Below are 203,589 nucleotides of genomic sequence, written 5' to 3' on the forward strand. Positions count from 1 at the left end.
TATTTATCAATTATAATTATTTGAGTATATATAAGTATATATAATCTGTATATATAAGTATATGTTCTTCTATATATGTACTTATATATATAGGTGTATATTTAAGTATAGATATAGATACACCATGGGACTTCCTGCTGGAACATTGTTTAAAATTTCTCCCTTACGTGGTGCTGGATGATTTGTCAATGTGCTATTTCGTTCTTTGTTTTTTGTAGAAATGTTAAACGTCTTCATGTTTGGTGTCCTGAGGACATTTGTAACTTCTGCTCCAGCAAAACAAAGCAATTTTAGAGGTGTGTGTATGTATAGCTCTATAGGTTAGTAAATATACTAAGTGAAGTCTTTTAAATTACCATTTTGTTGAGGAAGAACTACACAGCCTAAAGTGATGCAGTTGATCCAATAAAACTTTGTCACACTGACAAATGATAAAGGTCCATTCTAAGAAGCATGACCTGGTTAAGGTCCCAAATCAGCCATTCTTGAATGCTCATTCCCACCCACTGGAGTGTGTTGCTCTTGCAGTGACACCAACACAACCCCTTGTTGGACAGTACCTCGAACTGGCTTGGTGAATCAAGTCAGCTGCAACATAGCCCACAAAAAGTCAGTGTGTTTTCTTCTCAGATCTTTCAGTTAAGTTAGCTGTGTTACCAAAAGAAACCTACGAAAAGCTTGGTTTTCCTGTGTTGCTGTAAGATATCACTGGTTAAGGTGACGGCCAAAGGTTACCACTTCCATACCAGAATTAGCACAATGGCACATTACCACCCTCGGCCCAATTCAGTGCCCATTAACTCACCATCTTCTGAGTGGAGGCAGGTTTTGAGCTATGACATGGGACCCTGAACGGCAGCTGCAGGTGCATGGACACACATTTCCTTCTCCTGCATCTGCTACAGACAGAGTCATCTCTGGCAGAGGGGCAGGTTGGAAAATTGAGAGGCTAGCATTTTCACATGACTTGCTGCAGACTCACTTCAGCATCTTATAAAAGGGTTGGGTTTTTTAGCCGTTGGTGTTCATGGAGCCTAACTTACAGCAGATAAAAGGAGGCATTAAGGAACTGGAAAAGGGCATCAGTTCTTCTGTGTTTCTTCTGAAGCCTGAGCACTCCACACAAGCACCTCAGCTGTCAAAGCTCAGTCTCCTCTCCACGTCTTTCACACCAGCCTCCATAATAAGCTGATCAATCAGCCTTGAAGAGCCACAAAGATGCCTGCTTTTCTTGCTTTAATCCCTCTCCCCTTTTCCTTCTCCAAGCCTCCTTTTATACAATACCAAAAAGCAGCATTAAAAGAAAATGCAGGAGAGAGTGAGGGAGGGCTCAGAGATCACCAAGGACAGCTGGGGCTTGGATCATCAGATAGTCTTACCATGCCACCTTGCTTGATTTCCATCTGCTTTAGTAAGGTTGCTGTTTGCTCAGTAGCTGTCCTGACAAACCTACTCCCAGTGCCAGATGGCAGGTAACTTTAGAAAAGTGATACTTGGGACTAAGCAACCAATTAATGAAGTCTTGAATGTTGTATGGTTTTCTTCATTTATTCATTTAACCAAGTTAGAGAGGAGGAAAGGAAAGATCATGATTTATCACATTTGAATCTGATGTCGTTATTGCCTGACATGGAAAAGACCCAGTTGTCAGCCTGGCCTTGCTCATGATCTGTCGCTGTGTTGTAATAAACCGCTGTAGACCAGCAAGCTTAACAGCAACCTTTCATTTGGGTTAACTGATAAAAAGTTATACAGTCTCAGAAGAAAAAAAAAGCCCCCAAACTAGGCATGTGTCACTAGCCAAAACAAAGGCAGGTATGAAACAAAGAAACAGCGGGGTGGAGAACTGTGCCTGGCATTGTTTGCACATGCATGTACCTGTGAGAGCTGCCAGACAGTCCCGAGCACAAACCCAACAGCACCAGTTTTATCTCCTGCAGCCTTTCAAATGCTGCATGAGGCCATCTCATCTCTATGCTATAAACCTTCAGCAGCAAAAATAGCCTTTTAACCAAGACTTTTGAACTGAGGCTGAAACTGCCTGGGTTAAACCCAGACCTCTGACCAATGTGGCATGTGTGCATGAGTGCGTATTTGTGTAGCCGTAGGAGAGAGGCGGAAAAACAGAGACACAGGGTGAATTACTCACCCTATAGATAGAACAGGAAGTTGCAACCCAAATCTGTAGAAGAAAATTGTGGTTGTGTCTTAACAATCCATACAAGTCTGGCCCTTGAAGAAAAGCAAGTAACTTCTCTGCTATAATTCCATTTTGCCTTGCCGTGCGCTATCCCAGCTGCTGCAGGGAAGAAAGACAAGACTTTTTTTTTCTGTTCAAAGGTGGCTTCTCATGTTCCCACAAGGTAAACATGTGTAAACTGGTAAATGTGTTTCCCAGCATTCATACCACGGTTCTGCCCAGTCAATGGACAGGAGTACCAAACATCCAAGTTTACCAACCTTCAGAGGTTTCCCTCAGGACTGAGATGAAGCACAGGCTCACCTCGAAGCTGTTTGACTTCAGTGGCTCTGTGGCTTGGAACTGTGTTCAAAATCCAGTGCATATCTGCCCAAAAGTGTATTTCAGAAAGAAATCAAAGAACTGGGGTGGGAGGGAAGGATGAAAGAACCCTACAGCTCTGAGTAAGGGCATCATCTCCTGTGGTTTTAATTCCTCCTTTGTTCAGCAAAAGGCCTTTGTGTGTTCATTGTAATTTGGTGTGACTACATTGCAATGATAGCTCACTTTGTCACAAGTGTCTTCACCCCTTTGCAATAATCTGTAGATTCATAGATTTTCACTTTCATTTGGAGTAATGCAAAATAACTATAATGCACCATAACATGTGTGTGTAAGTAATAAGGAATAATGCAATTATAATTAAATTATGATCAGTATATCCTATACATGAAATCTCAATTAATTTTATTCATACCGAGAGTCTGAAACATTTTTGTAATCATGACCATTTAGGATAAAAAATTAGATGTTAGCAGTCATAGATTTTAAAATAACACTCCTGAAATATATTCTAAGTGCAGTTGGTTGGAAGTTTTCTAAAAATATGGTGTTTCAATGGAAAATGCTGTTTCTGTGAAAGTTACATTTTCCACAGGAAACAATTTTGCCAATGTTTTTCTGCTTTCCGACAAAAACAATGCAGTGTTACACTCACAGATGCAGAAATGTCTTTACCATTGAAGACAGCACAACTTGGGCAAGGAACTCGGCAGAGTATAAATGCCAGGAAGCTGCTGAACAGCTCAAGGGTACACATAAAAACTAAGTCCAAGTGAAACATTTGTCTTTGATCTGACAAACTGAAATGCAATTTGTCTTTCCACAAATGTCAAAATGTCAATATGTTTCATGCTGGTTGAAAATAGTTAAATGAAACATTCAGAAATATCACGATCCCATACTTTTAGTATAGTCTTATCCTCAAAACAGTTTGGTGTTTAGTCATTTTGTTTCTGAAGAGAATAAAAATAATGTATCAAGTGTTCCGGCTGATCCTCAGTTACAGTTTGACCACTTAGATTATAAGTAACAAACTAACAGACAGCAATCCTCATGGAGTCTCAAAATACTGATTTTGAAAACAAAAGGCATTGTGGACAATAGATCTGAGGAAGATACATAGTATCCTTTGTATGCAACAAATAAATTGAATTTCTGATTTAAACCTGAAACTAATCTCATTTTAAATGAGTCATAAAGACCTGATCAGTGTCTGTATAATATGTTCCATTCATATTCATTAAGTGCCATGTGACTGCTGGATTTCTTGACATTTGCCTCTATTACTCTCAGTTAGGCAATGACAGACTCCTGTAATTACCACTGAAAATACTACTACTACTACAATTTAATTTTACCTGGCTTGCTTAGTTTTTATTTATTTACTTGCCATCTTCTGAGGTTCATTGCATGATATTGCTAAAACCCTTTAAATGTGACATTTCTTATGCAGCCAATAAATATTTTAGGTCAGAATTACTGAGTTTCATGATCAGTGCATAATTTGGATTCCTCTCTAACTGTGACATACATACACAACCCTCCATACCAAAACAGTTTCCTTACATAGAAGAAACTTTGTTCTTGCTGATGTACTTACTGTAATAGCACTGAGGTTTAGAGTGGTTTTTTAGGTATTGCTAACATGCAACCGAAACAAAAGTAAGTGTGTGCATTATGATCATCAGCATAATCCTCCACATGACCAGTTCTAAAAAGAAAACAGCTGTGAAACACTGTCCAGAATTAAAATTTTCCTTCTTTTTTTTTTTTTTTTTTTTTAAATTTCATTTAATTAAAGATTGTTGATTGAGGTACTGTGTTTGACTTTTGTGAATGTGAAAAAAGAATAGTGTTTCAGAATACAATTACTGTGTTTGATTTCTGTGAATGTGGAAACAAATAAGTTTGCTTCAGAATACAATTAATATTTCCTTCAACAGTATTAAAATAAATAGAATATGGGTTTCAGATAAATTGCTGCATCCTCTTTCGATAGTTGCTTTTCAACAGCCTCGTTGTAAATCAAGGAGAGGCCTGATGAGGGTTATTTACACATGTCACTATGAATGTAGCAGAATACCTACTTCGTGCTACTGGACCAGGAAAATCAGGAGCCGTTTTCCATCTGTGTCTTTTGACCTTATTAAAACTGGACACAGGATTTCTGAAGGGGGAATATTTCTGTCTCGTGACCACGCCGTGCATCTGACACGACGTGCCACGGGTCTGGGTGGCTGCTGCCCAGCTGCAGCCCCACGGTGGGCTGCTCGGGGGGAACCTCATTTGCCTCCTCGTGACAAAGCTTTAGTTGAGGGTATTCCCCAGGCACAGCCACAGCACATCTGAAATGGAAATACCAGCAGCAGAAGGTAAGCCTGTGCACAGGGCATGGCAGGTATCTGTGCTCTCAAATCTTTGCCTGCAAGCACCAGAAAAAGCATCATTAAAAAAAAACTGTGTGTTTTGACACCAGGGAAGAATCTGGATGTCCTAATGGGGGGCACTCATTCAAAATGTGATTCTGAAACAGGTAATTGAATAAAAATTGAGTTTACAGTGTCCCTTAAAAAAAAAAAAATCCAAAATCTTGCATCAACGAATCCAAAAGGTGTGTAAAAACTGAATGAGCTTCACTTCATTTATTGTGTTTAGTTATCGTGAATCAGCCTCAAGAACAAAAGAATTAATCTGTTTGTTACCAATTCTATTTCAAGGCTCTTATCCATTAGTGTAGCGATATTTGTATCATCCTTAAACAAATCTCAGGCTAATGTTTGTCTCTAGTTTTATATTCAGTATTACAAATTAAAGTATTTTCACTTCTCTAAAATGCACTTTAATGACAATAAAACTAAAAATTACTAGAAAAAATCTGAGCAAAGATTATTAAACACTGTTCTCTTACATGGCACGAGCATTCTCTGGATGTACATACTATTCCATTTTATTCTGAAAATCCTATTAAAATAATAATAACAAGGACAGAGACTGCTGCTACTAAGGTATTAGATATGCTAGTGAAACTGAGCTCCCTAAGAGTCCCTCCTGTTAAATGCCTGCTGTTATGACTGTTAATAGTCATAATGGCCAGTTCGGATTCCCAACTATTTTGTAGATTCAAAAAAAAAAAAAAAATTTAATAGTCTCTTAAGGGAAATAATGAGCTTTATAGTTTGGGAAACAAAACCAGATGGGAAGGGGAAAAAAAAAAAAGAAAAAAAAAAAAGAAAACTAAAGACAGCCCTTCCCCTCGGGCCCATGAAAATTGTACTACAGGGAGCCACCCTATATATGACCAGATCTGGTTTTATATTGACTCCAAAAAGATAGGGGTACAGTTGTGAGTTCACTCTCTAAGGAGAGTTTTCTCCCCACATTTCTGGGAGAGATTTGCTGTGCACATTTGACAAAGTGACATAAGCCCAGCATATATTGTGTGCAACGATATTCATATTTCATTATCAGAGAGCAGCACAACAATAGTTCTATTGTGTAGGGCAGCTCTCTTCGGAGGTGGAAGGAAGGCTGCACACAAGCTTCCAGAGTGGTCCAGAAATACGATGGTGACACCAGACTGGCTCATGTAAACAGGAAATCAAACCAGGATGTAAACTGGACTGCTTCCATATTCAGTAATATTCAGCTAAAAATAAACAGGTTGAATAGAGGTAGGAAAGCCAATTCTCTCCGCAAACTCATTTTTCAACTTTAATATTTTCAAGACCTGATAGAAAAATTCGCATAAAATGAGTGTAATGAGATTGCAGTCACATCCAGAGTTGCTACTAGTGTGAAAAGAACAACAGAAAGTCTCTCTTTCCAGAGAATAATAAGGACTTGCAGATGATGGCTGAAAAGGAATATGACTGATCTATAAGTATATCAAGGGATTCAAAAAACCAAGGAGAAAGAAGTTCTACTTATGTTAAATAACAACATAATCATAAGAATAAGTAAACACAGACTGTGAAATCTAGAACTAATGAGGCATCTCATTCTGAGAAGAAAAAGGAGTTCTTAAGCAGCCTCTTCAGAGTGAGGAGAAGAAGCTGGGTTTTTTCTATAAGAGCATCATATTATCTAATTTTATTGCTCCTTCAAGACCAATTGTGGAGTTCACCTGGGAGCTCCTGTGCAGCCTGAAGTTCCTTATGAATTCTCTGACTGCTGAAATTAGGCCCAACTCTTCCCCAGCTTTAGGAATAGGTGAATATCGGGTAAGAACTGGAAAAGAGTAGCAAAAGTCACCAAGTCCAAGCTCCTGCCATCACATGTAAACCTGAATATAATCCAATTAATAACACTGTCAAGCTTCATCTCCAAATAAATCACATTATTTGCCTCCACTGGCCACACAAGAAGACTGTTCCAAAACCTCAATCCCATAACTCGGGGGGAGGAGGGGTGTCTTATTTTCAAACTTCAGTTTTCCAAGGATTTTTTTCCAGTGCAAAATACCTCTTCATCACAATCATCTTTGCTTTACTATACTAGCAAAGCTCTACTCTTATGCCATAAACTTCTAATAATTTCTATCATGTTCTTCTTCATGGCTGGAGAATCAAATTAATTCTTTAAACTGAATCAATCTTTCTTGGATAGGGAAGATTAGAAATGTGCCAAATCCCAGATTATTGAAAAACTTCCCTACCCTCTGGATCTGTTCGCTAATGAAGATCTGCTTGGGAATGAGACCTAAAAGACATTGAGTAGATGAAATTCTGAGGGAAAGGAAGGAAATCCAGGATGAAGCTTTTGTTTAGAATTTAACTGCTGGTGAGCAAGAGCAGAGCAGCATGTCACTTCCCAGAGCTGTGCCTGCTGCCTGAGAACAGCACCAAGGAATGGCCAAAGGTATCCTAAAGCGTAGCCGTCATTATTCCCAGCTGGAGTACTGCATCCAGCTCTGGAGTCCTCAGCACAGGAAACATGGACCTGTTACAGCAAGTGCAGAGGAGGATCCCCAAGATGATTAGAGGGATGGAGCACTTCTCTTACAAGGAAAGGCTGAGAGGACTGGGATTGTTCAGCCTGGAAAAGAGAAGGCTTCAGGATGACCTAATTGCAGCGTTCCAGTACCTGCAGGGAGCCTACAGCAAAGATGAAGAGAGACTTTTTACAAGGGCACGAAATGACAGGACAAAGGGGAATGGATTAAAACTAAAAGAGAGTAGATTTAGGTTAGATATTAGGAGGAAGTTCTTTGCTGTGAGGGTGGTGAGACACTGGAACAGGTTGCCCAGAGAAGTTGTGGATTCACAATTGGAGGTGTTCAAGGCCACGCTGGATGGAGCTTTGAGCAATTGGGTCTACTGAAAGGTGTCCCCATCCATGGCAGGGGTCTTGGAATAACCTCTAAGGTCCCTTCCAACCCAAACCATTCATATCACACTCCATTAACAGCTAATTAAGACTTTGATGTTGCACAGACTTTGTGACACTGGAATAGGACCTAGAAATGAAGTAAGCTGACTGATCCAGCCCTCAAGGGCTCTTTCTTGAAAACCAGTCCATATGATTCAGTACTGGCACCTCAGGCCCACTGGAAATGTTGGATAAGTAAATAAATAAGGTGCCCAATAGTTTCTCCCTTTGAATGTAAAACTCCCCAAGAAACTTGGAGACTGTGGAAGGAGAAAAGCCCAGACAGACTTGGCCACGAGCCAAACGTCTTGGTTCAGGAGTCACAGTTCTGACCTAGAGACTCACAAAAACATCCTAGATGGCAGAGGCAGAATTAAGTGTCTGCCATGAGAAAGAGGAATCACAACACAGTAGCAGTGGTGCATGTTCTCATTCATATGCAGGCTCAGAAGGGAAAGGATTTTTACACCATCTAGAAGCTGAAGAGCAGGTGTAAATGCAAACCCTGAGACAAAGGCCTGTAGTGGCATTGCCCTACAGTCCAGTGGAGTTCACTCTAACTTCTACCCTGTTCCTAGTCCTCGTGTCCCCAGGCATTGCCTGTCTTCCTTCTTGACATAATTTAGCCTTCTGCCACCAAAATGGTCATTAGTATATTCTGATATTTGGTCATTAATGAAGGTGATGAATAGTACCACTGAATGATTCTATGCTCACGACGACTGAATTCTGAGAAATTCCACTTGCAAAATAATCAAATCCAGAAAATCAAAAAAATCCTAGCATGCAAAGTCCAATTGTTAAAACTGTTCTATTTTCCTAGTACAGACTTTGGGCTTCTTGGTTTCATAGCAAACTAAAGTGGATGCTAAAATCTGTAAATTTATGAACTAAAATAGAAAGAGGAAGACAAAAATGATTCAGTTGTGATAAAAGGAAATCTGCACAAAGAATGAGGGTAGAATACAATGCAGCTGTTACATTTCAGCATCACTCATTGAAGAAAATTAACATCAAGCTCTTTTAAAATTATCTTTTTTCCTTCTTTTATTTAGCTCTTATTTACCACAATGCAGTAATTACTCAAATAAATGAGTCGTAAAACTATTTTGCACATGTATTTGACTGTCATTTCTGAGCATGCACTTTTGAAAGTGCTCAGACCTCAGCATTAACATAACTTGGTTGCAGTATTGATTGTACATGTGTTTGCTGGTTAATTATTTAACATTGAAACAGCTCACTGCTTTTTCGTTACTGGTTGTTCTACCAATTTATACTTCTGGCAAGCCTCAATTTCCATTCATCAGAGAAGAAACTCTACTTGATTAGAGTCAGATACCATTATATTTGGTTACTTCTTTTCAAGAGCAACATGTTCTCTGTATGTGGAATAAATGATGTACCTGCTACATTGCCAGATGCATAGTCAGTAGGCAATCTTCGGCAAACATGGGGGGGTATTTCGTTGTTTTCACATCAATATTAACCATCTCAATCAAAATGCAAAATTCACACTCATTGCCATCTGGATGGTTGTAAACACAAAGTCCCCGGACAGTGTTCTCTGGGGACTTTGTGTTTACAAATGGAGAATGTCTTGTCCTTCTCTATTGATGTAATTTCACACACTAAATGAGCAAGATAAAAATCACCATTAGGTATTAGGATAGCATATACTAAGTATTTTCAAAGTGCTTGTGTCTAAGAATTTAACTGGATGTAAATTGTTAATATCAAGGAAACGATGGTGTAAGTGCGTGGGCAGAGCAACAAAGATAAAGCTGTGCCTTTCGTTATAGACAGCATCAAGCAATTGAAAGTGTGCACGATGGAGAACACACTTGAGTACTTCTAATTTATGTTAGCATTAATCACAGGCAATGTACAAAAATCATAAGAGGCAAATCTGTTCCACAAATTATATTTTGAAGTTACAGGGTGTGCACTGGGAAAGACACACTGCCTGGACTGTTGGTATTTCTAACAAATCAGTATGGTGTCAGTGTGTTGGAAGGATATATCTGCTGAAGAAGTGGCCAGGAAGTCTCCCAGAACAAGATACATAATTGACAAATATTTAATAGATCAAATTTACTATATATACACACAGGAAGTCTTACTGGAAATACCTCCAGAATCCTTTAGCAAATCTTTGGATTACTTTTCTCCCAAACAGCCAAGAACCCAAGAGCCTGTAACATAGTAAATAACTTACTTTTTTCCCTGTAATCTATCTGGCACAGTCAATGAGTAGGTAATATCATGGCTGAATGCTTTGAATACTAAATACAAAAACAGAGAACGCCAAACTACTCCCAAGTCCATACACAACTACTAAAGCAGAGTGCTCACAAAGTTAGCTGTACTCATGGTTTAAATCTGCTTTTAATTTCAGCCTTTACTTGCATTATACAAATCCAGTCAAGTCAACAGTCACATATTGTAAAACTGGTATAACCAAATAAACAATGTTTTAACATGCACAGCAAAATTTGCCATTCCTGAAAAGCCTGATCTCTGGTTAAATGCAAATCTACATGCTGCCCCAGTTGTGTTGTTTTTTGGTTTTTTTTTTTGTTTTTCCTTTGTTTAATTCTAAATGAAACACAAGTGGTTGTCTTCTACATTGCTCATAGAAATGGAGATCCACACAGGAGGGAAAACACTCAGCAGGATTTTTACTGAGAGGCTTCTCAAGCACGGTGACTCCAGCAGCAACGCTCAGCCCACGCCATAGCATGGGCACAGCAGCTTGGAGTTACCTCCTGCATGTCCTTCAAAGGCAGGGATCCAGCTGCCCATCTGTGTATCCATTCCAGACATCTCCCTTAAAGACTGCCCTGAGAAGCCATTGGTAAACTTAGTGCTCATTATCCTGATGCCAGTTTTTAAGCAGGACTCCAGGGCAGATCTCCAATACTCTGAACTAATAACCTCTACTGCTGGTTCAGACAGATGAAACAATAATAAACAACAGAATTCGTAGACATCAGGATGAACACGGTACGATGAAGAAGGGTCAACATGTAAAGGGAAGTTGTGCTTCGCTAATCTACCTCTGACAGAGTCAAAACATGTTGGCAGCGCAGATCTGTTTGATACCATCTGTCTGAATTTCCAGAAGGCACTCAAAAAGTTGCCTTCCCTGAGGCTCTTGAGGAAGCTAATCAGACATGAAGAAATGCTCAGAAGATACAAAGAAAGGAGATAAAGTATTCCTTGCCTCTCACAGTAGAAAGAGATCACACACGGAGTCCCACATGGCTTTGGGCTGAAGTCTGCATTGCTCAACACAGATCACAAGTGGTCAGAAAACAATGTCAAAAAGGAATGAAAAATCTTTGCTGATGGCACTGAATTAGTCAGAGTGATGTAGACTATGGTAGATTGCAAGCTCACATAAGAACCTCTCACCATGTAATGACTAGGTAACAAAGATTCACTGTAGAGGAATGTAAAATGATGGCAAACATTGCTAGAAATCACTATGAAAGAAATCAAGAATATAAAATGAATCAAGAATATAAAATATCCTTTTGCCATTGTATAAATACATGACACATCCACATCTTCAGTAGTGTTTATAGTTGATGTGTCCCTCTAAATACAGATATAGAAGTCCTGTAAAAGATACAGATAAGTGGAGCAAGTATGGTTAAAGGTATGGCGTGGTTACAGGATGAAGAAAATAGATTAAGTTTTTTGTTGTGAAAAGCACTAAGAAAACATGGTACCAGAGATCAATAAAATCAGGAGTGGCCTGAACAGAGTAAGTGGGTAATAACAGTTTCTTTCTTTCCAAAATCTGGAAGATATCAAGTGAAGCCAGAAGATATAGCCTCCAGGTAAACGAAAGGACAGATGTCTTCGCTCATCACATTATTAATCAAGAGAACTTGAGACAGGACATTACAGATGATAAAAATGTACCTGAATTTAAAATAAGTATTTGATAAACTCATGGGAGAAAAGGACACCAAGGGCTATTCAATACAAAAACACATCATGTAGTTTAGGAAGTCACAGGATAACTGATCATCAGATACTCAAAAAATATTTTAGAAGGGTTTCTGGAGGGCCTTTAAAATCTTTCTGGGAAATGCAGTTGCTGTCATTAGTGGAAACAAGGGGCAGAGATAGATGAAACTCTGCTTTAACCTGTATGCAATTACTCAAGTTTGAATTGGGCATATGCACTGTCTGTGCTGAGTCAAAGTGCACAGGAAAAGTCTTCTGTATTTCACCTGCAGAATGAACCTGGAATTTCTGGGCTGTGCCATCAAACTGTGAAAGCACAGCTGCACTTTTTGGAGAAACATCAAGCCTACTCTACACACGGAGCCACAATCTCCAATGTGTTATGAATGTCCAGGGTTTCCAGCATATGTCAAGCCTCCCTTCACAACTGCACATGCTCGTTGCAATTGCTCAGCTGTCAGATATCCCAGGAAAAAGGTCTGCTGTTTCCTTTTCTTTTAGGACTAGTTCACTTCCAACACCTAATTCTTTGCTTTCATTTTAGATGCCTGTAATAATTGATGAACTTTTCTATCAGCTATCCAGAAGATTTTTTTTGTTTGTTTCTTTAAACATTACATTGCTTCCCTCTGTGTCTGAGGGATGATTTGTAGATTATGGTAAGTGTATTGTGTTCTTGTTTCTCCTTGGTCCTACATCTTTTACATCTTCTTGCACTCTTAAATAGTGAGACCTGTTTGTCAAAATGTAATGTAAGCCTCCAGTCCTTCATTCAATTACAAGCTATGTTTTCCATCTTTTAAGTTTTCTCACAGAAAAGTCAGCAGCAGAGATACCAAACCTTCCTCAAGAATATTTTCTGGGAATTGTTTATACAATTCACCTCTCCAGAGCTTGTCCAGATTGTTATCCTTGCTGTCCGTATCATCGTGTCTCACTTCAAAGTTCATGTAGACATGTTACGATTTTCATGTGTGTCTCAACAAACTAAGTTTTCATACTGGTACTAATGTGCCTTTCTACTGGGGGGAGGCCCCTGATTTTGACATTTGATGAATGACCACAGATAAACTTTCTGACATCTAGTGAAAACTGGAAATAATTCCTTCTCTGCTTGTGCATAACTGTGCTCCCTCAGCATCAGTGCTCTCCATTTGCTCCATTCCTGCCACAAGGCTGCTCCAAGGGCTGCCTACAGAGCAGCTTAGAAACCTGTTTTGCACATGTTAAGGAATTATCAGGCCTTCCAGCTCACTCTGCTCTCAGCAGTCAACTCAGCAGAAGCAGTCAATCACCAAAAAGCTGAACTCAACTGCTTGGCTTATCTAAATGGAAATATATATGGATATAGATATTTATTACAGAATCTTCTCATTTTATCTCCTAAAAGCTTAAGCAAATGTAATTCCTCAATAATGAACACTCTAGTTTATGTTTTAGAGTAACATTTTAAGCTGAAAAATGTCCTGAATGACAATAGATGTTGATTGCAGACACCCCCAGCAGCAGCTGCAATCCAGCTTCTGGGGGAGATTCTTATGCAGCCAACATCTGGACAGGGGACAATGTGGGGGCAGATCCTTGGGGCCCTGTGTCCTCTGGAATTTCTGCTAGAGGAGATCAGCCCTGCTTAGGCTTGCTGTTCCACAAGCTCTGTGAGGAGGAATGGAGGAAGCCAACATAAGCACTCATTTATGTCCCCCACAGGCAAAGGGGTCCAGGGAATTTCTGATAGCACTGCTGGAGTCAGGTTGGCACTGGCTTTGCCAGTCGTTTATTCAGGGCATACTGAGAGCTGATGAATTCTGAATCTCCTCTTTCTGGTGCAGCCACAAGATGTGAAGACTTAGGACTTAAGCTTAAGAACATTCATATTAGAGGATTCTGATGTGCACTTCTATTCTGTCATTAGCAATAATTCACAAAGGCAGAAAGAAAATCAATCTCATAAATATCATAATCCGTCTTGGCAGAAAACGCACATGGAAGCATTAACACTTTAAAATACTTCTGGCTTCTGCATGAAAAACTGTGAAGCACCCATCTCAAAAAAGCGCGTTTTTAAATAGTTGTCTGTAGGTCAGACAAGTTTTTTAAAAATATTATTACCTAATAAATTAGTTGGATGCAGACTATGGCCTCTGGACATCAAACACTTAAACTTCTCACTCCTTTTGTTGTCATTTTTTGTGCACATTGACATCACAAACTTCTCTAATGCAAACGTTATTTTGTCCTACCAGTGGTTTCAATTGCTTTTCACAGAAGAACCTACCTTTCAGCAATATTTATGATAAAATATTTTCAATTATTATTATTTTGTTGTCACCTTTTGAGTTTTTCATTCCCAAGGGGTTATAATAGGTGGTTACTAAATGTACATTTCTACTCACTAAAGCTTTAATTTCTACTGAAGTTGAATAAGAAAGATTCATGACTCAACCTTGTTTTAAAAAAATCTTATGTTTCACATTTTTAAACAACTATTTATGAGACAGGTGGAGAGAACATTTCTAAGCCAATTTTGGAGTCAATTAGTGAGAAAGAGTTCAACAAAAATGGAATTTTTCCAACAATTCCAGTTGATCTAGGATAATTTTTTTCTTTTTTTTTTTTTTTTTTTTTTTGGTACTGGCAATTTGTGTACACGGAGGTCAAAGGGTGAAATTTCAGTAAACTTATTTCTGTTTCTTTCCAAAATTTCAGTGAAGAAAGTATTACAACATTTTTCGGTCATGGTAGGTCAGGTCACAGTCCATCTGGGCACATGGCCCCCTGTAACCTGTCTCTGAAGTGGCCAGTAGTGGATGGTAAGGGAATGAATTCAAGGGATGAGACATCCACGGAGTGAGTGGTCCTCCACAGGCACTGGCACGTTGCTGCTAAGGAGAGCTTAGCTGGAGTTAATACAGTGACCATCCTGTGCTACAGTTACCAAACAGTATCTGTGAATGTATCAGCTCCTCTTCTTGACACAATATATTTCATGTCCAAAACATTCTGTGGTAACGAGTTCTGTAACATAATTACAGGCTATGTGAAAAAGGACACCCCCATTGTTCATTTGAAATCTGATGGGATTTCATTTGATTCCTCCTAAATCCTTGTATGACAGAAAATGATGGCTAGTCTCCATTGCATTCACAAATTCAGAGTTCTCTCTCAAATCCCTCCTTAAATTTTCTTCTGCAAGCTGGTCAGTCCAAATCCATTTTGGCTTTCTTCACACAGGAGCTATTATAGCTGCTCAGTGTTTGAAATTTTAAGCTGTTGTCTTTAAATTTAATTATCTTGAATAATTCTTCACCATTCCAAAACTTATCTCTACTTATCCAAAACTGTTTATTGCCAGTTTATTGAGTAGTGTCCATCTCAGTAGGGATATTTTCAGAGACTTCTTTGTGAGGATAAAATCTCTGAAGAGAACTTTCCTTTTATTATATGATACCTCCATTTCTTTCAAATACTTTGGTAAGGGACTTAGATTTTTAAAACCCTTGAAAATATCAGTATACTTACTATAAACACTGGGTGACCCTTGCCCATTGACCCCTAACATCTCTAATAAACACCACATCATGTATAGGGGTTTTGTTGACTTTTCTGCTACATATTAATCTGAACAGTGTTTATGCTTTTGTATTATTTTGCATAGTTTCTACCAATATATTCATATGGACTTTCTCCTCCCATGGGTTTTCTGTTTTAGAACAGCACCTGGAAGGCCTAATTTCCCTAGCCTCTATCAACTGCAAAAGCAAACAAGGAAATAATTAATATTTAATTATTATTCAGATGTCTGTAGCTATATTATTAAAACATCTTTTCATTTTTTTGTACTCTGTGCACAATAAGTCAAGAGAACTCTAATCAAAAATTAATCCAATGCACTTGCAGAGGTCCAAAGGCAAGTATAACTACAGAGATAGGCTTGGAGGGCCTTTGGAAGTAATTAAAGCCCACGGGGTACTTTTGCAGCTGCAAAGATCTCTAAGGCATTTAGATGACTTGGTGACTGTGTTTTTGATGTAAAGAAAAATTTGCAATCAAGGATTTGCTTCAGAAAATGCTTGTTATTGGTTATAATGTTCCCTATGAGGATGATGTTGTTCTGCAGAAAATCTTCCTACTGACTGCAGTGAGCACAGAACAAAGCTGTGCCAGGCCATTGCTGCTTTGCTTTGAGAGGCAGAGCCCATTTCAAGCAGAGGGAATTCTTCCATGAACAAGAATTCTATGCCATGTTTTGGGAGAACCAAATCTCGAAGTCTTTATTCTGAAAAACTTCCATTGAAAGTAACAGCTTAAAGCTGGGACTATAAAGGAGTAATTGTGCAGTAGATAGTAAGTGCCTAACCTTAATTATTAAAAATGGTGCATCAAGGTAAGGAAAGGAAAAGATGATGTGGGATTTCATTGAATTTGGTTTCATTTGTGAAAAACATAAATGAGCAGTCACAAAAATGTCAGCGCTGACATTTTATCTACCCTTTCTCCTTTTCTTACATATTTTTGCATACTCCACATAACTCCTTATTAGTTAATTTTTTAAAAAGGGTATTTTATGTCTATTTTCCCAATGTTTTCATTCAAAACTTTCATGCATGCACCATAATTTGCACATTAAAAGTCAATTTACAATGCAAAATTTCATACTAATTTTATATGCAATTCAAATTGCCAGAACAATGGTGCATACATTAAAAAATACTGCATTTTGAAAATCATCTTATGTAGGCAATAGAATATCATAAAACAGTGAAACATGCCTCACAAGTCATACAAAAAAACACATCACCACTCTAAGCTGTAGTTTGTTTGCATGAAAATTAGCACTGAGAAGTTTTACTTGGAAACTGAGTGCTTGGATTTTCCATTAGAGTACTGAGAGCAAGATGTGGAGTTATTTCCAATTTTGTGTGGCTTCTGTTCTTCTTAGCCACATGGAAACACCCATTTACTTTGAATTTTCTGGACAAATCTCACTGAAATTTAAATAGGATGCTTAGGTTTATATGAAACTGTGTGAAATGAAAAAATAAAACTACTGCCTGCATGCCTTTGGGGAAGCAATTTTCATTAGTTCACATGCTGGAATATGTTGCTGGGTCTCAGCAGGGATGTTTGGAAATACAGAAAGGCTAAGGGAACGCAGAATTTCCAAGTCTGCACTTCACATCTGCCCCAATCACTTCTCAATTAATACCAGGGGATGATTGCTATAGTAATCAAGGATAGAATCTGGCCAGCATTTAACTAATTACATGATATGGATGATATTGTCACCTCAAGAAGACATAAAGAAAGGCAGAAATATTCCCACTTGGGAGTTCTCTGCTCTCTCCGTAAATTAGATAAGATAGTGAGGCATCAGTTCTGCAGCCTGGATGGTTCACAATGGAGATTTTTTCTTTAATCACGAGCTAAAAAAAAAATTCCCTTTTGTTAATAATTCCTGAAATTCTGGACAGTCTGGATTTCTTGTTAGGCCACATGAATTAGGCCTTTAAATGCCACAGATCCATTGCACAGCCTGTGCATGTGATAATCCTGTTTCAGAGCATGTGGGTAGACAGAAGTAAAGGGATCTGCTGAAATGCATTTGTTATATCTTAGGATTACTTTTGTCCTGCTGAGTTGCTCTTGAGCTTTTACAATCCCAGGCTTTTCACTATCCCCTTTTACTTGCTTGCACTAAGTTTCCCTCTACAAAACAGAGTAGGAGCAGGATGACCACAGCCACTCTGCAGAGCTACAGTTTGTTAACTTACACTGAGATCAAATGTTGATCATGGAGGTAAATACTTTTTTTCCATTTTCCACTAGAGAAATCAATATTTACCATTTACCCAGCATTGCATGTTTCTGAAATATTGAAAACATTTTAAATTCATTAATCCTGTCTCTTATACAATTGAGGTCAACCTTGGTTTTGTGGGCAGCAGTGTTGCTCAGGATTAACTCAGTAGAAGTCGGTTTGTCCTGCATTACATGACAATATAATTTGGCTTTTAGTGCTTACAAATATTTTAAAGAGGTTAAAACATTGAATCAAATCTTTTCCTGATCTGCAAAGCCATTGCTGTGGTCTTACAGGATTCCATAGTTATAAGCAATGGCAGGATCTGCTCATTTGAGGTTAAGCTTGTGTAAGGGGTTACTATGTTTGCGGGATAAAATTTATGCCTGAGACAAATTCACTGAACACAGGTTTCTGCCAACACCCTAGGGTAGGTCCTTGATACATCTGCACTACAAGGGCAAAAACTCAGAGCAGGGCAAGATGTTACTGAATTTACTCATGGCTGTCCCAGTGCATGCAAATACAGGCAGAAGGGAGGGTTTCTCTTACTGCTAAGGAACGCTTGTAGGATGGCACACAGAAAGGAGACTGAGCCTCTAGACTACTAACTAGGTCCAATACAGCAAATCCTCATCCTTCCAGTATTACTGGATCTTATCATATTAGAAATATATTTAAATAATTGCAGATTTTAATAAATGAAAGAGCAGATGGTTAATTCTTACTCATGGCCACAAGAGGAAAGCCAGGAAATAACTGGGTTAATTTATAGCATGGGAGATTTAGCATAGACATTAGGAATATGCTTTTCAACCTAAAGGATTGTTAAACACCAAAATGCATCAGCTTGGAAGGCCATAGGCAAGGAAGGCTTTAGGAAATGGGAAGTTTTAAGAACAGTTAAGCATACTTGTGTTTAGGATGGTCTAGGATACAGCTGACCAGCTCAGATGAGGGGATGAACCACCAATCTCTTGAATTCCCATCCAGCTTCTCAATACAATGATTACAGAGGGGCAGGGCTACTCTTAGACTGGTGCAATACAAGCAATCCTGAAAGTAAATGACTGACTTGAAACAATTGTACAACTGAATATATTTAAAAGAAAAGAAATGTCCTCACAGTTTTCTTGCTACTCTTTATCTCAAAGTTATGTATTATACTGGATGGGATAGGAAAACAAACACCATATTCTGATGCAATCCAGTCCTGTCTGTGTTGCCCACATCACTGTTGCTTTTTCCCTATCTTGATTACAGATCAGAGTAGTAGAGGCTTAAAATTGCAGTTGTCAGAACAAGAGGTCACTTGAGTCATTGCAATTTTCAGAAATGTGGCTTATGCCCTCAGAATTTTCTCTGGCAGTGTTTTGTTGTAAATGAAACATATTTCATATCACCCTGTCTTTGCAAAGCTTTAGAAGAGTTGACAAAGTGGGATAGATGGTTGAAGGGTTTCTGCTTGGGTTTTTTTTTACTGTATAAACATTAGAAAAATACATTCCTGGTTTGGCCACTTTTATGGCTGACTGCCTGCATTTCTGGTAAAGAAATAGTTTAAATTAACCAAACTGGAAACTGATGCCTTATTGCAGTCACAGTGTCTGTAGCACCTCGTTAGAGAGGGCAAATCCTTTTGAGTGGCCAGAGTTTGGCCTTGGTACCAAATTCTTCATTGCTAATTCCTTTGATGTGTATAAATTTGACTTTTGATTTCTTCAGATTTTGCAAATTTGCAACCTGCATTTTTACATGTATTTTTTTATGATAGAAATTACATTTTTCTGTAAAACCCAAACCCTGACCTAAAGGCAGTCTTGGACATCTAATACTGTAAAATTAGAAACTGAAAGCTGAAATGACACATTCAAAAATATACAGTTGTTCTAATGAATATCAGAGGAAACAAACAAACAAAAACCATGAGATAAAATTCACTGATTTTCCCCTTAAATCCTGATTTTATTCCCACCATCAAGATTACTGGCTAGTCTAGCTAGTGTCTAGAAAAGCAGTTTTCAAATGTGCACCTGTTCTTTGCCCATAAGTAAAATCTGTAAAGATGTACATAGAATACAAATGTTAAAAACATTACATCAAATTCTTGTCTAAACCAAAACCAAATTATGTTCCAGTTTTGTACCAGTAAATCCCCAGTGCAGGTCAAAGGTACAACCAGCAGACAACAGAATAAAAGACTCTAACTGAGCACTGAGAAAAAGCTTTACTGAATCAACCACTCTGAAGCAGGAATAAAAAATACTAGCATAAAATAACAGTAGAAAGTCAGCTACATTTATTCTCTAAATAGCAGATAAAATAAGTGCATAGTATTTGTGGTTCTCAAATGCTTCAGAGGACTGCAGAGTATTTGATGGAAATCGTTCAAAATTGCCAAGTAAACTGATGGACATCTTGTTTATACATGTTACGTTACCGAAATTGGGCATTACTATATTTAAATGAGGTTTTGTGGAAGTTTTTCATGTCTTACCAGTTTCAGACTAAACCAAACAGTGGTTTATTGAAATTGAAACATTTTTCCAGTCAGTCTGGCTTAAAGACAAGCCTTAAGTGACTTTAATCCTAGAATTGTTTCAATTAAAAAAAAAAAAAAAAAGTTTAAAGATGCCACATTAATCATGTTAATTTATTTCTGCTGCACAGAATTTTTTCCCAGCTTTTATATTTATTAGTTATATTTCTAAGATTTTAATATCTGCCTCTAAATCTCTTTTCATTTATTCTTTATTCTAGATGGGTTGGGAAAGGCAGAATCAAGGTGAGAAAGACTGGATTACAATGTTTAGAAAGTTATGCTGTAAAATGTAGCTCCTAGTAGCTATGAGGATATGCTCATGAGGTGATACATGAATCTAGCATCTGGGACAGTCTGAGACCAATACTATGGTTAACTTACACTGAGATTCTCTTCTCTGTTGGGCAAATAAAAATGGAACATACTTACTGTGGTCCTCACAGACCCTAATGTGTCTACTTGTTACTGTTTAAAGATACTCCATTTTAAGCAAAAATGGAACCTGCCTTACTTGAGCACAGTTGTGCTAAAATTTGCAGCTTTGTCTTTCAGGTCCAACAGTAATTAACAGGTTTTCCTGCTTCTGCAACATTTATACCCCCATGGAGTCCAATCCCTACAAACCTGTATGAAAAAAACCACAAGTTTTCCCATCTTTATGAACACAGTCCACCCTCACAGAGTATTGAGCCCCAATCTAGTTCATTAGCAGGCCCAGCTCATGGCTCTAATCATTTGCTGTTGAGTTCATTATTCTTACACATTCCTTGCATGGCTTTGCATTACTTTATACTTGTAGTTACAAAGAACCTTGGGATGCAGGAGGGGGCGGAGGGCAGACAGACCACTCTTTCCCTGCTTCCTCCACTGTCTAAATATTTTCACAAGTTTAGTTTCTTAGGTAACTCTTCAAAGACTTGGATGTTTTCATCAGCCTTGTTTTGAAACTCTGTAGCCCCACTGGAAAAAACAAAACCTTCCACCTCATCCTCATCCTCTTCAGCTGTGGGGATGACTCATCCAGGACTCCTAAGTGAATTAATGGCATTTCACCTGAAAGGACCAGTCGGCTCTGATCAAACTGGTCTTCCAGGAACAACTCAGCTTCTCCTGCTTGTGACACCTCCTATTGCAAGGGTGGTGAGAGGGCAGTCATTGCAGTTGGGCTGCAGCCCTGAGCAAAAGGAAATCTGGCAGACATGGAGTTACTCTCATGGTGTCTGCAGTCACCCAAGACAGATGTGTTTTCACAGGTCGTTTGAAAGTGAGAATTATACTGTGCATGCCTGGTGAGCCCTCGAGGTTTGCTGGAGAAGTGATGGCTTTACAGACTGGCATGGCTGAAAATGAAGCACTGAGAGGATGTCTACAAATTAGCACTCTGTGCTCTCCACAGTTTGCAGAAGGTGATGTCTTGGGGATCCCATCTTTAGATAAAAAGACATAGGATAAAAGGCTGAAATAAATCACTCATGATCATTAGCTTCTTAGCCATGGGAGAACTACAAAAAGCACCAACAACTGGTTAGATCTGCATGTTGTGCATTCGTACAGTGCTCCTCAGCGTGTTCCTCAGTGGCAGGAACAGGATCAGAGAGCTGGAAGTGCAGCTCTGCAGGATGCTGCCTGCCCTCCTCAGTGACCCCGATGATTACTTCATCAGCTTGTTTCGTGGAGCAAATTTTCTAACTCCACCTAGATTTTAAGAAAGATTACTCTTTTTCAACTTTCCATACATTAAATAACTTCAAACCTTTCCAGCAATTACAAGAAGCAGAGCAACAGTAGGCTGTGTTACTTTCAACTGACTTCACTGGTTTTGGTTCAAGCAATCTGAGATGTACTGATACTTAAAATGACCTATGAAGCTGACCTTTACATTGAGAATCCAAACTATTATTTCAGCATTTCAATAAAAAGAAACTAATATCAGTACAGGTTATGTACCAGTAATTAAAGTGTAGAGTAAAAAAAATTTGTGGTAATTAAAAAAAGATTTTTTTTTTTTAAGAGTGAAATATTAAGGTGTCCTTAAGGCACCTACACAACTGTAACTTCACTTCAGAGAGAAGTCACACAACAATCAGACAATTAGAATTAAGGCATTCTTCTGTGCATTTAGCTTCTAAATAATTAAAACTGGTTTTTAAAGTGGTATTTATATTTTTATGTATTTTTTTTTTCCCAGCCTGAGAATACCACTCAAGGCTATTATTCACAGAGTTCTTAAAATAAAACTGTGTAGAAACATTCACTCTGCGCAATATGGGACACACAACTCATTAGCTAAACTCCTTAGGCTCTCAGTCCACAAAACAGTATAGAGTAGCTAATTTGAGGTCCTTAAACAGTTCAGAGCATGAAAACTAAGCAAGCTCCTTGTTCTCATAACCAAGAGCCATGGTCCCACTGTTTGTGTGCCGAGCACCACACCGCACATTTCTCTACCCACAGTCCCCACTAGGAATTTATGAACACATAAAATCTACAGCAACTGCAAGGCACTGCATTTTTGTGTGGCCACTCTTCCTGCTGGGTAAGGAGCAGGTAAGAAAATGGGTTTGGCAAGTACTGATCACAAATTCACAGCATGGTTTGCGTTGGAAGGGACTTTAAAGATCATCTAGTCCAATCCCCCCTGCCATGGTCACGGACATCTTTCCCTGCTGTGGTCAGGGTGGTTGCTCAAAGTTTCATCCAACCCTGAATATTTCCAGGAATGGGCGTATCCACAACTTCTCTGGGCAACCTGTGCCAGTGTCTCACCACCTTCATCATAAAGCATTTCTTCCTTACAACCCATCTAATCTACTCCTTCACAGTTTAAAGCCATTGACTTTTCTTCTATCACCACAGACCTCAGTAAAAAAAAAATCATTCTCTACCTTTCATGTAAGTGCCCTTTAAGTAAAGAAAGGTCTTCCTGGAGTCCTCTCTTCTTCAGGCTGGTCAACCCCAACTCTCTCAGCCTGTCCTCACAGGTGAGGTGCTCCAGCCCTCCGATCATTTCTGTGACCCTCTCCTGGTACCGCTCCAACAGGTCCATGTCTTTCCTGTGCTGGAGACCCCAGAGCCGGATGCAGCAGTCCAGGTGGGGTCTCATGAGAGCAGAGTAGAGGGGCAGAATCCCCTCCCTTGACCTGCTGCCCACGCTGCTGGGGATGCAGCCCAGGACATGTTTGGCTTTCTGGGCTGCACATGCACATGGCTGGGTCATGTCCAGCCTCTCACCCACCAGCACCCCCAAGTCCTTCTCTGCAGGGCTGCTCTCGATCCCTTCGTCCCCCAGCCTGGATTGATACTGGGGATTGCTCCAGTCCAGGTGAAGGACCTTGTTGAACCTCACGAGGTTCACATGATACTATGGTGTCTTATTAATAGGGCTGAGGAATTCAGGTCATCTTGATATTCTGAAGCCTTCTGTGTGGATGGTGCCAAGGACAGACTGCTTCTGCAGCAGTTCTGCTGTCCCCACCACTCTGCTGTCCTAGACTGTCCTAGACAGCTGCTTCCTGCCCTAGGGCTAAAGCTAAAAGCAATGTGTGAGCTACAATTGATAATTAACAGTAAATGGCTTTTTTGCCTGTGGGAAGCAAACCGCTCATTTACATGACTTCATAAAAGATACCTATGGAAAGTAAAGTATAAAATGGAAATTAGATGGCCTAGGTGAGAATTTGACCAGCAAATAGACATTGATGTAAGACAAATTAAAGGGAACTTTATTACAATACTAATGATACAAATTATGGATCAATGGCATTCCCAAGAAAATAAAAACATCAATTACAAAGGATAAAGTATCTGTATGCCTTTTCAAATAAGAGTCTCAGAAAAATACAAGGAAGTATAATAAGGATGGTAAGAGGTAGGGCATAGAATTTTCATGAAGAGCTTAAATACACTCCTCTCCTTGGAATAAGGATGATAGGGAAGGGAAATTTGATAAATGTATATAAAATCCTAAATGGAAAATTAATTTTCTTAGTATGAAATCTAAAGTACATCACAAAAAATTATCAGCCAGGAGAATGAAATAGACAGATGTATCTTTTCACATGTATTAAATCACAAAACTAATTATCATAAGACTTTTTGGATGCCAAAAAAAAAAAAAATTAGATCGTCTTGATTCCTTAATTTTATAAACTGGAAGAGTTGCAAGAGAATTAAATAAAACCTTTTATGTTTTTATATATGCTTTCTCTTAGCATCTATTACTGGCTACTATCAGAGACAAGATGTTAGTTAGATGGACCTTTGACCTGACTGGCTCAGTTAGTCTGACGTTTTATGTAAAACAAAAAATCACTCTCGTTTAGCTTTTTTTTTTTTTTTTTTTTTAACCCAGCAGAGAACATTGGTTAAAATAATATTTTTCTTGTAATAAAAACACAAAAGCTGCAGAAATATTACAGAGGAAATAACATAGATGTATAAACTGATAAATTTGAAAAAAAACACAGGCAGGATACATCCAACACTGTAAAAATAACGTTTATAAGCCAACATACAAACCTTCTCATTTACCTATTCTAACTATCAAATAGAATTGTATATATCCACAAAAATAAGACTAAAAAAGATTTCTGGGAATTATAAGATAAGAATCTGTATCATTAGGTCAAGTGGTTGACACAGTCTGTAATGACAGACTCATGAAGGGCCTAACCATGAACATGATAGGCCAAACAGCTCTGCCCACGTAAAGGAAAGCCATGTTCCTTAACATCTAAGTGTCCTGACAAAATGGAAAAACCTTGTTTCTGGTTTTCAGAGAAAGTTTTTCAAAGGCCCTCCTCAGAACAGGTTCAGAGAAAGCTACAAGTGCGATCCAGAGTATGGAAAGCATCTTCTCTGAAGAAAAACTTAAGAGTGATTAACTTAAGAAAGAACACAGAAGAGTAAAAAGTGCTATAGGAAAGACAGAACAGGAGTTTGACATTAATTCAAAGCAATTAAATGATGGCAGTTTTTTAAATAATTCTCTTAATTCTGTCTTACTTCTTATGTACCCTCTAATTAGACTGAGGATAAAAATGGTCATTGAACCTAAAAGTTAAAAAGTTAAAACATTTCTATGGATTTTGAGAATTCTAATTAATCTGAACAACCTGGAATATTAAATGTTAGACCTTGAGGCATAAATCAGACTCTGACTATCAGAGATCACAGTGAAACCTACTGTCCAAGGCAAGTGCACAGCATTTTCAGTTGACAACCGCAGGGCTACTTGCACATTTCCCAGAAGCATTTGGAATTCACCATTTCTGAAGGTACAACAATGCATCCATATGCAACTGAAAGTAAGGTTTCATTTTCTGTACTCCTGCCATGACAAGAACAATTAATTAGTCCCATGGGAAGAGGTAGAATCAAGCCCAGTTGCAGCATTCCTCAGTTTTGGACTGATGGCATTTGTAGAGGAGTGAGGATCCAGTGGCCCAAAATGAGAGAGAGAGGAAGGGAATGGAGGGAGGCCATTTTTTTCCTTAGGAAAAAAAAACGCAAAAGGACACAAAGACTCCTGCTTGTAGGATGTTACATATGAGCATACAGGAAGGAGCCAGAATGGATAGAAGTGCTGAATCCGGGTAGTATCTAAGAGTAGTTTTTATCCACATAAGCCTTTATACAACTAATAAACAAGTAAATCCCCTTGTAGATAGTTTTTGTAAGTATTGACCGAGCTGATAAGAATTGTCCAGGGGTTTAATTACAGAACTATCTCCTGACGCCAGTACTGAATAGTCAGAGCAGACATGGCCTGTTTTCCACCATGAGCTTGGTCTGATCTTGGGAGAAAATAAAAGCTGAGCCCCAGCTTCCAACATGGTTGAGGAAGGGCAATTCCTTTCTGCTTGTGCCCCTGATGTTTGTGGGCCTTCAGAAGCAAGGAAAGATGTATGTGCTTCCAAGACTGGGCTGGTGAAATGAGGCTCACTGGGAATAAGACAGACAAAGTCAGATGCTGAGAAATGCGTGACAGTGCTGACTGGAAGGAATTCCTTCAATGACTTGTAATCATGATGGATTCCACCTCTACTGTATCCACTCAAGAAAATGGCTGAGGCATCTTAGTAGACAGCTACTTGAAGACACCTGTTCATTGCATGCATGTATTCAAAAGCATAAATAAAATATAGGACCTACAGAAGACTGTCATATAATAAATAATCCTCACCATGCACAACAAGATAGAGGAAAACAAAAAGAAGTGATTCAAATGTGAATGAAAAACACCAGGGTGGGGACTTAAAAAGGTACCTAAATATGTGGACTCTTCCAACCTCAAAGTGAGGAAATACAAAATAAAGACATGAGCAACAAAATATGTGTTGTAAAGAAGACACATCAAGTATACATATTTACAATCTTTATAATTGGAAGAGTCATTAGATTGGATATTAGGGAAGAGTCAGTTAAATTTGACATTAGGAAAAATTTCTCCACTGAATGGGTGGTCAGGCATTGGGACAAGCTGCCCAGGGAAGTGGTGGACTCACCATCCGTGGAAGTGTCCAAAAAAATGTGTGGATGTGGCATTTAGGAATATGGTTTAGTAGTGAATATGGTGGTGCTGGGTCAATGGCTGGACTCCATGATCTCAAAGATCTTTCCCAAACTTAAGATCCTACAATTCTAAACAAATAGAAACATAGTATACTGCCAAGAGTAGTTTTTTTGTATAGAAAACACATCTGGCAACACAGCCCCACTAATGACAATATATTAGCTTCTAAAATGTATCATCCTGCATCATAATGGAAAATAGAAAATTACTAAGTCAATGCTAGTTATAGAGTAATTTAGATGTTATAGAAGATGCAAAAAAAAAAGGGAAAAAAATTGCCATTGCCATACTATGCTAGTGTAATCACCTAACAGTGCAATAATATTCTACTTTAAAACAACTATATCTTCCTAAGAAAAATCAATTACTTTTAGTAATAATTTTTACGATTGAGAAACTTAGTGACTGCTTTCTTCTAAAAATAAATGCACACTCTTCCAAAATGAGAATTATTTCTTTTTATTGCAATTGTAGCTGTACACATCTAATGTAACAACACTTAGTCTATTGTTGTAATACTGGAAACAGAACTTAGCTGCATATTTTCCCTTTATTTTTGTATCTATAACATTGTAAAAATAATACATGCATCCCAGGAGCTGATTCTGTGACATTTACCAAGTCCCACTGAGCTGGGAACCAAGCCTGCAAAATCATACTCATGAGAATACACTCCCAAAGTCAGGTCAGCGAATAAAAGCTCCTCACATGAGTAAGGCTATAAGAATAGACCAGAGGAGGTCAAGGTCAGTGGTGAGTTTTGGCTGAGTCAGGGTTGGAGGATAAGGCCCTTATGAATCCTATAAATAGTTCATTGTTAAAAGAGATCAGACCTAATTCTGGAAGTATTTTGGAAGAAGAAATCACTGCGTGACTAATGACGTACACCTACCCAAGTCTCTCTGCTTATTAATGTGACATTTGTTTGGAACCAACATATTATAAATAAAAGATATTTTTAGGATGTGCCAGGCAAATGTATTCAGATTTTCAGAGAATAATCTGAATATATCCAAAGTGTTGCACTGTATCAATGGAATGGTTGTTATAGCATGCAAATAAGGTATTAAAAACTAGTGGTTTCTAGTGATCCTGATGGAAAGAGAAAACCAGGCCAAGGATGCTAAAGGTGGGATTTACTCGCCTGACTTGGATCAGCTAAGAGCTGATACTCCTTTTACTTAAGGCAAGGGAAGCAGGTGCCTCCACCCACCTATCCTAAAGCTGTAGGTTGGTACAAGCTGACACTGGCCTAATTGAGCACCAACATTGGGAAAAGCCCTTTTCCCAGCATGAGTGGTTTATTCCCAGTTCTGTAGAGTAACTTCATTTTTGTTGACATAAGTGTTCAATGACCTTGATAAATTGCTGACATTACTGAAACCGTCTCCTCCTACCTCCTCCTTTCTCCCCTCAAGGTTATTTTTCAGTTGGATCAGTTCTCTGGTCTGGAAAGTATGCCAGCAGTGGCTGGGCAATGGACCAGAGCAATGTTGGACAAAAACTATTGATTCCTTTAATTTGAAAGTCAGAGGAAGGCATTTGGTAAACACTTTGAATGAGCCATGTGGGCCGAATAGTTCACTGCTACCAATACAGGGAGTTGTTCTTCTATGCTGTTCCCCTCCCTGCTGCACAAAACCACCACTTCCCTTTGCAATGGCTGTGGACTTGCAAAAGCCTTTTGTGATTGGAGACACCCTGCTAACATAGTAGAAAATTGAACCATTAAAAAAAGTGTGTTAGCAAGTACAGTTGGATCACAGAGGCATTAGATGTGCAGCAGAGCTGGCAAACAAAGAGACTGGGTGACCTGGGGATGAGGGAAGGAAGAAAAAACGAGAAGGGAAGGAAGTCTGGGCCCATCCTTTGAACAGTCATGAGCTGTTAGATCAGCTGCTCATCAAACTGCACCCTCAGGGTCCCCTTCCATATTACATTGTATGTGATCTAATTGGAGGCAGACACAGGAAGGGATAGTCCCACTTTCTTCCAGGCCTTCAGCTGCACATTCCCGGTAGGCATGACAGCAAATGGGGGGGGACAGGAGACCCAGCAACTAGACTCAGGCAAAAGTAAGTGCCAGACCCAGGTTGTATCAATTGCTCTTTGGAGTTCTCATCTTTTTTCATTAACTAGAAGGAGCCTAGACAAAAAAAGTCACATTAGAACCCTGGCTTCAAAGCGACTCATGGTCAGTGAAATGAAATCCAAACTGATGCATTTACCCTGTGCTGTCCCTGTTTGAAATCTCCACTCTACCGTGCCGCACCCTTACATTTTGAAGAATGCTTTTGTTCCAATATTTCTTTTGTTTTACAATTAAAAATGAGAATGAAAAGACATTTGAACCATGAAAGAAATTGGAACTAATCTGCTGACATATGCATCATTACCTTCCCAAAAGAGTTACAACTCTGTTGCAGTACTATCACTGTCCTCTTACAATGCAGAATGAAGTCAAAACTGAAAGATCACAAAGGAAAAAAGGGCAAGTTTCTGAACACTGCTGATGAGTCCCAAGGAGGCTGGAGCTGGAAGAACAAACACAGAGCCAAGAGCTCCTTCAACAGCTGTTGAGACAGTGTGTGCTCACAGGGCTTTCATCGGCGCTAGCAGGGGTTAGTCTGTGGAAAGAACAAAGGAGCCTCAGAGCCTGGGACACAGAGGGAGAAGCAGTGGAAACAAAAAGGCCACTTGGATGACAGTCAGAGACTTTGCTAAGTCCCATTCTCTTCCCCTCCCTCACTTGGAGGAATACCTTAATTGTTTCAGAAGCCTCATTGACTTATGTTACTGGCTTGAGCATGTTATTGACTTCAGTGAAGATATTTAAAAGAAGAAGGTGCTGTTGAATATGAGCATGAATAGCAAGATGATTTTTTTCTTTAGTAGCTAAAAGATTATTTCCTATGATTAATTATTAAACAAAGCATACAAAGGCATCTCCATGAAGCGCTGGATTCCACAACAGATGCTGACAGACTTCATTGAAATTGCTTCCATTTATGTTGATATTCTGTGATTAAAGAGACTGAAGAAAGTTATTCTCACACACTGAAATAAAGGTATTTTATTCTACCAACCTTGAATTGCCCACTAAACCAAAATATTGATTTCACATTGCATCTTATTTTGTTTTGTGTAGCCAAGAGGGTTTAGTAAACATGCTAACCACCTCCTTGAGGAAGAGAATTTATGTATACATTTAGTGTTTGACTGGATGAAAACATTCTTCGAGAAAACAACTGTCTAGACATGATGACAATAAACCCTCTATTACTGGGATGGCGGGAAAAGATGTTGCTCCCAGTAAGCAGGACTTCCCAAAAAAGTCATGAACTGTTTGCCTGGCTGTCATGTGCTTAAGTAATTATTTGAAATATTCATTCTTCATAAGAAGTCTGCAGTATAATTTCCTGATGCAGAACACATCGATGGTTTATGGCTCTGCATGTTTTTTGCCATGAACAAAGCTTTGTTCTGTTGGGAGAGCTGAAAGGTGCGTTACACCCATCAATGCCCATCAATGGGGCAGTGCCTCATCAGCCCCACACTTGTGTCATGGTATAATTCTGTAATTCTCACCAAATGAACTGTGTGAAAAGGGATGACAGGCACACAGGAAATTAGCACAAAAATTGTTGTTAGTGGTAAAAAACATGCTGGTTACAATGCAATCAGTAGGGCCACTACTGCTCTCTAATGATTTGCCTGGCTACAGTCAAGACACACTCCAGCTAAAAATTTGAGGGAGATCCTCCCATTACTAAAGCAGGAACAGTTTTCTGATTAAAAAAAAAAAAAAAAATTTGTCTTTTTTTTTTAATGATAGCTTTAATTTCACATTCCTTTCCTGAAAGTTGCTCCATCAAGATCAGCTTCTGTGCCTATACACAGTTTAAACCTGGGTCTGAAAAATCAAAACCAATTGAGTCAGATAATCAGAAAGGAAAACTCAGCGTAAATAGAGAGCAAAATTCACAATTTGGTTTCATGGTGCAAGCAACAGTGACAAATGGGTTATAACATTAACTTCAATCAGTAGAGATAAGAACTTGGGTTTGTTTTTTTTTTTTTAATTGAGAGCTGCTTTTTCTGTCTAGCAAAGTTGGGAGACGTTATCAAAAACACATCAGGCTCTTTGTCTTAATGCAAAGCCTGCTGAAGGAAGCGTAAGGGGCTTTTCAGATGCTTATGGCTTTTGCATCAACTTTTTAATTTTAAGTATGAGGTTTGAGGTGGCCTGATACACTGTACTGAGTTATGACTTGGAGTACTCTGAATGAGTCAGCCTTGTGGTTTCTGAGGAATGAGTTGTGCTTCTAGGAATTCAAGCTGGATCTCTGGGCCTGTAGATACTGCCTCTGACGTGCACAGCCAGATCGATGGCTCAAGGAATAGGCAGATTTACATAACGAGCTCTAAACCTGCGAGTTAGTTTTTACAGTTGTGAAGGAATTAGATATTAAAGACAGAAGTGATAAAATAAAAACAACAGATAACAATAGAGAGAAGAGAAAGGAGAAACCCCATCTCACTTCTAAGTCTTTGGTGCTACTCAGCTGACAGTGGCTGTATCAAAGACTTTGACAGTGGTATCTTGAAAAGAAAGAACAGCAGTGGATTAAGTTTTCTTCACGGCACTGCAAATTCTTATGTGAGACCGTTTGCGTATTCCTTAAACGTGGGACTGTACAGACCCAAATCTGAGATTGTTTTCCTTCAGAGATGGGCTATTTTGTACATTTTGGAAAGGAGGCACTCTGAGTTTCATTTGGAAGTGAAGGTTAACGCTGACATCAATTGTCAGCATTTTATGATGTTTCCTGTGATAATTTAAGAAATACGACTGCTAAAATTAATCTATTAAAAAAACTCCATTTACTGTGAACCTCATTTATTTGATTGGAAGCATTGCCTCTGCACTATGTAAACACACAAAGAGGCGAGCAAACCATCTCTTTTCTCTTAAATATATTTTTGGCAACTGAATGCAGATATGTGTATTCCTAATGTATATCATGAGTGTAAATTAAGCATTCAAAAATAAGAAATTGCCACAAAAGCATTGTTTACACAAGCTTATTTAGTTCTCCTTGAAATATCATTCATCTGGCAGTATACAGTCCATTTTCCTTAAGACTCCCCTTTTATTTTGTTCATAGCATGGATTATACTTTAAAAATGAAAGAAGATACAACAAATGAGACTGTTATCTAAATCAAAAGTGGGTTTGTTGTCATTTTATATATAATTGTGTTTTGGACCTTTAAGAATCACAAGTAAACCTTTACACTTAAATGAAAACAATTGAGAGAAAATTAGGAATCCTTACTGAAATTTTAGGAATCCTTACTGCAATTTTGGAATATTGGCTTCAGTTCTATGTTGGTTACAAAGCTTTGTCTTGTCTCTCCAGACTCCCTCTTCCTCACTCCCTTCTATTCTGGCTCCTTGCTCCTATCAATTCCTTCAGCTCCTGTTGGTATGGTGGTATTTCCCAGCTCTACATGGTTGCTTCTGTCATATTTCTGTATCTCTAAACCCTGAAAGTCACCATGAATCACCTCATCCCTTTCTGTTTCTCAAATCTATTCATCTGTCAAGCTGCCACTTCCTTCTTTTTACACAAAAGATAGAGAAACTTCTGAGAGAGTTTCTCTTGCCTCAGTTTCAGGGACTAACACCAGAGAAGCTTCCAAGTTCCCAGTATGGTGCACTGGAGGTGAGGTCCCACTCTATGCCAGGAGTCTTGAGAAACGTCAGTGAAATAATGCAAACAAATTTGGCTTACAAACACAGTGACGAGTCCTTTGCAGTGAAACCACATTCTGAGGGGAAATTTTGCCTACTTCCTCAACAAGAAAGGTTTTTCCTAGTGCACACCTGACTGTGAGGTCTTTACTAGTACAAACTCTTCCAGCAACTTGTACAAATCCTTCCAGTTCTTTTCCAAATAGTAACTGTAGGATGGATCCTATGCACAGGGCACAAGCAGACTACTTGTTAACTATGTACAGCTCCTACTGTCCCAAAAGCCTTTCACACCCTGTGTAAGATACTCTAGGAGAACAGCATTGTCATATGCCTCAGTCTGTAAATACTAAAGAATAATTCATCCATCAGTTAAGTGGGTTCTCTTTCAAGAACTGTAACAAGTGGCATGGTTGATACTGAAACAAAAGAACAGGGACAGTTGGGTGTTGGTTTTTTGGTTTTGTGTTTTGTTGTTGGAGTTTCTTTTATGCAAACCCATTACACTAGACAGCCATATCTAAGTTTCTTTCTTTTCCTTTTATAGGCACTCTTTGTAACCCATTTCCATATTTCTTTCTTTTGCTTTATAGCAGAAGCAAAAATTCTGTCAGTTGACCTCATCTGGCCTTAAATACATCTAGTTCTGGGTACAGGAGACTTCCTCCCTTTTTGCACATACTTACAGAGTCAGTCATTTCATTGGGTTTGTTTCACTCCATTGCTTGCCCCTCCAGTTGTGCCATTCCAAATACTCAGACTCATGAATAGCCCCATTTCATCTCTTAAAAAATGCATCCACTTGGGATCTTTTGTCTGCTTTCTCTTTTTGTCTCTGAAATAAACATTCCAGTCACATTTTCAAGCTTTATTTCACAACAGTGAAAATATAAGCTGAAATTCTTGCACAACCACTTGATCCAAGGAGCTTTAAGAAGAATGCTGATTATGAAACTTGTGATACAACTGTAAAAGTTGGCAATACAGAGATAGAGAGGAAGCTTATGTCTGCTTTGCCTTTTGATTATCAAACTGCCTTTCACCCATACTTTGCAGATGTACTTGCTTCTCATCTGGTCTTTATACAGCTCCAAAGCTTATCAATGAAGGCAGGAAACTTGGTACTGGATCACCTCTTAGAACAGGGTGAAGCTGTTCTGTACTTGGGTATGCCAAGCTTGGTGTGTGCCCTTATAGCCTCTCCACTTTTATGCCACCTTTAGCTGGCTGACATCACCCAGCACATGTCAGAAGGGAAATGGAAATTACAAGCAGGCTGTAGATAGCCACGGAGTAGCACCTTATCAGTGCTGCAAATATTTTCAACAGCTAAAATAACCCCAAGCAAACAAACCACAAAGACACCAAGAATATATAAAGCTTTACCTCCTTTGCAGATGGAAAGCAGGATCAGGCCAGGCCTAGTCTGAGAGGACATCCTGAGCTCTGCCATCCGTTTAAAGAGAGACACCTGATCTATTGAACAAGCAATTTCAGAGTGCACAAGCTAAGGAATCAGGGATGTCCTGGAAAACACTCTAACCCTTCCTGGGGGATTGTAAGGAGGGCAACAAGTCACTGGTGTTTCCTGGTCAGTGGACACCAGATGATTGAAGCCTGACAGCGGACCTCACTCACAGGCTGCTGCCTGAGGCACTCACAGTCACACCGTGTTGAGGCTTTCTTTTAAAAGGATCGCTCCGAGTTCTCTGACCAGTGACAGGACCCTTGGTAATGGTCTGCAGCTGTGTCAGAGGGGGTTTAGGCTGGATATCAGGAAAAGGTTCTTCACCCAGAGGGTGGCTGAGCACTGGAACACGCTCTGCAGAGAAGTGGTCAGAGCACCAAGCCTGAGCTCAAGAAGCGTTTGGACAATGCTCTCAGGCACATGGTGTGATTATTGGTGATATCCTGTGCCGGACTAAGAGTTGGGCTGGATGATCCTTGTGGGCAGAATATTCTCTGATTCTGTGATTCTTCCAGCGCGCCCGGGGAGGAGCCTAGGAGCCAGGAAAACGAGAGCCTTCGCTTCCAGCGGGCCACCTGCAGGCCGGCTGCCCTCCGCCGAGCGCCGAGCCCGCTCCCGGCCTCCTCGGTAGGAAGCGGAAGGGCCGGCGGGGCCGGGAGCGGGCCGGGACCTGCCGGAACCGCCGACGGGAGCCCCGGAACACCCGCCGGGAACCCCCGGAACACCCAATGGGCGCGGAGCCCCCCCCGCGGGGCGGGCTGAGGCGGCGGGGCCGGAGCAGAGCGGGGCCGGGCCGGGGCGATGCTGCTGCGCCTGGTGCCCGAGTTCGAGCTGCGGAGGGACGTGGTGCCCTGGCTGGCGGCGCGGGGCTGGGCCGCGGCTCTAGGTAACGCTCCCGGAGGCCAGGAGAGCCCCATCCCTCCCTGCTTCCCTCCCTCTCTCCGGGCGCTCCCGGCCGCCTCCGTGCGGGAGGAGCCGGGCTGCGGCGGGACCCCCGTCCGGGAGGGTCGGGGAGCGGCCGCTGCTGCCCCCTCGGCCGGGGCTGGCGGGGAGTGACCCCCGGGTCCGGGGCTCTCGAGGTGGGCGAGTTTGGTGTCCTCCAGGAACTTCTCACATGCCGAAAACACTTCTAGCACGCCCGCTGCACTCCACAGCTTGTTTCTTTTTCCTGCTTCTTCACACGTTTGGGCTTCTTTCCCCCAAGCAAACAAACGAAAGTTGTAGGGTGGTTCCTTCTCCCACGCTACTCCCCTTTCTGGGAGGAATAAACCCCCACAGCCTGAACACTTCGGGCTGTTTGGTGAACGAGTACTGGTTAAGATTAGAGGCATGGGCAGCTGTCGCAGCACCGTGCGATATCCAGCGTGGCGAGTGCTCTGGGTAGTGGCTGGAAAAAAGAGTGAACTCCCTGTATTCCTGGCCCCGTGGCTTTTTGCTTTTGTTTGTTCTTATTCATCTACAGAGCAGCTGGCCCAGTTCTGCCTTTCAGAAATTGATGGAAACCTTATTCTAATACAATAATACTGCTGTAATAACTATCACTTAAGTAGTAATATCACTGGGGGCACTGTGGGATGAACTTGAAACCAACTCCTTTAGTGGCTTTTAATTTACTCAAAGTATTTAACTTGCTTCCCACATTGAAGGGGTGTTATCAAATAGGTTCATAAGATCTTGTTTGGCGGCAAACCAAAAAGTATCAGCTTGGTAAATAAGAAAATTATTTACTAAGTCATGATTTACAAAATGAGTTGAAAAGTATTATGTATTTTCTACATAATTTACTGAAAAACTGTTGAATGGTGTACTGAAGGGGTTTGAAGTAAAATTCTGAAAGTCTCCACACATGATTGATTCATCTATGTATTTATCAGTTGGTCTGTGATGAATTCAAAGATAAATCTATGTACTGATGGTGTAAGGACCTCAAAATGGTGCTGACTTGTGTTTGGGAAAGGGGCAACCATATTCGGCTTTTTAAAACGCAGTACAGAGTCTTCATTCAGGACATGCCCCTGGTAATACAGAATCAGAATAATCTAGTTTGGAAGGTGAGTCTGATCCAACACCAACTTTACTGTATTGCATTTTCCCTTTTATCTGTCTATACTGACTCCTTCTGCTCAGGCAGTGCTGTTGTATTAGGAATGTGAAGATGGGAGGTAGGAACGAAAAGGTTCATTTAAACATCAAAGAAATATCTAATCACAGAAAGCAAATAATTTGTAGGAGTCATGGTACTTCTGTATCAGTGGTTTCAGATGTTATATTTATTATTTTTTTTTCCCTGAGGTCTTGAAAGCCCTTGATAGCATGTGAGAATTGCTAACTGCATGAGAGCTGGGAGTAGCTACTATGATACTAAGGGAGTGGCAAGTGAAGTGAAGCAGCCTTGTTCTCTATTTCACTTAGTTTTGTTTGGGCTGTATAGAATGGCCTTCAGGAAATCAAACTCTGCATTCTCCTGATTGTGTCAATAAGAACCATTTGCTGGGCAGGCAGGTTGGATCTGTTCTTTTGCAGCCCTTCATCTGCTGCTCTCAGCTGTGGGCATGAGGAAGAAGTTGTAACTATATTCCAGGATTTTCCAAGGGTGGAGACCATTGCCACTTCTTCTTTGGCTTCATATTCCCACTGACCATTCAGTGACGTGAAATTCTCTTCTGACACAGAACTTCTTCAACATTTTTAAGGAGTCTGTGTCGGGTGATAGGGAAATTCATTGGTGTGGTGAGGGTAATTCACTGACATGGAGATTTCCCATGGACCTTCTTCTCTACCTAAATTCTATTCTGAGGAAGGATTGTATGAGGGGAAGTGTGTAGACCATGGTGCTCATCTTGAAAGTTTGAGGTGTGGTTAAGTTCCAGGAAGTTTTCACTCAAAAAAGAGCAGGTTATATGGTTATCTGAGACTGACTCAGTTGTCACCAGCTAGCCCTGATGTAGTGGTACTGTAGTGTAGTTTGAGTGATGTGAAACCAATAAAAAGTGATGCATTGTTAAATGTACATGAATGGTTTTTGTCTTCCCATGACAAAACAATTTACTTCCTTCTGATCATACTTGTAAATAAGGTTTTTTTCCCCTTATCACTGAAAGCTGTGCAAGCCAGTTTATAGTATCAGGCTTGTTAAACTGATTTTTATGAAGTGTTTCCCTCTGTCAAGGCTTTGTGATAACTGCCAATTAAATAGTGTCAAACTTGACTCCATGCTTGCCAAGAGTTGTGGACAGTTCTTTTTGTTGATGCCTACTGAACTACATGCTACCTTTATGATGAAACTATAACCAATCATGCACTTCAACCTTATAAAGGGCAAAATTTACAATTTTAATAAGAAATTCATCTGAGATAAACATGTTTTTGTAGTTGCAGTGATCAGAAAACATAAAAGCAGCATGAGGAAAGTGCAGAATTCATCTCTGAAGATGTAGTTTATTTCCAGGTTTTCCGTTGAGATGCTGAAGGGGCAGACAGAAGCAAATGACACTTTGTTTATTCTAGTGTCAGAGTGCAACTTAAGTGTTTGAACCCCATATGTATAGTGAATAAATGCAAGGTTTGTTGGAATTTTTTTAATTTTGCTTGTTTTTCTCTGAAAAAGTACATTCCATTTTCATAACTAAAGGTAGTGGCCATTAGAATCACAATTATAATGAAGAGTTAGGGGTTTAGATAAATAATTAATTCCTGTATATTTTGAAATCCCTTAACTATTTGTGTTGAAGTTTATCAGATTTAAATCATGGTGTAAAAGATACTCTCTCTGTTTCCAGAAGGGAAATATAAATAAGTATTTACATGTAAAAAATCATTACCAGCCCAAATGAAAACCCTGTGCCTTTTGATACTTCTTATTTCAGATACTTCTGAGAATTCATCAGCACTATATGTTGTAAATGTTGAAAGAAATGGAAAAATTATTTATACCTGGAAGGTAAGTCTCTCTTGAAACTTTATAAAAATATGGTTGAGAATAACACTACATGTGAATCTAATTGAGTTCTTGTAGTTTAATTTTTTTTTTTTTTTTTTTGCATTGAGGTTTAGAAAACAAAAACTTGACTAATTACAACTTGGGGGGTTGGGCAGTAGGAAAATATCTGTCTCCACTTCAGATAAAGGTTAAGAATGATGAAATGGAGAGTAAAGTATCGACCTGATTAAGTCCATAGAGGTTTTGCCCTTGATATTTTTGGTGGGCCAGAATCTCACACTGAGTGAAAGGCAATTTCTTTAACAGATAACTCTTCAGAAGTGGCACATTTTTTCACCCTCAGAATTTCTTAGAGAAGTCTAAACTATTAAATTAATGGCACTGTTTTACTTAAATGTTTTCTCCTACCAATATAAATATGTTAAGATACCATTAATCTAACACCAATTCTGCATGTACCTTTCTTCTCTGTGACTTCAAGGTTCATCTGTAGCACTTTATTGCAAGTAGTTTAAAGTAACCATCATTTATTTGATGTCTCCAAGTATCTAGAGCTAGAGTTAATATAGGATTATGCTCTCCATGGCATATGTTTAGCTTTTAGTTCCAAGATATATTTGAAATAGTTTCAGAAGGTGACACCTTGTCTTGTTCCCTTGATGAGGGACTGTGCAGCTCAGAGGTGTCTGTAGACCCAGCTGGATCCTGGAGGATCTTGATTCTTTAAGAGTGCAGATCTGAGATGGACTCCAATAGAGTAGGGCTGCCTTTCATTCCCCTCTGGCACAACAATGCTAAAACTCTCCAGCTTGCCTAGGGTTAAGGGAAGAGGTGAGGCCGCCATCAAGGTGTAATACCGTGGGTGGATGTTTCCTTTAGTACAAGCATAGGGAGGGGAGTCTGTACAAGACAACAGTAACCATAAAAACAATACTAAAGAATGTATCAAATTGTTGTGTTTCTTTTTCATTGCTCGAAACTCTAGAAGACATATTGCAAGTAACCTACTGGCTCAGCAGGAGACCTGGTACTGTTTGTATGTGATATTTCTGCTTTGTAGCATTTGTGGAATCTCACACTAAGCTTTTTTGGGCCTCTGGCAGCCTAACTACCTTGTAGGCTCTTGCAGTGGCCCAAGGGATGAGTTGTAGCTCAGGGTTGACACATCTAAACACAGGTGTCTGCCTGCATGCTGGGTGTCTGAGCTCCCACTGTAGTTCCTAGGGGTCTGGTCAAAACGGTTGATGGAGTTCATGGAACTGGGCACTTGTAGCTTGTTTTTTGAGAGGAGTTGTATGGGGTGGAGGATGTAAACTAAACTGGCTTGGTTCCTAATACATACAGATAGGATGTTGTAGACTTTCTTTCTACGTGAGAGAAAGTCAAGTGTGTTTTGTGTGAAACTAGGGGAAGGTGGAGAATGAGCTTTATTTTCAAGCTTATTTTAGAGCATTGCATTGTACTGTGGTTTTGACCGTGTCTGTCTTTTGTGACGTCAATAGTTGGTCTCAAGGAAGATATTTTTAATAGAAGTGAATTCTATTTGCAAGGCAATGCAAAAATCTTTAGAGGGCACATGAAAACAAGTGTCTTAGCTTATGCATGGTTATGGGCATTGATGTAGTTCTGTTACCAGTCTTGTGAAGTGTATTTTTCAGTGTCTAAGTACAGAGGGTGTTAGCCTTTCAGACACACTTGGAAAGAATGGTTATTTGTGAAAGCACTTGCTTAATTTTAAATTAGGAGGCCTGGAGCCCCTGTCTTAATATAAAGACATTTTGTTTTCCTTGTTTAAATCAGAAGTCAAAGACTTTTGTCATTGCCACAACAATAATGAGACACTCAGAAACAGACCCCTTGGGAAGCAAATACTCAGGCTTTTGTTTTAACTTCACAAGGCAAGATGCCATAACTTTGTAAATAACCTCAGATCTCTCCCCTCTTCCCCCAAGCTGTAGTTAAAAACAATGATGCTCACTGTTTGAGTACAAGCCTTTGTGGCTGGATTTAATTTCAGCAGTTTAATGATTTATTTCCTATACCTAGAGTACATTAATAGACATCAACTTGATTTGATATACAGTATATGCTGCTAGAAGAATTTTCTTTTTCAATATATTTGGACAATTTAAGGCATGATAAAAGTTAAAAGAAGGAAAGATTTGTATGTTATTATCAGTAAGCTAGAAAGGATGTGTATTATGTTTCTCTTCAAAGGCAGAAGGCTTATGGTAAGCTTGTGAAATGTGTTTAGCCTTCAAACAATCACTTCCTAAGGCAGAGAGAAATCCTCTTTCCAGGCTGCAACTAGATCACTGGAAGCTGGTTTTTTTGGGGGGGGGGGGATGTTTGATGTTTCTGTGCTCCCTTTTGGAGCAATAGCACACCAAGTTGGTGAGGTTTGGAATACCAGCCTTAAATCTCCAGGGGCCATAGCATCCCTTTTGATTCTTGTACAGACATCTCTCTTTCTGACCCTACTGCCTTTAACTAAAACCAGTTTAGAAGCAAAGTGAGAGAGAGGCACTTGGCTTATGCAATGGCTTGTGGGCTGTGCATTGGCCACATTTCAGCTTTATCCCATGTGTTAGTTCTAAAAGGAAAAATAAATCTTTGTTCTCTTGGAATTAGAGTTTACTTTCTTGGAATTAGATAATTAACTGTCTGTTTATAGGACAGGGAAGTGTGTGAAGATGTGTGTCAAGGGGCAGGGAGAAGAGGAAGGTAGGAAAAAAAATAAAAGCAATGTTTAACTTCGTATGTATTTATATTGCCAGTGCTAATTTTTTTCCATCCATAGGGAAGTCAGAGAAATACTCATATTGGATTGTATGACCTTCAAACTAAACAAAATGAGGTGAGAACAATACCAGTTTTCTCTCTAGTGAAGACAGTGCTGTAGTGTTTCAGATTTTGATGCCTTGTAACACAGTGTGTTATGTCCTTAAGGAGCATGTCCTTGTTTGAAACAGAAGAGAGACCGGAGAAGGTATTCAAATGATTCTCAGTAGTATTAAGATGCAGGACGTTATAGAACATCTGAAAGGCTTGAGAATAGCAAAGCATCGCATCTGCAATATTTATTTCAAAACAACCAGTTCAAGCCCTTTCTACTCCTCTTCACACTGGACATGTGTACTAAGAAGTAAATGTTTGCAGTTTTCTTTACATGTGCATTCTCAGTCTGTTTGATGCTACCATTTGTAAGAAATTATTTTATTCTAAAACTGAGCAGACTGCAATTCAGTAAGTAGATTCATGGTAACAGGGCTTTGCAGGTGTCCCCATAACAGTATGAAATGGGTGAAATTTTGTATTTACATAAAAGTCTGCTGTGCTGCTCCAGTAGCAACACAGAGCTCACAAGAAGTGTAAGAAACAAACAAATGAGAAAAAGGAGAACTGATACAACTGAGGCTTGAAATATGGTTCTTCTGGCCATGAAAAGATTTGGTTTAAAGATAAAACCTGTGTACTGGACAGCAGTGTTTTCCTAAGGAGAAGTGATTAGGTTTCCTTTATGTAGTTTAAGAAATTGCATTTATTAATGCTACCATGTTTCTCTGTAGCACCTCTATACATTTGAGAAGGATCTGCACATAATCAGCTGTTCAGTCAACAATGAAAGGACATTATTAGGTAAATATGTGTTTTATCTTTAATTTTTTTCTTTAAAGAATGAGTTTAGTAGGATTATACATTTGGGTGTAGAATTAGTTAAATCTATTTTGACCTATCTGTTGCCCACAGCACTTTATGCTCTTCAGTGGATTCATCACCAAATAATGTAGGTAACAATATAAAGACACAGCTGTAATGATATTGCTGTTTTATCATCTAAGACAAAGTGACCTTTTGTTCACTTCCTCCTTCCTGCATTTATGCCTGCCTCCAACTCCCAGCAGAACATCTGTTGTTCCTTTAGCATATATGTTTTTTGTAGAAAAATTGTGAATCTCCCTATTCGTGAATGTTTAATAAGATTAATATCAAATATGCAAACTCACTGTGATTGTGTTGGTGTTTTTTTTCCCCTCCTTAGCTGTCAGCTTCCATCAATACACAGAGGACGAAACAGCAAGTCAGCTGTTACAGTCAGGTACTGCAAGTGGGTTGTTTGAATACTGTTTGAAATATCATACCCTTTTGCTTGCTGTCCCACATAATTTCTGTTCAGAAAACAAAATTGTGTACATAAAAGAGTGTTATCTAAAACATGTCCTTTTTTCAGTATCCAAGTATTTAACCCTGCTAATTGAAATTCATCCCATTAATAATGTGAGAGTCCTGAAGGCTGTGGATAGCTGCGTTCGAGTGCAGGTAAATTATTCAACTAATGGAAAGATAAGCCTTTGTAATCCACTGTACTAGAGGAAAAACATGGTTGAGTGCAGAAATATCTTATCTTGCAGCTGTTACAGAGATAGTGTCCCTGTGTTCCTTCATAGAATTAAAAAAATGAAACTTCATAAAATGTTTGATACAGAATATTTCTCTGACATGAAGACTGCTTTTTAATTTCTCTTCAATCCCCTGAAACTTGCAGTTATAGTGATTATATTATAGTAATAATAGTTATTTTTGTTAATTAAATATCATTAGTTTGTCTGACTGAATTTAAACATACATAAATGTCCAGCTAAAATGCACCCATTTCAGATAAGTGTTCTAAACTACTTTGGTTATTTACTTAACTTCTGGGAAACTCTTTGTGTAGTTTCTTTATCCAGTTGAAGACAGAAATGCTTCTACAGAAAGTCGCCTTTTGCTAGTTTCAGAAGATAAATGTAAGTTAATATTTTCAAAGTAAGTCTTCATTCTTTTACTTCAAGGTGATCATTATAGATTATATTTTTGGAAGCCTTTTATTGGGAAGAAAACAGGAAAAAGAAGGGTGTGAGCTATTCTAGGTATTCCAAAGGTCTCCCAAGAACTGTATCATTTACTGGAAATTTTTTTGGTTTTAGCTGAATGGCCGTCTTTGACTGCAATTAGTTGCTTAGTTCATGCATTCATCAGTTATCTTTATTTATTAAACAGCTAAAATTGTCATTTTACAGCTGCTTATATAAATTCAGAGCAGATCAATTGACTGTGAAAGATAGACTGTGATTTAACATGTGACAAGTGGGACAAGAATAGCACAATAGTTCATTGGATTCAGCTAATATTGCGTGTTCAGCCTAATCTGTTGGCATGGAATGGATAAAGGTGGACACTTGGAAAAGGCTGTTTATTGCTCTTGCCTTTCAGTTTTGTAGAATGAGGTTGCTTTTACCATCTCTTTGGAGAGGCCCATCTTCTCTTAGCTAGACACCAGCCTTGAGTAGCTGGACTTAGGTGGGCAGAGTTCTTACAGTGTTCTTACAGAAGTCCAAGAGGTGAGATTGTTTAATGAGCTGCATAAAAGCATTTAAGAATGTATGTTTGTAATGATTTTTTCCTGTGTTTTAAAGATATCGAACAGTTTGACATTCGTGTTGTTGCAGAAGAACATAAAGTGGTAAGACTTGAAAAATTGTGGGATTCAAGTTTTTTTTTGCTTCAATTGAAAATATAAAAATCTGTAATTCTAGCTAACAGTTTTTGTGGCTTTATACTTGAGTAACACAAAGAGAGAGTATTGGTAATATGGCAACTTATGCAGGTAACCATAAAGCTGATTGACAAGCCTGTATAGCCTGCAATCTCTGAGGAAAATTACTTATTGTATTGGGTTTTGTTTATTGCTGAATGCTTTTGAGTGTTAGAAGTTGGGAGTAAACATGGTGTGTATTAATTTTTAAACCATTTTAAATATTTGCAGTGTCACCTTCCTAACTTTGTCTTTTGTGCATCTGTATGATCCCAGTAAAGGAGTTGCTTAAAAAATAAGCAAACAGAAGATGTAAAACTTAGATATAGTGCAAGTACAGTGAATGTTCCAATCTCTTTTCCCCCTCATCTCTTTTTCCTGTTTTTAACATAAATTTGTCTTCAACAAATTGTGGGTGCTTTGCTTAAAAGACTTATTATTAGTAAACATGCATGTAATATAGTAAAGAATTGTGTCCTGAAAACCAATGTTTTGATTTATGGAGACAAATGTAAGCTTGGAAGGAAAAGTTAAGGACCAGATTTCGGTCACTTTGTCTTTTGTGGTTTTCTCTAAGTTTATCATCATAACCCATAAAGCAGATGGATTTTATATGCTAGACCACGGTAGTGGAGTAAAGACTAAGTGCAATCAGGAAACAGATTGGTCTGATGTTCTTCTAACAGACAGATTTCTTTTAGTTGGCATGAAATCTCCATACATCTATCAAGTGCATTTACACAATCCCAACAGTTTTCCATGGCTCTAGTCCTTTCCCTGCCTCCAGTACTCTCTGTCACGTGGCTGAGACCTTGGACAGAAATCTCTTTCTGAGCTGACACATCGTTCTTCAGTAGTTAATGCAGCTGATTCTGAACTGACTGTGGTATTTCCCTCCTCTATGTTGAAGAGTGCTGTCTGTTTTATTTTGTTCACTTTGAACAGCTTAAGTGGTGAATTTCTTGCAAGCAAGGAAGTCTGAAAGAAAAGATTTCTTAGTAGGTGTACCCTGACAGCTGTGCTTCCGATCTCTTTAAGCTGAGCACCCTGCACACAACAAAGGTGGACTTTGTGCCACTAACAAGGAGCATGTTCCCTCCAATCACCTTAGTATTTGTACCACTGCTGTCATTGCTTTTTTCTTTAAAGCACAGACTGTGCATAATTGTTACAGAGCCTTATCTGACAACTTCTAATGTTCTTTCTTTCCCTTTAGGTGATTCAAAAGTCAGGTCAACTTCCAAGAGCCAAAGTTGCAGATGATCTCGTTTGGGCACAGTGGGATATGATGGAACAGAGGCTTTTCTACATTGTTCCAAAGGTGAGAATGAAAGTCATTCTTGGAGTTTTTTTCCTGCCCCTCTAGAGGCAGCAAAGTTTTGAGTGTGTGGGGTAACAAGTGGGAGTTTGTTTTTGTGAGGGTAGTCTGTCCTATTCCTGCCTCAAAAAACAAAAGTCAGGCTCACCTTAGCTGCTGTTGTGCCTAGTAAATTCCAAGAAGATTGGTGGTCTTAGTGCTTTCTATAAAAAAGATGGGGTTTTTAGGTTTTTGGCTTTAGAAAGATCTTTTATTCAAAAGTATCTAAGTCTGCCCAAAGCTGTTGTGCATATAATGCTTCTGTTCTAGAGAATTCACATATAGAAATATGTATGCATATTTTGTATGCAGACTTAGTGAGTTACTAAGTGAGGACAGGTTCTTGGCTAGAAACTTTAAAACTCTTTGGGTTTGAGTTTTTTGTTTTGTCTGAAGGACTATTTGGATTTGATGTGTTCTGTGTAAATGAATATTGATTTTTCTAAACTCTTCTTAGCCACAAAAAGGAGTGAGTGTTAGGAAGTAACAGGAAGTGAACTGTGGTGGAGAAATGTATTCCTGCTTTTGTTTCTGAGATGCCCTTTTTGAACTGACCAAAATAAGATACAGTTCTTTTTGCCATATAAGTAACTATGGAAAACATTTTTTTTTAACTTTCTAGAATGTGTGAGACATGTATTGCTGTGCTTCAAGTGAGAGCCCACGCAATTATAGATGATTGGCAGATAATGATCTGGGACAGGAAGGAAACATGTCATAGTGCTATTGTGAGGGGTTATATGTGGTTTTTAAATTCTTATTTTGTCCCCGAAGTTCTGCATATCTGTCAGCAGAGCAAGTTGAGTGTGGAGAACGGTGTGGAGTATCCAATCACTGTTCAGTCTATACAATATGCTTCCTTAGTCAAAAAACACATCCTTTTTAATTCCAGGAATCAAAGAGTGCTTTAAGGTGTGTCCAGTTTTATCCTGATGAACATTTTAACGCAATAGTAAGTTATAAGTGTTTTATTATATAATGGCTTTTAGTGGGATGTAATTATGTGTTTCAGGCACGAATACAGAGATCTGTTTCAGTGTCTTCTATTGTTGAGATGTTTTCAGAAGAAAACCGGGGTTTGTTTTTCCATTTGTTTTTTTGGAGGGGTTTACATTATTTTATTGTCGAGAATATATTCAGTCAGAATCAGATTGTGCCATAGTAAGGTATCTTTAGTGGAATTACAGTTATTAACCTAGAAGGAAGTAAGGGACGTTCATGACCTTATACTGATCTTATATTCAATTACTGAAAAAGCAAACATGTCAAATGCACTAGACAAAGGAACCATGTGTTAATTTTTTGTCAGTTTTAAGTGAAAGAAGAACATTAATTGCAGCCAAAATACAGAGAACAGAACATAAAAATTCTAACGTGTAATTGTTACTAGACCTTTGTCCCAGTGGCTGAAATTTGCTCTAATGCAGGAGGTTAAATATCTCTCAATTTATTTTCTCATTTTCAAAAAGAATCTATTTTATGGGTGTTTTTTTGGAGTGACTGTAAGGATTAGAGGAGGATAAATAAACTTTGTTAAAATGTTGAATCTGGTGAAATGTGAATGTGACACTAATCTGAAATACTAATCATAATATTCCAACCACACTAAATAACAGGTTTGTTTTATTTTTTGGTTAACAGCTGGAATCACACCTGGATATTTCTGTAAATGACACACAATTGAAGTAAGTTGTTTGTTTTTTTAACGTTTTGTTTTACTTTCCTTTTAATATATATGGTAATGTTTTACAAACCTAAGAGAAATTTGTCCAAACCATAATATCTTTGTTTCCAGTTGCCTACATGGTATTGTAACATAAGAACAACGTGAACACTGTGGCCAAACCTCCGGTTCTTATTTTCATCAGGGTCCACTGTAAAAAGTAATTTAATCCTTGACTGCTTCTTAATGCCATTCTTAAAAATTATTTGTCCGAAGAGCTAGCTGTAGGTTAAACCTTTGAATAGGCCATACCTATTTAAGTTAATTTAGTTTAACCTTGGGCTTATTGTAGTGGTGATGTCAACATTTGTGCCAAGGGAAGCTCTCCATTTTTAACTGCTGTCGCAAGTTTTATTGGGCGGTTAACCAGACCAGTAGCTCCTTTTTATAGCCTATGAGACACTGCCTGTACTCTGTTCTCCTGCAGCGTGCTCTTTCCAGGCAGCCTGCACTTTGCAAGATGATTTGTCTGATTCTGTCTGTGTCTGCCATGCACATGATTGCATCTGAGCTTGTCTGCTTAAGGCTCCCTTTTAACTGAGGAAAAACCAAGTCAGGGTGGTGTGACTCTCAGTCATAATTCATCTCATCCTCATCTATCTTCAGTCAGTTGGATTTACATTCCAAAAGGGCCTGTTTATCTCTGTGAATAAAAAGGAAGGCCAAAACTACTAGGTCACATATCAATAACCGGATGTAGTTGAGTTCCACTCTGCCCAAACCATGGCTCTTGCAATGTCTCAGTGCACGAGGCTCAGTGTGGTGCTGCTGCACATGCAGGTGGCCCTAAAAGGGCAGTGTATCCTCTTGCAGTTAGTGCTGAAAAAATCCAGCTCTTGTAAGAGCTTCATTGCTTGTATCTTACTTTTTTTTTTCAAAATTATTGCGGAAGACCTGGGGGGAAAATACCTACAGGATCAAAATCCTTTCTGGAAAAAAATTCAGCCAAACAAAACAACCTCTTCTGTTGCATGTTCTGCAGGGCAAAAATAGGCCTTACAGATTTAAAGATAAGTAAAACCCTTTATGCACAGGCAGCACGAGACGGAAAATGTCATGGTATAACAAGTTCCATGTGAGTGTGATCTTTGTGCTTTCCTTTTCAAGTATTTCCGCTGAAATTAGTGTTCCTAATTGCAGATTAAAATGTAGCTTTACAGACGTTGGCTTTGGAGTTAGTCTGCAAAGCCTTGGAGTTATCAGGTATGATGAGTAGTTGGCAGGTGTGATCAAAATTGTTGGGTAACAGTGTGAAGACTTGGGTTCCTCATTTCTAACAGCATTGAGCAGACTGGTTAAAGCTGAATTTAACTTACATTAGAGAACATTTGATTATAATTTAATTAGTACGTTTTCATTACTTAGTGACTGCTCTTGTGATCTTTTTGTTCTGGCAATTCTCCTTGTATTAAATGATTTATTTAGTGATCTTTATTTGCTCATAGACTTGTGAATTTTGGATATGATTGCTGTCAAGACCAAGATGTTGCATCTAGATCTTTGAACCTTCAGGTTTTTACAAGTAAAGCAGGTAATGAATAAATACAAGTATAGTCAAAGTTACCTCTACTAGTGATTATCATGCAGTGTAATCATAATTGATTACTGAATTTCTTCATCAGACATTGAAAAACACACAAAATACACTCATATTATATATATTTGTAAGATTTGTATTCCATTAGAATCTACTTGATAGGCAGCAGTGAAGAGAGGCAGCAGACAAGCAGAGATGGTATCTGTTTAACCCTTGTATCATTTGCAGAGTAGTGCAGGGAAGTGTTGCAGAAGTGACTTTGCATCTCACTCCCCAAGGCCTGCTGTGGTCTCTGCACACCAGCCAATTGCTGAGCAATTTGCCAGTTGCACTTAAGTGACCATTAAAGCAAATCAAGTGAAATACAGTTCCCTTACAAGGATTTTTCTCTTACCAAGGTGGACAGCATACTTAGAAAGGTTAGAGGGAAGGAATTAGAAGTAAGAGAGCCAAGTTTCTATCTGCCAAATGTGGATGAGGCTACTTTTTCTCTGTTAGCAAGACAATTTCCTACACTAACAGCCTGTACAGAAATGGAAAATAATATTGATTTGTATATATATGTTTCCTTTTAAAGATACACTCCTCTGAGGTTTGTTCAGATTGAAGCACCTCCTTAGTTTTGGATGAAATTAAGACATCCTCCAACAAGACTCCTGTTTGGTTACCCTGAAATAAAATGTTCTTTTCCTTCTGGCAGCACAGTATCTAAATTCTGTGGAGAACCTTTCACAATTGCTTTTCATTGCACTTCATGTAAAACACATAATTTGACAATTGTACTTAGTACATGAGATTACTGTATGTGACTTTTCCTTGAATGTTGTTTGAAACTGAGGGTTACCTATCATGACCCATTTTGTGTAACTAAGAATTTGGAGCAAATTATTTTGGTGCTAAAACCATATCTAGTTGTTGAAGAATCCTGTGAGTAATCACACTAAGTTCCCTTTTGTGCCTCTGTTTGTGGTGATTTGCAAAACTTCTTTGTGGCTCAGACTATGCCTTCTGTGGAAGTGCCAGCATTCCTCAGATATTAATGGCAATATCCCTATTTGTACCATTTGGACATTTATGACAAAGAATAATTGGCATAACTTCAAACTGGAATATTCCATGCAATTTCCCATTTAATAAAACTGTTATTGGCTCCTGCCAATCTGAACTCTGAATGAAATCACTCTTCCTTTCTCAGACTTCCGCAGCAGAAAAGTAGCTCTGTTCCTTACACTCAGCACAGACAAAATGTCTCCAGATAAAAATCCTGATGTACTTCTTGAGTAGCTGAGATCAAGCAGTTCTAGTCTCAGAATTAACTTTGTACATCCAGAATTCAGTGATTGTTTTAAAAACACTGCACTGCTATGTTTTCTCTTAGTGCTTTAGAAATACTTTTCAATTAAATTTTGTCAGCATTAAAACAAAATGCAGGCAGTAAGAGGACATAAACAGTGAATTACCGTCACCTATCTGTCTGCCTGAAAGTTAGGCATCTGGACTGTGTTTCTAGAAAGAAATAGGCATCTCCAGAGGATGATTGTTTCAATCCATATTTCTTTATTTGCTGTATAGGGGTCTAAATGAGAGATGTTTGGATGGCTGAAGTGAGGCAAGTCACTCCTAAGCCAGTACAACTAGACAAAATGCCCTGATGCAATGCTGTATTTGAACTGTGGCACTTGGATGCCATGTTGAGATGTTGGAAAAACCTCATGTCTTGAGCTTTTGTTCGAACGGAAATGAGGAATTTGAAGTTAAAGTTTCCTCGGTGACTCTTACAGTCTCAGTGGTATGACGTGTGTTTTTCAAGTGGCAGAGTTGTAATTGTTGTTTCCCAGGTAGGAGTAGAACTTAATTTTTAAATGCTTCCTTTCTTTTTTATTTATTCTGTGGTTGAGATAGTTTTTTATTTTTATTTCTGGAAAGGTAAGAGTCCATCCAAGTATATCTTCATGTGAGTCTTCTCACCTTGAGGCATTCAGCTACAGCCTTTACTGTTTGCAAATGATTTTGAAATTGGTAGTGTAGAAGACCTGGTCCTGCCTTCACATGAAACACTTACCATACAGATGCAATAGGATAACAAACTTTCCCTGCAGCAGCACAACCCTGCTCTAATTTCCAGAGGGCCTTGGTAAGGATAGGAAAGGAGTTTGTTGTATATTCTCAGTCTCTGGCTGCTCTACTGGAATTGCTTGGACTCTATCAGACGTAATGCTGCTTGGATCCTTGCTGATCTGAGACTGACCATGTTTCTATCTATATTAATGAAGCACCCTTTGTTACTTTCTGTTGTTTGGGGTTCAGTTTGTTGACATTTGGACCGGCATCCTCCAGGTGAAAGATGCACATGCTGTTAATAGTTCCCCATAGCTGCTGTTTCTGTGATCAGCTTGCATATATTACCCAGTGACACTTCAGTCTGAACAGACTCACTTGCATGTTTACAGAACAGTGTACACAGTAGCCTCCAGCATACAAGAAAGAAATTTGCAGTGCTGGAAGGGAGCTGTTGATAATAAAACAGCATTGTGGGTTGCTGGAGCTTTTCCAGCCTTCCTCATGAGTCCTGATGCTGCTACTTTAGAAATTATGCGTGCTGTGGAAGAAGCCAAGTGCTCTGGCAAAATGCCCTGTCTGTTGTCTGAATGACTCAAATATCCAAGCAAAACTGTATCAGACAATATTCAGTCAGCTAAGAATAAGCAGAAAGAAAAATTATATCTGAAGAAAGTATTTACCTTCCCCAGAAGGCGGAAGTGTGAACTGTCTCAGCCATATCCGTGTCACAGCTATGGTACAGCTTTGGGGTGTGAAAAACGAGGCCTTAAATCAAATAAAATATCTTGGTAGCTGGTTTTTTTTTTTTTGTACTTGTGCTTTTTCTGTACTGTGCCATTTTCTGTATACCTTGTATACATAGCCTTTTTTTTTTTTTTTTTTTTACAGAACAGTATCTGTATTAGTATTACTTTTTTTTTTTTTTTAAGTGATAAATTTTCAGTAAATGAAAAAGATGAGTGGTCATAGTTGTGGCCAAGCTTTCCCAACTGTACTGGGATAATGTGGTTTGGAAGTTGTTTCTAACATGAGTGCCAAAGCATCAGAGTAAGCGGATGAAGTTTTTGTAAGAGGTGGAGGCAGGGCTGCCATCCAGGAGGGTCAAAACAGGATCAGTCTGATGTAGAATTAAGGTGGGAGCAGAGAGCGCTCCTGTACACAGTACCTTGCCTGAAATAAGCTTGTACCAAGGACTGACTTTTCTCCTAGAGAAGGAATTAACATTTCTTTGGGCTGGAAAGGGGAGAAGTGACAATCATTTCTGGTGTAAGAAAGCTCTAGCAGTCTGTCATGCTGCTGCCAGTATGAAATGACTTGAAAAGCAAACAAACTGTGTTTTACTACGTTGTTCTGAGAGTATTTGACAGCCCCTGAACAGAAAATATCTGGATTTAGGCAGTCTGTGGAGATAAAGGTTTGATCAGTTTTCTGGCTGCAAGCATGATTTCTACTGGGAAGGGCTAAAATGTACTTCTCCTAAATGGAAGAACTGGCAATGTCAGGACCCAGGTTTCTATTGTGCCAGACTGACTCCTCTTTTCTTTGTTGATTTTGTGTTTTGTTAGCTAAATGATGGTTAGAAGTACATAATAGATATTTCTGTAGTCTTTATCTTTTTTGAGAGATTATTTTTAGTTTCTAATTTGAAACAGTCATGCTTTAGTTTTGTGCAGTATAAAGATAGTCTAGATATTCAGGTGGACAAATCACTTTTCTTATTTTGTCTTTTTAGGAGGCTTGTGTGTGTGTTGTAGTCTAGCCTCTGATACTCCTGATGAAATCATGTACTCCATATATTTTTTACATAAAGGTAAGATTAACCTGTTAACTTACTATGCTTTGTTTTGGAGAATGTCACTGTGCTGAAAGAGTCACAGAATGCCTTTCAAAACAAATAACTACCAGAGTCTGCAGACAATAAACTACTGTGGCTGGTGTTTAAAGACAGCAGCTGCCTTTAGCTGCAAAGTTGACTTTCCTGCTGTAGACTTCCTGCCTGATGCTGAATGAGTAGCTTCAAACCAGTGGCCTTGTAAATGCTTAATAATTTGGTCCCTTATTTCTAGCCAGACTTTCCGGCGTGCTGAGCACAGACATCAATGAAATCTGTGGGAGCTTGCAGGTGTGTTGTACTTCTGCCATAAGGCATTTGTATGGGAAATAGAGCCAACAGCTCTTAGCTTGAATATCTGTTTAGAGTTCCAGTTTAACATGTCATTTTCACAGCAAGAGGTGCAACACCCACTGATTCTAAGAATAGTTGCTGTGTAAGTGGTGCTCTAGCTCCTAAAGTTAAGACCTTTCTTTGTTTTAAAATAATAAAAACCACGGCTTGATTCTGAGCAGAATAAAACTTGTTGTTAGCAAGATTTTCTCATTTGATACATGGATGAGAGAGGCGAATTATTTCTCAGTTGAGAAGCTGCCTAGTACGGAATAACTGTGTTCAAGAGGACAAGATAGCTCTGTCCTACCTTAGGTGTTTGCTTTCTTGTGTCAGGATACTTTATGTCAGAACAGCACTGACACGTTGCTTTGCTGCTGGAACATTTTGGGATGGAATGAACTACATTTCTGTGTTCTTGAAGGTATTAACAAATTGGAAAAGTCCTTTTTGGGTGTGGCACACTGTACATGGCACAGCTGTGAAGGGCTGATTTTCCCAGATGTGCTTGGTGTGTAGCCGGCTGGTTGCATTGCTTGGAGCCAACCACAGCCCTTGTACATCCTGATCTGTACTAGGAAGAAACTGAGGATAAATATGGTTACATTGAGTAGCTAAGTCTGAAATGACCTCCATGGATGGAGCTGTTTGGTGCAGAGCTGTTTGTGGGTTCATGTAAGATTGGTCGGTCATACAAGAGGCTTTTAAGACTGGTCCTGCAGTGATCCACAGAAGCAGTGGTATATTGGGTCCATAAGCCATATTTTGGAGATACATAGGGAGTTCAGTTTGTTCTGCAGCATCTGTGAACTCATCTGGAAATTTCCCATCCCTGTTAAAGCCGTCACTGCAGCATGAACAGGGGAGTTGTGCTGTTGCAGTTCTATCCTGCAGTGCCGATATTAGCTTGCATGCACTTGAGGCAGGTAACAAAGTGGTGATAATGAGTATACTGACTCGTTGCAAGCAAACTTCGGTCAGTATTTTGTGTGAAAAATTATTTGTTTGATACCCCTTCATCTCTGATGGTGCTGTTGGTCTTGGAGGGCTCTTTTTTTCTCTTTTAGCAGCATATATTGAGCACATTTCTCTGCTAGGGTCAGGAAGTAATTTCCTGGATGAGTGACTGAAATGCAGCTCATGGGCAGCTTTTTTTCCTTGGTGGTCCTGTAAACTGTGGATTTTATATTGAATTTTCCTGCACCATTAAGTAACATCCTGATCATGACACCATTATTTAATCTTCAGTTTTTCTCAGAGACAGAGGAAGTTTGAGGGCTTTGTGTCATTCTTGCTGGGTGCCAGAAGAAGTGTGGTACAAGTCTGGAATAAAACAACAGCTGTGCTGATGCAAAGCCCATGCAAACACAGCAGGTCTGACACTGGCCTATGTTTAAACTGAGCTGAACTAAATTAGAGCAATGGGGCATGCAGATAAACAAACTGGGAATTCTTTAGAGGAGTTGAAAGATCACCAAAATGTGAAGCACAACTTATATAGAGGATTTGTGTTGGGGTTTTTTTTTTTTTTTTTGAGGAAAGGTATTTTTACCCAAGCTTGCCCTGGGATGGAATGTTTCTTTAAACCCAAACATAGGCTGTGCAGTGCATGGCTAGTTTTCACACAGTAAAGAACTGCATTGTGTAGGTACAAGTTTACTAAGTGTGCAGCAACTCTGTTTAGGATGAAGTAAATCTCGGGTGGACAACCTCATAAGACAGTCTCAAATATCCTTGTTTGGGTGTATTGGCACTGATGAAGTTTCCAGCTATAAAGCTGGGTTGTAACAAATGGTGTTTATTGTTTGGAGTTTTTGAAAGTATTATTATTTTTCCCCAGGTTACAACAAAACTTTTACGGTTTCTCTAGAAAGAACAGAATCTCATCAATTGAAGGAAGTGGCTTTTATGAATCTTGGTAGGTTACTTGGGTTACTTCCCTGTGTGATTGCCATTCTCTGTCCCTGGTAGGAAGACAAATCACTAACCCTTCTCTAGAAGGAATGGATTTTTTTTCTTGACTTTAAGTACTTATGTTATTTTACTGCTTTTTTTCTGCTTAACTTTTATATTTGGCATTTGGTATCGTGACACCTCACTATTGGTTAGCAGCTTCCTCTGAAATTGCCTCGGAATCTGCTCTGGACATCAGCTGCTGAGTGCTTGAGTGTCTCAAGTCTCTTGAATCCACCCCTGGAAACCCAAATGTACCACTAGTGTTTCCTGTGTTAATACAACAGCAGCTTTTAATTAACTCCTTTTATACTTCCTAGATATAATCAATTCTACCACAGAGAACTGGGCCAAGATGAGAATCATGTGAAACAGCCTCTTAAAGCAAATAAGGGATCAAGTGCTAAACTGACCACTGTTGTTTCTTTAAATAGACTATTATGTGGCTGCTTATTTGCCTGGCCAGTTCCTGCACCTCCTGAATATCCGACATCCTGACCTGCTGTGCCATAGTTTATTTCTGACAGGTATAGTAAGACTGCTGCTTGAAATAAATTTTATTGTGGTTGTGGAAATTTGTTCAAATGTCTACATGAAAATTGTATTTCTCAATGTTTCCTTTATTGCACAGTGTTCTGAAGAAGGAGGGGTACTGAAAAAATAAGAATGGCATTTTTGCCACTTTCCATTTTAGAAAGAAAAGATGAAGTGACATTTCATACTTCATGTATTACAGATTTCTAGCTTATTATGAAATGGTAGAAGACCTTTCACTGAATTTGAAGTTCTCTGCCTTGGTTTCATAGTTTCCCTTCCCCCATCTTTGCACATGGTTCTTGGTCCTTCACTGTTCTCAAATTTCACATGGAGATGTAAATTTGATTTTACATTTCCTTCCTCCAATTGAGTTCTCTAAATGTGTGTGTTTGGAGGGTGTGGAGAGAGGAAATCTGTGTTTCCTTCACCTGATCAGGCTGATGCAATTAAATTTAGAGTCTCATCTGAGAGGCACATTATTCCATTTCCAATAAACATGTCCTTATGGGAAGTGGTTTATTTTTGGAAGTGGGGTGCCTTTGTTTGAAAACAGAAATCTGTTGTTCTGATTGGGTGAAGGAGACTGTGGAAACTGGTGCAGGGGCGGCATCACAGGAAACTAATACCTGTTTTATATGGATAATGAAATCCTGTTCTGCTAAAAACGAGTGGGAAGCATCACTGTTGTGTGGTGGGCCTGATCCCCCTGATGGAAAGGGTCTGAAATATGGTACCTGTACAATACCATGGTGGTGAACCTTAGTACTAACATAAATAAAGTGGTTTTGGTCTGATGCTTCGGTGAGTAATCACAAGGCAGAACCTTCCTGTTCTGGCCACTGTGATTGATGGCAAGAGATCCGAGAGTACAAGTTTGTATCATGATTCTGCCTGTGAGCAGTTCTGAACTGTACCAACTGTACCAATAGGTGCTAATTCCAGTGCTGAACTTGTACTGCTGGCCTTGTGCCCTTCTCTGTTCCATCACATGTACTCTGCTTTGCCTCAAGACAGCACTGTGAGCCTTGAATCTGTGCACCTTCTCTGTGTGAGCAGTAGGGAGGGAGAGAACTGAGTATGGACTGCACTCCTTATCCACTTCCTGTATCCAGACAGCACTATTTCTCCTCTTCTTCAGCATAAAAATACCAGGGCAGCTAGTGCAAGAGGCAGACTGTTTCTTACTGCTAGGAGTCTTAAGAGAAATACTGGTAACAGCTGAATTTTATGTTCTTACTCCTTTTTGTTCTCAAACCAATGTTCTTCAGGTGAGGATGCAAGAATTGACACGTTACAAAACTGTTCCATCCGATCCCCACTCGTGTCAACAGTTTTGGATTGCAAAGCAGGGAGTCTGTATGCTGTGAGCATCAGTGACAGTACCTTGCTGCAGCTCCTACAGAGGAGCAAACGAGACAGTGAGAGATTGGCAGCTCTGCATTGTGCCCTGCTCTACTTCCAGCACACAGAAGATTTGGAAATGCAGGTGGGAAAAGAGCCTCCTCTAATTTTGTTTTCAGTGACTGATGGTTACGTGAAGCAGGGTCAGGGCATGAATGATATCAAAGAAAGGTCCTGATTCACGTGGACCTTTTGGCCGTACCAGGAGGCTCATCAGCTGGGCTGCCCTAAACCCCTTTACTGGTCTAGGCTGTCCTGAAAACCACTTGTATCTACATCACTATTTCGTGACAAGTGTTATTACCAAACCCAAAGTTTTATAGCCTCTTACAACATATTCTCAAAGGGACAAACTCCCTCTTCTCATTCTGACAGATTATTCGGTGGATTTCTGAGAACATGTCGACATGTCATTCTTTTGACGCCATTCAAGAATTTATCATTGGTAGGTATTTTTTTTCCTGCATTCTGAGTTTTCCTGCATGCTCTAGTTGTCACTGAAGGAGAAGTCACGATGTTACAAACTCTCTTATTTCCAAAATTTTTGATTATGATTTATGTTAACCGACCTGCATTTTATGGTGTTCAGAGACAATGTCAGTAGTTTAGAAGATATACAGATATTTCAAAATCAGAGTGGCAGTAAAACTTTTCAAATACATTCTTCTTCCCTCTAATGGGACAAATGGATTTATCATTGTTTTAGGTCTCCAGAGACCAGAGCTGAGGAACAAATCTCCTCTAGCCTAACTCAAACCATTTTTTCATAAAGATTTGGCATATCATGATATTCTCTTGTAGTAGCTGACTCCTCAGTCTATCCAGTGCATAGTCTTTGTACAAAGGACCCCTGCAGTGCTGAGCTGTAGCCAAGCAGCTGACCCAGCCCTGCAGCCATCTGGACTTCTCTTCCTCCTTTTGTGCACAGAATGGGACCAGTTCCACCATGGAGGAAGCTGTTTCAGTGCAGCAGCAGGATTTGTCCCAAAAAAAGTGTCAGATAATGAACTATGAAGCCTACTCTTGTTAACTGATAGTTCATACAATCTTGCCCTTATAAGTGTTTTTACATTGCATTCAGCCTCCCTGTACTGCAGAATGTGTCCAGAAACTCAAAACCTGGATAAACTTTTGCCCTACACATCATTGCTTGACTGGATTGGGGTAAGATAACAGCTGGTGCTTTAACTGATAGCTAGAGGGTCTGTTTTTTCTCCTTTAATATGGCTTTTAACTTGTGTGTCTTACCTTTTCATAGATATGCTCTAAATCAATATCTGTGCTTTATGCCTGTTACAGTTTGCCAAGTCTTACCCTTTGTGGTGTTTTCCATAAGTAAGGTTTTTTGCAACCAAAGCATTTATAAAACAAGAACAGCTGCTATAATCAAATGGATGATTAAATATCTCAGTTTTCATAATGAAGTATTAATTTATTCTGTATCATATGAGGTTTATAATGGATACAGAATACATTTAACAGCAAAATCATGCAGATATTTCCAAGACAAACAGTATCAGTAGAGTTAAGATTTATGAGTAAGCTTGCAGAAGTATATAAAATAACTTCAGACAAGACTTTACAGTTAGAGCAAATAGCATATTTTAATTTCTTTGACCAGACACTGTTCTAATATGTTGTCTTTTTTAAAATGAGGTTATGGTTTTGGCTAGCTAGTTACTTTCACAGAGGAAATGGATAGTAGAGATTCACCAGATCCCAAACAGGCCCATGTTCTATGCCAAATTATAAGACTGTAAATAATTTGTCCATATTTCTAGGTTGTCCCTGGAGTAATATGTGCAACAGACATTATTTCCCTACCTGTGTTAGAGGTAAGTTCCAGTACAAAACCATTTTTTATTTGCAGATTAGGAGCTGCTATTTTTGTGGGAGAGGGGTGTGCTAAATACTAATGAAGCAGTGTCCCTGCAGCCCTATCCAAAATAAGGTATGAACAGAAAATTGCCCTATGCATTTACTAAAATATCAGTTATTCAGTCTGATGCTTGCTAGCTCAAAGATGTATTTTTAATTCCCTTTCTGAAGACACTTCTATTCAACAGGGAGGATTCTCCAAGAATTAATCTTGTTAGATCTGATTGATACCACTTCATTTTGTGACTTTGGTAGCTGAAGGCAGAGTTGCCATTGACATAACAGACACACAGGATTTCTGTGCCCACTTTGAGGGATTTTTCGTTGTGCTGCCATTGGTATGAATGGTTTGTGACCCTCTCACTTTGTTTTGTCTGGAGCATCCTGTGATTGCACTGATGTCAGGGCTTTGGCTACTAAATCTAGACAAATTCCTGCACAGCCTGGAAAAGGCAATGAGCTGGATGGGGAGAGCACACACTGTTTGGGTAGGAAATTGTACTTTCCGTTGAAAACAACATGAATGATTCTTCCCGTCTTCCCATTCCACTCCCTCAGCTCCAGTTTATAGAGGTACATGAAATTTTCCTAAGTATTCCTGTACAAAATCTGAAATTTTAATAAGCAGTTTGTTGTGGAGAGCTAATGGGAGGAGTTAAAAGTTTAGACACAGTAGTACCAGCAACACATGGGATTAAACTCTGGATACATGACAATATTTGTTCAGTCTTTAAAGAGGTGAGAGTCTGTTTCTTTCCCAGTGCTTATAATTAGTCATAAAGCTTCACCCTTCACAAAATTTTTTAAAAGTCAGTGAAATAGTCCACTGCTTGCTCACTCTGCAGCAGTGCATTACAGCTGTGCTGCACAAATTCGTGAGGTTCCTGGTTCCTGTCAGGAAATCAGGCTTCGCATGCTTTGATTGGGGAGGTTGCCCTGAGAGCTGGGACACCTGGGAAAATCAGATCTTGAGAAAATTTGTTGCCAGATAATCCGTGTAATTCACTGAGGTCAAAGTTAGCAGGCCTTTAATTTGTCTGAGATTGAACCTCAAGCCCCTGGGGACACATGCCTTTAGCAGCTATACTTCCTGATTGTGGAACTCATTTCCTATTTCTGTCTGAAACCTAAACAGATTGAAAAGGTCAGAGTTGAACTAATGACAAATATTTCCTGCTACTTTTGACTGCATTTACTCTGACTCTTGCATGAGGACAAAGATGGTAATACACAGGTTAAGGTTTAGTGCTCTGACTGCTTTGTACCACTTCAGTGTCACAAACCCACCATGGCTCAAGTTCAAGTGGTCAGTTGGTGTTTCAGTTGGTGCATGTTGTTGGTATCAGGAGTCAGACCCTGGTGATAGATCTGGTCCTACAGGTAGTATTTCTTCTGCAGACATTTTATGGCATTTCACAGACAGAATGGTGAATTGTTATTTTGAGAAGTTTTTCTGGCGTTTTCGAGCCTATGAGTTGTTGAGAGCCTTTGGGAAGACTATGTCCATGTTCACAAAAAAATTTGGATATCAGTTGTGTTTTTATCACTAAATTCCTGTTCAGCAAGATATATTGAGAGAGTCTGGGAGAAACGGGGAACGGTCAGTCCAACTGTCAAAAGGCTTTACATAAGGATTGCAATTAATAAATCTGATTTCCGCCTCCCCCCCACCTTTATAAACACAAACCAAACTTGAAGGGGTGCAAACAGGCTTGATCAGAAAGGGAGAAGGAAAGGGTGGGAGGAAGAAGGAAAGAAAATAAAATAAAATAGGAGGAGGTCCAGGAGAACAGAGAATGTAAAGTGCAAGAAGTTGTCAAAGCAAGGAAGAGACAGCCTCTCCTGCAGGCTGCCCTGAGCCACTGGGGTGCAGAGTGGTGTTTTAAGGAGTAGTTGCCTGAGCAGCTGCACAGTTTGTTACACAGCTCTCTGAATTCTGTCACTGCTGGGGAGACACATGCTTAGGTATGTATTCTTGACTCTAGAAATGCCTGCAAAATAAAAGCCTAAGAAGAGGAAGCCTTCTCTTTCTAGTCCTTGCTCTGATGTTCCTCAAGAAACAACTATAATTAAAAAAATCCTTTATTTTAAACTTTTGACTTTTTAATTAGATCTAATGCAATGCAGGCTTTCAGAATTAAAAGCAGACACCACTGAAGTCTACCACTTCCTGTTACAGATTTAGTACATGAAAGAAAATTGCTGTCTTGCTTCTCACCACCACATACCAAAGCAAGTTCAGTATGGCCTGAAGAGAGTTTTGCAGCGGTGGTGCTGTCGCAGTTGCATGGATCGGTCACTAGATGATACCCTTTTGCTGTATTTGATAGTTCTCAGGTTTCATATTGGTAACATTTAGGCAACATCCTGCAGTACTAGAATCTCATAAGATTGTAAGAGTGTAGATCTCATAAGTCAGCTCCAGCAGAGGGAACATATGGTACCGTATACACTCCTAGTTTGCAGCTGCTAAATATAACTTAACATGAAGCAAAACCCGAGATTTATTTTTCTCTACTGCAGCTACAGTAATAAAGTAACAATAGGCACTGGCAGCAAGAGGAAAGTGGCTGGCCAGATTGAGTCTTTGGAATTTATTTTCCTTGACAAATTGTAGTTTATAGTAGGAAGTGGTTTCTTCCTTCTGAGGTTTTCTTTTAAAGTTATTGTCACTGCAGAAAAGTAGAGGGGAGAGAGGAACATCCAACATGTTAATGCAAGATGGAGAAATCCTGTGAACTCAATCTTGTCTTTATTTAAATGTTGCTACTGTAGTGTCTGTATTGAGAGGTACTTGGAAGAGGGGCAAGAACAGATAGTACCATCTCTTGTTTTTTTTAAACTGCCAAAAAAATTTGCCTTAATCTCATCTCTTCCTCAGTGATGATCACATCTCCCCCCCCTTTATAAACAACAGCTTTAAATCTTTATACCCAGTCCAAGAACTAGCTCAGGAAACCAGTGTGGTTTTGTTTGGTTTTTTTTCATCCTGTCTGTTCACAGCTGAGTTTAAATTAATTTTAGCATTAGAGTCAAATGCTTTAGAATTGATATGGGAATGTTTGGATTTTATTTCTTTTCTGGGATGAGGCACTAATTTTGAGGATGGTAAATGGATGTTAGCAATCTAAATATTAATGCAGCTTGAAAATAGTGGCAGCCTGCAGCTGTCAGGGCCACGGTGGTATTCCTCTATTTGGAACTACCACAAACCCAGAATGGGATTTATTTGACCAAATGTAAACATTTATATCTATGTTAGTTGCCTAAGGCTCCTTTTACAGTCAGAGGAACTCTAGACAATATGACCAGTGTAGTCTGTGGTGCAGTTCTTCCCATCCCAAACTTGTGAAATGGGTCAGATGAATTATGATACAGAAGTACTCATTCCTTCCCAGTGACTTAAAAGGATACTGAGGTGGCAAAGTATCTACACTAAAGGCACCAAGTCTTGACCTCAAGTTTAAGTAAGTGCTACCCCTGCCATGAATCAAGAGAAAGTTTAGCTGCTTTGGTTTAACTTTTTTCACTTAGATTGGTCTGAAGCTACATTAATCACATGTCTTTGCAGTCACTTAGTGAGAGGGTGATGATTCTTTACGAGTGCAGCCTGTGTTCACGATTTCCCTGCAATACTTTGCAGTTCCAAAACCCCAAAGGCTTCTGGGAGAAACTCAACTCAAACTTGGAGACTGTGAAGTATGCAGAGCCCCACTTGCACTACCACAATAATGTGCTCAGGAGGGAATGGCGTAGCCTTTCAGAAGAGGTGAGTGTGTATGTATGCACTGAACCAGCCTCCAGAGCTGTCTCTAAAAACTGACTCTCTAAAAATTTGACTCTCTAAAAATAAAGCAAGAAATTAAACAAAAGCAGAGCTTGCACTATATTGTCATGTGGGTTAGATGTGTGTGAGTGCCTGTGAGCGTGGATAGTTGGAAGGTGGGTTCAAGTTCCACTGTGCATTATTTCCATTCAAAGGGAAAAATAGCTCAATTTCTCATCTGCATTCTGTCAGGGAGCATTTTAGTTGGTCTTCTGCTTTGTTCATTTGTGGACTTTTGTTTGTTTACAAACCAGAGGGAAGAGAGAAGAACCACAGCATATTTGAGGAATATTTTTGAAAATGCCAAAAAGTAAGTACTGGTTTCTGTTGTATTTACCCTTTCTTACTTTGTGCAAGAATGTTGGAGGATTTAGTGAGTAATTTCATTAGTTGGTTAGGTATCTGAATAGATACCTTTAAGGAAGATTATCCAGGTGAAAATCAATTATTGGAGTCCTTGTAATCACTATGAGATGATCTGAAATACACACAGGCTTCTAGAGCTAGGGAATTTATAATAGATATGAAGAGTTATTCTTATACAACCTAGACAGATATAATTTTTTTAATGCTATTTAATATTTTTACTAAATGTACTCACATGTACTGTTCTCATTTTTCTTTATCTGTCTTTGAAAGATCAAAGATTCATTTAAGTGTTCTTATGACCTTATGAAATCCTGTAGAGTAATGCATATGAAAGACACTGATTTTTGTTTCAAACCCCAGGGTGCTTTCTCATCTAGACACTTGGGACTCTGGTAAGTAAAACTTGTCTTGATGTAGGCCTTAGCTGTAAGGTTTGTTTTAGTATTTCCATCTAGCTGTTGTTTGCTAAGAATAAATTGCTGTATGTGTTTTCAGCACAGAAGAGTTTGAGGAGTTAAGATAAGCAGTTATTAAGTTGGAAGAAAACTTTCGTGTACTGACTAGGAAATGCTTGAAAATAAAGTTCCAACTTCATATTGGATCTAACAAGATAAGCAGTAAAACTTTGCCTGCCTAAGGATTTTCTCCTTCAGTGACACCATGTTACTGCTGAGGTTTTGTTTGCTTACAACTGACTTTGCAACAGTCAGAACTTGTGCAGGAGATTAGAGCTGGTGAAAAATCATGGTGTAGAGAAGGCAGATGTAATTAATTTCCCTAGGCCAGCAGCACCTGAGATTTTGTCATGCTCAGTTCCTCTGTCACAAATAAGTAAAACTGAATTTAGTAGTGAACTGTGTTTCTGCTCTTCACACATCAGTGCCTCCTGTGTGCCCTGCCACTGTGTGCTGGGAAACGATGCTGATCTAAGTGCTGCTCTCACCTTTTATTACCATGAATTTTCAGTGCACTCATTTCTAGCCCCTAACACCAGTCATCTGTGCCACTGCGAGTTATTGCAGTGGGCTCTGACTTTAAGGGGCCTTGTATCAACTCAGTGAGTCTCAGCTTCGTGCTTTCAGAGGTGCTTATTGATGAAGCAGTCAGATGTTTAACTGTTAATAAAGAATTTCTAAATAGCTGCCAGCTAGTAACAAGCATCAGTATAGTGTGTCTTCCCTGTAGATTTGTCCTCAAGTCCCTTAAAATCAAGCAGCACAGGTCTTTGTACTGCTAAGTGGTGAAGTAATTATATTTCAAGGTGAGCAAAAATAGCTGAAAATTTGTAAAAAATTAGTGCTTGATGCTGTAAAATGTTGACTTGGTTTCATGCTACATGATGAAATAGGAGATTGTTTTTCTTCCTTTGCTGTTCGTAGACAGGAAGCACTGATTAGGAAATACAGGTTATTAATTGTAGTAGATGCTATAACCTCCTTCCATTTATTTAGAAAATTGTGTTCTTTTCATAATGGTCTGCAAATCTGAGTAACAGGAGCCACACCATGAGAGAGAACCAGGAAAGTGGGATGTGATTCCCTGGAGTATTTCCTTCCTGTCTAGCCATTTCCTTGGAAAACCCATGCAGCTGTTTGAGCTTGTTTGTTTGTAAATGACGAGATCTAAATAGCACATGCACTTGCACTGGTGTTACCAGAAGGTTCTCTGTGCCTCTTTGCTCTCTTGAGTCACCACACTGTGACAACTCTTAAATATCAAAGGAAAGAGGAAGAAGAGAGCAGATAAAGGGTGATTTTTCCATTTCTCAGTTCTCTTATGCAGTCCATGATTCTCCACTATCTTAGTTCTGTAGCTGAGTAGATCAAACCACAACTTCTGTTTGTTTGTGTGTGTTCCTAAGTACTTTTGAAGCTGGTTGAAGTCTCGTGGTATTTCTGTAGTGTCGTGTCCTTGAATGATTGTTGCTCTGTTTATTCCAGAGGCGAGGCTGGTCCCTCTCTTTGAAGAGGAGGATTATCAGCAGCAATTACTGATGGGACTGGTATGTGCTCATCAGTGTGCACTAGGGGACGCACAACCTCCACTAATATATTAAGAGTGAGCTTCTAAGTTCCAGTGCTGAGTTCAATCTCACCCAGAGTAGCTATGGGGCAAACATAGTTCCTAAGTTTTAGAGTTCATAAGTTATGATATCATCTTAAAGGTCATCATAAGGCATAGGGGAAAAATAGCAATGGAAAGTTGATTTGTCAAAATGCTTTTTCCCAATACAATTTCAGCTGGAAACTGCTATTCTGTCTTCCTGGAGTTCATCTTAATCTGTCAGTTCTTTTTGGACTATTTTACATCTTTAAAACATTGAAGATTGGAGATCTTCTTGCTCCTCAATTTAACAGCTTTTTATACTGTCTCCTTTTCTTTCTACTTCACTGCTGGGACTGCTTCATCTTCTGCACTGTTTTCTGCAGTGCTCTCTGTAAAGGATCTACCATTTGTGTGCTTATGGGCAATATATCCTGTCTCAAACCCCTACCTATCCTACCTCTGCCTAAATACACATTTTTACTTATTTCTTTTTCTCTTACTATTAAACCCAAATGAAACTCTTCAGCATGCACTGGAAGGTCTCAGCACTGCATCTGTGAAGAGCGTATCAACACTGTCCTGCCTGTTCATCTGAGGCAATTTTTCCTTCTTTTCAGTCTTGTCACCTTGTTTCCAAGTCTTGCCTCTCATTCTCTGAAGCTTCTCTGCGTTCCTGCCCTGCTGTTTATTCAGACAGATCCAAAAAGCAGGTCACTGCTGTCCTTTGTCTATGCCTTCCTCATACCTGTATTGCTGTCTTGATACATTTGAGATGAATCTACATGTAAATTCCTTGAGACAGAGATTTTTATGTGCTCCAGCTTTACTCTGAGCTTTGAAACAAATAATGCTTCTTAGTAATTCTCAGCAAGAGCCAGCATGGACTTGAGTTGCAATCTGAAGCCATGTGAGGTCAGCAAATATTTCAGAAAGGAGAGGGTAGGGAGTGGCATGAACTGTATGATAACAAACACCCAATTTTAAAGACTTTACAATTAATGTTTAACCTGAAATTGCCATTAATCACTCTGGTTCTCCGGTTCTTGGCTACTACCACAAACTGTACTTGAGCTCATTTTCCCTGAGAGATTTTATGTAATACTTAGATTCTCAGGAGCCAATGCTCATATTTAAATCCTTCTTTCACCCTGTTCACTTGGCTTGACACAGAGAGATGTAAGAACTGTAAGCTTTTTCTCTTCAGTGTCACTGAGAGTTCAACCTAGCACTCATTTTGCCAAATTTGCACCAAGTAACCGTCTAGAATATTCTCATTTGCTGTTGAGTTTAGCAAGATGGAACAGTAGCTTGGGATCTCACTCTGAACTGGAGTTTTGTAATGCAGAAACATTTTGTTGAGTCAATGCCTATTGATGTGGCCCTGCACCTGCTGCTGCTTTTGTATCTCTTTGAAGATGCTCAAGGACACTGAATTGTTGCCTTTTTTTTTTTTTTCTAGATGGTTGCTCAGCTAAAGGATCACCTTATGAGACATCTACAGTATGTAGGAAAAAAAAAGATTGACCAAATAGTTTTGGATTACGTTGCAAACCTGGTTAGTTGGATTTCATAATCACTGTTTTGAGTAAGCATGCATTTGTTGGATGGTAGATCCTTGGGTATGTAGGATTTGTATATACATGTATATATTAGATGGGAGAAGGTTGTTTTTAAGATATTTAAACATATTTTTCAGCTTAATATTGTGTATATTGATAAAGGAAATGCATTATATATATTTAAGTATTTTTAAAAGAGTTATACTGGTTACTCAGAATACAGAAAAAACTGTTCTCTTTACAGCTTGTACAAATATGCTCTACTCTCAGAAATGAAAATGGGAACTCATCCTAAAAGTTCAAAGAATGATCATTAGATCCATTTAGTTTCCTAACTGCAAGTCCTGAATAATAGAGGTGCCACCAGGGGAAATAAAAATTGATTAAAAAAGGATTTCACTGCAATATGACACTACAATATGGGTAAAGCATCACCACTGCTACATACTGCCTTCACTGGGCTTTTTGTGTGACAGGAGACAGAGTTTTGCATTAAGGGATCTGTGTAAAGTACAGTGACAATTTTTCTGTCTTTCCTCCTCTTAAAAGAAACTTAAAAAAAAACCACAACTCTGAAACCTGTGACTGCTGTGCACAGAAATTATTGTACCTGGTTTTGTTTGTCTCGACATCACGTCCTCTAAGCACAGAACACAGTTCACAAAAGCTCCTGTGGCAACTACTAAATCCTGTTCTTCGTGCAAGCCCTGCCACAGTGTTCAATAGAAACTCCCCACTGTGCTATTTTCTGGGAATGGGAACCTTGGGAAACTTTCTTGAGGCTGCTGATGCCTGCATCTCTTCAGAAGGCCTGTGCAAGTCAGCTCTGCTGTCAGTCTTACGAGGGTCTCTGAACCGCTGCATCTTCACTGCCATTACTGACTTTTCAGGCCTCACTTCATAGTTTGACAAGTTATTTCACTGGTGATTGGCAGGCTTTTCTGTATCTGGGTGGGAAAGAAGGAAAAACCAGTGGCTGATTAAAACAGGAACAGTACAACATGAACCAAAGCTTTGTACCTGAAAATGGTAGTGAAAAAGCACAAGTGGAATGTTTATTCTTCTTTCATTCGGTTTCTAGTAATAGTTTGTTTGCTTTTAATAAAAACTTAGGATAAAAAAAATGAAAACACCCATACAACCTTGATCTGCAAGACTAAATTATTGTAGACTAAACCTTGCAAGATAAACCTCAGCCCATTAGTGAACTCTCAGGATTAATTTTTTTTATTGTCACTAACAGTAAGAATTCTCTCCACTCAGTTGACAGGCTTATTCTTAGAAAAGCTACTATAAACAAAGATAACCCTGAGATTAGCTCAGTTGGTTACAGCATGGTGATAATAACACCAAGGCCATGGGTTTGATCTCTGTATGGTCCACTCACTTAAGGCCTGGACTTGATGATCCCTGTGGGTCCCTTTCAACTTAAAATATTCTGTGATTCTGTAATAATGTGTCTCTAAAAGTTGCTTCTGCCCTCTGGCTGGTGCATGTTAGGTACTACTTGGAAAACTTTAAAATTATGTCATTGTTAAACTGGGGTTTTCCCTCATCTTAATTGGAAACTATTAAATCTTAAACCTTTCTGTATCTTAAGTGTTTGAGTTCTTCAAGGGAATGACTTTGTTTGAGTCTTCCAACAGTTATTTGTAGCATCAGCAGCATTTAGCTGAGCTATTGAAACTAGTGAAACAGAAGAGACTTGAAATTATTTGCCTGTCTGTTTGCCATCATAAAATACTTTTTTATTATGTTCAGGAGCCCGGCAGTGGCTCAGAGTAGGGCTCTGTGGTGTGTAGTCACTGTATAAATCAGTTACAGCTGAAGTCAGAGTAGCCAAGACCTGGGAGCACTGACAGTTTTTCATAAAACAACAGACAAGGGCTGGTTGCTGTCAGAGAGCTGGGTGTTCTGTATACAGAGAAGTAACGTGGGGAAGTGTGACTGGCATGTCTTGGTGGGAATTCCTTGTTTACCAGAGTGTGCCTGGTTCCCATCCCACATGCCACTCGCCTGCAGTTGGTTTTTGTGTGTCCATAGTCTCTCTCTCTCTCCTGCAATTACTTTATCTTGGCTTTACTGCATATCTGTTCTTTCACTCTTTGCATTTCAGTGAGGCAGGAAAGGGGAGAAATAACTTACAGAAGCAGTGTGACATTTGCTGTCCTGACAGCAAGCAGCAGGGGAGGCAGGGTGAACAGGCAGCCTGTGGCACAGGAAAGAGGCAGACCTGAATACACTTGGTCTGCAATCACTGCAGTAGCTGCACCTTTCCCTCTGATGTCTGTGGCCATTTCCTTCTGATGTGGGCTCAGCTGCAGACGAATAGAAGACAGACACCATTTGGATTTGAGTTTCCTCGGCAGGAATTGTCATATCCCCTGTGCAGGAGGAATCTGGAAGACAGCAAGACCTTGTCTCACTCCCTTTTCTCCTTTGCTCCTGATTCTTTTCTTTGGCTACTCCTGTGTCTTTGCTATGGAAACAGCCACAGGAGATGAGCACCTGTGGTTCCTAATTACTTCAGTGGAATTTCACCCTCCTTGTTCCACAGGCAGTACTGCCTGGAAATACAGATGTTTCAAGGCAGCAAGGACAGCACTGTCAGGCTAGACCCTCCAGCATGCACTGTCTCACTGTTGGTCACATGTTCTCTCATTCGTTTAGAGCACTCCAAGGCAGATGACTTCTGGTACTTCCCCCAAAAAACTTCATATTGCGTGTCCTTGTTACTCAATGAAAAATGGCCTTGTCTGGTATGGGTGTAGCTCTTAACTTGGCTCCCCCAGAGACCTCTGCTAACCTTGGACAAAAACTGCCTGTGCTCCCTCTATCAAACAAATAATGTTTCCTTTCTCTCATGAACATTATCCTGTGTGTTATATTGTGCAAAGAAGTTTGATACGTGACTTCTCTTTCTGTGTGTGTTTTCTGCAATGTCCATGCTAGATGTTCATCTCCAAAGCAAGTCATGCTGTTGGTAAAGGTGTCACATCACAAGCATGCATGTATTTAAGATTCAAGTATGTTGTGATAGCAAGGTTGACTATGACTTAAGAAGTTGTTAGCTTTCTATACCCTGTGAAAACCATAAAGTGTGCTATGATACTAAGAAAAAAAATATTCATTCTGGAGTATCCCTCTCCTGAAAACCATTTTTGTTGCACAAATAATAAGTGGTGATTTTGAAGCTTGAAAGAACCCTCCCTTCACTTCAACACTTATCTTCAGATCCAGCTGCAGCTCATGATGCAGAGGCCTTAGCTGTACCCTGTGTGCTGGCCAGGGGTGAAAGTCATTCCAACAGCAGGTGCAGTTCTTGTGACCCTTGTCTGAAAACTGGAAATCACTCATTTCCTGGAAAACTTGCTATACTCCAGAAAGATTAAACTGGATCTTTCCACTGCATCTAGAAAGTGTAGAGATGTAAAATATTAGGTGGTTATTTTGCATCAAGTAGCTGTGTAAGCCTGGCTCAAGTGGTGGTGGAGGGACAAGGTGTTGTCTTGTAGAGCTTTCTGGCCAAGGTGCAGAGGAACACTGAGGAGCAGCACTGAAGACCAATATTCCAGATCTGGCCTTTGCATGTCAACATCTCCCATGTGTCCCGTTTCCCTCTTGCTCAGAGCCTGTGACAAGTTAGACATTGGAGAGGGCAAAGCCAATGAGGGAAAAAGGATTTCTGGATTATGACCATCTGGAGCAGGGAAAAGGGTTTGTAACTTCTCGTGACACCTCTTTGCAGAAGAGGGGTCGGACTTGCTTCCTGAAAGTTTCCTGGGACTGATTGATTGCTGTGCTTTGAGGGCCAGAGATAAAAGACTCAGAGGAAGTGTCTCAGTTGTGTTAGGGAGATATGGAAGTGGTTACACATGACTGCTGTGAGGAAGTTATTTCAGCTCTTTCGTGTGTGGTTTCTCTTTCAGCTGCAGAAGCTGAGATGGCCCAAGTGTGAGAATGGGGCTTGTGGCTTTGGTGTGCTGACTGTCTGTAGTTTGGGAGCACAAAGAAGCAATAGTATGGGCCAAGGGATTGTTTTATCTCACTGTGGACGAAAAGGAAACTCAATAGAGGAGGAGAGGCATTTGCTTGTCTCATCTTCCTGCTTGCCAGGACTAGATTTGAGATTCCTCCTGCAGACTTTTCCTGGCAAACTGAGGATTCCACTGTCTTCAACATCATCCACTTTTGCTGAGCCCTTGGGAATGTTCCTTGCAAAATGCTCAGCAACTTGGACGTGAAGTTTTGCTTCCGTGGTAAATGGTTCTTTGAGAATTTGATGGAAAAGCAGGAGATGAGTTATCTCCAAGAGGCACCATGTGCTAAGTTGCTGTAGGTCTTGCACAATGCTTTGATGAACCAAAAGCACCTCCAACTTCTAGAATATTGCAATACAGTTACAATTCAAATTTTAATAACTTTACCTTTTGAGCCCCTAGGAAAAAAAAAAAAGTAGGAGTCCCATGAGAAGATTTTAACATAAACTGGTGTGTGAAATGAATGAAGGCCAAGGGCCTGCTGTATACAGGCTTCTGGTAACATCCAGTCTTTTCTTTGTTGTTTTAGCTGAATCTGATACACCGAATAATGAAAGAAGTTTGGAGGAGATACCAGCTTCATTCCTGTGTCTTCTGCTTGTAAGCAAGTCATTTGTTAAAGTTTTCAGCTTGGCTTTTAAAATACGGGCATAATGAATTTGGTCTTCAACAGTACCACTGGTTTGAACAGTCAGTGCTTTTGCTGCTGTGAATGTCAATGTGACTGTCACCTATAGTTCCTAATGATCCTGCTGGCCCTCTCTAAATTAGTTTAAATTATTTTAACTATTAAATATTAAATATTTTTAATTATATTAACCAAACATTTCTACAGCTGGAGTTCAAACTTGCTGAGTTTATAGTTGTCCTAAGCTGGTAGTGGGTGTTAAACACCTGTAAAAGCCAAGTCCCTTACACCAGCACCCTTTCGTCTGTTGCTGTTGGTTCCAGGTGCTGCTGAGAGATTTGCAAATATGCAGCAGTGGGGGGAGGAGATGGGGACACCAGAGCAACTCTGTGTGCCAGCACTGGGCAGCTGGTGCTGTTGGGTGACAGACACCTCAGTAAAGAAGGCAGCATCTCCTGGCACTTCACCCCAAATGCAGGCATTTAGTGCACATGTAGTACAGCAAATTGACCATCTCTCCAGCAGAGTGTGGGCACCTCAGGTTCTAAATATGTTGCTCCTTCATTAACTACAGTGATGAAAGAGGAAGTGCAGGAGAGTTTGCGGTGTTCCACATCATGAGTCGGATTCTGGAAGCAGCAAATGGCATGTGCATGCCTTTACCTCCTGGTAAGTCCTATGTTTTGCTGTTTCAATCATAACTGAGGAGAGCAATAAATTCCTCCCTTGAGAGCACTGGTTGCAACGTGTGTCAAGTTAGCTGTGGCAGTATTGAAATCTAGTCAAGACAGTTACAGAGGAGAAGGCCTTTGATAAACATGTGCAAGTGAAATGAAGCAAAACTAAATAGTTTTCAGAAACAAAGACAAGACAGAGGTTTCCAGTGGAGTGCTTGGGTTCAGCCTTACCTTAGAACTAAGATTTAGACTCCTTTCATTTCTATATGTTTTTAGGAAATGGGAGTTCAGTGTCTAGAGCCACAAGGGAAAATTCCTACCCTGGAGCAAAAAGAGTGTTTTTTCTCATGCTGTTGCTCTGCTATTATTTTTACAGTTTTATCCTGAAAGGATTACCTCCAGGCTTGACAGAAAAGTTGGTCTTGGTAGTAGAATTTGACTTCCCAGAGCTCCATGTAATCACTTATGGCCTTTTCAAAGCACTTGCTTATTTTTGTGAGGGAAAGACTTCTTAACATCTTAATGTTTTCTGATTCCTATTGACTCTTCCTAGTTTGTATTTCCTGATCTGTCTTCAGTCTTTGAAACTGTTTTTGGTATGAGTTGTCCATCAGTCCATCTGGGCACAAATGCTGCCATGCAGTCATGTCATATGATAACAAGCCTGTCGTTAACAGAGGCTGTGGGAGTGTGTGGGTGGCAGCAACAGACTGAGGGTGGTGAGACCTCAGGTTTTGATTAATTAGGAGGAAAGAAAGATATAAAAGACAAATTGATAAAATAATTCAGATATGAGGCAACAGCTTGGAGATGTTTAGTGACTCTGTATGACTTTGATGACTGTTTTCAGTCCCTTTGACTTTGTTCTTTCTGATGGGATTGTCCTTGAGAGGACTCAAAAGATGGCTAAATAAGAATAAATGTCTTGATAAACTGATTTCTTCAACTAGAAACAATCAAAAATTAAGGGGAGTGATGGCTTTAGCTAGATTAATGCCAGTCTCTAATAGAGACTTAGGAAAAAAGCCCCATATTGCATCAAACAACTTTGCCTCTCTCATAGGTTTTCACACTCTGCACTTGGGTCTTGGTGTTCGTTGTCTCCCTCTGCACACCCTCCTGCACTACATTGATATTGGAGTCTTGCAATTGACAGAAACGTGTGTCAGGAAATTGCTGAAAGGTACAGTGAGCATTAAGTGTTTCATTTGCTAGCAACCAACTAACTGGGAGTGTTGTCCTTCAAGCCACTCAGCTCGGACACAGGATTTATTGCCCAGGACACTCAGCTCCCCTTAGAGTGTTGTTTCAGTGAGGGCTGTAGCTGATGGTGTTGCCCACCTGAAAGGGCTCAAACTACATGATTGGCTTTCTCATAGTACACAAATTAAAATCTGTTTGGAGAGAATTTGAGTTTATAGCTTTTCCACTTGGGACTTCTTAGAAAAGCAAACACTAAAGGTCATAATAGAATTGGGGAATTTGTGTGACGCTATGAAAGTGCACACCTATGGGTGAGGAATTTGGTTTGCTATCCAGTCCTCAGTTTTGTTTGGAACGAGAGGAACAGGCCTGTCAGTCTGACCCCATGGCCAGGGAAGGTCATGGAGCAGATCACCCCAAATGCTACCCCAAGGCATGTGCAGAGCAACCAGGGGATCTGGCCCAGGCAGCACAGGTTTATGAAAGATAGGTGCTGCTTGGCCAACCTGGTCTCCTTCTATGACCTGGTGACACACTTAGTGGATGAGGGAAAGGCTGTGGGTATTGTCTACCTGGACTTTAGTAAAATATTTGACACCATTTCCCACATCATTCTCCCAGAGAAACTGGCTGCTCATGGCCTGGACAGGTGCACTGTTTGCTGGGTAAAATCTGTCTGGTCAGCCAGGCCCAGAGAGCTGTGGGGAATGGAGTTACATCCAGCTGGCAGCTGATGTCACCAGTGGGGTTCCCCAGGGCTCAGTGTTGGGGCCAGGCCTGCTTCATATCTCTGTGGGCAGTCTGGACAAGGGGATCAAGTGTATCATCTGTGAGTTTGCAGATGATATTGAGAATTGAAATTTTCCATTGATTTCAGGGGTGATATTTATTCAGAATGTTTTCAATGACAGTTGAAAGTTTGTTATGTGGTTAATGATTGTTTGATTAGGTTTTTTGCCTGTCTCTTGTAGATCTGGATGACACTGAACAGAATGAAAAGCTGAAATTTAGTATTGTCATGAGGCTTCCTGAGGTAACTAATGACTTTGGATGTAATTTCTTCGACTTTGGAATTGATAGGAAGTTCCTCCTCGTGTGTAGGATCAAGCCAATGGAAGACTTGGCAGTGATTCAAATACAGCCTGATTCAAATATAACCTGAACATCCACAGTTTCTCTATCTGCTGCTCCTCGCTGTAGGATACCCTGATAACTTAAATTATAGATTAGTCCCTAGTGTTTTACAGTGTCTCCATGGCCCTACAGGAGTCAACAAGACTGCTGAGTACTTGTGTGCATAAAGCAACGAGGGTTTAATGGGGTTTAAAGGGGCTTTATGGGGGTTTTGTGGGGGAGTTTTAGCATCCACAGAGCCTTTCTCACTTGTGACCTCTGCGTTTGCTTCTATACACTTTATCAAATATGTTCAGAACAGTAAAAGCTGTAAAATCTGATCATACCACAGCTCTGTGGAGGAAACTGAATTATAGGAGATCTCCCCTCAGTGAAATCTCTCAGCCTCACCCATCAGTGACTTCTGTAGCCACACAGTAATTAGTTAGAGCTAATTATTGGTGGTTCATAAAAAGTTCCAGCAGAATGAGAGATGGACTTCTCCCCTTTTGCTCTTAGTGCACACCACAGGACTGCAGAGGAAGCACAACATCTCAGTGGGCAGAGGAACACCAGGGATCCCCCTCGGGGAGTGCCAGGCTTCTCTCGACATAAGTTGTCCATTGTTTGCTCATTATGGGCTGTTACAATACAGTTCAAATGGCCAGAAGTGCCACTTGGGTTTTCCTCTAACAAAGGCTTCTTTATTTGGCAGCACTTTTGAGAAGGGGTAGAGGAGGAGAACTCCACAGGATGTTCTTTGTCCTCTGTGTCTTGTTCTGGGCCTGGGCTGGAGAGCTGGGGTCAGCCCCGGGCCTGTGGGTGGGGAACACCATTCCAGCCGCGCTCTGACGAAGGCTGAGCTGGGAGAGCTGCAGGGGACGGGTCCTGCTGGCTACACACAGTGGACTCAGTGCCTCATTGTATCTATTTACAGCTTTGGGAAAAAATGCAGGGAGTAGTTTGTTTGCCAAAAAGGTCACTTTGGGGTGACTCAGACTATTTTGGGCAGGTTACATTCAGTAGATGACTTCAGTTCCATCAGAAGCAGGGATTTAAGCACCATTGAAATTGTGCAGCATTTACTCAAACTCCTGCAGAAACCTGTATTGCAGTACAGCTGAAAGGGAGGGGGGGAAGATCTAGACAGGGAAAAGAGCAGAAGGTGGAGCTGATTTCACAGTGTGTTCCTATTCCTTTGCTTGTTGGTTAGAACTGGAAGCTTTGGGAAACTTGGTTTTGAATCTCTTGCCTCTGGGAATGTGAGTCAATGTTATCAGTTTCCCAGATGATGACCTGAATAATGGGATCCTAACTGTGTTCCCACTATGTCTCCTTGTCGACATTTGGCTTGTGTGAGATTCCTGAGACTGAGCCTAAGAGAAGCCCTGTCCTGAGTGGAGCCTCGAGGAATGGGGTATCTACATTATTCTTTGGGGGAAGAAGAGATACCAACCAGAGTCATAGTAAAGGATAAGTGGTCATTTTAAGCCTCAGTTGATATCTAAGTACACATTCCAAGTGTGACAGTGGCACTGGGACAGACTGATTGAGCTGAATGCTGAGCAGTTTCACACATTTTGGGAACATACGGAAATTTCTTAGTTACTGGCTGTGAAAGGAAGGCTCCATGGCTACACATAACACCATCTTGGCCTCTGTCATCAGTGTGGGAAAGCAAAACATCTGTGTTACAACCTGGATACAGTTTCAGGTCTTTTCCTCCTTTTCCCCCTCCTAAGTTTCCACTGTCCTGTGTTTTATCTTCTCAGATTTTGGGGTTTTGTTTTTTACTTACTAGGCTCTTGGTCAAAAGGTCCGCCAGTTCTGGAATCATCCCATAAATGCGAATTTAATTGCACGGAAATATGTTAAGCTTTTGCTCGAGAACCTGGGAAACAGGCAGGTAAGACCACAGAGGCCTTTTTTTTTTTTTTTTTTTCAACTTGTGCTTTTACAGTTTTGAGATTGCTGAGCATTTCTTAGACTGTAACACACTGAAGAAACACTGAAACTTGGTGCTGTGTGACTTGGTGAGCCAACCTGCAGTGTTCTCCCTTACAGTGCACCAGGTCTATCCCTGAGAGATTCTCAGTCCCTGTGGAGTTTTTGCCACTGAACTACCTGACGAATATGTTGACAGAGATAGAGAATCAAGGTAATGTTAATTCTGTACTTTGGAAGACCAGCACTCATTACCCTTTGATGCTCACTCAGATGTATCCTGACTATAACTTAGTTCTAAAACTCCAGTGATGTCTGAACACAAAGCTTTGGTTGTCTTTCTGCTGATGGGAAGTGCAAGGGGCTTCTTCACTCTGTATCTTTTCATCCAGATCCTCTTTGTGTTGGACCCAAATAGCAAACCTGCATTTTTCAGAACCCATGTAGTAAAATGTGGTTGGTGTATAGCATGGTGGCAGCTATTGTGTGTTCAAATGGGGACAGAACAGTTTGGTCCTTATTTATGTTCCTTCTGGTAGCCAAGAGGCAGCCAAAATCAGATCTTCCACCTTAGAAAAGAGTACCCATATCCCTGCATTCAGAGGTATTCTGAAGTACCAGACATTTTTCCTTGCCAAGCTGTTAATTTTTGTGAAGCACCGTTCCCACTGATGAGGATCTTTGCTTCATCCTGAAGCACCTGGAGGTTTTGAATTCTGCTGAACAAGCAAGGTGCACTAGGGGAGGCATTACTGGCTGTGCCTGTAACCAGTAAGGAAAATAAATTCAGGATAAGGACCTGATGGCTAAATTAAGATTGTCCAAGTATGGGTATGTCCATTTGGGGAGGAAAAAGTTAAACCGTGTAGCAGTATAAGAGCATGGGCCCTAAGCCATCTTACGCACTAACACAGCCATTGAGCTTTAATCTTGGTTTGGATCTCCAGTGTAGAATTGGTTTAGAAATCCCTAGCAGCTTCCAGAGATGGTTTAGCTTCCCCCTGTGGGGAGTATAATTTACTTACATCCCACTACTGGGACAGTTCTTGCCATGGGCGGGCATCCAAAGAAACCACTGAAAGCTGTGGGTATTTTGCGTACATGAAAACACAGTTCTGTCTATTAGCCCTTATCTTTTGATATCTATTGTAGATGAAGAAGTTTAATAGACTGCAGGACTATAAGTGTATAGGAGCATGTACAATTTTGTAAATACTTTCCCCCCATGTTTTTCTAGGTGTGCATCCATATGAAAAACAAGACCATGTTAATGCAAGATTTGTAGAGGAAGTGGCACTCAAGCACACTATGACGCTTTTGGGCCTCAAATATTCCTGAAACATTGTGCTTTTGAAGAAGGCTGTCGAACTGTGGTGCTTGTGTAAAAGTATTCACTTAAATGCCATGTTGTGTCCCGAATCACCTGCAGTTTTGGGTAGCTGCTGGTACTGACATGAGCTACTCAAAACAGTGTTTGGTCCAACATACTAAGGTTGAAATTACTGACTTCTAGATAAATCCTACAGAAATGCATTTGACATGAACCCGAGTTTGAAATATATCTATGGTTTCATTTGGAAGTGATCAAGTAGGTGGAACGACAGCGGCTATCAAAGCACGCTGTGAAAATTGGTATTAATGTCATGTATTTTAACAAGACAGTCCTGGAAAAGGCAGTCCAAAACAGAAACAAGAACCAGTAACTGTTTGCTCAGATGAATAAAAGGATGTCTTGGTGTGATTATGTAAAGCAGGTAAGAACAACAAATCAGTTTTATGTCAGGCATCAGTAATGATGTATTCTTTCCTTGTAGTGGTCATCAGTTACTTTATGGTACTTCTGCCTCTGGAGCTGCATTGTAATATTTTCAGTTTTGTAATTAACACAAAATATCATCTCCTTAAAGTGCATGTGATAGATTTTGTTGGGGGTTTCTTGTCTGTTGGTTTTGGGTTTTTTTAAAGATATGTATAAAATATTGTAAGCAATACAGGATAAGAACAAAGCTTTTGAAATTTATCTTAACGGTATCTTGGACAGAGTTTTACATAATTCTTTCTTACAACTTCTAGTGTTACAGTTCAAACCTCAGCTTCAGAAAGGAGCTTAGGGAAGCTGTTTTTCCTTTGTTTTCAACTTTTATTTGTACATAACTGAGCCAGTATTGTTTGTTCTTTTGTTTTAAGTTCTGAATTGTGACATTAATTTAAAATGGTAATAGTGGTTTGCTATGCAGAGAAAATTGTCAAGTTCTGCCATGCAGGATTTCTGCAGTCTTTACTGCATTTTACAACTCTACAAAATTTCAGCCTATTAAACTAGAGAATCTCATTAACATTTTGATATATTTTGGAGGTTTTGAATAATAACCTCTGATATTTTCTCCTAGTAGTTTTCACTGATGCTTCCTCTTCCTTACCAGTGAAATAAAAAGATCTGGTTCTGGGAGTGACTCTACAAGTTCATGGTCACTCCCTTGTCCTTGCCATCAGAGAAGCTTTAGCTTTCTCAGTCACTGCATAGTGGGATGGATTATCTTTCTCATTATAATTCGAATTTCTCTGGGAAGTGTAAACTCCAGTCCCAGACTGCAGAACTCCATGTTGGTGTATAAGTGGTGGCCACTTTGTTCATATTATATTAATAACAGGAGAAGATTTTCTAACCTTTTCTTTTTAATGAAATGTATTACAACATATCTTCAGATGCAATAAAACTTTACCTGGGAAAAAAAAAAAAAGCATAGCATGATGACCACTAACTTTTCTTAACACTTTAAAATACTGCACTGCATTTGGGATGCCAGGAGAAGAGGCTTTGGATCACCAACTAGTTAACTGTGCTTTTGGCATGAAGAAGTACTTTGTTTTCAATATGGACTTTGGCTGAACAGTAACAGACATTCCTTCAGTGCAGTGTAAATGCTGCTGACCCTCAGGATTCAGCAACCAGAAATGGCCTCTCCTGCTTCAGGTGCTGTCTGTTGAGGTTTCAGATGGCTGTGCAGTAGATTTGCTGAAATGTCTCTGATCTGAACTGGATTCACTTGGTCTGAGAGGAGGCAGAGCACCGTGGGGCCGTGGGAATGGGGGACTCTGTTCCTTATCTGGGATAGAGGAGCTTGGGCATCCTTGGGCTGTCGTGTGGGCATGGCCAGGCACTGCATCTTGTTCCTTCTCTGCAGGGTCCTGTCAGAGAAACACAGTCTGATCACATAGGGATTGTGTGCTTTAAAACTCCAGTGCTCTCCTGAGCCAATGTACAGAGTCTGTGATGAAGGAAACATTATTAGTCTAATCCTTGGCAAACCAGGAAAGCTGGAGGGGTATTAAAAGCATGAGGTTTTGACCAGGTAGATGGGAGTTTGTCCTTTTAAATAGTTGACAGTTTGAGCCTGTCATGCTTTTGTTATTTGTAAAGAAAACAGATTAGAGGAACTTTTAAAAGCTGTAATAATTGTAGAACATCTTGGGAACAATTCTGTTCCTGAATACAGTTACTGCAGTGAGCTTTTATGCACAGCACTGAAGGGAAACTGAGTCACAGCATGAGGAGAAGGGTCAATGACAGAGAAGATTCTTATTCTAAACCATTATTATTCTGTAGGAGCTCTCTGCTCTGGGATCACTGACTGTTTCAAGGACAGAGGCAGTGTCCAGCAGGGTAGGGTTTGAAGCACTGTTTGATGTGCTGCCCTGTCTACCCTCAGTGTCTTGCCCAGCAATCTGATTTCTTGCTTCTTCTCATCTGATGCTCGTTGCATCTGATATGTGGGAGATGCTAAACTTATTTCTCCTGAACCCCACACCTCACCTTTTGCAGCTTTACCTTAAAATCCAGTGGAAAGCAGTATTCCACTGATGGCTGTCTCACCTATCAGTCACAACATGATCACAAAAACTACTTTAATAATCCAGGATGACACTTTTAGTACATGATCTCCTAAAGACTGAATGACCAGCTCTAAGTGGTATTGCCAGACTGGAGTTAAAGCTCCATGAACCCCCCTTAGTAGTTGTCTCTGTCTGTACCATGACCTGGCTGCTGGAGCTCCGTGTTAGCCGGTGAGCGGCTCCACATGGAGCCAGCACAGCTCTTCTGGAAAGACCAGGTAGAGCAGTGAAGGGATGGGGCTGAACACTGAATTGCAATGTATGACAAAAACTTACTTCAGCTCTGGCTTCAGCTGCTGCTTTGTGTGTCTTCTCACTGCCTAGGACCTTCAACCATTCCTTTGCTGTTTCTTTAGGAGGGGGGAGACCTTGACTTATCCTCCATGAAGCAATCATCACAAATTGTTCTTTTTCTCTCATTTCCTCTTGCAGTTGAACGACAAGTGATTGCTTCATGGTCAACTCTGCAATAAGAGCCCTCCTTTCCTGGGTTCTGTCCTTTATCTTCCTCTGCAGTTCATTCATCTGGAATTCAAAACAGCTGCATTGTAGTTAGGGTTTCCTTTTAGGCACTTACTGGGCATGACACTTAGGTCAGCATTAGATATCTGAAAACTAGTCCAACTTGACAAGGTTTTAAATAAAAGTTCCACACTTGAAAATTACTTAATTTCTGTAAGCACTTGGAACCACAGAAACTGGCATTATCCTCGCAAGGGACACAACTGAAAAGGAATGTGGCAGGAATCCTTGAGTCTGACTGGAGTGGCTTAAAAAAACCCAACAAAACTTAAAGACTCTTCAAGTGACTAACAGGGCAGAGCACTTGTAACCTTTGGCACGCTGCCATTCTTACAGTAGTTTATTAGCCCATGGCCATCATTTCACAAACAAAAGTGACAACTGATGATATTTCTCTGTCTGGAAAACTGGAATGATTGATAATAAAAATCTGTTTTGTTTTAAGCCTTTGTGCCTGCCGATCCTAACACCTAACAAAAGAAATCAGTCCTGGCCTTGTTTTACATTAATTACTTAGCATTTTTTTCTGGCTTTCCCTGAGCTCTGATCTATTTGCAGCTTTTTCATTAGGAGCATGGGAGCTGGGAGCATTTTGGTCTTTCACAAACAATATTACTGACAGTTAAAAGGAAACATCTATCACTATATAAAAATAACTGTATTGAAAATGATGTTTCCTGTGTTATTCTCCCTACCTAAATAGCAAATTGAGCCAGATACCAAGTTCATCTTAGTGTATGTTGGAGTAGAATTTACCAGGCCTTTCTTTATACCTTTTTAGCCTTTGACATGTTTGTTGTTAAGTACATGTGCAAAAGAAGGATTCCACAAAGTTTCTAAGAATCTATTTCAGAAAGAACTAATCCTTTATTTTTGTGAAAGGTACCAATTACAGTGCAATTTTCTTTTTAAAAGAAAGTACATTTACCTAGTGGTTTTGGTATTATCTGTATGATTGCTACTATGCCTGTTTATAATTTCTGAAGCATAGCTTAAGACTTGCCTATCAATGTTTCCAGCCACTTTTGTAATTTGCAAGTGAATCACCTCTTGCCCAGATATTATTTCATTTTGTAAAGCTTGGCAAGCAGAGTGTGCAGTGCCCTCCTCACCCTTCTAGCGAACAGCAGCATGTCCTGCTTCCTGTTCTCTGCCTCGACACGGATTCTGTCCGTCATTTCAGAAATGGACTCGCAAAGAAATTCCTTCTGCATCAACTTCTGCTCCTTTTGGAGCAGCTCTGCTTCCAGCTGCAGCAGGGAGGAAGACACACAGGGTGTAAGGAAATGACAGGGGAAGGTGCAGCACAAGGTGTTCTGTGATTGCTTTGAGCTGCTGAAGTAATACCAAAAAACCCCAAACACTTTCACTATCAGTTTTCTCAAAATTTTCACCCTCTCTGCCAAGTATCAGGCCCAGATTGGCTCAGTTGGTTACTGTCAGTCATAGAATTCTTCCATATTAGACTGGGCCTTTTGGGGGTGGGGGTTACATTATTGTTACTGCCTTGCTATGCTTTTTTTGAAAGCAATGGGGCTTTATTCTAGTGTTTGTTTGGGTTTTTTTTAATGTTCTGGTTTGTTGAATCACACCATGATGGGAAGGTTTCAGCTCTCACTTTGTATACCTTTTCTCTCCTGATGCTAAAAAAAGAGAAAGTATGGGCTCCATAAAGTAACAAAACAAATACAACTACACTGACTTTAATTCCCAAGGAGATTGAAATAGATGTTTAAACTAATCATGGGTCCAAGAAACCCTGCTTTTTAATGTGCAGGTTGATGACAGTAGACTCTGTTGTGGCCTACTTGGCTACTCAGAGCTGCCTCCGGTCAAGGAACGTGGGACAGTAAGGCAGAAAGCTCAGGTAATTCAAGCAGCAGTGTTCAGGGTATGTCCTTAGAAATTGGATTTTGAAAGGACATTGGTGTGTGCTGCTCTGACTTTGCTGCTACTGCCCTAAGCCCTTCAGAGCCCTGTGTGAATCTCCCCAACACTAAACACAGTGGGACGAGTTTTGTGCCTCTATAAATGGAACAGACAAATACATATAAGAAAATGCCGTGTCTGCTCATTCCACTCATTTACTTTCTTCCCTACCCCCTACAGAGGGCTCTGAAATGGGCTTTTGATTGGATCTGATGCTTCCCTCCAAAGTCTCTCGGGGCAGTCCCAGCAGTGCAGCTCCTGGGCTGGCCTGGCTGCTGCTTCCCCAAGGCCTGTTTGGTGGCTCCCTGTTCAGCAGGGAAGGAAAGCAGTAGAGCCCAGCCCTGCCAAGGTGGGCTGTTTGATTCTGTGTCACCCAGACAGACTCTTAGGAGGGTGGCAGATCTACCTCCTGCTCACAGCCCGTGGGTAGTGGTGGAACAGCTCATGGCCCGTTGCTGAAGACTGACAACTGTTAGCAGTTTGTTTTTCTGCGTTTATCTCCCTCTGCTGCTTTCCCTAGTGAGGTGGGTTTGCACTGAAGTGCCAAAATGTGAATGGACTGGTTAGCAGAACATGCAGGAGAGCCAGGTGTACCTCACAGAGCTCCCCCTCCCCAGCCTCTGCTGGAAGAAGACAAAATGCCCCACATCCAGTTGACCTGGAAAGTAGACACTAGGCTGGATTCACAGTAGCCAATCATAATTATTTAAATTCCACTTGCATTTTATAAAAGCAGTTGAGAACAGCAGGGTAGGCTGGCATGTGATAAGTGATGTTACCTGTTCAATCTTTTTCAGCAATTCAGGTGCAGATGGGTCCTTCCCTCCCATTTCATGCCTTCTGCTTTCATTTGTGGCATCACCAAAGATTTCCTCCATCTGTTTAATCTTTTCTATGCACTGGGAATACTAAGAAACAAAAGGCCACAACAATTATTTATTCCCACCAAACTCATCCCCATACCTTGGTCCACAGACTCAATGCACGAGGTTTCCTTGTACTGGGAAAGAGGGAGGGTAACACAGAAAATTATGAGCCCTTTTAAAATTTTATTTCAAAAGGGAACTATAGCGTGACAGTTGCAGGACAGAGGAAACCCTGCTGTCTGACAGAAACTGAGTTCCACCTGTTTCTTGGACCTCAGGCTACATTTTTTTTATCCTCAGTAATACAATAGAAAGTCCTGCTTCCCCACAGGTTGGTGCTGCAGGTCTCATCCCTACAGGCATCCAAGTTTTCTACACTGAAGTTCCCAGGCACATGTCCTGAAGTGACTCAGTAGTGACACTGAGCAATGTGGCACCCCAGGGACTCATAGAGGCAGGTGTTCCCTGACCTTTCTGATGGGAGACCTTCCCATGGAATAACACTTCCCAGAAAATGCTAGATGGACATCCAGGCACCACGTAAATCCTCTTTTTAAAGGAGTGACTGGGGCCATTTTTTCCATGTTTGGACTTGCAAGACTGACAGTGGTGGGGTCTTGTGCTCTGATAAGCACCTGGCCATCTGTCAGTGAGTTGTCACTGCAACCTTGAGCTATTAGCACTGACATAACACTACCAGGTATAAATATTAACCATCCACTGCAGCTGATGATTGATTAAGGAAATAAGTGGTCACTAGCTCTCAAAGTTATGAACAGTCACCAGAATATAAAGTAAATGTTTAGATGTTGCTGGGATGGGGTTTGTTCCTGGAAGTTAACAAGTCATATTTAACTACAAAAGGAAAAACTGACAAGTCCTCTCAGGTGTCAATGGAACAGTACCAGAACACTTTTTCTAGTAAAAAAGCACCACACAGCTCATTCCTGTACACTTTGTCTAAAAGCAGGTAAAGTAAAAACCTTAAATGACTGTAATGCACAATTTCCTCAGCAAAGCATGATTCAGCACATAAATAATGAACTGAAAGATATGTTTTAATTATAAACAACTAAAACTCAAGCCCAAAAATACACAGAGTGGAAGAATGCAAAAGTAGGGCCAGCACAGCAGGGTGCAGTTATGCTTCCAGTGATCTTTCTTATCTGGGGCCAAATTTCTCATCCACTAAAACTCAGGGAAAATACCTTGTTGGAGGCAGTGGTACCTTAATGAGATTAGGGGCAGCTCACCAAGGAAAATTTTGCAGGACTGAATAGTTAATTTAGAGAAGGACTATTGCAGCAAAACCAGTGTCCAAAATTCCATAAAAAAATTCATTAAAAGTTTCATGTTAAACCTAACCTCGCTTTTAAATGCAATACGAATTCAAAGTGATCAGATGCAGGACTTTATCTGAGTTCTAAGAGATTCTAAGTCTTAAAATGAAAAAAAAAAAATCCTTCCTTACTTGGAGTGGATTTGATACAGGGGATAGGAAAAGGCTCTAGAAGAGCAGCTTTTCTGTGTTGGATTGTAATCTGCCAGGAGGGATGGTTTGAAGGGTGGCCACACAAGAGGGAACACATGGTCTGAAAAAGTGGACATCCAGTGCTTATTTTTGAAATCTCAGAGACAGTAGGTGAGGTATGTACAGAACTAGGAAAGGGCAAATATCAGAATTATTTTCAAAAGTGAGGGGAAAAGGAGCTATAGAACCATAGATAACTTACCTTCACTTTCTGAAGAATAAATCTGGAACATATCATTAAGTTTGCTTTGCTGGTGTCAAGAAAAGGAAAAGGGCAGGAATAACAGCCAAGAGAGGTGTGTTGAGTCATGATGCCAGACCAGACCAATGTCCCACTATGATGATTTCACAGGTGTATGGATGACAAATAGTAGGTATCATACATCTTGAATTTTATGTAGCTTCAATATTGTCTCATGTGATTCTCATAAACAAGCAAAGGAAATGGGTTCTTGATGAAAATATACGGTAAGTACCTCATCAGCAGAATGAGGTCATACTCAGAGAGATTGCAAGTAGTTTTTGGAGAACATGCAAATTCAAAATTACCTTGGTCTGAAAAAAGGTCTGAACTCAGAAGATAATATTAAATAAAAATATAAGTTCCTATGTGTAGGCAGGAAAAATTGCCTGTACAAACACAAAATCAAGGTCAACTGGTTGGATGCCCTTTTTTAAAAAAAGGGTCTGGTTGTTGCACACATTTATGTGAAAATGAATCACTGTCATGTCAAGAAAAGCTGCCATCATACCTGGACACATAAGCAGGAATGTAACTTGCAAGAGGCATGAATGAATCCTTTCACTCTCAGCCACTACACACTGTACCTCAAGACAAATAAAGACCATATTGCCAAAAATAAAAGAAATGCAGAAAAACAGTGACCTAAGAAAAATCTGTCAGGGCTGATCGAAAGAAACAGGGGTGTGTAGCCTAGCAAAAGGAGGGGAGAGGAACATGGTTAACTGCCTTCCAGTAACATGAAATGCTGCAGAAAGGAAAAGAGTGGTCTGCTTGTCATGTCCCTGGTGTACAAATACAAATCAATCATTCTTACAGTGCAGCAAGAAAGATCCAGGCTAAAGGTCAAGAAAATCTTTCCACTCTTAAGGAAGGACTGGGATAGCTTGTTGGGGAAACAGGTTTCCCAGTGGTGGCTTGAAAGCACAGCTTAGCCCTTTCGGGAATGACAGGCAATCTGATGCTGGCATAGGAGCAGATAGATAAATCTTTATCTGTCTATTAGTCCCATTATTCTGTGCCTGTGGTGATGTAGAGATGCCTGGAGATTTTCATGGGATTGTATTAAAACCTGGACAAATGTTGTTGCCAAATGCCTCAAAAAAACTGACAGTCCTTGTGCATTAGCTGAACTCTGAGGCGTGAAAGTCCCATCTACAGCACCAAGACAGCTCAGCAGGTCTATGTGTTGGACTAATTAATGGTTGATGCTAAGTATTTCTCATTGATGCATGAAGGCAGATTAGTTTTTATGGGTCACTTCAATCAGCAGGAGCAGCCCCTTGATGTGCAGTCCCAATTAAAAGTTACATAGTTTTATGCCCAGAGAAAACCACCCTACAAACTCACCAGGTACATTTTTTGTGTCAGATAAAGGAAGTACCTGAAAATATTTCTATTTTTAAATCTTTACATTGATAGTAAGAATCCTACCTAGTCCATGTTACTAGCACTTGCTTAGAAGAGGTCTGGTCTTGCTTCAGGGAAGGGGTTTTTTGGCTAAACTACTCATTGATGTTTCACTCTTTTTGGAAATAGGCAGCTTCTGATAAAGAGTGCACAAGTGGAACAGACATCGCTTTGATGATTAAGCAGCTCATGTGGAATATGAAGCTGCTCAGGTGAAGTGTTTGTTCTTGCTGAATTGGCACCCAGCCCTGCTCTGGGCTTTTCGCCTTCCCAGTGGGCACTCCAGCTACTGAGATTATGGGTCATTTCTGCAGCCTGCAAATATTTCTGGGTTTAATTCTTTACATTTGTAGTAACGAAATACCTAGTCCAAGTTATTAGCACTTGCTTCAAAGAGGTCTGGGGTTGCTTAAGACTGAAGGAGACAGGAAGGGAGGGAAAAGGAGAGGAGAAAATTTAAGAGGCATGGATATAGGATTCAGCCTGCCCATATCAGACAGTCTGAATTTTATTTAAACTGTAGATGTCTTTTAAAGAATCACAGAATCACAAAATCTCTTAGGTTGGAAAAATCTCTGAGGTTATTAAGTCCAAGCTGTGACTGAACACCACCATGTCAAGCAGACCATGGCACTGTCATGTCCAGTCTTTCCTTAAACACCTGCAGGGACGGTGAGTCCACCTCCTCCCTGGGCAGCCCATTCCAATATCTAATCACCCTTTCTGTGAAGAATTTCTTCCTTCTTATACGAGTCAAAGTTTCCCATGCCATTGATGGGCAGAGGTAGATGCCTTGAGAGTAAAGACCTCCTGGAGGAATATTGTGCTCCCTACATAAGGTTATCAGGATTTCCCTCTGGAGGCAAAGACACACAATTCGTTCCATCAGTAAAGAGACCTTGTTCACTTATCTGCATCGTTTGTGGGCTCTTAACATGCAGATAAGGTTAGGGACACTGGCTCCTACACAAAGTCACAACAGAATGGAGAAGTAAAACAAAGAGGAGAACTCAGAAATGAGATTTACAGTCTGGATTAGAGGAGGTATAAGGGACTCTGATAGATATCAGGGTTTCATAGCCCTGTGGTGCACAGAACCTCTCTCTGAACGTTTATAATTGTCTACACTGAAAGAAAGACAAAGCACAGACCAAAATGAGCTCCTGTTACCCCTTCAGAGGGCTGTAGACCAGTGATTTAAAGCTGTATTCACTGCATCATCAAGTCAATGTCTCATCCAAATGATCATTATCATGAGATTCTTTGACCATGATAACTGAACAGAAGCCAAATTGGATTTCAACATGGATTCAAATTTGTAATTGGTACAGAAATTAGCAATCTGAATTTGGCAACCAACACCAGAAATCAGATTCAGACTTATAGTTTTTATTTAAATTATGGAGATAATTTGAAACTGCTTCTCAGTGGGCATAGTACTTGTTGGCAGTGGGAGTAAGAATATTAATGCTGGAATGGTTGAGCATAAGGAGATGGATGAGTTAGCAGCCAGTTTGAACCATGTAATATCCAGTAATCACAGTAGCTAGTTAAATTTTAAAGGCTGATAACTGATTATTTGTCATTGGTAACTGGAAAATCTCTGACTTGGGAATATTTATTAAGACTACTGCATGTGTAATACACTGCATGTGTAATATCACAAAACTGTATTTTCCTATTTTTTAATTTTATGTCAATGTTACAAAAAGATTTAAAGCACCTGCAACAATAGCGTTCCTTCAACAGTGACTTTAGGCTTCACATGAACCATCATCACAAAGGAGAAAGTTGCAGGAATGCAGAACAGGAAAAGCAAAGTTTCATGATTGACCTTGCCAGTTCACAAAAATCATCTGCATTTTGTTACTGTGTTTGACTCAGTGACTTTCAGCCTCATTCTAAATCTTACCTGAAAATGCCTTTTTTTCCCATACCACCTCTGTTCATAGTTTAAATCTGTAAGGGCCCTGTAAAGTTCTTTGGGCATGATTTGCATGAGGTATTGTACTACATTTTATTCTTGTAGCAGAGCACACAATTTCTTCAAAAGGCCAGAAGTAAGAGAATAGTGCAAGCACTATTAAACAGTGAGTCACAGCTCCCACTGATGCAAGTTTAAAAGGCAATGGTAAACCCTAATTTATGATTTTGTGCAGGCACTAATGGAGTATGTATGGAGAAAATTACCATCTGGAGATAAGGTCAAAACTAAATGAGCCATTTCAGAAAGCGAGGAAAGAATGTCCCAAGAACTGCAGTTTGTTAGTTGTTTAATGTTATGTTGTAACTAGAACTAAAACTTACACTGTTTTTGTGGAGCAGAAAATATATGTGGATTATATCATTGTAGGCTGCAGAGTTTCCAGAGTAGGCTCAGGGTCAAGTGTGAATTGAGTTATTATTTCAGAAATTTGACGATCTAAGTGTATCTCCCACCCCTCCACCTACTCCATCAATACAGTTTTAACAAATTTTATCTACAGTCCCATTTTTGCCCCATGACTCCCATTCTCCAGCTTAGTCATAGTGACATTTCAGGCCATGGGCAGGGTTAGCTGAGATTCCATACCCGGGAAGCCTTTGGCATGTGCGTAACAAAGAGCATCAGCCGGTTACACATAAACATAGAAACTCCCATATCTGAAGTTAAAAACCTGTGGCAGTGTTTTGCCAGACAGGTGTATTACTCAACTTGCTTTAATAAACTTTGCACATCTAGACTTTTTTTTCTATGAAATCGCCCTAAGCTTTGAAATACAGAATGACAGAAAAAAAAAGGTTCCTCTACCACCAACCTGTATCTCAAGTGTTGCCAGATTTGCATTCAGAGCATTCTTCACTGTGAGGTCTTTAAAACACAATGCAATCTCTCTCTTTTTCTCAGCTACCTTCAGCTTCAGAAAATTGATCTTTTCATCCATAACTTGCATCTCATTATCTCCATTTCTACACATCATCTCTTGCCTGTTTATTTTTTCGTGTAAGAAGCCTAGTTCTTCATCTCGTTCTCTGAGCAGAAGACAACTGAAATAAGGCCAAAGTGAAGAGGTAAATTAAAAAGAAAAAATTATTCATTCAAGAACATAACCTGTGACCTTGAAAGATAGTAATAATCTGGGAAAATTTACAAAGCTTTCACAAATAATATTTTAATATAATGTCAGCATTTTAAATAAGTAACTAAATAATTGCAATGTTAAAATCAGAGGACAAACACTTAGAAAGGTTACTCTTGTCTCTCATATAATTTTTAAGATCTGGGCTACCACAGCATTTAAAATGGATTAAGAAGATCAGAAAGATTTAGATCATCTGCATTTTTATACCTTATCTCTGCACAATGCACAAACAGAGTAGGAGGCTACAAGTTCTCAAGGCATTCAGTAGCCAAGCCACCATGTTTTTTGAATTAAATAGTTCTGCAGAATGAGCATTGTCACCAGTGGAGAAACATCCACATAATGCAAAGCAGCACCGTCAGTGCAGTGAGGCAGATTGTTCAGCGAAATATGGTAACGCAGCAGATTTTTTAGTATTCCTGAATAGGAGTGCTCATAAGCTGAAAAATACTGCTGCTTCATGAATGTCAAAATTAAACACTACCTTAGATGGAGTTTACACATGTACCTCTCCTTTTGTTGCTGAACAGCCCTTTCGCATTTTTTGCAGAGCCGCGCAATGTCCTCTTCAATGTGGGTGACTGTCATGGTCAGTCTCTCAAGATTCAGATGCTTTTGTTTTTCTTTTGTCTCTTGAATGACTTGTGCAATTTTGCAATAATTCATTTTGAGATACTCTATCATTCCTGCATTATTTTTAATCTTCGTATGCTTTTCCTGCAATTTTCTTTAACATAACAGAAACGTGGGAATACTTTTAGTCCTTTCAACTTGAAACCAACTTCAGCAATTAAAAGCAGCTCTTAAACTCATTCCACAAATACACAAAGAATCCTCTATGTCTTTGTGCTTCACAGAAGCATTACAAGAAGTAGAAAGATACTCTGAGATGGTTTTTCTTTGCAAGCTCTTTCCAGCTTGAAAAGAACTGGATTATGGCCCAAGAAAAATGCTATAAAGGGAGCACTGCACTACAGCTCTTTTCTTCTCTACTGGGTAGCCCAAGGGGCCATAAGAAATAAAGTTCAAGGGCAGAAGCATAAACTGTGATGAAAAGTCTAAGTGTGTAGAAGTCCTGCCCTTCTATTTAAAGAACAATATTTAAATCATTTTTGTGGTTGCAACTCAAAGCTCTCCAAGTTTATTGTTTATAAAATGATGTATCACAACATTAACATGAGAAAGAAAGTTATCAGGTTACCCATTTGACAGATAAAAAAAGTCATAGTTGGAAGGTTAGTGACAAGATCACGTAAACATAAACAACAGATCTCATTATTTCCAACATCCTGTGCTGGTCACTGGATGATGGTTCCTCACTTAAAAGACAGATTGTTGTTTTACATGGATCATTCACTTGCTCACAGCATGGAACTTAGTGAATTTGATCTGTGGAAAGGATCACTTGTGGATACACAGCACTGTCTACACTGGGAAGATACTGACATCAACATACAAAAGAGGTAGTGAAAGGAGAAGCAGAGTCTCCTGTTAAAATACAGGCCTGCAGATGAAATATCCTCCCCTCAGAGGCTCCACCATTACATTTCTGAATTGCTGTATCTAGAGCAGGGAGCTGCTTTCTGGTTTGTTTCCCCTCGACACGCATAACACTTTGAGTGACTCAGGTATTACTGAGTTGAATTAAACTTCTGTAAATCGAGTTTCAGGCTGAAAGTATGACAGTGTTGCAGAAATGCAGTGTGTTTTAAATATTTTCTCAATTTTTTTTTGTCTTGTTTGGACCAATACTCTGTCCTCCAAATTGTATAAGCTGCAGTGAAGTCAGTGATACCGATACTAAAGTCTGGTACTGAGATTAAAAATATTTTTCATAGGCAAGAGGATTACTGAGACTTTAGTACCTCTTGCTAGTTTTAAATCCAGCCTTGTAGAGATCAAAATATCTGTTGGATCTATATTGAGTAGGGTCACCTATAATAATTATATATTCATGATATCTATACAATATTTATCTGTCTTAGCCTTTTTTCCCCTTCTTTCATCAACTGATAAGGCTTCAAAAATTTTACCACAAAATGTCAGCTTGTAAACCTTGACAAAATCAATCACTGAAATTCCACTTCTTTTCCAGCTACCTCCAGTATGACTTTGAAATCAAACTACTAAGAGATTACACTACTAATGTATTCTTTGGTCTGGTTGTGCAATTTTTTTGGCACCAAATAAAATAGTTTTGTAAAAATCAAGTTATTTTTAAACTACTCAGTTTTGGTTGTCCTGTTTTGCTTACACAGCTGGCTACTCACTGTCTCCTACTTGCCCAACTACTGATTTCCAAGACATTTTAATTCTGTCTGTATTTCAGAATATCATCACTAGGATTACAAAAAGATGGCAACAAGATATCTCCATTAAATAATGGTCTAGGGAAAAACAGAGTCACAAGCACCAGTCATTCTGCCTCATCCTCCTTGTTGTGAATGTAGCCTTTCATTGTCTAAGATTGCTTAGAAATTGAAACCACTTTTTGTTTCATCTGAAATAAATGTTATCTAATAAACTCCATGTGAGTTTGAACCAAGAAACCCAGTTTGTTCTAACTGAATAATTAGACAGCCACATTACGAGCTAGTGACTCATTTAATAGACCATGCACAGCTTCACTGTGGAATCAAATGTGCCAGGACAGCAAGCGTGAGTACAACAGTGCTGCTCACACTGAATGAAACAGCATGATAATGCAAACATTAAGAGATCTAAAAACTGTGATATAAAGGAAATGCAATGAAAATTTATTCCTTCAAAGAATGGGACAGTGAGGGAGTAGCCAGACAAACTTTAAGAGTGTTTCTTCTCATACAGTGATGCCCAAGCTAGTTGGAAAGTGTTAGGGGGATCAGAAATTGGGATAGATTATGTAGGAACATTGCTAAATGCCTTTGTTTTAATCAGATTTTAAAAATCAGGATAATAACTATCAAGGATGATACAGGCTTAACTGAAGAGGGACTAGATTCTCTCCTAAGATTTCTAATCTTACATTTCTATAATTGTGAACCACAGCTTACTTTAAACTCACCTTTCCTTGGTTAAAACAGTATTCCTTAAATTTTCTATTTTATTTTCTAGGAATTTTACCCGGTTTCCAGCTTCCCTTGCTTTCCACTGAGCACCACGCACCAACTGTATACATTTATCCCTTTCACTTTGGATAAAATCGCACATTTTAGCAAACCCTTGGAGTCTGAAGAAATGACACATGTGAAAGAATTATTAGAATTTTATGCATACACTACTTGGATAAAAGTTGCTTTAAAAGACTTTTTTAGATAATGTATTTAATTATGTTATTATTTTCTTACTGGTTTTGGATGTCTTTTCTCCTCTTTTTCCAGACTTTTATTTCAAGATTCTTTCTTTTTACTTCTTTAGTAAGATTTTGGAGTTGGATCTGAAATTTAAATAGAATTTAGTGAGCACTTCAGATATATTAAAGAAATTACTTAGAACAACTCTTAGATAAGGAAAAGACGTGAAAGGAGATAATTATAACGACTTTTTCCAATGATAATGAAGTATTTTTATTAAAATGACATGAAAGAACACAATTTTCCCATCTATATTAAGCTGACAATGACTGTTACTAATGTAGATAATTTGATGCTGCATCTTAAATGCTTGGTCCCCTGAATCTGGAGTTCTGCTGTTTCTACTAATCAACCTACCAATTCCACCACTATATCATTATTTGGCACATGCACCAGTGAAATTGTATGTTTACAAATAAAATTTATTTTTTATTCAATCCTAACTTTTAAGTAATCACTGATGATTGAGCAGAATGGTACATGTGCATTCTGTTAAGGCTCTGGACCTTTTGATTTCAGTTGTGTTCAGTCCTCGATAGCCTGGGCCATGAACATTCAATAGATAGGCCTTTTCTCCCCTCCCAGTGGTATCAGGAGGAGCAGATTGGTATTATGGAAAGCTGGTGGATGATGAGTTGCAACTTTGGGCATGTCTGTGTGTTCCTGAGTTTGTATTGGTTTATTTTTTTTTTAATCTGTTTATAGACTGATTTTTATTGAAGGTACAAAGCCTGACATGTTTGTTTATTCTATTTTTATAGGCAAAGATTCCCAAGGTGGTAGAAAGGTGGCTTATATAATTTATTTAAATACAGACACACATTTTGGGAACATAAATAGTTGGTTCCCATATAAAAATTTGGTATTCAGTAAATAGTGTGTGACGTCGCAGCACACACGACATTATAATAAAAATAAATTAATAAAAATGCAGGCAGCAAACACAATGACTAATCATAGGAAAAGTTTTCTTTCCCTCCTCTTTCTCTAAATCAATATAATCATTTATGCTTTGAAATGTAACAGGAAAATAAAGATTTCTGCCTCTCCTTGGAATGAGTAGTAGTTCTGTTTTTCTCCTAATGTCCATATATTTGTGAAATAAAACACACAGTTGTACTTCTAGAAATCTCAGGTGAGGTTATCTTCTTTTCTGCCTCTTTCTTTCAAATTATTCATTTTATTCCATAGACTTGAAAGAAAATGTTCTTTCAAATACCTTGTTTCAATTGTGGAGTGATGTTTAAAAAACTGCAGCACTGCACCACAAATTGCCAATAAAACACCACAGTATTGTTTGATCTTCCTGGGTTCTGATGGAATTTCAAAGCTAGATGGGAAGTGAGAATCCATAAGGCTCCCCTCACTAGCAAGTTAATTTCTGCCTATACCAGCCTTTGCTTTTGAGAAGTTTTCCAAAGATATAATTTTTTACCTTGGCTTTCTGAACATCCCTGGATTTCATTTGCCTCTCATCAGCTCTGAGAGAAGTCAGATGTATAAGTTTGGATAACTCATCTCTGCGCTTTTCCTGCTCTTTGAAAAGCAGGCGTTCTTTAGCAATGCATTCTTCTAACTTGTGGGCATCCATATCTGAGATCATTTCCTAGAGAAAATTAAATTTAATTCCTTATGCATCAATGCATCAGTGTGGGCAAACCCAAAGCTGGAAATACTTTGGGTTTATCTGCAAAGTAAAAAATTATACAGACTACATGGATTTAAAAACATAAATTTTCTTTTATTTTTTTTTTTAAATGACAAACAAGTGGCCCTTAAAATTGAACAAATACTATCCCATTTTCTCATCAGAAAGCTATATCTAGAAACTCCCATTATTTTTAGTTCAGTGTTCCTTTAATCTCATGTTAGAAAACCAATTGTTACAGTGAAAAAATGTGAGAAAGCAGAACCTGTTCAGCCAAACGTCTCTTGATCACTTCAATTTCGTCCTGCACTTCTCGTCGTCTCTCTAATAATTCTTCATTTTTTTTGGCATTAATTTCCACCTACAAAAATAAACCAAGGTCACTTAGTAATGCAAACAAAAAATGAGGAAAATGTAAACTACAGAGACTCTATTTGAAGTAGTTACCTAAATGAAGAAATTAATTTTCTTTCTTATTACAGTAGCTAGTCCAAGAGTGCTTCATTGAGTTTAGTTCCTCAAAGTTTCTCAAATTTTCCTGTTAAGAACTATGAACACTAAACTTCACAAAGCCCAGTTTAAGGAGTGAATTTAGAAGGCTTTTTCGTATACATTATGGGAAAATTTCTTTATTCAATTGGATATTAAAATTATGTGAAGGAATAAGTTAGAAACTACCTCTGAAATATATCTGAACAATCCCACTACAAGTACTTGCATGATATAACTAGTAAGACAAAAGGTTGTATTGACCTCCCTGTGACTAAATTCACTTAAAAATTCTTTATGTTTATAAGCAAGTAAGAAATAAATGCAGCATATGCAGGTATATGTTACCTATCTAATTGATGGGGACAAACTTTTTAGCAGGGCCTGTTGTGATAGGACAAGGGGTAAGAGTTTTAAAACAAAAGAGGGTTGTTTTAGATTAGACATAAGGAGGAAGTTTTGTACAACGTGGGTGGTGAAACACTGGCACAGGTTGTCCTGAGAGGTGGCAGATGCCTCATCCCTGGAAACGTTCAATGCCAGGTTGGACTGATCTCAGAGCAACCTGATCTAGATGAAGGTCTCCTTGCTTACTTCAGGGGTATGAAATAAATGACCTTTAAAGATCCCTTCCAACCCAAATTATTCTATGGTTCCATGATTCTAATTGCAAATCTGAAATTCATATGGGTGGGAAAGAAATCACATTTAACAACACATCTGGAAGATATTCAAAGATAATACATACAACCCTGTGGTATCTTGCTCAGATCTCAACCAGATGTTAGAGTTCAAAACACTATAAATCAATACTGATAAGTAGATGTTTTGCATTTGTGATTTTAACTTCTGTGATAATACTGTAAAATTAAACATTCACTTGCATTAAATGAAAGGGGAAAAAGAACACAGTAAAGGTCAAACTGTGGAGTTACTTTGGTTGCAGCTGCCAGCTCTGAGATTTGATTTGACTTAGGTTTACTAAAAGGTCAATAAAACCTGTTCTAAGAAAGTGATTTTCACTCTCGTGGCGTAAACAAAAACAGCTTTTCTGTGGAGCCTGTATTAGTTACCACTTCTGCTGTGTTAAAGTTAAGAGCTCATATAAACATCTTTAATCCATTAAGAACTTTTGTTCACATAAGACATGGCTAAATTTAGGCACTTTTGGCTGTCTCTGCACTGGCCTGAGCGAAGGAAAGGCACGCACGGAGAGGAGCAGCAGTTCTGCTCCGGGCTGGTGACGGTCAGAGGAGCAGTTCTCTTTCACACAGAACAGCAGCGTTTAGCAATAGCTGACCTTTCACAACTTACTAAGAAGAAAAACACATTTGAAGGAAGTGTTCCTGTAATTTCCTCGTTCTACAAACCAGTCATTGTGCACTTAGCTTATGGTTCAAAATATGAGAAATTTGGGGAAGCACACTGCTGTACTGCTGCTTCTGCAACCACATCTTTAAATGAGCAATTAATTCTTGTGTTTTGGTGGGTTTTTTTAACTTTTGCTAGGTGTACTCCCAAGTCTTATGGATTAAAATTGCCTCAATGTGGCAAAAGCCAAGCAGGAGCAGGGTTGACACTCGACCCTCCCATACTGCAGTTCTGCCTCTGCACTGACCATGGTGCAGAGGAGCCACGATTTCACATCTGCTCTTCTGAAAGAGCTGGGAAAAGAACCAGAGAAAACACCAAGCATGGGAGGATGGGCTAAAACAACTGTATTGCTGTGGCCTGTTTGCATTAGGGCAGCATCCTGCAACTTCTTGAGTAAAATGCTGATTAGAATTCCACTTTTGCCTCTCCTGCCATTCTCTTCCCTCTGCTTCTCATGATGACGCGACTTGTAAGATACATACAAAGTTCTTGTCCTTTCAGTGTGAAGGAACTGTTTTGGGATGGATTTCAATCTCTCCCCAGACTGTGAACTCTCACAGACGTCGGTGAGTTACAGAATTTGATTTTAGCATTACATGTGGTTCAGCATTACAGCTGTGGCTCTCCCCCCAGGAATATTTCTTCAACAGGAACACAAGAAAAAATGCCATCTCCTAGATTCTCTTAGCTTATTCTCTTAGCTAAGCTCTAAAATCAAAGTCTGGAATATGAGCCAGCCCTATAATCATTATTTCAGGGAATTAAGTCCAAAGCTTTCCTCCCTCCTCCCAGGTAAGCTTAAACTACTAGGTAATACACATGTGAATTCTGGAGGAATTTCAAGAGAGACAAAAAAATACTGTTTAATAATATTAGATATTATCAAGTAATATTTACTGTTTTTAAATAGCAAGCTAAGTATGTATGACTTTTGCTTTGATATAGTTATTTTTTTAAAACTTTACAATGAGGTAAGTAAGACTCCTTTCTGCCCTGAATTGCTTACACGGACCAAGACAAATTTCAAGGACAGTGTCAAGGTAGGAAATGTCAAGTCCTCTGAAAAATATTCACCTGAATAAACAAGATTAATTTTGTAACACTGACTTACAATTTAGACTAATCAAGGAGCAAGTAGAGGAGAAAAAAGAAAGAAAGAATAGAAGAACCAGTGATGAGAGAAAGAAAATATAAAAAATTTATAGACATAGTAAATTTTTAAGAAAGAATTGGAAGCAGAAAAGAAAGAAAATGCTTTGAACACACAAGCAGAACAAGATTTTTCTTTAAAATCACCGTTGTCAAAAGCCTAGGTAAAACAGAAAAAGCAAAGAAATATTGAAAGAGGAATGGGTGAAATACTAACGCAAGAAAGAAATGAGGAAGTTGAAATAACTCTTCTCCACTTCTTCCTTCTAGGTATGTCAAGAGATTTGAGGACTGTCATGAAAGATTTCTTACAAGAAAAACTAGAATCTTTATGATCAATGCATTCATACAGACCTCTGATTTGAGTCTTTTATGCTGTGCCTTGTCTCGTTCCAAGGACTCATAAATCATACCCAGTTGTACTTCCAACACTTTCAAATTTTTCAGTTCTCTCTCCTTCTGTGTTTGCTTTTGAGTGAGAGCGTCACGTTGTTTTTTGTTCTCCAAGATACATTTATTTAAATTGTTTTCCAGAATTTCTCTATGGAGATAGACACAAAATTTTAGTAACAGGTAACCTCACCAAGATATATATGTAAACAGGCATGACCATTTTCATGGGTTTTGAGTACCTCATTATTATGGCTGAGCAGCAAGAAAAACTCTCAAACTACTGATAAAAATTCCCTAAAAAGGTAGCATTTTATAAATTTAATCAATTACAATATTCCTAATTATGTCAATGGGGTCTCATAGTCTAAATATGCCAAAAAATCCAGGGAAGCTAGTACAGATAAAAAGATACAGGTTTTAGTATGAGGGAATATTTCAGTGTAAAGTGCCACAGACCTTTAATACAAAACTTTAAAGACAAAAGCATTGTTACTGAGCATATGGCCATGATTACAACTATACATGTCCCTCTGCAAAGAAGGAATAATTTGAAGCTTACCATCAACCTAACAGGTGATTTTACTTTACCAAGTATATATAAGCTCATAATTCAAGGGAATATTAAAGAGATGAGTAACCAATCCCCACTGAAATTCAGGAGTTCATGAGTACTGACATCCATGATCCTCATTTGAAAATGAAAATACTGACATCCCCTTTTCTTCATCAATTTACTTTCAGTGGGTTACACAGGAAAGAAAATATCTGCACTGAAGAGAGAAACCTTCTATAATATTGCCCTTTTCAGAGTAAAATCCATTTTCATTCTCCCAGGATTTTATCAAATTCTTATGCTTTTGGAGTTTTTCTTCAAGCCAGATTCCAGATTCCAAATTTTTATGTAAATATTTCTGAAGTCAAAACCAAACCTGATCATTTCTAGTCTGCACTGGTTGCAGCCTAAAACTTGAAAACAGAAGTAGTACAGCAGAAGAAAGACTTTTGAGAGCAGAGAATTGTTCCCTCATACTACATGGTTTATGTCTCTAACCTGTTTGATAGGATCTCTAATTCCTTCTCAGTGTTAATTTCTACTAATTTTGTCAAACTAATGCATTCTCTTTCTTTGCTTTCTAGCAAAACTTGGTTGCTCTCCAATTCCTTCTTTACGTCTTCTCTTTCTTGTAACATCTCTTCAGTCCTTTTTTAACGGTTTTCAGGGTTCTACTCAACTCTCCTATTTCATCATTAAGGGCTTCATTCTTCTTCTCTGCATCACTGGATATATTTTAACAAAGCAGCAGGGGTTAACTTTTCCACATGCATATTTCAATGGCAAAAGGTAATTGGACACATAAAATAATTTCACCACAACAGTATAGGTTATGTGTTTGAAAACAGACTACACACAGTGAAAAGCTTCAAATTTTAGTACAGTTCAAAAATAAAATTGCAGTTCGCCATGGGATTAACTGAGAGTTTAGCACCATTATAGAATTAAAGAGAGTTCTAGTAAACTGATTCCTGGCAACATTACCAGGTACATGGGTGTGACACTTCTAAATATTATTCCTAAGATTGGGAACTCTGGTTAGCTCATGCTGTGACCTGACACAAGTATAAAGATTCATTCAAGTGCTTCATTAATAACAATCTACACAATGTAGGTTTTTAAAATAGCTTCTCTGTAACACTATAAGGAAAACTACTTAGATTTATGATGGTAGAGTTACATTAAGCAGAGTAGTGAGGAAAATGTAGAAGAAAACCATCACACAAGTTTGAAATCCGAGAAATTTAACCTTTGTGTATTGCAAATAGGGACTGGAAACAGAAGACACAAAAACTTCAGTGTAACTCTGTGCACAAACAGTGTAAAAACTCCATCATTCATCTGGATGGCAACTGGACCTCTGGGATCTGTGAGTGACCTGGCTGAAACTGCACAGTGCTAATTAGATTTTACACTTACAGAAAAGAGCACATGCCAAGCTTCACAAGAGAAAAACCCCAACTCCACAAGGGAGAGAAAGAAAAGGCTGGCTGCTGGCTTACATTTTCCCTGTTGAAGTATTAGAGACCACAGATCACGTCAGGGGCTTACAGCAAAGCACCTGTGACTCAACAGCTGGTACAGAAGCATCCAGGGAGAATGATGATGTGGCTCAGGCCAGACTGTCAGCTGTGGAAGCTGCTGGTTCCACTGAGGCCAACAGAGATCAGCTGATACACAGTACCTAAGCACTAGGAACTGTAAAAAAAGCCTAATTGTGAGATTACACAGTAACACTATTTCCCACTAAACATTTACTAAGTAGGTGTCATATATAGTTATGCAGCACAGTAAGAAGGATAAGCAATTTTTGACCAAGCTTTGTTCTAAGTTTTTCTTTGTTATACTTAAATTTACAGTGTTTCACTCCATATACTGTATTTTTCAGTACAGTGCATGGATTTTAAGTGGATAATAGATGCCTTCTTAAATGTTGATCCTAATTTTAATCAACAACAATCCTCAATCATCTCTGTAACGAATGGGTAAGAAGTCATACATTTATGTATATGGAATTATTTATTAAAAACATACATTTTTTTCCGATATATCTTCTCAGTTTCTTTTGCAAGCTGTTTTGGAACACCAAGGATCTTAACTAGCTCACTCTAGTGACAAAACAGAAAGGTTTGATTAATAGCCTCAAAAACTGATGAGTTTTCACAGCAATAATATTCACTTAGAGCTTCTGTGAACATGGGTAGGAAACGTATTTTTTAATTACTTGTGTTTGTCCCAGGGAATTGTAGGTGCTACTTTTGAAACTAAAAATTGGTATTTACAATTTCATTATATCTGCAAGATAAAAATTATGCTTGAATATTATTAATACATCTTTTTATGTTGTTTATCCATGGAAAGGAAAGCAGCAAACCCAGGAATGTTTTTTAATTCACAGCATAAATCTGTATTAACTTTAGCCTGAGCAGCCTACGGTAACACAGTATAGCAAAAATGTCTTTAGAGAAACCATTTTTTAATCAAAACCATGAGTAGTATTATTTCCTAAAGGAGCAATAAGGACATGGCACAGCAGCATGTTTCACACCTATTGAAAAATGATCTTACATATAATGTAATGCCATATATAATGGATTTGGAATGACAAACAACATCAAGAACATTCACTGTTGGACAAAATATGTATCGTATACACATCCATGCACACACAGAGACAAACATAGGCACAACTAATTTTGTGTTACTTTTAAATTAGTCTGCATGTCCAGAAGCTTTTCTGTTTCTTCCTCATCTAATAATATCAGCTTTTGCTTGGACGAAACAGCTTCTTCTATTGCCTCAATTTCTGCTTTCCTCTCAACTACTTCTTTGCAGAGCTCGTCACAATTTTCTTTCAACTGTTTAATTTTCTTATCGTCTTTCTTTAAAAATGAAGTAAAAGATCAGATTAATTTTATTTTCCTTTTCACATTTTGCATGTTTGAGATAATACAGAATCACAAACACTGAATGATGATCACATTTTTTGCATGAAGGAATGGAATATATATTTTTTTTACCAGATGTATGTTTCTTCTGTCAATAACCAGCAGAATTTTATTAACAAAAACACATATATTCATCAGGATTTATGACTGCAAATGTATTTTTCATGCTCACATCCTAGAACCAAAAACCTGCATCTATCTTTATATGCAGTGTCCATTTGCTGAACATAGTAAACATTTTCTTAGTAAACAAAAAAATCCAGATTTTTTCTGTATCATATTGCTTGCCCTGGAGTTATCGAAACTGAATGATATTATATATTCTCTCCTATAAACTCTACTTCCTTTAAAATCTATTTTTCTACTTATTTCATATTTTAAATAAACTTTAGAGATACACACTGTGAAAACATTTTCACGGATGTTTTTATATGTTAGCTGACAAAATATAAAACATTGCTTTTCTCCTGCTTTGTACTTACCTTCTGTTTCAGAATTTTTTCATATTCATCTTCCAGAAGCCTTTTTTCCTCTTGCAAACTACAGTAGAAATCAAAGCAGAGCTAAATATATTAGCAATATAATACGTATTACAGTAATGTAGTAAATGGCAAAAAAGTATGGAAGCCTCTCCTGTGTTAGACTGAAGCACATGGTGAATTATCATCAGGGCCAATAGAAACGTGTCCAGGAAGGTTGCTGACTGGTCAGCAGGGTCCTGAGAAACAGGTTGCACACATGGAGTCTTTCTCTACAGTGCACACATCTAAATTTTTTAACCTGATTTTTCTTATTCTGAGCACCTCCTGCAGGGATGCATGTGTGCCTCACTCACCTGTGCCTTTTACTAGTGGCACCCTACACCCACAGTTTCTCCCAACCTCAGAAAACCAAATTTTAACATGGAAATAAGGCAAAAGGAAAGAGGAGTGGGTCCTAAATAGTCATAAAGACATAAAAGAAAGTCACAAGAAAGTACAATTGCTAGTGAGAAATTTTCTTTTTCCTAGGAATGATTGCTCACAGACACATTCACTCTGCAAACAACTCTAAGTGAAGCTCCTCCAATCTGAACAGGATCCTGTGAAAAAAAGTTCCTGAAAAGTGGTAGGGGTTATAGACTAAGTCAAAGGGGTGTGGGAGAAAACTAAATTGAATAACCATGGAGAACTTAACCTGCATCCAAAACTAAACTGCAATTTAATTTCAGGCAACGATAGAGACAGATGCCGAATAGGTGAAGAAAGAGGAAAGGAAGAAATAGGAAAGCTCTTAGATCTTCTGGGTGTATTTTTAGTAATGCTGCCCTAAGAAAGATGAAGGAGTGACTACGAAAGGGGAGCTCAACCAACGAGATTGTTGGATTTACATAGGGAGCTTCTTGGTGGCAAGTAGGTAAATACTGCCAAACACAAAAAATTATCCCCATGGAAGGTGTGTCTAAACATCCCCAGTGCATGTAGGAACAATTCTGCACCTATAGGAGGTAAATTGGCTACAGCAATCTGCATGCCATCACAACCAAACTGAACTTAACTGAGTGATTGTGCTATTGATTGGCAACAAAAGGCAGTTTGTTTGTTGCAGAGTAATTACTACGTACAATGACATTTCTGAGTCTCAGACTGTAAATGAGCAAAGATTGCAGCTGAGGAATTGGAGGCACAACCAAATACTCTGTCCCAGGTATAGCAAAGAATCAACTTCTGTGCTTAAATGTGTTTGCAACTCCAGTGGGAGGATGTGCTGCTCAGGTTTCACTGAGAATCAGGGCAGTCAGTTAGAATAATAATAAATAACTCTTTAAATTAGGGGAGCCTTAAGAGAAGGGGACAAGCTTCATTGGAATGTTTGTGTAACTTGGAGCTAGAAACTATGACAAGGGAATGCTGGGGCAGCCCCACCTACCCAAAGCAGCTATTACAGTTACTTCTGAATGTGGTTGATACAGAAGAGAAACAGCTGATTGCTATTTCTTTTTTTTTTCTTTTTCTGAAACCAGTGTAAGACTTTGCATCATGTTGGCAGTTCAGGTTTCAGAAGGTGTGTGGTTGTGGGAAGAGAGATTAATCTCCAAGCAGCCAACCTTGTGGAGGACCATCCCTAGGATCTTATGTTAAACTCTTTATCAGTGATGATTCAAGGTTCTTCCCCCCTTTCCTCCCCCCCAATTCCACACCCTCTCATTAAACTCTTTCTTACTTTTCTGTCCTTCAACAAAAGGAGTGAAACTTATACCTGGAAGCGTCAGGCAACATATTTTCAGTTATGGTAAAAAAAACAGTGAAAAAAAGGAAACTGGGTTGGTGGTGTTGCAATTCAAACAAAACAAAACAATATGAATAAGGAGCTCTGGCTCAGATGAAGAGCAAAGAGAAGATAAAGACCCAGAGTAGATGTTGTTGATTTACAGAATGTATCCATATCTGCATGGGCAGAGTACAAGGTGCCTCCACAGTGACTGGTAAGTCTAAAAACTAATTTGAATGCCAGTATTTGAACACCCACTGACGGAATGAGGTTGCAAAACAAAATCTTTAAAAAAAAAAAGTCAAATTTCAATCAATCATGTCCCAAAACTGATAAAATTAATTTTAAAAAGTTCTATTCCAAAATCATATTCCAAACACATTTTGGCAGCACTCCTAGTTGAGCTCCTAGTTGGGACTAGCATAATCACACTAAGGATAATGAATGTCTTTGCACTAATACCTATAACTGTTTGACTGCCACAAAATATTATTAAATAAGTCCTGTGCAAAATGATTAAAGCACTACTGCATTGCTTGTCGTCAGTCCGTGCTGTGCCCTCTTTAATATCACGCTAGACGATCAAAAGAGCAATACCAAAAATCAGGAGGGAGAGCAAAGTTGACACTGTTTTCATTTTGTCACATTCCTCACTCATGAGGACAGATTCCTGTGGAACCATTCCAGTTTCACAACAAAGACTTTTCCACCCAGCAAAAATAAAATGATTTGAACACCTCATTTTCTGTGACATAAACAAAGGCAACACTGAACTTGAAGCAGCAAGTTACCTAAGGAGCAGGCAGACCAACTACTTGTACAGTGAAGGTGGGAAAAAAGGGGGTAAAAAGAAAGAAGTTAAATCTCTCACTTTTGAGCAATCAGTTTGTTCCAGTTATCCATATACAGAAGTCAGACTGGCAGCCCAGTGTTAACATTGCCAGGCTTCCCTACTGTCAGGGATAAAAACAGGAACCTCCAAAGGGTGGGGCATCTGACATCCCAGGTGTCTATTTTAGTATGACATAAACTACATATCTCATACTTTAAACTACCAGTTTAACATAAAATATTTCTCTCTGTGGACTCTAAACCAGGATGATTAACTCAGATTAAGAAATCAAATAAGACTCTTCAAAGATTCTAAATTCAGTCTTTGATAGGGGGACGCAGAGGCTTAATCTAAGGAAAGCAGAGAAATTCTGGTCTGCATTTAGCATTTGAATCTTGTAATCTGTGATGTATGGATATCAATCTCATGAGTGTCTTACTTAGACATTAATCACAACAACAAACAAAACAGCTGCAACCGGTATTAGGCATTTATAATCCCCATTGTTTTATAGCCCTTCTTTGATGACTGCATTTTTCAACATCACGTGGTTTTTATTATTGTCAATATTATACCTATAACAACACATGGAATGAAAAGAAGGTAAAACTCTTAAGGTTTTAAACATTAATATGTGCAAATGTTCCTAGCACCGCTTTTCTTATTTTCACGAAGCTGAATAGCAATACTGTACATGAAAAGCTGCCAGGGATGCAGATGTAATGAGGTAAAAAAAAAGCAGTCGAAATTTGGGCCATTAATAAAAATACATTCCAGACATTTCCCTGAGAGATGTTTACAGCTGCAAACTGACACAGAAATAAAGAAATTAAGACAAAGAGATTAAGAAATGTGGTGGTGGTTGACAACAGAGGTCCCTTTCAGTTACTCATCTCACAAAATAGCTATCACGTTGTTATCATTATTAGTCCCATCATGCAAGAAAGTGAACTCCTTCAGCTACTCTGTCTTATAGCTGGGATTGCTGAGAAATCCATAGAAGGTGCTCAGCACCTCACAACTAAAATCTAGTGACCACAAGTAGAAGATATCACAGCTGACAAGCTGCCAGCATGAGATTCCTGTAATGCTCTTAGCTGTAATTAGTTTGTAGGTACTGGAGAACGCAGTCACAAGACTGGCTGATAACAACTTCAGCTGTGACTCCATTTATTTTACTTATGGCTTGTAATTCTTTACTAGCAAAACTATGGACAAAAGCTTAACTTTTCCCTTTTTAATTATAGAGTGACTAATACTGAAATATTTACAAGCATTGAAATAATTTTCCATATTTGCAATGCTTCTACAAGGACAAATTTGGTTTTGCAATCCTGACTTGCATGCAATCACACAGAGTGTGAGAGTACTTGAGTGAAGAGACATTTTGCTACCTGCACAAATGTCTGTGGGGGCTGTAGGTTGGACCTAGGTTTTAAAATAAAACTGCTTTCAAGAATCAGGCACCTTTAATCTCATTAACTCTTGTTATAGATAATTTTAGTACAAATCAATTGCTTATTTTTAAATGTATTGTTTAGAAGACAGATTAATTCAGATTAAATATTTATTATTTCTCAATAATAAACTACTGTTGACACCATCCTCTAATAAAGAAAAGCAGCTTTTCTTTATTTTGTCTCACAAACCAGGACTCCAAGCCTCACACAAACATTAAAGTGAAACATCTCCTCAAGCTGGAACAAATCCTTGATGATGACACCAGGCTATATTCTTATTTACTGAGCCTTCTTATCAGTTATATGAAGGGATGTCATGGTTCTGAACATAATTTTATCAGAACCAACTGAGGATCACTGTTTTTACTTTTACTTTATTATCTGTGTCTGGTAGTTCTTGAGAGAAAATATTCCTGGAGTCAGCTCTGACTTTGGGATAGTGGCCCAAGCTTTGTAAACTCAGTAAAATCATTCCAACCCTTGCTCTCCTCCTGCTCTGTGCACTCTGGCACACACAACAGCAATGAGCCCAGCACAACCATCTGGCACAACTGGCCACAAGCTGGAAAGGGATGTGCACACCTACAGTGGGAGCACATCCCATCCATGCAGTCACCCTCAGGCTGAGCTCCCTGACAGCTGAAGTGTGTCAGAGACTCTTCTGAATACCTCATGTACCTATTCAAGCTACAAAAAAAGTCACAGAATTCCTGAAGAACTGCTGAAACTACCATGCTGAAAACGATTTAAATTTACTCTGGGAATGTTGACTACTCATTGGAACAATGAAGAATTAAACCAGAAGATGAAATATCACCTTCAGCTCTTCAAAAAGGTACCTGATCTGGAAAAAAAATTGTTTACAGAGGTAAGCAAATAGGAATTGAAATACAGTTGAGGGAATGCAGAATACTAAGGGACCTTGAGACAAAAAGCAACTTTGCTAATCTCAGGGCATACCCATATGACTCCTCGAGAGAGAAACTTCATTGTTGTCAGATTTGAATCCAAGTACAAAAAAGATGCTAAGTACCCTTAGCTATCAGAGAAAGTGAATTGAGGCAGGAAAGAAAGGTGTCAGAGATAAGAGATGCTGCAGAGAAAGAAAGGCTCACAGAAACAGGAAAACAGATCTGCAGAGTCTCTCTCACTTCCAGCTCAGCAGTATTACTGAGTAGACATTTTAGAAAAAGGATAAAGTAGATAAGAGACACAAATATTCCCTTCAAAAACTTTTCCCCTCCATGCTCTCTGCCTGCTATACATAAGAAGGTAAATAAACATGTTTGTTTTCAGACTAAACAGCCATTAGTCATAATTCCCAAAGAGAAGTTTACTTGTAAGTGCCAAGCACAGCTGGGACTGTATTAACACAGTTGGACAACAAGGAAAACTGTGTTCCAGAGAGATCAATGGCCAAGAGAGGCTGGACCATGAGTTTTTATCCTGAGAAATGAAGGAAACCAAGCAGTCAGCTAAACTTCTAATACCTTTGATGCAGCTTCCCCTCTCTGACACTGTCAATGTACACATACATTTCAGAAAACGTTGCTTTATTCTTTGTTTAAAACCAGCAGGCATATCGATCTTCATTTTACATCAGTGTTGTTATTACATCACCTGCTGCTTACAACTCTATTCTGGACATTCATTTTCACTGCCTTTCACAGGCACCTAACCCATCCCTTCTTTACAAACACTTATTCACACCCAGTATCTGTTTTTCTTCATAGTCCATGTCTCATTTCCCTACTACATTCACTCACACGTTCCCTACATGTACTCTGCTAGTCCTGCTAGTTCTACACTACTTCAACATCAAAGTCCCTGTAATACCTGGAATATTTCTGGAATTTCTCTCCCAATAAACAAATCCACACACAACCAAGGCACATCCTTCTCACTCCACACCCACAACACACATAAGATCCTATGCTACCATCAGGCATGGAACAGATACCAAACAATGAACAATTAAATAACCTGTAGCTCTTCAGTTTGGAAAGCTGACAAATTGAAGGGGGTTGTACAAAAGAGATCTATCAAACCATCCTGCAGCAGTGAAAATGAGGAGAGGATCCAAATAAGGAGATGTTCATCATCTCATCCAACACAAGAACTACAGAGCACTAAATGAAGTTGTAGGAGACAGGTTTAAAAAAACCAACCAAACAAACAAACAAAACAACAAGGAGGTGGCAGTTTTTCTGTAGTTAATCTGTGGAATTCATTGCTCGGGTGTTGCAATGTCAGAGGTTTGCAGGGGAGGACACAGGAGAAGTTCAGAGGAAGAGGGGTCAGCTGAGGATTCCCAAATACAGAGGGCTGTATTTGGCTCATGAAATCCCCACATCACAAATGGCTGCACTTGTGGTCTCTGTTAGATAATGCTCCTCGTGGAGCTCTGGTTGGACTCTACAGCTGGGTTTGATCCCGGGCAATGCATAAGGCGGAAGTTTCTTATTACAGTGAAAGAACATTTTTCACAGTATGACTGACCCAAAAAGTGTATTTTTAATCTGCAAGATAGGATATTCAGTTCATATATAAAAATTAATGCAGTAAATGTGCAAGGATAAATGAAATAATACCTAAACTGCATTTTATATAGAACAGAATTCTACTTTTGACTAGAGGTAGAAAATAGAGAATGGAAACATATCCCCTATACATGTAAATCCCTGTAATTTTTTGGAAAAGTGATGCAAAATCAGTGGAAAACATTCATGAGGACAAATGGGTAAAAAGCATGGTATTTTTAAAGAGCTCATTTCTGGACTGCTTGAAAATTGCAAAAAACTGTATTTAATAATTATTTCAGGAAACTTCATGTTTCTTAGTTATCTCATAGCAAGTAATTTTTTCCAGATGCTTTCCATGTTTCTTTATTTCTCCCACTTCCAATTTGCTTCATTCTCATTTCTTTCTCTCTTAGAGCAAACATTTGGCTCTAAAAAACCCCCCAGATCCAGAAAGAACTGCCAGAAAAATCTGCTCCATGCCGTGTGTACAGTGTTCCTGCTCTCCTTGCAGAAAAACAGTTTTAACTGCTGAGATGCTGACATTACCTACTTGTATTTATATACACACCAACTACACTATAGCTGGATTGACGATGGGTAAAAATAGCAAGCACCCCACAAAATAAAAATCTGAATTCACCTGCCTAGGTACATATTTTTACAAATACAATAGTACATTTGTAATTTTACCATAAAATATGCAGATAATTGAAATATATACAGTACTAAGCTTATTATTAGGGTTTTTTCCCTTATATAAAAATTTCAAGATTTCATTCTTTTCAGGGAAAATTTATTATTTTTCTAGTGTAAGAATATACATGAACTTCTCCTTCTTTAAGTACCTGAAGAAAAAATCTTGAATACACTGTCCTCCTGATGTTAAAAATAGCATTGGGTCTATTTATTACATTGTTTTCATAAAATCCCAGCCAACAGGTCTCTGAGACACTTGAAAAGTTTGTATTAAAGTTGTCCTAGACTAAAACTGTTCATGTTAATATGCCTACCCAAATATTAATCATGCTATGTAGCAAATTTTAAACAGCATTTCAAAGGACACCATACCATGTTCTAAATTTAAAACTATCTACAAATCTTGCACCAGGGTAAATTTATTCATCACTGAAATGTTGCTGTTGTTAATAGGAAAAGTTCATGGCAATTTGTTCAAAAACAGCCATCAAGAAGTGTGTCCATGTAGGATGGAAACGAGATTGAATTGTATTCTATGTTATTGTCTTTCTAGATCCTAGATTAGCTATGATAAAATTGGCAGCATTTGACCACCATTACCTACCATTCTATCTTCAACTGATTTTCATGCTCTCTTCCTTTAATAGCATTGTATTCACTTTGGCTACTAAGAAGTTGTTGCCTTATTTGGGAAGCTTCACTGGAAGATTCTTCGGGGACTTGTTCTGCTTTTTCCAGTTCTTGCTGTTCCAGCTCTGCACTAAGACGTTTGGCTTCCTGCAACAGCTGGGTCTCAGATTCCTGTAAACTGCATTAAATAGACAAATTTAGAACTAGGCTATAAGAAGCATCATCTTTGTATTCATACTTTTTTACCTTCCTATAGTAGTTAATTCAAGGTTTTCAAGATGAGATGGGATTAAGTCCTGAATAATCTGGTGTGATCTCCTAGTTCAGCCTGTGTTGGACAGCAGGTTGGACCTTCTGAGGTCTGTTCAAACCTGAAGCAGCCTAAGATGCCATAAGAGCAGTGGAATCTGGTCCCAGGTTTTTTTTCTGCATACCTGGAGTTGGATTGAGATTCATCTCATTTAATTCTAACCAGGTAAAGACCATTAGTTAGTCTAATTTATTTGTCTGGCACTTCCTAGACACAAATGACACAAGGAATGTCCCTAGACACAAGGAACCCATTTTATCCGAAGAAGTGCCAAAGGCTACATATAATTCAGTGTGGGGACCTATAATAGGGAAGTATTCATCAGGACAAGGCCCAGTCTGGGCTATACCACAACTCTAAGTTCCACATAAACACCAAGACACCTGCCCAGGGATGAGTTGCATCTTGCTACTGCTGCAATGCTACCAGGATCTGAAGTAACTCATTTAATGATACACAAGCTGAAAATACATTTGTGGACATCTGTGGAAGCTCATTATAAGGCCTGTAGACGTGAACAATTATCTGATCTGACTCATATCACCAAAATCTCCCAGAAACAACAAACTGTAATATTCTGTCAGTGTCAGGAGACTGGGATTCATAGATCCTTAGGAATCTGTGTGGTGATAGCTGAATAACATCTTAAAGGCTGTTAGTAAAATACATTGATTATCATGGAAAAGTCTTAGAGGGAACTACAATATGAAAATTCATATACAATGCACCACACATAAACCTATGCTTCATGCTATAGAAATAGTTGTGTATGCCCTCTCAGTATTACTACAGTGTGACTTTTTAGATAATGGTATACTTAAATTAGTCACAAATTATGTAGAGGAATAAAGAACTCCATCACTTAACTTTTACTAATTAAAAATATAGTGCAATTAAATATATTTTACAAAACAAGGGAATTTCAAATTTCCCATATTAAGAAAATCCATATATAAATTTTGGCTCGAATTTGACTTTTATGGCTTAGGCACAAAAAATTACATAACACACTGAAGAATAGAGTTGAGATGGTAACTACAAAAATACAAAATATACAACTGTCAATACTGCACAAACATAGCTGAATAATATGGCAGAAAAAGTTTTGGTTTGTGTAACATTTCTTCTTAGATAACCACTTCCTTTTTCTAAACTAGAAAATAAGAAAACCACAGACTTCAACAGAAAACCAAGCGTGTCTTCATCATGAACAAATAACTTCACGTGTGATGTATTTACACACACATATTAAGGGAAAAGTAAATTGACTTACTGTCACTGGATTCTACATAATATTTAGATCTTCTTGAAGTCCAGCAGAATGTTTGCAGTTGTAGGAGAAAATATAATTGGTTGTAATAATACACATTAATTTCAAACACAATTCTTACATAATGCATACAATTTACATACAGTTATATAAACACATAAGTGATTCTAAAAAACCAAAATTCTTAGTACTGATTTTTTAAAAGATAATAAAAAGAGAAAAAAAGAACAAGAACTGAGTGTTGAATCTAGCTCTTGCTCTCTACAGATGCCAACAGCATTTTTCATGTGCTGATTTAAATGTAACTGAAGACAATGAAGAAATAACTGGGCATCTACATGATGTACACATCTAGAATCACATGAGTTCAAAAGTAGGTTTGTGCAGTCTGATCTGGCAGATTTTGAATTTTTGAATTGATTAATATTTTAGCAGAGGCTTAAGAAAATAACATTCCCAATCTGCCAATGAGTTTTCATCATTACCCGGGTATCTTATAGCTTGGGTTATCAGAATATTCATATCAAGTTCCTAAACTCAGATAATCAAAATAAAGATGTACAACTGGGTTACATAACTGAATGACTAAGTGGGTTTTCAGGGGCTTAATATGAGCTCAGGTACTTCACCTTTAGGTGCAACCTTACTGCAAAGGGAATGGATGAGACAGCACCACAATGGGATGACAACCTGTTCCCAGCAAACATAAATTCCAAAGGACATAACACTTTGAAGAAATGTACCAAAGACTCTATCTGCTAGGTGACATCTCTCAGCTTTTCAGAATGCTGAATTGTGCAAAACTGAAAGTAAGAAATAAAAGACTATTTACCACTGAAAAACCACAAAACTATACACTGTGTACTCCAGCAACAGCCCTGGAGACTACCTGCATACAGACTTGTTGTATTCATTGTGCTACACAAATTTGTACTGTACATCAGAGACATCAGTTGCAATAGTTCGGCACAGCTGTCACAGGGAACTGTGCTGCTTGAGATTTCTGAAGGCTACTAAAGGGAAGAAGAACACACACAGCCTGAAGACCTCATCCTCGGTCCTTTGTTTTAATGTGACATTGTAACAGAACTAAGACACATGGGCAAATAAGCTCTTGATCCACAGAACTGTACTGCACAGGTAAGGGTGAAGAACTAGAAATTCAGAGTATACTGATGTTAACATATGGACAAGTGAATCCCACTTTAGATGCCTGAAAAGTCCTTAAATTATACTGGAGATCATGATCCCTTTTTGCTAACTGATTTCACTTTCAAAAGGAAGTAGTAGGAGAAATTCATGTGTGGGAACTAGTGCCTGTTCACACATTGGTGTTTTGCTTTGACACACAACTGCATCTCAGTAAAGAGTGTGACATGATTCTCTCCAATCCTCTTTCTTACAGAACCATGGTGATTTCATACTCCTGTGAGAATGATGGAAAGAATGAGAGATGTAATCTCCCATCTAACATTTTCATGCTTTTGGTGCATGCTGTTAAGGGTAGTTTTAAGTGTGACAGAAAAGACAGCTGAGTCCTGTTTACACTCAGGCCGTATTCTACTTGCTACACACAGGGATCATCTTTACACAAATGAATGTTCTGTATAAAAGAATACTATATAAATACATAAAATATGTAGTAATATGCTTGTATTTTTCCAATCAAAGACTGTTTTCAAACTACCACTAGCTAAAAGTCAATCAAGTTCAATCAAGTTTAGCAGCTACTGGATTTCTACTTCAGCTCAGTGAACACCATTGAGGTAGAAACCTTTTCAACCAATTAATCCAAACCCCACATAAAGGTTTAGTTCTGAGCATTAAGAAAAGCCTTCTTGCATTTTCTAAGAAGACAATCTGTTTTAGGAGCACTAAATCCTAGAAAAATTTGCTATACATTAATCTGAAATAAAGTCAGATGACTTTTCACAGAGTCAGAGCTATATTCTAACTCCCCATTTTATTAAGATGAAACTAGAAGACTTGGTAAGCTCAGGAAAAACTGCTATTTCAGGATTTTGGGAACTCCTTTTCAAATTATTTTACATTACTTAGCACTTGTCACTACTCAGATTACCAGGAGGCCCAGCAAATCCCAGCTGAACCCAAATAAGCAGATACGACTTCAATTAGTATTAGATTCCTTAAATTAAGCATTAGCTTTAATGACAGAATTGCTATAAAGGTTTTGATGTAGGCTGTCAGTGAAATTGGGATAAAATATTGTTAATATAGTGGACATTATGGTATGTAGTACAGAAACGTAACAGAAGTGTCATGACACTGGTTTAACTTATAATCACAGACATGCTGTAATATCAAGATTATTACTCATAAATACTAATGTAGTATTGCAATATTTGCAACAGGACTGCTCTGTCCTGTGACACACTGTTCACCTGGTACAACTGCAGTATTGTGTCCCACCTTGTCCCTCCCTCTCTCCTTCCACTCCCACATGCCCTGCCCAAGCCTGGCATCAGGCTCTCTTCATGATCTCTCCTCTCTCCTCCAGCAAGTACTGGTGCAGGGCAGGCTCACAACTGCTACATCTAATTTCCAAATTCCATTTATAGCGTGAAGCTTAAGGTTCTAATCTAAATTAGCAGCCCTGTTTAATGTGACTGACAATATTCTCAGAGTGTAAAACTCACACCTACTTAGAAGTGACAAAGTCTCACTTTCTTTCTTAGAAACGAGCCTCTACCTTCTTCAGTTGCTCTCTATGATGTCAGCTCTTTTCATATGTTGCAATTCTGGCTTCATGATCTTCAAATATGTATTTATTTTCAACTTCTATATTGTCTGTTGCAGTCTGTGTGTCTGTCCATTCCCAATATTATTATGTTTATATTAGTAATAAAGATGTTGTTCAAACAGGTATTTAGGTATCCCTAACAACCTTGAAAGTTCCTATTAAATCATGTTGGTTTACAAACTTGTGTTCTTGCTTCCTTTATGAACTATCACCAAGAGAAAGTCTTAAATGATAACTAGGCTTCAGCAAGAGTAGAAAATTACTTTAAATATCTAATGCTTTGGCTACTAAAAAGCTAAAAATAGAATATTATACCTTATCACAGTCTTATGCAGCAGGGTATACTGTTCCTTCAGCTCAGCTGCTTTGGTGTCTGTGATTTTTCCAGCAGAAAATAGCTATGGAAGGGAAACAGACAGTTATGAAATCTCTTAAGCACTAATATTTTCATTCTGCTGCAACTTTTCATAACTGTAATTGGCAGCCTTTCAGTTTAGACAGTCTTTGGTAACATAACAAATTAAATACATCATCATCATGGCTAGGCTTCGCGAACGAAGATTTGAAACAAATTAAATACACAACCAAATCAAATACACAGAGAAAAGAAATGCTTATTTACACAACAATTCAAAGCATAAATATAAGGAATGTATCTGTTACAATTGCAGTGCTACCTGCATCACCATTTCTTCTCCATTTTTCTGTCTGTATTAATATTTCATGATAATTCTGTTTTGAATTTGAACTCAGCCTCCAAGTCACCTATTTTCCACATTGCTTAACTGGTCCAGTTTTGGTATAAAGCTGCTGGCCTGTACAGACTAAACTGAGGCTCAAAGTGTCTCCACAGGCAGTAAGGTTGCAAAAAAAGAGGAGCTGTGTTCAAGCTGGATCACCCCCACGAAACAGAACACATCACCTTACATGCCTGTGCATGTCTTCAGCAAATACCAAGATCAAACACGTTATCTCAAGTACCTCCAGGGATGGTGATTCAACCACTTACTTGACCAGCCTGTTCCAAAGCTTGACCATCCCTTCAATGAACAATGTTTTCCTAACATCCAGTCTAAACCACTCCTGGTGCAACCTGAGGCTGTTTAATTTTGCCCTGTCACTTGTTACCTGGGAGAAGACACCGACCTCCACTTGGCTACAATTTCCTCTCATACAGTTGTAGAGAACAATGAGTTCTCCCCTGAGCCTCCTCTTCTCCAGGCTAAACACCCTCAGCTCCCTCAGCTGCTCCTCATCAGACTTGTGCTCCAGACCCTTCACCAGCTCCATTTTCCTTCTCTGGACACATTTCAGCGTCCTTCATGTAGTGACGGGCCCAAAACTGAACACAGAATTGAAGCTGCAGCCTCACCAGTGCTGAGTAGAGGGGGACAACCACTTCCCTGATCCTGATGGCCACACTATTCCTGTGTGATATTTCTTTAGAAAACCTTTCCTCCTCTCCTTTGATCACAAGTAAGGAGAACCAGGTTAAATCTAATTAAAAAATATAAGGTGATCCACCTCTATACAAGTCCATGGTTACCCTTGTGGGGCAGCAAGTTAAATCTGCAAATTCTATGGGAACCTGCCAAGAAATGTGATTGTGCAGATCTCCTGAAATAAGAAATGAAATTACTACAGCACCAGAAAAATCCCAGAAGTCATAATTCAACCTTTAGAACATTTAGAAAAAAACATCTAAAACCATTCCTATGGTCAAGAAGCAGAATACAAGTTAATATGCTGAAGGAAGTATATATTTTCTTGTTAACTGTTTATGTATTTTTGAAAATTTGTTCCAAAATATTTAATGGTAGCAAAGACAATCTTTGCTCCCTGAGACCCTGAGAAAAGGAAAGAAGGTCTGCTTTTCATTTGTTTGCATGAGATTGAAGATAAGCAGCTCTCAGATATTTATTTTGGCATTCTCTGTGACCCAAAGATACTGTTCACTTGGGTTCACAATACTAACCAGCTCTTCTGTGAGAAAGAAAATATTTCCATCTCTCAACTCATTTATTTCTTAGCCTCCTATGTAGAAATAGCTGTCCTATTTGGGTGGCACCTCACTAATGTCCTCTCTCCATACTGCTCTGATCTGTACCTGTGACTTACAGTTTTTCTTACTGCTTAGGTTCTCACTTCAGATCTGTGCCATGTTTGACAACGTTTCTACAGGAATAACAGGCCCTGTCTTCCTTCTGTCCATCAATTTTTACAGCTTTTACCCTTAATTCCTCAGTTCAGTTCAGAGCTAAGAGCTCTATTCCAATAAGGTTGGTCCTACACAATGTGATGACCTGTAACATTGAGGACTGCACAGAACAGACTGCAAGGATGGCACACCAAGATCCCTGGGAGGGCAGAAGGAAAAGAGGCAACTGTCTGAGGGGAAGAAATAACCAGTTTGTGGAAGATGGAAGAAAAAATATGAGCCTACTATAAAAAAGCTGTATTCATTGTGATGATAAAACCAGATAAAAGATGATGGCCCTGATACACAGATATATACTTTTTTCAAGGCTGCCTTTTCCACACTAATGACAAAATAGCCAACAGTATGTATGCACTGTTCATTTTATTGCTTGGAAGCTCTCACATTGCCAGATTAAATAAAATGTTGTTCTCCTCAGTGTAGCTAATCATGTTGCTACACTGAAAAGTAAAAGAATGAGTGAGAAGATGGAGTAGTAAAAAAAGAGCTTGTGAATGGCAACCAAGCATGTACTTTTTTTTCAGTTCTGTGTTAACCATAATGCCCTGGAAAGAACTGAGATCATTTTGTTATACTGGTGATCTCAGATCAGGTCTGGAATATAGTCAGATAAATATTCCTAACTTGTTGAGTCTTCCAGTCCCTTTCCATCTCAGTTATACTTACTGTATTTTGCTTTTCTCAGCTTTACTTTCTCATTATGCAATGAACTAGGACCTCATACATTTTTAAACACACTCAGTGTTGATAGATATCTGGGTAAACTAAAATACATTTTCCTTATCTAAGAAGCTGGAAAGTTGGATGAAGATTTGGCTGTTATTGGTTAGTTACCTGGCAACTTTCTGCTGTCCTTCTTCCCATACTCCCATAAATGTAATTACACTGAAAATATGCAAGTATGTATCTTATTAGTGAGTTTACTTGCACCTTTTCCTTTTAATTTAATATTTCTCTTATGTTTATTTTACCCTATTAAATTACCCTTTCTTTTACTTTACGCTCATCTTTAACTGATTAACATGAGTGTAACTTTTTAACTTTGCTACATTTTTTCATGTCCTTCACTATTTGAAGTCTGGCTTTTCTACCAGAAAAACAAAACATAACAAAACAAACACAAACCAAACCCAAACCCAAATTCCAAAGCAAATTTGTTTCCTTCAATCCATGAACAATCTCATGAAGTAAAGTGCTGGATAATCCTGTTCTGTGATAGAAAATGTGGAGGAAAATTGTGCTGAAAATGTGAAAGGGAAGGACATCTCCTTCATATTTTTCTAGCTCTACATGGATTTTTTGGCTCTGGACAGGAATCTTAAATATAGGGATCCATGAAAAAAACATAAACTCTTTAAAGTTGTTGAATACTGAACAACTCAAATAGTTGTTCCAAGCACCTGAATAACTTCTCTCAATCCCCACACTAGTAATAAGTTCATAATTGCAAGCTACCAACAATTCCCCATCAGAGCTCTCCACAAATCATCCTGAAGAAAATTCCAAGAAAAAATGAGCACTATGTGAGGTTACACACTATCTGGAGGTCCTTTTGTATATCCTTCCAGCTTGACTTCAGGATGTAGGACCACAGGAGTTTCTCCAAGTCTGGATACAGAGATGTGTGATATATGAGATGTTGGTAACAAAGAGAAGATGTCAGAATGCAAATGGGAATTAAAGCCACAGAAGGGACAGGGCTGACCTGATAAACCAGATACTCTTCCATGTGAGCAAAACCAGTGAAATATGGTGCCAACTACATCAATGCCTCCTCACTTCCACTCTATGTGCATTGGGCATTCTCTACTTCAACAGTATATTCTGTCCTTCCTGACAGTCAACTCAAAGTAATACACCAAGGAACTATACTGAAATTTCAAAACAAGTTTTATGTAACTCAAATGTGATACAAATAAGAACTCTAGGAACATTTCCCGTTTTGAATTTCAAGGCTTTTAAAAATTCTTTTGGGACTCTACAGAAATGAATAAAACTCAGCCAAATTTTAAACTTAAATAGATGATGCAATCTGAATGTCGGTCACTCACACTCTTTGATAAAAAACACTCAAAATAAGCATGGAAGATAAATATAGTCACCACCAAGAAATTACTGATTAACATCAATTACTCATAATCATTATGAAAGTGAAACACTTGAGGCTTCCCAGAAAAGAATTAATTTCAACAGTGCCTAGGATCTCTGCATTTTGGAGAAATGATGTAGCTAACACGTGTTTCTAATTATGTTTGCAGATACTGCAAAACAACTAAAATGAATTCTAAGCTCAAATGGAATAGTAACACTTTCCACTTCTTCATTCTAAGCTCCAGATTTTGTAACTATAACAAGACATTATGACTACACTTACTGTTATTTTAATACTTAGAATACCCAGTATTTCATATTAATTTTCTTATTTCCAACATCTGAAAGGTCTCGTCAAACAACTCTTTTGTCTCATAATAAGAGACAAGAGAAAAATATCAAGGGATTAATATATTTTATAGTTTGTACACACTTGGGATTTCAGTATAGTATTAGCCACTTGGCATATGGCTCTTCTGACCAGTCTGCTATGTCAGGTTTGGAAATTTCTTTCTGTGATGTTTATTTGAAGAGCTTTTCTTACCTCCTTAGTATAATATTTAGAAGTTTAAGCATTCAGGGAAGAGAAAGAATAAGTGCTCCTCTTTAAACAGAGAGCTCTGCATCCTCTGTCAAAATCCTCCTTTAGTCCAGGCTGTTTGGCACTTTCCACACAGCTCGGGTGTTCCTTGTTCCAGGGAGAGGGCAGCACCATCTTCTCAGCTGTTGTTTCTACATTGTAAGGACACAACAGGTCCACGCAGGCTGAAGCCATGCTATGACCCGTGCATTTCTACCCGTATTGCTGGCTGCCAGTCTCCACAGTATCTCAGAGCTGGGGATATCTGCTGGTGTTTGGCTTGCCTGTGCCTGACACCTCCCAATTATCTAGGCAAAATTGTGGACCCATGATAGTGCACTAGGGGAACAAAAGATTCCTCATCAAGTTTGGTCCGTGCCTCAGAGGAAGTTCGTAACTATGACTTCTCACTGCTGCTGAAGATCATGTCTTGGCTACTTCAAGATGGAGTATCCATAAAAGATGGAAAAAATATTTAAAACTCTATACAGTTTGTGTTTGTAACCTTTCTGGCAATATTAAAAAACCCACAAGAAAACAGCTCCAAAAACTCCCAGTCCTGATGCCAGAGAATTTAACAGTCATAAGGACTTCTGTAACAACTTCATCTGATTCCCTAATCAATATACAGGACAGTTTTTACCATCTTCACTGCTTTCCTACAGGGCTTAAGGCATGCACTTCATTTTCCAGAATACTATGTTTACATAATTGTTATTACAACATAAAGTAAAAAATAAATTCCATGTAATACATGGGGGGAATTAAGTCAGGAAAATTAAGGCAGGAAAGACCTTCTGGATGCCATTTAGTTCAAATTCCTGCTCAAAGCAGGGATATCTTCCAAGTTAGACCAGGTCTGGGACCTCAGGACCATGTCCTGTCATATTTTAAAAAAGCAGTGACTGAATAAGGATGCAGTGGCTGAATATATATCTCACCAGTTATAAGACAGTCTCTGTATTCAGCTGATGTGCCAACAGCTCTCTAATTTTTACCCAAAAGAGGATAATGACTTGTCCTGAAGTATACTGAGTCTAACCATTGACTACCTTACTTTGTCTCACTTGCATATTATTCCCAAACCATGAAGTTAAAGACTGAAATATATTGCCTTTAGACTTTAGAAAGCATAAAGAAGGCAAAAATAAATGCCAGAATGGAGATTAATAATGAAGTCAGCATATCTAAGATTCTAATTATTTTAATAATAAAATTTAATTTTAAAAATTATTTCAGACTGCTTTTCAGCATTTATAACAAACATTCTCAGTGAGGCTCTTAGTTGTCTTTGACTACAGTGAGAGCCAAAGATGACTACTGAGCTCAGTCCAAACACCAGATGTTTAGATGACCTAAACTCTGATTTTAATGTAAAGTGTTGCATCACAATTTATATATGCCCAGGAAACATCATCTTTACATTTTTTATTCAGTCATTGTGCATTTTTCAATATGCATCAAATATTAATACAGAGTTATGGAAGACTAACCCTATAATTTCTCTACTCAACAATATTTCAGGTTTCAGCACATATTTCTAAGTATTTTCAAACAAGAAGATAAAAATCACTAATTTAGGACTGTAGATATTTAGTTACACAATAAATTGTAGTTGTCAGAATGCAATTCTGCATTCCATTTGTAGATTGGGAAACATTGAAAGTACACACAGGAATAGCTATGCTGCAGATATTTAGGGATTACATGACTTGCCTAAGTCATTATTCTAGAGAAAGGTTATGACGGTAGAAAGTAAAGAAAAACGCAGTAAGGTTTAAAAATTAATGCTGTAAATAGAGTTAAAAAATAAGGTGGAATCCCTCTCATCTGTAACTACCTGCATCTATTATAAGAAGTAATCACCGTTCTAAGCCATTTCTATTTGGAAGTTAAAATAATTTAAATAATTTGATGAAGCGATTTTTTTTTATTTTAATAAATGCTTCACAAATGATTTTGCCCTCTTTCCTATTCCAAGAAAACCATAAATGTAATGAATAAGATTGAATGCACTTTTAAAATACAGCATATCTTTATTTCACCAAGTGAAGACATATGGCTTATGGGAACTTTGCTATCTAAAGAAAAGTGACTTGACTGCATTGATTCTACATATAACAAGCCAGGAACTCAGAAAAGTCAGAAACCAAACAAATGAGCATGAGAAATTATTAATATCTACTCACTTTATTCTGCCATGGAGTGTTTTATATCAATATACCATTGAAAGGCTCGTAGTCTACTACAAAGTATTTACATGAAAAAAGCCATTTGCACATGATGCTACATAAACAGACAAAACTGAGCATGGGGGTAAAGATATGCATGAGAATCATAAATACACCTACTTATGGTAGATACAGCACTGTATTGCCTTACACAGAATGTCTACAAGTTTACTTTCTTATTTACAGATGGATGAGCCAGGCTTCCTTTAATGAAAAATAAACTGCTAAAAAGCCTTCTAAAACTAACAAATAACGACTAGGAAAGATAATATCAAAAATTCTTTCCCAAGACAAAGTTCATAACAGTAGTTTTCTCCTCCAGTTCATGGGAAAGAGCAATCCCTACACGAAAAAATATAAAAATCAGTATAAAAATACTGCATCTGGGGCCAATTGTATGTCATATAGCTCAGAAAAAGAGGACATAGGAGACAGGAATTTTGGGAAAGGACACAGCTTTCCTGCTGTCACCTCTTTGGCTATGAATCTCAAAAGTAAGATCCAGTCTTACACTTTCTGGTCTTATTGGAGCAGGTTTGCAGGAATCAAAAAGGAATTCTCTTGAAAAGACACATCAGGGAGAGGCTTTTGTATTTGCTATGTCATCACTCTTGAAGTGCATTCTGGTTTACTCTCTCCATACACTGAGCCAACCACAGCATCTTTTATGACTACAGACAAAGGAAATATTTAGCAGTAAATTGTAGACTTTGGGCAGGCAGATCTTCAGATGTCATGAAAGAAACAGCATTAATAAGAGCTTAGCTTTGTGGACCTCTTCACGAATATGGTCCTCACCTTAACAGAAGGAGTAACATTCTTTGACTACATGAATTTTATAATATGTATTACATTTACAATTGCTTATATAAATATCTAACCTACTACTTACGTGCTCTATGTCAGTGCTGCCTTTCTGCCTATTGCCAGAATTTATGAATAGAACAATGACCAATTTCAACACATAGAAAAATCAGACTGAAAATCTTTTTGTGTTCTGATGTGTTCTCATGGACACATGACAAGTTGCACAGGTAGTCCCACAATCCAGGGGCCAACTAAAGGTCTGCTTGCATGAAGAATGACTACTGAATTAAAAAAAAAAAAAATTGAACGAATCAGAGAGGATTCTAAATCAGAACTTGTTTCTAGTATGGAATTCTGGTATAGATCCCACATTGTTGGAAAACCTGAAAATTAATCTAATTACTTTTCATCCTCTTTCTCAGCCAAAATGTATCACAGAACTACTGCAGTTTACAAAAAAAAAAAATCAAAAAATATTCCTGCAGCAGTTGAATCTTAACACATCCCACTCTGCCACCAAAATGGTTTATATGACTGAATCCAGCTGTGCTTCAGGTTTGTTCATATCAATCACTTGAACTGCTTAGACAAACCTGGATGCTTTGCAGCAATTCTTCTGCAGCAGGTGTTGACTACCAGCACAAAGCCAGAAATCAAACAGATGGCAAACTGTTGTGTTTTAAATTGCCATAGTCACTAGTTAAATTAATATCTGCCTACAGTCATAACCTTGCTGTTTTCTATTTGACCTGCATTCCGTTATCTACCAGAAAAAGCCCATACTCTGAAAAAACATGGGAAAGGGTTTACGCTGGTTTTGATAAACTTTGAAAAAACACTCCTCAGACAAGTCTGATTAAACAAAATACATCACTTTAACCTTGTCATCACTGGGTAGTTCTGGAATAGAATTAAAATCTTCAGCAGAATTTAAGAATCTCATGAGCTTTCAGTTTAGGAAAACTTGTCTATAAGATTAAGATACCTCTTCAGTCCACAGGAGGAAAAATAGATTCCTAAAAAGAAGGCTAAAAGAGATGAAAAACTACAAGAAAATTACCTTTAAGCAAAAAACCAAAGGCCTTAGTAGAAAAGTCTCACAGTCATCAGCTGTTATTTAGTTAGATCCTTTCACAGGTGAAAAAGATTGGCTTTTGGGTTTTGTGATTGCTTAACTGATTTAAAGTTTTAAGTTTTATGCAGAACAGTCTAGGGATCTAGAGAGGCCTTATCTGGGAAGAAACCTTGCTTATAAACAAACTGCAGTTCTCAGTTTTAATCTGGTCAATATTCCTGCCATTAGTTAAGCTGCATCAGCATCTCACAGTTTAAGATTGCTCGGTGTCCTTTCTGAGGGTAAAGACATACAGAAAGAAGCATACAGATACCTGATGGAGAAATGGATCGTTTGGACTCCAAACAGATTGCTGACAGCCAAGCAGCACAACATCAGACTAATAATGAAACCAGGAGCATAGCAGAGAAACTCAAGATTACTGAAGTCTCATACAAAAGAATAATGGATATATCGGGACAAAGATGTTTGAAAAGCTCAGATACCTCACCTTACTGTTCGAACTTCCTTTTTTACAACATTCACCGTTACTAGAAATTTCTGCCCTTTTGGATGTTACAAAATTGTAATGACATTTCTGGCTTTCAATGCAGCACAGAGTCATAAATTACAACAATATTTAATATGCATTTAAAGACTTCAAGGCAACTCATACAATGTGTTCTACCAAGGATAATTATTATTAGTTTTACAGGTACAGAACAGTTTGTCCAGTTCAAAGTCGCAAAGCAGATAGCAGAGGTCATTGTAAACTGAACAAACAATAGTGTGTGTGGGGGGTGGCTTCCCAAATAACAAGGATTTAGGAATTCTACTCTATTTCTAAAGACCCTCAAAAGAGGCTGGTATAGCTTTCCTGCATTTGACAGTAGCAGCCATACAGGAGAACAAGGCTCTGCAAACACCTGATTTTACACTGCTACATTAAAAAATTAGCATCCTATTAATCAAATGAATAATTAAAAAAATCTTGCTCACAAATTAAAATCCTACATGTTACAAACATTTCAGCTTTAAGATATTTTTAACAAAACCAAAGTGATATCTGTATCTTAAACCTAAGTGGGGCAGGTCTTTCACCTCATTGCTGAAACTATCATGGTCTGAAAGGGAGACAGACACAGTTTAGCTACATAACTTAAAGGCACCATGGCAGGTTTCGGGATGTTCGTTCAAAATATGGGAAATGTAGATTGAAAACCATCTCCCAAAAAATGCTATGCAGGGATCTGAAAGAATTGTTGCAGCAGGTGAGATGAGTAGGTTTTTTTACCAAGCCTCCCTCCTGTAATATCAATATAATCGTGTAGTGTGTATAAAAGCCAGTTACATTGCAGAGATCATGAACTTGTGGATTGTATGTGTGACTAATGTCTGTTTAATGTTTAATCTGTATTATGAGTAATTTCAAATAGGGTTTAAGGAACTAAATGGTTCAGATTTGACTAATTAAGCAAGAACTGGTGTAAATACCTTTACTCACACAAATTATTTGGCTTTTGACAGAGTTGTGAACGCATAAAGACATATCCATGCCTTGCTTTGAGGCACAAGGAAAATGGCATAGATCATTAAAGCTGCATAGGCATCATGTGAGAATAGCAAAGGTGGCTGTAAAATAGAAATGAGGGAGTACATGGCACCTGTCACCTGGAGAAGTATTTTGTTTGGTGTGATTAGTCATGTAAAGTACATGATTAACTCTGAAAGTTGATACGAGGCATAATAAAAAGAAGAGCAATACCCCAAACTGATGAGCGTTCCTTCCTCAGCTCTCTGCCTCACTTTAGATTTAGAATTCGGGACGTTGTTCAGAACATCAGGATTTGCTTTGGGTTTCCTGGACAAGCAATCCAACAGCTCAGGATTCCATGTATCAAAGAGAGAACTGTCTTAAGTTACTTCCCTTAATAAGAAAGGTTCAATAAGAAGTACTCAGAATCAGGTAATAGTGATTTTTAACAGTGAGGTGCCATACAAATTATGAATATTCCAGACAGCTATTTTAAGGTAGGTTAGGCCAAATAGGAAGAAGAAAGTGCTGCTCATCCTCCTGCGTTTGTGACTCCATCCTGAAAAATATTTGGAATCAAAACTATATGTGTTTCAACATTTTTCAGTTTTTCATCATTTTCATGAATACATCTATTAAGTTATAAGAAAAGTTTTAGGAAGAAGGGGACTGAGGGTCAGTAAAGCTATTGCTGTGATAAACCTCTAATGAGAAAGGGGATGTTTTTTACTTTTTCCACTTGCTGTGTTAAAATTATAGTCTGGGTTAGAGAATAAGCCTTAGAAACAGATGTTAGGAAACTGTTATAACAAAGAGGTAGATTATTATTTTTCCCAAAAAAGAAAACCCATGTACAACAAGAAATGAAATTAAACTACAGTAAGTGACCAGCACACATGCATTTCATCATTTTGCTTACATACACTAGCTCTGAGTCAGGAATACTCACTGAAATGTGCTACTCTTGCAAGCACTACCTACTCTGCTCTGCTATTAATCACCCGTGATGCAAGCACTCCCACCCATTTCTGAGAACAGTGTAGGCAGTCTGATAACTCACAGGCTTCAGGCTGCCCTTATAAAGTTGTTCCACTTTTGCATACTTCCTCATACTGCTGGATTCTCAGTGAAGATGAAGCTCCTCATTTACACCGTCTTGCTGAAGACAACTCTCCTTGCTTTCACAAATGCCTCTGCAGTTGTTTTAGAAGATGAAGAGAATGCTAAAGAAGTAAAAGTTACGGAGACTTGTCCTATAAAGCTCAAAACTAATCGGAAATGTGATGAAGGAGAGGATTGTCCTTATCAGATAAATCTGCCTCCGATGACCATCCAGTTACCCAGAGAATTCAGACTGCTTGAGAAGACTCTCAAAGAAGTACAGAGCCTGAAAGAAGCAGTAAACAAGCTGAAGAAATGCTGCCAAGATTGCAAGCTGCAGGCAGATGACAACCAAGAAAGAGACAGTAGTAATGAACTCCTGCTACCTAATGCAGAAACTCCAGCAGCAAACAGTGAAATCCAAGATAACAGAGTAAAGGAACTGCAAAGCAAAGTTAACAGAATGGCAACCAGCTTAAAAAATGCCAAGAGTCAGATTCAGACACTGCAGGGTCGTTTAGAGAGGTTGAGCCTCATAAATATGAACAATGTAGAACATTATGTTGACAGCAAGGTTGCAAATTTAACCTTTGCTGTGAACAACCTGGATAACAAATGTTCTTCTAAATGTCCAGCAATGCAACCAAGACCTGGTATGTAACCTGTTCATTTTTACTGCCTGTATAAGCTTTCTGTAATTTGCCTTTTATTAATATTAGGTAAACAATTTAAAATATATTTTAACCAAATAGCTGTGCTATTAACTTCACAAGTATCTGCTCTTTTAGTGTTTATTTATACTCGTGTAAAACATTTCAGCAGCCGCTAGAGGGTTACTGAGAGCTGCAGGTGTCCAGTCCCTCATAGAATTGGACTTCATTAAGGATCTAAACCATTAGTTTTTTTAAGGACAATTTTTTGCAATTCAATTAGTAAATGTAAAAAATCAACATTATTTTATGCCATAAGACCCTTCATTAAAGACATTAAACAACAGTGAACTACACATATTTTCCTCTTGAATTAGAAGGGGTAAAATGAATCTATTAAAATATTTAGTTTTTAACAGATGGATAATAAAATAATTTTTTTGTCATCACAGCAAACATCTGAAAGGCTCAGCTAAAAAAAGCTTATTAACAGTATTTCTTGACTGGGTAACATATATGCCATCATTTTAATACTTAATCCTTTGCAATTATTTAATATATAAGCAATATAAAACAGAAAGAGGTGTTATCACTGACAAACACTTTTTTCTTTTACTTTTTAATTGTCCTAATTAAAATCATGAAATAGAACCAATAATTTCTTTCTGATGTTGCCTTTTACTGAGGCAAGATAGAGGGGTTTTGTAAAGTCATAAAGTTTTTGTATCTATGTAAAAATCTTTGAAAACAGGAAATGTTCAGTAGATTGTCAGTGTATTCTACCACTTAGATATCAAAGATATGAAGATAAGGCTCTCGAGAGACAAAACAGAGACAGATCAGGCTGCAATACACTATTTAAGCCCCTGTTGCTTACAATTCAAGTTTAAAATAAAACTGTTCTTCTGTCTACCCATATTGAAAATAGAAGAATCTCCAGGTGGTTCAGAAAATAAGTTGTAATAAAGGTAATGCTTTAACTATATCAACAATCTGCTTAAATCAGATAAAAATCAGAGTTAAAATCAATTACTTTAATTCAGATGTAAAACATTTACAAAAAGAATAAGTGATTTTTTTTTGTTTTATTGATAATGGGCAATGAATCACATTCAAGTACAGTACTTCATAACAGACTAAATTAATTTTAGATATTCCTTACTGGAATGTTGAGTACTGTTCACAGCATATGATCATGTAGATATCTCTTATATTTTACAGCAACATGCTAAAAGCTCTTGTAGCAGCAATATATTCATTGTGAAAACTAGCAAGGACAACAGCTATAACGTTTTTTCTATGTAGGATCTATTCCTGAATCCACTGAAATAAAGAGTAAAACTTTATTTAAATAGGAGTTGAATTGGATTGTACAAGAACTTTACCTGAAAAGTATATTCTCTGTCCGTATCTGGTCTGAAACTCAGTCCACCAAAGATTTGACACAAAATTCAATGAAATAAATGAGTAAGTATTCTGGATTTAGATTTGGCTGTTAAGCCTTTAATTCCTATACTTTCTGGTTTCATAAATTTCCAGTTTGCTGGCAAACAAGAAGTCCTGGGTTTTATTCCCTGTTTCAGCCTGAGAACACTCCTCCCTTTCAAGAAGTAGATTAATTGTTTGAATATTCCAAGAAAAATTACAATCCAAGCCTGCAAATGAACATGCCCATAAATTCAAATCTGCAATAGGAATGAACATTATGGTTTTGACTCTTAACTCAGAACTTCTGAGAGCTCTCTTATCACTTAAGAACATGGCATTCTAATATCGTGCTGTTGAATGGAATCACATTACTGGATGACACTGTGGATCAAAAATGGTCTTCCAGTCTGAAGGAAAAACCTGGGGTTATTTTTGTTCTGAATAAAATACATCACACACTGGTGGGAAAAAGCTATGTTAATAGCAGATGCTAACACTCTTCCTTTGTGTAAAGCCAGCGATGCCACATACACAGGAAAGCACCATCACTTTTCCAGCTTCATCTTTCTAGGAATCCCATGATTACTACAATAGATGTGACAACTTTATTACTTTTTTCCTGCTTCCTAAAGTACAGTCAACATTAACACACAAAACATTCCTAAGGATGTTATGTTCTCTATCAGATGATGTTAACTGAACAACAGCCAGGGTAACATCATTGCCATGTGGACATAGTTCTTTCTCTGACACACTGCCAGATAATTATAGACAGGGTGTGATTGTAAACATTTAAACATAAAAAACAGCAAGTGCGTAACCACAAAGCATTAGAAATATGGACAGGAGGTAATAAAAGGCTAACGAGTAGAGAAAAGGAAGAAAGGGCAAGCACACTATCAAAATGCCCTTAATATTTGGTAAGTTGTTACAAAACATCATTTAAATGGGGTTTTTTGGACAGCTGGACAGATGATCCTAGGTGGTATCTATTATAGAGCAAAGCTGATGGAAAAAATCTGTTTCTCCTTAGAACTGAAATTGCTGCAATACTATTATGTTCATCCTAACACCGTCTCTTCTTCCACCAGTTATACAAATAATGCAGAGAGACTGTGCTGACCATTACACAGCAGGCAGAAGGAGTAACGGAATCTACAGGATTAGTCCTGACCCCAGAAACGAGAGCTTTGAAGTTTACTGTGACATGCAAACAAATGGAGGTGGCTGGACAGTGCTGCAGCGGCGTCAGGATGGCAGCACTAACTTCAACAGAACCTGGAATGACTACAAAAATGGCTTTGGAAACCTCAGCAGGGAGTTTTGGCTGGGGAATGACAAAATTCACCTCCTGACAAAGAGCCAGGAGATGCAACTGCGAATTGATCTTGAAGACTTCAACGGAATCCGAGAGTACGCGAAATACGAACACTTCTACGTGGCCAACGAGTACCTGAAGTACCGCCTAAGCGTTCACGGCTACAGCGGCACAGCAGGAGATGCCCTTCACTACAGCAAACATTACAACCACGACCAAAAGTTCTTCACAACTCCAGACAAGGACAATGACAGGTATCCTTCAGGAAACTGTGGCGCCTACTACAGCTCTGGCTGGTGGTTTGACGCGTGCTTGTCAGCCAACCTCAATGGCAAGTACTACCACAAGAAATACAAAGGGGTTCGCAACGGCATCTTCTGGGGTACGTGGCATGGTATTTCTGATGATATTCCCACTGGATATAGGCAAGCCTTTAAATCAGCAAAAATCATGATCAGACCCAAAAGTTTTGTGCAGTGATTTTTTGTGCGGTTACATTTCTCTTCCCTAGTTTGTGTTGGATTGCACTCAACAACATACTTACTCAGTATTATACACAGAATTCAAGTATTCAGTTATGTTTGGCATAAAATTGTTCTAGACAAAGCAACATACTTCCACATAATTTTTTAGAGACAGTTTGACCCATTTAATGTATTAAAACCAGCATGAAAGTATCTGAACAGTTACTGCTAAAACTTAACACCGGTTAAGTCTTGATATCATTATGTAAATATTCTAAACATTGCTTTTGGTGCTTTTACTGACTGTGATATATCACATTCTATGGTTGAAAACTTTAAATGGTCTTCCACAAATTGTGTCTGAATGAATACCTACATTTTAACCTGAACACAATTCATAGGTGTAATTAACAACATACAAATTTGTCAACACTTAGAATAAAAACTAGTCTATCTGGAACAACCCGACTTTTTCTATGATCTATCCTTTACAACTTCAAAGGTATACCATGGCAATATCAATATAAATTAAGAAAACTACTACAAATTATTATTTTTAAATGACTAGAAAAACAGAGGGCCACATAGTTTGCCCAAAGATATGAAAAAAGGCCTTGGAGAAAACTTAGAAAATGAAGATGACTCCTCAAATCTCATTACCTTTTATCAAAGCTTTTTCAAAGAAGTTGGTGGAAGAATTGAATAAAAGCAGCGAAAATAATTATAGAATCAGAGAATCATTTAATTTGGAAAAGACCTTTAAGATCATCAAGTCCAACTGTTAACATAGAACTGCCAAGTCCACCACTAAATCCTGTCCCCAAGTGCCACATCTACACATGTAGAGAGCATGTAATGAACGACAACATTCTTGCTCTTTTTGGTTCCTCCATTCAGGGTCCTACTTGTTGCTTGTCTGAGGAAGGAGCTGTTGTGTAGCTTATTGCACATTTCTATAGGCAGGTAGGAGAAAGGCACATCAAGAAGAATCCATGTCTTTGCTTTAATGCCTCTAAATACACACAAAATTTCCAGCACCATTTTGCTTTCTCCTGAACCTTTTAGGTAAGCCAAATATTACAAGATGCTCTTGTAGAGACTCAAGCTCTCATTCAAACACTTCTCAGTCTAGGTAATCACTAGACCCTAAAATTACAAGAGATATTAGAAGTGTTTTGTAATATATGAAAAGACTGTTCTCCCCATTTTTGAAGTACCCCTTTCATAGCCACAGAAACATAAAAACCCACTGGCAATTCTAAGCAAAAAACAAGAATATGCAATGTAAGACTTTTTTTCCTAAAATGTAAAAAAATGAAAAAATCAAATTAACAAATATTTCAGGAATTGCAAACTAGAGATACTCTTATTCAAGCTCCCATTGTAGAAAGTAAGCACAAATTTAACTCTGTGTATCTAGGCCATGTCTCTATAAATACAGTGACCAACATTCTGAGTGGAGATGGAATCTATCTTAGCAAGAGGCTACTCTACCATTTTGCTTAAACCAACCTTGAGATGCAGAAAAACTACACTAAGACTGTATTTCTTTACTAGTTAAAGTGTGGTCATTGACTTCTTGGTTAAAAGAGCCATTTAAAAAAAAGGAATATAAGTATACACGAAATATAACTATACATCTGACCTAATACTTTACAAATATGATCTTTACTGTTTTTTTAAGATTATAACAAAACTATTATGGTTATAATTTATGGAAATGAAGAACACTGGCAATTGCTAAATTGTAGAATACTAATATATATTTTAAAGAAGTAAATACTTTGAAAGATAATTCAAGTATAATTTGGTTTATTATATTTCAATTTTAAAGAGGAATGAAAAGGTTTAATTGCAAGATGTATAATCTTTGCTTCAGAATATGTTTTGAATCTATAGAATATTTATTTTAGGATAAAAAATAATTGTCTAAAGAAAACAAAAAAAGCAACTGGTTAAAAGAGCAAATATCTAATTGCATATGATTATATTTAATCATTTTGCATTAAATGCACAATTTGTTCCCATTCATTATATGGCAACTAGCTAAGTATGACATCCAGTATCTACAAGCTTCTACTTGAAAATGTCTTTTTCCTGCTAAGTTGTTAGAAATTATTCTTTTTTAATCTTGTTTGAAGAAAACTTCCTAAGACATAGAATTTTTAACAGAATAAGCAAATGTGACTAATATCAGCTGCAAAAGCCTTGTCTGATGTCTTTAAAAAAAAAGATAGGAAAAAGGAAGTGTAATGCTGTTGCACAAATTTGAATATTACCTGCCTGGAACTGTTGTAGATGAACCTCTGTCAATGTGTCAATTGGTTTTACAAAATGTTACTCCATCTGCTTGTTGAAAACATTACTTTTGTTCTTCTTTGGTGTAATAAAATTATGTCACACTGTTAAAGCTGTACTACTGTCATAGATGTACAGGGGGACTATACAAAAAACTTGTCATAAATAGTTTTATTGATTTTCTGTAAAAATTGAAACAATAAGAAAACACACATAACCAGCAGATGTCTATGTGATGTGCCAGGAGAGTAACTGCTAATAAGGATAGCTCCTTAGAGATCTGTTTTATGACACTTCAGCTGCCAGATAATAAGAAAGGCTGAAATCTCAGACATTTTTTTGAAACTACTCATATTTTGGAAGCAATGAAAGTAATTGCCCTATCAACATTTTACACAACCTCTATCTTTAACATGAAAGAGAAGAGGCAAACTAATCTGTTTTGACCTTGCAGATCATATGTAAGTAATATCAAAGCATGTGAATACAAATATTACCCCAAATTAAAGTACACAATTTTTTGTCCAAGCAAAAAGCACTTGGTCTCTGACTAAGGCTTAATAATTCAAACCATGTATTTCACTTTATGGAAAATAGGTAACACTGATTATCATACGAAAACACTTGTGGTTTTAATCTTGCTAATATTTAAATTGTGAATTTTAGAGAAGAAGATTACTAACAGTGATGTTTTGCTAGCAAAATTCCTATGGGTTGTTTCCAAAAAATAAAGACACAAACCCATCTGTTCAATGTGATCAGCCAAGCAGATTGTAATATCTTGGCTTTCTATGCATTGCTTAAACAAAACCAAATAAGAAAAAAAAAAACAAAAACCAGAAAAAAAACAGAGAAGAAATGAAGATTTGAAAGCAGTGATGTTTTTCTCTTTCCTTTTTAATGCAAATACCTGTTTCCCTGATGGTGTTCATTGGGAAAGACTGTAGTCAAACTCAGAGCTGAGAACAGATAGCTTGATGAATTGGAGGAAAACAAACTTGCTTTTATTGATTATTTGGAAAACAAATTAAGATGGTCCTCAATCTATACCTACATCCCTGTTTATAAATTAAACCAAAACCAAACAAAAGAAACAAATGCCAAATTTACTTAGCTTCTATGACTTACATGTTGTAGAAAAATCAAAATAGGAAGGATTGACTTTGTGTTTTCATAGAAAAAAAAAAGATGAGAAAATAAATACTGGCCTTCAAAGAAAGAGGACCTAAAAATATATATGTATATATATATAAAAATTGTTCTGTGTTCCTTTTTGTTCAGGAAATAAGAGAAAATGGTACATATGGGCCTGAAGACATTCACATAAGTTTCAGAGAAAAATGACTGGGCAATACCATCCACAGGCCCTACTAAACACAAACATTTCACTTACTAAGCTGATCTCTTTCATTCACAGCTTTAATTAAACTTCTATGGAGTTACAATTCTTCTGCCAGAAGTTAATTTGGCTGTCACCCTCAATGGTAACCAGAAACAGAAAACAATGTTTTAAGAGGATGTGTCAAGTCCAAGCCTCACACAAGTCATGAGAACAGGGTATGAATCAACATTGTTTTTCAAGTCTTGGTCATCAGATTTTTCTGATCTTAGTAAAAGAAGAACCTAGTTAGAAACTAGTAACTGGAAAAAATATCCCCAAATACTTAATTATATTCAAACAATCAAGACAAACTGTAAGTTTAATTAAGATTACATTTCTACAGGAATAGTATGCCTTCATTTAGAATTATACAGTAGAAAATAATTGCAGGCTTTACACACAGTTAAGCAATTACATAGAGTTAATGATTTTTATCAAGAAGTAGGATTCACTTCGAGAAACAGAAATTGTCATGCCTTTCTTCAGGCAGAGTACAAAACCCCCTCTGCTTCACTCTGCAGTTCAACCTCCATATGCTAAACCCAAATAAAAGGATTCTTCCCCATGCAGAACTTTAGATTGTTGATTTAGGAGTATTTGGACACAGGTGGTTTTGAGTAAGTAAATCAGAAAATCCCTCTTTAACATTTAAAGTAACCTCATCTGTGTAACAGATGATTCTCCACCACGGGGCATTTTTATTGAATGTATGGTTGGTTAACATTGCTCTGGCTTCCTCATCACGTGCCTGTGCTGACATACACAGTCTCGACTCAATTTTAGTACAAGATTGCCCTGTCTCATATATGTATTTTGGATGAGAAAGCATGAAGAGGGAGATAGCTTTGGAAAACAACATAGCAATATGCTTGTCTTGTCAAGTCCCAAAAGTATCAGAAAAGATTGAGAAAAGACTAAAATGCAAGAAGATGTTACTGTCAAAGGTTATTCCTTCTCCTACTCTCACAGCTTTAGGGAGCTGTGGTTCCTCTGTGTGGCATGAAATCTGCACTTGACTTTATAACAGCATAGAAGAAACAAGACATCATAAATGCTTTCCAACAGGCTTTTCAGAAATGAGGAGAAACATCACCAGCTTTGTGATAGTTTGAACACATCCAACAGCCTCCTGGCCTTGCTCCCACACAATGTCAGCTGCAAGTGGTGAAAAGAACTTCTCAGTAGAAAGAGCACATTACACTAGCTCTGTTCTCATTCCTGCTGTTTGAAGGAACCTGTAACTCAACTCACTGCTCCACAGATTTTTTTAGAACAATCAGCTTTCCTATCACAACCACCAATCGCTTTAACATCCACTATGTAAACTATTGCTTACTTGCTGGAAGCTGTTGCAAAAACCCACACTTTAGCTTACAGACACATTACGATCCCTAACTGACTTCCCAAGTGACCATATCAACAAAGTTAAAAAAGGTTTATTTAATTAGCAGTCAGATTCCTGTGGGTGGAGGCAGAGACAACATCTGTCTTAGCTGTCTGTGCCAACATATTTATAGGTTTTTTTGTTGTGCCAGGAGCCTTTGAAGCACTTAATGTGGAGTGTGCCAGGATCAGCTTAAGTCTGAAAATGTTGTTTGCATTCAACAGCTGTGTTAAGATTTTTACATCTTTGATAGAGCACATACATGTTTGGAGAGTACTGAAACAAATTATCCACTGCTATGGTTACTATGCAAAAATATGCTGATGATCATACTTTACAATAGCAAAAAGTACAGGGGAACAGAAATTAAATTGGTGCTCATGTTAAAAAATAAAATAATTATATCCCAATCTCCCGAGGTAGCTTTTCTAGGATTAAAGATGTATGGACTTTTTTTAAACAGGACAGTTGTTTACACCTACCATTTAATCTAAGTTAGGAGAGGATTAAAAACTAGTTTGTTAGCAAAAAAAAAAAAATCAGAAAATAATGTATTTTCTTAAGTGGGGCTGTTGGATGTCATTATGCCACTAAAGAAATATATGAAATATTGACTCTTAGCATTTATATTTGAAAGCTGTAGCCAACCTTTACGTAACTTTCTCTTCTTTCCTGCAGCACAGGTAAGAAAAAAGAAAAAAATGAGAGGTATCTTTCTCCCCTTAAACCACATCCAAACACTGAATATATGTACCATTCTACAACTTTAAATGGCTTTTCCAGCTACAGGATCGACACGAATCAGTGTCAGATAAGCAGCAACAAAACAAGCCTTTGTCCTGATACTATTGATTTATTGGTAGACGTGGAGATTTTGCTCTATGTTTCCAGTAGAATCAGGATTTTGGTTAACATCTTTATTTAGCAGTTCAACCACTTTTGGCAGTCAGGGGTAGTAAGTCCATTAATCTCAGAAGCACTCCAAAGTTTCAAAATAGCAACGAAAAATATTCATGAAAGGTTCTTTCTGCTCCCTGATGGATGATGGCAATCGGACACTTGGACATCAGCAAACAGAAATGTAGCATGATAGTGACAATTTCCATCAAAAAAGCGGCACAAATTAAATATTTGCTGCTGGAATCAGACAGGGGGCACTGGTCATTTTATCTTTATAGGATACAGAGTACAAGAGTTTGCAATAGAGCAATCAGGAAAATCTCCCAAAGGAGTTTATTCTTCTGCAGGTTTAGATTTAGCACATAAAGGGATGATGTTCAGTAGCAGAAAGGGATGACTGTGATTCTTCCAAACAGGTACCCACTCACTGAATCTGGTGAATAGGAAAGCACCTTCCATTCACAAGTATGCTATTTAACAGAATTAACAGCTGCTTCAGAGCATCCACTGCAAAGACATGCAAGATAAATGTTGCAGACTCTCTTTTCTGGTATGGTTTTAAAAATGGAGGTGTACATTTGACTGAACTGTCTTTCTAGTCCAAGAAGATACCAACAAAAGGAAGAGAAAGAAAAAGCATGAGACATCACCTTGGGTAAAAAGACCTCAAACTGGGAGAAGAGACCCATCATTTGATTTCCTCCGTTTTGTTTGTTAGTTGGCTGGTTGGGTTGGTTTGGTTTCCCAGAAAAAAAGAGATTGTACCTAACATAAATAATCAGAATTAACTAAACAGAATTAAGGTATACTATACTTAATTTCTCCTTCTAACTGAAAGAACCTGTAGAGTACTAGTTTTTCCATCTTTTGAATCAAAAAGATGAACCAGTAGATTTTGCCATCAATTCTTAAGATTTATTAAATCTTAGAAATTTTGCAAAACCAAGTGGATGGAAAACTGTTCCTGGAGCGTAGCTGTCTATGATTCATTGTCAAATTGGCAAGATGTGTACAGTAAGGGGTTTTTTTTTTGTGTGTGTTGGATTGTAGTCTGGGTAACAAAACAAAAATTAAGCAACAGAGGAGAATTTGAAGACTGTAACGGACTACAAACTAAACATCAACAGTATCATTATTACAACAGATATTTTATTTATTCATGTTCCCATTAAAACTGGATCAGGTAGAGGAAAGGAAAGCATAACTTGAGTGTCCAGAGTGAAAAAAATGTTACTATGCAGTACAGGAAGGGCAAAAATTACAGGGACAAAAATTAGGAGAATGGGCAGGAAGTAATTTGTTAATTAGTCTTTTTTATTTTCATTCTGCCTGATCTTGTAATTTTGAGCATTTAATAAAATTTTGTGTCATGTTCTGTTGCTTCTACTCAAGTGAAAATTTCAGTTTATCTGCTGCTTTATTAGTAACAGCAATATTGTAAAAATGATGAAATATGGACAAAGGAAGATGTTAAATGTATTATATTACCATCTCTTGCAAAAAAATCATAAATTTGCAGGCAAAGGATGAGAATAAATTCAGACTGTTTTGCTGAAGCTAACTGCTAGTAAAATATTCATTTAATAAAATTAATGGCTCTTGAAATTTAGATAATGTACATGAAAAAAAATCACCTTTTTTTGCTGCCTTTTAGAAGGTCTATAATGCATTAAAATAAAAATGAAAAGAGCATAATTGATTGCATCTTAAGGTAGCATTTATCCAAGTAATACATTACTTTCATCACACAGGTAGTAGACTATGTACTGTTCCATGACAGTTCTTAACATGATGCAGATTGATTTAATTCTAACACTGGAAGAAAACAGGATACAAGGAAAGATTCACAAGTCAAAAAATTCAGTTAATCAAGTGTTAAAGCAAATGTCTTTATTTCAAGGACATAACAACAGAGGCTCAAAGAAGTGGAAAGTCCATTTTGTAAATGTATGGCAGTCCTCTAACTAACAGAATAGGGTGACGTCAACTTGGTGATAAAGAAAAACACTTGGTGAAAAGAAGCAACACTTGGTGAAAAAGAAGCAAGTCATAATGAACTGAGTGGCTTTTGTTCAAACCTCTGTTGTTTTTAATATTATTACTTAACCTGCCAGGCTAAAAAATGTTACTATGTGTTATTAAAAATGCAGGAGAGAGAGTGTGCAGGTTTGACTTCTTGCTCTTTATGTGTTTGAATATCTGCTGTTTACATAATAAAAACAAGACTGGCTTAACTGGAAGAGTGTTCTCAAATAAATCTTCCGATGACAAAAAGGTGTCCCTTCTGATAAGTATATTCTGCTCTGCAGGCAGAAATGACTAGTCAGTAAAACTGAGACAATATGATACAATTCTTCTTCTGTGGAAAAATTCTGAAAGCTCTTCCAAGAAGTTGAAGCCAGAGTCAATGCAACAACCTCTATGGTGACCAAAGTAATATATTTATCCCTGAATTACGTATACAGTTCAACAAAGGAAAACAAACACATCAGTGGAGGAGAAGAAATGTGAATAAGTGATGAAAAGCCAAACTCACCCGTAAAGCACAAGTATGAACTGTTAAAAATTAGGGTAATACAAATAAATGAGTCATAGTTCCCTTTTAAAAATGGATAAAATTACTGAAAGACCTCATTTATGAAATATTATGCAAATTGTGTACTTTATTTTTCCACAGCATATTTTTTTCCTGAGTTCGAACATCTAATACTAAGGTTACCCCATATTTCCCATTAATGGCTTTACAATGTTATCAGAGCTTAACAAGTTACCCTTAAATTTGATATGCAGAATAACCTCTTCGGAAAGATTTTTTTGGGGAGAAAAAAATGGGCCAAACAGTCTAATAATTTTATAGAATAACTATAGAAAAATAACTTTTCACCATGACTAAAAATGAAGAAAACAAAGCACAAAGGTAGAATACACTTTAGAAGGGACCAGGGGTAGGGTGGAGGGAGGGGCAGGTAAAGATATTTTATATTAGGCACATGCTTCTTCTCAATGTCACAAAACTTCAACCACAACTGAAAATCTATAGAAAAATTATGGGAGTAGCTGGAGAATTAAGTACTCCCCAAAGTGCAATTTCCATACTTTCAGTAGACACGAGGATTTCTGTGAGGTGAGAGGTCAACTCTCTTGAGTGTTGAGCTGTCCTGGACTTTTGCAACTGCCTTGGACTGAGAAGAAAGGGAGGTTGTGCTGCAACAACACTGGAAGCCAAATTGCTGGAAGCTGTGGGCTCACCATTTACTGGCACTGGGCTGAAAGCAAAGATCTCTCTGCCTCTCAAATGCACAAGGGATTAGGGAGAGACAGACTGTGCAGCCTCATGTTATGTTCAGTATGATCTGATGGCAGGATAGGAAAGGCCAGTCCTATTTTCCCCTTCACTACAAATTCTCAGCCCTTCCTTTCTGCCGATCTTGGGTCCTAGGCATTAAGAGCGAGCTGGGCTAGCAAATTGATCTGACAGATCCAAGTTGGAAAGAGCCCAAGGTAAAGCAACTTTAAGTAAGAACTTTGAGAATAAATCCTGCTAAGGATACAAGAGAGATGTAGTTTTTTACTATAAAGAAGGTAGAAATTGACTGCTCTCCATTGTCACTGTGGGAAAGAAAGAAGAAAGCTGCATTATTCACTCCAAAGGAAATTTAAACTGGGATTTAGGGAACACATCTTTATTTTTTAAAACTCTGGCAATGGTGAAATGCTGAAAAAGGATACACAAAGAGCCATCTCCATCAATTAAACGTTTAAAGAACAAATTAGACAACTCTCTGCAGAGAATCTACTTCAGTGTAAATTTTGGATTAGATATCTCTTAATGACGCCTCTGGCATTACACTTCTAAGGATTTTATTTCATATGTATTTGATATCTTAATTTCTAAAATAATTCTATTATTCTGAAAATTTCCTTAACACAGAAAATCCTACAAAAGAAACTGAGTTCCAAAAAGTTTCTTCTATTATCATCAGTTACTTGTGCCTCAGGAGGCACTTACCTGAGATTTTTCCAGCAGCTATGAAGCCTTTCTAGAAATCATGATGCAATTACCTCTATAGTTAGAATACTACAAGACCCGAACCAAGACATTTCTATTCTCAGTTTCTTTAAGGCCTTGACCACTGGAAAAAATAACATGCTTATCTATTAAGCACAGCATCCCTGACAAGAATATGCCTTATGAATGTTAGTGCTTCACAAAATTTTTTTACCACTTAGAAAAAAATCAGAGAAGATGTGAGGAAGCTGTAGATAGTCTATGCTAATAACCTTCAATTGTTAACAACAAAATATACACTTCAGATTAATACATTTGGACCCAGTATGCACTGTTACAGACAGAGAAAGCTGGGGCACGTGGTACCTCATCTAAACACTGAAATGCAGGACTTGCTGTTACGTCAGTGGATCCTTCGTCTCGGCTATAAATTGTTGGAGTCAATTGTTGCTCATTCTCAGTTGCACTGGAACTTTCTTCACCAGCTTGACTCATTGTTTTAAGCTCTAGGAAGTAACAAAAATACCAACATACAGTTAATTAGATTCAGGGATATACATGACTGTGCAAGATAAATGTGTAGTGAAAAAAACACATCAAGGTGTGAGACCCACATTCAAACAACACAAGTCACAATGTGAGCAACTTGGGTAAGCCTCCAGTTACAACTTCATGAAAGACTTATAAGAGGCTGCACTATCTGTCATTCTCTTGAGCATTTTTTAAATCCTCTAATAGTTGGCTATGCTACCATCACATAAAATGTTAGACAACATGCAAACCAATATTTTTTAAAGAACACACTCTGATTAACAGGTTTAGGCTGGAAGAGGCCTCCGGGGTCATCTAGTCCAATCTCCTGCTCAAAGCAGGGCTAACTTCACAACTACATTGACTTGCTTAGGGCTTTGACCAGCCGAGTTTGAAAATCTGTTCTACGGGGCCGTCCAGCCATTGCCTTCAGGTTGGTCTTTATACAGAAAATCTCCAAGTGCTATGAACTTCGTGTTTTCCATAAAACTAACTCAGGAATGTGTTTCCCCTTTTCTCCACTCAATACAAGCCCAATCTTCAGTGTCCCTTGACCTGGTAGGGAGTAATTACATCGAAAAGGAACCACTTCACAGAACACAGAGATCTTCAGGACAAGAACTGCTCTAACTTGTGTGAGTAATATTGTCAAAGTTATTCATGTCTATAAGTCATTTCATGGCCATACTTAAACACAAAAACCAAACTCATCAAATAAACCCTGAAACCATACAAAATGGGAAAACAGGATATAAAATCTGAGAATAGGAGACAGAAAAATACTGGAAAAAGTAATTATTTTGAGACCTCCTAATGTCAGAGCTCCTATGCAGTACTAACATTTCAGTTATGTACCAGGTTACATTTTCAATATGTGACCTCTGTTAAAATAATATGACCCTGAAAAATATCCAAGTGAGCTAATTCAAGAGTAATAATAAAACTCACAGGATTTAAGCTGTATTTTGATTCCTAGTAAGTGTGGGAATATCTTTTTTTCTTACCCAAAAGAAGGAACTTTAAAAGAAGCTAAAAGTCAAATTTCAAAACCATAGTTTGGTATAAGCTTTGTCCTGAAAAAGCTCTTTTTCAAATTAGATAACACAGTCTTTTAATAAATACACAGAGAGAGAAAAAGAATGCTGGAACAAGTAGGGTTATTGGAAAAGATAATTTCTCTACATTTATATTTGAGAAAATCCCATGTTCATAGCTCTGATTTAGGAAAAGAAATTTCTAAGAGACTTGCGCTAGGAACAGTTAGATCAAAGACGTTTGCTAATTGCTTCTGAGCAAGATGAGACCTAATACCATAAAATTACTACAATTTCATGCAACTTCACTTTGTGTTTACATTTTGTGTAAACACTCAAGTCCAGCACTTGAGAATTATGTTCCCAGGCATTTGTCATCAGAACTCTCTGGGGTGTGTGAAAATGCTGAGATGGAAGAGGGAAATGGGATGTGAAATACAAGGGGATACAATGCTCCTGGTACCCTGATAAGGCAGTGATGTCTATCAGTTTGGTACTCATCACTATATCAAATGCCAATTAATAGCTGACAAACCCATCTCTGGCACAACAGTATAGAGTTTTGTATATTCAGAGGGGTTTAAAATACCAACCTTTTGCATGGAGCAGCATGAAGGAAGACAAAACATTTTAGAAGCAAGATCTGAGAGATATGGGATGACCAAAGAGAGGCTACAAGCGTCTTGCAGAGGGAAGAGAGGGAAAGACAGACTTCTGAGGCACTCAGAAATGTTGCCATGACACAGTGAGATGGGGGCACAGAGCATTTGTAGAGCAAAGCATAATGCCAGGTAGAGATGGAGCGTAGATGGAGGAATTCAACAATTCCTTCACAAGTTCACTGAAGTTTTCTGCAGGTGACAGGAATGGACAAATTGGTATCACAGCATTTTAGTTCAAACTTTGGGAGAAAGACGGACAACTTCTGCAAATGTTCACCCCACAACAGTAGGTCTTTCTAGGCTAATTATTATGCAGGATCATTATTATGCAGAGAACATTGTATTGTGCTGTGGGACAAAATCATTATAAAACCCATATCAGCTGCTAAAGATGCAGAACTCACTCCAAATTATTCAGTCTTGACATCATTCAGCCTTTCACATAACACATGAGAGACCTTTCTCCTTTTTAAAAGAGAGCTTTTTATTATAAATCAAAATTAAAACTCTAATGAAATGAAGAAAAAAAATTGAGATTATTTCAGTAGTATATACCATATTTCTCCAATGAAACAGCTGAAGCAATTTTGCATTCCACAACCAGAAAGTTAACAGTTAAGAAAAACATAATTTCTTTTTATAACTGTAGTGGGAAAATGGATACAAATATGTTGTGTTGTTTGCATTCACCTTTTGAAAAGGTACTTGTCTATAAAGGTAATGAAACTTAAACTGAGAAGTTTATGACTTTCTTCAGTGCTGTTTGGAATTCCTTCAGGGACATTTTGACTTTTAGAGAGATTTCAGTGTCTGTATTTGCTTATGGAAAAATAGCAATTCCATGATCCCTCCAGGAGGAGCCAAAACATTGTGAAATAACTGTAAACATCATAGAGGCCAAGAAATAAACTCTGATTACTGTACATAAACATCTATATACATTTATAAACAGAGAGCTATTTTCATCTATAAAGAACTGTTGAATATTTTAGCATATGCATCTTATATTTATGGCTGCTGCTGCTTTATTTGTTCCTCTGAACATATTGGAAGAATTTTGACAGAGGGAAAAGCACTGTGGCAGAAACTCCAAGCAGAACAATGCCAGAATCTGAGAGTTTTATGGGTGTAGGCACTTTTGTCAATATTTGTATGTGAAACACACAGTTGACACCAGTTAAAAATACATTTCCTTGCAGAGCACAGGAGAGTACAAAAGGGTCCTCACCAAGACTCCAGTTTGCTGGGTAGGGAGAGAACAACAAAAAAAAAATCTTCTGAATCTGGAAAGTTTATAATATTATATTGACACAACTATAAATAGATGAGACAGAGAAAACCATTAGACAGCCTTAGCTAGCGTGACAAGCCCTTGTCTCCACTCTGTTGTAAGAGGGGACAGACTGTAACAAAACATATGTATGTTTACAGGACATTAAAATAAGTTTAGCATTCCTCCATTACCAGCTGCATAATTAAATTTAAAATTCAGCTTATACAAAATCTGATTTATAAAGTTCAAAAAGCAAAGTGGAAAAGGTGCACATTTGCAGCATTTGATAAATAAACTGTCTAGTGGAAATAGAAATGAAAACTGGTGTGATTTCTAACTTTACAGAATAGTTCAACAAATATGGATGTTTTCAAACTGCAGAACTGCAAATAATATCACAACCTTGATCCAAGACACAGAATTGCAGAGAATGGGAATTACAAGTCTGTTTTGGAACCTGGGTCAAATCAGGCTGAGAATTGTCTTGTGAAAGAGCTTCAGGACAGCAATAATCAAAGTGTGAACTCAGATTCCCCAAGCTAATTTCAGCATCTTTCCTTAAGCAAACAGCAATGTCCACACACAACTCACTGCAGAATCCAGGTAGGTGACACTTTGCTGCATTGACTCCAGAGTGACAGGTGCAAAAAGTAGTGAAATTTGATTCTGAGCATAAAGAGATGCAGTTCCATGTAGGAGTGCCTGAACCAGACTAATTTAGAAGACACAAAATTTGTAAAACTCTCTGTTGAGGGAAGTACATTTCAAGTGACTGATTACATTAATATATACAGATGAACCCCTTTAAACTTTATTTTAATCCCTTGCATTTGTAGAATTAAAAGCATAGAATCATTTCGTTTGGAACAGATCCTTAAGATCATCCAGTCCAGCTGTTAACCCTGCACTGCCAAGTCCATCATTAAACCACGTCTTTAAGTGCCACACTTGCACACAATTTGGATACCTCCAGGGGTGGTGACTCAACTATTTCCCTGGGAATTCTGTTCCAGTTTCAGTGAAGAAATTTTTGCTAATATCCAATCTAAACCTCAGGATATTTATGTACCTCTTCATGCTACCTCCTTTTGCACATAAATCTTGAAAAATAAAAGTTACCCTGAAAGACAATTGACGTAGCATTTCGCATTAGTTAGAGAAATTTTGTAATGCAGTTGGAACATAAGAACAGTGATATCAGACCAGAAGCTGATCTGGCTCTCCACAGATTCCAGCCAACACTGGATGCCTGGGGAGGGACAGAAGTATCCACCAGTCATGGTGTGGTGATGCTTCCCTGAACCCATCTCCTTTGTCCTTAACTCATGCAAACTTTCAGTTATTGGCAAAATCCAGCGGAGGGGAGATTTTGATTTTACCTCTGCATGACATGAGTAACCAGTGCTTCTTGCTGCTTTTGAATATGGCTCCTTGATGGCTCCTAGTTCTTCTACTGGATTGGCCACTGAATAATCAGAACTTTTCTATGCCATTAGGTTTATTTCTAATGTTGTATCTTTATTTGACAATTTAGGCTGAAGTAGTCAATCTACCTGCTGTCACTGGCATGATAGCCGTTCTCTGCCTTCCATGTCCTTATCATCCTTCTCCAAAATTTTTCCAGTTCTACCATATCCTCTTCAAGGAGAAGGGAAGAGATGAGACCTAGAGATAATATTATTAACATAGGAGTATACTATAGATTTATTCACACAGGGATCCTCTTTTCATCCCCTAAAATTTTATTTTCTAATGCTTCTTTCCAAAAGTTAAAGCAGCAGATCTTCAGTTTTAACTGGGCAAAGCCTGTACTTCAGCATGAAGGGATGTGTCTTTAAATGATAAAGCCATGCCAACATTAAATTGTAATTTAAATTAAAGTCACATCATGTACAATAGGACGTTGTAATACACATGTAAATCAGAATGGATTGTTTGATCAGACTGTACAAGCTCACAGACAACTCTCTGGGGAAGTCAGAGCACGCTGTGTACCTGAACTGCCTAATTTTTGTGAAAAGTTCCACTGTTTACCCTTGTTTTCAAGTCTCTGCTATGTGGGATGGAATCACCCTGAGCCACACACAGACTTTATCTGCTGGAGTTTTAATTAGGTATGGCCAAGATGAGGAGAATCTGAATGGTAAGATTTGCCACTTCCCATTTTGCATGGCTTCCATGAGGAACTTAATCTCCTCAGAAAGTTTCTGGGAGCACAACAAACAAAAAATTCCTGAAATCTGAACTACTCTGTGCTTTGCAGTGCTAAAGTACAGATGGAAAAACAAACAAAACACACTTTCTCTACCCACTGAACCCTAGGCATGCCTTGAGAACTAAAAAGGATCAAGGAAACAGTTCAGAAAAACACCACTATCTTCCTGGGAAGCAAAGTCACATTATTTCTTCAACACAATTATAGCAAATGGGTAAACTTAATCCTGACCAGGCAGACTAAGTTTACACTCCCTGGGTACCTGCAGCAGTCTGTGATTATTCTATGATTAATTTCAAATACAAAATTAGAAAAATGTATTCCTTCTACAGCCTCCCTCGTAGATCCTTTCTATTTAACTCCTCTTCCCTTGAAATCTCTCTCTCATCTTCATCTAAAAGCACCTCTAATCATGCTTTGGCTCAAAACCTATTTGATATCACTTTATAACTTCTAGGGCTTTTTTATCTTTTGCATGAAATATTGAATATTCTTTGACTTACAACAGCACTAATATCTGGTAAAATGGCAAATAAGCATTCTAACTTGCTAAGGAATCATGGAATCATGCAGGTACCTCCGAAGTGGAGCTCTAATTACACCTTCACTTGTAAATTTGATATAGCTTTCTTTTCTTGCAAATGACAAGTCAGAAAATTGAAGATGAAAATAATTCTCGTTGTACTGTTGGAGTGTGCTACGTGCTATACCAGCTGATCCAAACAAAAGCATGAAAGTTAAGCTGAATCAATGTGGCAAAAATATAGATGACATAAGTAAAACACTAAAAACATGAGGTTTCATATGTATGGAGAAAGAACTTCTTCCCAGCAAATATTTTTTATCTGATTTCTCTGCATTTTTAACCATATAAGTACGCTTAGACCATATCTAATGAGAAAGCCCAACACCAACAGTGAAATACAAACACAGCTGAAGTGTCTTGGAATGGTCTCATGAACAAAGTTCTCAGCTACACAAAACCTGAGAGTGTTAAAGATGATGCAGAGCGCAGTTTATTGTGGGTTGTGGGTACTGATAAACCCCTGCCTACACGAGAAGAATCAAGTGCCAAGGCCCTGGAGGAGGAGAGGGCCGTGCCAAAGCAGCACTATCGTTTAAAGGGAGGCAGGAGCCAGGGATAAGGAACAGCAGCACTGGCCCAGGGAGAAAGGGGGGCAGTGGTTAAGCCCGACCTAACTAGAGCAAGAATTCCCTTGGAACAGTCGAACTACAAAGTCATTTGCTGAGCTGGCATCTAGTGGAATCCCTGCACATTGCATCAGACTCCTTGTCTGTAACTGTTTCCCTGACGAACTACCTAACATTCACTTAGTCTTAAGAGTGAGAATTCTGTACTATTCTTTTTCCCTCAAAATCAACTGTTTCTGAAGACCTGAAAAAAATAACTTCCACCCTCCATATGTCGCAAGATATTTCTTGATTCATTTTTGACTTTCTAGAATTCTATTTTTCTATACTAAATTATCATAAGGCAGGCTGGCCCTTTTTGTGTTTCATCTAATGACTTTTTTGAGATTGAACAATGTAAACCAATGAAATACTTTAACTTAACTTTAAGGGCTTTATTGACGAATATGGATCTTTATTAAACTTTCCACGGTTATAATTACCAATGGACCAAAAAGCCAGGGTCATCTTCTTTTCTCTTGGACAGTGAGATGTCATTTCAGGCTCATAAATAACCAGTGCCAGACAGTGATAGAAATGGAAATAAGGCTAATGAGATCGAAGTATTTGATGAGCAAGAATCCTGTTTGCATGATCATTTATGAAAAAGAAGAAAAACAATGCATTGAGTGCAAAAGGGAGGCAATAATTAAATAACATGGCCAGACTTCATTATTTCTTGTGTTGCAATGCTGCTAAGACAATTGAGCTTGCTGTGCATATTTGACTTCTGTTACTGGCAATAAACTACATCTATGGCATGAATGCAGTCCCTGACTGTACCTCATCTGTTGCACACTTGCCCTGCCTCATTTATTTTTAATTGTTACACAATCATAATGGGGGCTATGAACTCAAAAAAAGTCCTTTAAAACTGAATTAAATGATTCCCCACTTGTTTATGAACCCTGTAAGGACAATTGGCCTATCTATCTATTGGCCTATCTCATGGCCTATCTGTACAGAGCTCAGGAAAATATTTATCTGCCTGGCTTTAGAACTGCTAAAAAGCAGTGACAATAAATAATACGTTAACCAAAACTTACTGACAGAGAGCAATTCTGGATCTTCGCACTACCACCTTGGGAAAAAAAAAGAACACCCGGTTTTCCAGCACAGCTGCCAAACTACTTCTTCACCGTCTGACCGAGGATATTTTAGGACAGGTAGCCCCCCTGCCAGGCTGCCACCCAGAGCCCCTGCCGCCTCCCGCGGTCCCACCGCTCTTATCCTGCCTGCTCCCCGCCACTGTCAAATCCCGCGGCGCAGAGGCTGCCGAGCCGGGGAGCCGAGAGGGCTGAAAACAAACCACCACGGCTCTCCCACTGGGAACCAGCTCTTGGCAGCGTCTCTTCCAGCGCGCCGCACCGTGGCCCTCCCGGCCCGGGATACCTCGTGTCCTCACGCACGGCACACGGACCCCGCGCTGGGGGTCGCGCTCAGGAACTCCTCAAACGGGGCTGAGGCGGCGCCGCTGGATTCGCTTCCCGCCTCAACGTCGGAGCGGCGGCTTTCCCTCTCCCGGCCCCGATCCCAATCCCGGCCCCGCTCCGGTCCCCCGGAGCCTCCTCCGGGTCCCCGCCGGGCCCCCACGGCCCGAGCGGCGTCCCCGTCGCTATGGAAACCGGGCCACCGCATCCCGCCCGCCTCCGCTTCTGATTGGCTCTGGTGTCCTTTCCCGTCGCCCAATCGTAGCATACTCTCAGCGATGCCCCGCCCTCCCCGTTCGCCGATAGGCCCGCGGGCGCTGCCGCCGCTCCCCCCGCGCGCTGCAGAACTACAGCTCCCAGCAGCCCCCGCGGCGCGGCCATTGCCCGTTTACCGTCCGCGCCGGGGCCGCTCCCCGCGTGCGGCCGCGTCACGTGAGCGGGCGGGGGTCAGGGCCGTGCCCGGGGAGCGGCTCCGTCCCGGTCCCGTCCGTCCCGTCTGTCCCGAGCGTTCCCGCCGCCGCTCCTGCCCCACCGGCCGCAATGAGGGCGCTCGCCCCGCACTGGGCGGCTCTGGCCGTGCGGGCGGCGGGCGGACGGTGGGCGCCGCCCGTCCCCCCTCGCCGCGGGCGCAGCGGCCCCGGCCCGCCCGGGCCGCGGGAGTGGGCGCTGCCCGTGAGCCCGCGGGGCCGGCTGCGGGTGCGGCTGCCGTGCCAGGTGACCGTCCGCCCGCTGGACCCGCAGCGCTGGCCGGGCGCGGACCGCGTGCTCGTGGCCGTGAGCGGCGGGAGCCCCGCGCCCCGCGGGCGGGAGCGGCAGCGGGAGCCCGTGCGGGTGGAGCACGACGAGGCGCTGGGGCAGGTGGCGATCGTGGCGGACGACGTGGACAGCAAGGCCGCCGTGGACGTGCGGACGCCGGTGAAGTTCGGTGGGTGCGCGGGAGCCCCTCGGGGGCGTTCTCACTGCCGCGGCTGGCTGGGGCCGGTGTGCGGGAAGGGCATCGTGCCCACGCGAATCGGGGCCTTCGGAGCGCCCCGGCTTTTCTGCTCCTTGACTCCGTGGGTGTTTGGATACATGTTTGGGTTGTTTTCGATTTGCGGACCTCTTCGTCGGCAGTAGTTAGCGCTGAAGGTCCCGCTGGTGAGCGGTAGTTACAGCACAGTGTTTTTGTCTGGCACCTGCTGCTCCAGAAAAGGCGTAACCTCGGCCCGGAGGCAGCAATCCATCCTCAGCATGGGCTGTGCACGCGTGCTCTCCAAGGGCTGTTCCCGTTTTTTTTTCTATAGATTTGTGCAAGTAAAAGTGTTCAAAACTAAACCAGAGCTCTGCAGATTGTGCCCATCCCTGTTAGAAGTCTAATTCTATTTAATCTATGGTGCTTTTGTAACTCTAAGATAAAACAACGTTGCAGCTACTTTCTCACCATCAGCACAACTTTTTGTTTTTATTTAAATGAACTCATAACCTAAAATGTTTTTTGGGTAAAACAGGTGCCAAAAAAAACCCCTCAAACAAACAAAATGCCCTTTTGAGTAACAAAGTTTAAAGCTGTCATCAGATCACAAACTCTGTGTCATCTGTGACTTTTGTAGAACATGACACAGCAAAGATATATTCCACCTTTTATCTTATCTTACTCTTCCCCCTTTGTATTTTCTGTGATGTGCTTTTTTTCTTTTGTTTTTTTTTTTTTAGAAGGACCTGAACTGTATATAATTCAAACTGGAGAAGTGCCATGGGTTTGACATAACATCATTCTCACATTTTCCAGTCTTACTCATCCCTGTAATTTACTTTTTTTTTTTTTTTAATACTGTTTATAACTAAAGGGCTGTTTCTTGAATATCTTTATCAAAACATATGGTCTGTTTTGTTATTTTGTAAATAAAATCAGGGGCATCTCACCCTTTCTGCCCTCAGTGTGTTAGAATGGCTGTACTGATTTGTACCACAAGTCCAGCTGCCCACTGTTGGTAGCAGTCAGAAACAGATGTTCAGGGAAGAGTAAGAGCAGAACAAACAAATGATATTTCATTTAAGTATTCCCTTAGCTGTGTTTTCATCACAGGATTTTCAGAGCCTGATGCAGCTCAGCCCCTCAGTGGATCTCTCTTCCTGATGTCCATGTGCACATGTAAACAGTTCCAGAGTGAAAACTTCCTGGTAAACTCCCTGCCTCTTGCCACAGTCCCACAATTCAATTTCCTGCTATTTTATCATTTGAGTATGTGGTATTCCAGGGTCTTCCTGCAGTTCATCAGTGAGTTTTTAACTGGTCTCAATAATTCGGTGTCATTGGTGAAATTTTTCAACCTTGTTATTTTTGCTAACTTCTGAATTGTTGTAGTGTTGAAGGTGGTAGGTAGCTTAAAGCTAAAAGACAATATTGAACTAAGGATATTGTTAAAGACATCTGAAAGTCCAAGTTCATTCTCTTAAACAGATCAGCTGTTACTTCTGTATTCATTGACTCTGTCATTGAACTGTAGCAGGACTTTCTTCTGCAAGAGACTTGAAGATTTGACTCTTCACTAATAATTTTCAGTTACAATCTTATGGCTTTTTTTTTTCCCTTTTCATTCTCTGCTTGGCAAGTGCAAAGATTACTTTGGCTTGTCTGTAGTACACTTGTAGAGTCCATCCCAGAATTACTGAGAATCAAAAAACGTGGTGTTCATTTTTTTACCCTTCAGTTCTCTGGTAGAAGGTGTATCTGCCCACTGTAACTGTTGGTCATTTAATATTTCAGTTTCTCCAGGATCTCTGAGTGACTGTTACAAGTCACTCCAGACTTGGTTACTCTTGGGGGATAGAATTCATTGTGTTAAGATCTGGAGAATCTCAGGCTTCATAAAGAGTTTCAAAGTGGGAATGCTTCCTAAAGATCTCAAAAATGAATCCTAATTAATGGAAAAAATAATTTAGCTTTTGTCCTGTCTTTGAGATTCTTACTGTGTTCTGAATGACAACCAACACTACAGACCATCTTGTGGTCTTTATTCTTGAAACAGTTTTTCTTGGTTTGTAGGTTTCTAAGCTGTTCCACTTGGGTTTGGGGTAAGCTCATGCCATTCAGGTTCCTTGGACAGTGTGTGGATTATTATGCCCTCCCATGAGTTGCTGTTTGTTACTCCATAATTACCATGAGTGCTGTTATCCAAGCGTGTCGGGGGATATCTTTCCTAAAATGTCAAGTTGGTTTTTTTATTCAGTGAAATAGAATTGCTGCTTGCCAGTGAGGTTCTACTTTGTGTCCTTTCCCCTCTGGTTTGTTTTCTGGGTCTTCTGAGTATTATCTTGTGCTTGAGTTGCTCCTCATGTTTATTTAGAAAAGAATTATCCAGTAAATATCATTGCAAAAGCAAAAGATCTTATCCCTTGTAAAAACACATCTCGAAGCAGAAAGGAACTGTTGTTGCTCTGCCAAGACTGGCTTTTCTCTGGCCTGTCTAGGATGTTTGAAGAGAATGTTAACTCTGGCTCTGCTTAGACCTTTTTGTCTGAACTCTTTTTGTCACTTACCTGTAAGAAGCTAAGAAGTTGATGTGAATGTCTTTACAGTGTTCGAGCTTCTGTCTTCATTCTGGAATTTAAGGCATTTTATAACAGCTTTCACAATTTAGGTTGGAGCTTATCCAGGAAGCTCTAAGTCATCTAAAACTCCTTAGAGCCTGAAGAGCATGTGTGGAGGATGCAAGATGCTGAACTTAAGTATGCATTTTAAACCAAAGGCAACATGCAAGCAGCTTAGTAGGGCAAATACTAACAGATCCTCTATTTCTGTTTTAGTGTCTGGTTTTAAGCACTGTTATAGTATTTCAATATCATACGTGATCTGATAATCCTCTGATTCGTTTAACCTTCATAAATACTAGATGTCAATGAATTCTAATCTAACTTATTTGTTTTCCTTCAAGCCTCGTGTATGTGTTATCTGTTTATTCCAGGAAGAGTGTAGGTGCATGGCTGTAATTCTGCAGCACATAGTGAGAGTGCTGTGTCTTGGCATATTGAACTGCATGTGCTAATTAAACCTGAAGATCTTTGATTTCTGGTTAATGTCTGTTGGCTAAGTGCTCAGAAGTAAACTCAGCTGAGGTCTTGTATAACCATAATTTGAGATAATTCTAGTAGTCTAGGGCTGCTGAGTCACTTGAAGATAATTTTTCAGTCTATTTCAAATATTATAGCTTTCAATGCATTCCTTGAGGTTTATGTGGCTAAAGTTGGCTTCAGTCCTCATCTTTGCTAAGGAGGAATCAAACTGGATATTTTCTGGAGTTTTGGCTCTGAAATGGATTGTATCCTGTTCCTCCTTGTAAAAATTTTGTTGTCAGTATTATCCAGCTCTTAGCCTGCTTCTTCATGGAGATGTCTATCACTGCTTCAGGAAGTCTGTGAGACCGGGGAACTCAATCCTTTGTCCACTAATTTTTGCTATATCAAGGCTAGCAAAGTGCTGTGACTCTGCAGAGGATCAAGGTACAAAGTATGTTTCCAGAAATCCCTGGTGTTTCTTAACAGCATGCTCATGAATTTCCAGACTTCTGTGTCTTCTTTTAGCACCCATGTTTGATACAGCTAGGATTACACTACAGTATCAGAAGTTTTTATTAAACTTTTTCTCACAAAAGTTTAAGTAAGTTTGTATCATGGCTAAACTGACTACTCCCAAGCCTTTTCCTCACCCCTTTACCGCTTTTGACGGAAGCAATAAGGGCAAGAGGGTATCGAGCTGATTGAATTCAAAGATTTGCACAAGCAAACAGGGTTTTGGAGACTCTTGTCAGAAAGCAAAATAACAGAAGTCTTGGATGTAGATCTTCCCAAGGACTGCACAATTCTCCAGTGGGGGACTGGAGCAGTTTTAGGCAAGATAGCTTGTCTTTCAAAAATAACATTGCTTTCTTTTTGAACTCTCCAGGTTTTTACTGTGCAAGGGACATTTTGTTTCAAACGTAGGTATTTGGAGAGTGCTTCTGTTTGTGTCTCTCTGGGAACTTTAAACAATCCAGCTGCTCCCTGAGAAGTAAAACCTTATGTAAAAGTTTTGGCTAACCTTCAGAACCTGTAGATCAGCACTGATCAAATTGAAATAGCTCAGATATCACTCAGATATTTCAAGTCTAGTGAAACTGTTTAGGCTTTACCAACATAAAACCTTGTAGAGGTGGCCTTCAAGCATCTGATGATAGTCCACAGTCCACTTAGCCTGGTTTTGTGCTTTTATGTGCCTCAAAGTGTATCATAGAGTTTACTTGAATTAAAGCAATGTAGTTTGACTACAGTCTTCTTCATAGGATCTTTTTCTTGGAACTCTTCTGTGAAGAAGCTAAGAAAATAGTATCTGCAAATAAAGCAACATTCTGGGAATTACCCAGTCCACCTCTTGTAGGCTGCTTTCTTAGGGCATTGTTACTTGTGGACCCAGTCTACATCCTTCACTAAATTTAACCTCTTTGCTTACTGGGGCAATAAAGTAATACACTTGCAGCAAAAATGTTGCATGTTTTAGCTCTCTCCCTTGGGTTTATAGGTTTGTCAGGTGGCAGAACTTTCATTTGTTTGGAGCTCTCAGTCTTTTCATGGTCTTCAGGCTCACTGTCAGCATGGTTCCAACACGTGTCCTGGGCAGCAGTGTTAATCTTCAGGCTCTGCTGGGTCACAGGTCTGACTGGGGAATCTCATGGGGGCAAAAGCTGGTTATGCATGCTCTGATTCTTCTTTTGATATTGCTGGTCACCTTAGTGGGCAGTGGAAGGTGAAGGAAGGACTTTCACACGTGCTTAAGTGAAGGTTTCTTTCCCAGCTAATCTCCTTTTCGTCAGAGAGTTGTGGGGCTCACTATCTCTCTTGGTCTTTCAGTTATGTATCTTGCAGCAAGCACTTTTAATTCCTGTTTTCTTTTTCTCCTTTCTGCCTTCTATCCTTAGAAAAACAAAACCACTTTTTTTCCTCTTCTGCCTTTACCTTTTGCCAGTCATTATGGTGATCGTTAATACAAGTTATTATCAATATAGTCACAATCTGCAAACTTAACATCATTGAACTTCTTCCCAGTTCCTTAGACTCAGGAGTGAGCTCAAGTGGCAGAAGAAATGCTTTTGATGCTTTATTATCTACAAGACCTAGTGATTTTTCTTTGTGGGAGCTTGAACAGTAACAAGGTGAGGCGATTCAGACTGGAGGCAAACATGCTTCTTCATGCCAGGGGAGTAAGTCAGCTTTCCAGAAGGCTGGGGAAGAATGACACATGCAAACGCTTGTATACCTGGGTTTGGGTTGTGCCACTGGCTAGCTGAGCAGCACAGGCCTAAGCAAGGCTTGTGTTTGTGCTGTTGGACCTTATTACTCTGTGTAGTCTCAGACAACCTGCCAGTCTTCCACCCCAAAAACCCATGTCAGGGTGCCCAGATGTTTCAGGAGAATTTCTAACAACTGGTGACTGGGGTAGCTGTGAGGTGGAGTGGAGTTGAAAACGACAAAACTTCACCGAGGAGCCACATCCTGCTGATTCCTTGCCGGAGGTTACAGTCACTGCTGCCTCTTAATGTTCTCTCCTGAAGCTGGAGGGCTTGTACCCAGGCTTATTGAAATTTCGGTGTCGATTGTTGATAGGGACTAGTCATGCAATTGAAAGTGCATGATCAAACTTTGCAAGAAGGTTCTAAAGTAAGAAAGAAGCTGCTTTTTTTCCCCTACTATATATAGTTACTACATAAAGTGATCAAACGCTGTGTTAAAGAGATCTGACTTTCCTCATTCTGTTGCTAATAAAACTCTTTTAATTCTAGATTTGGATATCAAAACATCAGGGACTGGCTGCGTGAAGATTCAGAAAATAGAATGTGACAACTGCAGAATAGAAACGGAGAAGGGGACTAGTGTCTTGCAGTCAATAAAGGTACAGAGAACCCTCCCCCTCTCAGACAGTGTTTGAAAAGGGATTGTGGAGTGGAATATAGTATAAAAATTTAAATACCAGTTTTGGAGATGAGAAGTACTCTGATATTTCTCATTGTAACACTCACAGTAGTGTATAGCACCTCACCTTTAATTATTGCATACAATTATGACACAAAGTCCATGCATGAGTGATAGCCAAAGACAGCACAGTGATAGCAGTAAGCCTGATCTCTGTCCGGCCTGCCCCTCGATGAAAAAAGATACACTGAGATTTCCTGTCTAGAAGGTTAATAGTTATGCCTGCTCAATCAAGACTTTGCAGCATGCTGCTGCTTTCTTCTGTAGTTTTTTTTTTTTAATGATTGATATATCAGTGCTATCGACAAACCCTTTAGGGTACTTCTCAATCAGGAGTTACACTTTACATGTCCAAAATACCTGACTGAAATATATCTGATAAATACTGTATAATATCATAGTCACGACCTTGTTGTTGTTCAAGGTTAAGACTTCAGCATTGCTGACATAAGCTTTTGTAAAACTAATCACAGTTTATCTGAATTATGTGCTATTTGGAATCAAATTGACTTGAAGATTTGGAATTGTACCTGCAGGAATTGATATAAATTCAAAAGAAGGGCATTTCAAATATGGCAATTTCTAAGTTTAAGTTTGGGTGTGGTTTTTTTCTCCTTTCTTTTTTTGATAGGAAAAATCAATATTTTTCTCTGCTGTGGTAAGAGATGATTTTATAATGCACATGGGGGAAACTGAACCTAGGTGGAGACTTAATCTACAACAGAGTTAGGTTTACTTACTCTGCCTTCAGTGAACTACAGGCAACCTGAGCCTTTCAGGTTCTGTGTAAACTGGTCATATCAGTCATATGAAGGTAACGAAATCTAACAAAAAGTTAACAGTGCTATGTGTTGCCTGTTTAAAGCTTTTTTTGGTTAAAAATTACTTTGTACAATAATGACAATAGCAGTGCATAGAAACTACATAATACGAGAAAACAAGGTGGTTTTAACCAGCAATAATAACAGTAATCACAGCCTGCCATCACGTCAAGAATTTTTAATGATGTCATGGAAAAAGTGGATATTGAGGCAAGACTGCCAACTAATATCCTGGGAATTTTGTTTCATATACAATCTGAGATGTGAAAACTCTTGAATTTTAAAAATTGGGTCAGTTCTGCTTTCCTTGAGACTTCAGGTAACAGTGAAATAATATTCTGTATTGAACTGAAAAGAAGGCTGCAAAGTCACCATTTTGAAGCTTTTGTGACCAGCTCCTCCATGTCTCCCTATAGTGCAGATGAGCTTAGTGTTGCTTTTTGTTTCTGTCAGCTTTGAGCCTTGCTTGATTCGAAAGCGGCAAATGTAAAAATTGATTCTTCCTCTGTGTGTGCACCTCTGTGTTTGCACTGAGTTGGTGGCCACGGGAAGCTTCTTTGCTCCCTTAAGCCTCAGGTGTCCCAGAAACCATTTAGAATTTTGAAGTATCAAGAAAGAATGGCAGATTTCAACTGAAATTCTTTTTAAAACAACGGCTTGTTAAATTATAAGGCTTGGGCTTTTTTTTTAACCCAAGTATTCTTTTGTGTTGTGAGTGGTGATTGCTTCTCTTTGTTCTAGTTACTGTGATGGCTTTAACAAACAGTACTAAGGAAGATGTGTTGCCACTCCTGGGTTTTATTGACTCTGAAGTAGTGAGATGAAGGGTTTGAATTAAAATTGCAACCCTATAGGTATTTGCAAGAGTAAACAGCTGTTCAGTTACTGTATCTCTTAGCCATACAGCCAGGCTTTAGTCTCATCTTGTTTTTAAGAAGTACTATAGTTCTAGTAAGGGCATTGTAACTCATTTTTTCTAATACATCTTCAGGAATTATACTCTGTATTTCAATGAAGCAGAATCATTAGTAAGAAACAGAAGTATTAACCTTTAGGGGTTTTCCAAAACTACTAAAACCCTTATAGACTAGATGCTGTGGTGGAGGACAAGACTTGATTCTCCTTTAGGGAATGTGCTTTTGGGAGCAAACTGAAGTGACAGTGCCCTCTCCTGGATGGATTAAAGCTGTTCAATATTGCTTCACCGTCATGCTGTTCACAGACCTCACTGACTAACAAAGCAGGAGACCCTTTCTTTACAGTAGAGAGCAAAGGATCATTGATCAATGAATGACTTTAAATAAAAAAATCTGGTCATGTGGGGATTACCAGCAAACATCTTCCCAACTGCTAATTCTCTTGCCTTGCTACAGACTGGAAGAAGTTGTTTGTGTAACTTGTACCTCGAAAGTTATGCTGCTTTTTGGTAGACTCTAAGATGTCCTTACAAAAGACCTAGAGATATCTTATCTATTTTCCTTTATCATGGATGCTAATGCTTCAACAGAAAAGTTGAGTATTCTGTGTGAGGTTTTTTAATGGATTTTGTCTGGCAGTTTTGGTGCAGTAGGCATTACCCAACCAGTGAGATTTGTTGAGGGTTGCTTTATTGAGATTTTTTTTCAGTGGTGTGGGTTTTTTTTACTTTTTAATTGGCTAAAGTCGAGTTCACCTCTCCCTTTCAAGTCTCTAGGTCAGCTGATGGCAGCAGTAATTGCAAAATACAGTGATGATGTCTAGGTCTTCTTCAGAGTATGAATTATTGACAAATTCTTTATTGAGAAAGCAGTGCTGTTTCTTCTTAAATTTTTTTTTGCTTCTTATCACCGTCTGTCAGCTTAGCAGTGACAAAGAGACCAGAGAGACCTTTGATTTTGTTTGCAGGTTCAGCAATTACTTCTGACTCTGTGACTGTGGCAGTGATAACAAGAGTTTCCAGGCATCTCACACGTGTTCAGTGGAAGACACTGAGTTCCCTGTTTCTTCCACTGCTCCTTCTTTTAACAAATAGTGAGTGAATGTCTATCTAGTTAAAACAACAATGACAACAAAAAACCCCACTACAACCACCCACCTGTATTGAAAATCAAGGGGAAGGGTGACTTGTTTTGAGTTTGACTCCACTGGAAAAGTAGAAAGCATGTAGTGATAGGACAAGGAGGAATGGCCTCAAAATGAAAAAGAGTAGGCTTACATTAGATATTAGAAAATAATCCTTTACTGTGAGGGTGGTGAGACACCAGAACAGGTTACCCAGAGAAGCTGTGGATGCTCCATCCCTGGAACTGTTCAAGGCCAGGTTGGATGGGGCTTTGTGCAACCTGGTCCACTGGAAGGTGTCCCTGCCCACAGCAGGGGTGTTGGAATGAGCTGATCTTGAAGTTCCACCCAACCCAAACCATTCTGTGATTCTATGCAATAAACAGCACATTTGGCAATCACTTGAGAAGAAACTTTCACGGTAAAATGGAAATTTGTCATCCAAGGTGGTTAATGTGTCAACTTGAAACATGAGAACTTGTTTTTTAAATACAGTTGTCCTAAGTGTGTGATTTTTTTTTTTAACCTTTTTCAGAGCCATAAAATTGATATACGGACAAATGGTGGCAAAGTCATTGGTCTTGGAACACTTTATGGAAATACAGATATTTGTGCAACAGAGAAGGGGGTAAGTAGGACGTAAAACTCTCTGCAGTGGCTTATTCAGTTTGTCTCTTACAAAATTACTGAATTTGAGGAATGTGCTAAAGAATATATAATGACCCTCACTGGTTTGTTATTTCACTATTTCTTACATCTTTCTGCTAAATTATCTTATGCTTGATTTGGATAAATAGACAGGCTCCACAGACAGAACAGGAATAAGCACGTGATCGTTCCCTCAGCACAGAGGTTGTGCTGACTGATACAACCCATCAGCTTTAATTATTGAGACCCTCACAACACTCCTAAACTTTCTCCTTGGTTGATATCCAGGCACTTGGATTCTACTGTAGGCCCAGGATTTATTTTAGTGTCTCATGAATAGTGTCTTGATATTTGTACATGCTGTACACTTCCAGCATTATGTGGTGGTAAGAATGGAAGAGTAGAAGGTTTTGCAGATTTCTTTGGAACTGAGGAAATATAATCACATCTTGCTCTGAGATGAAGTGTGAAGAATCTCAAAGAGAAAAGTTTTGTAGAGAAGTAAGTAGCTTGCTTTTTTTCAGTAGGTGGCAGTGTGAGACAAACCAAGCTACTGTAATCTGGTTTTGTTTCTTGATATAAGTAGTCCATTCTCCTTTATTTAAAATAACATAGAGCTAAACTCCCTTACATAATGCTACAGTTCTCACACCCAGTGTTGTTTTGAGGCTCAACTTGAATGTTTAGGTATCATAATGTCCATGCAGCTGGTTGCATTAGGGATCATTAGATCTGAAGCATTGCTGCATGAACATGCAGAGCTGAGCCAAGTCTGGAAGCAGCTTGGATGTGTGCTCTGTCAGAATCAGTAGGTATCCTTTGAACCAACAGTACTGGGAAGAATCAGGAAGAGTGTGGGTAACTCCCCCTTGCCAAGGATATGTTTGAGACCAACCTATTAAGTTCTAGGCATCCAAAATCACCTCTGTGAAGTGCCATTTGGCATTGTTGTACACCCTGTACCTTGGGTTCTGAGATCATATGCTCACTTAACATGGTGCCAGCTGTGAGCTGTTCTTAATGTCCTGCTGTAAACTAAGCAACTTGCCATCGGATTTTCCAGAAACTGTCAGTGTTAAATTATTTGTGTTTCCTTGTAGTGAGTGCTAAACTGCCTTTTATGCAATAAATGTAATAACTAAATTTGTATCTCTGTGAAAATATAATTCATGAAATTGTTTTGCTCTGAGCCTTCAAATGCTTTTAAAAAATTTTACTCTTTTCAGAGTCCTTCTGAAACAAAAAAACTACATACAAATTAAGTGTTTCTTTGTGATCGTTACAGACTACAGTATTTCTGTAGTCTGTAATATTGCTATAAGTTTCTTCCTGTTGTAAAGTTGCAGTAACTTGAGTGGAGTAAGGCATTTTAACAGGAATTCATAGTTATGGAACAATTCTTCAGCTCATGTTATTGAACTAACTAAAAACTTTGCAGTGTAGTTAAGAAGGACTGAGATTTCTTTTCTCAGTTGGCCACTTCTGTTAATAATCAGTCAGTGCTGTGTCTCCTGTGTGTGTTTGCATGAGATGTTTCCTCCATCAGTTGCAGTCATCGCTATGTAGTTATGGCTCTGTCAGCATTTCCAGCCCCCTGCTGGAGGTGGACAGGGGGAGGATGTGGTAAAAGGCACTAAACACTTGAGAAACTGAGAATATTTTTGAGGGGGGAAACTGGAGAATATCCCAGTAAGATGAGCAAGGATAGTACAAAAAGGAGGGCCAAGAGCAGGAATATGTATGTATATGTCTTATTTATGTCTTTTTAACATAGCAAGATGGTAGTTTTCATCTTGAAAATGTGTTCAGGTGCAAAGACATTGTCAGTCTGATTTACAAGGAGAGACTGACCTTTTTTCTTTAAAGAGTAAGAAACTAAGTGGGCCCTTGCAGCTCAGAATATCCTGTGATAATAAGGGGAGGAATGTTAACCTGAGCATGTGGTCAGTCTCAGTAACTGTAACCCTCAAGGCTCTGCTCTAAAGGGAAGGAATTTCTCCAGAAAACCTGGTGGTTCAATGGACAAAAATAATGAGACTTGTTTGACTGAGGAGTCATTAGCTAATCTGTGCCATGGGGGCTTTTCTAAAACTCTTATTTATCAGTGCCAGCCATCTATGTTCTTCTCAAAATCCAAAAGAGTTAAAGAATTTGAGACTGAAAATATATTTACTCTCAGGAAAAAGCAATGCTATTTTTTTCCATACTTTCCCCATCAAAAAATGCTTTTTTAGTCTTATACTTGATCAGTCTGACTTCCCTCTTCCCTCACCTCCCTTCAGCTTTGTGTTATTCTGAAACAAATACTCATGATATTAGTAAGTTTTGTGTTATTGTTTATAGTAGCTTTTTATCCGGAATCAAAACATTACTGTACATTTTTAAGAAAAGCAGTTGAGACTGGTAAAGAAAATGTGTTGGTATGTGAAATTGTTTATAATAAAGCTCTTAATTTTTAAATAAGATGATGTATCTTAATAGAGTCAAAACTTGCATTCTTTAGTAACACATGTAGCTTTTTGAACTTCCCTTTGCCTGTTTGGGAATGCCACAAGGCAGACAGTTTGTACCCAAACTATGCAGATATTTTTTTTATTCCTCCCCCTTAAAGAGAGGCACACTTTGTTTTCATTGTGCTGATAGCAATGATGGCCCTGCTAAAATTGGAAATGTTCTTTGCAAGTCATTTAAGTCTCTTTAGAGCAGGTTTAGATCGTAGAGACTAAAATGATAGTGGCTTTTCTTTTACTTGTTGCTGTGTCCGTGTGTCACAGCAGGTTTGCATTTGACAATCCGGGGGGAGGGGGTAGTGGAGTAGTTTAGGGGAAACGTACTGAGGACATGTTTAAGGTCTCTGCTTATTAGGGTTTTGTTAGAAGCATTGCAAGATGAAAAGCTGAATTGCTGTCCCTTTCAGTATTGACAAATTATGCCTTAATATCATTGGGTTTTGTTTACCGTTGATGCTGCTTAGAACTATGGTACATAATCTAAGCAATACCTGCAGAGATTGTAAATATTGACTGTCAAGTATCTCTAATTCTAGCACAGCATTTTAGTTTTCTTAAAGGTTGATATATCTTGTTACATTCTTGGAGACCTAATTTGTGTTGTAGCATCGTGGCAAAAGTCTTAAGACAATAGTCCATTCTGTAATCTTACGGCTAAAGGTGTAAAGACAGCATAAAGCTCAGCAGGTATGGACTGGTAAGGCCACAGTATAATTTGGCTGTCATATCATCACCATCCTCTTCAGCTCACTTTTAGGGACACAATACAGCATTGAGTTTGTGCAACACTAGTGGCTGTTTTTCAGAATAGCTTTTGCTTCATCCGTAGCTTATAATTTATATAATGTAACACTGGAAGGGATAGCAGACTTATTACTTTATATTAACTTTTTTTCCACAGGGTGGCAATGCTAAAATGACAAGAAGGATTCAGAGATAATTTGAGTAAGCCACAGTTTGATCTAGAAGGCTGTGTATCATTTCCTGTAATGAATAAGGATTTTGTGCAGTTCACTGAAAGTTTGCATAAGCAAAATAAAACCAAATTGAATAGGGGTAAAGTATGAACTATTGTGTGTCTCTATCATAGATCAAATTTAACTGAGAAAGAATAGACTTAAATTTCACATGGTTGTTGCATAAGCATGTGAATTGTTCTGGGTTTGTTCAAATAGGTTTACGTTATATCAGGACTTACCACTATCTTTACATAGATAATCTTATCTATTGCCTTTTATTTACCAAATCCATAGTGCAACTTTTGAAATTCTATCCTTTCTCTCCATTTCTGTTGAAAAGAAGTAGAAATGGAGCTCTTATCCCTAGTTTTTCAAGGCTTTGTATGTCTTGAGGCTTAAGTCCAAGAACAGAAGCCTGAGTAACCAAGGTAATATGAACATTTATACTGAGAAAAGGAGCAGCTGTGGCTATTTTTACCAAACCTTCACCAGAGCCACATCTACAAAGTTAGTTGAAAATCTTCATAAATAGCTGTATGTAACAAAGACAGTTTGGATGTTTCAGTGGCAGAAAGCTCATCACCAATGCTCCAAGTATCATAATGCTGTATGAATGTTGAGTCTTCATTATTGAATTATATTCATTATCCTTTTCTTACTTCTCAAAATTAAGTGTTTTCACTTTTAAAAATTAAATCAAGGGGTGTTTTTGTCCATTTATGACTAGTTGGGTTCTTCACCTGAATGATAGATGTGATAACTCATAGGAATGTCGTAAAGAGTCATTTGTTCTTTGGTCAGAGCTCTTGGATGAAAAGGATTTTTGTTTTGTCTTCTGTAGCTTTTAACTAAAAACTTGATTCTATTAATTCTGCACCAACAACTGCCTTCCAGTTGTTTTGTGTCTTAATAGTGTTACTTTCCCTCTGCCTTTTCAAACTGTGATGACAAGTTTTCCATTATGTTTATTTAAGTTTATTTCTCTTAGAGTGTGAATATAGAGAAGCTGCAAGGGACAACCATCAACATATCTACTGAAGATGGGCTGCTGAAAACTAAGTATCTCTATGCAGAATCATCATCTCTCTCTTCAGTAACTGGTGATATTATGCTGGGAAGTGTTCATGGTAAGAAGGAAAATCAGTCACAAATTTAGCTACTTTGAAGGTGTTCATGATGTTCACAGTAACAAATGGACTTATGCAATAGACTATCACTAAATCATAAAGTGTATGAACAAAACAACTCTATCTGTGTTAAAGACTGAATTGACTTTTGCCACCTAGCAGACTGTATTTATTTTTAAAAACAATTTTATAAGCACACTTGTGAACAGCAAAAAGTTTGTATTGTGGGAAAGAAATGCCTCATGTATTAATAACATTGAAATATTTTAAAATTCAACAATGAAAATTATACTAAAAGTTGTAAAGAGACTTCTCTCCCTTTCCCCATCCTTTATTTTCTTCATAGGAGAATCAAATCTTAGAGGATCTACTAAGAACTATCATAAAAGGCAATAGTAATTAGAAGCTTTTAGCAGAAATAGTCTCTGTGTGTGCTGGCACCTTAGATTATTAATGGAGTGGTGGCAGTTTCTGTTCTTTGAGTGGGGAAGAAGTCTCTAATCCATCCACCCTTTAATGTCCTTCACCTAGAACTGACACTAACTACAGTCTTTTATTTAAACAGCAGTTGAGATTCAAATGTCGTGTGGTTTTCTAATTAAACAAAACTCCCACTGGATTCTGACTGTGCTGTAATGTGCTTGTGGTGATTTAACATTGAGTTAAACAAATTGGAGAATGTACAAAGAGTGAAAATTACTCAGCTCTGTCTGAGTTCCAGATTTTCAGCTATATGCCTCATGAACAATTCAATTTCTTAGCAATTTTATGTTGTCATCTTGCTTGAGGAATTAATTTTGTCTCTTCCTTAAAGGAGCAACTGCTCTGATCATTTATAATAAATGTAAGAATTGTTTCTAAACCTGTTAGGTAAAGTTTGTTTTGGTATGCATAGGCAGAAATAAATGGCTTTTTTTCCTTGTTATTGTATTTTTCTGACATGTAGACTGTATTGTTGTACTGTGACCAGTTTGTGAGCATGTTCATCCCTCTGTGAACATCCAAATGTTTATTTTTATATTCTTAGTACAAAAATGAAATCATAACTGCTGTAGCTACTGACTTGCTTTTGTAGTAACGCTTCATTGTCATTTAGCTGAAGAAGCATGTGAAACCAGATAGAATTGTATCCAAATTATACAGACATTTCTTCTTGCTGCATCAACATGAGAAGAATGTCTTTTTTTTCTCTGTAACCTCCCATTAGGTAGCTGGAGAGCACAAGAAGATTCCTCCTCAGCCTTCTCTTTTTAAAGCAAAACAAACCCAGCTCTCTGATCATCTGTAGGATGGTCTGGGCCCTTCATCTTCTCAGTGCTCTTCTCTGGCCTCAGTTAAGTACATCAGTGTCTTCCTTGACTGGGAAGCCCAAACTTGGACACAGTGTTCTAAATGCAGTCTCACAGGAGGGCTTTCCTTGCTGTCTGTATTCCTGGTCATCCAGCTCAGTGTGCAGCTGACTGTCTTCACTGGCTCCTACTGGAGTTGGTGTCCATCAAGATGCCCAAGTCCTTAACTGCAAAGCTTCCTTGCAAACAGTCAGCACTCAGTTTTTGCTGCTTTGCATCAGTAAAGGCAGTGCAGTGCAATGCTTGAGCTTGGCATTCTATAATCCCTCCTGAAAAAATACCTCTCGATATACCAGAGTGTGTTCCATAAATTTCAGCTCCGTTTCTGGATTTCACTGGATATAAAGTGGAATTGTAGAAATTAGTTTTATTTTCATTCCTATTTAGGTGCTTCTGATGCAAATTCAAAGTGCGAAGTCAAAGTGGTAAAAAGCTGAATAATGGTTTTTCCTTTTTTTGTACATCAGAATAATCCTGCCCCCTTGACAGCCTCCAGTACAAATTGAAGGAGTGGAAATAACACACTGTAAAATGTTGCCTTTATTTATATCCCAAAAGTCATCTTTTGCCCTGGGTCCTATACTGATCCTGACTTGCAATACTGTAGTTTGAAGTTGTACAGTGTTCATGGAGAGGCAAAGCTTGTAGATGATGGAAAATGTAACTATTTCTTCAGAAGCAACAAAAAGCCAAAACACTAAACCACTGTCCTCAAGATTCTGCTAAAACAATTACATATTGTACGTCATAGTATTGCACCACAATGCTGAAGTCAGTTGGTTTTAATAATCAAACTAGTCATTACCTCTACTCAGGTCTTTCTCTCTTTGCCCGTGGTGTGCCCAAGAAATACTAAGTTTAGTGTTGGTCTTCATAGAACAATTATGTGACCAAAAGTGCAGTTCTGTGCACTGTCTGTAGACAGTGCAGGTCACAACACAGCAGGACATTCCTGTCTGCTTTAAAGCCAGCTTTTGTTCTAGCTAAATGTTTGAAGTGAGATTTTCACACTAACATTGTCGAACATGAGTTGTATCTGCCATTTGAGTCTGTGGTTAATAGGAGTTTGATTTCTCCATGTTTAATGTTTTTCAAGGACATGCTTGTCAAAATGGAAAATAAAACCCCCTGAGAAACAAAGAACAGTAATAACACTGTTCTAAGGATTCTCTACCTTCAGCTGCATGAGAGTTGCTGGCTGACAAAACCCTAGGTCTTGTTGTAGGTTGTAGAAAACTAAGTACTATCATGATAAAATGGGGAAAAGGGTGGGATAACTATAGCATACCTTCTAAAAACAGCAAAGAGTAAAGCCAAACATACTTCAAGTTTGTTGAAAAATGCTTTTCTTTCTGCTCTGATTTTCAGAACCCATAAGTATTTTGTATGGTGTGTGTGCTTGAAAAGATAAATTTAAGATTGTTGATGATAGGCTGCTTTGCTAGCTTTTGGCCCATGAACCACTAAGAAAAATACAGGTCATATACAGTGGAATGCACTCAGCCCTAATGGTTGTTTACTACTGTGTAATTACAGAAAATAGGGCAGAGCTTGATCCATGTGCAATTTGGAAAGATCTGAAAATTGTGAATCCTGTATATTACTAAATCAGACTTGATTACTGTGATCAACCTTATTCTTCACTTTGTCATCCTCTTGGGATGACATATTGTGGTTTAGTTTTTATATTAAAGCATTTTCTGAGAGACATTTGTACATGGAACTGTGGAATCTTCTACAATTTAGTTCGACTGTTAGTGGTATAGATGGCTTTTCTGTTACGAGGTGTATCTGTCCTCCTTCTGGCTTCTCTTGATCATACAGGTAGAGGGGAAGAACATTCTGAAACTAAGGCTGAAACATCAGTGCCTGCTCAAAGTTATGCAAGTTCAGTAGAAGACCCTTCTACATTTTTGTGCCTTTACACACTTTTGTTTGATGTTCTTTAGTTTGTCCAACGTACTCAGACCTCACTGAAGTCAATGGAAAGCATTGATTGTGGGTTGTCATGCACATAAGTTTGGAGAGAGTAGACTTTGAAGATAGAGCACAAAATTTCCTCTGGGAGAGATGGGGTATACCTACATAAAAGAAGGAAAATAGAAACTGTTTATATTCTTTATCCTATTGAATTACTTAAATGATCCATAGTGCTGCTGCAGGCATCAGAGCAACTGAAAAAAACCCCAACACCCCAAATAAAGTAAGGAAATACTGTGCATTAGCCTTGCAATGCCTCTCTGCTTGCTTAAATCCCTCACATCCAGGCTGTCCCTAGCTTTACTCAGTGTTTTCTTGGCTGGAATCACTTTGTTGTTACCCACATGTTATGAGATTTTTGTTTGTAAAGCAATAATGTAGAAAATATGAATATGTTTAAGTAATATTTTTAACCTTTTTTCCCATTTTCTTTTCATGATAGGTAACACCACCCTTGAGACCAAAACAGGGAGTATCACAGTAGGTACGTTTCACCATCTGTCTTATCTCTTGCTCTTCCCTTCTCCTTTCTAAAAGCTAAATATTCACAGGGAAACTAAAAAGGAGGTGATTTGTCACAAATGGTTTTGCCCATTTACCCTTTTCTTTTCAGGAGTAGCCCTGGTAGCTGTGTAGCTGAAGGAGATCCTTTCCAAACTTTGCTGTCAGCCTTTTGTGGTTGGTTTGTCTCGCACTTTTGACACCCAATACTCTTCTGGGCATTGCACAAGTTAAACTGAGTCTAGGTATCACCTTTTAGATTAAGTGGAATAAAAAGACATAAGAAAACACTAAGTGTACATCAGTTGCAGTTGTGCTTTTAACTTAGTTTTCTATCTTACATTTGTTGATATAAATTTTTAGCTATGTTTAATTTTTATATCAGGAAGTAATAATCATTGATGTATTACATGTTCAAGGGCTGGGGGGGGGAAGGCTTGTGACCCTTTCAGCATTTCCAAACTATTACACTAATGGTTTTCCCTTCAGAAGTGAAAATGGCTCATGAGCTTTCTTTTGCAAATTTGGACATTTATATGACAGGATAACTCAGAGTTATCAATTATGCAATATGTTCTATCAGTGTATTTTATAGCACATAAACGCAAAATGAGAAACTGAAATTCTGGTTATTGCTATGGCAGAAAATTGAAGTAACATATTGGTAGACAAGGCTCGGTGTCTTCTGAATGTCTGTACAAAGATTCCCCCTTCTGTCAGTGAACTTGGTTATGGGCCCAAATCTCCATGACTTCTGCTGATGTTGTTAACTGTAGTCCCTCACTAAACATTGTTCAGGGACAATCTGTACCGTTACAACTCTTCTTGTGTTTCTAAGCAACCTGTATTAACATTCCTGGGGAGTGAATGCAATTCACATTCTTATGAATTAGTCGTTAAACCACAGAATTAACTCGAGCTTGACAGTCTGTTTTTCCTTCTCTTAAATAAACTCATGGAGTAAGAAGTGTGGTTAAATAAAGGCTTCTTAACACAGGAGGTAGCTTTTTCCATCAAAACAGATGATGACTGTTTTCCTTAACTAACCAGGTTCAACTTAAACATTAAGACACATCTGACAGTTGGAAGAAACCTTATTTTTCAGATTTCAATTCTGAAAGCATTAGTTAGACTTAATCTTTTACTAAAGCATTAAACATCCTTTAGTATTTTTATGGATTTTTTTTCAAAGGTAAAAGACTTCTAAGGTCCAGGGGGTCCAACTCTAAAAATGTGAGAAAGAAAATATAAAGCTTCAAGTGAAAAATTTTTGTGCATGAGAAATTTACACCCCAAGATAGCTTGTTGAATTGCCAGAGACCTAACAGGGATTTGCTGATAGAAACAGGAACAACTTAGATCTTTCAGCTTCCTTGGTTGGGTTAGGTTGTAGTTATCTATTTCACCAGAGGCAAGATTTTATCAGTTGCATGAAAAAATGCACTAATTTCTAGTTTTTTGTGAATGTGTCCATGTTTTTGAGAGATTTATTTACAAGTCAGACTTGAGTTAAGAATACTGGACTTTTTTTCAAAATATTTTTGGGAAATTACAAGTGACTATTTACAGTTTCTTATTGTTGCATAATTTCACATTAAAACAGGAAATCAGCGCTGTTGTCTTTCATTCCCTTTAATTTTCTGCTTTTAGCTATTTAACAAGTAGTTTGATTTGGGGATTTATTTTTATATGACTTTGTGTAAATCTATTTTTACTTTTTAAAAATATTATCTAAAATTCAGTCTGATTTTAATCATCCAGCATGTGGCAGTATTTCACACTGACATCATTAAATTAGGAAAGTAGGGATTATTTCTTTTTTTTCTGTATTGTGAGCATTGTTGGTCACTGACAAATTATTTTCCGACCCTATACTAGAAACTTCCTACTTTTAACAAATGTTTGATGGGTTTTGAATAACTTTTTAATATCAAACAACCAGACCTATTTTTACTTCTAGTTTGTTACTACTTAATTCAGTAATAATTACCTGAATTATCTTAGGAAGTAATGGAGTTGGAGTACTTTTTTTTTTTTAGAACTAGCTTAATCTTTTACATTTCTATTCAGGAAATTCATAGGAATACTCAAGTTGGAAGAGGCAGCAGGAAGTTGCAGAATTGTAGAGTGGTTGAGGTTGGAAGACACTTGTGGGGGTCATCTTGTCCTGCCCCCGGCTCACACAGTGTCTGGTCTTTAACCTCAACCTCCTGCTCAAAGCCAGGCCAGCTGTGAGGGCCACGAGCTCAAGGCTTTATCCTGTGCTCTTGAAAACCTCCAAGGATGCAGATTTTACAGCCCCTTTGGGAAAACTCTGCCACTGCTTGATTGGCCTCAGGGTGAAAAAGATTCTCCTATCCAGACAGCAACTCTTTCTTCAGCTTCTGTCTGTTGTGCCCTCATCATGCACCTCTCTGAGGAGCCCATCTTTGCTGTCCTGATCACCTCCTCAGACACATGGGGGCTGCTGTCAGGGGCTGCAGCAGCCTCTTCTCCCTGCCCAGCCTGCCCTCAGCCTCTCCTGTGGGGAAGGTATTCCATGCCCTGACTATGCTGATGCTTCCCCCTGAAGTTACTGAGCTCCAACACTGGTTGCTGCATTCTGGGTGTGGTGTAATAAGTGTGGAGTAGAGGGAGATAATCCCTTCCCTTTATACACTGGCCGTGCTCCAGATAACACTGCCAAGTTGCACTTATTTTCTGCCAGGGCACACCACTGGCTCACATTCAGTCCTGGCTAGAATTGGCTTATTTCTCAATGTTATTGGTATGGTCTGATTGTGTATTCTCTACTCTGCTGCCAAGCTAAGTGTTCCCCTTCCAGCTCAAAAGACCCATTGCTTTTTCTTATTGAAGTACTTGTGTTTAACCCAATTATGCATTGAAGAAATTAGTGTTCTGTGTTTGGTATAGTTAGAAATTATAAAACTTATGGTGGTTGTTTCATTTCAGAGGAGAGAAAACAACCTTAACCAGCTTATGGCTGCAAGGATTACTATGGAAAGGACAACTCTGTATTAAGCTCACAGAAATTCTAATTATTTTTTTACAAATACATCAGTGTCAATGGGTCTTACTCTGCTAATTTCATTCTTTCATAACCCACTCTAGACAACCTGAAGGCTTCAGTGACTTGCTGTGATGTTCACTGTCTTAAATCAACCAAAACCCAACAAATAAGAACATTTTAACTTTCTCAAAGATAAACCTTTCAGTAAAGTCCTGACGTGAAAGTGAACTGAGGTGTCCCGAGATCCTGCATAGTGATCAGTCATCCTAAGACAGTTCCCTAGTACAGGATCATAGAATGGTGAGGCTTGGAAGGGACCTTAAAAGTCATCTTGTCCCACCCATTCCACCCATCCCCATGGGCAGGGACACTTCCCACCAGCCCAGGTTGCTCAAGGCCTAATCCAGCCTGGCCCTGAACACTGCCAGGGTTGAGGCATCCACAACTTTCCTTGCCAACTGTTCCAGTATCTTACCACCCTCATGGTAAAGTACTGAGACAAAATGTCAGTTTTATTTCAAGAAGGCAATCAATTATGGGGGAAAAATGCAGTATTTAAGACCGTTTTGGGTAACTGGAAAATAAAATAAACAACTTCATGTGTTTAGAAGTAGTACTGCATCTGTGAGAGTTGTCTTGAGTTATTTGCTAAGTAATCTAGGGAATTTTAAAATTAAGACCCTCATTTCTGAATTCCATTAAAAAAAATTCTGTGCTTCATAAAGTACAGCTCTTAAGTAGTTTAAAAAAATAAATCCATGTGCACACTTGTCTCTTAATAGCAGTTATTTCTGTTGATCTCATCTGTGCCATCTGCTCAAGTATGTTAATGCTCTGGCTGTCATTTTAAGTGTCCTTCATCTTCCAACCCTGTGTCTCAGAAGTTGGTCTCCTCTGTTCTGCTGATGTATTTTACCTGTAATTTTTCTCCCGGTTGTTTCCATGCTTTCTTCCACACTGTGCTATACTAAGGGTGCTGCTTTCCAGGTAGGTTGGAGTCATCTCCAAAAGTCAGATGCTTTTTCTTATCCCTCGGGTTTCAGGTCATGAAAAATGGAAGTCCATCATGAGTTAATATCTACAAAGTTAGTACTTGATTTAATCATCAGTCTTTGTTTCCATGTTCCCTTTCCCTCTCTTTGTGTCCATTTGAATGTAGATTATATGGCATTCTAGACAGAGCTTTTGTCCTGGTGAAACTGCTCCTAAAAATTGGAGCAAATAGAGAAAGTAGCTGCTGCCTGAGTACAACAGTATTTTCCTTGCAGCTGAAAAGAATAAACTATTTTTCTTCTGTATGTGTTCTATTAGCAAGGAACAGTTTTGGTGATGTTACATTATATATGTTTTACAGCATCTCATATCACGGTGCTGAAGATTCTGCATGTTGTTACAGTAGTTCTTGAGTTTATGTTGTATTTGCAGGAATATTTAGGGTTTTCTTTCCTCTTGGAATAGGACAGACTATTTCAGTTTGAAGGGATCTATGAGGATCATCCAGTCCAGCTGCCTGACCAAAACCTAACATGTGTTGTTAAGGGCATTTTGCAAATGCCTCTAAAATGCTGACAGGTTTGGGGCATCGACCACCTCTCTAGGAAGCCTCTTCCAGTGTTTGACCACTCCCTCCATAAAGAAATGCTTCCTCATGTCCAGTGTGACCCTGCTCTGGCTCACCTTTGAACCATTCCTATGCATCCTTTCACTCGATACCAGGGAGAAGAGCTCAGCACCTCCTTCTCCATGTCCCCTCCTCGGGAAGCTGTAGACAGCAATAGGTCACCCCTCAGCCTCCTTTTCTTCAAACTAGACAAGCCAGATAGTTTGGTTGTGGGTTTTGGTGTGGTTTTTTTTTTTAACTGATTAAGTTATCCAGAAGAGACTATGGCCTTTAAAACCAGTGGATATAACTTTAAAATCAAGACAGCAAATACATCATTTAGAGGTAAGAGAGTATTCTGGACAACTTAGTTAGCAGAGGAATTGTTTTCATGAGAGATTTCTTTGCTTTGTGTGTCACATCGTTTGTTTTGCCAGGTCTGCATGGCGACTGTGGTCAGGACTGATAAGGATTTTTCAGTATTATGTTCAAATAGTCTATTTAGTGAATACATTTCAGTTTCTCACGATATTTTTAATGCGACAGTTTTAGAGCAACGAACTTAAAGAAGAAAACTTGCCAGTCTTGTATCAATAAGCAATAAGCAGGAATTAAATGGTCATCACACTTCAGATATATTGGGAATTTTATACTTTTTCCAATCTTTAATGAAATCATAATAAATATTTTGGTTTTTCCTATTGAGATCGATTTTGTCACTGATTTTAGCATGAACAAGGTCCCATTAGGAAAACTATCTTTTTGCTTAGATTTAAGGAAAGGTCACTTGTGTTTAATCCTTTGGTCAGTATTTGGTGGATAAAATGAAGGAAGTGATACTGAAAGTTGCCTTTGTAGGCCTCTCTCTGATCTTTATTGTGTGGTCTTTCTGAAGTTACGTCACTTAGGTCTTGTTCTTCAAACTGTATTTATTTTTCATAAAACTTAACAAGGACTTTGTCAAGGACATCTTGCTTCACTGTGCCTTTTTTTTTTCCTTTTTCTTTCTAGTACTAGTGAATTAAATAGCTTTAGCTGCTCAAGAGTGACCATCTGTTCCATTTCCAGTAGAAGGATTTGTCCTTGTTTTTCCCCTTGAACTGTCAGTCCTTGGCAAACTCTGAATTCAAACTATACACTTTTTCCTTGTTTTTACCTTTAATTATTCACATTGATCTCAGCTAAAACTGGGTATATATTTAAAAATAAATTGCCTTAGGTTTGTTTTGTCATAATAATAAAATATGCATTTTCTCCATTATTATTTGTTGTGCTTTGTCCTACCAGCCACTGCTACTAAGTAGGGTATGGGGTAATTTTTCATTGTTGAAATATTTATTTATTTAAATTTGGGCACTTTTTTTGTTATATCACCTCATCTTTGTTGTTTTTTTAAACCCCCCCCATTTGTTAGGAGTTAGAGACAAACTTAAAACATCATCTTAATGGCTTTGCAGAAGGAATGAACAGCTCCAAGTCTCTTGTTATTTGTATCTAAGCACTTGTGTTTAATATCATAGCCACAAAATTCATTACATAAATCATATTGTTTCCATAAAATGTATTTTGTGTTACTTCCATAGGTCAAAGATAAACAGTTGTTTACTGTGCCATACTGTAACGTCAGGTTTAGTGTTTGGTTAGAGCTACCAAACTTCTTTGTGTTTTTGAAACCACTGCCATATGAAATTCTGTATTAGTGTTGTACTCTGGGGGTCAAAATCTGGCAAGTCATCCTCCCAAAACAGTGTTCTTCAATGGAAAGGTGTTCCACTTCCCTCGAGGTTGTGTTTTGCTTTCCAGGTAAATCTTTGCCTTGGTGAGCCTGTGCCTGATGCCCTCTCCCTGCATCCTTTCTTCACGTTTATGCCTTCTCCAAACAGAATCCAATCCCTCACAAAATGAGTATTTTATTTTTCTTAATATATATTAATTGAAAATCTGGAACACTTTGTTCAGTTGTGCAGTGGGACTGCCAGATTCACAAAAGGCATCTTTCCACTGGGAATAATCTCACAAGAACTGCTTTTGCATTCGAAGAGTGGGAAGAGAAAGATTTCACTGGGTAAACGTTGTCCCTGTAAAGCACCATTGGCTGGTGGTGGTGTGTGGACTGTTTGCAGTTGTTCTCCCTGGAGAGAGTCACTGTCTTATCACAGGAGAATTTTGTTTCTTCCTAGAAATGATAAAGGCACTTAGTACATGTTCTGTTTTAAGCAGAAGAGTCAAAGGCTGGGTATTTCCTGTATCTGTTGCCAACAAAATCAGTCAAGATCGTGTGGAGAGTCAGTGATTGGCTGTTACTAAATTTGAATGGGAATATCTGCAAAAACAGCTTTTCATAGAATCATAGAATCAGATGGGTTGGAAAGGACCTCTGAGATCTATCACTACTTAAAATGTTTCATTGTCACTTACACAAGCAAAACTATTTTCCAGATCATTATAAATGAAGAGTTAAATTTTTTTTCAGATTTGGAACAGGCCTTTAACATAAAATCTTGAGATGGCAGAAGCATTCACATCCTAGTTGTGTTTTCTTGTTAGACAAAGCCAGGCTTAGTTTCTCAGCTGACTAAATATGGATTAGCTGCTTTTTAAAAATTACTTTCCCCTCCAAAGAGATCAGCTTTAGCTGTGGGATAATGATGCTTTTCCATTTTTTTGCTGTTGTAAGCAATACACTGATCTTTGGCATCTGTGCTCAAAATCTGGGATCAGAAAATGAGTTTTAGAGCTAAAACTATATGGCAAAGGTAAGACATTAATGCAAGACATCCTTGTTATGATTAATCAAGTTCATTCTTTCAATAATATTTTTACTTTTTAAAACGGAAAGTTTCATTCAGGTTTGATTTTTTTGTTTGGTTTTTTTTTGTTTTAGCTACATCTGAAGGTTTGACTGTGGGGGTTTTTTTCCCTGTATAATCCCAAAACCATTCTCTATCACTATTTCAAGATTTCTTGCCAATGCTGTAATTTCTAGCATGGTCTCTAAAAATATATTTCACTGACTGCCTTTTACTCATGTACAAATATTTTTTTTTATGCTTCTCTAGAGTTTCTTCATAATTTCTTTGCAATTTTTATTAGCTATAGGTCAGTTCAGTTGTTTGAAAGTTAACTCTTTGGGACTTCACTGTAATATTGTGAAAGTCTATGCATTTAAAAATGGAAGAGTGAATAATACACAAGTTCTTTTTTCTTTTTTTTTTTTTTTTAGATTCTTCAGATGGAAGTCTAAAAGCTTCTACGTATCATGGGACAATAGATGTTTATGTCAGTCAATTAAGAAAAGTGGATCTGAAATCCCAGAAAGGTTAGAAAACTAAAGGAAATATTTTTTGTGGCAGCTTTTGATGTAAAATGAAAGGGGATAAGGTTTGGTTTGGGGTTGTTTTTGGGTTTTATCTGTCTGTAAAAAAGTAGTTTGTGGTTCTTTGTTATCTACATTATCTTTTACCTCATAATACTATAAATACTTAAAATACAGTAAGCTCTGTGAGGGGCAATGATACGTAAGATGGATTTCAAAATTTTTGGTTTTCAGTATTTTTCCCCAGCAGAATTCTACAGAGTTGGCTTGGATTGCAGTGTTTGTTTACCTTGATCACAGTTTACTCTATGATACTTCATGTGCAGAGTGATAACTGACACACACACGTTTATTTTTCCTGCCTTCTGAGTGAAATGTCCCACTATGAAAATTTGAAGGCAGAAAACCAGATGAGAGTGTCTTACCCTACCGTTTTTCCTTTGTCTTCTCCTGTTTACTCACTAAAACTCCACTGCTTAGTTAAAAGCTCACAACAAAAGTTGAATTATTAGTTTTGCCATTCTGTAAATTACAAAGCCCTGAATACATCTTATGAGTCCTGGTTTTGAAACAAACCATAAAAAACCACACTACAGCATTTTTATATTTGGTGTTATCATCATGTCAGGAACTTCAGGTGGGTTAAATGAACAGGGATTTTGGTGCACTTCTGTCTTCTCTGAGACAGTGCCTGTGCCCTGTTAAAACCTGACATTTACTCAAAATGAGACTGATGATAGAAATGCATTGAAATCACTTGCATGTCCTGTACAAGCTATTTTGGTTTCATTAGTGTAAAGAAATTTATTTTTACATTATTTCTTGGTTACCTTTTGAATCACTCATTGCTAAGTTAATGTCTCTTGGCAAAGAGGAATGTACTTAATAAAAGCTAATTAATGTTATTTTCAAAACATTGAGATCTCTTCTGGCAGCACAGTTTAGTAAAGGCAAAGTTGAAGTTCTGTTTTCATTTACCCTGTAAATTCAGAGTAACTGCTGACAGCTGCAGTGTAGAAAACGTCCCCTTTGTGATAAATTAGCTGCGTGTGTGTTGGATTTTATGAGTCACATCACTGAGCAAGTCTCCAAGGAGGACCCAAAGATGAAGACCTTTTCCCTTTTTTATCTTGAGGCTTTTGTGTTTCCAGCAAAATGTAGGCCCAAATTATATTGACAGTTACTTGTTCATCAGGACTGTCACAGGCAAGTCATTCTGCTGGTTTTAAATTGCATAGCAAGGGTAGCTGTTAGGACATCACTTTTCTTACCATGATCTACTTCAGCTTTTGGAATGTACGTCCAGAAACATTTTTGTGTTTCTCTAAAGTGAATATTGGGTTTGGGAAAAACCAAGAAACACATAAATGAAGTGTATACTGAATTTTGCTAGGTTTTTGACTTAATGTGTAGGACACAGCTTCTAAACTTTGTGACTGAGTAATTCCAAACATGACTAATTTGGTCAGGTTGGGGGCCCACCATCTTCCTTTGGTCTGATGCATAGAAGCACATGGTTAGGGGAAGCAGAAGTCAGAATTTCTGGTTTTAATCTCAAAGGTAGAATTATTCAGGCCACCCAAGCTGCAGTTTTGCTAGGAGTTTACATTTTGGTGATATGTCGTCTCGACACTGGTTAAGTCACTCTTGAGACTGCATCTGTCGGGGGATGTGAGCAGCTGGCCCTGGGCAGTGGTGAGAAACAATCACATTCACAGTTACGTGAGCGAGTGGTGTCTCGTTGTTCCAAATGAGCAATTCTTTCATCATGTGCCATGCAGTGGCTGGATTATTTGTCCAGTCTGGTCCCCTGTCCTTGCTCAGGGTGTAAATATGCAGCTAGAAGATGAAACTAAAACCATAATACCTGTGAGATCTAGTAGATTTGCTTCCCTTTGATTGTTCCTGTAATAAGATGCCCCACCAAGAGACGTTGCTAGCAGTGTATGTCAATGTTTATTTTCATGTCTGTGAAGAGAAAGAAATACTGTGACACTTTCTATATGTGACATACAGTGCTCTGTTTATGTTAAATGTAAAGAAAAACCCAAACCAACAAACCACAAACAAAAACCCAAACACAACAAACAACGATTTGATTCAAGTAGTGAAATAATTGCCTGTTTCATGCTTTGATCTCAGTGTTAAACTAACTAGCTGTCACTTCAATATATACCAGGTTCAATTACAGTCAAGGTGCCTGCCTCTCTCAAAGCCTATTTAGAGTTGTCTGGAAGAAAAGTGGATGTGAACTCAGAGATCCAGTTAAAAGAAACACAGAGAGCCTCCAAAGACGATCACGTAACTATAAGTGGTAAGGCTTACTAATCTTGGCTTCCAATAAATGTCTGTCTGGCCTTAGTCAGAGGCATCTACACTTCTTTATTAGTTTATTGCTCTTGGCGGCCTCTTTTTCAATCTGTTTCATGCTCAGATGTTTGCTTGTGCCATTGTACTCCCCCTGTAACTGGAGAACTTTCAAATTTTGATTGGTAAATGACTTGTGAATGTAATCAACTGCTTCTCTAACAAAAGCCTTAAAGCCAAATTCATCCTAAGCATTATTCCAGTGAATTTGTGGGAGGTAATCCAGAGCTGACTTTGACCCATTGCTTTGTTGGCTTAGACAGTCACAAATAATAGATTGCCTAGGAATGTCTATTAAAAATGTAATAAAAAGTTTTCCGTGTCTGTCTTGGAGTGGGAGGGGGAAATAAAAGGGGTATATGGCATATCTGTAAACATACTGTAGTGCAGGATAGGCTGAGAAGTTGTGAGTGGGAGATCATTAGAAGAAGTGCAGAAGCAGCTGGAGCTGGAAGAATAGAGAGTACATGGAAAGATACCTGCAATTACTGGAAGCATTCTTCTAATGCATTTAAAATCGAGCTCAGAATCCCAAGCTGTGCTGTTTCCTGCTTGAGAAAACAGTTTTACAATTAATTGTCAGGGTGTGTATTTCTCTCCCCTTCTCCAGATGTGTCTATCTAGAAATTAAGGCTGTTGCTGTTACCAATTACGCAGTTTGCTCTGGAGGAAACACTGAAAAAATGTGTCTGAAGGCTTCAGCTTTGTTTGAACGTGCTATGTCAGTGTGACCTGATGTGATAGAGGATTGTGTGAGGCTTTGATTTTTGCTTTGGCTTTAAACCTAAGAAAATAAGCACAAAAAAATCTTGTCCTCCCCCATGTAAATGTTAATCTCAAAGTCAGGAAACTTTAGAAGTGTAATTACATAACTTTAATATGTAGCCTGCTTATACATCTTTTCCTGCCTAAGAACAGTATCTAGCACTTGAATTTGCTAGTGGTTATTAAATACAATTTCTTTAAAAAACATGATTAGAAGTTCTTGGGTTAAAAACCTAGAGGACCCTAGATTTTAGCAAGACTGTGGAACGAATCACCTCAGCAGTAAAACAAGACTTCTCCCAGTGAATGAGGACTACTGGCCAGTCAATCATCTTGTTACTTTGGCAGTGTTAAAGATAAGAGTGGTATTTCCAATATACACAGCTGAATGACTTCTCTTGTTTCACAACCCAGTCAGTGTTTACACAGGACAGTCGTCCCTGAAGCGGATGTAATTTTTCAACCCACCATTCTGTATGAAAATGATCTTGGCAGTTGAGGCCCAAAGTGGCTCTGATTAGTTAACCCTTGAATATACACATTCCAAAGGCATAGAAATCATCAAGAATTATGCAGAGGCAACAGCATTAGGCTACTGATAACTAATTGCTTAAAGAAGTTACGTTACGCAAAGAAGTCTCTTCCTCTTAAAATTGATAGTTGATCATTTTCTTGTACAAGTAGATTCTCAAATAATTAAAAATTATTTAATGCTATTTCTGCATCATGAGAACAATGTGCACTGTGATGTTCCAGGTACAAGGTCCATAACTGTCTTGCTGCTGCAACTGAAGAAATGTAAAGTAGAGAGTGAAGAGGGGTTTTGCCAAGAGGATAAAACCTGTGTCCCAAGAGCATAGCAGTTTAGTTTCTTTATGCTTCTGAGTTCAAAGGTTAGTTTAAAAATAGATGATTTTTCAGAAACTGGCCAGTTCTCATGTGGATAACGCAGGAACTCTCTGCTTTCAGGAAGCTTTACTTGCCTCTGGGAATACTGTGAAGGTGTTAGAGAGAAGGCTGTCCAGTGGGAAGGCAGGGTTGAGTCCTGTGATGGGTAAACAAGCACTTAGTCTCTCACCTGCCATAGGAAAGCCTTCCTTTCTGCTGTTACAGCAGTTGCTGTGTCCGTCATCACAGGCTGCACGGCCCCCACTTCCACACTGACGGGGATGTCACTACACTGTGATCCCCCAGGCAGTCACATCCAGGGGGTTGCAAGGTAGCCAAGGAATAGAGTGGGATTTAGTGAAAGCAAGAAGATGAATGTCTGGAGTTAGTAATTTGCAAGGACAAGGCACCTGTTCCCATTGACATCAGTAGGCACCTTTAGAAGTAATATGTATGGTATAATGAAATTTGTTACAAAAACAGGAAGTTTGTGCTAAGTACTGGTCCAGCTTCCATCTGTGAAAGTGTTTGGCTGTCCACTTTGGGAATGCTTGAGTAATTCCAGTAATTTCTGATGGTAATCGTGTCAAGGTGTTCCTTCCTTCTGTCCCCTGGCAAATAGGGAAGCCCTTGCTTCTCAATGATTGCCTTCTCTGTGTCTCTAGGTATGCCTGTATTCTTAAATCACCTGCTTTGAGAAGCCTGTAGAGATTATTACCTAGAGGTACTATACAGGTACCTAAATAAGGAAATAACAAAGTACCTGTATAGGTAACTAATAATTACCTGTAGGTACTATGTAAATACCTATAGCTGTAAGTAAGAGGAGGGGTAGGAGGCTAAGAAGTGCTCAGTATTTAAGGAGAAAAGGAGCTTAGGAGATTGTCATGTCAAAGGGATTACAAACATTTTGAAGGTTAAAATTCAGATAATCTTAACTTACATGCTTTTTAGGCCATTTTCCTAGTAAATTATTTTAAGTTTGAGATATGAAGGTAGGAACCTATATAAACCTACGAGGAGAAATATTTAAATAAGAACATCAGGAAAGTAGTAATGTTACAGTGTTGAAAACAATAAGCACCATATTAATATGACTGTTCTGTAAAACTCAAAATAATCCTTTGGCTTTACATGGTGTTAGTAATGCTTTGCTGGACTGTGTCCAGTTTTGAATACTGTACTTCAAAACAGCATGTGGACAACTGCAGAGTCTCTAAAGGAGAACACATGATAAGAGGCCTAAAACCACGATTAATGAGAGAATTGATGTTTTTGTCTAAAAAGAGAAGTCTAGGGGAAGAGAAGATTTATTTTTCTAGTAGTAAGAAGTTTCTGCAGAGAAATAAAGAAATAAATTTTTCTGTCTGCTGGCAATAGGACTATAAGTTACAATTTGACCTTATGGTAAAGAAAACTTAGGTAAATAGTAGACGTTCTGATAGCACTTGTCTGGTGAGGCAGTAGGGCTGTCAGTACTGCAGATTGTGAAGGCCAGGTGATGTGAGCGTGCCAGGTTAAATTCAGTGCATCCTCATGTTGCTTTCAGCTCTATTTTCTCTTGCCTTAAGTTAATGTGACCATCCGCTTCTACCCGCTCCACAGTCACAAAGGAAGGTTATCAGGCTCATGAGTCAATGGTGACTAAATGAAATGTGGCCAGTGGGCACACTTCAGCCCATTCCTGTTGCCAACTTGTGTGTTGCCAGCTGTAAGCTTTACTGGAAAAAGTCTTGCATTCATTCAGAGACTTTCTTTGGATCCTTGGTGTAATGTAATCCCTGGACCTTTGGATAATGGTATCAGTTTCCAAACCGTGTAAATCCTCCATCTCTGAGTGGTGCAATGGACTCATCTGGTTTCAGATGTTTCTCCATTCCTGGCCCCAGTTCTAGTGTCAAGTTCATATCCAGTGGCAACCTTTCACCTGATGCCATCTGTGTGCTTGGTGCTGGATTAGCTTTTAATATGGGCAGTCACTTCATCTGGTTCTCAGCTCTTGTTGTGAGTTTCCTTTCATAGGTGCTCCTCAGAGACTGTGGATGTTTGTCTTTGTACGTTATCATGTCTCCCTGTTCTTACTTTCTCAAGTTGTCAAACCAACCTCTTTATATTTTTCTGTCCTCATATGAAGATCATACTCTTTGGGAATTACTGTCAAGACACAGTTTCTCCTGATTTCAGCCAGCATGACAACAATTGCAGCAGTTAACAGGATTTTTAGGTTTTGATTCTAATCCCATCCTTTCTACGGCTCTTGTGCTTTGCTAAGCCACATCTGAACACGTTCCTCTGAGCCAGGCCTTCTGGTGACCATGCACACAGGTAGCAGGGCTCCCTCATATTGACTTGTGTCTTCCCTCAGGTGTCTGTCCTGGGTATGGAGAGGAATCCCCTTTTCTTCTCTAACTCCTTTTCTCCTGTGAAAATGTCCAGGTATACATTCCCTCTACCTTCTGGGTTGATCCAGCATCCAGTTCTTCTTTCGATCACTAGGAACTCCTTAGATGGCCTTTTATTTCCTGTGCCTGTGGAGAAAGTCACCCTGTCTAATTATCAGATCCCTTTAAAAAGATGGACATTGACACCACTGTCCTACCTCTGACTTTCCAGGTTTCTCTTGATAACACACTTCAAGTCTTTTCATCCTGTCTGGTTCTCCCAGTAGATTGGGGTGAGAGGCACCTTTCTTCTTACATCAGTCATTCAGTCAGGCATGCACTGAAACATTACAACTTTCACATCTGTCTGATGTTCCCCTCTAGAGCAAAGGGGATTTAGACAGATGTTTCCTACCATCAGGAATAACTTATTTCTCACTGCCTCCTCATGCTGAGAGAGTGGCTTGTGGAATGCTGTGGATTTACCCTTTAGGGTTGCTCCAAAGCCAGTGTGCAAGGAGGGAGCTGACTGCATGAGTCTCCTACACAATGCACAAAGCTTTATTGATGGATGTGTCTTAGAGTTTTCATTATCAGAAATTCTGTGGTGTTTACTCCAAGGTAGTGTCTGTGTTTTTAGCTGTCTGGAGCTCCAGGACTGAATACAAACACAGCTGAAGGGGCAGTGAATAGCGTGAGGCAAGAAACTTGCCTTTAAAAGGGAAGTAACTCTCAGTCTGCTGAAACTTAAGGGTTTTTTTCTGACACGTACCAGCTGCCCGAGTGTCGTGCTCCCTCTCCCACTGTGCAGCTGTCTTGGGTCTGTTGCAGTCAGAATTACACTTCTGGTCCCAGGAGTAACACTATCAGCTGTCACGTCCATCCATGTTTTCTCTGTTCTCAAGGCACTTCAGAACTTTCCTTCTTTCTTAGAAGCAGTTTTTATTGACTCATGGCCCCTACAATTGAGTGGGAAGAGCTTTGTTTTACAATGTCCCTCCAAACACTGCCTTCTGTGAAGCCTTGATCCTTAAGCAATATCTTAAAAAAAAAATAAACAAAGACCCAGGTTGTATCTGGAAAAGATTACATTCCTTCAAGTCAAACAGAAAGTTCATCCAACTTTTATTAAACACATTATAATAATAATGGCCAGTCTTCGCGAGCGAAGATCCGGGGAAGGTCTTTCCACCTTCCAGCCTGCGCATTGGATTTTTTAGGTGAGACACAGTGTGCGCGGAACTGAGCCCACCCTTTAATCCTAAGGTTCATCTGCCGGGGCCAAGCGAGCTTGGACGGTGGCACATTAGATGAGAAGCTATCCTACAGATTTTTATTGGTTTCAGCTTGCATTCAACTCAAGCTGTTCACAGCCTTTTTGATACATACCACAGTCCTAACACCACAAGTGAACAATATTTAAAATATGATCCTCTTCTAGTGTTTTATGGTATGAAAATAGAGCTCTCAACTTCTCCAGTCTCCAGGAAGGCAAATAAATAAACAGTCAGTACTTGACTGTGTTAAGTTTTGCAAAGGTGTTGTCTTCCTTTAGACACCAACATGGGGGCAAAACCCCAACCTTTTTCCTGGGCATTCAATCGAAAAGGTGTCCACACAGCATCTTGGTGTATCTGTCTTCTCCTGAGCTCATGCTGCTGTCTTGACTGGTGGGTTTTGAAATGAAATCTTTTTGTTTATTTCCCCTCCCACCCCCAATGCTCAATCCAGCAAGCTGTTTGCTTTTGTGATTTAATCAAGCTAACAAAGTCATCCTCAGAATCCACTTACATTCCCACGGTGTTCAGAGTACAAGCAGCAAGTACAGTTAAGACCCAAACGATCATCAAAAGGTCTCCAGCTAAACCTTGGTGCTTGATTAGTGCCTCATACACAAAGCTGTTTAAATATTTTAAATATCTTTGAATCTACTACTAGTGATGGGCTTAATAACCTTAAAATAATTCAAAGATCTTTATCCCTATGGAGTGGAACTTGATGCTCTCTTTCTTGCAGGCAGTTTGGTGTTTTCTGCACCCCCTCACAGGCAAATCTCCAAAAGAAGTATAAGGAACTAAACATTTTTCTACTCTCACATATCAAATGCAAAATGGGAAACAGAGCTCAGACAACCACTGAGCTTTAAAATGGCTCTTGTAAATTTGCTTCTGTGTTTCTTAAACTCTTCTTTAACTTTTTAGCAGAAGTCTAGGAGGGTGTAAACAGCACATGAAACTTCTTTTACAGCGCTAATTCTGTGCTTCATTGTTTGTTCCTTGTACAGAAGTACAAGCCATAGTCACAAAAACAGAGAGAGGAACTAGGACCAAGCAATCCAATATGCAATTTCTGGAAATATATCTCTGCCCTACATCTATTGTGTCTTCTCTCTTTAGGAAAAAAAAGTTGTGTTTTCAATGTCTTATAGCTCTGTTAAGGATCAACTGAAATTTTCCTTCACAGTTCTTTCTTGGTTCCATTTTTTTGTCACTTGTAGGCTATTGGTGATGATCATCCTAGATTTAAGTCTGTAATGAGATGACAAGTAGGTCTGTGGCTTCTGCCTTATAGTGGGAATGGTACTGACCCAGCGTGGCTGAGATTGCTGCTGCCCAGAGCAATCAGGTGTGCAGAAATTGTACTGGGACATCCCCAAGGAGATCCCTGAAGGCATGGTATCATCTGACAACAAAGGACTTTGAAATGACTCTGTCACTGTTGGACTCCTCTGAAAACTCTGTACTTCTAAATGGTACCTCAGCCTGTAGTGAATTGCTGTGGGTTTGGCCCATAAACTTAAATGAATCCCACTTAGAACTAGCAAAGCACTGAAACACTATTGAAAAGTTCTGGCACACAGACCTGAGTTTTGGAGATCGATGCAGTGATGTCAGTTGGAGTTTTGCCACTGTTTTTGCTGCGGCCAAAATTTAACTTCAGCTGTGTTACAGGTCAGAGCAGAGCATGTTTGCAAAGTTGGTTCAGAAACTGCTTTCCTGCCATCCCTCATGCTATTCCAGGCTCAAACTAGTTCTAAACTTAGAATTCACTCAGTCACACGAACACATGAAGGCTGATTTTGTGATTAAAAGATCTCATTTTAATTCCCAATTTGGACACAAATCTTCTGTATAAAATTGGAAGGTCATTTACTCTCTTGGCCTCAGTTTCTTAATTGTAAAATAAGGGTAAGTTGAACTCTATTATACAGTGAACTTTTCAGAGCATAATTGTGAAACTAAGTTTATGTGAAACGTAAGAAGACGGACATTTCAGAGTTGGTTGGTTGGGGTTCTTTTAGGCCACTATCATAAGAAAGTGACAATAGTAGCAACATGTCTGGTCATCTGGATAATGAGGTCTTACCATGTCTCTTTTCTGTGTTTACAGTAATAATGAAAACTTTTCAAATTACTTAACCAGATTAATGTGTCATGTAGTGTCATGGCTGAACCACAACTGGGAACTGAGCACCAGCAGCCTCTCACTCCCACCAGTGGGAAGGGGGAGAGAAGTGGAAGAGTAAAAGTAAGAAAACTCATGGGTTGAGATAAAGACAGTTTAATGGGTAAAGCAACAGCTGCACATGCAAACAAAGCAGCACCAAGGAATTCTTTCACTACTTCCCTGGGGCAGGCAGGTGTTCAGCCATCCTCAGGAAAGAAGGGGATGTAATAGCCACTGGGTAAGACAAATGCTGTCACTCAGAATGTTCCTCCTCTTATCCTTCTTCTGCCAGCTTTATATGCTAAGCCTGATGCCCTGTGATGTGGAATATCCCTCTGGTCAGCTGACCTGGCTGTGTGCTCTCCCAGCTCCTTGGGTGCCCCAGGCCTCCTCGCTGTCAGGGCAGTGTTAGAAGCAGAAAAGGCCTTGGTGCTGTGCAAGGGCCACTCAGCAATAACAAATTTTGTATGTTATCAACACCATTTTCAGCACAAATCCAAAACGTGGTCCCTACTAACTACTATGAAGAAAATTAACTCTATCCCATGCTAAACCAGTACTTTCAGATAGATGTATTGGGTTTGTGTTACAAGAGTTTGGTTGGGGGAGGGCTACTATAGGGGTGGCTTCTGTGAGAAGCTTCCAGAAGCTGCTCTCATGCCTGGTAGAGCCAATGCCAGCTGGCCCCAAGACAGATCCACCACTGGGCAGGGCCAAGCCCACCAGTGACAGTGTTAGCACCTCTGGGATAGCACAGTCAAAGGGAAGAAGCTTGCTGCACAAGCAGAGAGGAGTGAGAATGAATCTAGGAGAGAAACAGCCCTGCAGACACCAGGGTCAGTGAAGCAGGAGGGGGAGAAGGTGCTCCAGGCAGAGATTCCCCTGCAGCACCTGGAGCAGGCCCTGGTGAGGCAGCTGTGCCCCTGCAGCCCACAGAGGGCACGAGGGTGCAGAGATCCACCTGCAGCCCATGAAGGAGCCCATGCCAGAGCAGGGGAAGAGTATAAGTTCTCCCCCTAAGGAGGAAGGAGCAACAGAGATGACGTGGTGAATGGACCACAATCCCCATTCCCCATCCCTCTGTCCCACTGATGGGGAGGAGGTAGAGAATTTAGGAGTGAAGTTGGCCTGGGAAGAAGGGAGAGGTGTGGGGGGAAGGTGTTTTTTAAGTTTTGGGTCTGTTTCTCATTACCCCACTCTGATTTGATTGGTAATAAATTAATTTTTTTTCCTCAAGTCAAGTGTTTTGCCCATGATGGTAACAGGTAACTGATCTCCCCCTGTCCTTATCTCAACCCATGAGCCTTTCATTATATTTTCTCTATCCTGTCCAGTTGAGGAGAAGAGAGATAGAGCAGCTTTAGTGGACACCTGACATCTAGCTAGGGTTAACCCACCATAACATATTCCTAGCCCATAATAAAAAGTACAGTATTATAGAATAAGATCTAAAACTTTATTGTAATGATGTATTACGGGAAATGAGATTAATGCAAAAAAACTGTATCAAGAATGAAATGTCAGAAGCCTCTGTTAAAAATACACAAATTCTACCAAATGAAAGAGTGTGCTCTCTTCCAGGGAGCTTTGAAAGAATGGCAGTATAAAGATGATACGTTTACTGTGTGTCAGATTAAATTAACAAAACTCTCTTTTTCAGGTCACATGAATCAAAAGGATGAAACAGACAAATGGATTAAGGCTGAGACACAAAATGGCAAAGTATATCTCAAAAGCCAAAGCTGGATCCAGTCTGTCAAGCTGAAGAGTTCTTAAAGGGGAAATAGGCCAAAGAGATTAAATCAAGAAATTGTAAAGGAACACTTATATGAAATTATGAAACTTTGTTGATGTATATTCTTAATATAAGAGAGAAAGGATATTAAAAATGAGGACGTTTTAACCCAAGATTTGCCTGTGACAGTGCTGGTGCTAAACAGGTCTGGTTTACTTTTAGTGCCTTTTATGAACAAGAGGATCTTATATATTCAGAATTTATATAACTTGACCCAGTTTAAAAGCTGGTAGGTTTCAAACAAAAGTTTGGAATTGTCATTTAAAAACAAAAAGCATTTTCAACATTTCTTATCTCCAGATATGAAAATTTACTTCCAAGTTGACGTGCTTTGCTCTTCCAAGTGTAATGTGCTCTGTTACACTTTTTAATTAAATGTCTCAATACTGTGGAAATTCTATTGGCTTATGCAAAATGCAGAGAATTTTCTTCAAGCTGTCTGTATCATGGATGGGATAAAATCACTTTCAGAACTGTAGTTCTTACATGGTCTTCTTGTTTGGTGTTTGAACCCTAAGGGGTTTTTGCCTTGTCAGTGGGTACTCTGTGTAAAACTATTGCTGTGAAATGGCAAAACGTGCTCTGTGTCTTCTTGAACTGCTTGTTTCTGGTAGCTATGTCTGCCACTGCTCATCTGCAAAGAAAAGCTTTTAAAGTAAATGGAAGTGTAATGGATCTGGCTCGATTTCAAGGAGGAACACTCCACCAACGGGACTTCAGGTGAGAGTCCACACGAACATTCCCCTGAAGTAAAAGGTGCCATAGAATGGAAGTATTGGCCTGGTAACTCAGAACTGTACTCTGTTTATTTGCCACGTTTCCAGCCCCGTCCTGCAAGGCTGCCAGTCAGCTCTTTGAGGCGGGAAGGCAGAGGAGGGAGGTGAGGGAAGGAGGTGGGCCCTGCACAAGGGCACATGTGATTTTTGTGAAGGATTTTGTGTTGCTGTAACACAAACACACAGTAAAGTAGATGGAGCTTTAAAAAGCCTTTCCATACGTCTGTATGACACCTTATAAAAGAAGTACTGAAATTTGTGTTTTAAAGCTGAAATGTGAGAATCTCTGCCAACCGAGTGGATGGAGAGTAGCAGAGGAGAGTTCAGACCGTCAGCTCAGGTTTTAGGTTGTGTGTGTGTGTGTGTGCTTTAGATCATAATGGTACGTTATGAAATGAACTTCTTTGCCACATGATCCCCCAGGAGGTATAATGGTCCCTGGCTAATGGACTTCAGTAATCAAGGGCAGCATTTGTACTGTAATTTAGGATGGTTAAAAACTCCACGTTCTTTTTGCTGTTGTGTATGCTGTTTGTTGAGATGAAGTGGGCACTGATGTTTATGGCAAATTATATGTATTTTTATTATAAACACTAATATATAAAACACTTTTAAATAGTAATATGAAATGCATTACAATATTACTACTTATTATTATACTTTTAATAGGTACAATATTAATAAATCTATAATGGGTTTGGCTATCCAGAAAAATTTTTGAAACTAATGATTTCTATGCTGCAACCAAAGTGAAAGAAGCACCTCACAATTCACACCCCATGGAAACATAAAAACAGTCTAGTAGATATTTCAGGAGGTCGAGTCCATTTAATGTAATTCCAATTATTAACACACACTACAAAGCCTGTCACCCTCTGAGATTAAGGTTGTGCTTTTTGGGACTGCTGCATCAGCAATATAAGGGAGAACATAGTAAGAGAACACGTTATTTGTTCCACATTGAAAAGAAAGCAAGCTAAGGCATTCGTATTCCAAAACTAGCAGGAATTAAACATCAGGATTGTTAGTGCTACCACTAAAGCTAATTATTATATTCTTTCCAAGCTAATAAATGTTAAGACAGGCTAGGACCTTAATATAAAGGTCAAGAATGAGCTGAAGAAGGACAAATCCTTGGGAGTTTCCCAAAAAACATTGAGTAATGTCTTGTTCTGCTGTAATGAGGTGAAACTATATTTTTCTGTAGACAAGTAGAGATTAGTAGGTTATCAGTAATTAGAATTTAAATGGCAAATCCCATGTGTGCTTTTTTTTTTTTTTGTCAGCTATTTGATGAGAAGATGTTCTTGTAATGGGAGAAAATTTATCCTTTAACATTTTTTCTTATCTGTGCTCTTTTTAATTTGATTCTCCTCATCTGTCAGCTGCCAGTCAACTCACAGTTCAGATCTGCAGTTTGCTGAGAGACTTGAGCTCAGCCCAGGAGGGTTTTATGAGAATTAGGGCTCTGGGTGCACAAGTGGCTGGTGAGGAGTGGAGAACTCTGCTTAAATGTACGTTGTGTATGTTGTGTATTAAAGACTCAGTAGTCACTGCCTACTCACTGTGCTCAGTTACTCAAGAACTCTGTACTTGATGAGTACCAGCCGTGTCAAGTGTGAAGTTCCGTGGGGAGTCAGAGTGTTAATGGCCTGGAGGCGACTTTCATGGCACACAAGAACCCCAAACACACACAGATTTATTTATTGCCTACCCTGCACGGGACTGCAAAAACTTTCATTGTTGAAAGATGAAGACAGCTTGAATCGACATCTGAGGGTTAGCAGTGCTGTTTGAGTGCAGCTGTCTCGCTTGGAGGCATTTGCACTCCTGTGACAGGGATTCACAATGCTTCCTTACTAATGCAACAAATGGCCTTTTATTAAAGTGTGATTAGTTTTAAGAAAAAGTAATACAGTGTTCTTTTCATGCTCTAGAGAAAAACCCTTGAACTGTAGAAGATGTTGTGCAATTTCTTCATTTTTCATTTGAAGAATTTGTTTATTCAGGCTCTGATCTGTGTTTTTTAGTGAAGGTGGTTATATTACCATCCCAGTCATATCCAAGTCAGCATCATTATGTTCTTGTTTCTCTCAAGACAGCTTGTCTGCAACAAGGGTTTTAAAATAATAATGACAAAGAAAACATTTTCAGAGGCTGTTTCTACAAAGAACCCTAAAAGCAGTTTAATGAGAAAAAGTTCTTTTTTTTAACTGAAGCTATCAATATTATAAGAGGTGTGTGGAAACTAAAACAGAAGATAATTTTTTAGGCCACAGAATCACAGAAGAAATTAGGTTGGAAAAGATCTCTGGAGATCATTTAATCCTGGTATTGGTTTAAATGGATCCACCTAGACCAGGTAGGTTATGGCTTTGCCAGATGAGTTCTGAGTATCTATTGGGTTGAAGGTTGCACAGCCTCAGGGATCCTATTGAAGGGTTTGACCAGCCTCCTGCTTAAAAAATTAGTTTCCTTGTAATCAGAATGTAATCAGAATTTTACATATGTCACTTGTCCTATCAGTCACCTTTGAGAATGGTCTGGCTATGCCTTGTCTTCTGTATCCTCTGATCAGAATTAGAGACAGCAGATAAGGTCTCCTCCATCTTCAGCCTCCTCTTGTGACTTAGCAAAGCAATTCTCTGAAGACTCTTTATGAGTCATGTGCTCCAACCCTTTATGGTCCTGGTGGGCTTCACCCACACTTGCTCTAGTGTGTCAGTGTCTGCCTAAAAGCAGACAAGGCCATTGGAATAACAGCACTGTGTTTGGATGAAAATGACACGAAAGAAGATAAAGAAACCAGCTACATCAGAAGATATCACAGCATCTCCAGAGTGGTTTTTCATAGCTCTGTAGAAAAGTTAAAGTGAGTGTACAGGTCCCTCTCTCTGTTTTTCTATTTGAACAATGTCTTTAACACCTCCAAGTATTTTTACCCTTTCCTCCTTCACCTCTGCTTTCTTTTTGGCCACTCTCTTCATTGTAGTTACCTTCTGTCACCCACCTCTTGTAAAGTGTATTGTTTCAGAAATGGAATTGAGTACACAGAGGCAGTGTTATAGAGCCTTGCAGTTACCTGTGCTGGCCTTGGACCCATCCCAAGGCTGTGTTTTGCAGCTTTTGTGATGGCTGAACCAGGAAAGAGTTGTCTGTGATGTCCAAAACTACCCGTGACCCGTCAGATCTCCCTCAACATTTTGTGGCCACTGCCCCTTTGCAGCATTAGAACACAAAAGCAACAAACTACATCAAAATAGGAGAAAATCAGGCTCCTGTGTGAGACACCCTAAAAAGAAGTTGAAGAGCAACTCTCTCCTCTCCCTCCTTTCCCAGTGGTATCAGTCCAGCAACTTTCATTACCTTCCCAAGCTGAAAAAACTCAACCCGCCGCTTCCAGTCTTTTGAACATCTCTCTGCTTCCCTCCCCTCGCTGAGCTGGCTGTCAGCCCACTCCTGGCTCCACACCCACCTCCCCCACTGCTGCTCCTGCGCTCCAGAAACCTCCCCTGGGCTGAGCGTGCTCTTGTGGTCCTTGGGGAAGAGCCAACTCTCCATCTCCTCTGCAGGAGATTCAACCAGATCTGGTGTGTCACGGCCACAGCAAGGCAGACTCCCTCCCTGCTGGCCAATTCCATAATGATATAGTATACAGCATCTAGGCTATACGAGAAAAAAATCCAACCTAAAGTGCTGTGTTATTTGCCAATAGTGCTACTACAGTGTTTTTTGTGGGGTTTTTTTTCCCCCTAAAGTGGAAATGCTGAAGGTGGTTGCAGAGGAGGCAGACGTGCCCAGCTGTAATACTTGCACCACCACAGCAGGAAAGAGGAAGTGGGCAGGAGTGGAAAAGGGACAAAATTAGTGAAGCAAGGAGGGTTCCTTTTCAGCCACTGCAGGATACTTTTTTTTTAAATCTCCAACACTGACACACTGTATAAACCACATGAACACAAGGCTGCATCTGTTTTTATATTAGGGAGGCCTGTGCCATGGAGGAATGTGTGCACAATTTATATGAGCTATAAGCTCTGAGCTATAAAATAAAAATCAACTCATCCAAGTCCAAATTCCTGTTTTTCATGGAAACTGCAATGTATGGTGGCTGTCTGCAGCATGTATAAGGGGAGCTGTTACTATTTTTTTGGAAGTTTATGATGTCTCATGCCTGGAGCTACAGTTGAGTGGTTTGCCAGAAACAGCCATTCATTAATCATCAACACATGGCAAAAAAGATTGTTTATTTAAGATATACTATACTATGGTAGAACCTGCTTATTTATTTGTATAGTGCCTTAAATGAACACATTGATGACTAAAAGCATTTCAGGAAATAATTGCAATTATCTTTGGCAAAACAACTATCTCCTGGTATAAGTGAGACAAAAGTATTGGCCCAAACACTCAGCTTGAGCAGCACTGGAATATGTAATTGAATCCTTGTCTGAAGTTTCAGTCATTTTTACTGAGGAGGATAGGTAGGAAATACAGTTCTGCATCATGGTCTGAATCCTGTCCATTCCCAAATCCAACAATGTTTGACTGGATTCATCATAATAAAAAGCAGAGGTTTTGAAAAGGACTTTTTGAGATGAGCTTACAGAAACCAATCAAGAGTAATGGAAAATAGAAATTAAAAATGGGAGAACTGTTTATAGTGCAAATGCAGGAGAAATCAAGCCAAAGAAGCAAGTGGAGGCAGGCAGCTAATGGGAAAAGCAGGAAGCATTCTGCAGGCATGCTCTAGGTTACCAAAGGTGATAAGACTACATTGAATCCAGAGGATTCTAAGGCCTATGTCAGCTGCAGTAGTTCTATCATTCTATAGGATCCAGTTCATGTGCACGTGATGGCTGAAATATGGCACTCCAGGAGCCTCTCTGTGCCACTTCCAAGGAACAATTTACAGCCAGCGAGAAGACAGTACTTTATTTTTGTTGCTTCTTAAAAGAAAACTCTGGAGTAATTATTGTTAGTCATGTGTAGGTTGTCTTCATTTCCAGTTATATGTGTGTTGGACTCCCAAATCCTTCCTGCCTTGAGACCTGCATGTTTGGATAATACCTAAGAAATTCTGCTTTTTCAGGAAAAAAGAGTTCTTGCAATCTCTTTTACAGCCAACAGCAACCATCAGAAAATGCAAAAACAACAAAACCAAACAAAAATCAGAATGTTCTCCAAATGTCAAATGTATTGTAGCTATTAAGACCCAATGTAATTTTTCTTCAAAGGGCAAAAGTTATAATAGTATTTGTTGATGAGTAACTTGTTAACAGTGTAGTCATCGTTTTAGGAGAAATGTAACCAGTTTTATATCAGTGCATCCAGGAAAGAAGGAAACCTTTAATTTTACTCTTAAAGAGGATCTTTTGGTGGAACAAAACTGTTACAGTTGATGAGATATGCAGTTTGGGGAGAGCAGAAGACTGACTGGTTTCTCTTGTCATTGACATCTTTCTTTTCTCATTTTGCATCTAGAAATGGGAACACAGGGAAGAGAAGTGTTTCTCTGAAGATACCGCTGTGCTATTTCCCGTAGGATTAGTCCTAAGCAAATCACAACTGACACAGCTTTTTCCTACAGAGGCTATGCTTTAGAAATGGTTAGTTAGCTTTCTTTTCCTCCAGTGGAAGAAATAAACTGTATTCTCCCATGGATAGATTATCCATGATTCTTTCTGGCGTTTAGAAACAGGATTAATTGACAGGTCATTAGCCTCTGGACACAGAAATATGCAGCAGGATATCAGGCCACAGACCTTTTTTTTTGCTTCTAACATTTATTAAACCTGGAACCAGGGCAGTATGCCGGCAAATATAACCTCGAATGCTGCCTGATACTGGAAAGAATGGACAATTTATACACTCATAATTGTTTCCTACGAAGCTGCCTTGGACTGAAACTTGAAGAACTTTGTGGCTCCACATGTTTTCTCTTTTAATCCATCAAAACACTAAAAAAACAAAAAAACTTTGAAAAATAATGTGGCACAATACAAGAGATGTGACTCATTATTTGAAAGGTTTAGTCTATTAAGAGGTGTCTGCTAGGACTGGTTAATGTTTAACAATAAATAACGGGGAATTCCTTTGGCACAATGAAGTATACATGATCCATAGAGATTCTAGGGCAACTTTAAACTAAAAACATATTTCTTCTATTGCTTATTTAGAACCTAAGCCACTGGCATGTTTAGTTCTCCAGATGAATCTGATTTTTACGTAGATGACCTCTTCCATCCCCTTAAACAGGGAATGAAATGTCTCTGCAGTGTAGGTTCATACCTGCAGAATGTAAATTGCACCTGAAACCAGCCTTTACATCCTGTGAAAATCTAAGAACCTGAATGAAGTTTTAGAGTTAGTTTGAAATCAGGGAATGAGGCCCTGATGTTAATTTTTCTGACAATCTCTTGCTTATTTTTCCTTGCAAAAAACATACAGGTTGTGACTGAAACACATAGTTTTATAGAAATATGTTGTGACAGTGACAATACTGTCAGTGCTTTTTGTGTCATTGAAAAGCTACTGGAAGATTACTGTGGGTTTGACGTAGTTACTGGCAAAAGATAAATGTTTTATCATTTTTGCCATACTGACCTTGAACTGCAATGAAAAAAAGATTTTGCTAAAGTGGGAAACATGCAAGATGTGGAATATATGTGAATCTAGCTGTGAACTCCCTTTTATCTTCTGAATATCCTTTTGAGTGGATGTGGTCAGTCTAAGTCTATTCTGTGGCCTGGCAAGCTCTAGGGAGGGTCCTGTTGGAAGGAACAGGCAATAAATATCCAGTGCTGAATTACTCTGCATGATTGATCCATCTGATAGGTTTTGTCCCAGACTCAGGAGTTTCCTATCACAGAACATATGGTGCAAAGGATTTCAGGCTGAGGCTGGCAAAGAAAAGCACCGTCCACTGTCCAGAAAATCAGGCTCAAAAAAGTAAAATTGGCAAAGTTTGCCCAGTTCTAAAAATCACAAAAAGGGCAAAGATAACACTGGGCGGGGATGTGTGTCTCATGGTTGCTTTTTTGTTTTGCAAAGATCTGTAACTCTCCAGGGTTTTCCTTACAGTAAAAATAACTGTTTGAGAAATTCCTTGGCTGAGTCAGAAGAGTTTAATCAAGATGCTTGGAGAGCCCATAGCATATGGGACTCTGAGGCAGAGGCATAATCCAGGGTCATCCAGGCTGCAGCAGTGCAGAGAAGTCGTGTCAGCTCTTTGATCGTGGCTCACCCAACACAAGCTGGAATTCACCCAAGTTTCTGTTCCTGTTACATCTCACCTCGATGGGGAGATGGATAAGCAACCAAGGCCTGGGAGGGCTGAAACAGTGCAATGTTGCTGCTCTAGAGAGTGATGTGAAGTCACAGAATAAACAGGTCAACAACAGTAACCTGAGGATAAAAGAAAATCCTTTGAGGCTTAGTATGAGAAAAACTGTAAATCAGAAAAGTATGAAGAGATTAAATGAATCTGAATTAATTTAGGTTGGTTTTTTTCAATTACTTCTCTTACATACCAATCTTTCAAAGCACTTTCTGTATCTAACAAACATTTAATTTAAAGTAGAGGTTTTAAGAAGGAAGTTTTGAGATGACATTGAGAAAACTAAGAGAAAACTAAGAGAAGTGAATATAAGAGCAATGACAGCAGAATTTTTTGTGGTTAGACATGGAAATAACAGAGGAGGGTTTGGAAAGTGTGAAGCTCACTGGAAATATCTTTGAAGTCATTAGCATTTACATTGGTCTTGTGGTCTCTAAAGTGACTATTAAACCCTGGAATGGTTTAGCAGGGAGTGCACTACCTACCATGGTCCTGTTAGAGTGGGGTTAGAGCTCTCCTAGTATGGACTCTCTATATAAGATGGTATTATATATTTCTTAGCCTCATCAATTTTGATTAAGTTATATGCTCAGATGTATCAACCATGTCTAAACTTTAGTTCCTGTCCAGCTTCAGGCCCTGTGGCATGTCTGGCCACTGTGCCTGGTCTGTGATGGAAGGGTGGTGTTCAGTGAAAGGTGGTGTTGGAAGGGTGGTGTTCATTGAAGCCACAACTTTTGAGACTCACAGGTGAAAAATCAACTGTAAACTCAGCTCTCCCAATTTTCAAGAGGGGTAAGAAGGAAAACCCAGCAATTACAGGCCCTCCAGTCTCACTTCAGTGCCTGGGGAAATTATCCCGGTTATTCTGGGAGTTACCAAAGAACATTTGAGAGATGATGCAGTCATTGGTCACAGCCAGCATGGGTTCATGAGGGGAAGGTCCTGCTTAACCAACTTTATTTCCTTTTATGGCAGTCATCCATCTAGTTGACCGAGGGAAGCCAGTAGATGAGGTGGGATTGGATTTGGCAGCCAGGCACCAGTGGGGTACCCCAGTACTCACTTTCAGGGCCAGTACTTTTCTAATGTTTTTATAAATTATCTGGATGCAGGAATCAAGCGTAAAGTTTGCTGGTGATACTAAATGAGAGTCCTTGGAGGGTAGAGAGGCCTTACAGAGAGATCTCAGTAGACTGGAGAGCTGGGCAATCACCAGCTGTGTGAAACGCAACAAGAGCAAGTGCTGGCTTCTCCAGCTGGGATGGGGGAATCCTGGTTACACATCCATACTGGGGGATGAAAGGCTGGAGAGCAGCCCTTTGGAGAGGGATCTGGGAGTGTGGGTTGAAGGCAAGTTGAATATGAGTCAGCAGTGCCCTGGCAGCCAGGAGGGCCAGTCGTGTTACCTGGGGGGCATCAGGCAAAGCATCACCAGATGGGGAGGGAGGGGATTGTCCCGCTCTGCTCTGCACTGGGACAGCCTCACCTTGAATATTGTGGGCACCACAACATAAAGAGAATAGAGAGCTATGAGAGAGCATAGCATAGGAAGGTGATCAAGACGGTGAAATGTCTTGAGGACAAGACTTACAAGGAGCAGTTGAGGTCACTTGGAGAAGAGAAGGCTGAGGAGCGACCTCATGGCAACTGATCTACAACTTCTTCAAGGGTGGGTAGTGGAGGGGGAGGTGCTGATCCCCTCCTCTGCTGACCAGTGATAAAGCACAAGCTGTGTCCGGGGAAGTTCAGTCTGGACTTCAGGAAAAGGTTCTTCACTAAGAGGTCAATCATTGCAACCCAATCCCTGGGACAGTGGTCACAGCACCATACCTTGACTCATTCTCTGTAACTATCCTGTGTTTTGAGCACAGGCCCACACCTAATCCTGCCATATACTAACATTCAGTCACTGGGAAACAGGCTCCTACAAACTCCTGGAGTGAGCTCAAGCACATAGTGCGATGGCTGAGAGCATTAGGCCCCATCTGGTTTTCTACTTCATATTCCTGTGTGCCCTTGAGGTGATATCCTGTGTCTGCAGAAACTTCCCTAAATGGACTTGTCTGCCACGAAGATAATGGGGTCTGTATTTCTCTTCACTTCTGGCTGACACTAGAATATGTAGATAACCCCACGAGGCCACAGGAATTCTAAGGCACCAGTATGGACACCTCCTAGATAAAGAAGCAAGTTTTGGGGTTTACAACCACCTCTGAATTAAGATTAGGAAAATCCTCATTCTCTTGGTAAATATTTCTACAGTACAACCTTCCCAAAGATATTTCAGCGCTTTGTCAGTAAGACAAATGTGACTGGAGACATCCAAGAAGTGAAGACAATGACAGGCTGAAGCCAAGTACTGGATATGTGTATCAGTCATCTGTAAATGAAGCAACAAGACACGCAGAAGTTAGAAGATAACTGAACAGCTGAAAGAAAAAACACTGAGCACAACATTAGTGTCTGATTTGTGGGAAAACTATGTTTTAAAATGGAAGTAAAGTTTCTGGCACAGCAGAATTCTGAGTCTCTGCAAGAGGCTCCACAGAAACTGTCTCTTTCTAATATTAGATATTAGTTAACTGTGATTCCAGTCTAATCTAATGTATTGTGGGATTTTTTCACCTACTGAGAATGGTTTAACTTTCCCAACCATATATGTCCCTGTAGCACATATAAGCCTTTAGCATGACCTGATATTGCATTGCCCTCACTGAACTATTAGGATGCATTTGTATCAGGTTTTTATCTCAGTTCTCTGTTACAAATTGGAGTCTCACACCAAGGCCTTTTGAATGTCTAGTGGGGTTTTTCAGCTCTGAGGCACAGCTGCTTAGTTTCACCTCATAACTCCATTTTACAGGAACTTGCCATTAATGCTGGAAGCTGCATTTGAGGAAAACATGACACAGAGTCTTCAAGGTACATAAGCAGCCATGCAAGCTCATAATTGCTCCACTGACCTCAACAGGAAGAGTCAAGAATACATTATGCACACACTTTAATTACCTTGTTCATTAAGGATCAGAAATCAAGAGGGAACATAGTAAAAACCTTTAAAAGATATTTGATTGAAATCACTGGAGCAGGATAGTGGAAAGAGATGAAGGTTTCACTTGTATTGAAGAGCCAGTCTCATGAGAATCTAGAAGGCACAAGGAGGCAAGATGAAGCTGGGACCTTGGGTTGTGGAACAAACAGCACACTACCTCATGACAGTCCTCCTGGTATACAGAGGAATGTAGATGTGCTTTGCTTATTCCAGATTTATTTATATGCTCAATATTAAGATCTGTAATAGATTAATAAATAGATTAAAATATCATTAACGAGATTATTATTCCTATTGAAATAAAAAGAAGTTGCTGGCTCTGAAGTCAGTAATCGGTATCAGATGCATTTAGAGAAATCTACATTCGTCATACACTCGATCTATTCCCTTTAGAGGACTGAATTACACAATTCATTGTTCACTGAACTGTGTCTTCAGAACTTTGCTATTTAAACAGCAATAGCATTCATTTAACCAGAGACTTATTTTCAGTTCTTGCTGTATATTTTCATGTGTAGAATATGTTTCCCTCAGCAACTTCATTTTTTCCCTATGAAATAAGAATTACCCTTGAATCAGGTTCACTCCCTGAATAAGACTCAGAACAACACTGCTGAATATTTTATAGAAGCAGCATTTGCAAAATGCCTTGTACCTGCCCTAGGTGTACAGAAACATGACAGGGAGGCTCCCTGTATGTTCAGTGAAGTCACTGGAGTTTACTGAAAGACAATTAATTTGCCCCAAAAGATAGGATTAAAGTGATAAGGTCTTCTAATTTTAGCATAACCTGCATAATACATCCAAAATATTCTCAGTGTACATGTATTTCTATGTTAATTTTTCCCATGTTCTCTTTCAATTATTTTTTTTTAAATTCTTTTTCTTAAATAGAATATATTCTGATGTTGCAGGACACATTAACATATATCCTTTGGAACAGGTTCATTCTGACTTTAATCTCCTGACCATTTTTAAACAGTCTCTGAGTGGAAAATATTCCCCTACTTAGCAGCTGGATACCCTCAATTTACACTACAGATTGCCAAAGGATTTGTAAGACCCATTAGCTTTAACATCCACAGGTGTACCCATCTAGTTTTATGGATATGCGAACTGGATTCAAGTCAAAAAAAGGACTTGTAAACCTATGTGTAGGTTTATTTGGAAGAGTCTTGATGTTCTTTTCTGAAAATAGTGGGGTATTAGCATTTAACAGATTGGCTTTATAACTGTTTAAAGAAAAGATACCATCTAGGAACAAAGCGTTGGAAGGGGATTACGGGGTCATTGAGTCGACTCATTGTTCCCATTTGCAGGAACTACAAAATATGACCCAGTTCACTCCCTTACGAAGAGCCATGCTGACATGCCTTAAGAGTTTGCCCCTGCCTCCTTTCCTGGGTGCTGTTTCCCAATTCACTGCTGTGATAATCAGAAAATCTGCCAATTGCCAGCCTAAATGTGTTTAGTGACTTTTTATGGTGAATATTTTTTGGGGTTTCCTTTGTTGGTATATAACAAACATATGGTGGGAAGCACAGCAGAGAAGACTGATTGCAACATTGCCTGACTTCAACTACTCTGGGAAGATCTCCATGCACAACTTCCATTACTGCTGTCATTGTGGAAAAATAGCTCAATGTCTATCCTAGCAAAGGATACAGCAGATGGAGAGCCAGGTATATAGTAATTAATGGTGTACAATGGGTATCTCAAAGAATAAACCAAGATTTTGTAAACTGTTGTAAGACACAGAGTGGCCTGTCAGATCTGAAACACAGCCAGTGGGTTTGGGCCTAGAGGCTGAGAAAATTATGCACATTTGGGAGGCACATAACTTGATCAAAGAGTATCTATTATTTAGGACTGGCTAATTAGTCAGCCAAGTCATCTCAAACTAATTGCCCAGGAGGCCTCGTTCAACCACTGCAGGAATGAGAGGATGTGAGGGCTGTGTGGAGCACTGAAAGGATAGCCAAGGGTTATGGAGATGGGTGCTGGAGAGGCGCAAGGCAGAGAAAAGTGATGGCTGCAGACTTATTGTGGAAGGAAACACAACATGGATGCTTCAGTGGAAAAAAAGGAAGAAGCTGGTCCAGTTAGTGGTGACATTTTAAAGGATAGTTCAAGCTGAACATTTCCAAAAGTAGTAATAAACTTGTCTATTCCCACTTGATGGTGATGGAAGCGACATTACAACAACTTCTTCCATGAAATTAAAAAAAATTAAATCAGCATTTTTAAAACTGCATTTGCATGCTCGTTGTCAGAATGCAGCAAATATTTTGTTTTGCTGTTAAAGAAAATAATTAAAACCACTGAAATAATTGATGGCATAAGAGCTATTAAGTCAAAGTACAGGGCAGACATATAGACCTTCAAAATAGCAATAATTTCAAAAGGGAACACACATTCTGATACAGGAAAAAGATAACTGAGATGCAAGACTTGGATCAAAAAGAAATGATACAGAAAATATGAGAAGCAAAAATGCTGAAGGTATAAGCTCACAGTAAAGAGGAACTGAGTTTCACTAGAGAAGAATCTTAATCTAAATAAATTAATTGATGTAAATAATTGTATTTTTTTTCAGATATCTAGACATTCTGAGTGAAAATGAGCAGCTTTCCTGAAGAAATGCTAGTTAATTGAATATGGCTGAAACTACACATGGTTTTATTGGCAATAAATACCTACTAAACACAGTGCACTTCATCAGACTCCCCAGCACACTTGTGACAGTGGGAACCTCTAGAAAAACTGTCACATTAATTTGGATATTAAAGGAATACTCATATAGCCCTGGTATAACTATTATTCTGAGTCTCTCTTTAGTAGTCAACAGAGATGGGGTTTCTCAAAGAACTAAGGAAAGATTCCCTGACTGATGCTTTATAGAAACACTTCTCTCCACTGACTCTAAAAAATCAGGCTCCCTTCCAGAGGTAGAAGTTATCCAAATACCTCATAAATTTTATTTTCCAAAGGACTTAGTTTCTTAGGCTTAGAATCTTCAAAATCACTAAGCATAAAGTTACATCTCTGAATGCATCAGGTTTTAGGCACCTCTGCTATTTCAGAGAAGCCACTTGCCCTGCCAGGTATTTTCTACTGCCAAGTTTATGCTTTACCTGGGCTCAGAAAGAACACAGGAAAAAATAAAGCATGAAAATACCATGAGTTATTAAAGCAAAAACACTGCCCTTTGGAAGCACCCAAAAGCCTGAGAGAATACTTACAGGGAGTATCACTAAAAGCCCTTCCTCCTTCACCCTTCCCTAGACGTCAGCCCCTGCAGAGACAAACTTTTATCTGATAAAGCATGGACACCTCTATAGTTTAACTGCAACCATTTGAAGAAAGCCAAACCCTCTCAAGAGCCAAGTCTCAGAAGTTCAAACTCATGGAAAAGCAGCTGAACGATGCCAGCAGGTCAGATTTCTGAATGAAATAGTAATTCTTTGCAATAGCAATCCCAGAACTGTCTCCCTGTTTCCTACACATACCTTTGGGCAACCCGCTATGCTGCCAGGTGTTAGTCTGGGGCAGTGAAATGGCATTGCTTTCACAGCTCCATCTGGCAGCTGAGGGCAGTAAGAGACATGGCAGGGTTACAGGTATTTTGTGACCTTGCAGAACTCAATACATGTATATCAGCCCTTGGATCCACTTCAGGCACATCAGTTCCCCAGGTACCCTTTACCAGTAGTGAAGTCATTCAATTGTTGGCTGTGAATGTCACTAGCAAGAGAAGAGGTGCATTAAGGGGCTATTTTCCATTGCTTATATATTGTACTGGGGGTTGTTTTGTTTTTTGGTTTTTGTGGTTTTTTGGCTTTTTGTGGGTTTTTGTGGTTTTTTTTGTTTGTTTTGTTTTGTTTTGTTTTGTTTTGTTTTTTAATGAACAAAAATCTGTATAAATTACATTATTTTCTTAGAAAGAAATGGGTAAGAACTTCAGGACTGTCACTCACAAGTTCTGGGTTCTAATATGCTCTGTGACGTTCAGGCCAGTTAACTGTGATACTGGTTGACTACAATTTCTATCACATGGATAACTAGCACATGCACACACAGAGAGGCACAAAAATGCACCTATTTATCAGGCACAGATATTACATATTTATCAGTCTGAAAAAGCTCTGCAATAATCAGACTATTGCCACTAACACACCCCTATTTTAGTCTTACTTAAAACAGGAACTCGCACACTAACATAGCATTGATCACTGGAAAATTTTATCTTTGTTATGACAAAAAATTATGTGATTCTGGGTGATTTTTGTAAGTCTCACATAAACAGATGCAAAGAAACTTACCAAATCTGAAATTTGTATCACAGACTTCTAGAATTTTTGGCTGTATCTTCACTCCAGTTTCTTTTTTCTGTCCCTCACTACAGCGGTAGCAAGGCAGTGCTTCTTGGGCTGTGGGTTCTTGTTTTATTTTACAAAATACTAGAATGTCAAATGTTTTAACTTGGGACTGGTTAGAGTGGACAATTCAGAATTCATATTCTGAATTGGCTTCTGTGCCCTTCCTATTGCAATCTTGGCTCTACAGGCTGTTTGTCACCTGTAATAGAGAACCATTCCAAACCCAGCAACTGAATGTTTATTATCCATGTGCAAGAGAAACTGCACACCCTTCACAATTAGATGTGATGATTTCATCACTACATTCTCAGCTAGAGTATGTAACACAAACTGAAGCCAAGATTTCAATGCCTATGAGATATGTTTATCTTATTTTTACTAGCATAGCTTGTCTACGTACATATTTAAAATATCCTTCCAAGTTAGGTTCTGAATTTGCTCTTAACTCTTAAGTCCACCCCTGCATTATTTTGCAAATAGCACTGAAATTATATTTGCAATCAAAGAGAATGGAGCTTTGTTTGCTCTCTTCATCTCTGTATCCCTGGTTCCATGTCTATACAGAAAATAACAGAAGAGGTTGTGAAGGTAAATAATGTTTGCAAAACATTTGGACACTACAAAAAATCAAATGCCATATGGAGCAAATATAATTTTCTAACTTATTTGCAATTAAAAAAATTTTAATTCTGTCTAAAGAAGGCCTGAGGACACACACAAACATCAAGGAAAATATCAAATACTAAAGTGCTGCTCATTGAGTGAGCATCACCTGAGTTGTGAATGAGCAAAGATCCTATTTACAAAATATGGGGTCACATAAGCATTTACATACTGTTATGCTGCCTGGAAACAGGCAGTGGGATTATAACGGGATTACTGTCTGCAAATTTTCAGTAAACTCATATCCTTCAATTCAATTTACATAAAAGGATTTGCCATTTTGTTTCGAGTTGCTTCATACCCCTTCTCCTTTCTCCTGCCCTCTCTGGATCCATGACAGCGTGGTTACTGTTACTTCTACGTGTAATCCCTGCTCCTGCTTTCTTCCACAGAAAGTTCAGATTCATATGGCAGACGAGGAAGGCATAAGCACTCCTTTGTCACAATCTTTTTTTGAACTTACTCTGTGTAATGAGAAAACTGAAATAGCTTCTTAGCCATAAGCACAGCACAGCACAGAAGTGAATATTCTCCTCAGAAAGCAGCAGCACTGGCACTCCCCAGCTTTCCGTGAGGTACACAAGATGTACATATTGGTCATTGTTAAAAACATGGAACTTTACACGGAACTCTCATGAAAGGCGAGTCAGAATTATTCCCAAAGAAGCAAATCCTGATGGCCTGACGTGTATGCTGGGTAGCAAGATTCGATCCAGATGCAGCCTTGTGGTACAAGAACAGCTAACTCATTTTTACAATATATGGCTATAAAATGATGGATGTTGAAGATTTATAATGGAAAAAATGTAGAAGCTGAAGACTGGGATTATGTGACAGCATTGCCTGTACCTGCAGCGTTATGATCTGCAACTGTTTATGGGCCTGGAATTGATATAATTAAAAAACATGATTTAAGCATTTCTGTTATATATGGTTAGGAAGGATTCTCAGTTACAGAAAGAAAGTGCTCTTATTTGGATGTAAATCCTCTCTCCTTCCTAATAAGAGGGATAGCTCTTTTTACTACTGTAAAGTTACCAACTAGTGTTTATTTCTTATATTTTTCTGAAATGCAAAGCAGTAAATCTATGCAATCATATTGAATTTGTGAATTCTCCATAAGGATTTTGGGAAACTTCAAACAATCTGTGATCAGGACAAGGAATTTCACAGTTTAATTATACATTTTAGAAACAGTCATCTCCTTCTCTTCATCCTTAATTTTCAAACTGAGTTCATTTCATGCCCACTAGATTCTGTATGGAAGTAAACAGCAAAAAACTGACCTCTATCCACTCTTTTCATGCCAAAATTGAATGGATCTCCACTGTATGGAATTGTAGGAATGAAAGGGGAGAATAATTTTTGAAGCTGTAGAAAGGTCTAATGAAGAATGAATGATGATATGCAGAGCAAAATAAGATCAGTTTTGGACATG

The 203,589-nt window shown here is 38.9% G+C and overlaps 4 protein-coding genes across 6 annotated transcripts; 3 read left to right on the forward strand and 1 right to left on the reverse strand.

The window, feature by feature from the left end:
- The first annotated feature begins 34,451 nt into the window (after positions 1-34,451).
- On the forward strand, positions 34,452-78,276 carry GSAP (gamma-secretase activating protein). 3 transcript variants are annotated; one of them, XM_050323523.1, is made up of 31 exons: positions 34,454-34,896; positions 37,877-37,950; positions 40,751-40,807; positions 41,520-41,589; positions 41,993-42,049; positions 42,182-42,270; positions 42,668-42,737; positions 43,407-43,453; positions 44,742-44,846; positions 45,775-45,834; positions 46,524-46,567; positions 48,051-48,136; positions 51,936-52,013; positions 54,208-54,285; positions 54,755-54,847; positions 56,126-56,343; positions 56,634-56,703; positions 57,340-57,422; positions 58,040-58,093; positions 61,780-61,905; positions 62,217-62,272; positions 62,692-62,723; positions 64,272-64,333; positions 65,837-65,932; positions 70,506-70,576; positions 71,179-71,273; positions 72,345-72,464; positions 73,456-73,517; positions 75,399-75,503; positions 75,662-75,755; positions 76,779-78,276. In XM_050323523.1, the coding sequence occupies exons 1-31, from the start codon at positions 34,812-34,814 to the stop codon at positions 76,877-76,879; spliced, it is 2,538 nt and encodes an 845-aa protein (XP_050179480.1). In that variant the 5' UTR covers positions 34,454-34,811; the 3' UTR covers positions 76,880-78,276. The 3 variants fall into 3 exon arrangements, with proteins under 3 accessions (XP_050179479.1, XP_050179480.1, XP_050179481.1); XM_050323522.1 differs by having other exon boundaries at positions 34,452-34,896; positions 41,993-42,270; XM_050323524.1 differs by lacking the exons at positions 34,454-34,896; positions 37,877-37,950; positions 40,751-40,807; positions 42,182-42,270 and having other exon boundaries at positions 42,668-43,453.
- Positions 78,277-78,396: 120 nt separating this feature from the next.
- On the reverse strand, positions 78,397-147,513 carry CCDC146 (coiled-coil domain containing 146). The gene is given in 20 exon segments (XM_050323529.1): positions 78,397-78,730; positions 79,712-79,960; positions 81,070-81,207; positions 82,666-82,794; positions 88,733-88,961; positions 89,565-89,783; positions 92,100-92,264; positions 92,383-92,471; positions 93,824-93,994; positions 94,302-94,397; positions 97,403-97,589; positions 98,493-98,649; positions 98,652-98,719; positions 100,029-100,102; positions 100,700-100,876; positions 101,425-101,482; positions 109,307-109,510; positions 113,989-114,071; positions 139,488-139,627; positions 147,420-147,513. Coding segments are annotated over 19 exon segments (2,841 nt in total). The 5' UTR covers positions 139,617-139,627; positions 147,420-147,513; the 3' UTR covers positions 78,397-78,511.
- Positions 125,195-131,559, forward strand: FGL2 (fibrinogen like 2). Its single transcript, XM_050323525.1, has 2 exons — positions 125,195-125,942; positions 128,459-131,559. The coding sequence occupies exons 1-2, from the start codon at positions 125,195-125,197 to the stop codon at positions 129,163-129,165; spliced, it is 1,455 nt and encodes a 484-aa protein (XP_050179482.1). The 3' UTR covers positions 129,166-131,559.
- A 369-nt stretch (positions 147,514-147,882) lies between the features above and the next one.
- FAM185A (family with sequence similarity 185 member A) lies at positions 147,883-186,216 on the forward strand. The gene is made up of 8 exons (XM_050323528.1): positions 147,883-148,382; positions 154,249-154,358; positions 157,835-157,927; positions 162,405-162,543; positions 166,315-166,356; positions 174,207-174,302; positions 176,479-176,613; positions 185,808-186,216. Exons 1-8 carry the CDS (start codon positions 147,998-148,000, stop codon positions 185,921-185,923), a joined length of 1,116 nt encoding a protein of 371 aa, XP_050179485.1. The 5' UTR covers positions 147,883-147,997; the 3' UTR covers positions 185,924-186,216.
- The last annotated feature ends 17,373 nt before the right edge of the window (positions 186,217-203,589 follow it).

This window comes from Myiozetetes cayanensis, unplaced genomic scaffold (genome assembly GCF_022539395.1).
Source record: "Myiozetetes cayanensis isolate MyiCay16 unplaced genomic scaffold, myiCay2020 scf3, whole genome shotgun sequence".
Lineage (NCBI taxonomy): Eukaryota > Metazoa > Chordata > Aves > Passeriformes > Tyrannidae > Myiozetetes > Myiozetetes cayanensis.

Coding starts and splice junctions, on each gene's coding strand:
- GSAP (XM_050323522.1), top strand. CDS start 34,812: ATGCTGCTGCGCCTGGTGCCCGAGTTCGAGCTGCGGAGGGACGTGGTG. Junction 37,951..40,750: donor AAATTATTTATACCTGGAAG/GTAAGTCTCTCT, acceptor TTCCATCCATAG/GGAAGTCAGAGAAATACTCA. Junction 48,137..51,935: donor GGTTTTTACAAGTAAAGCAG/GTAATGAATAAA, acceptor TTGTCTTTTTAG/GAGGCTTGTGTGTGTGTTGT.
- FGL2 (XM_050323525.1), top strand. CDS start 125,195: ATGCAAGCACTCCCACCCATTTCTGAGAACAGTGTAGGCAGTCTGATA. Junction 125,943..128,458: donor AGCAATGCAACCAAGACCTG/GTATGTAACCTG, acceptor TTCTTCCACCAG/TTATACAAATAATGCAGAGA.
- FAM185A (XM_050323528.1), top strand. CDS start 147,998: ATGAGGGCGCTCGCCCCGCACTGGGCGGCTCTGGCCGTGCGGGCGGCG. Junction 154,359..157,834: donor GTGTCTTGCAGTCAATAAAG/GTACAGAGAACC, acceptor AACCTTTTTCAG/AGCCATAAAATTGATATACG. Junction 176,614..185,807: donor CGATCACGTAACTATAAGTG/GTAAGGCTTACT, acceptor TCTCTTTTTCAG/GTCACATGAATCAAAAGGAT.